This window comes from Pseudophryne corroboree, chromosome 9 (genome assembly GCF_028390025.1).
Source record: "Pseudophryne corroboree isolate aPseCor3 chromosome 9, aPseCor3.hap2, whole genome shotgun sequence".
NCBI lineage: Eukaryota > Metazoa > Chordata > Amphibia > Anura > Myobatrachidae > Pseudophryne > Pseudophryne corroboree.
In genome coordinates this window covers 125084437-125372794 of record NC_086452.1, presented here as the reverse complement: position 1 = coordinate 125372794, position 288358 = coordinate 125084437, and the positions used below count along the sequence as shown (strand labels likewise).

The following is a 288358-nucleotide window of genomic DNA, read 5'->3' as shown; positions in this document are numbered from 1 at the left end:
GGCCCAACGGAATCTCCAGTCTGCTCGTGCCTTGCCGTCGCTTCTGCGGGAGAAAGTGGATAAGGAGGTTAGGCTGGGTAGGATGGAGAGACCGTTTATCTCACCCCCGGTGGATGACTTGGTCATCTCCCCAGTGGGGGTGTTTCCCAAGAAGACTCCAGGTGCTTTTAGGCTCATTCAGCATCTTTCTTACCCGTCGGGGTCGTCGGTCAACGACGCGATACCGCCGGCTCATTGCTCGGTGGTGTATCAGTCGTTTGACGAGGCGCTAGAGTTGGTCCGTAGTTACGGGCCTGGGGTCTAAGATAGATGTGGAATCCGTGTTTCGGTTGCTGCAGTTGCATCCTAACTCATTCCGTTTTATGGGTTTTCGAATTGGAGCAGAATATTTCATCGACAAGTGTTTGCCGATGGGAAGTTCCGTTTCCTGCTCATTTTTCGAACGGTTTAGCACATTCCTACATTGGTGCATGGAGTCTTCGTCAGGGGGTCACGGAGTCGCCCATTACCTTGATGACTTCCTGTGTGTGGGTCCGGCAAATTCAACACAGTGCTGCGACTTGCTGTTCAGCATCCGGGCTCTGTTTTTTCTCTTCGGCGTTCCCGTGGCTGAGGATAAAACAGAGGGGTCGGTCTCCTGTTTGTCATTTTTGAGGATAGAAATCGACACGGTGGTGGGATCGTTTCGACTGCCTCTGGACAAGGTTGCAAAGCTCCGCGAGGATATCTACCGGTTTGAAAGGTCGCGCAAAGTCACTCTGCGGCAGGCGCAGTCCTTGCTGTGCATTTTGAACTTTGCTTGTCGGGTAATCCCGATGGGCAGGGTTTTCTGCCGGAAGCTGGAAAGGGCGACTGCGGGGTGTGCCAGACCACATAATTTCATGCGCTTTTCCTCCGAGATTAAGAGGGATTTGGCCGTATGGGCCTCGTTCCTGGAGGACTTCAACGGGGTATGTATATGGCAGGCCCCTACAGTAGACAGCGCTGGGCTGCAGCTGTTTACCGACGCGGCGGGTTCCTCTGGGTTCGGTTGCTATCTGGAGGGATTTTGGTGCGCGGCCTCGTGGCCGGCGGAATGGCATTGCAAGGGTTTAACTAAGGACCTTTTGCTGCTGGAGCTTTTCCCCATTATGGTGGCGCTGGAGGTTTGGGGCGATCGTCTAGCGCATCGCAGCATCTTGTTTAGATGTGACATTATGGGCGTGGTGCATGCGATAAATAACCAAAGGGCGAAGTCGCTGGTGGTCCTGAGGGTGCTGGGGCAGTTGCTGTTGACATGCTTGCATAGGAATGTGTGGTTCCGCACGCAGCATGTGCCTGGGCTGGAGAACGAAATTGCCGACGCGTTGTCACGAGGTCAGTGGGAGAGGTCTTGTTTGTTGGCACCCGAGGTCGATGAGCAAGGTTTTCAATGTCCCGGTTATGTCTGGCAGGTGATTAGGCCGGACTAGAGGGTCTAGTGATGCGGTCAGTCGCTCCGAACACGCTCAAGGCTTACGGACAAGCTTGGAGCGAGTGGGAGGAGTTTGTACGAGGACGAAGTCAACAATGTAAGAGCGGGCATCGGATGATGCTTTCTTTTATTTGGCAGCTGTTTGTTATGGGTAGGTCCAGAGCGGTGGTATCCCGGTACTTGGCTGGTATTTCCTTCTTTAACAAAATCAAGGGTGTCCCTGACGTGACAAAGAGTGGGATTCTGCTTAAGGCGATGAAGGGATGGGGGCGCGTGGCGCAGACGCCGCCTGATAGGAGGCTGCCCATTGATGCGGCCTTGCTTCCGGCTGTCATCATGGCGGTTGGCGGTATTGCGTTGTCCATTTTTGAGTCGCTGCTGTTCAGTTTGGCGTTCTCAGTGGCTTATCATGGTGCCTTTCGCGTTTCGGAGCTGGTGGTGCCTTCTAAGCGAGCAGATTCGCGCATGCTTCTCGAGGACGTGGTGGTGGGTGAGAGGTCCTTGCTGTGCAGATTGCGTCGCTCTAAGACGGACCAAGTAGGTAAAAATCGATGGGTCACCTTGGTTCCGGCGCTGGAGGAGAGCATTTGCTCAGTGAGGTTGGCAGTTCAGTATGTGGCAGTACGGCCCGATGGTCGGGGGTCGTGGTTGCTTCATTATGACGGTCTGCCAGTGACGAAATATCAATTTCATTAGATGCTGGGTCGCTGTCTGGCGATCTTGGGCCTTCCACCCGCTGCTTTCGGGATGCATTCCTTCCACATCGGGGCCGCGACGTCGGCTGCGTTGGCAGGGTTTTCCGTGGCTGAAATCCAGGCAGTGGGGCGATGGAAGTCGTCAAGTTACAGATGATATATTCGCCCCGTTGCATGAGATGTTTGCTTGAATGTGGTTTGGTTTATTTGTAGTTGTATAAGTCCTGTTGTAAATTCAGTACGTCCTTGTGTGGTGTATCGGTTTTGTCTCCCCTGTTAATCCTACTCAGGGATTAGCCACTCGCTGCTGCTGGCAGCAGGGGTCTGGAGTTCTTTTGCGATTTTTTGCCTGACATGACGGACTGAATTCTAATCTACAATTCAGCTGATCAGTTCTAATCAAAGTCCCTCAGCAGGTTTTTACGCTTTCACCTACAGCTGAGTTCTTACATGTTTTTCCCATTTTATACCCCCCCCCCCCCCCCCCCCGTTTATTTTCGTATATTAATTTGATTTTTCCCAGTGTGTGGAAGCTTGTGCAGATCAGCTAGGCCGTGACTTCTGCAATAAACAAAAACCCATTTTTTCTTTTGGCAGATCCTTCAGGTTAATGCGTTTAATAAACACTGCTTTAGATACTTAGTAACCAATTTTTACCCCTTTCCTTCTCTTCAGGTTGGGTAGAAGATGAATTGGCTATCTGGGTGGTTGGCCACTCTTATGTGTACTGGGCAGCCAGGTTTTTGGCCTCGGAGGGGGCACAGATGTTTCCTAGGGCTCATGTCGTTCGTTGGCTTGGTTGGCGGGGGATGATGTGGAAAGATCTGAAGAGTAGATTAGTCAGTCAGGCCAGCGAGCACGGAGTCCCTAGTGTGCTGGTTGTCCATTTAGGTGGCAACGACCTGGGGAGCTGCGGTGGGCCATGATGAAGGACCTGGCCAGTGTGGCAGCGGCATGGACCAATTGCGTCTTGGTGTTCTCGATGATGGTGCCAAGGTTGAGTTGGCGAGGTGTGGTGAACGGTCGCCTGATTGATGAGGCCAGGTAAAAGGTGAATGGGGCGGTGGCAAAGTGGGTGTTGTCCCACGGAGGCAAAGTGGTTCGCCACCCTAGGATTCGGTTTCGAGACAGTCATCTTTTTCGGCCTGATGGTGTGCATCTGTCCAATGAGGGGATGATGCTTTTCCTGGAGGATCTGTTTCTAATCTTGCAGGAGTTAGGTTGAGGTTATGGTGGTGGTGCGAAGACCCTGGGGAGGAGTCTTTCGCTGTTGGCGGAAAAGAACGGCAGGTTGTAGTTTGTCTTGTTAGCTGTAGTGATTTACAGTTTGGTGTGGTTTAGGTGCACTCACCTCCATCGACTTTTAAGGCCGCTCGACCACCCGTCCGGGGGCAGCGGCAGCACCCTTCAGGGTGGGTAGTCACCGTGGGGGTTGAGTTGGGCACCTATTACCGATTTTATAGTTTGTATTTAAATTAGGATAGTTTCGAATTTTAACGTTTTAAGGTTAGCGTCAGTTCAATAGAGCCGTTCTTTTTTCTGCCACCATATGCCGGCTGAATCGGCATGTTAACTAAATTTTCAATTTACAGGTTTGCTAATGGTTAGGGTACAATAAATAGCTAGCAATTTTCTGCCAAATTCAAGTCTCCGTGTCATTATTTCTTGGTATTAAAGGTAATGAATGCTTTACTTTTGAATGAAGGGGTCTACAGAGTATCATTAGGAGGTTTAGTTATTTATACTGTGTGTTTAATATTGAAATTCATTTTTGTAAACAAACATTCATAAAATCCCGGGCAACGCCGGGTACTCCAGCTAGTTAAAAATAAAGGAAGGGAACTAAACTAAATTTATGTAATCATTTTTCTTTGTATTCATGCTAGCATCAGCCCCTACTTGTATGTCCTGGGAGAGTCTGCTCTGTTGGTCTTGTTATGAGCCACGGCTGTGGCTCATTTCCATTTTTGCATTTTGGTTATGTATTTTATGTTATACTTCTGTTCATGTTCCCCCGTGGGTGTCATGGGGTGCTCAGAGCTCACCCTTAAGGAGGGGATACTGTTATGAACCACAGGTAGTGGTTCATTCCTATTTTATGTTTATAAAGTTGTCTTGCATGCCAGGATTTCCCGTTGCTCTGTTTTAGAATACTCTTGTCTGCTGCCGCTGGTGAGTCTGTGTAATTGCAGCTTGTTCCCATGTGTTCAGCCTCACCTGGCTGCTAATTGCATCTTGTCAGTTTGGAGTCATGCAACAGGGCAGCTGCATGAAATTATTAATTAGGCCTCTCTGTTATATGCTGGCTCAATGCAGTTCTCAGATGCTGGTGATATTTATAAGTTTCCAGTCTGCTTGAGTTCTGAGCTTGTTCCTGCCAGTTCCTGAATTCCTGTGTCAGTCCCTGTGTCGATTCCTGTGTCTGATCCCGTGTCCTGCCGTTAAGCGTTCATGTCCTGAAGTCCAGTGGCTTTGCCTGTGCCTTGTCAAGTTTCTGGCTTCTTGGTGTCCACCGGTCTGTCGTTTGGGATTCTGCCTGTCCTCCAGTTCTGAGAGTCTGTGCCGGCAGCATTGGAGGTTCTTGTACGTTTGCCAGTATTCGTACCGGTTCCGTGAGTAGCGTCTCTGCCGCGTCCGTCGGCCTAGGCCGCTGTATTCTGTTATTATTCCTGTCACTGGTGTTTTGCAGAGGGTTCTGCTTATGCTGTCACCGCCGGTACTCAAAAGTATTGTGTCGGCGTGTGGTCAGCATTTCCTTTGTTGTTCTTTTCCTTTGGCGGCAAGCCGCACATACATTTAGTTTTAGGCTAGTTAGTAGCCCCTGGCTTTGGTTTTTTCAGTTAGAGGGCCCCTTGTTATCACCCTGTCTCGGTACACTCTTTGTCTCTCATTAAGACCTGAGGGGGCATCGAAGTTGGGCACACGTAATCCGCCCTACAAACGCGGCTGCCATGGGCTCAAGCAACCATAGTCTCGCAAGAGTGTACTGACAGCATGGGCGAGACAACGCATTACGTCCTGGTGCTCTGGACTCACTTCATAACATCTCCCTTGTTCTGAGCACCAGGAACCTAACAGGTCTGAAGTGTGCAACTTGTGCATATGCACGGAATCATGATCCTGTGCATGCATAAAAATAACAAGTAGTTCAGACTTCAAGCTACTGCATTGGCTGCATATTCTAGAAGTCAGATAGGGCTACCATTATTATAGCAGTGGAGTGGCTTCCCATTGGAAGAGCTCTCTTTGCTAATTTTAGTCTGGACTCTCAGTTCCAGGGAAAGAAGCACCTCCCCCTGGGATTATCTGTCCAGATGTGATTTGGAGGAACCACTTCCAATGGGAAGCCACTGCAAGACTGTCACTGTGATGGGGAGGGGTATGTAAAACAAAAACAGTGCACTTCTATTGCTATACAGCAGGGCTGGCCAAACCAGTCCTCGAGATCTACCAACGGTTCACATTTTCCAGCCTACCTAGCTAGAGCACAGGTGTAGTCAATACTAGTCATTACTAATTAAGATGTGCTGCATTCATTCCTAACTGAAAATTCTACAGATCTCCAGGAGGCCTGGAAATCATGAACTGTTGGTAGATCTCGAGGACCGGTTTGGCCAGCCCTGCTATACAGTATAAGATTATTTTTTTTGTCATTTAACATGTTACTTTTATTACAAATATTATTGTTTTGAGTACAGATGTTTTTGTTTTTACATTTTACTTTTAACCCTGTCCAAACACATAGCAGGAAACTAATAAAAAACTGCCTCTAACTTTTTTAAGAACTGGTGTAGGTAACACTGCAAGAATCTGATCAATATTTCCTAAATGAATATACATTTTCATTTGTTTTGAACATTTTTCCATTTTCCCCAACATCCTGCAAAAGCATTACTTTCACTGAACATCATCTTCACAGGAGCTCTGTGCAATGCCAGTATATCTGTAGTGAGCATTATTTCTGGAAGATGTTTCTGGAACTGCCATTTAATATTAACAAAAAGGCCAAGGACAATGAATAGGAGTAGAGAAGGAGAAGAGCAGGTGTGAAGAAACTAGCCACCAAACTGTGGTTGGCAGACTTGGATTTCTATATGTCCCGTAGACTAACATCCTAGCCAGCCAGAGGCGTAAGGGAGGACATCCAGTGTCCCCCATGGACACAGAGAAAGGGATTGTACCTGTAAGAACATAAATCCCATTGTCTCTTTCTTCTATGGATGACACTGGAAACCATGAGACGTCCTAAAGCTGTCCCTATAAGGGAGGGATTGCTCCTGTACTGTGCATTGGACCCCTTGCCAAAACAAGTATTGCTAGAGGCGAATGACTCCAATTAATAGAGAAGGAGTAAGGAATGAATGAAGGACCACATAAATGTCTGGCAGAGATGACCTCGCTCAGCCACTAAGGAGGCACCCAGCGACTGAGTGGAATGGTCCTTTAGCTAGTCCGGAAGCTCCTGGGCCCCACTATACAGTAGTTATGTTCCTGACAGGGCCGGCTCCGGGGTTTTGAGCGCCCCGGGCAGGCGATGGGGGCGTGGCTTCATACAAGGGGCGTTGTCACTTACGCCCCCTGTACAGTAGTAGCGCCGATGAAAGATGTGCGGTGCGCGATGACGTCATCGCGCACCGCACAGCAAAGGTCCTCTCCACGAATGGTAACTAGACACTTCGTGTCTAGTTCCCTTCGTGGAGAGGACCTTTGCTGTGCAGTGCGCGATGACGTCATCGCGCACCGCACAGTAAACGTCCTCTCGACGAAGGGAAACTAGACGCTACGCGTCTAGTTACCTTCGCGGCGGGGGACAGCGGGGGACATCGGCGGCGGGCAGCGCACGGCACATCAGCAGCGGATCTTGCCGTGGTGCGGCGCCCTCCGGATGGCGCCGGCGCCCTCCGAAAGGCGGCGCCCCGGGCAAAAGTCCTGCTTGCCCGTGGCAAGATCCGCTCCTGGTTCCTGATCACCCTTTAGTAAACACAGCATCCTTTATAATACCATTCAGCATACAAAACACCTGCCATAATACCACTCGGTATACCCATTGGGTACAACTGCATTTTTTAGGACACTGGTGAGTCTTTTTCTGAGGTCTGTGTACATTTTCGGTATCGCCTGCCTAGAGAAATGGAACCTAGATGGTATTTGGTACCGGGGACACAGTACCTCAAACAAGTCTATAGTTGGCTCTGCAGTAATGATGGATACCGGAACCACGTTTCTCACCGTCCAGGATGCCAAGGCCTCAGTTATCCGCTTTGCAGCAGGATGACTGCTGTGATATATTATCTTCCGCGCAAAGGACTGTTGAACAGTCAATTGCTTGGTGGAAGTAGCAAAAGTCGTCTTACGACTTCCCCTCCGGGATGACCATCGACACCCAGCAGCAACCACAGCAGCGCCAGCAGCAGTAGGCTGAGCACAGATATGTTATGTGACTGTGTATCGTTTTTTTTCAGGCAGAGAACGGATTATATTAAATAATAAATAAAACTGGTGGTGGTCACTAGTAACTATCAGCAAAACTCTGCACTCTGAGTACTCCTAATGCTCCCCAAAATTACTAAGTTAGTAGTAAATCAACTCAAGTGTCTCTATCTATTCTAACGGAGAGGACGCCAGCCACGTCCTCTCCCTATCAATCTCAATGCACGTGTGAAAATGGCGGCGACGCGCGGCTCCTTATATAGAATCCGAGTCTCGCGATAGAATCCGAGCCTCGCGAGAATCCGACAGCGGGATGATGACGTTCGGGCGCGCTCGGGTTAACCGAGCAAGGCGGAAAGATCCGAGTCTGCCTCGGACCCGTGTAAAAAAGCTGAAGTTCGGGGGGGTTCGGATTCCGAGGAACCGAACCCGCTCATCTCTAATACAGACCCGCCTACTCATACTACCCCTCAATGAACACAGCCCCCTTATATTACATTTCATTGTACACAGCCTCCTCCCCATATTACCCCCAGTACAGACACAATACACCCATATTGCATTCCATACATTCAAACATTGATCTTGACAGTCTAACTATGAAGAGCAATCGACAAATAAGTTTCAAGTTCGCTAATACTAATATTTAATTAACTATAGCTTTATTTTAGTTTTAACTTGCATAAAACAATAAATAAATAAGCAAACTCCTTTCATGACAATAAATTTAACTTTTGGAGGTTCTAAAACTATTGGTCTCAATCTTGGTGTTTAATTTGTAATGGGTGGGACCATTTAAAAAAGGTAAAAATCCTGATTATGCAACTGTATACTGTAATTCAGTAACTGATTTTTAGAGGTAATGAACTACTTCTGACCAACTGTGCACCTAACCAGTTGCGGATTTCCCACTAGGCAACACAAGCGAGCGCCTAGGGCCCGGAGGGTCCCAAGGGCCAGTCTTCTCGCTCACATACTCGTCCGCTGCTACCGCTGGCCTGCCATCACCAGCACCGGCTGTGTTTAGGTGGCAAGTGGGCAGCCGTTGTTAATTTGCAGAGACCTCTGATGCTGGGGAGGTCTACAGCGCATTGTCTCACATGCGCATGGGAGCCGGATTGTCGTGCACTGGAGTCCGAATGTGCGGCAGGTCACGGCGATACCCGGAAGTGCAGCGATAACAAGCCGCAACTATAACATACTGTACTGTAGCAGTACTATGTAGCACACTATTGAAAATGTCCTGCACACCCTGCATATAGTGTAACTTTTTTCTATATGCACATATGTAAGGGTTTTTTATGCTGTCCTATATATTGGTTTTAATTAGGTTCCTGACATTTCTTAGACTGCACGCAGAGCAAGGTGAGTCCTGCACAAATGTATATTGGATTATCAGATGGGGGTGCATTTCCGGGGTGTGGGTCCCCCTGGACTGTTGTGGCTGTTTTGCCTCAGGAGCAACACATATTAACACTTATTTTCATATTTACTTTCATCCCTATCGTGTGTTTTGTTTCAATGTAATTCATTTCCTACCTTCACTTTTCACTACTTTACCTCTCACTACTTTATCTCCCCCTTCATTACCTCTCACTAATTTACCCCTGCTGTTTTCAGCAGCCTCTCTCACTAACATAAGCATATGTGTATCTGGCACTATGGGGGCATGTGTATCTGGCACTGTGGGGGCATATCTATCTGTCACTGTGGGGGCATATCTGGCACTGAAAGGGCATATTTGGCACTCTGGGGGCAGATGTGTATCTGGTACTGTGGAGGCATGTGTATCTGGCACTGAAGGGGCAAATCTGGTACTATGGAGGCATATGTGTATCTGGCACTGTAAGGGCAAATCTGGCACTGTAAGGGCATGTGTATCTGGCACTGTGGGGGTATATCTGGCATTAAAGGGGCAGATCTGGCACTGCGGGGGCTAATATGGCACTGTGTGGACAAATCTGACACAGTGGGGGCATATCTGGCACTGTGGGGCATATCTGGCGCAAAAGGAACATATCTGGCACTGTGGGGGCATATGTGTATCTGGCACTGTGAAAGCATATCTGGCACTCTGGTGGCATGTGTTTCTGGGACTGGGGGGGCATATCTGGCACTAAAGGGGCATATCTGGCACTCTGGGGGCATATGTGTATCTGGCACTGTTTTGGGCATGTGTTTCTGTACTGTGTGGGTATATTTGGCACTCTGGTGGGCATATGTATATCTGGCACTGTGGGGGCATGTGTATCTGGTACTGTGGGGGCATATCTGGCATATTTGTATTTGGCACTGTGGGGGCAAATGTTTATCTTGCACTATGGGGGCATATGTGTATCTGGCGCAGTGGGGGCATATCTGGTACTGTGAGGGCAAATGTTTATCTGACACTCTGGGGCAATGTGTATCTGACACTGTGGGGGCATAAAATGTAACTTCTAGGGGCATTTGTGTATCTGCTACCATGGGGCATTTGTGTATCTGGCACTGTGGTAGCATATCTGGCATGCTGGGGCATATTTGGCACTGAAGGGGCATATCTGGCACTGTGGGGGCATATGTGTAACTGGAACTGTGGGGCATATCTGGCACTTTGGGGGCATGTGTTTCTGGCACTGAAGGGGAATATCTGGCACTGAAGGGGCATATATGGAACGGAAGGGGCATATGTGTATTTGGCACTGTGGAGACATGTGTATTTACCACTGTGGGGCCATACCTGGCACTATAGGGGCATATCTGGCACTGTAGGGGCATGTGTTTCTGGCACTGTTGGACATATCTGGCACTGTGGGGGCATATCTTTTACTGTGGGGGCATATCTGGCATATGTGTATCTGACACTGTGGGGGCATATGTGTATCTGGTGCAGTGGGATCATGTCTGGCACTGTGGGGGCATATGTGTATCTTACACTCTGGGGCAATGTGCATCTGGCACTGTGGGGGCATATATGGCACTGCTGGGAGCATTTGTGTATCTGGCACTGTGGGGCATTTGTGCAACTGGCACCATGGAGCATTTGTTTATCTGGAACTGTGGGGGCATATCTGACACTGTGGGGCATATTTGGCGCAAAAGGAACATATCTGGCACTGTGGGGGCATATGTGTATTTGGCACTGTGAAAGCATATCTGGCACTCTGGTGGCATGTGTTCCTGGGACTGGGGGGCATATCTGGCACTAAAGGGGCATATCTGGCACTATGGGGAAATATGTGTATCTGGCACTGTAGGGGCATATCTGGCACTGTAAGGTCATGTGTATCTGGCACTGTGGGGCATATATGTAAATGAAGATGCATTTCTGGCACTGTGGGGGCAGATCTGGCACTGTGGGGGCATGTGTATCTGGCACTGTGGTGGCATAAATGGCAAATGTGTATTTGACACTGTGGGGGCATATGTGTATCTGGCACTGTAGGGGCATATTTGTATCTGGCGAAGTGGGGGCACATCTGTTACTATGGGGGTATTTAAGTTTCTGCCACTGTGGGGCATTTGTGCATTTCTCACAGTGGGGCATTTGTGCATCTGGCGCTGTGGGGCATTTGTGCATATGCCACTGTGGGGCATTATTGTATCTTGCACTGTAGGAGCATATCTGGCACAGTGGGGGCATTTCTGGCACTGTGGTGCATATCTGGCATTCTGGGAGCATATGTATGTCTGGCATAGTGGGAGCATGTGTATCTGGCACCGTGGGGGCATATCTGGCACTGAAGGGGCATATCTGGCACTCAGGGGAATATGTGTATCTGGCACTGTAGGGGCATATCTGGCTCTATGGGGGCATATCTGGCATATGTGTATCTGGTACTGCGAGTGCATATGTTTATCAAAACCCCATCACAGAATCACACCTGTATCACTCCTAAACTGAAAACACTACCCTAATTCACAGAGACAATACTCACAGAAAAGTAAAAAAATCACTGCCTCACTGACAGCCAGTGCTGCAAGTATGGCGGTAAGGCATACCGGTGAGAACATTTCAGCCAGTATGCCATAACGCCGGGCTGCTACCTTGCAGACACCAGGTGTTGGAGAGAGGAGAGTGCAGCATGCGCCTCTCCTACCTGCCAGAGTCCCCTGAGTCCGGCAGCGGCGGTGGCGTGCACTGATCGGGCTCATGAGCCAATCAGAGCTCATGGACCGGCAGCCAATCAGAAGCCACCGCTGTCGGACTGCAGGGCCTGATTGGCTTGCAGACCGGCGCCAGATCTAATATACAGGAGACCGGACTGAGGGCAGGAGAGGGGCAGCGGGAGCGCATGCTGCACTCTCCCCTCCCCAGCAGCAGGAAAGCAGCAGAAGACAGTGCCGAGTGCCAGCCACAGGCAGCAGCAACAACACTGTGGGGTATGTGTATCTGTCACTGTTGGGCCATATCTGGCATTGAATGGGCATATCTGGCACTGTGGGGGCATGTGCATCTGGCACTGTGGGGGCATGTGTATCTGGCACTGTGTGGGCATGTGTATCTGGCACTGGGCGGTATATCTGGCATGGTGGGGGCATATCTGGCACTGTGGGGCATATCTGGCACAGAAGGAACATATCTGGCACTGAGGGGGCTTATGTGTATCTGGTACTGTGGGAGCATATCTGGCACTCTTGTTGCATGTGTTTCTGGTACTGTGTGGGCATATCTGGCACTAAAGGGGCATATCTGGCACTCTTGTGGCATATGTGTATATGGCACTGTGGTAGTATGTGTATCTGGCACTGTGGTGGGCATGTGTTTCTGCACTGTCGGGGCTTATCTGGCACTCTGGAGGCATATGTATACCTGACATGGTGGGAGCATGTGTATCTGGCACTGTGGGGGGCATATCTGGCACTGAAGGGGAAATATGTGTATCTGGCACTGTAGGGGCATATCTGGCACTGTGGGGCATGTAGATCTGGCACTGTGGGGCATATCTGGAAATGAAGGGGCATATCTGGCACTGTGGGGGCATATCTGGCACTGTGGGGATATGTATATCTTGCATAGTGGGAGCATGTGTATCTGGCACCATGGGGGCATATCTGGCACTGAAGGGGAATATGTGTATCTGGCACTGCAGGGGCATATCTGGCTCTATGGGGGCATGTGTATCTGGCACTGCGGGTGCATATGTGTATCATAACCCCATCACAGAATCACACCTGTATCACTCCTAAACTGAAAACACTACCCTAATTCACAGAGACAATACTCGAAGAAAAGAAACAAATCACTGCCTCACTGACAGCCAGTGCTGCAAGTATGGCGGTACGGCGTACTGGTGATAAAATCTCAGCCGGTATGCTGTACCGCTGGGCTGCCACCTTGCAGACACCAGGTGTTGGAGAGAGGATAGTGCAGCATGCGCCTCTCCTCTCCTATTTGCCCAAGTCCCCTGAGTCCGGCAGCGGCGGCGGCGTGCACTGATCGGGTTCATGAGCCAATCAGAGCTCATGGACCGGCAGCCAATCAGGAGCCACCGCTGTCGGACTGCAGGGCCTGATTGGCTTGCTGACCATCGCTAGTTCTAATATACAGGAGACCGGACTGAGGGCAGCAGAGGAGCAGCAGGAGCGCATGCTGCACTCTCCCCTCCCCAGCAGCAGGCAAGCAGCAGAAGACAGTGCCGAGTGCCAGCCCCAGGCAGCAGCAACAACAGCAGTGAGTTGCACTGCTGTGGCATATCTGGCACTCTGGGGACATGTGTATCTGGCACTGTGGGGTTATATCCGGCACTGAAGGGGCATGTGTATCTGGCACTGAAGGGGCATATCTAGCACTGTGGGAGCATGTGTATCTGGCACTATGGGAGCATGTGTATCTAGCACTGTGGGGTCATGTGTACCTGGCACTGTGTGGGCATGTGTATCTGGCACTGGGCAATATATCTGGCATGGTGGGGCATATCTGGCACAGAAGAAACATATCTGGCACTGAGGGGGCATATGTGTATCTGACACTGTGGGAGCATATCTGGCACTCTAGCGGCATGTGTTTCTGGTACTGTGGTGGCATATCTGGCACTAAAGGGGCATATCTGGCACTCTTGTGGCATATGTGTATCTGCCACTGTGGTAGTATGTGTATCTGGCACTGTGGCGGCATGTGTATCTGCACTGTGGTGGCATATCTGGCACTCTGGGGGCATATGTATATCTGACATGGTGGGGGCATGTGTTTCTGGCACTGAAGGGGCATGTGTTTCTGGCACTGAAGGGGAATATCTAGCACTGTGGGGTATGTGTATCTAGCACTGTTGGGCCATATCTGGCACTGAATGGGCATATCTGGCACTGTGGGGGCATGTGCATCTGGCACTCTGGGGGCATGTGTATCTGGCACTGTGTGGGCATGTGTATCTGGCACTGGGCAGTATATCTGGCATGGTGGGGGCATATCTGGCACTGTGGGGCATATCTGGCACAGAAGGAACATATCTGGCACTGAGGGGGTTTATGTGTATGTGGCACTATGGGAGCATATCTGGAACTCTTGTTGCATGTGTTTCTGGTACTGTGAGGGCATATCTTGCACTAAAGCGGCATATCTGGCACTCTTGTGGCATATGTGTATCTGCCACTGTGGTAGTATGTGTCTCTGGCACTGTGGAGGCACATCTGGCACTCTGGGGGCATATGTATATCTGACATGGTGGGGGCATGTGTATCTGGCACTGTGGGGGCATATCTGGCACTGAAGAGGAAATATGTGTATATGGAAATGTAGGGGCATATCTGGCACTTTGGGGGCATGTGTATCTGGAACTGTGGGGCATATCTGGAACTGAAGGGGCATATCTGGCACTGTAGGGACATATCTGTCACTATGGGGGTATTTGTGCTTTTGCCACTGTGGGGCATTTGTGCATCTCTCACCGTGGAGAATTTGTGCATTTGGCACTGTGGGGCATTTGTGTATCTGCCACTTTTTGGGCATTAGTGTATCTAGCCCTGTAGTTGCATATCTGGCACAGTGGGGGCATTTCTGGCACTGTGGTGCATATCTGGCATTCTGGGAGTATGTGTATCTGGCACCGTGGGGGCATATCTGGCACTGAAGGTGCATATCTGGCATATCTGGCACTCAGGGGAATATGTGTATCTGGCACTGCAGGGGCAAATCTGGTTCTATGGGGGCATGTGTATCTGGCACTATGGGGGCATATCTGGCATATGTGCATCTGGCACTGCGGGTGCATACCTTGCAGACACCAGGTGTTGGAGAGAGGATAGTGCAGCATGCGCCTCTCCTCTCCTACCTGCCCAAGCCCCTGAATCTGGCAGCGGCGGCGGCGTGCACTGATCGGGTTCATGAGCCCAATCAGAGCTCATGGAGCGGCAGCCAATCAGGAGTCACCGCTGTTGGACTGCAGGGCCTGATTTGCTTGCGGACCGGCGCTAGTTCTAATATACAGGAGACCGGACTGAGGGCAGGAGAGGGGCAGCAGTAGCGCATGCTGCACTCTCCCCTCCCCAGCAGCAGGCAAGCAGCAGAAGACAGTGCCGAGTGCCAGCCCCATGCAGCAGCAACAACATCAGTGAGTTGCACTGCTGGCTCATATCTGGCACTCTGGGGGCATGTGTATCTGGCACTGTGGGGTCATATCCGGCACTGAAGGGGCATATCTAGCACTGTGGGGGCATGTGTATCTGGCACTGTTGGGCCATATCTGGCACTGAATGGGCATATCTGGCACTGTGTGGGCATGTGCATCTGGCACTGTGGGATCATGTGTACCTGGCACTGTGTGGGCATGTGTATCTGGCACTGGGCAGTATATCTGACATGGTGGGGGCATATCTGGCACTGTGGGGCATATCTGGCACAGAAGGAACATATCTGGCACTGAAGGGGCATATGTGTATCTAGCACTGTGGGAGCATATCTGGCACTCTTGCGGCATGTGTTTCTGGTACTGTGGGGGCATATCTGGTACTAAAGGGGCATATCTGGCACTCTTGTGGCATATGTGTATCTGCCACTGTGGTAGTATGTGTATCTGGCACTGTGGCGGCATGTGTATCTGCACTGTGGTGGCATATCTGGCACTCTGGGGGCATATGTATATCTGACATGGTGGGGGCATGTGTTTCTGGCACTGAAGGGGCATGTGTTTCTGGCACTGAAGGGGAATATCTAGCACTGTGGGGTATGTGTATCTGGCACTGTTGGGCCATATCTGGCACTGAATGGGCATATCTGGCACTGTGGGGGCATGTGCATCTGGCACTCTGGGGGCATGTGTATCTGGCACTGTGTGGGCATGTGTATCTGGCACTGGGCAGTATATCTGGCATGGTGGGGGCATATCTGGCACTGTGGGGCATATCTGGCACAGAAGGAACATATCTGGCACTGAGGGGGTTTATGTGTATGTGGCACTATGGGAGCATATCTGGAACTCTTGTTGCATGTGTTTCTGGTACTGTGAGGGCATATCTTGCACTAAAGCGGCATATCTGGCACTCTTGTGGCATATGTGTATCTGCCACTGTGGTAGTATGTGTCTCTGGCACTGTGGAGGCACATCTGGCACTCTGGGGGCATATGTATATCTGACATGGTGGGGGCATGTGTATCTGGCACTGTGGGGGCATATCTGGCACTGAAGAGGAAATATGTGTATATGGAAATGTAGGGGCATATCTGGCACTTTGGGGGCATGTGTATCTGGAACTGTGGGGCATATCTGGAACTGAAGGGGCATATCTGGCACTGTAGGGACATATCTGTCACTATGGGGGTATTTGTGCTTTTGCCACTGTGGGGCATTTGTGCATCTCTCACCGTGGAGAATTTGTGCATTTGGCACTGTGGGGCATTTGTGTATCTGCCACTTTTTGGGCATTAGTGTATCTAGCCCTGTAGTTGCATATCTGGCACAGTGGGGGCATTTCTGGCACTGTGGTGCATATCTGGCATTCTGGGAGTATGTGTATCTGGCACCGTGGGGGCATATCTGGCACTGAAGGTGCATATCTGGCATATCTGGCACTCAGGGGAATATGTGTATCTGGCACTGCAGGGGCAAATCTGGTTCTATGGGGGCATGTGTATCTGGCACTATGGGGGCATATCTGGCATATGTGCATCTGGCACTGCGGGTGCATACCTTGCAGACACCAGGTGTTGGAGAGAGGATAGTGCAGCATGCGCCTCTCCTCTCCTACCTGCCCAAGCCCCTGAATCTGGCAGCGGCGGCGGCGTGCACTGATCGGGTTCATGAGCCCAATCAGAGCTCATGGAGCGGCAGCCAATCAGGAGTCACCGCTGTTGGACTGCAGGGCCTGATTTGCTTGCGGACCGGCGCTAGTTCTAATATACAGGAGACCGGACTGAGGGCAGGAGAGGGGCAGCAGTAGCGCATGCTGCACTCTCCCCTCCCCAGCAGCAGGCAAGCAGCAGAAGACAGTGCCGAGTGCCAGCCCCATGCAGCAGCAACAACATCAGTGAGTTGCACTGCTGGCTCATATCTGGCACTCTGGGGGCATGTGTATCTGGCACTGTGGGGTCATATCCGGCACTGAAGGGGCATATCTAGCACTGTGGGGGCATGTGTATCTGGCACTGTTGGGCCATATCTGGCACTGAATGGGCATATCTGGCACTGTGTGGGCATGTGCATCTGGCACTGTGGGATCATGTGTACCTGGCACTGTGTGGGCATGTGTATCTGGCACTGGGCAGTATATCTGACATGGTGGGGGCATATCTGGCACTGTGGGGCATATCTGGCACAGAAGGAACATATCTGGCACTGAAGGGGCATATGTGTATCTAGCACTGTGGGAGCATATCTGGCACTCTTGCGGCATGTGTTTCTGGTACTGTGGGGGCAAATCTGGTACTAAAGGGGCATATCTGGCACTCTTGTGGCATATGTGTATCTGCCACTGTGTTAGTATGTGTATCTGGCACTGTGGCGGCATGTGTATCTGCACTGTGGAGGCATATCTGGCACTCTGGGGAATATGTATATCTGACATGGTGGGGGCATGTGTATCTGGCAATGTGGGGGCATAACTGGCACTAAAGAGGAAAAATGTGTATCTGGCACTGTAGGGGCATATGTGGCACTGTGGGGGCATGTGAATCTGGCACTGTGGGGCATATCTGGAACTGAGAGAGGATAGTGCAGAATGCGCCTCTCCTCTCCTACCTGCCCAAGCCCCTGAGTCCGGCAGTGGCGGCGGCGTGCACTGATCGGGTTCATGAGCCAATCAGAGCTCATGGAGCGGCAGCCAATCAGGAGTCACCGCTGTTGGACTGCAGGGCCTGATTTGCTTGCGGACCGGCGTTAGTTCTAATATACAGGAGACCGGACTGAGGGCAGTAGAGGGGCAGCAGGAGCGCATGCTGCACTCTCCCCTCCAAAGCAGCAGGCAAGCAGCAGAAGACAGTGCCGAGTGCCAGCCCCATGCAGCAGCAACAACATCAGTGAGTTGCACTGCTGGGTCATATCTGGCACTCTGGGGGCATGTGTATCTGGCACTGTGGGGTCATATCCGGCACTGTGGGGGCATGTGTATCTGGCACTGTTGGGCCATATCTGGCACTGAATGGGCATATCTGGCACTGTGTGGGCATGTGCATCTGGCACTGTGGGATCATGTGTACCTGGCACTGTGTGGGCATGTGTATCTGGCACTGGGCAGTATATCTGACATGGTGGGGGCATATCTGGCACTATGGGGCATATCTGGCACAGAAGGAACATATCTGGCACTGAAGGGGCATATGTGTATCTGGCACTGTGGGAGCATATCTGGCACTCTTGCGGCATGTGTTTCTGGTACTGTGGGGGCATATCTGGTACTAAAGGGGCATATCTGGCACTCTTGTGGCATATGTGTATCTGCCACTGTGTTAGTATGTGTATCTGCACTGTGGAGGCATATCTGGCACTCTGGGGCATATGTATATCTGACATGGTGGGGGCATGTGTATCTGGCACTGTGGGGCATATCTGGAACTGAAGGGGCATATCTGGCACTGTAGGGACATATCTGGCACTGTGGGGGTATGTGTATCTGGCACTGTGGGGGCATATCTGGCACTGTGGGTGCATATCTAGCAAATGTGTATCTGGCACTGTTTAAGCATATTTGTATCTGGAGCAGTGGAGGCATATCTGTTACTATGGGGGTATTTGTGTTTTTGCCACTGTGGGGCATTTGTGCATCTCTCACCGTGGGGCATTTGTGCATTTGGCACTGTGGGTCATTTGTGCATCTGCCACTTTTTGGGCATTAGAGTATCTGGCACTGTAGGAGCATATCTGGCACAGTGGGGGCATTTCTGGCACTGTGGTGCATATCTGGCATTCTGGGAGCATGTATATCTGGCACCGTGGGGGCATATCTGGCACTGAAGGTGCATATCTGGCATATCTGGCACTCTGGGGAATATGTATATGTGGCACTGCAAGGGCAAATCTGGCTCTATGGGGGCATATGTGTATCTGGCACTATGGGGGCATATCTGGCATATGTGTATCTGACACTGCGGGTGCATACCTTGCAGACACCAGGTGTTGGAGAGAGGATAGTGCAGCATGCGCCTCTCCTCTCCTACCTGCCCAAGCCCCTGAGTCCGGCAGCGGCGGCGGCGTGCACTGATCGGGTTCATTAGCCAATCAGAGCTCCTGGAGCGGCAGCCAATCAGGAGTCACCGCTGTTGGACTGCAGGGCCTGATTTGCTTGCGGACCGGCGCTAGTTCTAATATATAGGAGACCGGACTGAGGGCAGGAGAGGGGCAGCAGGAGCGCATGCTGCACTCTCCCCTCCCCAGCAGCAGGCAAACAGCAGAAGACAGTGCCGAGTGTCAGCCCCACGCAGCAGCAACAACATCAGTGAGTTGCACTGCTGGGTCATATCTGGCACTCTGGGGGCATGTGTATCTGGCACTGTGGGGTCATATCCGGCACTGAAGGGGCATGTGTATCTGGCACTGAAGGGGCATATCTAGCACTGTGGGGGCATGTGTATCTGGCACTGTTGGGCCATATCTGGCACTGAATGGGCATATCTGGCACTGTGTGGGCATGTGCATCTGGCACTGTGGGATCATGTGTACCTGGCACTGTGTGGGCATGTGTATCTGGCACTGGGCAGTATATCTGACATGGTGCGGGCATATCTGGCACAGAAGGAACATATCTGGCACTGAAGGGGCATATGTGTATCTGGCACTGTGGGAGCATATCTGGCACTCTTGCGGCATGTGTTTCTGGTACTGTGGGGGCATATCTGGTACTAAAGGGGCATATCTGGCACTCTTGTGGCATATGTGTATCTGCCACTGTGTTAGTATGTGTATCTGGCACTGTGGCGGCATGTGTATCTGCACTGTGGAGGCATATCTGGCACTCTGGGGCATATGTATATCTGACATGGTGGGGGCATGTGTATCTGGCACTGTGAGGGCATAACTGGCACTAAAGAGGAAAAATGTGTATCTGGCACTGTAGGGGCATATCTGGCACTGTGGGGGCATGTGAATATGGCACTGTGGGGCATATCTGGAACTGAAGGGGCATATCTGGCACTGTGTGGGTTTGTGTATCTGGCACTGTGGGGGCTTATCTGGCACTGTGGGGGAATATCTAGCAAATGTGTATCTGGCACTGTTTAAACATATGTGTATCTGGCACGGTAGGAGCATATTTGTATCTGGAGCAGTGGAGACATATCTGTTACTATGGGGGTATTTGTGCTATTGCCACTGTGGGGCATTTGTGCATCTCTCACTGTGGAGAATTTGTGCATTTGGCACTGTGGAACAAATTGTGCATCTGCCACTGTGGGGCATTAGTGTATCTGGCACTGTAGGAGCATATCTGGCACAGTGGGGGCATTTCTGGCACTGTGGTGCATATCTGGCATTCTGGGAGCATATGTATATCTGGCATAGTGGGAGCATGTGTATCTGGCACCATGGGGGCATATCTGGCACTGAAGTGGCATATCTGGCACTCAGGGGAATATGTGTATCTGGCACTGCAGGGGCATATCATGCTCTGTGGTTGCATGTGTTTCTGGCACTATGGGGGCATATCTGGCATATGTGTATCTGGCACTGCGGGTGCATATGTGTATCAAAACTCCATCACATAATCACACCTGTATCACTCCTAAACTGAAAACACTACCCTAATTCACTGAGACAATACTCACAGAAAATATACAAATCACTGCCTCACTGACAGCCAGAGCTTCAAGTAAGGCGATACGGCGTACCGGTGAGAAAATCTCAGCTGGTATGCCGTACCGCCAGGCTGCCACATTGCAGACACCAGGTGTTGGAGAGAGGATAGTGCAGCATACGCCTCTCCTCTCCTACTTGCCCAAGTCCCCTGAGTCCGGCGGCGGCTTGTACTGATCGGGTTCATGAGCCAATCAGAGCTCATGGACCGGCAGCCAATCAGGAGCCACCGCTGTCGGACTGCAGGGCCTGATTGGCTTGCGGACCGGCCCTAATTATATTATAAAGGAGACCAGACTGAGGGCAGGAGAGGAGCAGCAAGAGCGCATGCTGCACTGTCCCCTCCCCAGCAGCAGGCAAGCAGCAGAAGACAGTGCCGAGTGCCAGCCCCAGGCAGCAGCAACAACAGTGAGTTGCCCTGCTGGGGCATATCTGGCACTTTGGGGGCATGTGTATCTGGCACTGTGGGGTTATATCCGGCACTGAAGGGGCATGTGTATCTGGCACTGAAGGGGCATATCTGGCACTGTGGCGGTATGTGTATCTGGCACTGTGGGGGCATATCTGGCACTGTGGGGACATATCTGGCAAATGTGTATCTGGCACTGTTTAAGCATATGTGTATCTGGCACTGTAGGAGCATATTTGTATCTGGAGCAGTGGAGGCATATCTGTTACTATGGGGGTATTTGTGTTTTTGCCACTGTGGGGCATTTGTGCATCTCTCCCCGTGGGGCATTTGTGCATTTGGCACTGTGGGGCATTTGTGCATCTGCCACTTTTTGGGCATTAGTGTATCTGGCACTGTAGGAGCATATCTGGCACAGTGGGGGCATTTCTGGCACTGTGGTGCATATCTGACATTCTGGGAGCATATGTATATCTGGCATAGTGGGAGCATGTGTATCTGGCACCGTGGTGGCATATCTGGCACTGTGGGGGCATATCTGTCACTGAAGGGGCATATCTGTCACTGAAGGGGCATATCTGGCACTCAGGGGAATATGTGTATATGGCACTGCAGGGGCATATCTGGCTCTGTGGGGGCAGGGCCGGCTCAGGGGTTTTGAGCGCCCCGGGCAGGCGATGGGGGCGTGGCTTCATACAGGGGGCGTTGTCACTTACGCCCCCTATACAGTAGTAGCGCCGATGAAAGATGTGCGGTGCGCGATGACGTCATCGCGCACCGCACAGCAAAGGTCCTCTCCACGAAGGGGAACTAGACGCTTCGTGTCTAGTTCCCTTCGTGGAGAGGACCTTTGCTGTGCAGTGCGCGATGACGTCATCGCGCACCGCACAGTAAACGTCCTCTCCACGAAGGGAAACTAGGCGCTACGCGTCTAGTTACCTTCGCGGCGGGGGACAGCGGGGGACAGCGGCGGCGGGCAGCGGGGGGCGCACGGCACATCAGCAGCGGATCTAGCCATGGTGCGGCGCCCTCCGGATGGCACCGGCGCCCTCCGGAAGGCGGCGCCCCGGGCAAAAGTCCTGCTTAAAAAACACACAAATCACAGCGCTTATTAAAAAGATATGTGCCTTTATTAATACAATGTAAAAAAAATTTTTTAAACAGTTATCAATACCAATAATCCTGTCCTGCGTATCGGCCGATCCTGCTAAGCATCAAACACAGTTATGATCGTAGCTCCGTATTAGTATGGTTAGTAAGTCAGTTTTTCCACAGTCAGCTGATTAGTCAGTATTCTGACTTAGATTAATTAGGAGCACGTAGCGGTGCAATAATTAGTATCACTGTTATTGATTAGTTGCAACAATTTGTTATTTTGATTAGTACAGCATGCTGTTCTCTTATGATTTAGAGACAATTGCAGTGATCCACATAAGAAAATTATTAATGAACCTGTTTTGAATTCTGGTCCCATTCATTGGTGTCTCCCGGCTCCTGGTGCTTTATCATCCCATCAGCGGTGCCATATCTGGAGTGTCCAATTGTTTGTAGAGTGCCTGCAGGTAGTTTATAAAATCCGACCAGTACCGGACAAGTGCTGGGGGTCTCTTACGCGTTTCTCCGCCTCTATTATGTTCAGCGGCTTCCTCAGAGAGATATGCTTAGCAGGATCGGCCGATACGCAGGACAGGATTGTTGGTATTGATAACTGTTTAAAAAATTTTTTTTACATTGTATTAATAAAGGCACATATCTTTTTAATAAGCGCTGTGGTTTGTGTGTTTTTTAGTTTTTTAATTTAGGGTGGAGTACTCTCCCTTTTAACAGCTGCTGTTGATTAGTGTGTTCCTTTATGTGGATTTAAATTTGTGTGTACTTATCTACCCAGCAAGTAGCGCCGAGATATTTCTGTGTAAAAGTCCTGCTTGCCCGTGGCAAGATCCGCTCCTGTGTGGGGGCATGTGTATCTGGCACTATGGCGGCATATCTGGCATATGTATATCTGGCACTGCGGGTGCATATGTGTATCAAAACCCCATCACAGAATCACACCTGTATCACTCCTAAACTGAAAACACTACCCTAATTCACAAAGACAATACTCACAGAAAGGTAAAAAAATCAATGCCTCACTGATAGCCAGTGCTGCAAGTTTGGCGGTACGGCGTACCGGTGAGAAAATCTCAGCCGGTATGCCATAACGCCGGGCTGCCACCTTACAGAAACCAGGTGTTGGAGAGAGGATAGTGCAGCATGCGCCTCTCCTCTCCTACCTGCCCGAGTCCCCTGAGTCCAGCAGCAGCGTTGGTGTGCACTGATCGGGTTCATGAGCCAATCAGAGCTCATGGACCGGCAGCCAATCAGAAGCCACCGCTGTTGGACTGCAGGGCCTGATTGGCCAGTTCTAATATACAGGAGACCGGACTGAGGGCAGGAGAGGGGCAGCTGGAGCGCATGCTGCACTCTCCCCTCCCCAGCAGCAGGCAAGCAGCAAAAGACAGTGCCGAGTGCCAGCCCCAGGCAGCAGCACAACAATAGTGAGTTGTACTGCTGGGGCATACCTGGCACTCTGGGGGCATGTGTATCTGGCACTGTGGGGTCATATCTGGCACTGAAGAGGCATGTGTTTTTGGCACTGAAGGGGAATATCTAGCACTGTGGGGTATGTGTATCCAGTGTCGGACTGGGGCATGTAGGGCCCACCGGGGAGAATGCAGTGATAGAGGCCCATGTTTAAGGGTGTGGTTAGTCTGCTGAGGGGGTGTGTCCTGCCACCACATTGGTTTGACTAACCATTACAGAGTGCATCATCTGGGCGCCTTCATTAAATTCAGCTGCTGCATGCATGATAATGTACCAGATTAATAACAGCAATGCACTGGAGAAAATACACCATTGTCCGGTATAAGGTAACATATGTATGATGTATAATTCAAGTGCACAGTCTGGAGCCTGATCCTTAGAGCAGGAGGTGGGCCTCCAGGCAGTGGGGACCACCGGTGGTTTCCCCTGTACCCCTGTGGTCCAGTCCAAGCCTGTGTGTATCTGGCATTGTTGGGTCATATCTGGCACTGAATGGGCATATCTGACACTGTGGGGGCATGTGCATCTGGCACTGTGTGGGCATGTGTATCTGGCACTGTGTGGGCATGTGTATCTGGCACTGTGCGGTATATCTGGCATGGTGGGGGCATATCTGGCACTGTGGGGCATATCTGGCACAGAAGGAACATATCTGGCACTGAAGGGGCATATGTGTATGTGGCACTATGGGAGCATATCTGGCACTCTTGTTGCATGTGTTTCTGGTACTGTGAGGGCATATCTGGCACTAAAGGGGCATATCTGGCACTCTTGTGGCATATGTGTATATGGCACTGTGGTAGTATGTGTATCTAGCACTGTGGTGGGCACGTGTTTCTGCACTGTCGGGGCATATCTGGCACTCTGGAGGCATATGTATATCTGACATGGTGGGAGCATGTGTATCTGGCACTGTGGGGGGCATATCTGGCACTGTGGGGGCATGTGAATCTGGCACTGTGGGGGCATATCTGGCACTGTGGGTGCATATCTGGCAAATGTGTATCTGGCACTGTTTAAGCATATGTGTATCTGGCACTGTAGAAGCATATTTGTATCTGGAGCAGTGGAGGCATATCTGTTACTATGGGGGTATTTGTGTTTTTGCCACTGTGGGGCATTTGTGCATCTCTCACCGTGGGGCATTTGTGCATTTGGCACTGTGGGTCATTTGTGCATCTGCCACTGTGGGGCATTAGTGTATCTGGCACTATAGGAGCATATCTGGCACAGTGGGGGCATTTCTGGCACTGTGGTGCATATCTGGCATTCTGGGAGCATATGTATATCTGGCATAGTGGGAGCATGTGTATCTGGTACCGTGGGGGCATATCTGGCACTGAAGGGGCATATCTGGCACTCAGGGGAATATGTGTATCTGGCACTGCAGGGGCATATCTGGCTCTATGGGGGCATGTGTATCTGGCACTATGGGGTCATATCTGGCATATGTGTATCTGGCACTGCGGGTGCATATGTGTATCAAAACCCCATCACAGAATCACACCTGTATCACTCCTAAACTGAAAACACTACCCTAATTCACAGAGACAATACTCACAGAAAAAAAACAAATCACTGCCTCACTGACAGCCAGTGCTGCAAGTATGGCGGTACGGCGTACTGGTGAGAAAATCTCAGCCGGTATGCCGTACCGCTGGGCTGCCACCTTGCAGACACCAGGTGTTGGAGAGAGGATAGTGCAGCATGCGCCTCTCCTCTCCTACTTGCCCAAGTCCCCTGAGTCCGGCGGTGGCGTGCACTGATCGGGTTCATGAGCCAATCAGAGCTCATGGACCGGCTGCCAATCAGGAGCCACCGCTCTCTGATTGGCTTGCTGACCGGCACTAGTTCTAATATACAGGAGACCGGACTGAGGGCAGCAGAGGAGCAGCAGGAGCGCATGCTGCACTCTTGCCTCCCCAGCAGCAGGCAAGCAGCAGAAGAAAGTGGTGAGTGCCAGCCCCAGGCAGCAGCAACAACAGTGAGTTGCACTGCTGGGGCATATCTGGCACTCTGGGGGCATGTGTATCTGGCACTGTGGGGTCATATCAGGCACTGAAGGGGTATGTGTATCTGGCACTGAAGGGGCATATCTAGCACTGTGGGGGCATATGTATCTGGCACTTTTGGGCCATATCTGGCTCTGAATGGGCATATCTGGCACTGTGGGGGCATGTGCATCTAGCACTGTGGGAGCATGTGTATCTGGCACCGTGGGGTCATGTGTACCTGGCACTGTGTGGGCATGTGTATCTGGCACTGGGCAGCATATCTGGCATGGTGGGGGCATATCTGGCACTGTGGGGTATATCTGGCACAGAAGGAACATATCTGGCACTGAGGGGGCATATGTGTATGTAGCACTGTGGGAGCATATCCGGCACTCTTGCGGCATATGTTTCTGGTACTCTGGGGGCATATCTGGCACTAAAGGGGCATATCTGGCACTATTGTGGCATATGTGTATCTGCCACTGTGGTAGTACGTGTATCTGGCACTGTTGTGGCATGTGTATCTGCACTGTGGAGGCATATCTGGCACTCTGGGGGCATATGTATATCTGACATGGTGGGGGCATGTGTATCTGGCACTGTGGGGGCATATCTGGCACTGAAAGGCAAATATGTGTATCTGGCACTGTGGGGGCATGTGTATCTGGCACTGTGTGGCATATCTGGAACTGAAGGTGCATATCTGGCACTGTGGGGGCATATCTGGCACTGTGGGGGCATGTGTATCTGGCACTGTGGGGACATATCTGGCACTGTGGGTGCATTTCTGGCAAATGTGTATCTGGCACTGTTTAAGCATATGTGTATCTGGCACTGTAGGAGCATATTTGTATCTGGAGCATTGGAGGCATATCTGTTATGTCAAAGTCAGAAAAATATCACTGCCATATTTGCACCTCATGTGTGTCTGCGCTGCGCGTGCAGGAGCTCTCCCGTGCGTGCGCATACTCGCAGTCGTGTGCACCCGCAGGCGCACGGTATGCACATTTACGGTAGAGTTTGTATGCGTCTAGCGTGCGACTCAATCGTTACATATTTTAACCATATAATGTATTTTGTAGATTATGGTCCCTTTGATAGAATCTGAAAGTTTAGTTAATATAGCATGTTCACAGACAAAGAGATCCCTCTTTGTTTGATACGAAGGGTCAGACAGAGGTTATACAGTGGTGTTTAGTATCCATCGGAAGAGTATTTAATTAGCAATATTCCGGTGTTGGTTTGAAGCGGATAACTCGCTCGTGCGAATAGTTATGGACGTAAGAAGTTTATGGACTTTTACTATATTTGCACTTTATTATCCATGCGGCGGGAAACCTAGTTTCCCACCCACCTGAGCAGTTTGAAATAGTCACAGCCCACCTGTGTGAATCAACCTATGACCTTTTGTTATAATGCGAAGACGAATTCCTGTGTCCAATGAACAATAAGAATGTAGGGACCATTGTACTGTATTGTGTGTAGCGTATAAAGGGACAAGCCGACCTGATCCAGCTCTCTATTCTCTTCAACGGTTCTCATCACTGATAATCGGGAGCTGGATATCCAGAAGGCGCATGCGATTGTTTCCCTTTGTGCGTAAGTTTCTCTGCATCCATATCGTCTCATTGTTATTGTTAGTCACTCTCTCTCTCTCTCTCTCTCTCTCTCTCTCTCTCTCTCTCTCTCTCTCTCTCTCTCCTTCCCCTTAAACGTACTTGTGTCTTTATTGTATTTTATGTTAGTTACTTGGTTAGATATTCTATGTTATTTTGGTAGTGTATAACTTGTATTGTATTATTCTTTTTGAACGTTCATTCTCTCACTAAAGGCGTTAGAACCTTAGACCGGTATTTGGTTGATTATTGTATTACTAAGGGGCTCTCAGAGCGTCAAATACGCTCATACATCTTTTAAGCTAATAAGGTTACACTGTGTTGCATTTACACATTATCACTGATACAAAGGTTCACTGTATAGATACATTGTTCATGGTATAGTTATAAAGGTTTAACTCTGTGAGCGTCTGCGCCGCTGGTGATCTCCTCGTGGTCTCAAGCGTCCGCTACGCTGATAGCGTACCATTACGTTAGTCGGCAGCCTATAGCGTGCTTGCCTGTAAGGTTTTAGCCTTGAGCGAACGTGCCGCTCGTGCGTCTCAACCACGGCTAAGCGTTTATTACGCAGCGTACTGTGTTCTTTAACCTTTTAGGGGGATTTAAGTAAGATAAATATTCAGCTTTATCAGTTACTATGGGGGTATTTGTATTTTTGCCTCTGTGGGGCATTTGTGCATCTCTCACCAAGGGGCATTTGTGCATCTGGCACTGTGGGGCATGTGTGCATCTGCCACTGTGGGGCATCAGTGTATCTGGCACTGTAGGAGCATATCTGGCATTGTGGGGGCATATCTGGCACTGTGGGGGTATGTGTATCTGGCACTATGGGGGCATATCTGGCACTGTGGGTGCATTTCTGGCAAATGTGTATCTGGCACTGTTTAAGCATATGTGTATCTGGCACTGTAGGAGCATATTTGTATCTGGAGAAGTGGAGGCATATCTGTTACTATGGCGGTATTTGTGTTTTTGCCTTTGTGGGGCATTTGTGCATCTCTCACCTAGGGGCATTTGTGCATCTGGCACTGTGGGGCATTTGTGCATCTGCCACTGTGGGGCATCAGTGTATCTAGCATTGTAGGAGCATCAGGGACGTGCAGTCAGGGGAGGCAGGGGAGGCAGTGCCTCCCCTGTCATTAATTATTAAAATAATATAAAGAGGATACTTATGACACATATTCTGTGTCATAAGTATGTTTTATCCTTTATATTATTCTAATAGTTTGTACCACTGTACTAAAAACAGGCTGTAATAGTGTTTTGGAGGCACCGCTCACAGTGCCTCCAGCTGTCAATGCTAAAGTAGGGGAAGCGGGGGTCGGTGCCTAACATCGGGCAGTAGAAGCCCATTCAAAAAATGGTATTAGTGCCTCTTTCACAGGGGCGTGCTTTCAGCCCAAATGAAAGCACGCCCCTGTCACTGTGGAACTTGTGATTGGGCGGGTGCTGCTTGAGGGGGAGCACCCTGTCATGCGTCCGCCCTGTCATCTTTGGTAACCCTAGCTAAACTACCGCCCCCCTCCCCCTGCCCCCCGTCCGTCCATTTCGTCTGCAGTCCCGTTCTGCCTATAGCGATCGGCGCCCCACTCTGTACTACGCTGCGCCCGCACTCCACACACCCTCCCAACCTCACTTGTTTTGTCCCTGCCATGTACCCTAGTGTACATACACAAGGAACTGAGGTAGCGCATGGTGACGTCCCACACCTGGAAGTGCCGCCGGGATGAGGGAGATGTCGGTGCGGCTGCTGCCAGCGCTGCCACTCTCCGTGTACCTGCTCCTGCCCATCCGCAATGTAACCGGGTGTCACGATCCGGGTATCTGGACGCCATTACTTACCCTTCAGATGCCTCCTAAGGCTGGCTCAGCGTTCCAGGACCGGATCCCGCTGTTCCTGAGTTTCCACATGCAGAATGTCAGAGTGGTGATTTCATCAGCCACGGCCTCCGCTGTGCCCGCGTGGTTAAATGTGCGCTTGTCAGTCTGGCGTCTCCTGTCTCCTGTGGCCGGCGTCGCCATTACTGTTTCAATTCTCACATGGATTACAAACCAAACTTCCCTCCAAGTGTCTGCATGGGCGCAGCCATCTTGGATTTTGTCATCTGATCATTTCCACCAATCTGCTGTCTGTATTGTTGATTTGCATAATTGCCTAGCCAACCCCTTCCTTGCTGCAGGTATAAGTAAGCTGTGCCTGAGCAAGGAAGGCGTCAGTGCTTTGGTTGTCTAACCTAGTTCCAGTTTGTCTCTCTCCTGTGGTTGTCTTCCAGGTTCCAGCTCCTGTCTCCAGACTTCTGCTATAGAGACCCGCACCAGCATTCCATCTGCGGTGTAGCCTGACTCTCCGATCCATTCTGGACTCACCTGTTTCCAGTTACAACAATCACCTGCTTCCAGCCCAGCTTCCAGCAGTGTACAGCTTCTCTTAAAGGGCCGGTGTCCTTTCTGCAGTTTACCACTCTCCACCGGTATTATTATTTCACCGCTCTCAAACTCCAAACTTCATTATCAATCACCTGCTTCCAGCCCAGCTTCCAGCAGTGTACAGCTTCTCTTAAAGGGCCGGTGTCCTTTCTGCAGTTTACCACTCTCCACCGGTATTATTATTTCACCGCTCTCAAACTCCAAACTTCATTATTATTTCATCGCTCTCAAGTTCATTTATTATTTAACTGGTTCCAGCCAGTATCCACTCCGTACCAACAACAGTCTGGTTCCAGCCAGTATCCACAGCAGCCGTTTTATCCTCAGCAGCCCAGCCTTTCCTGGAACACCAGCTGGTACGATCCTGGGTTCTCTCCATTGCTACAGTCAGGCCTGGTAAGGACTTTCCAACTAGAAGATTATAAGAACTGTCTCACACTACCAGTGCCTGTGGCCCTTGCCACCCTGTAGTACCCAGGAATTGTATTTATCCTCTGTTGACTTTTTTATGTTTCCTTTACTGCTGCTGTGTTACGGAGTTTGTCATAATAAACATCATTGACTTTTATCCTGGTTGTCGTGGTCACGCCTTCGGGCAGTTATTCTACATGTTACTTACATGTCTAGGGGTCTGATACAACCTCCCAGGTTCCGTTACATCTCAGCCCCTACAACTGAGGCTGCCTCCCGTCAGCTCAGGCCCTCAGTTGTGACACCGGGGAAGTGCTAGCCGCCAAGGCTGGGGTGCTCTCTGAATAGTAGTGTGTGCAACTTGTCAGTTTGTTGTGTGTTGTGTAGTCTGTGAAAGGTTATTATGTAGTGAGTAAAGGGTCAGTATGTGATGTACAGTATATATAGGGCCGGTCAGTCTAGTTGTAGTACAGTGTGCACGGTCATGTGATGTAGTACAGTATACTGTATATAGGGTCAGTCTAGGTGTAGTACAGTGTGCACGGTCATGTGATGTAGTACAGTATATATAGGGTCAGTCTAGGTGTAGTACAGTGTGCACGGTCATGTGATGTAGTACAGTATATATGGGGTCAGTCTAGGTGTAGTACAGTGTGCACGGTCATGTGATGTAGTACAGTATACTGTATATAGGGTCAGTCTCGGTGTAGTACAGTGTGCACGGTCATGTGATGTAGTACAGTATATATAGGGTCAGTCTAGGTGTAGTACAGTGTGCACGGTCATGTGATGTAGTACAGTATATATAGGGTCAGTCTAGGTGTAGTACAGTGTGCACGGTCATGTGATGTAGTACAGTATACTGTATAGGGTCAGTCTAGGTGTAGTACAGTGTGCACGGTCATGTGATGTAGTACAGTATATATAGGGTCAGTCTGGGTGTAGTACAGTGTGCATGGTCAGTATGTGATGTAGTGCAGTATATATAGGGTCTGGGTGTAGTACAGACTGTCCATGGTCAGTATGTGATGTAGTGCAGTCTATATGTATATCTGTATATATATATATATATATATATATATATATATATATATATATTGAGCAGTGTGGGTGGCACACTCTGGACTGGCATTCAATTCAAATAACTGGGCAAAGAGTTTCCTTCATGATCAACATTTTGGTATTATTAACATTCGCCAGAATCCTGACAAAGGTTAATAAGACCGAAACGTTGATTGTGAAGGAGATTTATTTGAATTGAATGCCGTATACCATATATAGCTATATATTAGTCCTTAGAGGCCCTCATGTCTTAAGTACCCTGGGCCCCCTGGAGCCTTAATCCGGCTCTGCCCATGCACCGTGGCAGAAGGGGGGTGCCGCTGTCCAGGGAAGTGGTTGCAGAGAAATTTCCCTGTGTGCGGCGCAGCCAGAGAGCCCCCAGTCCCGTAACTTGCGCCCACCTCCACCTCACTTTCACTGCCCGTCTCTGGCCTACTCTGCCACTAACTAAACTCATAAGCTGCAGCCGTCACTGAGTGCAGTCCGGCCAGAGATGAAAGGAGAGGCCACGATCCCCGCTCATCCCCTCTTCTCTCACTCTACCTCCGACCCTGGATTCCTGGCTGAAATTTCCGCCGGCGATCCCCGGAGTTAACATCAAAGGAAGAGTCACGCTGCAGTTCAAGGCCCTGGACCAGGTAAGTAAATAGCAGTATAATTGTTACTCACTGCCTGTCCCCATTACCCTTTCCTTCTCTCTGTCACAGTCTCACCCACTGCTACTGCTGTTACGCTTTCCATGGCATCACCCACTGCTGTCACCCTCTCCCTGTCACCCTCTATCTGGTGTCACTCACTGCTGTCACCCTCTACCATGCATCACCCTCTTCCTGTCACCCACTGCTGTCACCCTTCCCTGTCACCCACTGCTGTCACCCTCTCTCTGGTGTCACCCTCTCCCTAGCATTACCCTCTCACACCCATGGCGCTATTAAGTTAAGGGAAGCACTGTATAACAAAAATGCATTTATGACCTCCTTTCACTCCCTCCCTAGTTCTATTTATTAGCCACCTGCCCATCACAAGTTTGATCAGCAGGCCGGCTGCAGGCATTGGCGGTGGTGGCATCGGACTGATATGCGAATTAGTGGCGGGGGGGCCAGGGCAGTTGATGGTGGTTGATTTTGTAAGTCATTGGTGGAGGTGGTAGCCATTAGTGGCAGGGGTAGCGGGCATCAGGGAAGGTGGCAGTAGCAGACATCGGCTCAGTGGCAGTAGCTGGCATTGGCTCGGTGGCGGTAGAGATCATCGGCGGGATTCAGCGAACATTATGGCTACAGTGCCTCACCAGCCACTGACCTCACCGCACGCCACTGAGGAGCATATTTGGCACAGTGGGGGCATTTCTGGCACTGTGGTGCATATCTTGCATTATGGGAGCATATGTACAGGTATATTTGGCATGGGAGGCATGTGTATCCGGCACCATGGGTGCATATCTGGCACTGGAGGGGCATGTCTTGCTCTCAGTGGGAATATGTGTATCTGGCACTGTAGGGGCATATCTGGCACTGTGAAGGGCATGTGTATCTGGCACTGTGGGGGCATATCTGACACTGTGGGGGCATGTGCATCTGGCACTGTGGGGGCATATGTGTATCTGACACTCTGGGTCAATGTGTATCTGACACTCTGGGGCATATATTGCAATACTGGGGGAATTTGTGTACCTGCCACTGTGGCGTATTTGTGCATCTGGCACCATGGGGCATTTGTGCATCTGGCACCGTGGGGCATTTGTGCATCTGGCACTGTAGGGCATTTGTGTATCTGGCACTGTGGGAACATATCTGGCATGGTTGGGGCATACTGTTTCTGAAACTGAAGATGCATATGTGTATATGGCACTCTGATGGCATATGTGGCACTGAAGGGGCATATGTGTATCTGGCACTGTGGGGGCATGTGTATCTGGCACTGTGAGGGCATATATGGGATTGAAGGGGCATATCTGACACTGAAGGGGCAGATGTGTATCTGGCACTCTGGGGTCATGTGTATCTGGCAATGAGGGGGCATATCTGGCACTGAAGGGGCATATCTGGCACTGAAGGCTTATATGTGTATCTGGCACTGTAGAGGCATATCTGGCACTGTGGAGGCATGTGCATATGGCCCTGTGGGGGCATATCTGGCACTGAAGGGGCATATCTGGAACTGTAGGGGCATGTGTATCTGGCACTGTGGAGGCCTATCAGGCACTGTGGGGGCATATCTGGCACTGTTGGGGCATATCTGACATAAGTGTATCTGGCATAGTGGGGGCATATGTTTATATGGCACTGTGGGGGCATATGTGTATCTGGTGCAGTGAGGGCATATCTGACACTGTGGGGGCATATGTGTAACTGACACTCGGGGGCAATGTGTATCTGACACTCTAGGTCAATGTGTATCTGGCATTGTGGGGGCATATATGGCACTACTGGGGGAATTTGTGTATCTGCCACTATGGGGAATTTGTGCATCTGGCACCATGGGGCATTTGTGTATTTGCCATTGTAGGAGCATATCTGGCACTGTGGGGGCATGTGTTTCTGGCACTGTGGGGGCATACCTTTCACTGTGGGGGCATATCTGGCATATGTGTATCTGACACTGTGGGGGCATATGTGTATCTGATGCAGTGAGGGCATATCTGGCACTGTGGTGGCATATATGTGTCTGACACTCTGGGGCAATGTGTATCTGACACTCTGGGGCAAAGTGCATCTGCACTGTGGGGGCATATATGGCACTACTGGGAGCATTTGTGTATCTGGCACTGTGGTGCATTTGTGCAACTGGCACCTTGGGGCATTTGTTTATCTGGCGCTGTAGGAGCATATCTGGCACAGTGGAGGCATATCTGAAACTGGGGGGTATATCTGGCACTGAAGGAACATATCTGGCACTGTGGGGGCATATGTGTATCTGGCACTGTGGGGGCATTTGTATCTGGCACTGTGGGGGCATATCTGGCACTTAAGGGGCATATCTGGCACTCAGGGGAAATACATGTATCTGGCAATGTAGGGGTATATCTGGCACTGTGGGGGCATGTTTAGCTGACACTGTGGGGACATATCTGGAACTGAAGGGGCATATGTGGCACTGAAGGGGCATATCTGGCACTGAAGGGGCATATGTGTATCTGGAACTGTGGGGACATGCGTATCTGACACTGAAGGAGCAGATGTGTATCTGGCACTTTGGGGGCATATCTGATTGAAGGGGCATATGTGTGTCTGGCACTCTGGGGGCATATCTGGCACTGAAGGGGCATATCTGGCACTGAAGGCTTATATGTGTATCTGGTACTGTAGAGGCATATCTGGCATTGTGGGGGCATGTGTATATGGCACTGTGGGGGCATATCTGGCACTGAAGGGGCATATCTGGCACTGTAGGGGCATATCTGGCACTGTGGAGATATGTGTATCTGGCACTGTGGATGCATATCTGCAATGTGGGGGCATATCTGGCACTGTGGGGGCATATCTGACATAAGTGTATCTGGCATAGTGGGGGACATATGTTTTTCTGGCACTGTGGGGGCATATGTGTATCTGGTGCAGTGGGGCATATCTGAAACTGTGGGGGCATATGTGTAACTGACACTCTGGGGCAATGTGTATCTGACACTCTAGGGCAATGTGTATCTGGCATTGTGGGGGCATATATGGCACTACTGGGGGCATTTGTGCATCTGGCACCGTGGGGAATTTGTGCATCTGGCGCCGTGGGGCATTTGTGCATCTGGCACTGTAGGGTATTTGTGTATCTGGCACTGTGGGAACATATCTGGCATGGTTGGGACATACTGTTTCTGAAACTAAAGATGCATATGTGTACTGGCACTGTGAGGGCATATCTGGGATTGAAGGGGCATATCTGACACTGAAGGGGCAGATGTGAATCTGGTACTGTGGGGGAATGTGTATCTGGCACTGTGGGGGCATATCTGGCACTGAAGGGTCATATGTGTATCTGGCACTCTGGGGGCATGTGTATCTGGCAATGTGGGGGCATATCTGGCACTGAAGGGGCATATCTGTCACTGAAGGCTTATATGTGTATCTGGCACTGTAGAGGCATATCTGGCACTGTGGAGGCATGTGCATATGGCCCTGTGGGGGCATATCTGGCACTGAAGGGGCATATCTGGAACTGTAGGGCATGTGTATCTGGCACTGTGGAGGCATATCTGGCTCTGTAGGGGCATATCTGGCACTGTTAGGGCATATCTGACATAAGTGTATCTGGCATAGTGGGGGCATATGTTTATCTGGCACTGTGGGGGCATATGTGTATCTGGTGCAGTGGAGGCATATCTGACACCTGTGGGAGCATATGTGTAACTGAGACTCTGGGGCAATGTGTATCTGACACTCTAGGTCAATGTGTATCTGGCATTGTGGGGGCATATATGGCACTACTGGGGGCATTTGTGTATCTGCCACTATGGGGAATTTGTGCATCTGGCACCATGGGGCATTTGTGTATCTGCCATTGTAGGAGCATATCTGGCATGGTTGGGGCATGTTTGGCACTGGGGGCATGTGTTTCTGGCACTGTGGGGGCATATCTTTCACTGTGGGGGCATATCTGGCATATGTGTATCTGACACTGTGGGGGCATATGTGTATCTGACTGTGAGGGCATATGTGTATCTGATGCAGTGGGGGCATATATGGCACTGTGGTGGCATATATGTGTCTGACACTCTGGGGCAATGTGTATCTGACACTCTGGGGCAAAGTGCATCTGCCACTGTGGGGGCATATATGGCACTACTGAGAGCATTTGTGTATCTGGCACTGTGGTGCATTGTGCAACTGGCACCTTGAGGCATTTGTTTATCTGGCGCTGTAGGAGCATATCTGGCACAGTGGGGGCATATCTGAAACTGTGGGGTATATCTGGCACTGAAGGAACATATCTGGCACTGTGGGGGCATATGTGTATCTGGCATTGTGGGGGCATATCTGGCACTCAGGGGAAATACATGTATCTGGCATTGTAGGGGTATATCTGGCACTGTGGGGGCATGTTTATCTGGCACTGTGGGGACATATCTGGAACTGAAGGGGCATATGTGGCACTGAAGGGGCATATCTGGCACTGAAGGGGCATATGTGTATCTGGAACTGTGGGGGCATGCGTATCTGGCACTGTGAGGGCATATCTGGGATTGAAGGGGCATATTTGACACTGAAGGAGCAGATGTGTATCTGGTACTGTGGGGGAATGTGTATCTGGCACTTTGGGGGCATATCTGATTGAAGGGCCATATGTGTATCTGGCACTCTGGGGGCATATCTGGCACTGTAGGGGCATATCTGGCACTGTGGAGATATGTGTATCTGGCACTGTGGAGGCATATCTGCACTGTAGGGGCATATCTGGCACTGTGGGGGCATATCTGACATAAGTGTATCTGGCATAGTGGGGGCATATGTTTTTCTGGCACTGTGGGGGCATATGTGTATCTGGTGCAGTAGGGGCATATCTGAAACTGTGGGGGCATATGTGTAACTACACTCTGGGGCAATGTGTATCTGACACTCTAGGGCAATGTGTATCTGGCATTGTGGGGGCATATATGGCACTACTGGGGGCATTTGTGTATCTGGCACCGTAGGGCATTTGTGTATCTGGCATTGTAGGAGCATATCTGGCATGGTGGGGGCATGTTTGGCACTAGGGGCATGTGTTTCTGGCACTGTGGGGGCATATCTTTCACTGTGGGGGCATATCTGGCATATGTGTATCTGACACTGTGGGGGCATATGTGTATCTGACTATGGGGGCATATGGTTATCTGATGCAGTGGGGGCATATCTGGTACTGTGGTGGCATATGTGTGTCTGACACTCTAGGGCAATGTGTATCTGACACTCTGGGGCAATGTTCATCTGGCACTGTGGGGGCATATATGTTACTACAGGGAACATTTGTGTATCTGGCACTGTGGTGCATTTGTTCAACTGGCACCTTGGGTCATTTGTTTACCTGGCACTGTAGGAGCATATCTGGCACAGTGGGTGCATATCTGACACTGTGGGACATTTCTGGCACTGAAGGAATGTATCTGGCACTGTGGGGGCATGTGTAACTGGCACTGTGGGGGAATGTGTATCTGCACTGTGGGGGCAGATCTGGCACTCTGAAGGCATATGTATATCTGGCATGGTGGGGGCATTTGTATCTAGCGCATTGGGGGCATATCTGGCACTGTGGAGACATATGTGTGTCTGACACTCTCGGGCAATGTGTATCTGACACTCTGGAGCAATGGCACTGTGGGAGGCATATATGGCACTACTGGGAGCATTTGTGTATGTGTGTGGCATTTGTGCATCTGGCACCGTAGGGTAATTTTGCATCTGGCACTGTGGGGCAATTGTGCATCTGGCACCGTGGGGCATATGTGTATCTGGCACTGTAGGAGCATATCTGGCACTGTGGGGGAATATCTGGCACTGTGGAGGCATATCTGGCACTGTGAGGACATGTGTATCTGGCAGTGTAGGGGCATATCTGACACTGTGGGGGCATATCTGGCATATGTGTATCTGGCACGGTGGGGGCATATGTGTATCTGACATTCTGGGGCAATGTGCATCTTACACTCTTGGGCAATGTGTATCTGACAGTGTGTAGGCATTTATGGCACTACTGGGGGCATTTATGTATCTGCCACCACTGGGCATTTGTGCATCTGGCACCATGGGGCTTTTGTGCATCTGGCACTGTGGGAGCATATCTGGCATGGTGGGGGTGTAACTGGCACTGTGGGGCATATCTGACACTGAGGGGGTATATCTGGTACTGTGGGGTCATATCTGTATCTGGCACTGTGGGGGCCTATCTGGCACTCTGAGGGCATGTGTTTCTAGCACTGTGGGGGCATATTTGGCTTTATGGGGGGCATATCTGGCACTGTGGGGGACATATCTGGCACTCTGGGGGCATGTGTATCTGGCACTGTGGGGGCATATCCTGCACTGAAGGGGCATATCTGGCACTCTGGGGACATATATGTATCTGGCACTGTGGTTGTAAGTGTATCTGGCACTGCGGGGGCATATCTGGCACTGAAGAGGCACATTTGTATCTGGCACTGCAGGGGCATATCTGACACTGTGGGGGCATGTGTATCTGGCACTGTGGGGCATATCTGGCACTTTAGGGGCATATCTGGCACTGTAGGGGCATGTGTATGTGGCACTTTATGGGCATTTCTGGCACTGTGGGGGCATATATGGCATATGTGTATCTGGCACTTTGGGGGCATATGTGTATCTGGCACAGTGGGGTCATGTGTGCATCTGGCGCAGTGGGTCATATCTGGCACTGTGTGTCTGACACAGTGTGTCTGACACTCTCGGGCAATGTGTTTCTCAAACTCTGGAGCAATGTGTATCTGGCACCCTGGGGGGCATATATGGCACTACTGAGTGCATTTGTATATCTGCCACCGGGTGGCATTTGTGTATCTGGCACCGTGGGGCATTTTTGCATCGGGCACTTGGGGCAACAGTGCATCTGGCACCGTGGGGAATTTGTTTATCTGGCACTGTGGGGGCATATCTGGCATATGTGTTTCTGCCACTGTTGGGCATATCTGGCATGGTGGGGCATATCTGGCACTGAAGGGGCATATCTGGCACTGTGGGGGCATATCTGGCACTGTGGGGGCATTTGTATCTGGCACTGTGGGGGCATATGTGTATCAGGCACTTTGGGGGCATATCTGGCACTGTGGGTGCTTATGTGTATCTGACACTCTGGGGCAATGTGTATCTGACACTCTCTGGCAATGTGTATCTGACAGTGTGGAGGCATTTATGGCACTACTGGGGGCATTTATGTATCTGCCACTATTGGGCATTTTTGTATCTGGCACCATGGGACATTTGTGCATCTGGCACTGTGGGAGCATATCTGGCATGGTAGGGGCGTAAATGGCACTGTGGGGCATACCTGGCACTGAAGGGGTATATCTGGTACTGTGGGGTCGTATCTATATCTGGCACTGTGGGGGCCTATCTGGCACTCTGGGGCATGTGTTTCTAGCACTGTGGGGGCAAATTTGGTTCTGTGGAGGCATATCTGGCACTGTGGGGGCATGTGTATCTGGCACTGTGGGGGCATATCTTGCACTGAAGGGGCATATCTGGCACTCTGGGGACATATATGTATCTGGCACTGTGGTTGTAAGTGTATCTGGCACTATGGGGGCATATCTTGCACTTAATGGGCATATCTGCCACTCTGGGGACATATATGTATCTGGCACTGTGGTTGTAAATGTATCTGGCATTGCGGGGGCATATCTGGCACTGAAGAGGCACATTTGTATCTGGCACTTTAGGGGCATATCTGGCACTGTGGGTGCATATGTATCTGTCACTGTGGGGCATATCTGGCACTGAAGAGGCACATTTGTATCTGGCACTGTAGGGGCATATCTGGCACTGTGGGGGCATGTGTATCTGGCACTGCGGGGGCATATCTGGCACTGAAGAGGCACATTTGTATCTGGCACTGTAGGGGCATATCTGGCACTGTGGGGGCATGTGTATCTGGCACTGTGGGTCATATCTTGCACTTTAGGGGCATATCTGGCACTATGGGGGCATGTGTATGAGGCACTTTATGGGCATTTCTGGCAGTGGGGTCATATATGGCATATGTGTATCTGGCACTTTGGGGGCATATGTGTACCTGGCACTGTGGGGGCATATGTGTATCTGGCGCAGTGGGTCATATCTGGCACTGTGGAGACATATGTGTGTCTGACACTCTTGGGCAATGTGTTTCAGACACTCTGGAGCAATGTGTATCTTGCACCCTGGGGGGCATATATGGCACTATTGGGGACATTTGTGTATCTGCCACCATGTTGCATTTGTGCATCTGGCACCGTGGGGCATTTTTGCATCGGGCACTTGGGGCAACAGTGCATCTGACACTGTGGGGCATTTGTTTATCTGGCACTGTGGGGGCATATCTGGCATATGTGTTTCTGGCACTGTGGGGGCATGTGTATCTGGCACTGTGACGGCATATCTGGCACTGAAGGGGCATACAGTATCTGGCACTCTGGGGACATATATATATATATATATATATGTCACTGAGGGGGTAAGTGCATCTGGCACTGTGGGGGCATATCTGGCACTGAAGAGGCACATTTGTATCTGGCACTGTAGGGGCATATCTGGCACTGTGGGGGCATGTGTATCTGGCACTGTGGGTCATATCTTGCACTTTAGGGGCATATCTGGCACTATGGGGGCATGTGTATGAGGCACTTTATGGGCATTTCTGGCAGTGGGGGCATATATGGCATATGTGTATCTGGCACTTTGGGGGCATATGTGTATCTGGCACTGTGGGGGCATATGTGTATCTGGCGCAGTGGGTCATATCTGGCACTGTGGAGACATATGTGTGTCTGACACTCTTGGGCAATGTGTTTCTGACACTCTGGAGCAATGTGTATCTTGCACCCTGGGGGGCCTATATGGCACTATTGGGGACATTTGTGTATCTGCCACCATGTGGCATTTGTGCATCTGGCACCGTGGGGCATTTTTGCATCGGGCACTTGGGGCAACAGTGCATCTGACACTGTGGGGCATTTGTTTATCTGGCACTGTGGGGGCATATCTGGCATATGTGTTTCTGGCACTGTGGGGGCATGTGTATCTGGCACTGTGACGGCATATCTGGCACTGAAGGGGCATATCTGGCACTGAAGGGGCATACAGTATCTGGCACTCTGGGGACATATATATATATATATATATGTCACTGAGGGGGTAAGTGTATCTGGCACTGTGGGGGCATATCTGGCACTGAAGAGGCACATTTGTATCTGGCACTGTAGGGGCATATCTGGCACTGTGGGGGCATGTGTATCTGGCACTGTGGGTCATATCTTGCACTTTAGGGGCATATCTGGCACTATGGGGGCATGTGTATGAGGCACTTTATGGGCATTTCTGGCAGTGGGGGCATATATGGCATATGTGTATCTGGCACTTTGGGGGCATATGTGTATCTGGCACTGTGGGGGCATATGTGTATCTGGCGCAGTGGGTCATATCTGGCACTGTGGAGACATATGTGTGTCTGACACTCTTGGGCAATGTGTTTCTGACACTCTGGAGCAATGTGTATCTTGCACCCTGGGGGGCATATATGGCACTATTGGGGACATTTGTGTATCTGCCACCATGTGGCATTTGTGCATCTGGCACCGTGGGGCATTTTTGCATCGGGCACTTGGGGCAACAGTGCATCTGACACTGTGGGGCATTTGTTTATCTGGCACTGTGGGGGCATATCTGGCATATGTGTTTCTGGCACTGTGGGGGCATGTGTATCTGGCACTGTGACGGCATATCTGGCACTGAAGGGGCATATCTGGCACTGAAGGGGCATACAGTATCCGGCACTCTGGGGACATATATATATATATATATATATATATATATATGTCACTGAGGGGGTAAGTGTATCTGGCACTGTGGGGGCATATCTGGCACTGAAGAGGCACATTTGTATCTGTCACTGTAGGGCGGTGACGTGCGGTGAGCTAAATAGCTCAGGTGGCACTGGCTAGAACCAAAGCCAGATTTACAGCAATTTTTGAGCCAAAGCGTACATCTGGTCATTATACACAGGTGCAGCAGTATAAACTCCTGGAAATTTGCGGAAACGTTAGCCAGGTGAGGCACTGCCTCACCTGCCATAGACTTTTTACTCCAGAGTTTTGGCTATAAAAATTATTAGAATAATGCAAAGATGATATTTCAAACATATTCTTTGTATTTTTCATATACTTTATACAGTCAAAACTCTAGCACAAACGTTAGTATGACAGGAAAGACTCTGCCTCACCTGCCTCACCCCACCGCACGTCACTGCGGGCATATCTGGTACTGTGGGGGCATGTGTATTTGGCACATTTGGGGCATATCTGCACTGTGGGGGTATTTATGGCACTGTGGGGGCATATATGGCATATGTGTATCTGGCACTGTGGGGGCATATGTGTATCTGGCGCAGTGGGAGCATATCTGACACTATGGAGACATACAGTATGTGTGTCTGACACTCTCGGGCAATGTGTATCTGACACTCTGGAGCAATGTGTATCTGGCACTGTGGGGAGCATATATGGCACAACTGGGGGTATTTTTGCATCTGGCACTGTGGGGCATTTGTGTATCTGGCACTGTAGGAGCATATCTGGCACTGTGGGGGCATGTGTATCTGGCACTGTAATGGCATACCTGGCACTGTGGTGGCATATCTGGCATATGTGTATCTGACAGAGTGGGGGCATATCTGGCACTTTGGGGGCATATGTGTATCTGACACTCTGGGGCAATGTGTATCTGACACTCTCGGGCAATGTGTATCTGACAGTGTGGGGGCATTTATGGCACTACTGGGGGCATTTAAGTATCTGCCAATTTTGGGTATTTGTGCATCTGGCACCATGGGGCATTTGTGCATTTGGCACCGTGGGGCATTTGTTCATCTGGCACCGTGGGGCATTTGTGCATCTGGCACCGTGGGAGCATATCTGGCATGGTGGAGCCGTATCTGGCACTTAGGGGCATATCTGGCACTGAAGGGGTATATCTGGCACTGTGGGGGCCTATCTTGCACTCTGGGGGCATGTGTTTCTGGCAATGTGGTGGCATATCTTGCACTGTGGGGGCATATCTGGCACTCTCGGGGCATATCTGGCACTGTGGGGGCATATCTGGCACTGTGGGGGAATATCTAGCACTGTGGGGCATGTGTATCTGGCACTGTGGGGGCATATCTGGTGCTGAAGGGGTATATCTGGCACTGAAGGGGCATATCTGACACTGATGGGGCATATCTGACACTCTGGGGACATATATGTATCTGGCACTCTGGGGGTATGTGTATCTGACACTGTGGGGGCATATCTGGCACTGAATAGGCACATTTGTATCTGGCACTGTAGGGGCATATCTGGCACGGTGTGGGCATATCTAGCACTGTGGGGGCATATGTGTATCCAGCACTGTTCGTGTCATAAGTGTATCTTGCCCCCCATATGTGTATCATGCCCCCATTTTCATTGGCCACGCCCCATGTAGGATTTGGCCACACCCATTTTTTTTGTGCGCGTGCCTTCGGTACCTATAAGACATTTATTCTACTCGCACCACTGCTAACAGCAGCACATCAATGCTACATTGACAACTACATATCACTCCCTCACTGACAGCAGCACATTACTGCCTTACTGACAGCAGCACTCGCTGACAGCAGCACATTGCTGCCTCACTGACAGCAGCACATCACTGCTTGTAAGGATCAGGACTAGAACCAGACATTACTCACCATTATGCCGGTTTCCGCGGCTCAGGGGTGCTGTCAATCATCAGTTGCGGTGCTGACTGAGGGACGCTATGCATGCTTCAGTTTCATCTTAGATTACACTGTTATGGAATGCTTGGAGTTTACGGAATGCTGAGCAGCCAGGTTCAGAGTCATAGAGAAAGACAGTCTGCTAGGTGTCAAGAGGGTCGGAGTTAGAATCATCCTGTATATTCTTCTGTCAGATTAACTTCTCCTTCTAAAGATGAGCCTATGCAGATAAATACACTTCTCAAAAAAATAAAGGGAACACTTAAACAACACAATGTAACTCCAAGTCAATCACACTTCTGTGAAATCAAACTGTCCACTTAGGAAGCAACACTGATTGACAATAATAGCAAGAGATTAAAGAAGGAGAGTATAGGCACTTTAAAAGACAAGTTGGGAGTCTTAAGCAAAAATGATAATGACATAGCGAACACACTAAATTAGTGTTAGGGTCTCCTGCCCTGTGCTGCCACGTCGTCATGGCAACCGGGAGACAAGTGCTAGCGGAGTAACCTGAGCGCAGCTGATACTCCGGTTCGGGTCTTTTGCTGTGCAGTGGTTATAGGCTCTGTGCACGGCAGGGGATCCGGTGCTGTTTTTTTTGCTCACAGTCTGTGAGGTCTGAGTGGGGCGTCGACAGCACCTGCTTTATAAGGCCTCTTCTCAGGTTAAGCAGATGCTGCTGAATCTTTGTTGGTTAGTCAGTTCCTGAAAGTTAGCCAGTACTGTGTAGCTTTGTATTTGTTTTTTGCTTACTGCAAATAGGCCTGGGGATTTGGTATTACACTCTGCCAATCCAGACCTAGCAGTAAGACTGGAGTCAGTCGTTTAGCTTGCTGGGGTTCTGTTACTACTCTGTGAACTTAGCAAGTTTGCGGCTGTATTCTAAGACTTGCCTGTCTAATCCTGTCTCACTGTGCTAGGTGTCAGGGGTCAGTTTAGTGGCAGTAAGCTGAACCTGTGCACTGCAAGTGAGAATTAGGATTGTGGAGACTCTCCTTGTGTCTATCATTCCATCTCTGACCAAGGAGTTTACTGCCACACCCGTTGGTAACCCTTTAGGGTTTTGCTGTTGCCCTTAGCAACAGCATTTCGGGTTCTCTACGTATTAAAACACATCATCTTGCTTTTCCAATCTGAGCATTACTTATACTAGGGAGACACCCAGTTCCTTAGCCTCTGGGCTTCTCTGTTCACTTTGTGTGTATTTTGTTACCCTATCACCTTCTGTGTACGTAATGTCATATTCCCCAGTCTGTCTGTGAGTCCATTTGTTTTGCATACCTATCCGTTCAGACACCAGTACATTCCTGCAGGCACTGGTGTGCATAACAGTTCAAACACCAGTACATTCCTGCAGGCACTGGAGTGCATAACAGTTCTGACACCAGTACTTTCCTGCAGGCACTGGTGTGCATAACAGTCACCTGCAGTGCATTCATCAGAAGTCAGTGTGAAGTTGTGAAACTTTGGGTAAGAGCGTAAGCAGTCCACTGACACCTAAATCCCTTCTTCCTCTTGTACCCGAGCTCCTGCAAGCCACACCACCAACTCCCTCAATGTCAACTTCCTCCTCAGTCAGGAACGTCAGTAGTCCTGCAGGCCATGTCACTGGTAAGACTGAGGAGTCCTCTCCTAACCAGCATTCTTCATTAGGATCCTTGAGTGTAACGCCTACTGCTGCTGGCTCTGCTGATGTTGCTGCTGGGAGTCGATCGTCATCCCAGAGGGGAAGTCGGAAGACCACTTGTACAACTTCAACTAAGCAATTGACTGTCCAACAGTCCTTTGTGAGGAAGAAGAAATATGACAGTAGTCATCCTTTTGCAAAGCGGATAACTGAGGCCTTGACAGCTATGCGGTATAGTCAATAAGAGTCGGGTCCATTCCGACATGCAGTTGTCGGAATAGACCCGACAAACCCTATTCAAAAGAGCGGTCATATCCGACTGTCGGATTTGGCCACTCCCGGTGTCCTGTCCTGCTGCTGTCAGCAGCGGTGGGAGCTGTCAGCGGTGCCGGTGGAAGGGAGCTATCAGCGGCGCCATGTGCCGTGAGGAGGTAATTTCTGCGGCGCCAGTGGGGAGAGTAGCGGAGTAGACGGAGCGGATGGGGGAGGAGAGGAGGAGACGGGGGAGCAGCGGCTGCAGCAGCATAACAACAGGAGGCTCACTGCAGCGTCCACCCAGCTCCAGCAAGCGGGACCTTTCTTGCTGGAGCCGGGTGGACGATGCCGCTGGGTTCCTGCTCTCCCCGCTGCTCCCCCGTCTCCTGCTCTCAGCTTACTCATCTCAATCCGACTTTTTTTAAAGTCGGATTGAGAATGTCGGAAACGGGGCTAAAACGTGTCGGGTTTGGCCCCGCTTCCGACAATGCACGCTGATCGGCGGCTAAAGCCGCCGATCAACGTGCATTCCGACAAGTCAGGTTTCCCGACTTGGTGGAATATATTAGGCTGTAATGAATAGGTCGAACCCCTTCCGACCTAAAACTGATTGGAAACTGCCGTCTTTCCGACAAGATGGCAGTTTCCGACAGTTATTGAATATACCCCTATGTTGGTGTTAGACGTGCGTCTGGTTTCCACCATTAGTTCAGTGGGACTTAGAGAATTGTTTGAGGTAGTGTGTCCCCATTACCAAATCCCATCAAGTTTCCACTTCACTAGGCAGGCGATAACGAGAATGTACAGAGATGTCAGAAAATGTGTACTCAGTGTCCTAAAAAATGCAGTTGTACCCACTGTCCACTTAACCACGGACATGTGGACAAGGGTAACAGGGCAGACTAAGGACTATATGACTGTGACAGCCAACTTGGTAGATGTATGGCCTCCCACAGCAACAACAGCAGTGTCACCAGTAGCAGCATCTCGCAAAAACGCCAATTCATTCCTAGGCAGGCTACGCTATGTATCACTGCTTTCCGTAAGAGGCAGACCACTGACAACCTCTTACGGAAACTGAAGGACACAGAGAAGAAGAAGAAACTCTCATTTTTTGGGGGGCACTCATTAAGAAAAATTGATTCATTAAAATATAACTTTTATTTATTAAATTAAAATATTGTGTCACAAACAAAGACAAAGACTTTTGACATGTAAACAAAAAAGTGACCTAAACCACATCCAAAATGGAGTGTGAGATAATGTTAAACACATAGGGAGATAAATTATTTCTAATTGTAGCTCAAAGTTGGTGGTATTAAATATGGGAAATACCTCTATCACATTCAAGTTAATTAGCCAGATAGTGGCTATTCAATTATAGATCAATTAATGATATCAGTATGAAGAAATCGACTGGCGGTACCTCGTACAAGTATAGTCACATTTTCTGATCTAGTAAATTGTAAGCATCATGCCCACAATAAATGAGGTTATACCCCAGATTTCCGTGCAATTACATATACCATGTTTCTTTAATACTACACCAACTCTCTCCCAAATAATTGTGCAGCGTGTCATCTTATATAGAGGTATAAGCGAAAACTGTATTTATTAAATAATTGTAGGATGCAAATATCCAGATTGTGAGCAAAACTCACTTTAAAATATCTTTAGTACAAATACTGTGTATCTACCCAGCGCAGTGAAAAGGATCCCTCAAAATATTGTGAGTTCATTTAAACAATCATTTTCAATGCGGAAGCTCCTTAATCCATATTTCAGATATTGAAGTTTATCTCTCTGAATTTTTGATGTAATGAAGCTGAGATGCTCAGTCTGGTTCCAAAAAACCTGAGAGAAAACTTGTGTCTTTAAACTGTCTCCCATATGTAACTGATTGGACTAGTGTTCTAAATCAAGTGTAGCACCACATACCTGCACGTGAAGAGCTTCAAAAGGATACAGAATCAACTGAATCTCATCCTGACACATGTAACCATTAGGTTGGTATTGGAAACAAATGTAACAGTGCACAATAGCATATATGAAGTTTCATAAGTATAATTAGGTTATGCCTTATCCAGGGGCGTTTTAAGAGAGGAGGAGGCCCGTGTGCAGCCTTCTGCTTCAGGGGCCCCCTCCTCTCTGACTGATGCACAGGTATTTTAATACTTACCTCTCCTGGGTCCCCCGGCGGTGCCATCCTTTTCCGCAGCGCAATAGAGTCTGAGTACAGACTCTATTGCGCATGCGCAAACCTCCGGGAACACGGTGTAGCTGCCATTTTCCCGGAGATTTTGCTAATGCGCATGCGCAAAACTTCGGAAAAATGGCCGCCGTGCCATCTTTCCGGAGTTTTCAGCAGGCGCAATAGAGTTTGTTCCCCCTAGTGTTCAAACTCTATTACGCTGCTGAGAAGGGATGGCTCCGACGGGGGACTCCAGAGAGGTAAGTATTAAACAAATGGGTGCAGTGTATGCGGGGTGGGCCCCCCTGGACCCTGGGGGCCCGTGTGCCTTGCACACACTGCACCCATTAGAGATACGCCAATGGCCTTATCTTAACATGATCTCATGATATAGAATTGTTAATACAGGTCTGAAGGCACAGAAAGTCCCAGAAGCAGTTTTTAAGCAGGCAGAGATCCGCATAGGCTCGAAGCCACATAAACTCCCTGAATTTTTCTGACATGTGTTGAGGATAGGCAGGGCTAGCCTTAGTGATTGACAGTGGTGGTCAGGTGACAGATGGGTGCCTATTAGGGATAGGTAGGAGGAGTATGCACAGGGGTATATAGTTCAGGGTTTTGGCAGCCATCTTCCTCTTGCCAGTTTTTCTTGGATGAGGGTAAGGCATACTGTCAGCATTTTGTCAGTTATTTCCCCTCTTTTAAAATACTGCATATACTATTGCTCCCTCCCTTTATATTACAGTAAGTGTGCGCTTTAGGTGTTATCCACACTGTTCTGCTGCAGCATGCCCCGTCCCAGAAGATCAGCCCCCCCCCCCCCCCCCTCGCCGCCTGGCTGAGGCCTCCCGACCGCTCGAGGCAGCGGGCTATCGCCGGCCGCGGGTGCGCGCGGTCCCCCCCTCCGCTTCGCCGCCCGCCGGAGACAGGGTCCTGCTCGTCACGGTCGGCGGTGCTTCCCCAGCGTCGGCCGTTCCCGGAGCCCGGCGCAGCGGCAGAGCCGCGCACGCCGGGGCTCCGGCCTCCACAGGCATTAGTACGCCTCTCCACACGGCTGCGATTGGCGGGTCACGTGACCCGGCGGGTGGGTGCCGCGAATCAGCGGTGAGGAGGGGAATGACGGGTCTTTCACCGGCCAGCTCCCCTGCGGGTGCCTGGCTGGTGCAGGATGCAGTGTCCCTGCCTTCTGGTCCAGGGACAACGGGGGGTGCGGGGCCTGCGTTTGAGCATGCGCAGGCTCTGTTTCCCCCCACCGCTTCCATAGGTGCCAATATCGGGGTGGGCAGTGGGGTGTCGGGCGTCAGCGGGCAGACATCTGGGATTTACCCCGGGGCGCTCCCAGTGTCCCAGATACTGCTGCCGCCTGTGAGTGACCTGTGGCCCAGCGAGCCGACGCCGTCTGCTGGCCAGCTCCTGGTGCACCACATGGGGTCGGGACCAAGTTCCTTGGCCGCTCCATTCGCGTACCGGGGCGGCACGTATACGGCTTCACCCGCGGGTTTCCTTCCGGCGGCTTCGGTGTCAGTGGCCTGGTCGGGGTCATTGCAGCTCCCGGTCATGACTTCCGGGGCGGCACCCGCATTCCGCGGGGTTCCTGCCCCCTTTTCGTCCACTTATTTGCTGGTGGCGTTTACGCACGCGCAGGGATCGGTGACCTCCTGGCCCACGCCGAGTGGTCCGGGTTTTGCGCAATGGGGGGGTTCTTACTCCACTGGTTTTACCCCAGGGGCCCTCGGCCAGACGCCTTACTGGGCGTCGCCGTTTTCACAGGCCCCGTCCACTTGGCACGCTGGTTTTACTTCCCCGGGCACAGTGTCTCCACCGTCTGGCGCAGCGTTTGAAATGGCGGGCGTCGGGACATCGGGCTTGCCCGCACTCGGTTCGCGGCCCCCACTTGCGGCTCCCCCTCCCCCGCTACCTCCGGTTCCCCCCCCCCAGAGGTGGCTGTTTTTGTGCCTCCCCCCCCCCCCTTCTGTTTCCCCAACAGGTGCAGGTACGGCGAGGGGGGTCTCTCCCCCGGCCGGATTGTCGGGGGCCACGACGACAGCAACATCCAGCGAGGCACAGACAGGAGCGGCAATGCAGGCTGAACACGTGGAGACGGGGGGATCTCGGGTCCCTGAAGAGGTTCCATCCGGCCCCGCCATCGCAGCAGTTGACGCGGGCGGTCCTCCTGGAACGGGTGAGACAGTTAATCCTTCTTCTGATAGCTCTTCTTCCAGCTCCTCTTCTGATACTAGGTCTTCCGGGTCCCCCAGGCGCCTGCGTAAGTTAGCTAGGCTCATTGCGCATCGCTTGCACAAGAAAGAGAGGAAGGCTAAGGGCGCAGCTGCGGCAGCCACGTCGGACCCTCCGTGTTTTACGGAAATGGTGCACTGCGCTAACACTGCGTTCACCAGGGGTTTACGTAAACGGATGAGGGAGAAGATTAAGAAAGGTAAATACGTCGACATGTTCACCCTTACGGATGACATGCGTTTCACCGTTAGGGGTGGTCCCCAGGAAAGCTCAGGGTCAATTCCGCCTCATCCAGCATTTGTCACACCCCCGTGGCGGCTCGGTCAACGACTCCATCCAGAGGAAGCTTGCAGGGTGCGATATCAATCGTTTGATGAGGCCCTGCGGTTAGTCCAAAGGGCGGGTCCCGGCGCCCTCATGGCCAAGCTGGACATTGAGTCCGCTTTCCCCCTCCTGCCCATCCACCCGACTCCCTGCGTTTTCTTGGTTTCAGGTTAGGGGGAGGGTATTATGTAGACAGGTGCTTGCCCATGGGGTGTTCCATTTCTTGTGCCTATTTTGAGAGATTCAGCTCATTTTTGCATTGGTGCATAGTGTCGGCCTCCAGCCACCCGGGGGTCGCCCACTACCTAGACGATTTTCTCTTTGTGGGTCCAAGGGTGGGATCAGTGTGCGGGGATGTACTGGGTTTAGCTCAGAGTTTATTCGGTCGCCTGGGCGTTCCCGTGGCCTCGGATAAGACCGAGGGGCCCACGGCGTGCCTCAGTTATTTGGGCATTGAAATCCGGCCGATAAGGTACTCAAGTTGTTGGGTCTCATAGAGCAGTGCCTCCTCTCGCGCAGGGTCAGACTACAACGGGTTCAGTCGTTGCTCGGGTCATTTAATTTTGCGTGCAGGATCATACCCATGGGCCGGGTTTTCTGCCGTAAACTTGAGAGATCCATGGCGGGGGTACGGAAACCTCACCATACGGTTTACATTTCGCGCGAGGTCAGGGAGGACTTGAGAACCTGGTCCACGTTCTTGGTTTCTTTTAACCGGGAGGTGTTGTGGCCAGCGAAACGCTGTTCCAACGCTGTGTTACAACTTTTCACCGACGCCGCTGGTGGTTCGGGCTTTGGGGCTTTTTTCAGAACACAGTGGTGCGCCGCGCCTTGGCCTGCAGCATGGGTGACCCGAGGGTTTACAAAGAACTTGCTCCTGCTGGAGTTATTCCCCTTGATAGTGGCGGTTGAGTTGTGGGCACCCAGCTTGTCGGATCGGAGTATTGTATTTCGCTGCGACAATCTGGGCGTCGTGCACGCCGTTAATAACCTGCGCTCGTCCTCTCCTGAGGCTCTGCGCTTGTTGCGTTATCTTGTGCTCAAGTGCTTGAGGCATAACATTAATTTCACGGCTGCGCATGTCCCAGGGGTTGACAACAGAATTGCTGACGCACTGTCGCGTTTTGAGTTCGACAAGTTTAGGGAGCTGGTACCCGATGCGGAGGTTGGGGGTCTATTGGTGCCGCCCTTCCTGTGGAGAATCGTTGACTAAGGCCCTCCCCGGTGAGTGGGTCTTGCCCCTGCGGGCGGGATACCGTTTGGGTTTGGGCAACCGGTATTCAGTTGGCTAGGCTTGCGCCTAGTATAAGGATTGTTAAGTATTGTTGTTATTGCGCCTGTTGCGCGAACCCGGAAACGTGTTTTACTCGTCGGTTTTTGAACGGCTAGCGTTCAGAAATGGAGGGTGTGAAGTGAATTTTTTAATTTTCCTCCGAGGGGACCGAATTACAATTGGCATTCACACACGGTTTACGGGAGGTTTTTTGAGTTTTCTCCTTCACTCGGGTTCTTACTTGCATGTTTAAGTTAATTTGTTTTTGATCTTTATAATGTCTGACGGTAAGGAATTTTCTTTTTGCAGCTACTTTGGACATCTCGGATCAGATTTGGCTCATTGGCCTTTCTTTTATTTTTTGGGCGGAGAGGCATCCAATGGCAGGACGAACGGGCGAATTATTTGGGGACAAGGTAGTTAGATGGTTAGGAGTTAGAGGTTTACGTTGGATGGGCTTACTTCGCTTGCTGTTTCGCCATGAGCGGAGGTGGGGGCGGCCCGGCTGGGTTGTCATTCACCTCGGGGGGAATGATATGGGGAGGGCCAAAGGCATTGATCTCATCTTGAGTATCAAAGCGGACCTAGTAGCGTTACGGGCATCTTGGCCACGGGTGATAGTGGTGTGGTCCGACATAGTGCCCCGTTTCCATTGGCGGGGTGCCATTCGTTTCTTCGCTATAGAAAAAACTAGGAAGAAAGTTAATTCCGCAGTATCAGCATACGTGCAGGCGATAGGAGGTTTAGTGGTTAGGCATCCGCTTTTGGTGCTGCACAATGTGCAGTTTTATAGGGAAGATGGTATTCACCTTTCCCCTGCGGGTATTGGTGTGTTCTTGGACGGTATTTTTGGAGTACTGTCCGGTTGAATCTCTTCTCCTGTTGGTGGATGGCGGTCTGCGGTTTTTTGTTAAAATCCTTGTTGTGGCGGAAAGTCGCTACCAGCCAGCGGTCAAATAGTTACATAAGTGGTCACTGTGGGGCACCCCCTTTTGAATGAACAGCGAGTATGCCCTCCCCTTGCGGGTGGACTACGGATGTTCCCGTGCGGGTTCGTCCACGGCTCTGCTAAAGTAAGGGGGGTGAGCCTGCGCAGTGCAGGTTATGTTAAGGAGGCGGTTGTGAGGCCCCTCCTATTTTATGGTTTATTATAGTTGACTGGTGCTGGTGAGTTGGTAGCGCCTTTTTCTTGCCATCCTCCAATATTCTTAGTTTAAACGACAGGTCACCAAACAATAAATATCTGTTTGACCTTTTAAATCTAGCAGTTGGTGTCCGTGTGTTTATTTCTTAGTGATAAGCTAGCTAGTTATAAATGTTAAGTTCATCGGAATAAAGTCATGGGTGATTTAAGCAGGCAGAGATCCGCATAGGCTCGAAGCCACATAAACTCCCTGAATTTTTCTGACATTTGTTGAGGATAGGCAGGGCTAGCCTTAGTGATTGACAGTGGTGGTCAGGTGACAGATGGGTGCCTATTAGGGATAGGTAGGAGGAGTATGCACAGGGGTATATAGTTCAGGGTTTTGGCAGCCATCTTCCTCTTGCCAGTTTTTCTTGGATGCCCTCCCATCCTCCCTATAAGGTTGCTTGAGGCTCGCTTTTCGGGCCTCTAATTCCATTTCTCAGCAGGCTTTGATAGCCAGATGGGCGGAAAGTCGCTACCAGCCAGCGGTCAAATAGTTACATAAGTGGTCACTGTGGGGCACCCCCTTTTGAATGAACAGCGAGTATGCCCTCCCCTTGCGGGTGGACTACGGATGTTCCCGTGCGGGTTCGTCCACGGCTCTGCTAAAGTAAGGGGGGTGAGCCTGCGCAGTGCAGGTTATGTTAAGGAGGCGGTTGTGAGGCCCCTCCTATTTTATGGTTTATTATAGTTGACTGGTGCTGGTGAGTTGGTAGCACCTTTTTCTTGCCATCCTCCAATATTCTTAGTTTAAACGACAGGTCACCAAACAATAAATATCTCTTTGACCTTTTAAATCTAGCAGTTGGTGTCCGTGTGTTTATTTCTTAGTGATAAGCTAGCTAGTTATAAATGTTAAGTTCGTCGGAATAAAGTCATGGGTGATTTATAGTTATTAAGAAGGAAAAAAAGGCACACCTATTATTGGTGCAGCGGGGCAGCTGCTGTTCACTGTGTGTCAAGCATTTTACAGTGAATGAGCATGCTCCGACTGCATCTAAGGGTTGGAAACCAGATGAGATGCTTCTGCTTTTGAAACGATTGTCCCGGATGCCCTGATGTATCAGCGCAGGGGGTCCTAAGAATGCTCGTTAACAATGAGAGAGCATTGAAAGTAGATGCATATACAAATGACAGCAGGATAAATAAAGTGCACTTATCTCCTCAAGAGTGTAAGCTGCTTCCTTGCATGTGTAAATACATTGGTGCAGGGTGAGCGTTACTCTCTAATGCGCCCCATAGTGCTTAAGGAAGGTAGTTAAAGTGACAGTGTTTGGACACTAATGGTAGCAGCAATCCTGATGCCAGTGGTATTGCAGGATCCGTTGCCCACCATGCAGCCCCACTATCTGTCAGTTTGACTCAAGTGCAGTGGAGACTGATTTCTGTCTTGTGCAAGGTTCTCCAACCCTTCCAACTTGCCACACGTAAAGTCAGTTCAGACACTGCCAGCTTGAGTCAGGTCATTCCCCTCATCAGGCTTTTGCAGAAGCAGCTGGAGAAATTGAAGGAGGAGCTAAGACGGAGCGATTCCACATAGTATGTGGGACTTGTGGATGGAGCCCTTCATTCGCTTTGCCAGGATTCAAGGGTGGTCAATCTGTTGAAATCAGAGCACTACATTTTGGCCACTGTGCTCGATCCTAGGTTTAAAACCTACGTTGTATCTCTCTTTCCGACAGACACAAGTCTGAAAAGGTTCAAAGACATGCTGATGAGAAAATTGTCAACTCAAGTGGAACGTGACCCGTCATAGATTACTAACATGTCTACTGTCACTGCATAGGATTCTGTCACCATTGAAAGAATGGTGGAGGATTATATGAGTGACAGCATCAAAGTAGGCATGTCAGACAGTCTGTACTGGCAGGAAAAAGAACAATTTGGATGCCCTTGCACAAACTGGCTTTATTTTACCTAAGTTGCCCCCCCCCCCCCCCTTCCCCCTCCAGTGTGTACTCCGAAAGAGTGTTTAGTGCAGCCGGTAACCTTGTCAGCGATCGGCGTAGGAGGTTACTTCCAGAAAATGTGGAGAAGATGATGTTCATCAAAATGAATTATAAATTCCTCTGGGAAGACCTTTACCAGCAATTGCCTCCAGAAAGTACACAGGGACCTGTGATGGTGGATTCCAGTGGGGACGAATTAATACTCTGTGAGGAGGAGGATGTACACACTGAAAGGGGTGAGGAATCAGAGGCTGAGGATGAGGTGGACATCTTGCCTCTGTAGAGCCAGTTTGTGCAAGGAGAGAATGATTGCTTCTTTTTTGGTGGAAGGCCCAAACAAACCAGTCATTTCAGCCACAGTCGTGTGAAAGACCCTGTCGCTGAAATGATTGGTTTGTTAAAGTGTGCATGTCCTGTTTATACAACATAAGGGTGGATGGGAGGGCCCAAGGACAATTCCATCTTGCACCTTTTTTTTTTTCTTTGCATCATGTGCTGTTTGGGGACTAGTTTTTTAAAGTGCTACCCTGTCTGACACTGCCGTACAAGTCCAGGGGTACTGCCGTATAAGTCCAAGGGTACTACATTATAAGTCCAGTCCAGTGGTGCTGTCTTGTGCTGCATCAGTTCAGTGGTGGTGTCTTGTGCTGCCATAAGTCCAGTGGTGGTGTCCTGTGCTGTATATGAAGTGAACATCGTGAAATAAAGATCTATCCTTTATAAGATGGTCTGCACTATTATATGTTTTTTGTCCTTTAGATAAATTGTGGTATCGTAAGGATGAACAGAAGTGTATCTACAAACCTCTCCCCTCTATAAGTAAATATAGTGGTGGTACACTCACATAACTGTGAAGTGGAGGTGTGAATTATTAACACACAAGGGGAACGTGGTATTCCGTCTAGCGCTTGTTAGTTTTGTGTACCTTCTTCTCTATTCTGTATATTATTTACTCCAAATTAAAAGGGTTACATTACTTATATCATTATCCAAATAATTTTTACAGGGTTTGCCCTGTGTGATGTAGGGGTACGCTCGCCTGTGCTGCATATTATTATAATAGCTCCAAATAAAAGGGTTGTTATTATTATCCAAATTAATTTTATAGGCTGTGCCATGTGTTTGTGTGGTTTAGGGGTGTGCTCTCCTGTGCCACCAATATTGTGCGTGTATTACAACTGGGCAAATTCCAGCACGTCCCATGTTGTTTGTGCCGCACACTTGTGTCGCTTAGCTTAGTCATACAGCTACCTCATTGCACCTCTTTTTCTTCTTTGCATGATGTGCTGTTTGGGGCCTAGTTTTTTTAAGTGCCATCCTGTCTGCCATTGCAGTGCCACTCCTAGATGGGCCAGGTGTTTGTGCCGCACACTTGTGTCGCTTACCTTAGTTATACAGCTACCTCATTGCACCTCTTTTACTTCTTTGCATGATGTGCTGTTTGGGGCCTAGTTTTTTTTAAGTGCCATCCTGTCTGCAACTGCAGTACCTCTCCTAGATGGGCCAGGTGTCCGTGCCGCATACTTGTGTCGCTTAGCTAAGTCATCCAGCCACCTTGGTGCAACTTTTTGGCCTAAAAACAATATTATGAGGTGTGAGGTGTTCAGAATAGACTGGAAATGAGTGGAAATGAATGTTATTGAGGTTTAATAATACATTAGGATCAAAATTACCCCCAAATTCTGTGATTTTAGCTGTTTTTATGGGGGGGTTTTCCCAAAATCATCCAGATCCAAAACCATAACACGAAAGGGTGGTTTTGGCAAAACCAATCCAGATACAAAACACAAGGATGGAACCAGATCCAAAACCAAAACACGAAAAGTGCCCGCTGCACATCTCTACTTTTGAGGTGAAAATCTGGGACTGCAGCACATCGCTCTGATATTTGCTGTGGTCCCCAGTACAGTATATACATTAGGGCAGGGATGGCCAGACTTTTGGAGTTGGCGATCTACTTTGAAAGCTGAATAGCTTTTGTGATCTACCTAGGTGGGAAAATAGCGCGTGACACAGGCGTGCACAAAAACAGGTGGCGTGGTATAACAAATAGGGGTGTGGCCTCTTCGCTGCACAGGTTGTAGTAGTAAAATCACATTGCTCCATACAAGTTAAAAAAAAATTGTCCCCCACAAACAAAAAAAACATATATTAAATTGTCTCAGCCCCCGCTACTCCTCCCTTCCCCTTCTCCATATAACACTTCAATTACAAATACTACCTACCGAGCAGGCAGCCAGGCGGAACTGCAGCTCACCATGACAGCACACCACGACAGGCAGGCCAGGCAGCCGAAGGAAGAGAAACGAGATGCGGTCAAGATCCCGCTGGACGGAATCCTGGTGGTCGAAATACCGACACCGGGATCCCGACTGGCACAATCCCGACATATTCTCCCTCTGTGGGTGTCCACAACACCCATAGAGGGAGAATAAATTAGTGTGCCGAGTGTAGCGAGGCATCGGGCCCGCAACGAGCCTGCAAGGGGCTGCGTTGCACTCGCCCCCCTGTCGGGATTGTGCCGGTCGGGATCCCGGAGTCGGTATTCTGACCACCGGGATCCCATCCGGTGGGATTTCGTACTGATCCCAGAGAAACAGCCGAAGTGAGCTCCTCACAGCGAGCGGGTGACATCATGACGTCACCGGCGCGCTGCACTACTCGGAGCTATTTAGTTAAGTTGGTTGCGATCTACTAGCAGATTCTCTGCAAGCTACCGGTAGATCGCGATTTACCTTTTGGCCACCCCTGCATTAGGGGATACTTATTACTTGCAGGGACCAATGATATTAAGTGTATTAGAGGGATATTCGGCAAGTAATAATGCATTCCCTCCAACATGACCCGCCCCTCTAGGTACAAAATGCTCGTTTCTGGACTTCCCTCTTAATTTATTATTGCCATCTCCTGTGAAGAAACAGCTTTCTTATCATTTAACTAGTTCAACACAGGTGATGGAAATCATAAATTAAGAGGGAAGTCCAGAAACAGAGCATTTTGTACCTAGTCGGGCGGGTCATGTTGGAGGGTCTGATAATGGATAAATAGGCCCTTTAGGTCAGGCATTCCCAACCTCGGTCCTCAAGGCACACTTACAGTCCTGGTTTTACTGGTATCCAGGATTGAACACAGGTGACAATTAATACCTGTTATTTTGATTTAACCATCTGTGCTGAAGCCTGGATATCACTAAAACCTGCGCTGTTGGTGTGCTTTGAGGACCGCGGTTGGGAATGCCTGTTTTAGGTGTTTATCGTAATATGTGTATATATATTGTGATATATTTAGAGGTATATTTATTAAAGTGTGAGTTTACAAAAGTAGAGCTGTTTTCCATCGCAACCAGTCAGATTCAACTTATCATTTATCTAACACCTTCTAGAAGATAATTAGAATCTGATTGGTTGTTATGGGCAACATTTCCACTTTTGCAAACCCGCTCTTTAGTAAATATTAGATAAATGTATGAACTGGTAATTTGGGGGGAAGCATTATCAGCGCATATTATGTGCGCTATAATACTTCCCCCATGTAGGATAGCTGTGGTGCCGGCTTAGTGACAGGGGCCCTGCTATATAAAAGATAGCATGCTGACATGCACAGGCAATGTATGAACGGTCAGCAGTTGTCAATTTCAACAGCTGCATGGTGTCGATGCCGATACACCATAGCAGGGACAGAGCTGTGTAGAAGCCAAAACCCGCACATACGCAGAGGAGCCGGCTGGACAGGGAGACACAATGCATGTGCTCAGGGGGACATCACCAGAGGGGGGAGCTTTCGCAATCCTGTTTCAGCAGACAAGAAATTCTTACATCTTGTCGATGTCCCTTCATGTTTCACCTTGGTAATGAGGCAATGCAGGAAGTGTTATAATGGCATGATAATCTATGATCAATACAGTGAAGTCTCTTTTTCTCTCTCGCCCCCTCTATCTCGCTCTTTTTCTTTCAAATGCATTGTATAAATAAGATGATATAGGAGGATAAATGAAAGTAATGTAATATGACAGGTGCCACTGTGAATGTGCCTTCACAAGTGAATATATTGTCCCATGGTTAAATGTCAAAGGCAAAGACTGCCATCACCAACAAAGCAACCCTTTGCAGAGGAAGAGGTGAGGGTGCAGCCACCATAGATGCAGGGAGTGCAGCTGCTATGGGGCCCAGAGCTGAGAGAATCCACCTTCCCTGTTAAAGTTACATGTGTTATACATTTCTCACCATTGGGTGGTATACAGTATAGGAGCACTTACAATCTTTTGCCTTGGGGCCTACAATATATCTAGTTACGCACCTGGGCCTGTTCATTGTAATGTGGTGTAAAAGGAACTGGGGGGCATTATAATGTTTTATATTATGAACTTGGGCAATGTAATGTGGCACAATATGAATTGGAGGCATTATAGTGTGGCATAATATGAAGTGACGGCACAGTAATGTGGCATATTATGAAGTGGGGGTACTGTGTTTTATAATGTGTACTGGTTGCCCCACAATGTGACATAATGTGAACTAGGGAACACATTTACTAAGGGGAATAACATTAACTAGGGCAATGCTATGGTTTAGAAAATGAGCTAGGGTACTATTAGGAGGCATTCCAGTGACAGCTGCTGTGGAAAGGTGTCTCTCTCTCTGGAAGCATTGGGACAGGGGCCCCTCCAAAATGTTGCTATGGGGCTCTCATAGTTCTGGCTATACCTCTGGGTTGAAACATGTATATCCAGGAATAGACTGATAGCGACTGTTTTAAAATGAGCCGGTGAAGGCTTTGGATAGGTGCTACACTGCCGCGTTCTACATAATTTTTTATTTTTAGAGCTCTGACATTCACAAGTGAGACACCCAGTGCATGCTTCCATATTTTATTTAAATCTGACATCTGGTGGTTAACTGTGGGTACTGCATGTTAGCATTTAAAAAAAAAAACAACTATTAATACTTTGTGAAATCTCAACAATGCTGCACAGCATTAAACATTAATGGAAATGTCTGTCCATTAAAATTTAGATGTGCAGAAATTAATCAGCAATGAATAACTCCTAAATTCAGTCCAATGCAAGATTTGTTAAAACAAAATGTGCGTATGTATATAATGTACTGGATATCAGGCTGGGTGTAATATTACATTGGAAGAAACAAATATTCTGCAACATTTCTGTTACATATTTTTCATTGCAAAGTTCTTTCTAATTAAGTCACACACTTTGGTTTGCACTTTATAGGAATTGTTTTTTTGTTTTTTTTATCTGATATGGGTTTTTAATAGTTTTTAAAGAGGCAGCATTGGAAAATACTAATATTATGAACTATGATACCTTAATTACATTTTTGTACCTGATGTTGGAGTCTCATTTGTAGTAATGCCGGACATTTTAAACACTTTTATGCATACATTTACAAAGGATCTGTTTTGAATTCTATTGGATACTGCCATCAAATCACTATCTAAAAATCCTGTATTTACTAACCATTGGATTTGAGAATCAAAAGAAGTCTGATGGCGATGTCCATTGCCTATTTTCTATTTACAAAATAGTTTGATTACCAATTTCTGATGGAATCCACCATCTATCTGCATCAGATTTAAAGCACAGCACAGACTACAATGACCTAAGCAGGCTTTTGTTTTATTAATAAAGCTGTGTAGCAGCCTCTAAATCAATAACCAGTTACTGGACAACTAAGCCCAGGCTGGTATTGGAACGTAGGGTGAAAATCGTCATAGAGTGCCACCTACATTTTAATTTCCAGCACTAGGTAGAGTGAGCCGGGACAGCTGATGCTCTAGCAGTGGACATCACAGCATAGGGTCCCCCTGCCATAATGACAACCAATCCCAAAGGGTATCCCAGGGATTGAATACCTAGGGAAGTGGGGACCCCTAGAATTGGGGTCCCCCCACCTCAAGTGCAATCAGCCGTACTCTTCTTCACACCCCCTGGGCTTTGGGTGCAAAGGAAATATTAAAATTAAATGGAAAAATAATATTATTCTTTACAAGTGGACTACAGGTCCAAGCAAGACTGCCCAGACATCAGGAGACCACTAGAATCAGTACTCCACCTATAAAAGAAATTAAACAAAAGCAATACACACACATCAAGTATTTTAGTATTTTAATAAATCCCCCCATGCACACATAGTCCCTGTTTACACATTTATTAGTTACAAAATATCAGAGCTCACATCCGCTTCCATCCCTGTAGGATCCCAGAATCCCAGTATAACAAAAAATTACATTTCTGTTCTCCATAGCAAATGAGATGTTACAGGGGGTCATTCCGACCTGAGCGCACGCTAGCTATATTTTGCAACTCTGCAATCAGGTCAAAACTCGGCAAAACTGCGCATGTGTATGCACCGCAATGTGCAGGCGAGTCATACGGGTACAAAGCGGATCGGTGCAGGGCGAAGGATTTAACAAAGAATCCATTTGCGCAGCCGTTCGCAAGAAGATTTACAGGAAGAAGGCGTTTCTGGGTTTCAACTGATGGTTTTCAGGGAGTGGTTGGAAAAACGCAGGCGTGTCCGGGCGTTTGCAGGGTGGGTGTCTGACGTCAATTCCAGAACCAGACAGGCTGAAGTGATCGCAGCAGCTGAGTAAGTTCAGACCTACTCAGAAACTGCACAAAACTTTTTTGTTCCGCTCGGCTGCACAAGCGTTCGCACACTTGCAAAGCGAAAATACACTCCCCCATAGGCGGCGACTATCTGATCGCAGCGCTGCAAAAATAGCTAGCGAGCGATCAACTCGGAATGACCCCCTATGTATGTGAGGGCACAATCTCCATAGAAATGTATGGGGACTCACTGACCAATACGCTGACATTTTGTGAGCAATAAATTAGAAAACAGTGGTTGTGTGTGGTGCTTATATTTATTAAAATACTTAAACATTCAGTGGATGTGTAATGTCTTTTCTTTCATTTATTTCACAGGTGGAGTACTTTTGATGTCCAGGCATGCTGGCACTTTTGGTTCAACAAGTGACACGAGTACAGTTAATGTGTACGTAAGTAATTTTTTTTAAAGCATTACCTTATTGATGTTTGCATTTATCCCTGAATGGAGAAATGTTGGCACACAAGGATTGTCTAGTTACTGCCAGCAAAGTTTAGAACAGTATTTCTGTACATTACGTACACCATTGGGTTGGAGTCTTTGGACACATTCCAGCAGATGATGACATGCTCATGTTTTTGATATCAGCGACTTTTAAGAGTATAAAAGCCGGAGCCTTTTACTGGCTGCCACATACACTGTGTGCTGATCTCAGGTGTTCAACATGATGCTCATCACAGTGTTTATGCTGGTTGGTGTAACCCTCTCTCAGGGGGCAGGTAAGTATGTAATAGGAATAACACATCATCTGTAACTGCAAGTTTATTATTTATTCAGTTTTTATTGTTTATTGTCTACATTCTGTAAATGCTTTTTTCTGTTTAACTACTATAAGACGGAACATCTCCAGGATGTGCAGCTCCAACTGCTGATGGATGCTTGATAAATTCTTTTGAAGTAAGTAGTATTGTATTTATATGAAATATATACATTACTTCAGTCTTTCTTTTTTCTTCTCACCCTCTCTCCCTTCTTGCACCATTTATCTCATGCACATTATTTATTTATGTTCATGCTTTCCTGTAGATCCTCTTTCCATCTACTCTCTCTCTCTCTCTCTCTCTCTCTCTCTCTCTTTCTCTCTCTGCAATTCACGTCTTTTAAATTCTAGAAATAATTGTTTCATATTAGTAACTTTCTTCTTCATCAAACGTATGCGGCATCCATCTTATAATCTGCATTTTAGTTAAATAGATTTAGCATATTCTTCACTCTTGCCTTTGCAGTATCTCATCTTATTGTAATTGAGCTCTGTTTGTTGAGATAATATATTTTCCTTTTATTTTGTCACGTGATCTTTTTCTAAATATAATGTAGTTGCTTACGTTTTATTTCTTATTATATTTTTCATTAGAAAGTTGCAGACGTCCTTCATAAACTAGCAGCATTCTTCTGTGCAGTTCCTGACAATGTGGTACAGTATATAAGCTGATTTCTATGTTTTACAATAGCAGTGCTGAGTATAGATGAACACAAAAACAGAATCCAGCACAAACATGTAACATAGTAATTGAGGTTGAAAAGAGGCAATTTGCCCATCCTGTTCAACCTGTATTAAGTTGTGATGAATCTACATACCCGCTGAGTAATGTTTTATGACTAGTTAACTACTATAACTCATATAACCCCCAGATTAACCATTTTGATATTTTAAATATTATAACCTTGGATATCATTTTCATTCAGAAATGTATCCATTCCTTTTTTAAATCCATTTACAGAGTCCGCCATTACCACCTTCCCTGGCAGAGAATTCCACATCCTAATTGCCCTAACAGTGAAGAACCCTTTCCTCCGTCGCGTTCGGAACTTTCTCTCCTCCAGCCGCAGCGAGTGCCCACGTGTCCTAAACTGTGTTCTTTTAATTAATAATTCCTCTGATAACTCTTTGTAATGCCCCTTTACATATTTGAAGATATTAATAATATCTCCTCTTAGACGCCTATTTTCTAGTGTATACATATTCAACCTATTAAGCCTTTCCTCATAATCCAGTCCCTGCATTCCTGCCAGCATGTCCCAATGGAAGATTAAGATAATGTGGTCCAAGCCCATGGTTTTCCAAAACCATACCTATCTTTGGATGAGACCAAACCTCTTTTCTTACACAGAATAAGAAGAGTGAAAATAAGGAATTTCCAAAATGACAAATATAAACTTCATTAACAAGCACTTTGTGGCTTTAGAGCTGTGATTCTCAAACTTGGTCCTCAGGGAACTCCAATAGTCCAGCTTTTAAAGATATCCATGCTTAAGCAGCGATGATTTAAATAGCACCCCAGTCAGTCTTATTACACCATATGTGCACATATCAGGACTGTTAGGATACCTTGTGGACCAAGTTAGAGAACTGCTGCCACATATATATATATATATATATATATATATATATATATATATATGCTGTAAATTAGCAGGATGCAAATTGTGCATGACTAGTACACTGGAGCAAGCATGTTATGGTCACAAAACACATAATATGCAAGTGGCCAAAATCAGCTATAGAATCAGACATTAATAAAATTAACTTTTATACAAGCAACAGACATTGAATGAAAAGCTCTGTACTTCTTCCTATAGCTTGCAATAGCAACAAAATTAATATTTATCAAGGACAAAATCACACTTGCACTTTAAGATATACAGTATGCAGCTTCTATTACTATTGTAAGTGTGTATATGTACAGTATGTGTATATATATATATATATATATATATATATATATATCCCTTTGAATATTAATGCAACCAACAGCAAATTCTGCTTAAGCAATTTTAGTTATTTTTCCTATTTATTACAGGGTAACGCTTTCAATGTCAAGGAATTTATGGATTTGTTTTACCAGTTGGAAGAACTTCTTGTAAGTAAATGTTTCAGCATAAAAACCTATTAACATGAGGAATACTATAACTGGTACATGCGGTAATACAGGGAGTTATTTTAATGGATGAATGAGGGTTTCTGTAGGGGCATTTTATCCATACTTGCCTACCTGACCCCCTCCATGAGGGAGAAAATGCTCTGTTCCTGGACTTTCCTGGTAATGTATGATTGCCATCACCTGCGGTGAACTAGTTAATTGATAAGAAAGGTGTTTCACCACAGGTGATGGCAATCATACATTACCAGGAAAGTCCAGGAACAGAGCATTTTCTCCCTCATGGAGAGGGTCAGGTAGGCAAGTATGATTTTATCACTTTATCATGTGTAACAGGATAGTATGGTGGAGTGTTGATGTAAGTGTAGGTGTAGGTGTCGGTGGACATACCTGGATACTTCACCGGAATCACTTCCTGAACTGTATCTCACTACTGGAACCCTAGCAGAGGTGACAAGGCACCCCAACCCCAGCGGACCCAACCTAATAGTCACCACACATTAGAACTGTGACATAAAGATTTATTATTCGGAATCAACTGGTTACCACTATGGAGTGAATGAGCTATATGCAAATACATTTCACAAATAAGGAAAAGGATGCAGAGACAAAGCACATGAAATATTGCGAACAATAGAACAATGTCACAGTGCACTAGTATAATCACCTTCTAACACTATACATGTACTAGTTACCAGTAATACTACAACATGTACACTCAGTGGTGGGATAATCTCCGCTGTTACTTTAATCTGCTTATAACTTAAAGCAAGCATTCAGTTTGGAGCTAACCTAGTTAGCAAAAGAATCCCTTTAGTTGCTTTAAGGTATGCATACTTTACAAATCGCAGTCTCAAAAGTAGCAGCTAAAGCTGGTAATTGAAATTTACTAGAAGAGTTAATAGCACAGTTCTGTTATGCGAAATATCAGACCTAGGGGGACATGTACTAAGCAGTGATAAAAGTGGAGAAGTGAGCCAGTGGAGAAGTTGCCCATGGCAACCAATCAGCTGCTCTGTATATTTTTATAGTATGCAAATTTTAAATGTTACGTCAATGCTGATTGGTTGCCATGGGCAACTTCTCCACTGGCTCACTTCTCCGCTTTTATCACTGCTTAGTACATGTCCCTCATAAGCACAGTTCCATAGGGCTGAATACATACAGAATCCTCTCACAGTTCAGTAAGGATAGGAAAGAATGCGTAAGATGATGAATTTAATAGAGGTCTATTATCATGCAGGCATTGCAACATTAACTGGCAAGAAAATAATGCAGCACGAGGGATAGAAAGAGATGACAGGCTGTGAGGGTGTAGCAGTTCATACCAGGCACCCTTTCCTGAGATAGGGCACTTATTACTGAAAAGGTTTACATCGAACAGTTCAGGCCATGCGGAAAGTCAACAGCAAATAGCATGCAGGGAGCAGGGTTCAGATAAAATACAAGCAAGGCAACAGTTCCAAATGAGAAGCAAGCAAGATTTGTAAGCATAAGTCTTCTGATGTCCCTTAGTGTGCAATAAATCCTTGCCCAACTCACACACTGGGATGGTACAGGATCTCTCTCTCTCTCTGCTTGCTGGCGCCAGCCTATCCTGAGGTAACGTGTGTTTGAATTGAACTGGCCCGAACACTGATGCAGGGTTATATTAATTACCTGTGAGGGCACTCTCAATTCCCACTGCACTATATAGATTAGCTCAGTCTCTCTCTCCCCTCTCTTGTACCTGCCCTGCTATGTGAAGTGTCACCTTGCAAGTACTGGCTGAGATGTCAGTGCAGCTGGCGGCTCTCACAGCAGTCTCCTCAGCGGCAGCTCCGCTCTACACAGCGTGTCATCTTACAGCGGTCTCCTGAGCGGCGGCTCCGCTCTCCACAGCGTGTCTCCTCAGCATCACCTCAGCGCAGCATCACTGTCCGTGCTGGTACCTCAGAGCACCACTCCTCACAGCGTCTCTCTCCCTGTCACCTCAGAAGGCTCCTCTGCAATCACCTCAGGAGGTAACCCCGCCTCCTACTCTTCCCACTCTGCACCACCCAGTCAGCAGCTTCTATTCCTCCTGCTCTGCATGTCTGCACCTGGGTCCTAGCACTCCACAAATTGCTGTCCTTTGGTTGCTGGCGTTGCCTAGCAACCTAATCAAGGGGAAGCTGTTAACCCTTTCAGTGGCACTGTGCTGGCTAGTGAGAAGTGAGGGTTCCTTTTAGGGAAAGTTTAGGTGTCTCACCCAGGTTGTCTCCAGTATATGGGTGATGGTACCTATATAGCCACATATATCCCCATAAATCCAAGTTAATAGGATATCCATGTCAGAGTGTCACACTCTGCACTAGATATTCTCCAATGAGATGCAGCAATTTTCAACAAACATATTGTCCCAGTTTGCCCAGAGGTAATGCTAGGAGTTCCGCTTCAGGGTAATCTGTATCTGCCAGAACCTTACAGGTCAGTCACGGATAGGTGACGACCATACTATAATTATGGTTCAATTATTAACGTTTCAGTTGTTAAACTGTGATGACAGTTTAACAACTGAAATGTTAATAATTGAACCATAAGCGTCTCGCCTCTTTGTCCAAGCCAGGAGTGCCGCACCTTTGGGGAGGTATCATATTGTTTGTGAGGGCACTGGCTGCAATTGTCATTATTCAAGCGAGTGCCAGTCCTTGGTCAATGTATATATATATAAAATTATTTTTGTTTTCACCAATTATTTTTTGGCAATGAATGGGTTAATTACCACTTTCTCCCCAAAACACCAGAATGTATGTAAGAAAGATTGATGAGGGGGGAAGGGGGGACACGACTTTTAGGAGACAGATGGTAACATCCTCACCTCAGTAAAGACACTGGGAATTTACCACTGTTATATGGGCCGGTGTCTGATCCTTCAGAACTCCATCAGCAGTTAGCCACAGAACACTTCATATAAATATTATGTGTAAAGGAGGCACACATGGGGAGATGTGTGCTGAGCGATCTCTCACAGAACATTCAGCACACATCTCGCCCCCAGCTCAGCACACAGCGCGATGTGTGCTGAGCGAGGTGGGGGGACAGGGGTGATGCTCACTTCACACAGCGGTGAAGTGAGTGACCTGACTATATAGTGCCTGCATGCAGGTCAATCTAGAGTCAGCGATTAGGACGCGCGGGGCCGTGCATTGCTATCACTATGGGGCATAAACCTGGAGCGCTGTAGGATTCTTTTCTAAACAATCTAGTCAGATTGCTTAGATAATAGGATTTTAGGTACCTACCGGTAAATCCTTTTCTCGTAGTCTGTAGAGGATACTGGGGTCCACATCAGTACCATGGGGTATAGATGGGTCCACTAGGAGCCATGGGCACTTTAAGAAATTGATAGTTTGGGCTGGCTCCTCCCTCTATGCCCCTCCTACCAGACTCAGTCTAGGAAACTGTGCCCGAGGAGACGGACATACTTTGAGAGAAGGATATAAAAGGACAGTGGTGAGATTCCGAACCAGCACACACAAACTAGAGGAAAGCCAAGCTAACCAAACGTTTAAACCAGGAACAGCAACAGCTGAACCAACAATACTTAACCAAGTAACAGTGCAGGAAAAAATGAAGCACTGGGCGGGCGCCCAGTATCCTCTATGGGCTACGAGTAAAGAATCTACCGGTAGATAACTAAAATCCTATTTTCTCTTATGTCCCAGATGATACTGGGGTCCACATTAGTACCATGGGGATGTACCAAAGTTCCCAAACCGGGTGGGAGAGTGCTGAGGTTCCTGCAGAACTGATTTACCAAACTGAAGGTCCTCAGAGGCCAAAGTATCGAACTTGTAGAACTTAGCAAACGTGTTCGAACCTGGTCAAGTAGCTGCTCGGAAGAGCTGTAAAGCCAAGACACCCCGGGCAGCCGCCCAGGAAGAACCCACCGACCTAGTAGAGTGGGCCTGTACAGATCTTGGACACAGCAAACCTGCCGTGGAATAAGCATGCTGAATAGTAAGCCTGATCCAGCGTGCAATTGTCTGCTTTGAAGCAGGACACCCAATTTTATTGGGATCATAGAGAACAAACAGCGAGTCCGATTTTCTGTGACGAGCTGTCCGCTTCACATAGAACTTCAAAGCCCTCACAACATCCAAGTACTTTGAAGTAGCAGAGGTGTCGGTAGCAGAATCCAATTTTGAATCCCGAACCTTCGGCCCTCGGTCAGGTGAGAAGTCTGAAGCCACCACAGGAGAGAAATCCTGGCTTTTGGCGACAGACGGATCCTCTGGTGCATGTGAAGATGCTATCCTGACCATTTGTCCAACAGATCCAGCTGGAAGGGCCTTGTGTGAAACCTTCCATATTGTAGCGCCTCGTAAGCGGCTACCATCTTTCCCAGAAGGCGAATGCATAGATGCACCGATATCCGGGTTTGCCAAAGAACATACCGCACCATCGACTGGATCACCAATGCCTTTTCCAACGGAAGGAATACCTTCTGTGCCTCCGTATCCAGTATCATCCCCAGGAAAGGAAGCCTCCATGTTGGTTCCAGAAGAGATTTTGGTAGGTTCAGAATCCACCCGTGATCCTGGAGTAGTCAGGTTGAGAGGGCAATGTTGACTAACAACCTCTCCCTGGATGGTGCTTTTATCAGCAGATCATCCAGGTACGGTATTATGTTCACTCCCTATTTGCAGAGGAGAAACATCATCTCTGCCATTACCTTGCTAGAAACCCTCGGTGCCGTAGAGAGGCCAAATGGCAGGGCCTGGAACTGGTAGTGACAGTCCTATAAGGCAAACCTTAAATAAGCCTGATGAGGCGGCCAAATCGGAATATGAAGGTACGCATCCTTGATATCCAGTGACACCAAGAATTCCCGCTCCTTCAGACCTGAGATCACCGCTCTCAGAGACTCCATCTTGAACTTGAACACCCGTAAGTATGGGTTCAACGCATACTTGCCTACCTGACCCTCTCCATGAGGGAGAAAATGCTCTGTTCCTGGACTTTCCTGGTAATGTATGATTGCCATCACCTGTGGTGAAACACCTTTCTTATCAAGTAACTAGCTCACCACAGGTGATGGCAAATCATACATTACCAGGAAAGTCCAGGAACAGAGCATTTTCTCCCTCATGGAGAGGGTCAGGTAGGCAAGTATGGTTCAACGACTTGAGATTTAAAATGGGTCTCACCGAACCGTCCGGTTTCGGAACTACAAACAGGTTGGAATAATAACTGTTTGTAGTTAGCTGAAGTGGAACTGGAACAATGACCTGAGTCTGTACCAGTTTTTGAATTGCTTCCTGTAAAGTCATACTTGCTTCTTGAGAAGCTGGTAAGCCTGATTTGAAGAATCTGTGAGGTGGGAGTTCCTGAAATTGAAGTCTGTAGCCCTGGTCTATAAGATCTTTGACCCTGGAATCCTGGCATGACGTTGACCATATGTAACTGAAGAATCTCAAACGGGCTCCAAACTGCCTGTTTTCCAGGCTGTGCAGTACACCGTCATGCTGAAGGCTTAGAGGAAGCAGAACTGGGGTTCTGTTCCTGTGATCCTGCAGTTGCTGGTTTTCTGGGTTTACCTCTATTGCCTTTGAAGGCCTTTGGTTTTGTTTTTAAACTTCGCTGTCCGAAAGGACTGCAGAGTTGGAGCAGTGTAGGATTTTCTAGCCGGGAAAGCTGTGGAAGGGAGGTATGTAGACTAACCCGCAGTGGCCTTGGATATCCACGTATCCAGTTCATCTCCAAAAAGGGCTTCACCTGTGAAAGGTAGGCTTTCCACGCCTTTCCTGGAATCCGCGTCCGCATTCCACTGGCATAGCCACAAGCCCCTGCGTGCTGACACTGCCGTGGCAGTGGTGCGTGCATTGAGTAAAACTATTTCCTTTATGGCCTCCACCATAAAGTTAGCAGAATCCTGTATATGCTGTAGGAGTAAAATTATCTCCCCCCTGAATAAGGAATCTAACCTGTCAATTAGATTACCTGACCATTTTACAATGGCCCTAGAGATCCATGCACAAGCTATAGTGGGTTTCTGGGCCACCCACGCAGGTCTGTACAGAGATCTAAGAGTGGTCTCAACCTTGCGGTCTGCAGCATCCTTCAAGAAAGCTGCCCCAGGAACAGATAAAACTATCTTACGTAACAGCATAGAAACCAATGCGTCAACTATCGGTGGGTCATCCTGAAGAAACGGGAAGGATGTGAGTAACCATTTTGGGTCCTGAAATTTCTTGTCAGGTTTTACCCAAGTTGCTTAAAATAGGGAATTTAATTTCTTAGATGCAGGGAAAGTAGCTGAGGATGTCTTTTTCACATTAAAATAAGATTCCTCCTTGTCCTCTGATACCTTATAAAGGGATGTGCAGTAGATCTCTAATAGCTTCTATTAGGGCCTGTATTCCCTGTAACAAAGCTGAATCCCCCCCTCCCGAGTCCACCTCATCCCCCTCTGTGTCTGATACATCATCGTCATCGGTATCAGCCTGCATGACTTGGGCCAGAGTACGCTTCTGTAGACAAAAGGTAGGGGTCTGAGACGCCGGGATGACCACTGAATTTCTATTCATCAGGTCATCAACCGATTGCCTTAAGTATTGCGTCTCCTCATTTTGGGATAATTTATTCTAAATATTTGAAATCATCCCTTTTAATGAATCTAACCATACTGGTTCAGATCCACTAGCCTGAGAATGTGTACTATGGTTAGAAACCATTGATGGTTTTTTCCATCAATAGTAGAGGTACACATATTGTGATGTAGGATCTATTATAGTATGTGTATGCCATGGCCTGAACAAGTGTGGCAGCCAACCATTGACATAATGCATGAATGGTTTTGACCTCAATTGACAACCCTAACAAAGCTCCATGTCACAGGATGCGTTCAATTTGTCGGCTGTCTGGATCCCAGTGGTCCAGATACCGACACCAAAATCCCGACAGCAGACAATGCCACCAGTCCGAATACCAGAGCAACAGGACTATTCCCACTCATGAGTTTCCATGACACTCATAGAGTGGGAATAGATCCTGTGCTGAACGCACCAGCCACTAAGCTCGCAAGAAGACTGTTTGCACTTGCCCCGCTGACAGCATTCTTGTGGGTGGGATGCCGCTGTCCGGATAATGACAGCCAGCATCCCGTCCGTCATACTGAATCCCATGTTACATCATCAGACGATTTACCTGGAAGAACTGTGTCTGCCATTCCATGGGGTAACAGAGTACTGTAAGTATAATGTATAATAGTCAGAGGAGCATAAACGTACAAGAAAAAACTAGGATTGCCTCTTTGTTATTTTTTTCTGAATACATAAATACTGTATGAAGATTTAAATAAGAAATGGGGGTCTACTTTGGTTTACACATATATGTAAATAATATTTACCGGTAATTAAAATGAGTATAAGACAATTTAGTTATACAAGGTTTCAACTTTCAACTGAGAAAGTTATGGGATCCCCGTACTGAAATACGCCAACTGGTTTTGCAGATGCCTATAGGTATGTTATTTTACTGACTGTTTGATGTACCTGATTGCTTGCCAGTTTATCTACAGATACAGAGGACATAAATACTCTTATGCTGGATGATGAATTCCTCACAATTGACTCAAAGTTTATTGAGGATCACTTCGCAGTTTTTGGGTCTATGGACTATGTTATACTGTAACTAAAGGAAAACCTGCTATTCCCTCTTATACAGTCTGGTCCTTACAGTCATCAACATATCTAGTTCTTATCAGAGGCAGATATTACCTATGGGCCGCAGGACTGCAGCTCCCATAGTAAAATCCGCCACATCCCACTAAGTGTCAGTGAGACAGATGCAGTGCATGACTACACAGACTTCACTGTGACTGACAGTGACTTCCGATTGTAAGTTCTACCTGTCAGTCACAGACACTATAGGCAGCCCAGGGGGAGATGTTTTCTACCTCTGGGACTGCCAGATCAGGCTGTAATAAGCAGAGAGCAAGCTTGCAGTAGTATGCCACTCCCTGCCTTTCATGCAACCCTATCTGACTTATTTGTGCTACAGCCAATGCAGTCCATAGAAGCCGATCTTTTCTGTATGTGCAGTCGCACCATGGCCTGTGTGCATGCACAGGTCCTGGTGCTTAGAAGATCCATTGTGCAGGTGCCAGGACCTGGCTGGCTGTCTCCTCTCAGGGCACTGAGGTATTGGCAGTCCCCTACTAATAGTAAGTAGGAACCGCCACTGGTCCTCATAATTTGTGTAGAGTCTTTATTACACTTGTGTACTGAGAATATAAAATTGATGAAATGTGAAATAAATTGTGGTGTATATGGTATAATTGGTCTGCATATGCCTTGATTTTATTTCTATATTTTAAAAGTGTTTTCTATTTCATGTATAAACAAAGACCATTATGTTAAAAGTTTGCTGTACAACAACATATTTATATTATAATAATGGGGAAGAATGGTTCTGGGATGCTGCATATATTGCTGACATACATAATTGAACAGCATTTTCAGAAGTAAGACAGAGATGTAAAGTAATAAAAATATGTAATGATATTTATTGCTAAAGTATATGTTACTTATCATTTCACAGGGATGTGCTGGTTGTGATATTAATGTTCTTGCGGGTCTAAAGCTGGATTTGGTAAGTTTACTGTACATCCAAAAAATACACATGCACAATAATCCTATAATAATAGTATGTAAAGGTCTGTATTAGAGATGAGCGGGTTCGGTTCCTCGAGATCCGTACCCCCCCGAACTTCACCCATTTTACACGGGTCAAAGGCAGCCTCGGATCTTCCCGCCTTGCTCGGTTAACCCGAACGCGCCAGAACGGCATCATCCTGCTGTCGTATTCTCGCGAGATTCATATTCTATATAAGGAGCCGCGCGTCGCCGCCATTTTTCACTCGTGCATTGGAGATGATAGTGAGAGGACGTGGCTGGCGTTCTCTCAGTTTCTGTGTTCAGTGTGCTGCAAATATCTGTGTTCAGTGTGCTGCAAATATCTGTGCTCAGTGTGCTGAAAATATCTACGTTCTCTGCCTGAAAAAAAAAATGCTCCATATCTGTGCTGCATTGTATTTTTGCATAGTATATAGTAGGATGACAGTGCAGAATTTTGCTGATCACCAGTATATATATAGCAGTATGGTAGAGTAGTCCATTGCTCTACCTCTGTGTCATCAAGTATACTATCTATATCTGTGATGCTTTGTAGTTGTGTGCAGTATATAGTAGGAGGACAGTGCAGAATTTTGCTGACCACCAGTATATAAATAGCAGTACGGTTCAGTAGTCCATTGCTCTACCTCCGTGTCGTCAAGTATACTATCCATATCTGTGCTGCATTGTAGTTGTGCGCAGTATAAAGTAGGAGGACAGTGCAGAATTTTGCTGACCACCAGTATATATATATATATATATAGCAGTACGGAACAGTAGTCCATTGCTCAACCGCTGTGTCTTCAAGTATATTATCCATATCTGTGCTGCATTGAAGTTGTGCGCAGAATGTAGTAGGAGGACAGTGCAGAATTTTGCTGACCACCAGTATATATATAGCAGTACGGTACAGTAGTCCATTGCTCTACCTCTGTGTCGTCAAGTATACTATCCATATCTGTGCTGCATTGTAGTTGTGCGCAGTATATAGTAGGAGGACAGTGCAGAATTTTGCTGACCACCAGTATATATAATATATATATAGCAGTACGGTACAGTAGTCCATTGCTCTGCTGCTGTGCCATCAAGTATACTATCCATATCTGTGCTGCATTGTATTTGTACGCAGTATATAGTAGGAGGACAGTGCAGAATTTCGCTGACCACCAGTATATATATAGCAGTATGGTACAGTAGTCCATTGCTCTACCTCTGTGTCGTCAAGTATACTATCCATATCTGTGCTGCATTGTAGTTGTGCGCAGTATATAGTAGGAGGACAGTGCAGAATTTTTCTGACCACCAGTATATATATAATATATATATAGCAGTACGGTACAGTAGTCCATTGCTCTACCTCTGTGTCGTCAAGTATACTATCCATATCTGTGCTGCATTGTAGTTGTGTGCAGTATATAGTAGGAGGACAGTGCAGAATTTTTCTGACCACCAGTATATATATAATATATATATAGCAGTACGGTACAGTAGTCCATTGCTCTACCTCTGTGTTGTCAAGTATACTATCCATATCTGTGCTGCATTGTAGTTGTGCGCAGTATATAGTAGGATGACAGTGCAGAATTTTGCTGACCACCAGTATATATAATATATATATAGCAGTACGGTACAGTAGTCCATTGCTCTACCTCCGTGTCGTCAAGTATATTGGCCCTCATTCCAAGTTGTTCGCTCGCAAGCTGCCTTTAGCAGCTTTGCACATGCTAAGCCGCCGCCTACTGGGAGTGAATCTTAGCATAGTAAAGTTGCGAATGAAAGATTAGCAAAATTCCGAATAGACACTTCTTAGCAGTTTCTGAGTAGCTCCACACTTACTCGGCATCTGCGATCAGTTCAGTGCTTGTCGTTCCTGGTTTGACGTCACAAACACACCCAGCGTTCGCCCAGACACTCCTCCGTTTCTCCGGCCACTCCCGTGTTTTTCCCAGAAATGGTAGCGATTTTTCGCACACTCCCCTAAAACGACCAGTTTCCGCCCAGAAACACACACTTCCTGTCAATCACATTACGATCACCAGAACGAAGAAAAAACCTCGTAATGCCGTGAGTAAAATACCTAACTGCATAGCAAATTTACTTGGCGCAGTCGTACTGCGGACATTGCGCATGCGCATTAGCGACTAATCGCTCTGTTGCGAGAAAAAAATAACGAACGAACAACTCGGAATGACCACCCGTATCCATATCTGTGCTGCATTGTAGTTGTGCGCAGTATATAGTAGGAGGACAGTGCAGAATTTTGCTGACCACCAGTATATATATAGCAGTATGGTACAGTAGTCCATTGCTCTACCTCTGTGTCATCAAGTATACTATCCATATCTGTGCTGCATTGTAGTTGTGCGCAGTATATAGTAGGAGGACAGTGCAGAATTGTGCGAGCAGCAAAAGGCCATTGAAGCCTATACAGCTACCTACGACATAGGCAAAGGAAGGGTAATGCACCTGACTCAAGCGCAGTGGAGAATGATTTCAAAGTTGTGCAAGGTTCTGCAACCCTTTGAACTTGCCACACGTGAAGTCAGTTCAGACACTGCCAGCCTGAGTCAGGTCATTCCCCTCATCAGGCTTTTGCAGAAGAAGCTGGAGAGATTGAAGGAGGAGCTAAAATGGAGCGATTCCGCTAGGCATGTGGGACTTGTGGATGGAGCCCTTCATTCGCTTAACCAGGATTCACGGGTGGTCAATCTGTTGAAATCAGAGCACTACATTTTGGCCACCATGCTCGATCCTAGATTTAAAACCTATGTTGTATCTCTCTTTCCGGCAGACACAAGTCTGCAGAGGTTCAAAGACCTGCTGGTGAGACACTTGTCAACTCAAGCGGAAAGTGACCCATCAACATCTCCTACTTCACATTCTCCCTCAACTGGGGCTGCGAGGAAAAGTCTAAGAATTCCGAGCCCACCCGCTGGCGGTGATGCAGGGCAGTCTGGAGTGAGTGCTGACATCTGGTCCGGACTGTAGTACCTGCCAACGATTACTGCCATGTCGTCTACTGTCACTGCATATGATTCTGTCACCATTGAAAGAATGGTGGAGGATTATATGAGTGAGCGCATCCAAGTAGACACGTCAGACAGTCCGTATGTATACTGGCAGGAAAAAGAGGCAATTTGGAGGCCCTTGCACAAACTGGCTTTATTTTACCTAAATTGCCCCCTCCCCCCCCCCCCTTCTCCAGTGTGTACTCCGAAAGAGTGTTTAGTGCAGCCGGTCACCTTGTCAGCAATCGGCGTACGAGATTACTTGCAGAAAATGTGGAGAAGATGATGTTCATCAAAATGAATTATAATCAATTCCTCCGTGGAGACATTCACCAGCAATTGCCTCCAGAAAGTATACAGGGACCTGAGATGGTGGATTCCAGTGGGGACGAATTAATAATCTGTGAGGAGGGGGATGTACACAGTGAAAGGGGTGAGGAATCGGACAATGAGGAAAAGGTGGACATCTTGCCTCTGTAGAGCCAGTTTGTGCAAGGAGAGATTGATTGCTTCTTTTTTTGGGGGGGCCCAAACCAACCAGTCATTTCAGCCACAGTCGTGTGGCAGACCCTGTTGCTGAAATGATGGGTTTGTTACAGTGTGCATGTCCTGTTTATACAACATAAGGGTGGGTGGGAGGGCCCAAGGACAATTCCATCTTGCACCTCTTTTTTTCTTTGCATCATCTGCTGCTTGGGGACAAATGTTTTATGTGCCATCCTGTCTGACACTGCAGTGCCACTCCTAGATGGGCCAGATGTTTGTGCCGGCCACTTGGGTCGCTTAGCTTAGCCATCCAGCGACCTTGGTGCACCTCTTTTTTTCTTTGCATCATGTGCTGTTTGGGGACAATTTTTTTAAGTGCCATCCTGTCTGACACTGCAGTGCCACTCCTAGATGGGCCAGGTGTTTGTGCCGGCCACTTGGGTCGCTTAGCTTAGCCATCCAGCGACCTTGGTGCACCTCTTTTTTTCTTTGCATCATGTGCTGTTTGGGGACTATTTTTTTAAGTGCCATCCTGACACTGCAGTGCCACTTCTAGATAGGCCAGGTGTTTGTGCCAGCCACTTGGGTCGCTTAGCTTAGCCATCCAGCGACCTTGGTGCACTTCTTTTTTTCTTTGCATCATGTGCTGTTTGGGGACAATTTTTTTAAGTGCCATCCTGTCTGACACTGCAGTGCCACTCCTAGATGGGCAAGGTGTTTGTGCCGGCCACTTGGGTCGCTTAGCTTAGCCATCCAGCGACCTTGGTGCACCTCTTTTTTTCTTTGCATCATGTGCTGTTTGGGGACTATTTTTTTAAGTGCCATCCTGACACTGCAGTGCCACTTCTAGATAGGCCAGGTGTTTGTGCCAGCCACTTGGGTCGCTTAGCTTAGTCATCCAGCGACCTCGGTGCAAATTTTAGGACTAAAAATAATATTGTGAGGTGTTCAGAATAGACTGGAAATGAGTGGAAATTATGGTTATTGAGGTTAATAATACTATGGCATCAAAATGACCCCCAAATTATATGATTTAAGCTGTTTTTGAGTTTTGTTTTGTTTTAAAAACACCCAAATCCAAAACACACCCGAATCCGACAAAAAAATTTCAGGGAGGTTTTGCCAAAACGCGTCCGAATCCAAAACATGGCCGCGGAACCGAATCCAAAACCAAAACACAAAACCCGAAAAATTTCCGGTGCACATCTCTAGTCTGTATACAACTTCCCTGTGTGTTGGGTTGAAATCCTATTACTGGCTTGGTCACTTAATATTGTCCAAATATGGGGCTTGATTCAGGTTTGTTAGCAAAGCTAAAAAGCACACAACTGGGCAAGACCATGTTGCACTGGCAAATGTAACATGTGCAGAGACAGTTAGATTTGGGTGGGGTGTGTTCAAACTGAAATCTAAATTACAATGTAAAAATAAAGCTGTCTAACAGGGATCCAGTCAGGATCCTGGCATCGGGATCCCAGCTGTCGAAATACCAATGCCGGAATCGTGACACTGATCAGAATGCCGACCTTGGCATCACAAACAGAAACACAATGCCAGCGCCGGCAGCCGGGATCCCAATTGAGTGACTGCTGCGCCGCCGTAGAAGTAAGCCCCGCGGGCATGGGGTGGGGGTGGTGTTAGGTTTAGACTGCAGGGAGGGGTGCTAGGGTTAAGCACCTCTAGTGAAGGTTAGGGTTAGGCTGCAGGGGGGGTTGGTTTAGTCTGCGGGGATGGGGGGGGGGGTTAGATTTAGGCACCACCAGGTAGGGTTTGGCTGTGGGGGGGAGGGATAGGTTTAGATTGCAGTAAAGGAGGGTTAGGGGGCAAGAGGGTAAGGAGTATCATTCTTCCCGACCCCTGTCAGGATTCTAAACAGCTGGATGACGCGGTCGGTTCTCTGACCACCAGCATCCCATTTGCCGGCATTTCAGCCCCAACCCATCTAATATTTGTAGGCTACATTCAAAAACAGACAGTATTTACCCAGCACAGAAAACATATAAATGTATTTCCCCCTTTGCATTGCAAAATAGTTTGTTCCAGATACAAGCTTACATACTGTTTCTGCCTGGCTTCCAAATAAGAATCAGACGCTATATGCATGCTATGAACTATTTAATCAAATTATTCACCTGTTCTACTAAACAGTCTACACAGGAAATCCTCCACCACCTAAGATCCTGCACTCATCTCTGGGGGTATCCTGTCTTTAGGTCGACAACACTTTGGTCGACACTCATTATGTCGACCACTATTGGTCGACATGCATTAGGTCAACATGGTCTATAGGTCGACATGGTCACTAGGTCGACATGGACAAGGTCAACGTTAAAAAACGTTTTCATACGTTACGATCCACATGGACTACGATTGGAAATGCGAGGGGACAGGGTGCACTAGCTGGGGTTCCCTGTCACTTTACAAAGAAAATGACACCATTTAAAAAAAAAAAAAACTCATGTTGACCTTTTTCCAAGTCATCCTTGTCCATGTCGACCTAATGACTGTGTCGACCTATTTCAGGTGTCGACCAAGTCATTGTCGACCAACAGTGGTCGACCTAATGACTGTCGACCCTATGATCCACACCCTTCCCTGATATGTATTGCTTATGAATGACAGATTATGCCGTTATTCATCACCAGCTGCTTCCCATCTCCTATTTAGTTATTTGTAAAATGTTATGTTATTTTAAAATGGAGATCAACAGAATTTGAAAAAAAATATTTTAACGTTCAAATATAGAAATTCTAGTTCTATCTAGAAAAGTACTGCTGGTGTTTAGGACTGTTTATGTGAATTATATAATACATGTTTAATTTTGACTTGGGTTTAGATTAGAAGAGCAGCAATATACACAGAACGTTTTCATGTTTACAGATGTAGTAGAATGTGTTGCACCATGGTACTGAGGGGCCTCATGCAGAGTTTGAAACAAATGCAGCTAAAGTTTATGTTTCAACCATAACAAAACATTGGAAGGGGTGTAAAGGATTTTTCTTGTTTGGTTGTATGCAGGATAAATGCTGCCAGCTTTAGCATATAGCACCTATATACTGGACAATTATTTTTCTACACTGCAGCATACCTCCCAACATGACCCTCTCCAGGAGGGACACAATGCTCTGCTTCTGGACTTTTCTCTTAATGTATGATCACCGGCACCTGTTTTGAACGGGTTAACGGTTAAGAAAGGTGTTTCCCCACAGGTGATGGCAATCATACATTCAGAGGGAAGTCCAGGAGCAGAGCATTCTGTCCCTCCTGGAGCGGGTCATGTTGGGAAGTATGCTGCAGTGTTTCTTTCTGAAGATTTTAAATGCCATCTCTCATACTGTGCAGTATGGTTTTTCCATGGTGCAAAATGACACCTTATAATTGGATTTATTACTAAATTGTAGGAGTATATTTATCACAAACACCCATTTTCTTGTGATATATGCAAATTTTTATCACCACTTTATAGTATCTTGGCAGGGCTGTTTCTAGCCAATTTGGCTCCCAGTGCGAGTTTTAAAAATGATCATTGTCAGGGCTGTGTAATGCCACTTGCGAGGGCTGTGTGAGGGCTATCAGCACACCATCACCTCCCTGTTTGTCGTCTCTCAGCACACCATCACCTCCCCATGTCGTCTCTCAGCACACCATCAGCACTCATCGTCTCCCCCTTCATTCTATGGGGGTGTCCAATTACCCACTGTCAATGACCGCTGGGGTAATTGTATCTCCGGGGGCTATCCAATTAGCTCCAATGCCGGCATTTATCAGGGATTATGCTTCCGGTGCCTCAGGCACCAAAAGCATGATCCGCGATAAGTGTCCTACCAGAGCTGCGCTAACGCATGGGATTGGGGACTTATCCCTGGTCCCATGTATTATCGCATGATCACGGATCCAATTTCGGCCAATAAAAATGGCCTGTAATTGGATACAGTGATAATGACCATTGGTCATTTATCGTGATGACCGGCCATTTTTATCGTGCGAAACTGCATCAGGGATAATTGGATACCCACCTGTGTCCTTCCCCACTTCATTTGCTTCACTGTGTCCTCCCCCTTATTCTATGCCTCCGTGTGTATCCCCCCTCCCCCTTCATTCTTTGCCTCTCTGTCGTCGTCCCCCTTATTCTATGCCTCTCTGTAACCCCCTCCCCCTTCATTCTGTGCCAGTGTGCCCCCCTTATTCTATGCCTCTGTGTGTACCCCCCTCACCCTTTCATTCTGTCCCTGTGTGCCCCCTTATTAAATGCCTCTGTGTACCCCCCTCCCCCTTCATTCTGGGCCTGTGTGCCCCCCCCTTATTGTATGCCTCTGTGTGTACCCCCCTCCCCTTTCATTCTGTACCTGTGTGCCCCCCTTATTATCTGCCTCTCTGTGTGTCTTGACCCCCACCACCACCACTCAAATACAGCAAGGACAGAGAACTGGAGATATTAAAAAAAATGACACTCTGGTCTGGAGCAGGGGGGAAAATGGTGAGGACTGAATGCAGACAGAAGCTCAGGGAGCGTGACGCTGGCATCACAGTCACGCTCCTGGCAGCAGCCCTAACAAGGATGGAGGCTAGGAGCTGCTGTAGTAATGCCGCCGAGCACCACGGCGGGTCTTGATCGGTGGTGGATTTGTGTCAGGTGGCGGCTGCGGGATAATGGTGGTGGATGGGTGGGCGGGCGGTCAGGTTCGATGCACTGGGGACCCTGCTTGCCCCATGGTTTTTGCGTCACTGCTCTGCTGCCTAGTACTCCATTCGGGGGGCGGAGTTTCATGGAATGACGTGATTGCGTCATGATGTCACGATGCAACCGCGTCATTCCGTGAAACTCAGCCCCCCAAATGGAGTTCTCAGGAAGAGGAGTGATGAGGGGGAGCTGTGAAGGGATAAAGTGCCGCGGCGGGCGCCCCGTGCGTATGCACGGCTCGCCCGCCGCAAGAAACGGCACTGTATTTTGGGGAGGGGGAGTGGGAGGATGGAGGACGCAGCAGGTGTTGTTCCACTATTTTCACTGGTACAAGCAGTCCCATTGGTTTCTATAGGGACTGATATATTGCAAGAAGCAACCAGGGCTTGACCCTAGTAGCTAACAACATTTTCAGATGGTATTTGCCCATAGTAGACTGAGCAGAAGTTGCTGTCCCCACTGACACGACATAACTCCCAGCATTGTGAGATGGAAAAGAGGGACTTGCTGGCGCGACGAAGCCGTGCCCACCCCGGAAAAGGAGGTGTGGCCTATAGGAAAGAGGGCATGACTTTGAGGGAATACCACGATCACGAGCCATGCCTATGTATTTTGTAACTGTTGGGTTATGCCCAGCGCTCTGTGAGCTGCTGGCATGCCCCATCTCCCTCTGTCTTCCATGAATAGATGCTGTGCACCATTAAAACTTTTACCAGCCCTATGCTAGAGCAATTCAGCTTCTCTATATGAAACCACTATAAGCAACATGTCCACACTACATTACATTGGCGTCTGATTAGCTAACCCCTTGTAACCACAGAGGAATGTCCAACATCTAACACACTTGATGGTACATGTGTATGACTCTTTACTGCAACTCTGTACGAACACCATCACGGTGCATGCATGCGCACTACAACTCAGATGCAAGCGCAGATTAAAAACATTGCACAAGAAATAATAAAACACACTAGCCCCCACAGGAAAAAAAACACACACATTGGCCCCCACAGAAAACAGTAAAACAAATTGACTCCCATGAGGGTGGGGGGGGTGGGGCAATATGGGGGAAGAGGAGGGGGGGGATGTAATATAGCTATTGGAATTATACTTTGTTTAAAATTTCCATTGATGTTTGAAAGGCCAAATGACACCTAGAGGTTTTATTATTCTTGGCTGAAACATCTATATATTTATTTATTTATTAACATTTATATAGTGCTAGCATATTCCATTGCATTTCCTTTCAAAGTCTGGCAGGGGCAAATTGGGATCTGAAAGTGGCCCTGGAAAATTTGTAGAAGTGTCCTGACATGGACATCACTAGAGGTACACGTGTAAACATTGCGCCAGCGCCACCCCTCCCACACATATCAACAAACAAAACCCCACATGCACTGTGATCCCTGTGGCCAATCCGCCCCTGCCCTGAAGGCTCTCTTATCTTATCTAGGGAATGTTACTAAATTCCATTGAACATGTTAATTTATGCTTTGCGAATGTAGGTGTTATTAGCACATCCACATCACAGTAACAGGCGGAAGCACTGTAGCTTGTACATTGTAGTGACCAGTCGCCAGCAAAATAGTTTAAAGTAAATAAAATGAGTGCGTTTAGTTTTATGGCACAACTCTGACTGATATACCCACATTTCATATAATCTGACAAAACATAATGTAAAGGTTTTACTCAAATGCTTTTATTGATAATGTAATAACAACGGGTGTAATATGAGTGGCCGGCGGCCGGGATCCCGGGGCCAGCATACCGGTGCAGGGATCCCGACCGCCGGCATACCGAAAGCTGGGCGAGTGCTAATGAGCCCCTTGCGAGCTTGCTGTGCTCGCCAAGAGCGCCACGCTATTTATTCTCCCTCCGGGGGGGGGAAGGGGGGTCGTGGACCGACCAAGAGGGAGATTATGTGTCGGCATGCCGGCGCCGGTATCCCGGCCGGCGGTATACTGAAGACCACACAATAACAATGTCTGAACACATTAACACACATTATAATAGAACCTATTCCACCCTACAATTAGAATGATCTTACCACTAAGCCATACTTTATTGTGCTAAATATTAGAGATGAGCGGGTTCGGTTCTCAGAGAACCGAACCCTACCGGACTTCACCATTCGAGCCCGGATCCGAGTCAGGCTCGGGTTTTCCAGCCTAACTCGGAAACCAGAACATGGCAAAACTTCATCATCCCGCTGTCGGATTCTCGCGGGGTTTGGATTCCATATAAGGAGCCACACGTTGCCGCCATTTTCACTCCGGCATTGGAGAGTGTACAGAGAGGACATGTCTCCGTTCTTTCAGTGTCCATGTCTTGTGCTGTATTTGTCCAGTCACAGTGGTTGTCTCCTCTTGCTGCCAAATGTCCGGTGCTGCTGTGTAAGTCTGGTCCAGTGGTGCCTGTGTTGTGTGCTGCATCAGTTCAGTGGTGGTGTATTGTGCTGCATCAGTCCCGTGGTAGTGTCCTGTGCATCAGCCATCAGTCATTCCAGTGACCAGGCAGTCACAGTAGTATACTCTGCTGCTATATGTCCAGTGCTGCTGTATAATAATTAATAACAAGCCCCTTACAGTGTTTCTGTGTTGTCCTGCATCAGACCAGTGGTAGTGTCCTGTGCATCAGCCATCAGTCATTCCAGTGACCAGGCAGTCACAGTGGTATTCTCTGCTGCCATATGTCCAGTGCTGATGTATAATAATAATAATAATAATAATAATAATAACAACAAGTCACTTACAGTGTTGCTGACTGTGTTGTCCTGCATCAGACCAGTGGTAGTGTCCTGTGCATTAGAGTCATTCCAGTGACCAGTCAAAGTGGTATACTCTGCTGCCATATGTCCACTGCTACTGTATAATAATTAATACCAAGTCCCTTACACTGTTGCTGTTTTGTCCTACATCAGACCAGTGGTAGTGTCCTGTGCATCAGCCATCAGTCATTCCAGTGACCAGGCAGTCACAGTGGTATACCCTGCTGGCATATGTCCAGTGCTGCTGTATAATAATAACAAGCCCCTTACAGTGTTGCTGACTGTGTTGTTCTGCATCAGACCAGTGGTAGTGTCCTGTGCATCAGCCATCAGTCATTCCAGTGACCAGGCAGTCACAGTAGTATACTCTGCTGCTATATGTCCAGTGCTGCTGTATAATAATTAATAACGAGGCCCTTACATTGTTGCTGTGTTGTCCTGCATCAGACCAGTGGTAGTGTCCTGTGCATCAGCCATCAGTCATTCCAGTGACCAGTCACAGTGGTATACTCTGTTGCTATATGTCCAGTGCTGCTGTATAATAATTAATAACAAGGCCCTTACAGTGTTGCTGTGTTGTCCTGCATCAGACCAGTGGTAGTGTCCTGTGCATCAGCTATCAGTCATTCCAGTGACCAGGCAGTCACAGTGGTATACTCTGCTGCTTTATGTCCAGTGCTGCTGTATAATAATTAATACCAAGACCCTTACAGTGTTGCTGTGTTGTCCTGCATCAGACCAGTGGTAGTGTCCTGTGCATCAGCCATCAGTAATTCCAGTGACCAGGCAGTCACAGTGGTATACCCTGCTGCCATATGTCCAGTGCTGCTGTATAATAATAACAAGCCCCTTACAGTGTTGCTGACTGTGTTGTCCTGCATCAGACCAGTGGTAGTGTCCTGTGCATCAGCCATCAGTCATTCCAGTGACCAGGCAGTCACAGTAGTATACTCTGCTGCTATATGTCCAGTGCTGCTGTATAATAATTAATAACGAGGCCCTTACATTGTTGCTGTGTTGTCCTGCATCAGACCAGTGGTAGTGTCCTGTGCATCAGCCATCAGTCATTCCAGTGACCAGTCACAGTGGTATACTCTGTTGCTATATGTCCAGTGCTGCTGTATAATAATTAATAACAAGGCCCTTACAGTGTTGCTGTGTTGTCCTGCATCAGACCAGTGGTAGTGTCCTGTGCATCAGCTATCAGTCATTCCAGTGACCAGGCAGTCACAGTGGTATACTCTGCTGCTTTATGTCCAGTGCTGCTGTATAATAATTAATACCAAGACCCTTACAGTGTTGCTGTGTTGTCCTGCATCAGACCAGTGGTAGTGTCCTGTGCATCAGCCATCAGTAATTCCAGTGACCAGGCAGTCACAGTGGTATACCCTGCTGCCATATGTCCAGTGCTGCTGTATAATAATAACAAGCCCCTTACAGTGTTGCTGACTGTGTTGTCCTGCATCAGACCAGTGGTAGTGTCCTGTGCATCAGCCATCAGTCATTCCAGTGAACAGTCACAGTGGTATACTCTGCTGCTATATGTCCAGTGCTGCTGTAATACCAAGTCCCTTACAGTGTTGCTGTGTTGTCCTGCATCAGACCAGTGGTAGTGTCCTGTGCATCAGCCATCAGTCATTCCAGTGACCAGGCAGTCACAGTAGTATACTCTGCTGCTATAAGTCCAGTGCTTCTGTATAATAATTAATACCAAGTCCCTTACAGTGTTGCTGTGTTGTCCTGCATCAGACCAGTGGTAGTGTCCTGTGCATCAGCCATCAGTAATTCCAGTGACCAGGCAGTCACAGTGGTATACCCTGCTTCCATATGTCCAATGCTGCTGTATAATAATAACAACAACAAGTCCCTTACAATGTTGCTGACTGTGTTGTCCTGCATCAGACCAGTGGTAGTGTCCTGTGCATCAGACATCAGTCATTCCAGTGACCAGTCGCAGTGGTATACTGTGCTGCTATATGTCCAGTGCTGCTGTATAATAATTAATACCAAGTCCCTTACAGTGTTGCTGTGTTGTCTTGCATCAGTCCAGTGGTAGTGTCCTGTGCATCAGCCATCAGTAATTCTAGTGACCAGGCAGTCACAGTAGTATACTCTGCTGCTATATGTCCAGTGCTGCTGTATAATAATTAATAACAAGGCCCTTACAGTGTTGCTATGTTGTCCTGCATCAGACCAGTGGTAGTGTCCTGTGCATCAGCCATCAGTAATTCTAGTGACCAGGCAGTCACAGTAGTATACTCTGCTGCTATATGTCCAGTGCTTCTGTATAATAATTAATACCAAGTCCCTTACAGTGTTGCTGTGTTGTCCTGCATCAGACCAGTGGCAGTGTCCTGTGCATCAGCCATCAGTCATTCCAGTGACCAGTCACAGATGTATACTCTGCTGCTATATGTCCAGTGCTGCTGTATAATAATTAATAACAAGGCCCTTACAGTGTTGCTGTGTTGTCCTGCATCAGACCAGTGGTAGTGTCCTGTGCATCACCCTGCAGTCATTCCAGTGACCAGTCACAGTGGTATACTCTGCTGCTATATGTCCAGTGCTGCTGTATAATAATTAATAACAAGGCCCTTACAGTGTTGCTGTGTTGTCCTGCATCAGACCAGTGGTAGTGTCCTGTGCATCAGCTATCAGTCATTCCAGTGACAAGGCAGTCACAGTGGTATACTCTGCTGCTTTATGTCCAGTGCTGCTGTATAATAATACCAAGTCCCTTTCAGTGTTGCTGACTGTGTTGTCCTGCATCAGACAAGTGGTATTGTCCTGTGCATCAGCCATCAGTCATTCCAGTGACCAGTCACAGAGGTATACTCTGCTGCTATATGTCCAGTGCTGCTTTATAATAATTAATACCAAGTCCCTTACAGTGTTGCTGTGTTGTTCTGCATCAGACCAAGGGTAGTGTCCTGTGCATCAGCCATCAGTCATTCCAGTGACCAGGCAGTCACAGTAGTATACTCTGCTGCTATATGTCCAGTGCTGCTGTATAATAATTAATAACAAGGCCCTTGCAGTGTTGCTGTGTTGTCCTGCATCAGACCAGTGGTAGTGTCCTGTGCATCAGCCATCAGTAATTCCAGTGACCAGGCAGTCACAGTGGTATACCCTGCTGCTTTATGTCCAGTGCTGCTGTATAATAATAACAAGCCCCCTTACAGTGTTGCTGACTGTGTTGTCCTGCATCAGACCAGTGGTAGTGTCCTGTGCATCAGCCATCAGTCATTCCAGTGACCAGTCACAGAGGTATACTCTGCTGCTATATGTCCAGTGCTGCTGTATAATAATTAATAACAAGGCCCTTACAGTGTTGCTGTGTTGTCCTGCATCAGACCAGTGGTAGTGTCCTGTGCATCAGCCATCAGTCATTCCAGTGACCAGTCACAGTGGTATACTCTGCTGCTATATGTCCAGTGCTGCTGTATAATAATCAATAACAAGGCCCTTACAGTTTTGCTGTGTTGTCCTGCATCAGACCAGTGGTAGTGTCCTGTGCATCAGCCATCAGTCATTCCAGTGACCAGGCAGTCACAGTAGTATACTCTGCTGCCATATGTCCAGTGCTGCTGTATAATAATTAATACCAAGGCCCTTACAGTGTTGCTGTGTTGTCCTGCATCAGACTAGTGGTAGTGTCCTGTGCATCAGCCATCAGTAATTCCAGTGACCAGGCAGTCACAGTGGTATACCCTGCTGCCATATGTCCAGTGCTGCTGTATAATAATAACAAGCCCCTTACAGTGTTGCTGACTGTGTTGTCCTGCATCAGACCAGTGGTAGTGTCCTGTGCATCAGCCATCAATCATTCCAGTGACCAGTCACAGTGGTATACTCTGCTGCTATATGTCCAGTGCTGCTGTATAATAATTAATACCAAGTCCCTTACAGTGTTGCTGTGTTGTCCTGCATCAGACCAGTGGTAGTGTCCTGTGCATCAGCCATCAGTCATTCCAGTGACAAGGCAGTCACAGTAGTATACTCTGCTGCTATATGTCCAGTGCTGCTGTATAATAATTAATAACAAGGCCCTTACAGTGTTGCTGTGTTGTCCTGCATCAGACCAGTGGTAGTGTCTTGTGCATCAGCCATCAGTCATTCCAGTGACCAGGCAGTCACAGTTGTATACTCTGCTGCCATATGTCCAGTGCTGCTGTATAATAATACCAAGTCCCTTACAGTGTTGCTGACTGTGTTATCCTGCATCAGACCAGTGGTAGTGTCCTGTGCATCAGAGTCATTCCAGTGAATAGTCACAGTGGTATACTCTGCTGCCACATGTCCAGTGCTACTGTATAATAATTACTACCAAGTCCCTTACAGTGTTGCTGTGTTGTCCTGCATCAGACCAGTGGTAGTGTCCTGTGCATCAGCCATCAGTCATTCCAGTGACTAGTCACAGTGGTATACTCTGCTGCTATATGTCCAGTGCTGCTTTATAATAATTAATACCAACTCCCTTACAGTGTTGCTGTGTTGTCCTGCATCAGACCAGTTGTAGTGTCCTGTGCATCAGCCATCAGTCATTCCAGTGACAAGGCAGTCACAGTAGTATACTCTGCTGCTATATGTCCAGTGCTGCTGTATAATAATTAATAACAAGGCCCTTACAGTGTTGCTGTGTTGTCCTGCATCAGACCAGTGGTAGTGTGTTGTGCATCAGCCATCAGTCATTCCAGTGACCAGGCAGTCACAGTTGTATACTCTGCTGCCATATGTCCAGTGCTTCTGTATAATAATACCAAGTCCCTTACAGTGTTGCTGACTGTGTTGTCCTGCATCAGACCAGTGGTAGTGTCCTGTGCATCAGAGTCATTCCAGTGACCAGTCACAGTGGTATACTCTGCTGCCACATGTCCAGTGCTACTGTATAATAATTACTACCAAGTCCCTTACAGTGTTGCTGTGTTGTCCTGCATCAGACCAGTGGTAGTGTCCTGTGCATCAGCCATCAGTCATTCCAGTGACCAGTTACAGTGGTATACTCTGCTGCTATATGTCCAGTGCAGCTGTATAATATTTCATAACAAGTCCCTTACAGTGTTGCTGTGTTGTCCTGCATCCGACCAGTGGTGGTGTCTTGTGCATCAGCCATCAGTCATTCCAGTGACCAGGCAGTCACAGTGGTATCCTCTGCTGCCATATGTCCAGTGCTGCTGTATAATAATACCAAGTCCCTTACAGAGTTGCTGTGTTGTCCTGCATCAGACCAGTGGTAGTGTCCTGTGCATCAGCCATCAGTCATTCCTGTGCCGAATATTGTGTTATATAACTCCAGAAAAATAATGGAGAACAAAAATTTGGAGGATAAACTAGGGAAAGATCAAGAACCACTTTCTCCAAGTGCTGAAGCTGCTGCCAATAGTCATGACATAGACGATGAGATGCCATCAACATTATCTGCCAAGGCCGATGCCCAATGTGATAGTAGAGGGCATATAAAATCCAAAAAGCCAAAGTTCAGTAAAAAGACCCAAAACAATTTTTTTAATGGTCTGAGGGGAAATGTAAATGTAAAATATGCCATTTACGACACGGAGTGGCAAGGAACGGCTAAGGCCCTGGCCTTTGTTCATGACTGGTGGTTCAGTTTTACATCATGATGGAAGCCCTCAACCTCCATTTTGCCATTTAATTACAGTGATTTGGACATATAATTCCAGTGACTTTGCCATTTAATTACAGTGATTTGAACGTATAATGCCAGTGATTTTGCAGTATAATTCAAGTGATTTTGTAGTATAATTCCAGTAATTTTGCCATTTAATTCCAGTGATTTGGACGTATAATTCCAGTGATTTGGACATATAATTCTAGTGATTTTGCAGTATATTTCCAGTGATTTGGTCGTATAATTCCAGTGATTTGGACGTATAATTCCAGTGATTTGTACGTATAATTCCATTGATTTGTACGTATAATTCCAGTGATTTGGATGTATGATTCTAGTGATTTTGCAGTATAATTCCAGTGATTTGGACGTATAAGTCCAGTGATTTGGACGTATAATTCCAGTGATTTGGATGTATAATTCCAGTGATTTTGCAGTATAATTCCAGTGATTTTGCCATTTACCGTATAATTCCAGTGATTTTGCCATTTAATTCCAGTGATTTGGACGTATTTTCCAGTGATTTCGCAGTATAATTCCAGTGATTTTGCCATTTAATTTCAGTGATTTGGACGTATAATTCCAGTGATTTTGACGTATAATTCCAGTGATTTTGCCATTTAATTCCAGTGATTTGGCCATATAATTTCAGTGATTTGGATGTATAATTCCATTGGCAATTGTTTATGTCGCTTGGCTTAATCATTCAGCTACCTCATTGCCCCTCTTCGACATCTTTCCATGAGGCGCTGTTTGGGGCCTAGTTTTGAAAAGTGCCATCCTGTCTGAAACTGCCGTATGAGTCCAGGGGTAATTCTGCATTAATCCTGGGGTCAAGGCTGTTTCTAGCCAATTTGACGAGTCATTCCGCGAAACTCCACCCCCCGAGCAGCTGTACTCGGGAAGATGAAGGAGGGGGAAACAGGGACCAGCAATGTGCTGCAGTAGGCGCCCCGTGCAGTTGCACGGCTCGCCTGCCGCAAGAAACGGCACTGCCTGCGGTACTACCATATAAGTTCACCAATTGCAGAATTTTTTTAAAATGACAGGGGCGTGCAGGAGATGCTGTCAGTGGACTGAACAATTGCGGCCCACTTTCGACATTCAGCCACTGCATGACACTCCTAGATGGGCTAGGTGGTTGTGTTGCTTAGCTTAGTCATACAGCAACCTCGGTGCACCTCTTTTTCTTCTTTGCATCATGTGCTGTTTGGGGCCTTTTTTTTATATCTGCCATCCTGTCTGCCACTGCAGTGCCACTCCTAGATGGGCCAGCTGTCTGTGCCGCACACTCGTGTCATTTAGCTTAGTCGTACAGCCACCTCGGTGCAAACTTTTGGCCTAAAAACAATAATGTGAAATGTAAGGTGTTCAGAATAGACTGGAAATGAGTGGAAATTAATGTTATTAAGGTTAATAATACCATAGGATCAAAATTACCCCCAAATTCTGTGATTTTAGCAGTTTTTATGTTTTTTTTCCAAAAATCACCCAGATCCAAAACCAAAACACAAAAGGGTGGTTTTGGCAAAACCAAGCCAAAACCAAAACACGAAAGTGGAATTAGAACCAAAACACGAAAGTGCCAGCCACACATCTCTACTAAATATCCAGCTAAGTACATGAGCCTTGAATTGGGCATCATTCCAGTCATTTTGTTGATAAGTTAATTCCAAATGCTAAAGAAAAGATGTATGTACCATAGTGAGTGGTATTTATGCAGCTACAAAGATGAGGTCATATAGCGGATAGTGCGTTTTGTGCTTCCTGGGGAACATACACAATGTTACTGCTTTATACAGATACAATGAGATATTTCATTAATACTCAGGGTTTACTGATTGTACCACTTGGAGAGGGTGTTCCTACTGTAGTTTGCAGTTATCTGAAAAGCCTTATTTTCCTTTTAAAAAGACATTATCTTTCTATCTTATGCAGATGAACCATGTTTATTTTATATTAATGGTGTAATCCAATGACCACAGACAAGCAGTAAGCCCGCTGTACCATGGTGCAATATTTCTGAATGGTGAGGCTGATGTTCCCATCTGGATATTTTATCTTTAAAGAGTCATTTTTACATGGCCTGTGCTGTGGAAAACATTCTGAAGACATGCATTGCTATAATAATGGAAGCTACCGCTTATCAGGATGACTAAGGAATCCAGATATGTTCTGTTATCTCGCAAAAGGGTATCAAAAATAAATTTTTATAAAAATAATTAAAAATAATAAATATTTCAATGTCATTATAGGAAGAAGTAGCCAAAGGATTAGAGCCGACTGCGGAGAAAATAACACCTATAGTAAATGAATTATTAGTAAGTTATTTTTAATATTGTTTTTGTTTGTCCCCATCTTGTAAATATAGACATAACATTTCATACTGTAAATTGAATTTCATTGCTAACTGTCACAATCATGTTGATATTATAATACCTGTAGTGTTTGACTCATGGCATTATTGTGATGCTCAATAAATGAGTTAAGGGTTTGCACACAGGTTGGTGTAAAACAACACTTATTACTTGCAATAGACAAATCCTGTCACTTTGCACAGAAATCACTTTCCCATCACATTTGGAGACATTAGCCCTGCACTAAAACCACCCAAGAAAGCTTCCTTGCAGCATGTAGTGTGGTCAGATGGATGCTGATACCTACTTACTATCAAGGTAAAAATGAGGCAGAAATAAAATCTAGCTTGTCACAGAGTACAGAACAGCAAATTATCATCAGAGTGTGAGTACAGATACTATGTCTTACATTGTGTGCTGGATTATTAGCCTCATAGCACTTTTCAGATGCTTTAAGAAGATGCTTTACAGTAAAGCCCATGTGTCTAAAGCCTAAGGTAGCTTTTTCTGACTTTGTATGGACTCTATAGCCAAGTTTTTCTAAAAAGAGTGCATTCCCAGCTCATACCACCAATTCATACTTTATATACAAGGTACAAATAAAATGTGTTTTTTTTATATACTGTATAAAGCAGCTTTATTTCTAACTCTAACCTATAATCCTGAATTACTGTAATGATATTGTGCTGTTAATTCATCACTAATTGCATTTAGTTAACATGGTCTACCTTGAGATTAATATGTTTTCTCCAATTATTGTCTGTGATAATGTCTATGCATGCCTGGCTGCAGGTGTGTACTACTTACAGAAAATCTCCATTCAGAACCTGCTCCCAATTTTAAACTACAGTAAGTGTAGATTTACTCAAGTTTCTAAACATGAAACGTGGAGGTAGTGTCCATAGCAAGCAATCAGATTTTAACTACAGTATAATTTCTTTATTGTGTTCTAGAACATGCTAGACATAATCTGATTGGCTGCTATGGGCAACACCACCACTTGTGTGATTTAGAAGCATTAGTAACCCTACCTTTTACTTTCAGAAAAGCATGTAGATAAAGCGTAAACATTGTTTCAGGTAGAACCTTGGGTCCTGCTTTCTTATTACCACAGAATTGCTGTCATCATACTGACATTACTTCAGTGGTTTTAAATTTAATTTACACAGATTCAGCCCTATCTGCAGTGTTACAAAGAAAAACTAACTTTTTTTCTTCAGGCAGAGCAAACACTACATGTACACACATACTAGCCCCGGCTTGTGTATTACACTGCACTGTAGAGTTTGAATACACTGCCCTCCTTTCCCCATAACTCTAACTCTAATTTACCTGCTGCTAAACAAAATCTTTTTTCCAGGAGCAAATTTTGCACCAAGTACTGTATCTGGATTTGCCCTTAACTTGAAATCAGCCCAATAATGTACAACTCGTATACTTCAAGTTGGACTGTCACTTACACTGCACGGTACCAGTATGTACACTACAGAGCATTCAGTGATCTAGCACCTGACCTAGAAAATCCTAACAATAGATATTATTGCTAAACCTTCCCCTGGCGGCAATGAGAGTGCTAGATCTAACAATCTTATCTTACACAGTATGTAAACTTCCTGTACCCAGAGATACAATAACTATAGCTTGCAGGGCACATATAACCAAAACATGACACATTCCCTTAAAACAATCATACGTTTAAAATTAAGAGGCTCTTGTTATAGTAAATGCAATTAGAAACATTGGGGAAATGTATCCGGTCACTATGGTTAGATGTATTTCCGGTTCTTAAAAGAATTTATGTAAAACACAATTTTCAGAAGCATGTCTATGCAGTTATTACTTAACCTGCATTTTGTAGTGTAGGAAATATACAATAGTTAGTGAATGCACAGCAGATCCTTTATATGTTTAATTTTTATTATTTAAACCTTTACACTTTGCTTAGGATTTTGGCTTTGTGCTGAATGTTTTGTCTTTTTCATATGTTCTAGGGGAAGTTAGGCCTTTCACAATTAGCTCCAAAACTTCTCTGCACAGTGGTAAGATCGTATTTTCATTGAAGCAACGCTATTCTCATTGTGAGCACGATTAAAGGCTTTATTTATTGACTTACCTCTTTATTTTTTTCTATATTAATGGTCAATATTCACATACAGTAAGTAATAGGATCAATGGTGTTCTGTGTCTGGGAATTGTTTTTCCCTAGTACTATAGCCCACCCCTGGCAAAGGTCAGATTATGGCAGCATAGGGTTTTAGCCACTATAGTAATTTAGGGCCCCCTCCTCATATATATAATATGTCTCTTTCTCTCTCTCTCTCTCTCTCTCTTTCTATATATATATATATATATATATATATATGTTTGAATGGTGACTGTGGCACTCAGAGACTTTCAATAACAGTGATTGTATTCAACATTGAAAACAATCACTGTTATTGAAAGTCTCTGAGTGCCGCAGTCATCCTTCAATTCCCTGCATCTACTTCACTGAGGGCACTATCACTATCTATCTATCTATCTATCTATCTATCTATCTATCTATCTATCTATCTATCTATCTATCGTACGTAGCCTCCTAGTGTTCAAAATAAATAAGGTGTATCACCCAAGTAAACTTAATGATGAGTAGGCAGTACTTATCTGGTGTAGCAATCCTATATTCTGAAACAACTGATCTCAAACTTTGGTCAAAGTGAAGCATCTGGCTCCCTTTCATTGAGAAGGAGCCAGCATTTTGGTGTCACTCCCTGGAAAGGTGACAACCAGTGTGTTCTGCTCCCCCTACAGCACCCTAGTAACACCAAAGGCCCAAGATACTACAAGTCTGGTGTCAAATTCCTCCTAATTATCATCTCACCAGAAACACCTGTAGAGGATATTACCATGGGATACTATAATATTGAATAGCTTTGGTCACTTAACCCAAGAGGTAAAAGGTGCGAGTTTGAGATTGGTTGTTTCAGAAGATAAGATTGCTACACCAGATAAGTACTGCCTACTCATCATTAAGTTTACTTGGGTGATACACCTTATTTATTTTGGACACTAGGAGGCGCCCTTCTCTCCACCATTTTTATATTTTGCACCGCTATGTGGGTTCCAATACATATGTCACTAATTTATGAGCTGCCACTTAATAATATTGAGGAGTTTCATTATCATCTTCAAAAGAATAAAAAAAATTGTTTTGTTTTTGTGCACTAAATATACCAAGTGTGTTATAAGTGCTACCTGTGCACCTCCACATTCACTATTTTATATATATATATATATATATATATATATATATATATTTATTACACACTGATCACTATACGCAGGTAACACTGACATCACATGCTTCATACGCACGGTCCACACTGACATCACACACCTGATACGCAATGATCAATCTATTCAAGTCACACTGATATCATATCCTGACATAGACTGATGACTACATACCCTCCAACATGACCCGCCCCACTAGGTACAAAATGCTTTGTTTCTGGACTTCCCTCTTAATTTATTATTGCCATCACCTGTGAAGAAACAGCTTTCTTATCATTTAACTAGTTCAACACAGGTGATGGAAATCATAAATTAAGAGGGAAGTCCAGGAACAGAGCATTTTGTACCTAGTGGGTCGGGTCATGTTGGAGGGTCTGTCACTATATTCTCCGTAACATGACCACTGTCTATAGCTCATCTGTAATATGCTACATATGTCTACCTCACCACTGTATACTGCACATGTCAGACCTCCTGCTCAGCAGTGTTAGTATCTCTCAGCCTTAGCCCCATGCTGCTGAACAGGAAGAATCAGAGAAAAATGGAGTGAGCTCTAACTGGAGGTGCTCAGCACATGCTCCTGTGACTCCTGTGATTGGCTGACACAGAGAGTGCTGTGCAGGAAATCTGTTACTGCTATACTGTAATTCTGTGCCTCCCACAAGAACAGCTCATCCTCTGTTGCTGTGACCATTCTCACTGGGGACAATCTGGGCAGGCAGATGGCGAACACTGTGTGTGTGTGTGTGTGTGTGTGTGTGTGTGTGTGTGTGTGTGTGTGTGTGTGTGTGTGTGTGTGTGTAATTTGTATATGCAACAGAATTTATTTAAATATGTTAATTAATATTTCTTATATACAGGGAAAGGTTCTCGACAATCCCTGTATACAGGATTTACTAAAGGTATGGATATATTTTGTTGTCTGTATTATTTATAAAGAAAGACATTACATTGTAATGAGACAAAATAATAATTTCAAGTATGAATAAATAGGTTTAGACATGTAGTTTACTTACAATTAGAAATGTGTGGTTCAGTTCTCCGGAAATCCAAATCCAAACAAATTTTGTAGATCTGAACTGAAACAAAACCCTGGTCCAGATCTCCATAGGAGATCCAACTGGTTTTTGATCTTCGGAATATGAATTTTAAATCCAATTTCATGTTTTGGATTGCAAAAATAAAATTTTAGTTGTTCTTGGTGATTTTTATCAATGATTACCAATTTTTTTTAAAAATGTAACCCAAACTGAAATCTGAACCAAAACACAAAGATGAATCCAGATCCAAAACCAAAACATGTTGGTCCGTGCACATCTCCCCTTACAATGCTGCATAACATTCATTACTTTCAATACTGTATTTTCTTAAAATAATTCTTATCTGCAGGAAAATTGTTAAGAAGGATCATTTCCAGACTGCATAGTACTGTGTGATACCATTATATGATGCCATTATGTGATGTTATTACATGATGTCATTATGTGATGCTGGGATATGATGCCATTATGTGATGCCATGGGCTTATTTATGCACAAACACTGTACACAGAACTGCAGGGATTTCTTGAACAAGATGACAGAGTCTGGCTGGGTGTAAATAGTTTTTCTTCTGATGAGGATCTGGAGATCTGGGAGTTTTCTTGCTGAGTATGAAATCGGTCCCTAAATGTGTCTACTTATCTACCCACATGCAAAAACAAAAGATTTCATTTTGGGGATTTGAAATATTTAAATTACAGCTCAGGGATGGAGAGAGCAGATCCCTGATTTCCGGGATAGTGCACAGTATCTTTCTCCCTGCAAAATAACTTTATATTTCCATGTCATTGCAGGATCACCATATTCTTTCAACTTCCAGGCACTGTAAATGTAAATTAAAATCTCAAGATGTAATTTATCAGGGAAAAAAGCCTGCAGGCTATAAATACAGCCCCTATGGGTGGAGGCCTTTTATATGTGTTTTTTTATTAAGGGAGACTCAACTTCAGAAGGTTATTGCAGAATGTACTGTAGGTCTGATTTTAATTAAGGGAAATAGCAAGAAGCAGGCAATGAATAACATATATTTGTGTCTTGTTGTTTCATCCTCTCTGGCACACATTAGATATTTGTTCTGTTTAATGGTTAATTGAACCAAAGGCATCAGTTATTTTACACTAATTGAAACCACTTATTTTTATCTTTTAGAATGTTACTACAAAAGTTACTAAAGAGCTTTACAATTTAATATGTGCGGTAAGGAAAACTATAATGTTTTATTTTTTCTTCATATTCCACATTGTAATTATATGAATATTATTTAAGAAGATTGCTTCAATAAAAAAAGAAACTGTCTCAATTTTTTCTATTTGTTTAAGAGGAGAAAACTGCTTTATTAGGTCCTGCTTTGGGGTAGACATGCAGACAATGGATACATTACTTAGAGGATACATTGTAAATGTTCCATACTCTACATCACTTAGGGCCATTTATGTAGAGCAAGACTTATAGGTGCAATTACATACACTTTTACAGATCAGATCACACACATGTTTGGAAGGATGCTCTTCTCATCCTATCACTTGCACAGTTAAGATATCACCGTAAAGCTTTCCCTATTATCACATTTCCCCAACAACCATTATTAATTTACATTTTTCCATATTTCTACCAGTATTCTTCTCTTTTCACCCCCACGGGGCCCATTGTCATGTGACCCAGTCCTTGGTGGACTAGTGATGAGCCCAGCCCCTAATCCTATTGGCTTATAGTTACAGTATTATTATTAGTTTGTTATATAGCGCAGGTTATTCTATTGCACTTTACAATTGGAAACAACAGTGATAAAACAAAGCAGTGCTCCATCTCCTCTCTCTGAGCTCTGACAATCATAGCGCTGTGTGGGACAGGATACTGGATGGTATCTGCCAATAATAGAAGCTGGAGGCTTTCTGGCTCATGTTGCGTGCCTGCTAACCATCCATGTAGGAGAGAGAGTGGAGCTGCTGTCAGACAATATTATACAGGCTGATAGCATCTCTGAATAGTTCTAAGGCAAGAGCACTAATATTACTAAATACGCCCATCATGTCCCTCATTTAGGGATCTATTTAAGAATGATCAATAAACCCTTTAGCCCTTACTAAACGGGTTATGACCTCCATGCAGTTCTGTAATTAGCAGACAGCAGTAAGCTCAGCTTATCGCTGCTTGTGGCTCTACTCTTATGCCATCATTAGATGGAGCTAGCGGTACTGTATGGTCACTATTGCCAGCATTAGGGACCCAGCAAAGCCTTTATGGTTTCAGGGAAGATTAGATTTCACACAACAATAATGATATTAAGGTTAAGGCCATATTTTAGTTATCTGAGATTAGTGATACAGCATATGACCACATGTACTATGACCACCTGTATACAAGTGTTAGCTTGTACAAACATCGCCTCTAGCAGCTCTATCCCCATCTCCCTCTCCTGTGTGTCCTCTATACGTAACTTTGCCAAACACAGAATTATATTAACAATAAATCATGTTAACAATAAAAAGACTTGTACAGTGTGAAAAGCAAAAACATGCATTTGAAACCAGTCAATCACTTCATTGTAGTCCCCAATCCTACTGCTGCATCTAACAAGAGTAGAAACAGCTTATTTCTGTGTGATAAGGAGCACATACAGAACTACAGTATGCAGTATGCTTCATATTATTCACTGAGACTAATAGGACCTGTATCTCATGGCATTATATAACATGTATGTGTGTGATCCTTTCTACATTCTTTGATTTTTATGAAATATTTTATTTTGCTGAAACAGTGTGAAAATGTGCCACCTATCGCGCAATCCATAGCAGGAGCTTTGGTAAGATTTTTATTATATTTCTATGTTACAGGTTTGCACAGTATTTACTTTCATTTTCAGTGGGCTTTTTTAATGCATGACAGATTTTATAATTATCAGCTAACCTATATTATATCAGTAAACAAAGTAAGTGTAATATGTTTTTTAAAACTACAAAGCATGATATGGTTAAAGTATATGTAGTCAATTCAATCAAATGTGAGGGGGCAAAGCAATACTAGCAATGCCACCTTAATATCTCCCTGGACTCATGGGTTTCCATATGCAGCCCTATGTGCCTGTGAAGAACAATTAGAGCTACCGTTATTGCAGCATATATGGAATCAACTTGTATGTACAGCAGTGGTGCAAGTAGAAAAAAATATTTAGTGGTACTGTGTGTGAGAGCCTTCAGCGCGCATTCCAAAAAAAGGGGGTGGTCACATGCCACACAGGGTGTGGCCAATGAAAATGGGAGCGAGATACACATATTGTTACGATTCCTGTACTCCAGACTGGAGAAGATCTTATGGCAGAGATCTGAGTACAGGAATGAAATACAGGTTGTGGGAGCTGGAGAGCCTAGTAACCCCTGGCGCCCTAACTCCGTTGTCTCGCCCGTGTTATCAGAAATCCCCTGCGAGACTATGGTTGCTTGAGCCCATGGCAGCCGCGTTCGAAGGGCGGATTATGTCTGCCCAACCCCGATGCCCCCGCAGGTCTTAATGGGAGACAAGGGGAAGTCCGAGACAGGGTGATAACAAGGGGCCCTCTGACTAAGCAACCAAGCCAGGGGTTACAAGCTATCTAAACTAAATCAAAAGGTATGTGCGGACTAGCCGCCAGGGAAAAGGACAACCAAAGATCCACGGATCCGACACTCCTATCCGGCACCGCTGGACACCAGAGTGGATCTTGTGGAAGCGGAATCCTCCGCAAAGCTCCAGAACTCAAAATAAACACAATAATAAATAGTAGCGGACAAGCCGCAACACACGGCTGCGCCGCGACTCACGAACGCCACCAGATGTTAAAGGTGCTCGATCAGACTCCAGGAACAGATGGTAACTTCCGAGTACAGGATCACTGAGAACAGGAACAAACGAACAGACCGGGACTGGGAACTCTCTCTGCAGCAGAATCAGGCAAACAGGAAGCTATCACCGGCGTCTGTGAGGAGTCCTGGGAGTGCTTTTAACAGAGAGTCTTCCAATCAGCTGTTTGGAGGCTGATTGGATTAAATGCCATGCAGCTGACAAGCTGCATGGCCAGGGAAACAGATGAGTGATAATTACAACATGCCGTGCAGCTGCATGCTACACAGCCAGGAAACCAGTGATGATATAAACTTAGACCCAGCAACGGGGAACACGATCCGACAGTGGCGTCCCCGTTGCTAGGCGCCGGCCGCACTGACGAGCGGACCCTCGGCGCCTAACACATATGTGGGACCAGATACACACATGACCCCAATAGTGCAGTGCCAGATACACATATGCCCCCAGTAGTGCAGTGCCAGATACACATATGCCCCCACAGTGCCAGATACAGATATGCCCCCCAGTGCCAGATACACATATGCCCCCACAGTGCCAGATATGCCCCCACAGTGCTAGATACAAATATGCCCCAATAGTGCAGTGTCAGATACACATATGCCCCCAATAGTGCCAGATACACATATGCCCCCAGTAGTGCAGTTCCATATACACATATGCCCCCACAGTGCCAGATACAGATATGCCCCCGGTGCCAGATACACATATGTACACACAGTGCCAGATACAAGTATGCCCCCACAATGCCAGATATGCTCCCACAGTGCTATATACAAATATGCCCCCAATAGTGGAGTGCCAGATACACATATGCCTCCAATACTGCCAGATACACATATGCCCCAGTGCCAGATATGCCCCCATAGTGCCAGATATGCCACCACAGTGCCAGATACACATATGCCCCCAGTGCCATATTTTCCCCCATAGTGCCAGATATGCCTCCACAGTGCCAGATACACATATGCCCCCACAGTACCAGATACACATATGCCCCCAGTGCCAGATATGCCCTATAGTGCCAGATACACATATGCTATCATAGTGCCAGATATGCCCCTATAGTGCCAGTTTAACATATGCCCCCACAGTGCCAGATATGCCTCCACAGTTCCAGATACACATATGCCCCCAGTGCAAGATATGCACCCATAGTGCCAGATATGCACCCACAGTGCCGGATACACATGTGCCTCCAGTGCCAGATATGCTCACATAGTGCCAGATATGTCCCCAATAGTGCCAGATACACATATGTCCCCAGTGCCAGATATGCCCCATAGTGCCATACCCCCCCCCCAACTCACTGCTGCTGTGCTGTATGTGAGGGGAGAAGAGCACAATGCCCCTCAGTGCTCATCTGGTCTCCGGCGGCAGCGTGTCTCTCAAAGGAGGTGCCGGTTCGTGAGCCAATCAGAGCTCGCAGACAGTCAACCAATCAGGAGCCACAGCTGCCAGTCTGTGAGCTCTGTTTGGCTAACAAACTGGTGCCTAATTTGAGAAACACGCCGCCGGAGACCAGATGAGCACTGAGGGGTACGAGAGGTGCGCGCTGCACTCTTCTCCCCTCACACACAGCACAGCAGCGGATGCAGGCATGGCAGTCGGGCTGGTAGTACTGCGTGCCGGCTGGCAATTTGTTATCGGTACGCAGAACCCCCCCATACCACCATACTTGCAGCACTGATGTACAGTATTAATTGATTTCAGTGCAATATTTGAAGACCATCCTATAAACTTAAAATCAATGGTTTTTAATAGAGACGTGCAGTTCAGTTTTCTAGAAATCAAAATCCACCCTGAATTCTCTGGATCTGAACCGAAATAAAACCCGGTCGGGTCCCCTGAGAGGACACAAACCAATCAGTGTCCTGGTTCTAATCTGGAATTTGGATTTTAAATCTTAAGTTAGGTTTTTGGAGTGCAAAAATCACATGATTTTTAGCTGTTTTTATAATTTTTTAAAATGATTTTAAATTGAATCCAAACCAAAACACGTAAGGGTGATTTTGCAAAACCAAAATCAAAACAAGAAGATGAATCCAGATCCAAACCCAAAATGTGAGGGTCAGTGAACATCTCTTTTTAAGTTTTTAAATAGGTGAAACAGAATTGGAAATGTATAATTCCAATTACTAACATTGCTTGTGAATCTTGACCATCACCATCACCATATATTAATGTCCTGCAGTGCTTGACCAGTAGCATTACTACGCATATAAAATAATGGATGACTTTAAAACAGAGGAATTATAACAATGTATCTATAGTAAATGTATTAACTCAATGAAATATAACACAAATAAACTCAGCAGCAAACACAGTGAGTAATACCTGTACCGCGATATGTAAAACAAATGGCAACAATATGGCACAGTCTCAGTAGTGATTTAGCCATCTGTATCTCCACCTTGGACTTCAATGGTGTGTAGGAGGACCAAATGCCCCAACAAGATGTAACGCAGCACATCCTCTTATTCCCCTTGTTAGTATACTGTAGTTTGGGCTACAGACAGCCTTTGCCTACAGTAGTGCATGCTCAGCTTTAGATGTTTGGGTGGGAATAAATAACTTCTGAGAAGGACCTGCATTGTTGGTATTGAATCATTTTATATTCATGTTTTGTATACCAGGTGATATTACTCACTGTAATTGCTACAGATTGTTATTTAGCTACAGTTTATTAAGGTAAAACATTTATTATAGTTTCTATTTTATACCAATTATGTGTTGTTTTAACATCATTTATGTTTTTTTTTCTTTTATTTATAAAAATTAATAATGTCACAAATAGAATTGGCATTCTTGCTTTAAAAAAATGTAGGCACTTGGTGATTACACTGTCGAGGGTCTGGCAGTTTGATTTTTGTTTGAAAAACTATAAAGATATGGATTTATTTGTAGGTAAATAGTAGTATTTGTTGACTAAAGTTCTGATACCAAGTTGTACATAAACCCAACCCCTGCAGTGCACATGATTTTGCCGAACTGCTAACAAATTTGCTGCCACGATCAACTCTGAATTAGGCCCAATGGTTATTAGGCTAAAATCAGGTAAATGAGCTCAGTGGCCACAGCTTGGACTCTATAATGTAGTCCAATAATTCTGCAAAGTGAATAATGTGATAGTGTGTACAGATAAAAATGTATCATAAGTGTGTTCTTTTTTATACATTTCTTTTGATATTGCTGCTGATATATAACATACATTTACAGTAAATTTGATAGCTTTAATTCCAAATACATTCAGTAGTCAGATCAGCTGATATGTAGCAAAGTGCAATATATGATGGTGATGTTGTTGCTCTTTTATTTTCATTTACTGAATGGACACACAAATGAATGTAAGAAATGTTAGGGGCAAAGGAAGAGGAATTTTGTGAAAAAAAAATATTTTAGCTGTATATAATTAAGAAAACATTCAAAACATAAATTTGAGCAATGGGATTGAGAAGCCCTGATAGAATGTGTTATTATCTAGATGTAGGACAAAAAAACAGATATACTGTATGCTTCCTTAAACAACTAGAACTTGTAGTGATCTTGGATTCACAAATTAAAGTTTAAAAAATATATTCCACAATTAATCATTAAAATGAGTGTTTGATTCAAGGTCACAGACACTGCGCTGTTACTGTATTATACAATAACAGCACACAACAGTGTTCCATTTTCCATTTTTTGGGGCTATTGACTGTCTGGGAACTGATGATGAATTACAAATGGAATCCATTTATTTTACTTAACTGACATATTACAGTAATCTCTGAAGTTACAGGGTTAAGGGCCGTATTCATAGCCCGATTTGGGGAGAGATGTGTGCTGAACGAACCGCTTAGCACACATCTCTCCCCCCGCTCAGCACAGCGCGATGTGTGCTACTAGGGGCGGGGGGGGGGGGGGGGGGGGAGTGCTCATTTCTCCCAGCGGGTGAAATGAGCGACCTGCTAGATCGCAATAGCTATCGCTGTGGGGATACACACGGAGAGATCACTGCTTATATCTAGTCATATTGCTTAGATTTTAAGCAGCGATCGCTCCGTGAGTACCCCCCTTTAGCAGCACTCTATTACACTAATTATCATCAACAAATACACTACATCCCTTGGTAATCAGTCTGGGTGTAAGAACATTAGTAAATCTGCTGAAACAATGCCTCTGCATAGACCATATGTAATCTTTGAAACTTGTAGAATAACAACATAAATGCATGTAAAATGTTAAAGGTTTCCATTAATTATGTTTTCTATTTTGAAGGGCAAGCTCTGTGGCGTTACCATCGATGTGGTAAGCTATTGTAATAGATCTTTGTTTTCAAATGTAAAATTACTTTGCCCTTAGAACATGCTGTCACCCTCTGTAAATGACTGAGCCTTCCCTGACCCAGTTACAAATGCCTTGATCCAATCACATTATCACGCTCCAGTGTAAAGCCTGATACTTACCTCTGCGCTGTTTCTTCTGGCGAATGGTGAGATCTTAGTCCCTGCTGCTCTCCTCCAGCATCCCAGTCAGATGCTACTTCATGACATTCTGGCTCCCTCTTCACTGAACTTCTTCCAGGTCTAGTGCATGGGCACCGCCATGTTGGATTTGGTCAGCTGTCTGCGGCTTCTCTAATAGAAATACTTCTCAGCTTCAACTTACTCTGGCAACCAATCAGGGACTAGCAAACCCTTTCAGGATCACTGGCCAGCTGTCAGTTCAATATGATATCTTCAGACACCATCCTGGTCCATCAGGGTCCTGTATAGTCATGCTCAGTATCTCTATCACATATCACTGGTTCTAGCCTGGTTATCCAAAGCAATAACAATTCCAGGCCAGTTATCTAACGCAATACTGGCCCAACCTGGTACTATATACATTACCAGTCCCAGCCTGGTACCAGACGCATTACTAGATCCTTCCTGTTACTAGATACACTACCAGTTCCAGCACAGTTTCCTCACTCATTATCTTTCCAAGCTTGGTTCCTATTATGCATTATCAGTTCTTGGCCTGTTACCTAATACTAGAACCTATCATGCTGATTCTCAAATTTCTCATCTCATCTTCCCTATCCAGAGCCTAGTACACTCCATTGCCAACTCCATGTGCAGAAGCCTAATACAGCCTCACCGCTTTTTAAACATGGCCCCCAATCCATCCCCCACCGTTAGCCCCAGTTAGGGTACAGAAAAATCTCCAGTGCTGACGCACACTTCATTTTATTTAAGTTATACTGTACTCTAGACCATGGTATTTCTTACCCCAGCATAAAGAGACAAATCCCTAAAAGGTTAATGCATGAATGTTCTCAATAAATGAATGTTGAGGGTATATAGTGGCATGTTTGGGATTTCAATGAAGTGAAAAAAAAAAAGTATAAGGCTATATAATGCTATCAGTCCAACTCATTACAAAACAAGCTTCTGATTTGTAATGTTTTGAGCTGTAGAATAAAGAAAATAGAACATTTTTACTTTATTTTATTGATTTACCAATCTGAGATTCTGTGCATTGATGGTAAAATCACCATTATCATATGTTGTTGTTGTTGTATTTGGCCAACAATTGTTTTTAAATATTCTACAAACATTCCAGGCAACACAACTTAAATTGTTCAGTGTAGGCCAAAGTAGTTCCCCTTGTTGACGCCACTGTGTGATATCGCTAGCGATATTGCATAGTGTGTATGCACATTGTCGGCAAAGGGATGCTCTAGGGGAAATTGCTCCTGGAGTAAATCGCCTAGTGTGTGGTGTAGACACCATTTTAAATATATAGAAAACTCAGTGAATAGTGCCTAGAAAATTACTTTGGTAATTCATATTCAGAGATATTTGTATAATAGCTCTTACGGTTATCTCACAGGCTTGTTTAGTCATAATATTTTTTTAAAGGAATGAAAGCAATGTGTATTTATGTTATACATTGGAGAATTTAAATGTTATGATCTAACCATAATCTATTTCCCGGCTCCAACCTGTGCTGAGGTTCCTTTTGTGTGTGGAGCTGTAGTATGGATAATAAGTTGTTACTTGCTTTTTTTGGCAAATATATATGAATGACTAATTCCACTCGTCATTCTTACTGAAGGGGTTAATTACGGTAGTACAGATGACAGAAGACTCACCTCCATTTAGGATGCAGAAGAAACCAATTTAAAATGTTTATTCAATAATCACTAGCAAAACAGGCATCTCCTGAGAGCGGAGTGTAGGTGTACACCTTGTTGTGCACTGGACAGACCATCTACATGTTCCATATGTTTCATGCTCTACATCCAGTGCTCTTTGGAAATTTGTTCCTCTACCTGGATGATATAAGGATAATTTAAAGATTAATAGTTTGTTTTTAATGGTATATTAAGTGATAAAATTATACTTCACTGGGCTTCTTCATTCCCCTGATTTGGTTTATAGGTATATGTATAGTAAATAGCATTTCTGTATTTCTTATACAACTGAAGTTGAATTTTTGAAACCTTGTATGAGCTGAATCTCTAGGTTATTTTACTGTCACATATATTTATGCTTCCAACCACGGGACACTAGGAAAGTAGTATTAATGCATCTCCTAAAATAATTTCAGACAATTACTTATCAAAATATGTTACCCACATTACGTAACTGTACAGTGAGGTAACCTGTCCTGGTCCCTCTCTTTCTGTGCCAGGAGTCCCCAATCAGTACACTTATCCACAGACACAGACTGACATGCCAGACTACTTACCCTGGGGCATACTGTTGGGCCATGCCCACATGCGTCACACTCACCATGTCATTTTACCATCTAAAATCAGAAAACCTCCATATAGTAATTTAGTTCTTCCCAGGAAGCAACCTCACTATACAGATACAGGCACATTATTATATATATGGTGTCTCTGTAATAATCCATTGAGAGAGATAACGTGGATGGAGATAAAGTACCAGCCAATCAGCCCCTACCTGTCATGTTACAGGATGTGTTTGAAAAAGGACAGCTAGGAGCTGGTTGTTTGGTAAATTATCTCCTTCCACTTTATCCCTCTCCAAGGCTTAGTACATAGAGCCCATGTATGAAATTAGAAATGTCCTTTATAGGCACCATAGACAGTGCAGACTCAATGAGGAACGTATACATTCACAGTGTTCATGAATCAGACAATCCTATTCTGGGTTTTTTTTGCAAATGACCCTGATGTACAACACTAATGTATCTAATTTTATATCTTCTGAGTCCTTTAAAGTCAGACATAATGTATAGAAATATCATAGTTTTTATACATTATTGAAAAACCTAAGACATATTTTATATTTACAATAATCTATTTATGTTGTGTCTGCAATATGATTTGCTGCACTGTATAACTGAAACATTATCATTTTTCAGGAAGGCATATCTGATGCAGATTGTGGTGCAATGGCAAGCTTAATAAACAATTCTTTGTTGTCTGGGTTGGTAAGTGCTCCGGAATATGTGTGTGCTACATAAATGTTAGTAAAGTACATCATGTCTTGGTGCTACATTGATACACTACAAAGATTTAATGACATCATATATTTGTATTATCACATAGAAATGTTATCTGATGTTACTGTCTTAACACTTTTTTCAGTTAAGGTCTCAAAACTCTACTTACTGTAGCTCAAATATATAAAATCTTTTTTACCACATTTATAATATCCATGACAAAGCTCTAATGATGGTTCTGAGACTGCTGCTGTCACACTGAGAAATTCAATCTTAGAAGTCATTAACAACTATACATCCAAATTTATTCTATTTCAACATGTCTGAATAAGGTGCCAGGTGTATAAATGTTTAGCATAAAATACATATTTTATTTTGCTTTTTCGTGTTAAATTTGGAGTTCCTAAGCCTGCTGCAGTCTAATACCTTTATTATATCAGTAAGTGACCATTCAGCACCACATTGATTACATGTGTACACCAGGAATAAGCAACCTCTTGCACTCCAGCTACACATCCCAGCATGTCCTAACGTCAAAATAGTAGCATTCACTATCATTGTGAATACTACATTAGCATTAGAAATGTTTTCTCTGGATGTTACTATTTAGTAACCAGGCAATTTAATAAACAGAATTTTTTATGTAGAAAGGTTTTCTTATTTTTCTATTTGATGCAATAGTCATCGTTAGTATGTATTGTATTATATTTTGTCATAGCTAATAATGGGGCAGATGTATTAACCTGGAGAAGGCATAAGGAAGTGATAAACCAGTGATATGTGCAAGGTGATAAACACACCAGCCAATCAGCTCCAATATGTAAAATAACAGTTAGGAGCTGATTGGCTGGTGTGTTTATCACCTTGCGCTTATCACTGGTTTATAACTTCCTTATGCCTTCACCAGGTTAATACATCTGCCCCTGTATCTCATAATAATATATAATATCTCATAATGATTAAAAACTGACTAACATTTACTTGCAATAGGATTTATATGTGAATTTTAATTGGTACATAAAGACAATTGTTACGGATTGTGTCAGAGATGGGATCATTTCAATACATTTCATGTATAGTATAAAAATACAAAACCACAAAACAATATATTGCGGAAATGCAAAAAACACATCAAAGATGTGATTAAATATCTGTAACACATTAGGCCAAAATGATTCTCATCTTCACAAACCCATTATCTATCTATCTATCTATCTATCTATCAGCTACATAATATGCCAATGCTTCTGTAAATGGGCACCCACCAGCTCCTCCTCCTAAAAGTAAACAAAAATCAATAGTCAATGAATGATCTTGAATTGTATATGAATGAGGACACAGATTTTCTTTCATAGCACATATATTGGAGAATTGATAGATTACCATTTTTGGAACAATGATGTTGTTATGTTCGTTTATACAGTTGATTTATTTTGCACAGTGTATTTTGCAGTACAACTTATACTGTAGGATCATTTTATTTCAGAATGGTCTGTTAAAAACTGCAGGAGGCCTTGTAGACAATCTTACAAATGGAGGTCTTTGTAAACTGGTAAGTGTGAAATACTAAAAAACATTTTCAAATAATTGTTAGTGATGTTAAACATGTAACGTGAGTAGCAGTAACCAATCTACAGACAGAAATCACTGACTAATAAAAGAAAATGTGTTACTAATATAAAGTGGTTTTGGAAATGTCCCAAATAGTAGTGAAAATGTAAATGACTGAAAATCATATCAGGAAAAAAGTGTAATCTGATCCCCATATGTAAAACCAGATCTGTCCTAACACAATGTATCCTTAGTTGCCATCAGAGACCACTATTCCCCCATGGTGTTGGCTACACATGAATCTGATCATTTAGGAGTAATCTGATAGCTGTAACTCCATAGCTGACCGCAGGTTATACATGTCTTAGTGGCTTAGTGTCCCTTAGTGTCCAGTTGTTGCATATAGCAAAAGGCTATTACAATTGTTGCCTAATCCTCAGACTGGGATTTTACTACATGTAAAGATATTCTTAGTCCCAATTTTTAATTGTCCTTTATCTTTAGCTATGGATCTAAAAAATCCAAAATAATAATGTTACAATCTGTAATGATGCATCCTCTATATTTAGCCTGATAAGATGCAAAAACACTTTGAGATACAAATGTGTATAATATTTAAGTTGTTTATAATGCTATTCTATTTATTTCATTCAAGCTGGGCAGTGGTGGTTTTGTAACTGGTATACTTCCTTTACCTGCCGTACCTCTTCCTGGTGTGTCTGGCCTAGTTTGATCTCTGTAGTTCCTGGTGTATGATGGTAAGTTACACAAATATTATATATATATATATATATATATATATATATATATATAATGGGATGTATGTATGAACTTGTTCAAATACTGCTGGAGCATAGAGATAATTAATCACTTGGGAACAATTTATCATTGAGAGCACTGTCGTGATCACATCGTTTTTTTTTATTTATTTTTCTCTAACGTCCTAGTGGATGCTGGGGACTCCGTAAGGACCATGGGGAATAGACGGGCTCCGCAGGAGACTGGGCACTCTAAAGAAAGATTAGGTACTATCTGGTGTGCACTGGCTCCTCCCTCTATGCCCCTCCTCCAGACCTCAGTTAGAATCTGTACCCGGCCAGAGCTGGGTGCTCCTAGTGGGCTCTCCTGAGCTCACTAGTAAAGAAAGTATTTTGTTAGGTTTTTTTATTTTCAGAGAGCTTCTGCTGGCAACAGACTCACTGCTACGAGGGACTGAGGGGAGAGAAGCAAACCTACTAACTGTGGCTAGGTTGCGCTTCTTAGGCTACTGGACACCATTAGCTCTAGAGGGATCGAACACAGGACCCTAACCTTGATTGTCCGTTCCCGGAGCCGCGCCGCCGTCCGCCTCGCAGAACCAGAAGTACAGAAGAAAGAAGACTTTGAAATCGGTGGCAGAAGACTCCTGTCTTCACTAAAGGTAGCGCACAGCACTGCAGCTGTGCGCCATTGCTCCCACAGCACACCGCACACTCCGGTCACTGTAGGGTGCAGGGCGCAGGGGGGGGCGCCCTGGGCAGCAATAAACTACCTTTTGGCAAAAATTAGGCAGATATACAGTCTGGGACTGTATATATATGCCCGAGCCCCCGCCATATTTTACACAGGAAAGCGGGACAGAAGCCCGCCGCTGAGGGGGCGGGGCCTTCTTCCTCAGCACACCAGCGCCATTTTCTCTTCACAGCTCCTCTGGAAGGACGCTCCCCAGGCTCTCCCCTGCAGTATACAGGTGCATTGGATAAAAAGGAGAGGGGGGGCACATAAATTTAGGCGCATACATATATAATATAAAAACGGCAGCTACCGGGTAAACACTACAGTACTGTGTAATTCCTGGGTTATATAGCGCTGGGGTGTGTGCTGGCATACTCTCTCTCTGTCTCCCCAAACAGCCTTTGGTGGGGTCCTGTCCTCAGTCTGAGCATTCCCTGTGTGTGTGCGGTGTGTCGGTACGCCTGTATCGACATGTTTGATGAGGAAGGATACGTGGAGACAGAGCGAGTGCAAACAGATGTGGTGTCGCCCCCGACGGTGCCGACACTGGATTGGATGGATACGTGGAAGGTGTTAAATGATAATGTAAGCTCCTTACATAACAGTTTGGATACAGCTGTAGCCTTGGGACAGTCGGGGTCTACACCCATGCCTGCTCCCACAGCGCAGAGGCCGTCAGGGTCTCAAAAGCGCCCAATATCCCAGTTAGTTGACACTGATGTCGACACGGACTCTGATTACAGTGTCGACGACGATGAGGCAAAATTGCAGCCTAAAATGACTAAGGCTATCCGCTACATGATTGTGGCAATGAAGGATGTATTACACATTTCTGAGGAAAATCCTGTCCCTGACAAAAGGATTTATATGTATGGGGAGAAAAAGCAAGAAGTGACTTTTCCTCCGTCACATGAATTGAATGAATTATGTGAAAAAGCGTGGGATTCCCCGGATAGGAAGCAAGTGATTTCCAAAAGATTGCTGATGGCGTATCCTTTCCCGCCAACGGAAAGGTTACGCTGGGAATCCTCACCCAGGGTAGACAAGGCGATGACGCGCTTGTCTAAAAGGGTGGCCCTGCCGTCTCAGGATACGGCTGCCCTTAAGGATCCTTCAGATAGAAAGCAGGAAGCTATCATGGAGGTTTTACCTTTTAAGGGTGAGGAATTGTTTGGGGACGGTCTCTCGGACCTAGTTTCCACAGCTACGGCTGGGAAGTCAAATTTATTGCCTTATATACCTCCACAACCTAAGAAAGCACCGTATTACCAAATGCAGTCCTTTCGCTCGCAAAAGAGCAAGAAAGTCAGAGGGGCATCCTTTCTTGCCAGAGGCAGGGGTAGAGGAAAAAAGCTGAACCACGCAGCCAGTTCCCAGGAACAAAAGTCCTCCCCGGCATCCACTAAATCCACTGCATGACGCTGGGGCTCCACAGGCGGAGCCAGGAGCGGTGGGGGCGCGTCTCTGAAATTTCAGCAACCAGTGGGTGCGCTCACTGGTAGATCCTTGGGCTATTCAAATTGTATCTCAGGGATACAAGCTGGAATATGAAGTGACCCCCCCCCCCCCCCCCCCCCCTCACCGTTACCTAAGATCGGCCTTGCCAGCTTCCCCCATGGAAAGGGAGGTAGTGCTGGCGGCAATTCACAAACTTTTTTTTATCCAGCAGGTGGTGGTAGAGGTTCCCCCCCTTCAAAGGGGAAGGGGCTACTATTCCACTATGTTCGTGGTACCGAAACCGGACGATTCGGTCAGACCCATTCTGAATTTAAAATCCCTGAACATCTATCTGAAGAAATTAAAATTCAAAATGGAATCGCTCAGAGCAGTCATTGCAAGCCTAGAAGAGGGGGATTTTATGGTATCTCTGGACATCAAGGATGCTTACTTGCATGTCCCCATTTATCCGCCTCATCAGGAGTACCTCAGGTTTGTGGTACAGGACTGTCATTACCAATTCCAGACGTTGCCGTTTGGCCTGTCCACGGCACCGAGAATTTTTACCAAGGTGATGGCAGAGATGATGGTGCTCCTTCGGAAGCAAGGGGTCAAAATTATCCCTTACTTGGACGATCTCCTCATAAAGGCGAGGTCCAGGGAGCAGTTGCTGATCAGCGTAGCACACTCTCAGGAAGTGTTGCGTCGACACGGTTGGATTCTGAATATACCAAAGTCGCAGCTGATTCCTACGACGCGTCTGCCCTTCCTGGGCATGATTCTGGACACAGTCCAGATGAAGGTGTTTCTCCCAGAGGAGAAGGCACAGGAGCTCGTGACTCTGGTCAGAGACCTCCTAAAACCAAAACAGGTATCAGTGCATCACTGCACGCATGTCCTGGGAAAGATGGTGGCCTCATACGAAGCCATTCCATTCGGCAGATTCCATGCGAGGGTCTTTCAGTGGGATCTGTTGGACAAGTGGTCCGTGGTCGAATATACCAAAGTCGCAGCTGATTCCTACGACGCGTCTGCCCTTCCTGGGCATGATTCTGGACACAGTCCAGATGAAGGTGTTTCTCCCAGAGGAGAAGGCACAGGAGCTCGTGACTCTGGTCAGAGACCTCCTAAAACCAAAACAGGTATCGGTGCATCACTGCACGCGTGTCCTGGGAAAGATGGTGGCCTCATACGAAGCTATTCCATTCGGCAGATTCCATGCGAGGGTCTTTCAGTGTGATCTGTTGGACAAGTGGTCCGTGGTCGCATCTTCAGATGCATTGTCTGATCACCCTGTCCTCCAGGGCCAGGGTGTCTCTTCTGTGGTGGCTGCAAAGTGCCCACCTCCTCGAGGGCCGCAGGTTCAGCATACAGGACTGGGTCCTGGTGACCATGGATGCAAGCCTCCACTGATGGGGGGCAGTCGCTCAGGGAAGAAACTTCCAAGGGTTGTGGTCAAGTCAGGAGACTTGTCTGCACATAAATCTGCTGGAACTTAGGGCCATATACAACACCCTGAGTCAAGTGGAGCCTCTGCTTCGAGACCAACCAGTGCTGATTCAGTCAGACAACATCACGGCGGTCGCCCATGTAAACCGCCAGGGCGGCACAAGAAGCAGGATGGCAATGGCGGAAGCCACAAAGATTCTTCGTTGGGCGGAGCATCACGTGCTAGCACTGTCAGCAGTGTTCATTCCGGGAGTGGACAACTGGGAAGCAGACTTCCTCAGCAGACACGACCTCCACCCGGGAGAGTGGTGACTTCATCAGGAAGTCTTGACGCAGATCGCAGATCGATGGGAACTGCCACAGGTGGACATGATGGCGTCCCACCTCAACAAAAAGATAAAAAGATATTGCGCCAGGTCAAGGAACCCTCAGGCGTTAGCTGTGGACGCACTAACAACACCGTGGGTGTTCCAGTCGGTCTATGTGTTTCCTCCTCTTCCTCTCATACCCAAGGTGCTGAGAATAGTAAGAAAAAGAGGAGTGAGAACAATACTCATTGTTCCAGATTGGCCAAGAAGGCCTTGGTACCCAGAACTACTAGAGATGATCACAGATGACCCCTGGCCTCTGCCTCTCAGACAGGACCTGTTGCAACAAGGGCCCTGTCTGTTCCAAGACTTACCGCGGCTGCGTTTGACGGCATGGCGGTTGAACGCCGGATCCTAGCGGAAAAGGGCATTCCGGATGAAGTTATTCCTACGCTGATAAAGGCTAGGAAGGACGTGACAGCTAAACATTATCTCCGTATATGGCGAAAATATGTTGCTTGGTGTGAGGCCAGGAAGGTTCCTACAGAGGAATTCCAGCTGGGTCGATTCCTGCACTTCCTACAGTCAGGGGTGACTTTGGGCCTAAAATTAGGGTCCATAAAGGTCCAGATTTCGGCCCTGTCCATTTTCTTTCAAAAGGAGCTGGCTTCACTGCCTGAGGTTCAGACATTTGTTGGGGGAGTGCTGCATATTCAGACCCCTTTTGTGCCACCAGTGGCACCATGGGATCTTAATATGGTGTTGATTTCCTGAAATCCCACTGGTTTGAGCCACTTAAGACCGTGGACCTAAAGAATCTCACATCGAAAGTGGTCATGTTGTTGGCCTTGGCATCGGCAAGGCGTGTGTCAGAATTGACGGCTTTGTCATGTAAAAGTTCCTATCTGATCTTCCATATGGACAGAGCAGAATTGCGGACTCGTCCACAATTTCTGCCAAAGGTGGTGTCGTCTTTTCATTTAAACCATCCTGTTGTGGTGCCTGCGGCTACTCGTGACTTGGAGGACTCCAAGTTGCTGGACGTAGTCCGGGCTTTGAAGATTTATGTCACCAGAACAGCTGGAGTCAGGAAGACTGACTCGCTGTTTATCCTGTATGCATCCAACAAGCTGGGTGCTCCTGCTTCAAAGCAAACTATTGCTCGCTGGATCTGTAACACGATTCAGCAGGCTCATTCTGCGGCTGGATTGCCGCATCCAAAATCAGAGAAAGCCCATTCCACAAGGAAGGTGGGCTCTTCTTGGGCGGCTGCCCGAGGGGTCTCGGCTTTACAGCTTTGCCGAGCTGCTACTTGGTCGGGATCAAACACATTTGCTAAATTCTAGAAGTTTGATACCCTGGCTGAGGAGGACCTTGTGTTTGCCCATTCGGTGCTGCAGAGTCATCCGCACTCTCCCGCCCGTTTGGGAGCTTTGATATAATCCCCATGATCCTTACGGAGTCCCCAGCATCCACTAGGACGTTAGAGAAAATAAGAATTTACTCACCGGTAATTCTATTTCTCGTAGTCCGTAGTGGATGCTGTGCGCCCGTCCCAAGTGCGGACTTTCTGCAATACGTGTATATAGTTATTGCTTGTGTATATAGTTATTGCTTAAAAAAGGGTTATTGTTATGAGCCATCCATTGAGTGATGCTCGGTTGTTGTTCATACTGTTAACTGGGTAAAAAGTTATCAGTAGTTGTACGGTGTGATTGGTGTGGCTGGTATGAGTCTTACCCTGGATTCCAAAATCCTTTCCTTGTAATGTCAGCTCTTCCGGGCACAGTTTCCTTAACTGACGTCTGGAGCAGGGGCACAGAGTGAGGAGCCAGTGCACACCAGATAGTACCTAATCTTTCTTTAGAGTGCCCAGTCTCCTGCGGAGCCCGTCTATTCCCCATGGTCCTTACGGAGTCCCCAGCATCCACTACGGACTACGAGAAATATAATTACCGGTGAGTAAATTCTTATTTTTAAATACAATTTTACCAAAACATATCACCAGGGCAGCTAGGCAATACTCTGTTGTTGTGGCACTACTGGCCCATAGTGATAAGGGTTAGCTTACAGTAATGGCTGGTCTGTAGTTGTGCTCAGGTATGTGTCAGCTTAGAGCCAGATAAAAAAAAAATACCATTATGTTATAGACAATCTATTATGGTTATAACAGAACAGGTATGAATTAGTTATGTGCGGTTTCGGATTTATCTGGATTTACTCGGATTTACCCAGATATCAAAACTCCATTTTATTGGCTCTCAGATGTCATGTGTTTTGGATAGCCAATTAGAAAAATCCAAATAAATCCAAACTCGTGTTAATTCTGGCATTAAGAACTGAGTAAATCCAAACCCGCACATCTCTAGTATGAATATGTGTTCCATGGACTTCCCCATGCAGATGTGGGTTTATCTCCAGTAGAACAATGCTATCACTGACACTAACCCTTTTGTATTTTAGTTAATGCCCAATTGCCAAGTGAAATTCCAAGTTTGCTAGTAATAAGGTCCTGTTGATAAATATGTCCATTACAATTCATAAAAAGAAAAAGTGAAACAATAAATTAATGATGCTTTGAGATAGATAATGGCTTCTAAATTGGTTTTTCAGGAGTCCATTCATCCTGTTACAATACATCAAAAGCCAACACACCTCTTTGAACTTCCTTTCATTTGTCAGCTCCACTTGTTACGCTGACAAACTTGTAGCTCTGACCTTAGACGTTACAAGACCAAGCACAACTCTAACTGCAAAGTACTTACTATGGGCACCCTTACCCTAGTGTTATATACTTAGGAAGCAAACAATAGAAATACACAATAGCTTAAAGCCAATTACATTACATTGATTTTTAAAAAGCAAACGTTAAATAAATGTGTAACATTGTAATATGATTATATGTTTCTATTCCAGGTCCATAGTTTTACCATTTCATATACAATAATGAGAAATGTGTGTTTATCTATATACTAAGTCCCAGTAATTTGTTCAGCATCCCTGTTATATTGATGTTTTCAACACCTGTGCAAAAGAATAAGTTAACATTGTGAGTAAACTATGGGTTTATTCATTTGCTCAGTGATTACTGTACAGGATGGTGAGGCTTCTTGCTCTGTCAATACAACATGAATTGATAACTCTCAGAGCAGCTATGACTAGATAGAATCTGCAGGTGCGCCAGAATAATACAGCCAGACACCAAATGGAAAAGCTTTGATAGATTTCTCACTTGTTTCCATTTGATGCCTATAGAAGCCACGCCCACTTTTACTTACAGAATCTGCAAAATGCTGCACTGATCACAGAGGGGGGAGAAGGACAACTGTATTCATACATATGGTGCATGTTATGTGCAGGATCCTTTTCTTTTCTTTTCCAGTACAGGAGCTCTAATAACTGTCCCCCAGTGATATTAGAATTACCCCAGACTTCACAAACATTAGCTGTGTAACTGTACTACAATGACACAGTCCACACATTACAGCAAAGATGTGCAGCATAGAGGAGTATGAGAATGCTCAGAGCATATATAGATAGAGCCTCGCTGATCGTGGATCCGTCTGTGCCTGGACGTGGCTGACGAGGCAGACCGCCGGGAGCGAAAGGGCACGCCTGCATCGTAGATGCACACGCGCCCCATTCAAAGTGAATGGCAGTGTCTCTATGCACTCTGTGGCGTGCTGAGGCACAGGCGCACCTAGGCACGCCGCTCACTCCCGTCTGCAATGCAGCCACGCTCAATGAGTATGGCTCCATCTGTACACAGAGCATCTTGCAGTATTCTGTATAATGGCTCCCAAACACATTGCATCCTGGGAGTGTGAATATCTATCAGACACAGCTAGAAAATTCATTGTGTTCCAAAGTATTGAGAAAACTAAGCTGCTTCACTTACATATCTGTTATATGTTCATCACATGTGGTAACTGACTGATGCATTCATTCTAAGATCATGGTTCTGTGTTCTCTTACATGTATTTATATTGTTACATATTATTTTGCAGAGTCCCAGGATCCCATCCGAAGCACATCTGCTTCCAAAGGAGAAAACTGATTCCGAATCTTTGCAAACCAATATTAATCATTTTCTGAAATTCTCGTTCTCATTGGATCGCCCATGTTTTTGAGAAGTCTTGATTGTTGCTTTATTTCCTGAATGATTTCTTTAATCAATAAATTTCTTGCAATTTAATAAAATGTGTATTGTCATTAGTTAAGTTAATGCTCCAAAGGAATAAGATAGAAAACCTTATATATTAAAATAGACAAAGTAGCAAACAGAGGACACTCTAATGGGTTTAGTCAGCTGCAGTAAATAAAGGAAACAAATATACTTGTTAATAACCAGTTGTGATATAAAGGTCTGCTAATATAAATGATGCCTCCACCAGTGGTTCTCTAATTGTGTGCCTAGGCACCCTGGGGTGTCTTGGGACACTTGCGTAGATGCCTCGGGTTGGTGATAGAGAACCAATGCAAATTATTTATGGTCAATGTAATAGGCAAAAACAGTGCTGGAGTCTGCCAGTCATAAATATGTGGACAAACAAAGTGAATCTTGTCCCTCACCATATAATTAAACCTAAGTATGACATATAAACACAATTTACTTATTTATTTATAATTTCCCAATAAGAAACTTTGTCCTAGGGGTATAATGACAAAAATTCTGATATAGGGCGCGGTGATTCAAAGAAGTTTGGGAATCATGGGCCTACACAATTTCTCTGAGTTCAATTTTAACAAGAAATTACTGTAGCACTGTATGCAAAGTGTCCTGAGTTATATTACTGGACAGAAATACAATGAGATGTTACATAATAGCCACTGTTAGCACCTAATTACATTCAAAGTGCTTCCTCATTGACAAGTAATGCAGAAATGTATGTCACGTGCAAGCAGTCACCTGTAAACAATGTCCTAATATGTGGTAATAAGAAATGTTATTTAATGGGTCAAAATTCCTGTTATTGTTAAATATGCCCCATAGGGTCTTACATTGGAATTGTAGCAAATATGATTAAGCACATGCTGATCAATTCTAAATGTACAGAAATAAATGCTTGTAACATACTATGATACATAAACAGTGCAATTTGAGTATCTTAAGCAGCCTAAGATAAAAGTGTAGGAAGATATTTTTCCATTCTTAATTATACACCTACATATTTGTGCCCAAATGACACTAAATGATGTCCTAAATATTATTACTTTTTAACTTATTGAGATACGATGTACAATGTATAGCCCGATGCAGTCTATACATGTCACTGTACTACATATTCTATTTATAATAATGTGTGTAACACAGTGTAGTACTGAAACTGACAATCCAGTCCCTCTGTGACACCTGAGGATTATACAGCTATTTATTGGGTATAGGCAGTGGCGGAACTAGCAATCGGTGGGCCCTGGTGCGACAAAATGCTTTGCCCCCCCCTACCCATCCCATCCAAGTCCACCCCCTCACCCCTTGAGAGGATCTGGTGAGGGGGACCTGCTCAGGGCCAGAGAAATGGATACCTAGCAACAGTGCCGTAACTAGACATTTTAGCACTGTGTGCAAGAAACGGCAACGGAGCCCCACCCCTGCATGCAAAACAGGGGCGCGCGCAAAAATACATAGTGGCGTGGCTTCGTGGGGAAGGGGTGTGGCCACAAAATAATACCAATTCATAAAACGGTGCACAGTAGTCTCCATTCTTCAAATTACGCGGCACAGTAGAACCATTACACCAAGTAGAGATCCTTTTACACCTTACAGCGAACAGATTCCTCTTTTTACACATTACGGCAGACAGCGTCCCCTTTTTACACATTACTGCAGACAGTGTCCCCCTTTTTACACATTAAGGCAGACAGCGTCCCCTTTTTACACATAACGGCAGACAGCGTGCCCTTGTTACACATAGCGGCAGACAGCGTGCACTTTTTATACATTTCGGCAGACAGCGTGCACTTTTTACACATTACGGCAGACAGCGTACACTTTTTACACATAACGGCAGACAGCGTGCCCTTGTTAAACATAGCGGCAGACAGCGTACACTTTTTACACATAACGGCAGACAGCGTCCCCTTTTTACACATTACGGCAGACAGTGTACACTTTTTACACATAACGGCAGACAGCGTAAACTTTTTACACATTACGGCAGACAGCGTGCCCTGGTAACACATTACGGCAGACAGCGTACCCTTGTTACACATTACGGCAGACAGCGTGCCCTTGTTACACATTACGGCAGACAGCGTGCCCTTGTTACACATTACGGCAGACAGCGTGCCCTTGTTACACATTACGGCAGACAGCGTGCCCTTGTTACACATTACGGCAGACAGCATGCCCTTGTTACACATTACGGCAGACAGCATGCCCTTGTTACACATTACGGCAGACAGCGTACCCTTGTTACACATTACGGCAGACAGCATGCCCTTGTTACACATTACGGCAGACAGCATGCCCTTGTTACACATTACGGCAGACAGCATGCCCTTGTTACACATTACGGCAGACAGCATGCCCTTGTTACACATTACAGCAGACAGCGTACCCTTGTTACACATTACGGCAGACAGCATGCCCTTGTTACACATTACGGCAGACAGCATGCCCTTGTTACACATTACAGCAGACAGCGTACCCTTGTTACACATTACGGCAGACAGCGTACCCTTGTTACACATTACGGCAGACAGCGTGCCCTTGTTACACATTACGGCAGACAGCGTGCCCTTGTTACACATTACGGCAGACAGCGTGCCCTTGTTACACATTACGGCAGACAGCATGCCCTTGTTACACATTACGGCAGACAGCGTCCCCTTTTTACACGTTGCGGCAGGCAGTCCCCCGTTTTTACACATTGCGTCAGGCAGATTCCCCATTTTTACACTTTACGGCAGGCAGATTCTCCCTTTTTACACATTGCGTCAGGCAGATTCCCCATTTTTACACTTTACGGCAGGCAGATTCTCCCTTTTTACACATAGCGGCAGGCAGATTCCCCATTTTTACACATTGCGGCAGGCAGTCCCCCCTTGTTACACATTGCGGCAGGCAGTCCCCCATTTTAATGTGTTGATTTTTTGCATACAAAAGCCAGCTGTTAGATAGCTGTAAAAAGTTAGTGCATATTGAGCTCAAAGTGCAAAATTGAAAAATAGGCTGGCTAATACTTGTAAAGCCTGTTGATATTTCACCAATGTTGAACTGGTATGAAGAGAGTTCAAGTGTAAACTTGTAGTGATGCTGGCTGAGCTGGGTCCACCTGTCTCACGTCCGTGAGCTTTGTTTGATTCACTGACCAGTTGCGTGGCCGACCGCTCTGCGGCGGTTCCCTGGGGCAAGTCCTGCCGTTGGTGGTAGAGTGTTCTAGCAGCTGACACTGGGCCAGGGTAGGACGGAGAGCAGAGAGTCCCACGTGAAAGTCCTGGGTAGCAGGGGACGCTGTAGTGCCGCGTTACGCGACTTCCGGGTTCGGGGCTTCCGGTTGCATTCCACCTGCGTTCCACAGTCGAATAGATCACCTGACGCGTTTCTCCGCCTCCAAAATGGGCGGTTTCATCATACCTCTGATGAAACCGCCCATTTTGGAGGTGGAGAAACGCGTCAGGTGATCTATTCGACTGTGGAACGCAGGTGGAATGCAACCGGAAGCCGGAAGCCCCAAACCCGGAAGTCGCGTAACGCGGCACTACAGCGTCCCCTGCTACCCAGGACTTGCACGTGGGACTCTCTGCTCTCCGTCCTACCCTGGCCCAGTGTCAGCCGCTAGCACACTGTACCACCAACGGCAGGACTTGCCCCAGGGAACCGCCGCAGAGCGGTCGGCCACGCAACTGGTCAGTGAATCAAACAAAGCTCACGGACGTGAGACAGGTGGACCCAGCTCAGCCAGCATCACTACAAGTTTACACATGAACTCTCTTCATACCAGTTCAACATTGGTGAAGTATCAATAGGCTTTACAAGTATTAACCAGCCTTTTTTTCAATTTTGCACCTTGAGCTCAATATGCACTAACTTTTTATAGCCATCTAACAGCTGGCTTTTGTGTGCAAAAAATCAACACATTAAGTTGTGTCTAATTACCAGCAAGTCCTGAGGCCTAGGACACAGTTTTGTATTTTATATATATGTTTTATTTATTTTTTATTTCTAACCGTGCACATGCAATGTAAAGGCATTCAGCCATCCAGTGTCTATTTATCTTTTAGAAATAATATTTTACCAATAAACTAATTTGTATGTTTACAAAACCAGCAGCCGTTGTATAATCATCCCCTCCGAGCGCCCACATATTTTCTTTTATTTTCTGCTTAATACGGTGGGTACCCAGGTCCACCATTGTGGGCAGCCAGAAGGGTGATTAGTACCTTTTTGAAAAATTGTACAAATTATAATATATATATTTTTTATATAAAAACAATACTGTTTTTTCTTTTTATTAAAACATTTTTTCTCAATTAATCAGAGCCCACATCCATCTTTTGGATTTCCCCAGTCCCCCATTTTTACACATTGCGGCAGGCAGTCCCCCATTTTTACACGTAGCGGCAGGCAGTCCCCCCTTTTTACACGTAGCGGCAGGCAGTCCCCCCTTTTTACACATTGCGGCAGGCAGTCCCCCATTTTTACACATAACGGCAGGCAGTCCCAACAAATAAAGGAAGAAAGAGACAGAAAGAAAGAAAGAAATAAAGAGACAGAAAGAAAGTAGAATCATACTTACCATCTCCGCTGGCTCAGGCTCCTCGTGCAGCTTGACGATTCCCGGGCAGTAGAGGAGGTGGAGGAGGGAGCCACAGCAGCGCTGTGTTATTGGTAGAGGCGCTGCTGCTGCTGCCCCTCTGCTTCACTATAGGCTGTTCTCGGAAGACAGCCTATAGTGAAGCAGAGGGGCAGCAGCAGTAGCGCCTCCACCAGTAACAAAGCGCTACTGCGGCTCCCTCCTTCACCTCCCTCCTCCTCCTTCCCCCCCGTCCGTGCCGCTGCTCTTCTCCTCTGTGGGCGGCTGTGCGCAGCGGGCAGCGGTTTCCCGCAGCGCACAGCGGCATGTAATGAGTCAGTTTGACTCATTACATGCTTGGGCCCCTGGACAGAGGCGGGCCCCAGTGCAACGCACTGCTTGCACTGGCGGTAGTTCCGCCTCTGGGTTACTGGGTATAGGATATATCTTCCAAAATATCAAAATAACTGCATTTAAAATTCCCTTTTATATGATACGATATAGTATGGAATAATCACATAAAGAAAAAATAACTCTCCAGACAACAACAGGGAAGTTATCAGCTAATAATTGTATAGCAGTACCGTGTTGTATAATGGAAGCAATGGTTGAAAGCCTGCTTAGTGTTGACAATGTGTATACAGTATATTGGCCCTCATTCCAAGTTGATCGCTCGCTAGCTGCTATTAGCAGCAGTGCACACGCTAGACCGCCACCCTCAGTGAGTGTATCTTAGCTTAGCAGAAGTGCGAATGAAAGGTTAGCAGTTCTGCTACTAAAAAATTTCATGCAGTTTCAGAGTGGCTCGATACTTACTCCTAACTTGCAATGAATGCAGTCTGTTTAGTTCCTGGTTTGACGTCACAAACACGCCCTGCGTTCGGCCAGCCACTCCCCCGTTTCTCCAGCCACTCCTGCGTTTTTACCTGGCACGCCTGCGTTTTTTAGCACACTCCCTGAAAACGGTCAGTTTCCGCCCAGAAACACCCACTTCCTGTCAATCACACTACGATCACTCGAGCGATGGAAAAACGTCGCTCGGCCTTCTGTAAAACTGCATAGTTTTGTGTGAAAGTACTTAGTGCGTGCGCGCTGCGCACCATGCGCATGCGCAGAAATGCCGATTTTTAGCCTGATCGCAACGCTGTGAAAATCAGCAGCGAGCGATCAACTCGGAATGAGGGCCATTGTTCCCACCATTGAAACAGTGCTTGCATTAGGAGTTCTTTATTTTGTGCAGTTTATAATCAATTTTTTATAGTAAGGATAACACCTCAATAAAAATAGCGCTATAATAACCACATAAAAATAAAACCAATTTATTACTCACAATAAAAAAATATGCATATTTAATTAAGGTCAGTGCCGCAAAGTTAATTAGATCATCAGGGCAATCCTAATGCTTCCAAGGTATATATATTTAAACAAAAAATGGCCAGAAATGTATTAAGGAGAAAAACTGTTGAGCATAAGTAAACAATAAAGTGTTGCTGGTGTACAAGAACAAAGTCACAAATTACCATGATACTGTATAATAATGATTGAGTATTTAGTATGGAACACTTGGATGACCAGCTGGTGTTTTATGAAATGTCCAATGGGAACAATCACGCACTCGATGTGAACGCAAACCAATAGTCCTGAATGATGCACACAGACGGCTTTTTCATTTAACATCTCCTTAACGCTTAAATGACTCCAGGTAGTTGCACAACACAGCAGGAGATAGGAGTGTCCTGCTGATTGACAGTATTCCCAGCCCTGCAGGCTCAAGGTAATCCATAGTTGCCTACCCTCCCGCATCCTGCGGGAGCCTCCCGTTTCAGCCATAAATCTCCTGATCCCCTGCTTTATAGGTCAATTCTCCCGGATTCTTCAGATTCTGTCAGGGGTGACACTAAGGAGTTTCTTTGCAAGAACAGTGAGTTGCTGTAGTTGCTCAGGAATCACTGCTGACAGCTCTCATTACCCCCCTTGTGTATCCCCTGAGAGAGAGAGAGAGATAGCAGTACCTGATCACACACTCCTCTTATCTGTGCTGGAGTGCACTGACCCAAAGCATGCCTCTGCTGCTGCTGTTGCTGCTGGTGTAAGAATTGTTATTAGTAATCTTTCTGTAGTTAAACACATTTGTTTAATTAGAGCAGCTGGCATCTGTAATGATTTGGTTAATGCTGCAATGGAATGGAAAATAGCACATCCAATAAATATAGGTCGTGCCTACAAGATGCAGATAATCCAGTGTTCATAATAAAAATAACATCTACAACACCAAAATAATCATTTACTTATATGTTTAGGGATGAATTCACACACGGTCAACTTTCATTTGGAATTTATTGCATACAGTAGACATCACATTTACCATGTATATTGTGCTGAGTGAGAAGAAAAGAAATATCATAGTGAAAACATATTGTAAATAAGAAACCCTGTATTTCAGGCAGTAATGTTAGTATCAATACTTGCAAAACTTCCCAAAATATATTGTTACTAATGTTATATAGAAATATCTTGCAACAACAAGCATTTAAGCATAGGCACGCCTATATGTGGAACTAGACACGCCCCCATGGCGGCACGCCGCGCTTTGCACGGCACATGCTACTGTAATCTCCCTGATTTTAGTTTTCAAAAGTAGGCAAGTATGAGGTAATCATGTGTACCTGATAATGCTGAGCAGAGGGAGGGGGTTGGGGTTGGATAATGATGAGCCCACAGTGTTCCTGATACCAGCTCCACAATGATCCAGGTAGCAAATCCACAGTTAATACAGCAATAGGAAGTTTTGAAAAATGAGAGGTAAATCTGCAGTACAGTCACCATGACCGGTTTCTCTGCCTTTCCTGTGGCAGATTCTTCAAAGGGAAAATAAACTGACTATCCATGTCACCCATAGAGGGAGAATAGATCCTGTGGTGAGCGCAGCAAGCCACCGTGGCCACAGCGAGCACGCAAGTAGCTTTCCCGCAGTCGCCCCGCTCTGAGAATACTGGTGGCCGGGATAACGCTGTCGGGATCATGACAGCCGCCAGTAAAAGGTATCTATTCTGACATCAAAGTGCCAGCTCCTGCTCAGTGACAGAAGCCGGATGCTGCATTGTAATATTAGGTGCAGCAACCTGGCTCCTGTCTCCATGTAGGAGCCATCACTGCAGACATGCTAGTCTCCGGGGGCAGGCCGCAACTCTCGGACTCCCAGAGTGATAAAAACAGGGGTCGAGGCACTTAGCTACACCCCTCCCCAGAAGCCATACCCTCCTGCGGAGCCACACTCCCTTTGCACTCACGGCCACACAGGGTGCATAAGAGGCGAGTGGCGCCTCTGCTGAGAAATACTGTGTTTTCTGCTATTATTTCAAACATTTAGTATTAAGAGTATTGCTAGTCCTTCCCACATACTGCACTCCACATTTACAACTGATTATTTATTTAGTAACAGATTCTTATATAGTGCAGCATATTCCATTGCACTTTACAATTAGAACAACAGTAATAGAACAAAACTGGGTAAAAACAGACAGACATAGAGGTAGGAAGGCCCTGCTCGCAAGCTTACAATCTATAGATTGGATCAGATACACAATATAGGAATTTTGGCAATTATTGAAACTGTGCATGGTAAAGGAAGAACCCAATGAACAGAGGTTGAGTTATTGTGTTTTAAAAACTGACAAGTTATACAATGATTCCTCCCACATGTACAACAACCTACTGGTAACTGTTTTGCCCTGCTGGGTGCTCACTCACTTCTCCTTTCCCAGCCAGACGCTTTCTCACTCCCATGCTGCTGATCGCGGCCGCTGTTGCTCACTCCCAGCGGTGGTCCTGGTGATCAGCATCAAACGTGGAGCCAGTGCTGGAAGCTGCCATCTTGTTCTGTGACACAAACCCACAAGCACCAGTTGGGGAGGTATGGGTGGTACTGTAGCATACCTCCCACATGTCCCGATTTCAGCGAGACCGTCCCGCTATTCGGACACTGTCCCGCTGTCCGTCCGTCCCGATGGTCGCAGTGTCCTGCAGGCGGGGGGGGGGGGGGACCAGTGATCACTGCTGCTCTGCTTTGCAAACAGCGTCTAAACAGTGCAGGGAGGAGAGGAAGGGGCTGCCCAGCTGCTCAAGGAGCGCTGGGCACGCCCCCAAAATAGCAAAAAACGGGGATTGTTGTGCGATGCTCCACCCCCATCACCCGAGGTCCGCCTCCTAACATGAGGCCCCAACCCTTTTCCGGGTTCGGACACGCCTTCGGCGCGGCATGTCCCTCATTAGGAACTCAGAAAGTTGGGAGGTATGCTGTAGCACTGCACAAACCAATCATTGACAACCCAAGGATAAAAACTTCCTGGGAAAGCAGTTCCTGGTTGTCAGTGCTTTGTTGTCCATTATCATGCTGAGACCTCCCTAAGTATCTCTCTGGCTAATATTCTGCTGTTTGACCCCAGTGCATTTATCATCTCCAGCACTCACTGACTTCTACCAGTAATCCTGAATTACTGGTAAGCAATACATCCCAGTATTTCTGCTTATCTGGTACTGCAAAAACCAGTGCCGTAACTAGACATTTTAGCGCTGTGTGTAAGAAGCAGCATTGGCGCCCCCCACCCATATTTAAAACAGGGCCAGTGCGCGCCATCAGTGTGCGCCAAAAATATAGGGGAGTGGCTTCATAAGGAAGGGGCAAGGCCACAAAATAATACCAATTCCTATCACGCAGCACAGTAGTCTCCATTATTCAAATTACGCCGCACAGTAATGCCACTTCCATACATTACACCAGGTAGGGCCCTTTTTACACATTATGCTAGGTAGAGCCCCCGTCACACATTGCGGCAGGCAGAGCCCCATTTTACACATTACGGCAGGTAGAGTCCTCCTTTTTACTCGTAATGGCAGCAGAGTCCCCCTTTTTTTGGATTCGGACGCGTTTTGGCAAAACCACCCTTTCGAAATTTTATCGGATTCGGATGAGATTTGGATTTGTGTGTTTTTTTTTTCAAAAACCCCTCAAAAACAGCTTAAATCATAGAATTTGGGGGTAATTTTGATCCTATTGTATTATTAACCTCAATAACCATAATTTCCACTCATTTCCAGTCTATTCTGAACACCTCACAATATTATTTTCAGTCCTAAAATTTGCACCGAGGTCGCTGGATGACTAAGCTAAGCGACCCAACTGGGCGGCACAAACACCTGGCCCATCTAGGAGTGGAACTGCAGTGTCAAACAGGATGGCACTTAAAAAAAATAGTCCCCAAACACAGTGGCGTAAGTTCGTCCCAGTTACCCGGAGGCAAGATAAATATTGGTGCCCCCCTATTTTCTATATCAAGATAAGTGTGTGTGTGTGTGTGTGTGTGTGTGTGTGTGTGTTTGTGACAGCAGACACTTTACTGATGGAGCTATTTGCTCCTGTAGAGAAAGCATGAGAATGCTAACCATATGAAGTTACATGTAATTGTCAGAGAAGTATCTTCATATAGTTAAAATTCTCATATTTCCTATACAGGTGCAAACAGCTTCATCAGTAAGGTGTCTGCTTCCAGTGTAATAGGCTGTGGGTTCTAATCCTGGGTGTGACACTTGTAAATTGTGTATAATAAATAGGGCGTGAATTGTAAGGTGCAGGTACCAGTGAGGAAGTCGGCCACTGAAAAGATAGTGGCAGCTATCAATTAACTTAATTCACTGGTGTCACAGAATGGGAGGAGAGGTGCCCCCCTTCAGAGCAGGAGCCCGGTGGCAGATGACTCTGTTGCCTCCTAGAGTTCTGCCTCTGCCCAAACAGCACATGATGCAAAGATAAAATAAAAAACAGAGGTGCAAGATGGAATTGTCCTTGGGCCCTCCCACACATCCTTATGTTGTATAAACAGTAGTGATGAGCGGGTTCGGTTTCTCGGAAACCGAACCCCCCTGAACTTCAGCCTTTTTACACGGGTCCGAGCCGTACTCGGATTCTCCCGTGTGGCTCGGGAAAAAAACGAGCGTGCCCGAACGTCATCATCCCGCTGTCGGATTCTCGCGAGATTCGGATTCTATATAAGCAGCCGCGCGTCACCGCCATTTTCACACGTGCATTGAGATTGATAGGGAGAGGATGTGGCTGGCGTCCTCTCCGTTTATATTAGTAGTTACTGATCTGATTGCTACTGCTTAGCTTATTGTGGGGAGAATTGGGGAGCAGCTGTTAGGAGGAGTACAGTGCAGAGTTTTGCTAGTTTTTTTTTTATCCGTTCTCTGCCTGAAAAAAACGCTCCATACCATATCTGTGCTCAGCCTCAGTGTGCTGCATGATATATCTGACTGTTCTGAGTGCTCACACTGCTTAATTGTTGGGGAGACTTGGGAGCAGATATAGCAGTAGTACAGTGCACAGTTTTGCTGACAGTGACCACCAGTATACGTTTGTCTGCCTGAAAAACACTCCTGTGGTGTCTTTTTTTTCTTTATACTATAAGTATAAACGCAGTCTGCTGGCAGTGTCCACCAGGTCCATTATACTGTATATAGCAGTACGGTAGGCCACTGCTGTACCTACCTCTGTGTCTTCAGTCACTCGTCATCATACATAAAGTATACTATCCATCCATCTACATTGTATACCTGTGGTGTCTTTTTTTCTTTATACTATAAACGCAGTCTGCTGACAGCGTCCACCAGGTCCATTATACTGTATATAGCAGTATGGTAGGCCACTGCTGTACCTACCTCTGTGTCTTCAGTCACTCGACCATAAGTATACTATCCATCCATCTACATTGTATACCTGTGGTGCCTTTTCGTTGTGCGCATTAAAATATGGAGAACAAAAATGTGGAGGTTAAAAAAATAGGGAAAGATCAAGATCCACTTCCACCTCGTGCTGAAGCTGCTGCCACTAGTCATGGCCGAGACGATGAAATGCCATCAACGTCGTCTGCCAAGGCCGATGCCTAATGTCATAGTACAGAGCATGTAAAATCCAAAACACAGAAGATCATTAAAAAAATGACCCAAAAATCAAAATTAAAAGCGTCTGAGGAGAAGCGTAAATTTGCCAATATACCATTTACGACACGGAGTGGCAAGGAATGGCTGAGGCCCTGGCCTATGTTCATGGCTAGTGGTTCAGCTTCACATGAAGATGGAAGCACTCATCCTCTCGCTAGAAAAAAGAAAAGACTTCAGCTGGAAAAAGCACAGCAAAGAACTGTGCGTTCTTCGAAATCACAAATCCGCAAGGAGAGTCCAATTGTGTCGGTTGCGATGCCGGACCTTCCCAACACTGGACGGGAAGAGCTTGCGCCTTCCACCATTTGCACGCCCCCTGCAAGTGCTGGAAGGAGCACCCGCAGTCCAGTTCCTGAAATTCAAATTGAAGATGTCAGTGTTGAAGTACACCAGGATGAGGATATGGGTGTTGCTGGCGCTGGGGAGGAAATTGACGAGGAGGATTCTGATGGTGAGGTGGTTTGTTTAAGTCAAGCACCCGGGGAGACACCTGTTGTCCGTGGGAGGAATATGGCCATTGACATGCTTGGTCAAAATACAAAAAAAATCAGCTCTTCGGTGTGGAATTATTTAATCACAAATGCAGACAACAGGTGTCAAGCCGTGTGTTGCCTTTGTCAAGCTGTAATAAGTAGGGATAAGGACGTTAACCACCTCGGAACATCCTCCCTTATACGTCACCTGCAGCGCATTCATCATAAGTCAGTGACAAGTTCAAAAACTTTGGGCGACAGCGGAAGCAGTCCACTGACCAGTAAATCCCTTCCTCTTGTAACCAAGCTCACGCAAACCACCCACCAACTCCCTCAGTGTCAATTTCCTCCTTCCCCAGGAATGCCAACAGTCCTGCAGGCAATGTCACTGGCAAGTCTGGCGAGTCCTCTCCTGCCTGGGATTCCTCCGATTCATCCTTGAGTGTAACGCCCACTGCCACTGGCACTGCTGTTTTTTCTGCTGGGAGTCGATCGTCATCCCAGAGGGGAAGTCTGAAGACCACTTGTACTACTTTCAGTAAGCAATTGACTGTCCAACAGTCCTTTGCGAGGAAGATGAAATATCACAGCAGTCATCCTGATGCAAAGCAGATAACTCAGGTCTTTGCAGCTGCTGTGGTGTTAAACCTGTGGCCAGTATCCACCGTTAATTCACAGGGAATTAGAGAATTGCTTGAGGTACTGTGTCCCCGGTACCAAATACCATCTAGTTTCCATTTCTCTAGGCAGGCGATACCGAAAATGTACACAGACCTCAGAAAAAGAGTCACCAGTATCCTAAAAAATGCAGTTGTACCCAATGTCCACTTAACCACGGACATGTGGACAAGTGGAGCAGGGCAGACTCAGGACTACATGACTGTGACAGCCCACTGGGTAGATGTATTGCCTCCCGCTGCAAGAACAGCAACGGCGGCACCAGTAGCAGCATCTCGCAAACGCCAACTCGTTCCTAGGCAGGCTACGCTTTGTATCACCGCTTTCCAGAATACGCACACAGCTGAAAACCTCTCTCGGCAACTGAGGAAGCTCATCGCAGAATGGCTTACCCCAATTTGACTCTCCTGGGGATTTGTGGCATCGGACAACGCCACCAATATTGTGCGTGCATTACATCTGGGCAAATTCCAGCACATCCCATGTTTTGCACATACCTTGAATTTGGTGGTGCAGAATTATTTTAAAAAACGACAGGGATGTGCAAGAGATGCTGTCAGTGGCCAGAAGAATTGCGGGACACTTTCAGCGTACAGGCACCGCGTACAGAAGACTGGAGCACCACAAAAAACAACTGAACCTGCCCTGCCATCATCTGAAGCAAGAGGTGGTAACGAGGTGGAATTCAACCCTCTATATGCTTCAGAGGATGGAGGAGCAGCAAAAGGCCATTCAAGCCTACACATCTGGCCACAATATAGGCAAAGGAGGTGGAATGCACCTGTCTCAAGTGCAGTGGAGAATGATTTCAACGTTGTGCAAGGTTCTGCAACCTTTTGAACTTGCCACACGTGAAGTCAGTTCAGACACTGCCAGCCTGAGTCAGGTCATTCCCCTCATCAGGCTTTTGCAGAAGAAGCCATTGAAGGAGGAGCTAAAACAGAGCGATTCCGCTAGGCATGTGGGACTTGTGGATGGAGCCCTTCATTTGCTTAACCAGGATTCACGGGTGGTCAATCTGTTGAAATCAGAGCACTACATTTTGGCCACCGTGCTCGATCCTAGATTTAAAACCTACGTTGTATCTCTCTTTCCGGCAGACACAAGTCTGCAGAGGTTCAAAGACCTGCTGGTGAGAAAATTGTCAAGTCAAGCGGAACGTGACCCGTCAACATCTCCTCCTTCACATTCTCCCGCAACTGGGGGTGCGAGGAAAAGGCTACGAATTCTGAGTCCACCCGCTGGCGGTGATGCAGGGCAGTCTGGAGCGACTGCTGATGCTGACATCTGGTCCGGACTGAAGGACCTGCCAACGATTACGGACATGTCGCCTACTGTCACTGCATATGATTCTCTCACCATTGAAAGAATGGTGGAGGATTATATGAGTGACCGCATCCAAGTAGGCATGTCAGACAGTCCGTACGTATACTGGCAGGAAAAAGAGGCAATTTGGAGGCCCTTGCAGAAACTGTCTTTATTCTACCTAAGTTGCCCTCCCTCCAGTGTGTACTCTGATAGAGTGTTTAGTGTAGCCGCTCACCTTGTCAGCAATCGGCGTATGAGGTTACTTCCAGAAAATGTGGAGAAGATGATGTTCATTAAAATGAATTATAATCAATTCCTCCGTGGAGACATTCACCAGCAGCAATTGCCTCCAGAAAGTACATGGGGACCTGAGATGGTGGATTCCAGTGGGGACGAATTAATAATCTGTGAGGAGGGGGATGTACACAGTACATGTGCTGTTTGGGGAGTATTTTTTGAAGTGCCATCCTGTCTGACACTGCAGTGCCACTCCTAGATGGGCCAGGTGTTTGTGTCGGCCACTTGGGTAGCTTAGCTTAGTCATCCAGCGACCTTGGTGCAAATTTTAGGACTAAAAATAATATTGTGAGGTGCTCAGAATAGACTGGAAATGAGTGTAAATTATGGTTATTGAGGTTAATAATACTATGGGATCAAAATGACCCCCAAATTCTATGATTTAAGCTGTTTTTTAGGGTTTTTTGAAAATAAAACAACCGAATCCAAAACACACCCGAATCCGACAAAAAAAAATAAAAAAAATCGGTGAGGTTTTGCCAAAACGTGTTCGAACCCAAAACACGGCTGCGGAACCGAACCCAAAACCAAAACCGGTGCACATTACTAATAAACAGGACATGCACACTTTAACAACCCATCATTTCAGCGACAGGGTCTGCCACACGACTGTGGCTGAAATGACTGGTTGGTTTGGGCCCTCACCAAAAAAGAAGCAATCAATCTCTCCTTGCACAAACTGGCTCTACAGAGGCAAGATGTCCACCTCATCCTTATCCCCCGATTCCTCACCCCTTTCACTGTGTACATCCTCCTCCTCGCAGAGTATTAATTCGTCCCCACTGGAATCCACTATCACAGGTCCCTGTGTACTTTCTGGAGGCAATTGCTGGTAAATGTGTCCACGGAGGAATTGATTATAATTCATTTTGATGAACATCATCTTTTCCACATTTTCTGGAAGTAACCTCCTACGCCGATCGCTGACAAGGTGACCGGCTGCACTAAACACTCTTTCAGAGTACACACTGGAGGGGGGCAACTTAGGTAAATTAAAGCGAGTTTGTGCGAGGGCCTCCAAATTGCCTCTTTTTCCTGCCAGTATACGTACGGACTGTCTGACATGCCTACTTGGATGCTGTCACTCATATAATCCTCCACCATTCACAGAATCATATGCAGTGACAGTAGACGACATGTCAGTAATCGTTGGCAGGTCCTTTAGTCCGGACCAGATGTCAGCACTTGCTCCTGACTGCCCTGCATCACCGCCAGCAGGTAGTTTTGGAAATTTTATCCTTTTCCTGGCTGCTCCAGTGGCGGTAGAAAATGAAGGAGCAGCTGTTGGCAGGTCACGTTCCGCTTGACTTGACAATTGTCTCATCAGCAGGTCTTTGGACATCTGCAGATTAGTGTCTGCCAGAAAGCGAGATACAACATAGGCTTTAAACCTAGGATCGAGCCTGGTGGCCAAAATGTAGAGCTCTGATTTCAACAGATTGACCGTCCGTGAATCCTTGGTTAAGCGAATGAAGGGCCCCACCCACAAGTCCCACATGCCTAGCGGAATCGCTTCGTTTTAGATCCTCCTTCAATCTCTCCAGCTTCTTCTTCAAAAGCCTGATGAGGGGAATGACCTGACTTAGGCTGGCAGTGTCTGAACTGACTTCACGTGTGGCAAGTTCAAAGAGTTGGAGAACCTTGCACAACATGGAAATCATTCTCCACTGCACTTGAGACAGGTGCATTCCCCCTCCTTTACCTATATCGTAGGCAGATGTATAGGCTTGAATGGCCTTTTGCTGCTCCTCCATCATCTGAAGCATATAGAGGGTTGAATTCCACCTTGTTACCACCTCTTGCTTCAGCTGATGGCAGGGCATGTTCATGAGTGTTTGCTGGCGCTCCAGTCTCCGGCACGCGGTGGCTGAATGCTGAATGTGGCCCGCAATTCTTCGGGCCACCGACAGCATCTCCTGCACGCCCCTGTAGTTTCAAAAAAAAAATTCTGCACCACCAAATTAATTGAATGTGCAAAACATGGGACGTGCTGGAATTTGCCCACATGTAATGCACGCACAATATTGGTGGCGTTGTCCGATATCACAAATCACCAGGAGAGTCCAATTGGGGTAAGCCATTCTGCGATGATGTTCCTCAGTTTCCGTAAGAGGTTGTCAGCTGTGTGCCTTTTATGGAAAGCGGTGGTACAAAGTGTAGCCTGCCTAGGAATGAGTTGGCATTTGCGAGATGCTGCTACTGGTGCTGCCGCTGATGTTGCTGCGGGAGGCAATACAACTGTATTTTTTAGGACACTGGTGACTCTTTTTCTGATGTCTGTGTACATTCTCAGTATCGCCTAGAGAAGTGGAACCTAGAGGGAATTTGGTACCGGGGACACACTACCTCAAGCAATTCTCTAAGTCCCTGTGAACTAACGGTGGATACCAGACGCACGTCTAATACCAACATAGTTGTCAAGGCCTGAGTTATCAGCTTTGCAACAGGATGACTGCTGTAATATTTAATTTTCCTCGCAAAGGACTGTTGGACAGTCAATTGCTTACTGGAAGTAGTACAAGTGGTCTTCCGACTTCCCCTCTGGGATGATGATCGACTCCCAGCAGCAACAACAGCAGCACCAACAGCAGTAGGCATTCCACTTAAGGATCCATCGGAGGAATCCCAGTTAGGAGAGGACTCATCAGACTTGCCAGTGTGGTTTGCAGGAGCTTGGGTACAAGAGGAAGAAGGGATTTAGTTGTCAGTGGACTGCTTCCGCTGTCACCCAAAGTTTTTGAACTTGTCAATGACTTCTGATGAATGCGCTCCAGGTGACGTATAAGGGAGGATTTTCCTAGGTGGTTAACGTCCTTACCCCTACTTATTACAGCTTGACAAAGGCAACACAGGGCTTGACACCTGTTGTCCGCATTTCTGTTGAAATAATTCCACACAGAAGAGGTGATTTTTTTTGTATTTTGACCAGGCAAGTCAATGGCCTTATTCATCCCACGAACAACAGGTGTCTCCCCGGCTGCCTGACTTAAACAAACCACCTCACCATCAGGATCCTCCTCGTCAATTTCCTCCTCAGCGCCAGGAACACCCATATCCTCATCCTGGTGTACTTCAACAGTGACATCTTCAGTTTGAATATCAGGAACTGGACTGTGGGTGCTCCTTCCAACACTTGGAGGGGCGTGCAAATGGTGGAAGGAGCCACCTCCGCCTTTTTGGATTTTACATGCTCTCTACTATGACACTGGGCATCGGCCTTGGCAGACGATGTTGATGGCATTTCATTGTCTCTGTCATGACTAGTGGCAGCAGCTTCAGCACTAGGTGGAAGTGGATTTTGATCTTTCCTTATTTTAATCTCCACATTTTTTTTCTCCATTTTTTAATGTGTGGAATTATATGCCAGTAATATATCTGTAATTAGACGGTGGTAATGTCTGGAATTAGATACCACAAGATAGATACCAGATACCACTGTGACTGGAATGATGATGACCTATGCACAGTAAGAGAACACTACCACAGCACCCTACAGCAGCAAGATGCAGCACAAGACACTGGACTAGTATATTAGTAATGTACTGTAGTATTACTGAGCACTACAATGCAGCACAAGTCAATGAGCAGTGATACTGAGCACTGATGATGATAATAATACTGAGAACTGACACTGAGCAGCAAGATGCAGCACAAGACCCTGGACTATTAGTAATGTACTGTAGTATACTGAGCACCACAATGCAGCACAAGATAATGAGTAGTGGTACTGAGCACGGATGATGATAATACTGAGAACTGACACTGAGCAGCAAGATGCAGCACAAGACACTGGACTAGTATATTAGTAATGTACTGTAGTATACTGAGCACCACAATGCAGCTCAAGACAATGAGCAGTGATACTGAACACTGATGATACTACTGGGAACTGACACTGAGCAGCAAGATGCAGCACAAGACACTGGACTATTATTAGTAATATACTGTAGTATACTGAGCACCACAATGCAGCACAAGACAATAAGCAGTGGTACTGAGCACCGATGAGGATACTAGAACGGACACTGAGCAGCAAGATGCAGCACTGGACTATTAGTAATGTACTGTAGTATACTGAGCACCACAATGCAGCACAAGACAATGAGCAGTGGTATTTAGCACTGATGATGATAATACTGAGAACTGACACTAAGCAGCAAGATGCAGCACAAGACCCTGGACTATTAGTAATGTACTGTAGTATACTGAGCACCACAATGCAGCACAAGATAATGAGTAGTGGTACTGAGCACGGATGATGATAATACTGAGAACTGACACTGAGCAGCAAGATGCAGCACAAGACACTGGACTAGTATATTAGTAATGTACTGTAGTATACTGAGCACCACAATGCAGCTCAAGACAATGAGCAGTGATGCTGAACACTGATGATACTACTGGGAACTGACACTGAGCAGCAAGATGCAGCACAAGACACTGGACTATTATTAGTAATATACTGTAGTATACTGAGCACCACAATGCAGCACAAGACAATAAGCAGTGGTACTGAGCACCGATGAGGATACTAGAACGGACACTGAGCAGCAAGATGCAGCACTGGACTATTAGTAATGTACTGTAGTATACTGAGCACCACAATGCAGCACAAGACAATGAGCAGTGGTATTTAGCACTGATGATGATAATACTGAGAACTGACACTGAGCAGCAAGATGCAGCACAAGACACTGGACTAGTATATTAGTAATGTACTGTAGTATACTGAGCACCACAATGCAGCTCAAGACAATGAGCAGTGATACTGAACACTGATGATACTACTGGGAACTGACACTGAGCAGCAAGATGCAGCACAAGGCACTGGACTATTATTAGTAATATACTGTAGTATACTGAGCACCACAATGCAGCACAAGACAATAAGCAGTGGTACTGAGCACCGATGAGGATACTAGAACGGACACTGAGCAGCAAGATGCAGCACTGGACTATTAGTAATGTACTGTAGTATACTGAGCACCACAATGCAGCACAAGACAATGAGCAGTGGTATTTAGCACTGATGATGATAATACTGAGAACTGACACTGAGCAGCAAGATGCAGCACAAGACACTGGACTAGTATATTAGTAATGTACTGTAGTATACTGAGCACCACAATGCAGCTCAAGACAATGAGCAGTGATACTGAGCACCGATGAGGATACTAGAACTGACACTGAGCAGCAAGATGCAGTACTGGACTATTAGTAATATACTGTAGTATACTGAGCACCACAATGCAGCACAAGACATTGAGCAGTGGTATTTAGCACTGAAGATGATAATACTGAGAACTGACACTGAGCAGCAAAATCTAGCACAAGACACTGGACTAGTATATTAGTAATGTGCTGTAGTATACTGAGCATCACAATGCAGCACAAGACAATGAGCCGTGATACTGAGCACTGATGATGATACTACTGAGAACTGACACTGAGCAGCAAGATGCAGCACAAGACATTGGACTATTATTAGTAATGTACTTTAGTATATTGAGCACCACAATGCAGCACAAGACAGTAAGCAGTGGTTCTGAGCACTGATGATGATAATACTGAGAACTGACACTGAGCAGCAAGATGCAGCACAAGACACTGGAATAGTATATTAATAATGTACTGTAGTAAACTGAGCACCACATTGCAGCTCAAGACAATGAGCAGTGATACTGAGCACTGACGAGGAAACTAGAACTGACACTGAGCAGCAAGATGCAGCACTGGACTATTAGTAATGTACTGTAGTATGCTGAGCACCACAATGCAGCACAAGACAATGAGCAGTGGTATTTAGCACTGATGATGATAATACTGAGAACTGACACTGAGCAGCAAGATGCAGCACAAGACAATGGACTAGTATATTAGTAATGTACTGTAGTATACTGAGCACCACAATGCAGCTCAAGACAATGAGCAGTGATACTGAGCACTGATGAGGAAACTAGAACTGACATTGAGCAGCAAGTTGCAGCACTGGACTATTAGTAATGTTTTGTAGTATACTGAGCATCACAATGCAGCACAAGACAATGAGCAGTGATACTGAGCACTGATGATGATATTACTGAGAACTGACACTGAGCAGCAAGATGCAGCACAAGACACTGGACTATTATTAGTAATGTACTGTAGTATACTGAGCACCACAATGCATCACAAGACAATAAGCAGTGGTACTGAGCACTGATGATGATAATACTGAGAACTGACACTGAGCAGCAAGATGCAGCACAAGACACTGGAATAGTATATTAATAATGTACTGTAGTAAACTGAGCACCACATTGCAGCTCAAGACAATGAGCAGTGATACTGAGCACTGACGAGGAAACTAGAACTGACACTGAGCAGCAAGATGCAGCACTGGACTATTAGTAATGTACTGTAGTATGCTGAGCACCACAATGCAGCACAAGACAATGAGCAGTGGTATTTAGCACTGATGATGATAATACTGAGAACTGACACTGAGCAGCAAGATGCAGCACAAGACAATGGACTAGTATATTAGTAATGTACTGTAGTATACTGAGCACCACAATGCAGCTCAAGACAATGAGCAGTGATACTGAGCACTGATGAGGAAACTAGAACTGACATTGAGCAGCAAGTTGCAGCACTGGACTATTAGTAATGTTTTGTAGTATACTGAGCATCACAATGCAGCACAAGACAATGAGCAGTGATACTGAGCACTGATGATGATATTACTGAGAACTGACACTGAGCAGCAAGATGCAGCACAAGACACTGGACTATTATTAGTAATGTACTGTAGTATACTGAGCACCACAATGCATCACAAGACAATAAGCAGTGGTACTGAGCACTGATGATGATAATACTGAGAACTGACACTGAGCAGCAAGATGCAGCACAAGACACTGGACTAGTATATTAGTAATGTACTGTAGTATACTGAGCACCACAATGCAGCTCAAGACAATGATCAGTGATACTGAGCACTGATGAGGAAACTAGAACTGACACTGAGCAGCAAGATGCAGCACTGGACTATTAGTAAAGTACTGTAGTATAATGAGCACCACAATGAAGCACAAGACAAGGAGTAGTAATACTGAGCACTGATGAGGATACTAGTACTGACACTGAGCAGCAAGATGCAGCACTGGACTATTAGTAATGTACTGTAGTATAGTGAGCACCACAATGCAGCACAAGACAATGAGCAGTGGTATTTATCACTGATGATGATAATACTGAGAACTGACACTGAGCAGCAAGATGCAGCACAAGACACTGGACTAGTATATTAGTAATGTACTGTAGTATACTGAGCATCACAATGCAGCACAAGACAATGAGCAGTGATACTGAGCACTGATGGTGAAACTACTGAGAACTGACATTGAGCAGCAAGATGCAGCACAAGACACTGGACTATTATTAGTAATGTACTGTAGTATACTGAGCACCACAATGCAGCACAAGACAATAAGCAGTGGTACTGAGCACTGGTGATGATAATACTGAGAACTGACACTGAGCAGCAAGATGCAGCACAAGACACTGGAATAGTATATTAGTAATGTACTGTAGTATACTGAGCACCACATTGCAGCTCAAGACAATGAGCAGTGATACTGAGCACTGATGAGGAAACTAGAACTGACACTGAGCAGCAAGATGCAGCACTGGACTATTAGTAATGTTTTGTAGTATACTGAGCACCACAATGCAGCACAAGACAATGAGCAGTGATACCTAGCACTGATGAGGATACTAGTAATGACACTGAGCAGCAAGATGTAGCACTGGACTATTAGTAATGTACTGTAGTATACTGAGCACCACAATGCAGCACAAGACAATGAGCAGTAACACTGAGCACTGATGAGGATACTAGTACTGACACTGAGCAACAAGATGCAACACTGGACTATTAGTAATGTACTGTAATATACTGAGCACCACAATGCAGCACAAGACAATGAGAAGTGATACTGAGCACTAATGAGGAAACTAGAACTGACACTGAGCAGCAAGATGCAGCACTGGACTATTAGTAATGTACTGTAGTATACTGAGCACCACAAGACAATGGGGGTAATTCCAAGTTGATCGCAGCAGGACTTTTTTTTAGCAGTTGGGCAAAACCATCTGCACTGCAGGGGGGGCAGATATATCATGTGCAGAGAGAGTTAGATTTGGGTGAGTTATGTTGTTCCTGTGCAGGGTAAATACTGGCTGCTTTATTTTTACACTACAATTTAGATTGCAGATTGAACACACCCCACCCAAATCTATCTCTCTCTGCACATGTTATATCTGCCTCCCCCTGCAGTGCACATGGTTTTGCCCAACTGCTAAAAAATTTCCTGCTGCGATCAACTTGGAATTACCCCCAATGAGCAGTGATACTGAGCACTGAGGAGGATACTACTGAGAACTGACACTGAGCAGGAGAGACACACTACTATTTTACTGAGCAGCAATAAGTAAGCACTGATACTGAGCACTGATATTGAGATTTCCACTGAGAGAACGTAGCCACGTCCTCTCCGATCTCTCTACATTGCACGAGTGAAAATAGCAGCGACGTGCAGCTCTTTATATGGAATCCGAATCTCGCGAGAATCCGACAGCGGGATGATGATGTTTTCCCTCATTCAGGTTTTCCGAGTCAGGCGGGAACAGCCGAGCCTGCCTTGGATCCGTGTAAACCACGTGGAGTTCGGGAGGGTTCAGTTCTCGGAGAACTGAACCTGCTCATCTCTACACATTACTAATGTCAGCAAGAGGTGTAGCGTGGAGCCATGGCTCCCGGAGCAAGCTCACGTCACGGTGTCCCCCCTATATACACACAAACACATAGTTCCCGACAGGGAAAAAAGCATTGAACCCAATGGGGAGAAAACCCCACAATAGCCTCCACAGGGGGGTGTGTGGAAAGAAAAGCACTCTGTAGTAGTGACGCTTACACACGTAACACCCCCTGTATCAGTAATGCTTATACATAAATCCCCCTGTAACAGTGACGATTACACACATAAAGCCCCCTGTAGCAGTGACGCTTACACCTAATGACCCCTGTAGTATACACGCTTACATACGTAACGCCCCCTTTAGCAGTGATGCTTACACACATAATGCCCCCTGTAGCAGTGACGCTTACACCTAATGACCCCTGTAGTATACACGCTTACACACGTAACGTCCACTGAAGCAGTGACGCTTACACACGTAACGTCCTCTGTATCAGTGCCGCTTAGACACGCAACGCCCCCTGTACCAGTGCCGCTTACACACGTAATGCCCCCTGTACCAGCGACGTGATGCTTACACGTAACTCCCCCAGTAGCAGTGATGCGTACACACGTAGCGTCCTCTGTATCAGTGACGCTTACACACAATATGCCGCAGTCATACATATACACACACATACATACTGTACATACATTACACACATACACAGTCACACATACATATACAGCACACAGATACTGTATACACACACACACACACACACACACACACACACACAATCTCCATCTACTTACCTAAGGAAATCTGGCAGGCGGGAGCTGCAGAATGTCACCCTCCTGTGTTGCAGGCTGCAGTCTGGTCCTGTGTAGCTCCGCCCATTTTCTTTGTAGCTCCGCCTCCTGTTATTTCCATGGTGTGTGCACACACAAACACACACACTGCACTGTAACAGGGGAGGGGGAGAGGAGGCTTCATGCTGCCGGGCCGGCGCTATTACTGGGCGCCCTCTGAGGTTTCCGGCGCCTAGAGCTTGCGCTCCACCGAACCGGCCCTCCCTATGTCCCTGAGCACATATTCCCCTCTTTTGTACACAGCAGTTCCCCTTTGTACACATTACAGCAGCAGAGTCCCCATTTTTACACATTACGGCAGCAAGGTCCCTTTTTATATATTACAGCAGAAGAGTGCTCTTTGGACACTTTACAGCAGCATAGTCCTCAATTTACATATCACAGCAGCAGAGTCCCCATTTTAACACATTACGGCAGCAGTCCCCATTTTTATACATTGCCACAGCATGTTCTACTTTTTAAACACTACAGCAGCAGAGTCCCCATTTTTACACATTACAGAAGCATGGTCCCCTTTTTACACATTACAGCAGCATTGTCCCCTTTTTACACATTAAAGCAGAAGTCCCCCTTTTTACACATTACAGCAGCATTGTCCCCTTTTTACACATTACAGCAGCAGAGTCCCCATTTTTTACACATTACAGCAGCCCTTTTTACACATTACAGCACAAGTCCCCCTTTTTACACATTACAGCAGCAGAGTATTCTTATTACACATTACAGGAGCAGAGTCCTCTTGTTACACATTACAGAAGCAGAGTCTCCATTTGTACACATTAAAGCAACATGGTTTCCTTTTATCACATTACAGCAGCAGAATCCCCATTTTTACACATTACGGCAGCATGGTCCCCTTTTTACACATTACAGCAGCAGAGTCCTCTTTTTACATATTACAGCAGCAGAGTCCCCATTTTTACACATTACAGCAGCATGGTCCCCTTTTTACACATTACAGCAGCAGAGTCTACCTGTTACACATTACAGCAGCATAGTCCACTTATTATACATTACAGCAGCAGAGTCTACATTTTTACACATTAAGGCCGCAGTCCCCCTTTTTACACATTTCAGAAGCAGTATCCATTTGTACACATTACAGCAGCAGAGTCCTCTTTGTACACATTACAGCAGCATGGGCCTCTTATTTATTTATTATTATTTATTTATTTATTAACAGTTTCTTATATAGTGCAGCATATTCCGTTGCGCTTTACAATTAGAACAACAGTAATAGAACAAAACTGGGTAAAAACAGACAGACAGAGGTAGAAAGGCCCTGCTCGCAAGCTTACAATCTATAGGGAAATAGGCATAGATACACAAGGATATATGTTACCTATTGCATAATGGTCCACCAGATTGCTAGGTTCTTAATGGGTTGTATGATGATACCCCACAAAGTTATCCAAGTGTCAGGAGGGTGTGAGACTAAAGAAAGACAAGATATGTGATGTTATGAATACTCTATAGAGGATGTAATTAGATAGGGAAGCACTGAAGGTTATGTGGGTGGGTCTGGAATTTGATAGGCTTGTCTGAAGAGGTGAGTTTTCAGGGAACATTTAAAGGTTTGGAGACTAGAGGCGAGTCTTACTGTGCGTGGGAGGGCATTCCAAAGAGTGGGTGAAGCCCGGATAAAGTCCTGTAATTTTGAGTGTGAACAAGTAATGCGTGTGGATGAGAGACATAGATCTTGTGCAGAGCGGAGAGGTCGGGTAGGGAGATATTTTGAGATGAGTGAAGAGATGTATGTTGGTGCAGTTTGGTTAATAGCCTTGTATGTGAGTAAAAGTATTTTATATTTAATACGGTAGAATACCGGTAACCAATGAAGGGATTGACAGAGCGGATCTGCAGACGATGAACGTCTGGCAAGGAAGATTAGCCTCGCAGCTGCATTCAAAATCGATTGTAGTGGTGAGAGCCTATGTTTGGGAAGACCGGTCAGGAGACTATTACAATAATCAATGCGGGAGATAATGAGAGCATGGATTAGAGTTTTTGCTGTGTCTTGTGTAAGATAAGGGCGTATTTTGGATATGTTTCTTAGATGTATGTAACATGATCTTGAGACAGATTGAATGTGGGTAACAAAGGACAGTTCAGAGTCAAGAATGACACCTAGGCAGCGAGCTTGTGGGGTAGGGGTGATTGCAGAGTTCTCAACAGTGATAGAGATATCAGGTTGGAAACTACTATTGGCCGGTGGAAATATAATTAATTCTGTTTTGGAAATATTAAGTTTGAGGTGGCGAGATGTCATCCAAGAGGAAATGGCAGAAAGGCATTCAGTGACACGGCCCAATACAGATGGTGACAAATCAGGGGAGGATAGGTAGATTTGAGTATCATCTGCATACAGATGGTACTGAAATCCGAAAGAGTTGATTAGTTTGCCAAGAGATGTGGTATAGATAGAGAAAAGCAGAGGACCTAGGACTGAGCCTTGCGGTACTCCAACTGAGAGAGGTAGCGAAGGAGAGGTGGAATCAGAGAAACGAACACTGAAGGAGCGATTAGATAGGTAGGATGAGAACCAAGAAAGGGTTGTGTCCTGAATACCTAGGGATTGTAGTGTTTGTATGAGAAGAGAGTGGTCAACAGTGTCAAAAGCCGCAGAGAGATCAAGGAGAATAAGTAGAGAGAAATGTCCTTTAGATTTAGCAGTGACCAAATCATTCACTACCTTAGTCAGTGCTGTCTCTGTGGAGTGTTGGGCACGAAATCCTGACTGAAGTGGGTCCAGTAGGCTGTGTGAGTTAAGAAAGTGTGTGAGGCGAGTGTAGGCAAGTCTCTCCAGTAGCTTGGAGGGGCATGGGAGCTGAGAGATGGGACGGTAGTTAGAGAGAGAGTTCGGGTCAGAGTTTTGTTTTTTCCGAATGGGAGTAATCACTGCATGCTTGTATAGAGAAGGAAAGATACCAGTAGACAGGGAGAGATTACAGATTTTCGTTAAGGTTGGGATGAGCACAGTAGACAGATTTTTACTAATTTGTGAGGGTATAGAGTCAAGGGGAGAGGTATTAGAGTAGGCAGATGAAAAGAGTGCAGATACTTCATCTTCATTTGTAGGATCAAAGGAAGAGAAGGTGTTAGAGGGTTCAGGCAGGGAATTGAGCAGGTCACTTGCTGTGGAAGAGCATACCATTTCATTTCGGATCTTGTCAATCTTGTCCTTGAAATAGGAAGCAAGATCTTCCGCACTGACAGTGGCTGGTGGGTTAGGTGAGGGAGGTACAAGAAGTGATTTAAATGTATTAAAAAGTCGCTTGGGGTTAGAGGCTTGAGCAGAGATGAGAGATTGAAAATATGTTTGTTTGGCAGTGTCCAGAGCAGTACGATAAGAGTGGTAGGTGGTCTTATATGTGAGAAAGTCACTTGAACTACAAGATTTACGCCACTGGCGTTCAACTATTCGTGAAAGTTTTTGTAAGTGTCTAGTGTATTTAGAGTGCCACGGTTGACATCTAAGTCTACGTGGAGTGTGACGGGTAGCTGGAGCCACTTCATCAAGTGCTTTTACTAGAGTTTGGTTAAGGTGCGACAGCAGTTTCTGGAGAGGTGAATGTAGAAATTGGTGAAAGCAGTGGTTGCAGAGAGGTAGATAGTTGTTGAAAATTAATAGCATTAATATTTCTGCAGGTAAGAGGTGTCCTTGTAGACTTTAGGGACATGGAGTTTGAAGTAATGGAGGAGAGCATGCATGTGATAAGGTTGTGATCTGAGAGAGGGAAAGGAGTGTTAGTGAGTTCAGAAACAGAGCATAGTCTGGTGAATACAAGATCCAGGCAGTGGCCCTCCTGATGAGTAGGGGAGTCAGTCCATTGGGAGAGGCCAAGAGAGGAGGTTAGAGAGAGTAGTTTAGAGGCATGGGGAGATTGTGGACTGTCAATAGAGAGATTGAAATCACCCATAATGATGGTGGAGATGTCAGAGGATAGAAAGTGAGGGAGCCATGCAGAAAATTCTTCCAGAAACTTTTTGGGTTGCCCAGGTGGGTGATAGATAGCTGCAACACGCAGAGAGAAAGGGGTGAAAATCCTAATAGAGTGTACTTCAAGGATGTAAATGTGAGTGAGGGAACAGGTGGTAAAACAATGTGCGTGTAAGATTTGGACAGTAATATTCCAACACCCCCTCCTTTGATGTTACCAGGCCTGGGGGTGTGTGTGAAGTGGAGGCCACCATGTGACAGTGCTGCAGGGGAGGCAGTGTCTGATTGTGTGAGCCAGGTTTCTGTTATAGCCAGCATATTTAATTTTTTGCTATGAAAAGGTCATGAATAGCTGTTAATTTGTTGCAAACAGAGCGTGCATTCCATAAAGCACATTTTAGTGACTTGGAGGTAGATTATTATTATTATCCTTTATTTATATGGCGCCACAAGGGTTCCGCAGCACCCAATTACAGAATACATAAACAAAAAATCAAACAGGAAAACAGTAACTTACAGTTGATGACAGTATAGGACAAGTACAGGGTAAATAAACATAGTTACATCAGCAGATGACACTGGAATAAGTATCAGGTGGCAGAAGACTGCTGGATGTGGTGCAGTTGAAGGTTATTAAATTAAGAAAGAATAAGCACATGAGGGAAGAGGGCCCTGCTCGTGAGAGCTTACATTCTAAAGGGGAGGGGTAGACAGACAGGGGTGACACAGATGGGGTACATAGAGAGTGTAGAACAGAGGGTTAGGATGAGATTTGGCTGGGTTTGGTGAAGAAGTGGGTCTTGAGAGATCGTTTGAAGTTTTGTAGAGAGGTGGAGAGTCTTAGGGGGAGAGGTAGGGAATTCCAAAGAAGTGGTGCAGCACGTGAAAAATCTTGGAGGTAGGAGTGGGAGGAAGTAATCCGTAGGCAGGAGAGTCGGCGTGCATTAGCAGAGCGAAGAGGACGGGTGGGAGTGTAAAGCGAGATAAGATCAGTGATGTAGATGGGAGAGGAGTGGGTGAGGGCTTTGTAAGCGAGTGTGAGAAGTTTGAAATGGATTCTGAAAGGGAAGGGAAGCCAGTGAAGGTCTAGTAAGAGAGGAGAGGTGGACGTAGTGCGTTTGGTGAGGAAGATGAGCCGGGCAGCAGCATTGAGGATAGATTGGAGTGGAGAGAGGTATTTGTCAGGAATGCCAGTCAGGAGCAGATTACAGTAGTCCAGTCTTGAGATGACCAGTGAGTGGATAAGAGTCTTAGTAGCATCCTGGGTCAGAAAGGGTCTGATCCTGGAAATATTTTTTAGATGAAAACGGCAGGTTTGTGAGAGGTGCTGAATGTGTGGTTTGAAGGAGAGGGAGGAGTCAAGGATTACTCCAAGACAGCGCACTTGTGGGCTAGAGGAGATAGTAGTGCCATTAATAGATAATGAGATTGTAGGAGGTGAGGTAATGCGGGAGGGAGGAAAGATGATCAGCTCTGTCTTAGACATGTTAAGTCTAAGAAAGCGCTGGGACATCCAGGAAGAGGTAGCAGAGAGACAGCTGGAGATGCGAGTGAGGAGAGCAGGGGAGAGGTCTGGAGAGGAAATATAGATTTGGGTGTCATCAGCATAGAGATGATATTGAAAACCAAAAGAACTAATGAGCTTACCTAGTGAGGACGTATAGAGAGAGAAGAGAAGAGGACCAAGGACAGAACCTTGGGGTACCCCTACAGTTAGTGGAAGTGAGGGGGAGGTGGAGTCATGAGAAGAGACAGAGAATGAACGGTCAGAGAGGTAGGAAGACAGCCAAGAGAGGGCAGTGTCACGCAGACCAATGGAGTGAAGAATTTGAAGTAGGAGAGGATGGTCCACAGTGTCAAAAGCAGCAGAGAGATCAAGTAGAATAAGTATAGAGTAGTGTCCCTTAGATTTAGCAGCATGGAGGTCATTGCATACTTTTGTAAGGGCAGTTTCAGTGGAGTGTAGAGGACGGAAGCCAGACTGGAATGGGTCAAGCAGTGAGTGTGAGGAAAGAAAGGAAGTAAGGCGGTTGTAGACAATACGCTCAAGGACTTTGGAGGCAAAAGGGAGGAGAGAGATGGGTCGGTAGTTGGAGAGAGTGTTTGGATCAAGTGTAGATTTTTTAAGAATAGGAGAGATGAGTGCATGCTTGAAGGCAGAGGGGACAGTGCCTGATGAGAGGGACAGATTGAGAAGGTGTGAAAGATGGGAACAAGCAGAAGGAGAGAGGTAGCGGAGGAGGCGGGAGGGGATAGGGTCAAGTGGGGATGTGGTGAGGGGACAGGAACGAATGAGGGCCATGACTTCCTCTCCAGATGCATGGGAGAAAGATGTCAGAGTAGGTGCGAGGGATGGGGAGGGATGGTGAGGGATGGGAGAAAGCTGGTTACTGGTGGTCTGGTGTGATGTGATGTCCTGACGTATGGAGTCAATTTTGGATGTGAAGTAAGTGGCAAAGTCAAGAGCAGAGAGTGAGGAAGGGAGACGAGGTGGAGGTGGGCAGAGGAGTGAGTTGAGAGTGGCAAAGAGGCGCCGGGGGTTGGAAGACTGGGAGGAGATGAGGTTCATGAAGTAAGACTGTTTTGCAAGAGAAAGGGCAGCACTGAAGGATGAGAGCATAAGTTTGAAATGGAGGAAATCTGCCTTAGAGCGTGATTTCCTCCAGTGTCGCTCAGCAGTAAGTGAGCATTTTTGCAGATATCTGGTGCATTTGGTGTGCCAGGGTTGAGGTGTTAATTTGCGAGGGTGAATAGTGGTTGGTGGAGCAACAGAGTCAAGAGCAGAAGTAAGGGATGCATTGTATGTGGAAGTGGCTTGTTCAGGGCATGAGAGAGAGAGAATAGGAGAGAGAAGTGAGTCAAACAGGGAGGAAAGGAATGTGGTGTCAATAGCTTCAATGTTACGCTTAGTGATGGTAGCCTTGGGAGGTAGAGATGGGGAAGTCGAGAGTGATAGGTTAAAGGAGAGCAGGTGGTGGTCAGAGAGGGGAAACGGGGAGTTGGAAAAATCAGAAATATCACAGCGGTGAGTGAAGACCAGATCCAGTGAGCTCCCATTCACATGGGAGGGTGAGGAGGTCCACTGGGAGAGACCAAGTGAGGAGGTGAGGTTAAGGAGTTTAGCGGCAGGGGATTGTGTGGGGATGTCAATAGGGATGTTGAAATCGCCTAGGATAATGGAGGGAATGTCAGAAGAGAGGAAGTGAGGAAGCCAGGAAGCAAAGTTGTCGATGAATTTGGAAGCAGTACCAGGAGGCCGGTAAATGACAGCTACTCTAAGATGGACTGGTTGGAAGAGGCGTATGGCATGGACCTCAAATGTAGAGAATGTAAGGGATGGTTCTGGTGGTATGAGTTGGTAGGAGTAACTAGAAGGTAAAAGGACCCCAACACCACCCCCATGGCGACCCCCAGGTCGGGGTGTGTGTGTGAATGTGAGGCCCCCAGCGGAAAGAGCAGCAGGAGAAGTAGTGTCAGAGGGCGTGATCCAAGTTTCAGTAATGGCTAGTAGGTGTAGGGAGTTGGAAATGAAAAGGTCATGAGTGGGGACCAGTTTGTTACAAACAGATCTGGCATTCCAGAGGGCACAGAATAGGGGGTATGAGTTTGTGGGAGAGATGTGAATGAGATTATCAGGGTTGCTGTAGCGATGAGGTGAGATTAACTTCGAGGGCAGGGATGATAAGAGTGTAGTGATGGTGCGGGTGCCTGAGCTAGGAGGGGAAACTGCAGGAGGTGGGCAGGGAGGGAGGTCAGTGTGATGTGGATGGGGGTGTGGGGAGGTGACAGGGAATGGAGAGAGGGAGCAGCGCTGAGTAGTTGGGTAGCAGGACCATGGGGCAGAGGTAAATGAAAGTGGGGTATGTCAAAGTCAGAAAAATGTCTCAATGCACGTTGCCATATTTGCACCGCACACTGGTCCGCGCTGCGCGTGCGTACGCTCTCCCGTGGAGGCGCATACCCGCAATAGCGTGCACTCGCAGGCGCGGTATGCATATTTACGGTAGAGTTTATGTAGTCGTAGCGTGCGACTCATTCGTTACATATTTTCACAATTAATGTAGTTTATAGATCATGGTCCCTTTGATAGATTCTGAAAGTTTGGTTAAAATACAATGTCCCAGAGCTGAGGAATCCCTCTTTATATCGTACGAAGGGTCTAACAGGAATCATACAGCAGTGTTTGGTACCCATCGGAAGAGTATTTAATTAGCAATATTCCGGTGTTGGTTTGGAGCGTATTAATCGCTCGTGCGAATAGTTATGGACATAAGAAGTTTATGTCCATTTCTATTATTTACACATACTCAGGTATGCGGCGGGAAACCCAGTTTCCCACCCACCTGAGCTGTTGGAAATCGTCACAGCCCACCTGTATGAATCACCCTATGACCTTTTGTTATGATGCAGGGCCGAATTCCTTCGGCCAATGGACAATGGGATTGTAGGACCAGGAGATTGCATTGTGTGTGGGGCATAAATAGGCAGGCCGACCACATCCAGCTCTCACTCTCTCATCAACGGTTATCTGCTGATAGCCGGGAGCTGGATATCGAGGCGCAGGCGATCATACCCTTTGTGCGTAAGTTTCTCTCCGTAATCATTGTCTTTCTGTGAGCCAATTTCTCTCTCTCTCTCTATCTCTCTCTCTCCTCTTTTCTCTTATATCTCTCATAGTATTATAGCATTGTATTGTATTGCATTTAGGTCAGAGTAGTATTGTCTTTTTGTATTTTAGTTCTGTGGTTAGGAAGTCTCTGTTATATTGTAGTGTATCATTTGTACTGTTATCCCCTTTTACAAGTATACTAGATATAATACAGTTAATAGGCTTTGGAACCTAAACCAGTATCTGTGTATTTCCTATAGTGTTAAGTGTTCACTTGAGCGTCGGTGACGCTCAAGCAGCTTTGTAGTTAGTCAGGTTACACAAGGTTGCACTTACACCCTGTACTCACATTAAGGTATTCTTTGTATTTCTTTGGTATAAGGTTTAAACATTAAGGTATAGCGTTGTGAGCGTCTGCGCCGCTGGTGATCTCCTCGTGGTCTCGAGCGTCCGCTACGCCATAGCGAATCATTACTCTAGTCATAGCCAATAACGTGTCCTGTGATCACTGGGCCGTGAGCGAACGTGACGCTTGAGCGTCTCGCCTACGGCTGAGCGATCGCTACGCCAATAGCGTACCATTACGGTACTTCTTAAGCAAACAGCGTACAGTGTTCTTAGCTTCATAAAGGGTTGTTATACGACAAAGGAATTTAGCATGGTCAATTGGGGACTCGTCCTATCCTTCTCATATCTGCACTAGGTAGATCAGCAGACATTATCCATCAGCAAAGGGCGGGATCATATTCCTTGCAGTGCTGATTGGATAAGCGTCTGCTTCGCTTAGATAAAGAGTGCTGAAGGAATCCGGGAACCGGAAGTAAGAACAAAACGCTTGTGTCTTTTAAAACTGTTTTATTTTTCTTCTGTCTTGCGTATACACGCACGCATACATTTATCTGTATTTCTTTTTCAAATTTCGTATATCACTATTCCTGTTTGCCAAGTTTTATAGTTGATAGAAAGTGCAAAAAGAGATTTGCTGTTATTTCATAGTAGAGGTAATAGTTAAAGTATAGACCAACACACGGCTTGTCTGGGAGATAAGACAGTCAGTGTGGTGTGCGGTAGATGATCAGGGATCATCTACATTGATAAAGGTAGAAATTGTGTTACGGTGGATCTTTGTTTTGCGTACGCGTGTCCCTAACAAAAGACGTGCGTACGCAATCCAAACGGCAGACGCACGCAGCATACATTACGCAACGTAGCGTCTGGTTACGCCCACGTAGCTCAAGTCACGAAAAGTTGAATTAGCGCAAAGCGATAATTGGCGCAAAGGCGATAAGTAACGCACAGCGGTAAATAACGCAAATCTATTTTTGGAAAATCTGAAATTTAGTTTAACAGATCCTGCTCCTAATTAGTAACACTGTTGGACTGAAGACAATTTCTGCGCAGAAATAGATATAGAAACAAAAGTGTACATGTGTTGAGTGAGTGTGTTTTGTATACAAAAGTTTATATAACTTTAAGGTGGAACCAAAAGGAAAGCCGGGTACTCGTCAAGGGACATACGTGTAAGTGACATATACGGTGGCTAGGGAGGCATCCCTGGTTAAATAATATTTGAGCATTAGAGTATAGCGGACCATAAGGTAACAAGACCAGGAGGTCATAAGGTAACAAGACCAGGAGGTCATAAGGTAACAAGACCAGGAGGTCATAAGGTAACAAGACCAGGAGGTCATAAGGTAACAGACCAGGAGGTCATAAGGTAACAGGTAAAATAGACAAAGAGGTCCGCTATAAAAGTCCAGTGGCACAACGCCTGGGGTGTTGGTGCAGAACCCATATAGGCCATACAAGCTCTTGCTGAAGGAATCGCGGCCGGAAACATCGATTCCATTGATCTTTCAGTACATGACAAGTAGTGCTTATGTACTGAACGATTGGACCGCACGTAATTGTGTGCAGTAGTTAGTAATCTGACCTAATACCATTAGAGTAAAGTGGTCACAAACGCTATTTGTACATTCTGACGTGATTTGTGTAATTTTTTATTTTTGGAAGGGAAGTTCGCTGGTCACTCAGGAACTATCCAACAACCGATACTTGCTGGGGAACGCGCCCCAGTAAATAAAGGTTCACAGGGGCCCTAGGTTGGGTACAGCAGCTCTGGTTACAGTGATTGCAGTACTGGCCAACGTGGGCGAGAAGTAAGTGGGGTACTTGATAAACCACCACCGCCGGCCTGCCCAAGGACATCTTGGTTTGTTTGTAAGGGTTCGCTGAAAACCTTGAGATAAAGATCCAAGGAGGAATAAGCAACGCCTGCAGATTATGGGGGCCATTTGTTCAGGTAGGGGGCGATCAACCTCGGTTCGGGTTGATTCAGAGAACCGACCAGTTGGGTCGGCACGATATGTAATGTGTGAAAAATACGGTAGTCACACAGAGGTTTTATGTGATGAATGGGAGAGAATGACTGTACAAGACAGGGACAAATTCCCAAGAATAGGTAGCTTCAGTCCAGAAGTGTTACAAAATTTAAGGAGGAGGATATGTCTCGTAAAATCAGCAAAGAGACGAATTCAGCATCATGATTATTTACAGTTATGGCACCAGGAAGGTGAGATACAGAGAGGTTTGGCTCTGGCGGCAGGATCTGGGGCAGTCAGGAAGCTGATAGCCACAGCTCCTCCTCCACCATACATTGCAGGAGAGAAGTTGATTGCGGAGAGAAACGCACTGGGTTGTAAAACACAAACTCTTAGTAACCCTGTAAATGTTAATGATGTTAACCAAATAACTCATGCAAGTATTAACCCGTGCAAGATGTACCCTGTTTTGAACCTTCCTCAGGAGTGTGATCAAGAAGAAGATTCGGCAACAATTTCAGCGCTCTCTCTAGCGGCCACCATATCAGAAACCACAGTAGGAACTGCACCACCCACGAGATTAGTTAAGGCCCCTAGCGGAGGGATAGGTGAGGTCGTGTCAACGGGTAAGTACGGCACCATGCACTACACTGAAACAATTGTACCACAAGTTGTAGAATCTATACAGAATGAGGAGGCTGTTAGAATTGCTCCTGTAAAGGTGATAGTAGTTCCCAATGGGAAAACAGATGCATCAGGAGCCACACCCGTCAGGAACATTGCCATGTATTGCCCGTTCACTAGAATGGAATTGAGGACCATAGTGTCTGAATTCCCAGACCCCAGAAAAGATTTAGTGGCAAGCCAAAAATACATCAGGGATCTAGGAAACACTTTAGAGCCCAATAATAAGGATTGGCAGATAGTGCTAAGAGCTTGCTTACCTTCCAATGTCGACTCAGTTAAATTCTTGGCTGATTGTGGACTAGATAAAGATGTACCGCTTACAGATGTGTACGACCAGGATAATGTAAAAAGGATAAATTTACAGCTAAAGGAGTATTTCCCAGCCGTTGTTAAATGGAATAAAATATTTTCCATTAAGCAGAAGGAGTCCGAAATGGCAGCAGAATATTTCCACCGGGCACTATCAGAAATAGCAAAATACACTGGTATAGAAGACATTAAGACCAACCCAAACCATCGAGAAGTAGCAGTATCTGTACTGATGGATGGTTTGAAAGAAACATTAAAAGCTAGGGTACAGACCACGCAGCCATGTTGGCGAGGTCTGTCAGTGTCCACATTGAGAGAGGCTGCTATTGATCACGACAGAAATATCACTAGGCACAGGGAATCGCAAAGTGATAAGTTGATGTCCGTAAGTATACAGGCGCTGACCACAAGGCAGCCTGCGTATGTACCACCGAATCCTGTGGGTAAGGCAAGTGTAATAACATGTTTTTCTTGTAACAGACCGGGACACTTTGCACGAGAATGTAGAACAAAGAATGTACAAAGATCTTTTCAACCCCCTAGACAACAACACAACACACGACAATGGGAGCAGGGTCCACAGAGGCGGAGTTTTGAGCCACATACAGGGGAAACAAAAAGATACCCCCCGAACAGAGGTTGGCATGCCTCTGGTAGTTCCCAGCTAACCCCCTCACAAGTAGTTGCTGCCAACGGGATTCAGGGAGGTCAGCATACCCAATAGGGGTGTGGCCATACCTGTAATCTGCACCCAGTTAAGTTGATTGCTAGTCTTGGAAGCGAACCAGAAATTGCAATCAATGTAGCTGGTAAAACTTTAAACTTTCTTGTAGACACAGGGGCGGCCAAGTCAGTGATAAATTCGACAGTGGGCATGAGAACCACTGGTAGGACAATTCCAGCCATGGGAGTAACAGGAGTAGTCCAGCACTACCCTGTTAGCAAACCAGCCGAGATTACAATAGGGCCTTTGCATACCAAGCATTCCTTTTTGCTGGCTGCATCGGCACCAACTAATCTCCTGGGTAGAGACTTACTATGTAAAATGGGTTGCGTCATTTATAGTACTCCTGAAGGTGTATTCTTGGACATCCCTGAGAATCACGCTCAGGAAGTACGAGACATGTTAGACTCCCCATCAAAATTAATGTCACATTCCATTATGACAAATAGGAATCCATCCCAAGTAGAAGAGATGACATCTCAGATACCAGAGTCACTTTGGACAAAAGATGGACAGGACACTGGATTAATGGCAAACGTAGCTCCAGTAGTTGTACAAGTAAAAGATGGTAGGATAGCTCCAAAAATCCCACAGTATCCTCTGAAGCCAGAGGTGGAGTTAGGAGTTTTCCCAGTAATAGAGCGCTTGCTACAACAGAGCATTCTAGTAAGAACGTCCAGCACAGCAAATAGTCCCATCTTCCCTGTTAAAAAGAGTGGGGGGAGGGGTTACAGGCTAGTGCAGGATCTAAGGGGGATTAACAAAATAGTTGAGAGTCAGTTCCCCGTAGTGCCAAATCCAGCTGTCATCCTAATGCAAATTCCTCCCACTGCCAAATTTTTCACTGTTATTGACCTCTGCTCCGCTTTCTTTTCGGTACCTCTGCACCCTGACAGCCAATATTTGTTTGCATTCACATACAGAGGAGTCCAATACACGTGGACTCGATTACCCCAAGGTTTCATAGATAGTCCAAGTATATTTTCTCAGGCTTTGCATGATTGTTTACAGTCTTTCCAACCGGAGAGTGGATCAGTGTTGATACAGTACGTGGATGATCTACTACTGTGTTCTGATTCATTGGAAGCATCCCTGAAGGATACGAAACAGCTCCTGTTTCATCTTTCAGACACAGGTCACAAGGTTTCCAAAGACAAGTTGCAATTATGCCAAGCTAAGGTAAAATATTTGGGACACTGTCTAACACAAGGACTGAGACACCTGACCGCTGATAGAATCCAAGCCATTAGAGACATGACACTGCCACAAACCCAGCAACAGATCAGGACGTTTTTAGGAATGTGTGGGTATTGCCGTAATTGGATCCCAGGGTTTTCCATATTGGCGTTACCTTTGCAGGAAATGGTCTCTTCAAACAAACCTGACCGGATTTCGCATACAGACGAATCCGAAACAGCATTTGAAAGACTCAAACAGTGCCTAACGCAGGCACCAGCACTAGGTATGCCAGACTATGGGAAACCCTTTGAACTATACGGAACAGAAAGTGCTGGGTGCGCAGCAGGTGTACTAACCCAAAAACACGGTGACGCCAGCAGGCCAGTCGCATACTACAGCGCCCAGCTAGACACGGTAGCGCGATCCCTCCCCACATGCTTGCGTAGCGTTGCGGCGATAGCATTGCTAGTGACGAAAAGCGAAGATGTCGTGCTAGGCCACAACCTCACAATCCATACACCGCATGCGGTATCTGCCTTATTGAATTCTGCCCAAACCAGACACGTCTCATCAGCAAGGTTTACAAGATGGGAATTGGCATTAATGGCCCCAGTAAACATCACCATAAGGAGATGCAGTGCATTAAACCCTGCAACATTTCTCCCAGGTGTGCCTGGTCAGACACAAAGGGTGGAAGGTGAGAGTGATGGGGAAGGAGGATTTAATGCAAAGGGAGATACACATGATTGTATGGAATATTTGACCCAAAATTTTACCGCAAGGCCTGACATCAGTGACAACCCACTGGAAGATGCAGAACTAACGTTCTACACGGACGGTAGTTGTCATAGACAGTCAGACTCGGGAGACTTGTGTACTGGATACGCAGTCGTAGATGACCAAGACACCATAGAAGCGGAACCGCTAGGCCCACCTCACTCAGCCCAGGTTGCTGAACTGGTCGCCCTAACCAGAGCATGTGAATTGGCTAAGGGTAAGTCAGCCAATATCTACACCGATTCCAGATACGCGTTCGGGGTAGTCCATGATTTCGGAGCCCTATGGCGGCTCAGAAATTTCATGACGGCAGCTGGCACACCGATAGCGCATGCAGCTCATATAAAAAGGCTTCTAACAGCGATACAGGAACCCGACAGAGTGGCTGTTATCAAATGTAAAGCACATACATATAGCCAAGACCCAGTATCCCTTGGTAACAGCCGAGCAGACGAAGCCGCAAAGCTTGCAGCTGCTACCCCCATACAGACAGACACCACACAACTGATGGTATTTAATACCATCAACACACAGAAGTTGTGTGAGATGCAGAATTTGTGTTCCACACAGGAGAGAGCAGTCTGGAAGGCAAAGGGATATGGCCAGGAGTCCTCAGGGCTCTGGACGGATGGACATGGTAAACCGGTGGCCCCCAGGGCATACCTTCCATGTCTGGCTGAAGCAGCTCACGGGCTGACTCATCTAGGCAAGGAGGGGATGTGCAAATTGGTAAGAGCATACTGGTGCGCCCCAGGATTCTCCTCTCATGCGAGTAAAAGAGCAATGTCATGCCTTACCTGTCTGAGAAAGAATATTGGAAAAGCAATACCTACAGAACCATCCCATATCCCACCTGCCGGCGGCCCTTTCCAGGTAATACAAATTGACTTCATTCAATTACCCCCATGTCGAAATTTGAAATATGTACTTGTCTGTATAGATGTTTTCTCGAATTGGGTCGAAGCTTTTCCAGCAGCTACAAATACCGCTATGTTTACAGCTAAGAAAATTGTGCAGGAATTTGTATGTAGATATGGTATCCCTAGAATCATTGAAAGTGATAGGGGTACCCATTTTACAGGTGATGTCTTTCAAGGAATGTGTAAGTTGATGGGTATTGATAGCAAGCTGCACACTCCGTACCGTCCACAGGCGAGTGCGAAGGTCGAAAGAGTGAACAGCACTATTTAAAATAAATTGAGTAAAGTAATGGCAGAGACAGGATTGACGTGGCCAGAAGCTTTACCCATTGTTTTGTATAGCATCAGAACCACTCCCAGGTCCCCTCTTAATCTGTCTCCTTTTGAAATTCTGTTTGGTCGACAACCGCACGTCATGATTAACCCTCAGGATGATTTGAAATGTAACAATGAAGTAACTGTAAAATACTTGATTAACATGAGTAAACAGTTGAGGAATCAAAATGATAATCTGAAGTTGGTGATTCCTGATTTACCAGATAGTAATTGTCATGACATTGAACCTGGGGATTATGTAATGATACGAAATTTTCTACGCTCAGGTTGTCTTATTGATAGATGGGAAGGACCATACCAGGTCTTATTGACTAGCACCACAGCATTGAAGGTTGCTGAGAGAGAGACTTGGGTCCATTCATCCCACTGCAAAAAGGTTGCCGATCCAGAGAAGTCCCGTGATAAGGAACAGACGGTAGAGGTTGTATCACTGGAGTGTCTGTTCCAGGAGGACTGAGGCGGCACCTGAGCCTTGAAGACCGAAAGCAGTTGTCGACTCCCTTCTCCCTTTTATTGTTTTTCTCCACTTCCCAGCCCCTCTCCCTTAAAATTTCTTTTTCCCCCTTCTCATTCTTCTCTATTTCCTCCTCAAAGATGGACTTGCCCCAAGAGACTGTGATCCGGATTTTGATGTTAACCATGATGTTGACCAGAGCAGTCTGTTCCGGCGAGAGTACCATAGAGGTCGAAAGAGGTTCTGGAATGGGTTCCGATTATGATGATGGAGGCGTAGTTTTCCAAGATCAACCAAACCAACAAGCAAAGGCGAGTATCAGAAAACGATCCGATAGAAGAAATTGTGATGGATTGTTAGCTGAAGAAAATTGTATCTGTAGGCTCTGTGATAATCTGGTTGAAGATGGATGCATAAAGAAATGCCAATCTAGTTTTAATATCCATATGGACCGGCATCCATTGAGTGACTATCACTCTCTAGTGGGTAATGTGTTAAACAAGACCGATTGTTGGGTATGCTCTCAAGTACCTCAGGGTCACAGTAAATCAGGGCTAGTACCATTTCCTTTAACGTTAGGGGAGGTACTTGAGCTAAGTGGTGGGAGACCGGTGGACCGGAGGTTTAACATCTCCAGCCCTCCTAGTTTGAAGCTCCACCAATACCATGTGGATAGGTCCCTCATATGTTTTAACATCTCCAATCCCAGAAAACCGGGAAATTGGGAAGTGTCATGGAGCAACCTTACCATGACCTTTTCACACAGAGCAGATAGAATGCCTACAGATACAGAGCTCGTACGCCATATAGCCAGTAGAGGAAAATCTTTTCGGTATCGATATACCTTAGGAAATAGGATTACTAGAGTTGGAGAGGTATCACCAGGATACTGTGCACATATCGTACAAACTGATACGTGCATTAAGCAGTTGGAAGAATTAGGGTCAGGAGATTTCACCTGGAAGGTTTGTAACATGGTCATGTCCTTCTCCGTCCCTTATGTTCTCCCCGATGATGCATATTTCATATGCGGGAGAAAGGCGTACAAGTGGCTTGCCCCAAACTCTGAAGGATTGTGTTATATTGGAAAAGTATTGCCTGAAGTGATGACTGTTACACATGACAAAATGAAGGACATACACCGTGGTGCCCAAGCTCCTTATACTCACACTCATTACGAGCACCGAGTTAAAAGACAACTGTCAGAAAGGTTAGAGCATCCGGCCTCTGATCTTATCCATGAATCCACCGGGATTCAGGTTCTGGTAGCGTTAGATTTCACTCGCACCGCTCGAGGTGTGATGAATTATAGATACATTTCCGCACTCGCCAATTTGTTAGATAATATCACTGAAATGTATGATGACACGTTTAGATACACTGGAAGAGAACTTCAAGCTTACAAAACAGAACTAGTTCAGCATAGGATGGTTCTTAATTATCTTACAGCAGTAACAGGCGGATATTGTGTTACATTGGCAACACAGTACGGCATAAAGTGTTGCACGTATATCACAAATAGCACCGAGGACCCGGTAGAGGTCATAGACCAAAAGATGGACGATATTCTGCAATTAAAGTGGGAATTTCGTCGAAAACACAATCTCACCCTTGCTGCTGTAAGTAATGAGCTGACTGGTTGGGTGTCATGGTTGAACCCGCGAAATTGGTTCTCCGGTTTGGGAGAATGGGCTCAAGGAGTCATAATGGATGTTGGAAAGTTTCTACTATGTATCTTGGGTGTCGTTATATCGATTGGATTGATATTTAGATGCGGGCAGGCTTTAATGAGGTGCAAACAAAGTACAAAAGTGATGAGCTTGAGGAGTGAGGAAACCGTAATTAACCTGGATTTGATTTATGACCCAATGATAGAAACCAGAATGTGATGAAAATGCGATTATACGGTCCGTTTCTTTCACCTGTTTTTCTGCTTTTCTCCAAGATACAAAGACCCCCTTGGACGAGGAAGCTGACGAGACGAGATGTATACAGACAACGGATTGACCAAAAAAAGAAGATTTGACATCTTTAAATATGGACACTTGATGAACTTTGCCATGGATCCCCAGTTTCCCTAGTATCTTTAAACTCACGCTAGCCCAACATTTTTGTAAATCTGATGGCACTGACAAAGCTTGTTGCTCATGCCTAAGGAGCAAAACAGCGCAAAGAAGACGACTCTCAACAGATACCGAACACAACTTCAACAACAGATGTACATTTCCCTGACATAGAATATCATTGCATTTTTCGTAAGTGTTCTTTATCTTCATCTCTACAACCCTCAGGTAACGACACACATAGACGATAGGGAATACAGGCACAGATATCAGCAACCACATACCTCCCCCATTCATGTATCATCAACTAAAATGTGCATCCCCATTTTGTTACAACCACAGCCGAAACGAGCTCGGTAGAGTTTGACAGCCCATCCACAGACCTGTACCACAGGATAAGAAGGAATTCAAATGTATACTTCGCAATACCTCGAAGCTAGATTTACCACACGTACGGCACGATGATACATGACCCTCCAAACATGGACTCATACACACATGCTTCTACTTTCTCACTAGGTCATACCCTCTTCACACCTACTCCACTCTTCTCCCCTACCCAACCATGGAAATCAATTAACCCCTGACTTACATTTTTCTCCTTAAATGTTTTGTGGCAGTTATTATTGACTGCCAAAGGGTGGACTGTCAAAGTCAGAAAAATGTCTCAATGCATGTTGCCATATTTGCACCGCACACTGGTCCGCGCTGCGCGTGCGTACGCTCTCCCGTGGAGGCGCATACCCGCAATAGCGTGCACTCGCAGGCGCGTTATGCGTATTTACGGTAGAGTTTATGTAGTCGTAGCGTGCGACTCATTCGTTACATATTTTCACAATTAATGTAGTTTATAGATCATGGTCCCTTTGATAGATTCTGAAAGTTTGGTTAAAATACAATGTCCCAGAGCTGAGGAATCCCTCTTTATATCGTACGAAGGGTCTAACAGGAATCATACAGCAGTGTTTGGTACCCATCGGAAGAGTATTTAATTAGCAATATTCCGGTGTTGGTTTGGAGCGTATTAATCGCTCGTGCGAATAGTTATGGACATAAGAAGTTTATGTCAATTTCTATTATTTACACATACTCAGGTATGCGGCGGGAAACCCAGTTTCCCACCCACCTGAGCTGTTGGAAATCGTCACAGCCCACCTGTATGAATCACCCTATGACCTTTTGTTATGATGCAGGGCCGAATTCCTTCGGCCAATGGACAATGGGATTGTAGGACCAGGAGATTGCATTGTGTGTGGGGCATAAATAGGCAGGCCGACCACATCCAGCTCTCACTCTCTCATCAACGGTTATCTGCTGATAGCCGGGAGCTGGATATCGAGGCGCAGGCGATCATACCCTTTGTGCGTAAGTTTCTCTCCGTAATCATTGTCTTTCTGTGAGCCAATTTCTCTCTCTCTCTCTCTATCTCTCTCTCTCCTCTTTTCTCTTATATCTCTCATAGTATTATAGCATTGTATTGTATTGCATTTAGGTCAGAGTAGTATTGTCTTTTTGTATTTTAGTTCTGTGGTTAGGAAGTCTCTGTTATATTGTAGTGTATCATTTGTACTGTTATCCCCTTTTACAAGTATACTAGATATAATACAGTTAATAGGCTTTGGAACCTAAACCAGTATCTGTGTATTTCCTATAGTGTTAAGTGTTCACTTGAGCGTCGGTGACGCTCAAGCAGCTTTGTAGTTAGTCAGGTTACACAAGGTTGCACTTACACCCTGTACTCACATTAAGGTATTCTTTGTATTTCTTTGGTATAAGGTTTAAACATTAAGGTATAGCGTTGTGAGCGTCTACGCCGCTGGTGATCTCCTCGTGGTCTCGAGCGTCCGCTACGCCATAGCGAATCATTACTCTAGTCATAGCCAATAACGTGTCCTGTGATCACTGGGCCGTGAGCGAACGTGACGCTTGAGCGTCTCGCCTACGGCTGAGCGATCGCTACGCCAATAGCGTACCATTACGGTACTTCTTAAGCAAACAGCGTACAGTGTTCTTAGCTTCATAAAGGGTTGTTATACGACAAAGGAATTTAGCATTGTCAGGTAACAGGAAAGGAGGGGGAAGGAAACAGAGGGAAGGAGGGGAGACAGAGGAGGAGGTGTAGGAGACTAGGGGGGAAGGATAAAGATACATGATTAGGTAGACACTGAGTGATGTGGGGAGTATAAGAAAGCCTTGACATAGTGCTAAGCAGATAAATAGGTTGAGGGAAACTGGAAGTAGGAGAGGAGACTGTAAGGGAATCAGAGCAGAAGAATGGCAGAAATGCAGGTGAGAAAAGCAGTGTAAATGGGTGTAGATATTGTATGAAATGAGTCAAAAGCGTAGATAAAGTGGGTGTAGAAATGTATTTGGGCTGTAAGAAATGAAAGGATTGTGAGAGGGTTAAGAAGCAATGATAATTCTGTTAGATTTTTTAAGTGTTTGTAGATGAGAAGATGAACTCACAATTGTCCCAAAGAAGATATTTGTGATCCTGAAACCAGATCTTACACTTGTCTGCGCATGGGTTGCATAGTGGTTACAGAGTGAAAGTGGGAGGGAGGTTAATTTGCATATGCAGTTGATATTGATAAGTAGTTCATCTGTTGTTGTTTGCAGTTTTTCGTCCAGTTTAAGTCCAGGCTAAGACCAGGCTTTGATATTAAAATTATATATCTGCTCCCTTTGAGCCTCCTCCCTTAGAGTCCTATACCCTGGATCAATCAGCCAGGCTTAATCAGCCAGCTATACTCTAATATGAACTAACATTAACATGTGTAAGGTATAGGTTCACTGATTAAAACCCCACCCATTGCCCAACACCCACTGGTGGCAATAAAGCTAAAACAAACAACTAATGATAGGGAGACAAGTGATGTTGATAAGGTTTGTTGATTTTATATTCCGTTGTGAATCAGCTGAATGTGAGCGTGGTATGTGGATGGGACCTGGATTTGGGGATATGTCACCAGCTAGTAGAAGCAGAAGAAGAGAGAGATAGGTATAGTTGGGGGAGGTGTGGGATAGTTTCTTATGGTGACAGGTAGAGGATGTGACAGTTAGTGTACATAGATAGGTTAAAAGCTCATGAGTGTTAATAAGAGGGGAGTGGATTAATGAGGCTGCAATGTGTACAGAGCAATAAATAACAGGTATAGTGAAGGACAATGTCATTTTATAGAGGATACCATGAAGTGCATGTGGGGCATGGTGTTTATAAAGAGAAAAGTATAGATAGGAAAAGGCTTATGGAAATTGTTAATTAAATGGTAGATTTACCTGCTTTTCAATGTTTTTCAATGTTTGTCTAACTGTTGGTTTAACTGTTCTTTTTAAAATGTCCTAACTTTGTAATTTCCAAACTTCGTATATTTCTAAACTTCTGACAACTGCCCCATAACTGAATGCTAACATATACTAGTTCTAATTTACAAAGGCTTCAGCTGAAGCTAATTGGACATCTAATCAAAGCGCTTATATTTTCCTGTGTTAAGTAAACACCAGTCCATGTATGCTAATAAACTCCACTCCACTGACCAACATCTATACAAGAGATAATATCAGCTATAAGCAAGTACTAATATTCTACAAATACAATTACATACACTGCTAAAATATACATTGGTGTGAATAGAGATCAAGAGTAATAGTTTGCAGGAATGAGCAAGCAGAGATCGACATACATTTGAAAATGTAGTATGAAGATGTCTGTGGGTTAATGCAGAGGTGTAGGGATCAGCAAGCAGAGATCGACATACATTTGAAAATATAGCATGAAGATGTCTGTGGGTTAATGCAGAGGTGTAGCGATCAGCAAGCAGAGATCGACATACATTTGAAAATGTAGCATGAAGATGTCTGTGGGTTAATGCAGAGGTGTAGGGATCAGCAAGCAGAGATCGACATACCTGTGAGATGAAAAGATATATAGAAAGCTGATCAGTCCATATTCAGTGAGATATATGTAGACTAACTATTGGTTTAACTGTTCTTTTTAAAATTTCCTAACTTTGTAATTTCCAAACTTCGTATATTTCTAAACTTCTGACAACTGCCCCGCAGACAACTGCCCCATAACTGAATGCTAACTTCTAATTTACAAAGGCTTCAGCTGAAGCTAATTGGACATCTAATCAAAGCGCTTATATTACCCTGTGTTAAGTAAACACCAGTCCATGTATGCTAATAAACTCCACTCCACTGACCAACATCTATACAAGAGATAATATCAGCTATAAGCAAGTACTAACATACATTTGAAAATATAGCATGAAGATGTCTGTGGGTCATACTTGCCTACTCTCCCGGAATGGCCGGGAGGCTCCCGAAAATCGGGTGACCCTCCCGGCACCCCGGAAGAGCAGTCAAGTCTCCCGTAATCAGAAGTCCCCCCTGCCCGTCCGCCCACTTAGTGTGTAAAGTGGGCGGTACGGGCAGTTGATGACGCGATTCTCGCTGAATCGCATCATCATAGCCACGCCCCCTGCAGTGTAATGCCGGGGATGGCGGCATTACATAGCGGGGGGCGTGGCTTAAATGATGTCACGTTGTAACTCCACCCCATCCAAGCTCCGCCCCCGTTCCGCCTCCTCCCCACCTCTTCCCCACGTCACAGCTCTCCCCTGCACCGCTGCTAAGCCGACCTGGCTGCTCTCTCCCGCAGAGAGCAGCCAGAATGTCGGCATGTATGCTGTGGGTTAATGCAGAGGTGTAGGGATCAGCAAGCAGAGATCGACATACATTTAAAAATATAGCATGAAGATGTCTGTGGGTTAATGCAGAGGTGTAGGAATCAGCAAGCAGAGATCGACATACATTTGAAAATGTAGCAAGAAGATGTCTGTGGGTTAATGCAGAGGTGTAGGAATCAGCAAGCAGAGATCGACATACATTTGAAAATGTAGCAAGAAGATGTCTGTGGGTTAATGCAGAGGTGTAGGGATCAGCAAGCAGAGATCGACATACCTGTGAGATGAAAAGATATAGAGAAAGCTGATCAGTCCATATTCAGTGAGATATATGTAGACTAACTATTGGTTTAACTGTTCTTTTTAAAATTTCCTAACTTTGTAATTTCCAAACTTCGTATATTTCTAAACTTCTGACAACTGCCCCGCAGACAACTGCCCCATAACTGAATGCTCACATATACTAGTTCTAATTTACAAAGGCTTCAGCTGAAGCTAATTGGACATCTAATCAAAGCGCTTATATTACCCTATGTTAAGTAAACACCAGTCCATGTATGCTAATAAACTCCACTCCACTGACCAACATCTATACAAGAGATAATATTAGCTTTAAGCAAGTACTAATATTCTACAAATACAATTAAATACACTGCTAAAATATACATTGGTGTGAATAAAGATCAAGAGTAATAGTTTGCAGGAATCAGCAAGCAGAGATCGACATACATTTGAAAATATAGCATGAAGATGTCTGTGGGTTAATGCAGAGGTGTAGGGATCAGCAAGCAGAGATCGACATACATTTGAAAATATAGCATGAAGATGTCTGTGGGTTAATGCAGAGGTGTAGGGATCAGCAAGCAGAGATCGACATACATATGAAAATATAGCATGAAGATGTCTGTGGGTTAATGCAGAGGTGTAGGAATCAGCAAGCAGAGATCGACATACATTTGAAAATGTAGCAAGAAGATGTCTGTGGGTTAATGCAGAGGTGTAGGAATCAGCAAGCAGAGATCGACATACATTTGAAAATGTAGCAAGAAGATGTCTGTGGGTTAATGCAGAGGTGTAGGGATCAGCAAGCAGAGATCGACATACCTGTGAGATGAAAAGATATAGAGAAAGCTGATCAGTCCATATTCAGTGAGATATATGTAGACTAACTATTGGTTTAACTGTTCTTTTTAAAATTTCCTAACTTTGTAATTTCCAAACTTCGTATATTTCTAAACTTCTGACAACTGCCCCGCAGACAACTGCCCCATAACTGAATGCTAACATATACTAATTTTAATTAACAAAGGCTTCAGCTGAAGCTAATTGGAAATCTAATCAAAGTGCTTATATTACCCTGTGTTAAGTAAACACCAGTCCATGTATGCTAATAAACTCCACTCCACTGACCAACAACTATACAAGAGATAATATCAGCTATAAGCAAGTACTAATATTCTACAAATACAATTACATACACTGCTAAAATATACATTGGTGTGAATAGAGATCAAGAGTAATAGTTTGCAGGAATCAGCAAGCAGAGATCGACATACATTTGAAAATATAGCATGAAGATGTCTGTGGGTTAATGCAGAAGTGTAGGGATCAGCAAGCAGAGATCGACATACATTTGAAAATATAGCATGAAGATGTCTGTGGGTTAATGCAGAGGTGTAGGGATCAGCAAGCAGAGATCGACATACATTTGAAAATGTAGCAAGAAGATGTCTGTGGGTTAATGCAGAGGTGTAGGGATCAGCAAGCAGAGATCAACATACATTTTTAAGTGTAGCATGAAGATGTCTGTGGGTTAATGCAGAGGTGTAGGGATCAGCAAGCAGAGATCGACATAAATTTGAAAATATAGCATGAAGATTTCTGTGGGTTAATGCAGAGGTGTAGGAATCAGCAAGCAGAGATCGACATACATTTTTAAGTGTAGCATGAAGATGTCTGTGGGTTAATGCAGAGGTGTAGGGATCTGCAAGCAGAGATCGACATACCTGTGAGATGAAAAGATATAGAGAAAGCTGATCAGTCCATATTCAGTGAGATATATGTAGACTAACTATTGGTTTAACTGTTCTTTTTAAAATTTCCTAACTTTGTAATTTCCAAACTTTGTATATTTCTAAACTTCTGACAACTGCCCCGCAGACAACTGCCCCATAACTTAATGCTAACATATACTAATTCTAATTTACAAAGGCTTCAGTTGAAGCTAATTGGACATCTAATCAAAGCGCTTATATTACCCTGTGTTAAGTAAACACCAGTCCATGTATGCTAATAAACTCCACTCCACTGACCAACATCTATACAAGAGATAATATCAGCTATAAGCAAGTACTAATATTGTACTAATACAATTACATACACTGCTAAAATATACATTGGTGTGAATAGAGATCAAGAGTAATACTTTGCAGGAATCAGCAAGCAGAGATCGACATACATTTGAAAATATAGCATGAAGATGTCTGTGGGTTAATGCAGAGGTGTAGGGTTCAGCAAGCAGAGATCGACATACATTTGAAAATATAGCATGAAGATGACTGTGGGTTAATGCAGAGGTGTAGGGATCAGCAAGCAGAGATCGACATACATTTGAAAATGTAGCATGAAGATATCTGTGGGTTAATGATGAGGTGTAGGGATCAGCAAGCAGAGATCGACATACATTTGAAAATATAGCATGAAGATGTCTGTGGGTTAATGCAGAGGTGTAGGGATCAGCAAGCAGAGATCGACATACATATGAAAATATAGCATGAAGATGTCTGTGGGTTAATGCAGAGGTGTAGGGATCAGCAAGCAGAGATCGACATACATATGAAAATATAGCATGAAGAGGTTTGTGGGTTAATGCAGAGGTGTAGGGATCAGCAAGCAGAGATCGACATACATATGAAAATATAGCATGAAGATGTCTGTGGGTTAATGCAGAGGTGTAGGGATCAGCATGCAGAGATCGACATACCTGTGAGATGAAAAGATATATAGAAAGCTGATCAGTCCATATTCAGTGAGATATATGTAGACTAACTGTTGGTTTAACTGTTCTTTTTAAAATTTCCTAACTTTCTAATTTCCAAACTTCGCATATTTCTAAACTTCTGACAACTGCCCCGCAGACAACTGCCCCATAACTGAATGCTAACATATACTAGTTCTAATTTACAAAGGCTTCAGCTGAAGCTAATTGGACATCTAATCAAAGCGCTTATATTACCCTGTGTAAAGTAAACACCAGTCCATGTATGCTAATAAACTCCACTCCACTGACCAACATCTATACAAGAGATAATATCAGCTATAAGCAAGTACTAATATTCTACAAATACAATTACATACACTGCTAAAATATACATTGGTGTGCATAGAGAACAAGAGTAACAGTTTGCAGGAATCAGCAAACAGAGATCGACATACATTTTTAAATGTAGCATGAAGATGTCTGTGGGTTAATGCAGAGGTGTAGGGATCAGCAAGCAGAGATCGACATACATATGAAAATATAGCATGAAGATGTCTGTGGGTTAATGCAGTGGTGTAGGGATCAGCAAGCAGAGATCGACATACATATGAAAATATAGCATGAAGATGTCTGTGGGTTAATGCAGAGGTGTAGGGATCAGCAAGCAGAGATCGACATACATTTGAAAATATAGCATGATGTCGTCTGTGGGTTAATGCAGAGGTGTAGGGATCAGCAAGCAGAGATCGACATACATTTGAAAATATAGCATGAAGATGTATGTGGGTTAATGCAGAGGTGTAGCGATCAGCAAGCAGAGATCGACATACATTTGAAAATGTAGCATGAAGATATCTGTGGGTTAATGCAGAGGTGTAGGAATCAGCAAGCAGAGATCGACATACATTTGAAAATGTAGCATGAAGATATCTGTGGGTTAATGATGAGGTGTAGGGATCAGCAAGCAGAGATCGACATACATTTGAAAATATAGCATGAAGATGTCTGTGGGTTAATGCAGAGGTGTAGGAATCAGCAAGCAGAGATCGACATACATTTGAAAATGTAGCATGATGTCGTCTGTGGGTTAATGCAGAGGTGTAGGGATCAGCAAGCAGAGATCGACATACATTTGAAAATATAGCATGAAGATGTCTGTGGGTTAATGCAGAGGTGTAGGGATCAGCAAGCAGAGAACGACATACATTTGAAAATCTAGCATGAAGATGTCTGTGGGTTAATGCAGAGGTGTAGGGATCAGCAAGCAGAGAACGACATACATATGAAAATATAGCATGAAGAGGTCTGTGGGTTAATGCAGAGGTGTAGGGATCAGCAAGCAGAGAACGACATACATTTGAAAATATAGCATGAAGATGTCTGTGGGTTAATGCAGAGGTGTAGGGATCAGCAAGCAGAGATCGACATACATTTAAAAATATAGCATGAAGATGTCTGTGGGTTAATGCAGAGGTGTAGGGATCAGCAAGCAGAGATCGACATACATTTGAAAATATAGCATGAAGATGTCTGTGGGTTAATGCAGAGGTGTAGGGATCAGCAAGCAGAGAACGACATACATTTGAAAATATAGCATGAAGATGTTTGTGGGTTAATGCAGAGGTGTAGGGATCAGCAAGCAGAGATCGACATACATTTGAAAATATAGCATGAAGATGTCTGTGGGTTAATGCAGAGGTGTAGGGATCAGCAAGGTGTGAAGTGATTAGGAGGAGGGGCTGAATAGAACAGCCACCTGAGAAACTATATAAACAGTGACCAGACTCTCTGAGCGTGCTCTTTGTGAGAGGCGTGCATTATAAAGTGAGGCTTGGCTTATTAAGTGAGTTTGAAACAGCAGCAGGTGAGTATTCTCTGTCTATCCATATAGGGATTGTAATATTGTGGGAAAAAGGAGTGAGAATTTGGCTGTGTTTGTCTCTGTGCTTTCACTTGTGCTTTCTTAGAGTGTGAAGAGAAACTAGGAGGAGGAGTGGCTGAATCTAGGTGTGAAGTGATTAGGAGGAGGGGCTGAATAGAACAGCTACCTGAGAAACTATATAAACAGTGACCAGACTGTGAGCGTGCTCTTTGTGAGAGGCGTGCATTATAAAGTGAGGCTTGGCTTATTAAGTGAGTTTGAAACAGCAGCAGGTGAGTATTCTCTGTCTATCCATATAGGGATTGTAATATTGTGGGAAAAAGGAGTGAGAATTTGGCTGTGTTTGTCTCTGTGCTTTCACTTGTGCTTTCTTAGAGTGTGAAGAGAAACTAGGAGGAGGAGTGGCTGAATCTAGGTGTGAAGTGATTAGGAGGAGGGGCTGAATAGAACAGCTACCTGAGAAACGATATAAACAGTGACCAGACTCTGTGAGCGTGCTCTTTGTGAGAGGCGTGCATTATAAAGTGAGGCTTGGCTTATTAAGTGAGTTTGAAACAGCAGCAGGTGAGTATTCTCTGTCTATCCATATAGGGATTGTAATATTGTGGAAAAAGGAGTGAGGATTTGTCTGTGTTTGTCTCTGTGCTTTCACTTGTGCTTTCTTAGAGTGTGAAGAGAAACTAGGAGGAGGAGTGGCTGAATCTAGGTGTGAAGTGATTAGGAGGAGGGGCTGAATAGAACAGCTACCTGAGAAACTATATAAACAGTGACCAGACTCTGTGAGCGTGCTCTTTGTGAGAGGCGTGCATTATAAAGTGAGGCTTGGCTTATTAAGTGAGTTTGAAACAGCAGCAGGTGAGTATTCTCTGTCTATCCATATAGGGATTGTAATATTGTGGGAAAAAGGAGTGAGAATTTGGCTGTGTTTGTCTCTGTGCTTTCACTTGTGCTTTCTTAGAGTGTGAAGAGAAACTAGGAGGAGGAGTGGCTGAATCTAGGTGTGAAGTGATTAGGAGGAGGGGCTGAATAGAACAGCTACCTGAGAAACTATATAAACAGTGACCAGACTCTGTGAGCGTGCTCTTTGTGAGAGGCGTGCATTATAAGTGAGGCTTGGCTTATTAAGTGAGTTTGAAACAGCAGCAGGTGAGTTAGAATACAGCAACAGGTGAGTTTTAAAATACATCAAGTAACACACAAATTTGCAATACCATTCACATCTGATACAATGTTTGGCCTTGTGCAGTGCAATGGATGTAAAGCATTTGTTTGGAAAGAGGCAGCGTGGAGACTCAGCTGCTGTCCAATCTGTGAGCAATTTTCTCTGCTGAAGGAGGAGATAGCAAAACTGCATGCTGAGATTTGTAAGATGTCTGTGTCTTTGAAGCCTCCACTGCCTCAGAGAGCCACCAGAAGACATTCTGCCTGGACTACTGTGGGCTCTCAAGGGCAGAGGTTTCCAGAGGGACACAGACACCTCCCGCAAGTGGTGACACTGCAAAACTCGTATGCTACTCTTGCAGGGCTGGAAGATACAACTAATAGAGGCACTACAGAACAGGAGGATATGGGGACATCTACCAACCATAGGAACAGGAAATGGAACAGGAAAATTGAATCTCCAAAAAGGACTGCACTTCTTTTGGGAGATTCCATTATTAGAGGAATACATCTGGGAAATGCAAATGAAGTAGAGAAACAAGTAAGGTGCTTACCTGGAGCCACAGCTCCAATTGATAAAGAGCGCATGCTAAGAATTGTGAAGGCAGCAAGAAAAGATGGGGAGGTGGATGTCATTGTCCACCTAGGGACAAATGACCTGGCAAATGCAGAACTCATGGCTGTAAAAGATGAATTTAGGAAGTTAGGGACTGCTCTGAAGCAGGTGGCAACCACTGTATCTTTTTCAGAAGTATTGCCAGTACACAGAGGGGAAGACAGAACTCATTGCATCAGAAACTTCAATGTTTGGCTAAGGACATGGTGCAATGAGGAGAGATTTGGATTTATAGGCCATAGTCACACCATCTGGCAAGATAGGAGCTTATACAAAAGTGACGGCCTGCACCCATCTCCAAGGGGAACGAGAATACTAACTGAACAGTTTGGATGCTTCATCAAGAGCTATTTAAACTAACAAAGGGGGGCAGTGAACCAAACTGGAATAAAGAAATCTGCTCCCCCAACACAGAGGTATTGTTTCTGCAGGCAAAGGGAATAGGAAGCATATCCACAGCAACAGAAGAAAATTCAGATCAAAACCAAATAAAAATAGGCAGAGAGAAGAACATAGCTAGGAACAGAAAAAGCACAAACAAAACTCTAAAAGCTATGTGTGCAAATGCTAGGAGCTTAGGAAATAAAATCCCAGAACTAACTGCAATAATGACAAGGGATGATCTAGACATTGTGGCAATTACAGAGTCATGGTACAATGAAAATCATGACTGGGACATAGCTATACCGGGATATACTTTGTTTAGGAAGGACTGAATTGGAAAAATCGGAGGAGGGGTAACAATGTATGTAAAAAATGCCATAAATACTACATTAATACAAAGTATTGAAGAAAAAACTGAGGCCCTTTGGGTGACCATAGAAACAGGGGAAAAGTTGATTATTCGTATTGGCGTGATATACAGGCCACCAGGTCAGGAAGAGGAACTTGACAAGAACCTATTGCAGGACATAACTAAAATGGCATTAAAAGGAGAGGTAATAATCATGGGAGACTTTAATCTTCCTGATGTAAACTGGGAGGTGTCTGTTGCTAGTTCCACTAGAAGTAGGAACATTTTAAATTCCCTTCAGGGAGCATCCCTCCACCAATTGGTGAGGGAGCCCACTCGGAAAGACGCAATATTAGACTTAATACTTACAAATGGAGACAGATTATCGGACGTAAAAGTGGGTGAAAACCTCGGATCCAGTGATCATCAAGCAGTATGGTTCAGCATTAAGACAGAGACTGACTCGTCCCATACAAAAACAAAGGTGTTGGATTTTAGGAAGGCTGATTTTGTAGGGATGGGAAAATGTGTAAGCGATTCTTTGGCAGAGTGGAGGAACTTGGAAACAGTGCAGGAGAGGTGGAAAACATTCAAATGTGCAATATTGAAGGCAACAGACCTTTGTATCAAAACTGTTAGGAAAAACACAAGGAAAAGGAAGCCAGTGTGGTTTGCAAAAGAAGTAGCAAATATTGTGAGAACAAAAAAGATGGCTTTTAGGAAATATAAGCAGACACAAAATAATGAAGACAAAAAGATATATCTTGTTAGACAGAAGGAGACAAAGAAGGTAATCAGATGTGCAAAGGCACAAGCTGAGGAGAAAATGGCCCAGTTAGTGGGTAAAGGAGGCAAAACTTTTTTTAGGTATATAAGCGAAAAGAGAAAAACAAAAGGCGGAATTATAAAACTAAAGACGGACACTGGGAATCTTGTTGAAGGAGACAATTTAATAGCAGATCATCTTAATGATTATTTTTGCTCAGTATTTACTACTGAAAGAGAGGGGAAGGGGCCACAGTTAAGTTGCAGGGATATTCAGGAAAATGAAACAAGTACATTTACAGAGGAGAAGGTCCTAACAGAACTCTCAAAGCTGAAAGTGGACAAATCTATGGGGCCAGATGGGATACATCCAAGGATACTAAAAGAACTTAAAGAGGTGCTGGTAGCACCATTGACAGAATTATTCAACCAGTCATTAGCTACAGGAGAAATTCCAGGGGACTGGAAAAGAGCAAATGTAGTCCCACTGCACAAAAGTGGAAGCAAGGAAGAGGCAAACAACTACAGACCAGTGAGTCTTACATCAGTAGTAGGGAAATTGATGGAAACACTCTTAAAAGAAAGAGTTGTAGATCATCTCAAATCCGGCAATTTACTGGATCCCAAACAGCATGGATTCACTGGGGGGAGATCATGTCAAACAAATCTAATTGACTTTTTTGATTGTGTGACTAAAGTGATGGATAAAGGTGGAGCCATGGATATAGCTTATCTTGACTTTAGTAAGGCTTTTGATACAGTTCCACATCGCAGACTGCTAAATAAACTTGAAAGTTTGGGATTGGATATTAGGATTATTGAATGGATAAGATCTTGGTTGAAGGATAGAAAACAGAGAGTTGTGGTAAATGGAGTGCATTCACAGGAGGGAAATGTTACCAGTGGAGTACCCCAGGGATCTGTACTTGGACCAGTGCTTTTTAATATCTTTATTGGTGACATTGCAAATGGGATTAAAGGGAAAGTATGCCTTTTTGCAGATGACACAAAGGTATGCAACAGGGTAGACACACCAGGTGGGGTAAAACAAATGATTGAGGATCTAAGTAGACTAGAGGAATGGTCAAGAGTCTGGCAATTACAGTTTAATGCCCAAAAATGCAAAATCATGCACTTGGGTCTCAAAAATCCTAAAGCTAAATACAGTATTAATGGCACTATACTGAAAACTACTGAGGAGGAAAGGGATCTAGGAGTCACTATTTCAGATGACTTAAAAGCAGGTAAGCAATGTAACAAGGCAATGAGGAAGGCTAGTCAGATGCTTGGCTGCATTGGGAGAGGAATCAGCAGCAGAAAGAAAGAAGTAATAATGCCACTGTATAGGTCATTGGTACGGCCTCATCTAGAATACTGTATTCAGTTCTGGAGGCCATATCTTCAAAAGGATATGAATACATTAGAAACTGTACAAAGGAGGGCAACTAAAATGGTGTATGGCCTACATCACAAAACTTACCCAGAAAGACTAAGAAATCTCAATATGTATAGTTTGGAGCAGAGAAGAGAAAGGGGGGACATGATAGAAACTTTCAAATATATGAAGGGTTTTAACAAAGTCCAGGAGGGAAACATTCTCCAAATGAAGAAAAGCAATAGGACACGAGGACATGCACTGAGACTGGAGGGGGGGGGGAGGTTCAGGGGAAATTTGCGGAAAAATGATTTCACAGAAAGGGTAGTAGACAAGTGGAATAGCCTCCCATCAGAGGTGGTAGAGGCTAAGACAGTAGAGCAATTTAAACATGCATGGGATAGACATAAGGATATCCTTACAAAGAAATAAGGATCAAATAAGGTTAGTGATAAAAAAAAAAAATATAAAAAAAGGGGCAGACTACATTGGCCAAGTGGTTCTTATCTGCCGACAAATTCTATGTTTCTATGTTTCTATGAGATCGACATACATTTGAAAATATAGCATGAAGATGTCTGTGGGTTAATGCAGAGGTGTAGGGATCAGCAAGCAGAGATCGACATACATTTGAAAATATAGCATGAAGATGTCTGTGGGTTAATGCAGAGGTGTAGGGATCAGCAAGCAGAGATCGACATATATTTGAAAATGTAGCATGAAGATGTCTGTGGGTTAATGCAGAGGTGTAGGAATCAGCAAGCAGAGATCGACATACATATGAAAATATAGCATGAAGATGTCTGTGGGTTAATGCAGAGGTGTAGGGATCAGCAAGCAGAGATCGACATACATATGAAAATATAGCATGAAGATGTCTGTGGGTTAATGCAGAGGTGTAGGGATCAGCAAGCAGAGATCGACATACTTTTGAAAATATAGCATGAAGATGTCTGTGGGTTAATGCAGAGGTGTAGGGATCTGCAAGCAGAGATCGACATACCTGTGAGATGAAAATATATATAGAAAGCTGATCAGTCCATATTCAGTGAGATATATGTAGACTAACTGTTGGTTTAACTGTTCTTTTTAAAATTTCCTAACTTTGTAATTTCCAAACTTCGTATATTTCTAAACTTCTGACAACTGCCCCGCAGACAACTGCCCCATAACTGAATGCTAACATATACTAATTCTAATTTAAAAAGGCTGCAGCTGAAGCTAATTGGACATCTAATCAAAGCGCTTATATTACCCTGTGTTTAGTAAACACCAGTCCATGTATGCTAATAAACTCCACTCCACTGACCAACATCTATACAAGAGATAATATCAGCTATAAGCAAGTACTAATATTGTACTAATACAATTACATACACTGCTAAAATATACATTGGTGTGAATAGAGATCAAGAGTAATACTTTGCAGGATTCAGCAAGCAAAGATCGACATACATTTGAAAATATAGCATGAAGATGTCTGTGGGTTAATGCAGAGGTGTAGGGATCAGCAAGCAGAGATCGACATACATTTTAAAATGTAGCATGAAGATATCTGTGGGTTAATGATGAGGTGTAGGGATCAGCAAGTAGAGATCGACATACATTTGAAAATATAGTATGAAGATGTCTGTGGGTTAATGCAGAGGTGTAGGGATCAGCAAGCAGAGATCGACATACATTTGAAAATATAGCATGAAGATTTCTGTGGGTTAATGCAGAGGTGTAGGGATCAGCAAGCAGAGATCGACATACATTTGAAAATGTAGCATGAAGATATCTGTGGGTTAATGATGAGGTGTAGGGATTAGCAAGCAGAGATCGACAAAAATTTGAAAATATAGCATGAAGATGTCTGTGGGTTAATGCAGAGGTGTAGGGATCAGCAAGCAGAGATCGACATACATTTGAAAATATAGCATGAAGATGTCTGTGGGTTAATGCAGAGGTGTAGAGATCCGCAAGCAGAGATCGACATACATTTGAAAATATAGCATGAAGATGTCTGTGGGTTAATGCAGAGGTGTAGGGATCAGCAAGCAGAGATCGACATACATTTGAAAATATAGCATGAAGATGTCTGTGGGTTAATGCAGAGGTGTAGGGATCAGGAAGCAGAGATCGACATACCTGTGAGATGAAAAGATATATAGAAAGCTGATCAGTCCATATTCAGTGAGATATATGTAGACTAATTGTTGGTTTAACTGTTCTTTTTAAAATTTCCTAACTTTGTAATTTCCAAACTTCGTATATTTCTAAACTTCTGACAACTGCCCCGCAGACAACTGCCCCATAACTGAATGCTAATATATACTAGTTCTAATTTACAAAGGCTTCAGCTGAAGCTAATTGGACATCTAATCAAAGCGCTTATATTACCCTGTGTTAAGTAAACACCAGTCCATGTATGCTAATAAACTCCACTCCACTAACCAACTGTTAGGGTCTCCTGCCCTGTGCTGCCACGTCGTCATGGCAACCGGGAGACAAGTGCTAGCGGAGTAACCTGAGCGCAGCTGATACTCCGGTTCGGGTCTTTTGCTGTGCAGTGGTTATAGGCTCTGTGCATGGCAGGGGATCCGGTGCTGGTTTTTGTGCTCACAGTCTGAGGTCTGAGTGGGGCGTGGACAGCACCTGCTTTATAGGGCCTCTTCTCGGGGTAAGCAGATGCTGCTGAATCTTTGTTGGTTAGTCAGTTTCTGAAAGTTAGCCAGTACTGTGTAGCTTTGTATTTGTTTGTTGCTTACTTCAAATAGGCCTGGGGATTTTGTATTACACTCTGCGAATCCAGACCTAGCAGTAAGACTGGAGTCAGTCGTTTAGCTTGCTGGGGTTCTGTTACTACTCTGTGAACTTAGCAAGTTTGCGGCTGTATTCTAAGACTTGCCTGTCTAATCCTGTCTCACTGTGCTAGGTGTCAGGGGTCAGTTTAGTGGCAGTAAGCTGAACCTGTGCACTGCAAGTGAGAATTAGGATTGTGGAGACTCTCCTTGTGTCTATCATTCCATCTCTGACCAAGGAGTTTACTGCCACACCCGTTGGTAACCCTTTAGGGTTTTGCTGTTGCCCTTAGCAACAGCATTTCGGGTTCTCTACGTATTAAAACACAACATCTTGCTTTTCCCATCTGAGCAGTTCTAATACAGGGGAGATACCCAGTTCCTTAGCCTCTGGGCTTCTCTGTTCACTTTGTGTGTATTTTGTTGCCCTATCACCTTCTGTGTACGTTATGTCATTTTCCCCAGTCTGTCTGTGAGTCCATTTGTTTTGCATAACAGTTCAAACACCAGTACATTCCTGCAGGCACTGGAGTGCATAGCAGTCCTGACACCAGTACTTTCCTGCAGGCACTGGTGTGCATAACACCAACATCTATACAAGAGATAATATCAGCTATAAGCAAGTACTAATATTCTACAAATACAATTACATACACTGCTAAAATAGACATTGGTGTGAATATAGATCAAGAGTAATAGTTTGCAGGAATCAGCAAGCAGAGATCGACATACATTTGAAAATGAAGCATGAAGATGTCTGTGGGTTAATGCAGAGGTGTAGGGATCAGCAAGCAGAGATCGACATACATTTGAAAATATAGCATGAAGATATCTGTGGGTTAATGCAGAGGAGTAGAGATCAGCAAGCAGAGATCGACATACATTTGAAAATGTAGCATGAAGATGTCTGTGGGTTAATGCAGAGGTGTAGGGATCAGCAAGCAGAGATCGACATACATTTGAAAATGTAGCATGAAGATGTCTGTGGATTAATGCAGAGGTGTAGGGATCAGCAAGCAGAGATCGACATACATTTGAAAATGTAGCATGAAGATGTCTGTGGGTTAAGGCAGAGGTGTAGGGATCAGCAAGCAGAGAACGACATACATTTGAAAATGTAGCATGAAGATGTCTGTGGGTTAATGCAGAGGTGTAGGGATCAGCAAGTAGAGATCGACATACCTGTGAGATGAAAAGATATATAGAAAGCTGATCAGTCCATATTCAGCGAGATATATGTAGACTAATTGTTGGTTTAACTGTTCTTTTTAAAATTTCCTAACTTTGTAATTTCCAAACTTCGTATATTTCTAAACTTCTGACAACTGCCCCATAACTGAATGCTAATATATACTTGTTCTAATTTACAAAGGCTTCAGCTGAAGCTAATTGGACATCTAATCAAAGCGCTTATATTACCCTGTGTTAAGTAAACACCAGTCCATGTATGCTAATAAACTCCACTCCACTGACCAACATCTATACAAGAGATAATATCAGCTATAAGCAAGTACTAATATTCTACAAATACAATTACATACACTGCTAAAATATACATTGGTGTGAATAGAGATCAAGAGTAATAGTTTGCAGGAATCAGCAAGCAGAGATCGACATACATTTGAAAATATAGCATGAAGATGTCTGTGGGTTAATGCAGAGGTGTAGGGATCAGCAAGCAGAGATCAACATACATTTGAAAATATAGCATGAAGATGTCTGTGGGTTAATGCAGAGGTGTAGGGATCAGCAAGCAGAGATCGACATACATTTGAAAATGTAGCATGAAGATGTCTGTGGGTTAATGCAGAGGTGTAGGGATCAGCAAGCAGAGATCGACATACATTTGAAAATATAGCATGAAGATGTCTGTGGGTTAATGCAGAGGTGTAGGGATCTGCAAGCAGAGATCGACATACCTGTGAGATGAAAAGATATATAGAAAGCTGATCAGTCCATATTCAGTGAGATATATGTAGACTAACTGTTGGTTTAACTGTTCTTTTTAAAATTTCCTAACTTTGTAAATTCCAAACTTCGTATATTTCTAAACTTCTGACAACTGCCCCGCAGACAACTGCCCCATAACTGAATGCTAACCTATGAAGAGAGTATTGACTGCATAGGAGAGAAAAGAGTTAAACATCTGGGGAGGGGTGGACCTAGCTGTGAGGAAAGTACAGCCTTCTTTAAGGGGAGGGCTTGATATATATAGGGAAGGCGAAGCCATCTTAAGTCTCTTGGTGATTTGGTTTCCCACCCTCCCGCCCTGGTAGTTGGAAATTGTGGCACGTGGTGCTTTGGCTCTAAGTTGTTGGCTGTTTTCGTTGGCTATTTATTGGCGGAAAAGAACGGCAGTTTCGTATTGTAGAGAAAACTGTAGTGTTTTACAGTTGGAGGTGGTTTAGGTGCACTCACCTCCATCGACTTATGGCCGCTTGACCACCCGTCCGGGAAGGCAGCGGCAGGGCACCCAGGAGCGGTGGGTAGTCACTGTGGGGGTTGAGTTGTCACCTATTACCGGTTTATGGTAAGCTTTTAGTAAATTTATAGGGTTGAGTTATTTAAGTTTAATTTAGATTAAGTGAGCCGTTCTTTTGGGCCGCCACCATATGCCAGCTGGAGCGGCATATTAAATTAATCTCTTTATTACAGGTTTCATAATGGTTAGGGACAAATAAATAGCTAGCAATTTTCTGCCAAAATTCAAGTCTCAGTGTCGTTATTTCTGGTTATGGTTATGAATGCTTTACTTTCAAAGAAAGGGGTCCACCAAATATCACTAAGATGTTTAACTAATTCTAATTTACAAAGGCTTCAGCTGAAGCTAATTGGACATCTAATCAAAGCGCTTATATTACCCTGTGTTAAGTAAACACCAGTCCATGGGCGGGATGTACTAAACAGAAAATGCGGTAAACTCCCTGTTTACCGCATTTCCTGATGTACTAAGCCCCGGCCGCCAGGTCAGCGCCGCGGCGGGGTACGCCAGCTTTAGCTGGCGTACATCCATAGAAGCCTATGGGGCTTCTCTCCGCGGCGCTGTGTGAGGGATCCGATCGGATCCCTCCCAGCATGCCCTGCGGCCGCCACCGTCACCCCGCGCATGCGCAGACTGACTTCTGGGGCCGAATCCCGGAAGTCAGGCTGCCGCTGCGCATCGCGGAGGACAGCTCTTATCGGAAGAGCTGTCCTCCGCAATGCTGATCGCATATGTTAGTACATATGCGATCAGCATCGTGGCGCAGGGCGGCGATGGGCGGCGATGTACATTAGTACATCCCGCCCCATGTATGCTAATAAACTCCACTCCACTGACCAACATCTATACAAGAGATAATATCAGCTATAAGCAAGTACTAATATTGTACTAATACAATTACATACACTGCTAAAATATACATTGGTGTGAATAGAGATCAAGAGTAATACTTTGCAGTAATCAGCAAGCAGAGATCGACATACATTTGAAAATATAGCATGAAGATGTCTGTGGGTTAATGCAGAGGTGTAGGGATCAGCAAGCAGAGATCGACATACATTTGAAAATATAGCATGATGTCGTCTGTGGGTTAATGCAGAGGTGTAGGGATCAGCAAGCAGAGATCGACATACATTTGAAAATCTAGCATGAAGATGTCTGTGGGTTAATGCAGAGGTGTAGGGATCAGCAAGCAGAGATCGACATACATTTGAAAATATAGCATGAAGATGTCTGTGAGTTAATGCAGAGGTGTAGGAATCAGCAAGCAGAGATCGACATACATTTGAAAATGTAGCATGAAGATATCTGTGGGTTAATGATGAGGTGTAGGGATCAGCAAGCAGAGATCGACATACATTTGAAAATATAGCATGAAGATGTCTGTGGGTTAATGCAGAGGTGTAGGGATCAGCAAGCAGAGAACGACATACATTTGAAAATATAGCATGAAGATGTCTGTGGGTTAATGCAGAGGTGTAGGGATCAGCAAGCAGAGATCGACATACATTTGAAAATCTAGCATGAAGATGTCTGTGGGTTAATGCAGAGGTGTAGGGATCAGCAAGCAGAGAACGACATACATATGAAAATATAGCATGAAGATGTCTGTGGGTTAATGCAGAGGTGTAGGGATCAGCAAGCAGAGATCGACATACATTTGAAAATATAGCATGAAGATGTCTGTGGGTTAATGCAGAGGTGTAGGGATCAGCAAGCAGAGATCGACATACATATGAAAATATAGCATGAAGATATCTGTGGGTTAATGCAGAGGTGTAGGGATCAGCAAGCAGAGAACGACATACATTTGAAAATATAGCATGAAGATGTCTGTGGGTTAATGCAGAGGTGTAGGGATCAGCAAGCAGAGATCGACATACATATGAAAATATAGTATGAAGATGTCTGTGGGTTAATGCAGAGGTGTAGGGATCAGCAAGCAGAGATCGACATACATTTGAAAATGTAGCATGAAGATGTCTGTGGATTAATGCAGAGGTGTAGGGATCAGCAAGCAGAGATCGACATACATTTGAAAATGTAGCATGAAGATGTCTGTGGGTTAAGGCAGAGGTGTAGGGATCAGCAAGCAGAGAACGACATACATTTGAAAATGTAGCATGAAGATGTCTGTGGGTTAATGCAGAGGTGTAGGGATCAGCAAGTAGAGATCGACATACCTGTGAGATGAAAAGATATATAGAAAGCTGATCAGTCCATATTCAGCGAGATATATGTAGACTAATTGTTGGTTTAACTGTTCTTTTTAAAATTTCCTAACTTTGTAATTTCCAAACTTCGTATATTTCTAAACTTCTGACAACTGCCCCATAACTGAATGCTAATATATACTTGTTCTAATTTACAAAGGCTTCAGCTGAAGCTAATTGGACATCTAATCAAAGCGCTTATATTACCCTGTGTTAAGTAAACACCAGTCCATGTATGCTAATAAACTCCACTCCACTGACCAACATCTATACAAGAGATAATATCAGCTATAAGCAAGTACTAATATTCTACAAATACAATTACATACACTGCTAAAATATACATTGGTGTGAATAGAGATCAAGAGTAATAGTTTGCAGGAATCAGCAAGCAGAGATCGACATACATTTGAAAATATAGCATGAAGATGTCTGTGGGTTAATGCAGAGGTGTAGGGATCAGCAAGCAGAGATCAACATACATTTGAAAATATAGCATGAAGATGTCTGTGGGTTAATGCAGAGGTGTAGGGATCAGCAAGCAGAGATCGACATACATTTGAAAATGTAGCATGAAGATGTCTGTGGGTTAATGCAGAGGTGTAGGGATCAGCAAGCAGAGATCGACATACATTTGAAAATATAGCATGAAGATGTCTGTGGGTTAATGCAGAGGTGTAGGGATCTGCAAGCAGAGATCGACATACCTGTGAGATGAAAAGATATATAGAAAGCTGATCAGTCCATATTCAGTGAGATATATGTAGACTAACTGTTGGTTTAACTGTTCTTTTTAAAATTTCCTAACTTTGTAAATTCCAAACTTCGTATATTTCTAAACTTCTGACAACTGCCCCGCAGACAACTGCCCCATAACTGAATGCTAACCTATGAAGAGAGTATTGACTGCATAGGAGAGAAAAGAGTTAAACATCTGGGGAGGGGTGGACCTAGCTGTGAGGAAAGTACAGCCTTCTTTAAGGGGAGGGCTTGATATATATAGGGAAGGCGAAGCCATCTTAAGTCTCTTGGTGATTTGGTTTCCCACCCTCCCGCCCTGGTAGTTGGAAATTGTGGCACGTGGTGCTTTGGCTCTAAGTTGTTGGCTGTTTTCGTTGGCTATTTATTGGCGGAAAAGAACGGCAGTTTCGTATTGTAGAGAAAACTGTAGTGTTTTACAGTTGGAGGTGGTTTAGGTGCACTCACCTCCATCGACTTATGGCCGCTTGACCACCCGTCCGGGAAGGCAGCGGCAGGGCACCCAGGAGCGGTGGGTAGTCACTGTGGGGGTTGAGTTGTCACCTATTACCGGTTTATGGTAAGCTTTTAGTAAATTTATAGGGTTGAGTTATTTAAGTTTAATTTAGATTAAGTGAGCCCTTCTTTTGGGCCGCCACCATATGCCAGCTGGAGCGGCATATTAAATTAATCTCTTTATTACAGGTTTCATAATGGTTAGGGACAAATAAATAGCTAGCAATTTTCTGCCAAAATTCAAGTCTCAGTGTCGTTATTTCTGGTTATGGTTATGAATGCTTTACTTTCAAAGAAAGGGGTCCACCAAATATCACTAAGATGTTTAACTAATTCTAATTTACAAAGGCTTCAGCTGAAGCTAATTGGACATCTAATCAAAGCGCTTATATTACCCTGTGTTAAGTAAACACCAGTCCATGGGCGGGATGTACTAAACAGAAAATGCGGTAAACTCCCTGTTTACCGCATTTCCTGATGTACTAAGCCCCGGCCGCCAGGTCAGCGCCGCGGCGGGGTACGCCAGCTTTAGCTGGCGTACATCCATAGAAGCCTATGGGGCTTCTCTCCGCGGCGCTGTGTGAGGGATCCGATCGGATCCCTCCCAGCATGCCCTGCGGCCGCCACCGTCACCCCGCGCATGCGCAGACTGACTTCTGGGGCCGAATCCCGGAAGTCAGGCTGCCGCTGCGCATCGCGGAGGACAGCTCTTATCGGAAGAGCTGTCCTCCGCAATGCTGATCGCATATGTTAGTACATATGCGATCAGCATCGTGGCGCAGGGCGGCGATGGGCGGCGATGTACATTAGTACATCCCGCCCCATGTATGCTAATAAACTCCACTCCACTGACCAACATCTATACAAGAGATAATATCAGCTATAAGCAAGTACTAATATTGTACTAATACAATTACATACACTGCTAAAATATACATTGGTGTGAATAGAGATCAAGAGTAATACTTTGCAGTAATCAGCAAGCAGAGATCGACATACATTTGAAAATATAGCATGAAGATGTCTGTGGGTTAATGCAGAGGTGTAGGGATCAGCAAGCAGAGATCGACATACATTTGAAAATATAGCATGATGTCGTCTGTGGGTTAATGCAGAGGTGTAGGGATCAGCAAGCAGAGATCGACATACATTTGAAAATCTAGCATGAAGATGTCTGTGGGTTAATGCAGAGGTGTAGGGATCAGCAAGCAGAGATCGACATACATTTGAAAATATAGCATGAAGATGTCTGTGAGTTAATGCAGAGGTGTAGGAATCAGCAAGCAGAGATCGACATACATTTGAAAATGTAGCATGAAGATATCTGTGGGTTAATGATGAGGTGTAGGGATCAGCAAGCAGAGATCGACATACATTTGAAAATATAGCATGAAGATGTCTGTGGGTTAATGCAGAGGTGTAGGGATCAGCAAGCAGAGAACGACATACATTTGAAAATATAGCATGAAGATGTCTGTGGGTTAATGCAGAGGTGTAGGGATCAGCAAGCAGAGATCGACATACATTTGAAAATCTAGCATGAAGATGTCTGTGGGTTAATGCAGAGGTGTAGGGATCAGCAAGCAGAGAACGACATACATATGAAAATATAGCATGAAGATGTCTGTGGGTTAATGCAGAGGTGTAGGGATCAGCAAGCAGAGATCGACATACATTTGAAAATATAGCATGAAGATGTCTGTGGGTTAATGCAGAGGTGTAGGGATCAGCAAGCAGAGATCGACATACATATGAAAATATAGCATGAAGATATCTGTGGGTTAATGCAGAGGTGTAGGGATCAGCAAGCAGAGAACGACATACATTTGAAAATATAGCATGAAGATGTCTGTGGGTTAATGCAGAGGTGTAGGGATCAGCAAGCAGAGATCGACATACATATGAAAATATAGTATGAAGATGTCTGTGGGTTAATGCAGAGGTGTAGGGATCAGCAAGCAGAGATCGACATACATTTGAAAATATAGCATGAAGATGTCTGTGGGTTAATGCAGAGGTGTAGGGATCTGCAAGCAGAGATCGACATACCTGTGAGATGAAAAGATATATAGAAAGCTGATCAGTCCATATTCAGTGAGATATATGTAGACTAACTGTTGGTTTAACTGTTCTTTTTAAAATTTCCTAACTTTGTAATTTCCAAACTTCGTATATTTCTAAACTTCTGACAACTGCCCCGCAGACAACTGCCCCATAACTGAATGCTAACATATACTAATTCTAATTTACAAAGGCTTCAGCTGAAGCTAATTGGACATCTAATCAAAGCGCTTATATTACCCTGTGTTAAGTAAACACCAGTCCATGTATGCTAATAAACTCCACTCCACTGACCAACATCTATACAAGAGATAATATCAGCTATTAGCAAGTACTAATATTGTACTAATACAATCACATACACTGCTAAAATATACATTGGTGTGAATAGAGATCAAGAGTAATACTTTGCAGGAATCAGCAAGCAGAGATCGACATACATTTGAAAATATAGCATGAAGATGTCTGTGGGTTAATGTAGAGGTGTAGGGATCAGCAAGCAGAGATCGACATACATTTGAAAATATAGCATGATGTCATCTGTGGGTTAATGCAGAGGTGTAGGGATCAGCAAGCAGAGATCGACATACATTTGAAAATCTAGCATGAAGATGTCTGTGGGTTAATGCAGAGGTGTAGGGATCAGCAAGCAGAGAACGACATACATATGAAAATATAGCATGAAGATGTCTGTGGGTTAATGCAGAGGTGTAGGGATCAGCAAGCAGAGATCGACATACATTTGAAAATATAGCATGAAGATGTCTGTGGGTTAATGCAGAGGTGTAGGAATCAGCAAGCAGAGATCGACATACATATGAAAATATAGCATGAAGATGTCTGTGGGTTAATGCAGAGGTGTAGGGATCAGCAAGCAGAGATCGACATACATATGAAAATATAGCATTAGATGTCTGTGGGTTAATGCAGAGGTGTAGGGATCAGCAAGCAGAGATCGACATACATTTGAAAATATAGCATGAAGATGTCTGTGGGTTAATGCAGAGGTGTAGGGATCTGCAAGCAGAGATCGACATACCTGTGAGACGAAAAGATATATAGAAAGCTGATCAGTCCATATTCAGTGAGATATATGTAGACTAACTGTTGGTTTAACTGTTCTTTTTAAAATTTCCTAACTTTGTAATTTCCAAACTTCGTATATTTCTAAACTTCTGACAACTGCCCCGCAGACAACTGCCCCATAACTGAATGCTAACATATACTAATTCTAATTTACAAAGTCTTCAGCTGAAGCTAATTGGACATCTAATCAAAGCGCTTATATTACCTATGTTAAGTAAACACCAGTCCATGTATGCTAATAAACTCCACTCCACTGACCAACATCTATACAAGAGATAATATCAGCTATAAGCAAGTACTAATATTGTACTAATACAATTACATACACTGCTAAAATATACATTGGTGTGAATAGAGATCAAGAGTAATACTTTGCAGGAATCAGCAAGCAGGGATCGACATACATTTGAAAATGTAGCATGAAGATATCTGTGGGTTAATGATGAGGTGTAGGGATCAGCAAGCAGAGATCGACATACATTTGAAAATATAGCATGAAGATGTCTGTGGGTTAATGCAGAGGTGTAGGGATCAGCAAGCAGAGATCGACATACATTTGAAAATATAGCATGAAGATGTCTGTAGGTTAATGCAGAGGTGTAGGGATCAGCAAGCAGAGATCGACATACATTTGAAAATGTAGCATGAAGATATCTGTGGGTTAATGATGAGGTGTAGGGATCAGCAAGCAGAGATCGACATACATTTGAAAATATAGCATGAAGATGTCTGTGGGTTAATGCAGAGGTGTAGGGATCAGCAAGCAGAGATCGACATACATTTGAAAATATAGCATGAAGATGTCTGTGCGTTAATGCAGAGGTGTAGGAATCAGCAAGCAGAGATAGACATACATTTGAAAATGTAGCATGAAGATATCTGTGGGTTAATGATGAGGTGTAGGGATCAGCAAGCCGAGATCGACATACATTTGAAAATATAGCATGAAGAGGTCTGTGGGTTAATGCAGAGGTGTAGGGATCAGCAAGCAGAGATCGACATACATTTGAAAATATAGCATGAAGATGTCTGTGCGTTAATGCAGAGGTGTAGGAATCAGCAAGCAGAGATCGAAATACATTTGAAAATGTAGCATGATGTCGTCTGTGGGTTAATGCAGAGGTGTAGGGATCAGCAAGCAGAGATCGACATACATTTGAAAATATAGCATGAAGAGGTCTGTGCGTTAATGCAGAGGTGTAGGAATCAGCAAGCAGAGATCGACATACATTTGAAAATGTAGCATGAAGATATCTGTGGGTTAATGATGAGGTGTAGGGATCAGCAAGCAGAGATCGACATACATTTGAAAATATAGCATGAAGATGTCTGTGGGTTAATGCAGAGGTGTAGGGATCAGCAAGCAGAGAACGACATACATTTGAAAATATAGCATGAAGAGGTCTGTGGGTTAATGCAGAGGTGTGGGGATCAGCAAGCAGAGATTGACATACATTTGAAAATCTAGCATGAAGATGTCTGTGGGTTAATGCAGAGGTGTAGGGATCAGCAAGCAGAGATCGACATACATATGAAAATATAGCATGAAGATGTCTGTGGGTTAATGCAGAGGCGTAGGGATCAGCAAGCAGAGAACGACATGCATTTGAAAATATAGCATGAAGATGTCTGTGGGTTAATGCAGAGGTGTAGGGATCAGCAAGCAGAGATCGACATACATTTGAAAATCTAGCATGAAGAGGTCTGTGGGTTAATGCAGAGGTGTAGGGATCAGCAAGCAGAGATCGACATACATATGAAAATATAGCATGAAGATGTCTGTGGGTTAATGCAGAGGTGTAGGGATCAGCAAGCAGAGAACGACATACATTTGAAAATCTAGCATGAAGATGTCTATGGGTTAATGCAGAGGTGTAGGGATCTTCAAGCAGAGATCGACATACATATGAAAATATAGCATGAAGATGTCTGTGGGTTTATGCAGAGGTGTAGGGATCAGCAAGCAGAGATCGACATACATTTGAAAATATAGCATGAAGATGTCTGTGGGTTAATGCAGAGGTGTAGGGATCAGCAAGCAGAGAACGACATACATTTGAAAACCTAGCATGAAGATGTCTGTGGGTTAATGCAGAGGTGTAGGGATCAGCAAGCAGAGATCGACATACATTTGAAAATATAGCATGAAGATGTCTGTGGGTTAATGCAGAGGTGTAGGGATCAGCAAGCAGAGAACGACATACATTTGAAAATATAGCATGAAGATGTCTGTGGGTTAATGCAGAGGTGTAGGGATCAGCAAGCAGAGATTGACATACATTTGAAAATCTAGCATGAAGATGTCTGTGGGTTAATGCAGAGGTGTAGGGATCAGAAAGCAGAGATCGACATACATATGAAAATATAGCATGAAGATGTCTGTGGGTTAATGCAGAGGCGTAGGGATCAGCAAGCAGAGAACGACATGCATTTGAAAATATAGCATGAAGATGTCTGTGGGTTAATGCAGAGGTGTAGGGATCAGCAAGCAGAGATCGACATACATTTGAAAATCTAGCATGAAGATGTCTGTGGGTTAATGCAGAGGTGTAGGGATCAGCAAGCAGAGATCGACATACATATGAAAATATAGCATGAAGATGTCTGTGGGTTAATGCAGAGGTGTAGGGATCAGCAAGCAGAGAACGACATACATTTGAAAATCTAGCATGAAGATGTCTATGGGTTAATGCAGAGGTGTAGGGATCTTCAAGCAGAGATCGACATACATATGAAAATATAGCATGAAGATGTCTGTGGGTTAATGCAGAGGTGTAGGGATCAGCAAGCAGAGATCGACATACATTTGAAAATGTAGCATGAAGATGTCTGTGGGTTAATGCAGAGGTGTAGGGATCAGCAAGCAGAGATCGACATATATTTGAAAATGTAGCATGAAGATGTCTGTGGGTTAATGCAGAGGTGTAGTGATCAGCAAGCAGAGATCAACATACATTTGAAAATGTAGCATGAAGATGTCTGTGGGTTAATGCAGAGGTGTAGGGATCAGCAAGCAGAGAACGACATACATTTGAAAATATAGCATGTAGATGTCTGTGGGTTAATGCAGAGGTGTAGGGATCAGCAAGCAGAGATCGACATACCTGTGAGATGAAAAGATATATAGAAAGCTGATCAGTCCATATTCAGTGAGATATATGTAGACTAACTGTTGGTTTAACTGTTCTTTTTCAAATTTCCTAACTTTGTAATTTCCAAACTTCGTATATTTCTAAACTTCTGACACCTGCCCCGCAGACACCTGCCCCATAACTGAATGCTAACATATACTAGTTCTAATTTACAATGGCTTCAGCTGAAGCTAATTGGACATCTAATCAAAGCGCTTATATTACCCTGTGTTAAGTAAACACCAGTCCATGTATGCTAATAAACTCCACTCCACTGACCAACTGTTAGGGTCTCCTGCCCTGTGCTGCCACGTCGTCATGGCAACCGGTAGACAAGTGCTAGCGGAGTAACCTGAGCGCAGCTGATACTCCGGTTCGGGTCTTTTGCTGTGCAGTGGTTATAGGCTCTGTGCATGGCAGGGGATCCGGTGCTGGTTTTTGTGCTCACAGTCTGAGGTCTGAGTGGGGCGTGGACAGCACCTGCTTTATAGGGCCTCTTCTCGGGGTAAGCAGATGCTGCTGAATCTTTGTTGGTTATAGTCAGTTTCTGAAAGTTAGCCAGTACTGTGTAGCTTTGTATTTGTTTGTTGCTTACTGCAAATAGGCCTGGGGATTTGGTATTACACTCTGCCAATCCAGACCTAGCAGTAAGACTGGAGTCAGTCGTTTAGCTTGCTGGGGTTCTGTTACTACTCTGTGAACTTAGCAAGTTTGCGGCTGTATTCTAAGACTTGCCTGTCTAATCCTGTCTCACTGTGCTAGGTGTCAGTGGTCAGTTTAGTGGCAGTAAGCTGAACCTGTGCACTGCAAGTGAGAATTAGGATTGTGGAGACTCTCCTTGTGTCTATCATTCCATCTCTGACCAAGGAGTTTACTGCCACACCCGTTGGTAACCCTTTAGGGTTTTACTGTTGCCCTGAGCAACAGCATTTCGGGTTCTCTACGTATTAAAACACAACATCTTGCTTTTCCCATCTGAGCAGTTCTAATACAGGGGAGATACCCAGTTCCTTAGCCTCTGGGCTTCTCTGTTCACTTTGTGTGTATTTTGTTGCCCTATCACCTTCTGTGTACGTTATGTCATTTTCCCCAGTCTGTCTGTGAGTCCATTTGTTTTGCATAACAGTTCAAACACCAGTACTTTCCTGCAGGCACTGGAGTGCATAGCAGTCCTGACACGTACTTTCCTGCAGGCACTGGTGTGCATAACACCAACATCTATACAAGAGATAATATCAGCTATAAGCAAGTACTAATATTCTACAAATACAATTACATACACTGCTAAAATATACATTGGTGTGAATATAGATCAAGAGTAAAAGTTTGCAGGAATCAGCAAGCAGAGATCGACATACATTTGAAAATGTAGCATGAAGATGTCTGTGGGTTAATGCAGAGGTGTAGGGATCAGCAAGCAGAGATCGACATACATTTGAAAATATAGCATGAAGATGTCTGTGGGTTAATGCAGAGGAGTGGAGATCAGCAAGCAGAGATCGACATACATTTGAAAATGTAGCATCAAGATGTCTGTGGGTTTATGCAGAGGTGTAGGGATCAGCAAGCAGAGATCAACATACATTTGAAAATATAGCATGAAGAGGTCTGTGGGATAATGCAGAGGTGTAGGGATCAGCAAGCAGAGATCGACATACATTTGAAAATATAGCATGAAGATGTCTGTGGGTTAATGCAGAGGTGTAGGAATCAGCAAGCAGAGATCGACATACATTTGAAAATGTAGCATGAAGATGTCTGTGGATTAATGAAAAGTGTAGGAATCAGCAAGCAGAGATCGACATACATTTGAAAATGTAGCATGAAGATGTCTGTGGGTTAATGCAGAGGTGTAGGGATCAGCAAGCAGAGATCGACATACATTTGAAAATGTAGCATGAAGATGTCTGTGGGTTAATGCAGAGGTGTAGGGATCAGCAAGCAGAGATCGACATACCGGTGAAATGAAAAGATATATAGAAAGCTGATCAGTCCATATTCAGTGAGATATATGTAGACTAATTGTTGGTTTAACTGTTCTTTTTAAAATTTCCTAACTTTGTCATTTCCAAACTTCGTATATTTCTAAACTTCTGACAACTGTCCCGCAGACAACTGCCCCATAACTGAATGCTAATATATACTAGTTCTAATTTACAAAGGCTTCAGCTGAAGCTAATTGGACATCTAATCAAAGCGCTTATATTACCCTGTGTTAAGTAAACACCAGTCCATGTATGCTAATAAACTCCACTCCACTGACCAACATCTATACAAGAGATAATATCAGCTATAAGCAAGTACTAATATTCTACAAATACAATTACATACACTGCTAAAATATACATTGGTGTGACTAGAGATCAAGAGTAATAGTTTGCAGGAATCAGCAAGCAGAGATCGACATACATTTGAAAATGTAGCATCAAGATGTCTGTGGGTTAATGCAGAGGTGTAGGGATCAGCAAGCAGAGATTAACATACATTTGAAAATATAGCATGAAGAGGTCTGTGGGTTAATGCAGAGGTGTAGGGATCAGCAAGCAGAGATCGACATACATTTGAAAATGTAGCATGAAGTTGTCTGTGGGTTAATGCAGAGGTGTAGGGATCAGCAAGCAGAGATCAACATACCTGTGAGATGAAAAGATATATAGAAAGCTGATCAGTCCATATTCAGTGAGATATATGTAGACTAATTGTTGGTTTAACTGTTCTTTTTAAAATTTCCTAACTTTGTAATTTCCAAACTTCGTATATTTCTAAACTTCTGACAACTGCCCCGCAGACAACTGCCCCATAACTGAATGCTAATATATACTTGTTCTAATTTACAAAGGCTTCAGCTGAAGCTAATTGGACATCTAATCAAAGCGCTTATATTACCCTGTGTTAAGTAAACACCAGTCCATGTATGCTAATAAACTCCACTCCACTGACCAACATCTATACAAGAGATAATATCAGCTATAAGCAAGTACTAATATTCTACAAATACAATTACATACACTGCTAAAATATACATTGGTGTGAATAGAGATCAAGAGTAATAGTTTGCAGGAATCAGCAAGCAGAGATCGACATACTTTTGAAAATATAGCATGAAAATGTCTGTGGGTTAATGCAGAGGTGTAGGGATCAGCAAGCAGAGATCGACATACATTTGAAAATATAGCATGAAGATGTCTGTGGGTTAATGCAGAGGTGTAGGGATCAGCAAGCAGAGATCGACATACATTTGAAAATGTAGCATGAAGATGTCTGTGGGTTAATGCAGAGGTGTAGGGATCAGCAAGCAGAGATCGACATACATTTGAAAATATAGCATGAAGATGTCTGTGGGTTAATGCAGAGGTGTAGGGATCAGCAAGCAGAGATCGACATACATTTGAAAATATAGCATGAAGATGTCTGTGGGTTAATGCAGAGGTGTAGGGATCAGCAAGCAGAGATCGACATACATTTGAAAATGTAGCATGAAGATGTCTGTGGGTTAATGCAGAGGTGTAGGGATCAGCAAGCAGAGATCGACATACATTTGAAAATGTAGCATGAAGATGTCTGTGGGTTAATGCAGAGGTGTAGGGATCAGCAAGCAGAGATCGACATACATTTGAAAATATAGCATGAAGATGTCTGTGGGTTAATGCAGAGGTGTAGGGATCAGCAAGCAGAGATCGACATACCTGTGAGATGAAAAGATATATAGAAAGCTGATCAGTCCATATTCAGTGAGATATATGTAGACTAATTGTTGGTTTAACTGTTCTTTTTAAAATTTCCTAACTTTGTAATTTCCAAACTTCGTATATTTCTAAACTTCTGACAACTGCCCCGCAGACAACTGCCCCATAACTGAATGCTAATATATACTTGTTCTAATTTACAAAGGCTTCAGCTGAAGCTAATTGGACATCTAATCAAAGCGCTTATATTACCCTGTGTTAAGTAAACACCAGTCCATGTATGCTAATAAACTCCACTCCACTGACCAACATCTATACAAGAGATAATATCAGCTATAAGCAAGTACTAATATTCTACAAATACAATTACATACTCTGCTAAAATATACATTGGTGTGAATAGAGATCAAGAGTAATAGTTTGCAGGAATCAGCAAGCAGAGATCGACATACATTTGAAAATATAGCATGAAGATGTCTGTGCGTTAATGCAGAGGTGTAGGGATCAGCAAGCAGAGATCGACATACATTTGAAAATATAGCATGAAGATTTCTGTGGGTTAATGCAAAGGTGTAGGGATCAGCAAGCAGAGATCGACATACATTTGAAAATGTAGCATGAAGATATCTGTGGGTTAATGCAGAAGTGTAGTGATCAGCAAGCAGAGATCAACATACATTTGAAAATATAGCATGAAGATGTCTGTGGGTTAATGCAGAGGTGTAGGGATCAGCAAGCAGAGATCGACATACCTGTGAGATGAAAAGATATATAGAAAGCTGATCAGTCCATATTCAGTGAGATATATGTTAGAGATGAGCGGGTTCGGTTTCTCTGAAACCGAACCCGCACGAACTTCATGTTTTTTTTACGGGTCCGAGCAGACTCGGATCCTCCCGCCTTGCTCGGTTAACCCGAGCGCGCCCGAACGTCATCATGACGCTGTCGGATTCTCGCGAGACTCGGATTCTATATAAGGAGCCGCGCGTCGCCGCCATTTTCACACGTGCATTGAGATTGATAGGGAGAGGACGTGGCTGGCGTCCTCTCCATTAGAAATTAGATTAGAAGAGAGAGAGAGATTGTGCAGAGTCAGACAGAGTTTACCACAGTGACCAGTGCAGTTGTTGTTAGTTAACTTTTATTTATTTTAATATAATATATCCGTTCTCTGCTATATCCGTTCTCTGCCTGAAAAAAAACGATACACAGCAGCAGCCAGTCACACAGTGTGACTCAGTCTGTGTGCACTCAGCTCAGCCCAGTGTGCTGCACATCAATGTATAAAAGGCAAAGCTTATAATAATTGTGGGGGAGACTGGGGAGCACTGCAGGTTGTTATAGCAGGAGCCCCCAGGAGTACATAATATTATATTAATTTAAAATTAAACAGTGCACACTTTTGCTGCAGGAGTGCCACTGCCAGTGTGACTAGTGGTGACCAGTGCCTGACCACCAGTATAGTAGTATATTGTTGTATGTATTGTATACTATCTCTTTATCAACCAGTCTATATTAGCAGCAGACACAGTACAGTGCGGTAGTTCACGGCTGTGGCTACCTCTGTGTCGGCAGTCGGAACTCGGCAGGCAGTCCGTCCATCCATAATTGTATTACAATATATACCACCTAACCGTGGTATTTTTTTTTCTTTCTTTATACCGTCGTCATAGTGTCATACTAGTTGTTACGAGTATACTACTATCTCTTTATCAACCAGTGTACAGTGCGGTAGTTCACGGCTGTGGCTACCTCTGTGTCGGCAGTCGGCAGGCAGTCCGTCCATCCATAATTGTATTATTATTATAATATATACCACCTAACCGTGGTTTTTTTTTCATTCTTTATACCGTCGTCATAGTGTCATACTAGTTGTTACGAGTATACTACCATCTCTTTATCAACCAGTGTACAGTGCGGTAGTTCACGGCTGTGGCTACCTCTGTGTCGGCAGTCGGCAGGCAGTCCGTCCATCCATAATTGTATTATTATTATAATATATACCACCTAACTGTGGTATTTTTTTTTCTTTCTTTATACCGTCGTCATAGTGTCATACTAGTTGTTACGAGTATACTACTATCTCTTTATCAACCAGTGTACAGTGCGGTAGTTCACGGCTGTGGCTACCTCTGTGTCGGCAGTCGGCAGGCAGTCCGTCCATCCATAATTGTATTATTATTATAATATATACCACCTAACTGTGGTATTTTTTTTTCTTTCTTTATACCGTCGTCATAGTGTCATACTAGTTGTTACGAGTATACTACTATCTCTTTATCAACCAGTGTACAGTGCGGTAGTTCACAGCTGTGGCTACCTCTGTGTCGGCAGTCGGCAGGCAGTCCGTCCATCCATAATTGTATTATTATTATAATATATACCACCTAACCGTGGTTTTTTTTTCATTCTTTATACCGTCGTCATAGTGTCATATTAGTTGTTACGAGTATACTACTATCTCTTTATCAACCAGTGTACAGTGCGGTAGTTCACGGCTGTGGCTACCTCTGTGTCGGCAGTCGGCAGGCAGTCCGTCCATCCATAATTGTATTATTATTATAATATATACCACCTAACCGTGGTTTTTTTTTCATTCTTTATACCGTCATAGTGTCATACTAGTTGTTACGAGTATACTACTATCTCTTTATCAACCAGTGTACAGTGCGGTAGTTCACGGCTGTGGCTACCTCTGTGTCGGCAGTCGGCAGGCAGTCCGTCCATCCATAATTGTATTATTATTATAATATATACCACCTAACCGTGGTTTTTTTATACCACCTAACCGTGGCAGTCCGTCCATAATTGTATACTAGTATCCAATCCATCCATCTCCATTGTTTACCTGAGGTGCCTTTTAGTTCTGCCTATAAAATATGGAGAACAAAAAAGTTGAGGTTCCAAAATTAGGGAAAGATCAAGATCCACTTCCACCTCGTGCTGAAGCTGCTGCCACTAGTCATGGCCGAGACGATGAAATGCCAGCAACGTCGTCTGCCAAGGCCGATGCCCAATGTCATAGTACAGAGCATGTCAAATCCAAAACACCAAATATCAGAAAAAAAAGGACTCCAAAACCTAAAATAAAATTGTCGGAGGAGAAGCGTAAACTTGCCAATATGCCATTTACCACACGGAGTGGCAAGGAACGGCTGAGGCCCTGGCCTATGTTCATGGCTAGTGGTTCAGCTTCACATGAGGATGGAAGCACTCAGCCTCTCGCTAGAAAAATGAAAAGACTCAAGCTGGCAAAAGCACCGCAAAGAACTGTGCGTTCTTTGAAATCCCAAATCCACAAGGAGAGTCCAATTGTGTCGTTTGCGATGCCTGACCTTCCCAACACTGGACGTGAAGAGCATGCGCCTTCCACTATTTGCATGCCCCCTGCAAGTGCTGGAAGGAGCACCCGCAGTCCAGTTCCTGATAGTCAGATTGAAGATGTCAGTGTTGAAGTACACCAGGATGAGGAGGATATGGGTGTTGCTGGCGCTGGGGAGGAAATTGACCAGGAGGATTCTGATGGTGAGGTGGTTTGTTTAAGTCAGGCACCCGGGGAGACACCTGTTGTCCGTGGGAGGAATATGGCCGTTGACATGCCAGGTGAAAATACCAAAAAAATCAGCTCTTCGGTGTGGAGGTATTTCACCAGAAATGCGGACAACAGGTGTCAAGCCGTGTGTTCCCTTTGTCAAGCTGTAATAAGTAGGGGTAAGGACGTTAACCACCTCGGAACATCCTCCCTTATACGTCACCTGCAGCGCATTCATAATAAGTCAGTGACAAGTTCAAAAACTTTGGGTGACAGCGGAAGCAGTCCACTGACCAGTAAATCCCTTCCTCTTGTAACCAAGCTCACGCAAACCACCCCACCAACTCCCTCAGTGTCAATTTCCTCCTTCCCCAGGAATGCCAATAGTCCTGCAGGCCATGTCACTGGCAAGTCTGACGAGTCCTCTCCTGCCTGTGATTCCTCCGATGCATCCTTGCGTGTAACGCCTACTGCTGCTGGCGCTGCTGTTGTTGCCGCTGGGAGTCGATGGTCATCCCAGAGGGGAAGTCGTAAGCCCACTTGTACTACTTCCAGTAAGCAATTGACTGTTCAACAGTCCTTTGCGAGGAAGATGAAATATCACAGCAGTCATCCTACTGCAAAGCGGATAACTGAGTCCTTGACAACTATGTTGGTGTTAGACGTGCGTCCGGTATCCGCCGTTAGTTCACAGGGAACTAGACAATTTATTGAGGCAGTGTGCCCCCGTTACCAAATACCATCTAGGTTCCACTTCTCTAGGCAGGCGATACCGAGAATGTACACGGACGTCAGAAAAAGACTCACCAGTGTCCTAAAAAATGCAGTTGTACCCAATGTCCACTTAACCACGGACATGTGGACAAGTGGAGCAGGGCAGGGTCAGGACTATATGACTGTGACAGCCCACTGGGTAGATGTATGGACTCCCGCCGCAAGAACAGCAGCGGCGGCACCAGTAGCAGCATCTCGCAAATGCCAACTCTTTCCTAGGCAGGCTACGCTTTGTATCACCGCTTTCCAGAATACGCACACAGCTGAAAACCTCTTACGGCAACTGAGGAAGATCATCGCGGAATGGCTTACCCCAATTGGACTCTCCTGTGGATTTGTGGCATCGGACAACGCCAGCAATATTGTGTGTGCATTAAATCTGGGCAAATTCCAGCACGTCCCATGTTTTGCACATACCTTGAATTTGGTGGTGCAGAATTTTTTAAAAAACGACAGGGGCGTGCAAGAGATGCTGTCGGTGGCCAGAAAAATTGCGGGACACTTTCGGCGTACAGGCACCACGTACAGAAGACTGGAGCACCACCAAAAACTACTGAACCTGCCCTGCCATCATCTGAAGCAAGAAGTGGTAACGAGGTGGAATTCAACCCTCTATATGCTTCAGAGGTTGGAGGAGCAGCAAAAGGCCATTCAAGCCTATACAATTGAGCACGATATAGGAGATGGAATGCACCTGTCTCAAGTGCAGTGGAGAATGATTTCAACGTTGTGCAAGGTTCTGATGCCCTTTGAACTTGCCACACGTGAAGTCAGTTCAGACACTGCCAGCCTGAGTCAGGTCATTCCCCTCATCAGGCTTTTGCAGAAGAAGCTGGAGGCATTGAAGAAGGAGCTAACACGGAGCGATTCCGCTAGGCATGTGGGACTTGTGGATGCAGCCCTTAATTCGCTTAACAAGGATTCACGGGTGGTCAATCTGTTGAAATCAGAGCACTACATTTTGGCCACCGTGCTCGATCCTAGATTTAAAGCCTACCTTGGATCTCTCTTTCCGGCAGACACAGGTCTGCTGGGGTTGAAAGACCTGCTGGTGACAAAATTGTCAAGTCAAGCGGAACGCGACCTGTCAACATCTCCTCCTTCACATTCTCCCGCAACTGGGGGTGCGAGGAAAAGGCTCAGAATTCCGAGCCCACCCGCTGGCGGTGATGCAGGGCAGTCTGGAGCGACTGCGGATGCTGACATCTGGTCCGGACTGAAGGACCTGACAACGATTACGGACATGTCGTCTACTGTCACTGCATATGATTCTCTCAACATTGATAGAATGGTGGAGGATTATATGAGTGACCGCATCCAAGTAGGCACGTCACACAGTCCGTACTTATACTGGCAGGAAAAAGAGGCAATTTGGAGGCCCTTGCACAAACTGGCTTTATTCTACCTAAGTTGCCCTCCCACAAGTGTGTACTCCGAAAGAGTGTTTAGTGCCGCCGCTCACCTTGTCAGCAATCGGCGTACGAGGTTACATCCAGAAAATGTGGAGAAGATGATGTTCATTAAAATGAATTATAATCAATTCCTCCGCGGAGACATTGACCAGCAGCAATTGCCTCCACAAAGTACACAGGGAGCTGAGATGGTGGATTCCAGTGGGGACGAATTGATAATCTGTGAGGAGGGGGATGTACACGGTGATATATCGGAGGGTGAAGATGAGGTGGACATCTTGCCTCTGTAGAGCCAGTTTGTGCAAGGAGAGATTAATTGCTTCTTTTTTGGGGGGGGTCCAAACCAACCCGTCATATCAGTCACAGTCGTGTGGCAGACCCTGTCACTGAAATGATGGGTTGGTTAAAGTGTGCATGTCCTGTTTTGTTTATACAACATAAGGGTGGGTGGGAGGGCCCAAGGATAATTCCATCTTGCACCTCTTTTTTCTTTTCTTTTTCTTTGCATCATGTGCTGATTGGGGAGGGTTTTTTGGAAGGGACATCCTGCGTGACACTGCAGTGCCACTCCTAGATGGGCCCGGTGTTTGTGTCGGCCACTAGGGTCGCTTATCTTTCTCACACAGTCAGCTACCTCATTGCGCCTCTTTTTTTCTTTGCGTCATGTGCTGTTTGGGGAGGGTTTTTTGGAAGGGACATCCCGCGTGACACTGCAGTGCCACTCCTAGATGGGCCCGGTGTTTGTGTCGGCCACTAGGGTCGCTTATCTTACTCACACAGCGACCTCGGTGCAAATTTTAGGACTAAAAATAATTTTGTGAGGTGTGATGTGTTCAGAATAGGCTGAAAATGAGTGTAAATTATGTTTTTTGAGGTTAATAATACTTTGGGATCAAAATTACCCCCAAATTCTATGATTTAAGCTGTTTTTTAGGGTTTTTTGAAAAAAACACCCGAATCCAAAACACATCCGAATCCGACAAAAAAAATTCGGTGAGGTTTTGCCAAAACGCGGTCGAACCCAAAACACGGCCGCGGAACCGAACCCAAAACCAAAACACAAAACCCGAAAAATTTCAGGCGCTCATCTCTAATATATGTAGACTAACTGTTGGTTTAACTGTTCTTTTTAAAATTTCCTAACTTTGTGATTTCCAAACTTCGTATATTTCTAAACTTCTGACAACTGCCCCATAACTGAATGCTAATATATACTAGTTCTAATTTACAAAGGCTTCATCTGAAGCTAATTGGACATCTAATCAAAGAGCTTATATTACCCTGTGTTAAGTAAACACCAGTCCATGTATTCTAATAAACTCCACTCCACTGACCAACATCTATACAAGAGATAATATCAGCTATAAGCAAGTACTAATATTCTACAAATACAATTACATACACTGCTAAAATATACATTGGTGTGAATAGAGATCAAGAGTAATAGTTTGCAGTAATCAGCAAGCAGAGATCGACATACATTTGAAAATGTAGCATGAAGTTGTCTGTGGGTTAATGCAGAGGTGTAGGGATCAGCAAGCAGAGATCGACATACATTTGAAAATGTAGCATGAAGATGTCTGTGGGTTAATGCAGAGGTGTAGGGATCAGCAAGCAGAGATCGACATATATTTGAAAATGTAGCATGAAGATGTCTGTGGGTTAATGCAGAGGTGTAGTGATCAGCAAGCAGAGATCAACATACATTTGAAAATGTAGCATGAAGATGTCTGTGGGTTAATGCAGAGGTGTAGGAATCAGCAAGCAGAGATAGACATACATTTGAAAATGTAGCATGAAGATATCTGTGGGTTAACGATGAGGTGTAGGGATCAGCAAGCAGAGATCGACATACATTTGAAAATATAGCATGAAGATGTCTGTGGGTTAATGCAGAGGTGTAGGGATCAGCTAGCAGAGATCGACATACATTTGAAAATGTAGCATGAAGATGTCTGTGGGTTAATGCAGAGGTGTAGGGATCAGCAAGCAGAGATCGACATACATTTGAAAATATAGCATGAAGATGTCTGTGGGTTAATGCAGAGGTATAGGGATCAGCAAGCAGAGATCGACATACATTTGAAAATATAGCATGAAGATGTCTGTAGGTTAATGCAGAGGTGTAGGGATCAGCAAGCAGAGATCGACATACATTTGAAAATGTAGCATGAAGATATCTGTGGGTTAATGATGAGGTGTAGGGATCAGCAAGCAGAGATCGACAAACATTTGAAAATATAGCATGAAGATGTCTGTGGGTTAATGCAGAGGTGTAGGGATCAGCAAGCAGAGATCGACATACATTTGAAAATATGGCATGAAGATGTCTGTGCGTTAATGCAGAGGTGTAGGAATCAGCAAGCAGAGATAGACATACATTTGAAAATGTAGCATGAAGATATCTGTGGGTTAATGATGAGGTGTAGGGATCAGCAAGCCGAGATCGACATACATTTGAAAATATAGCATGAAGAGGTCTGTGGGTTAATGCAGAGGTGTAGGGATCAGCAAGCAGAGATCGACATACATTTGAAAATATAGCATGAAGATGTCTGTGCGTTAATGCAGAGGTGTAGGAATCAGCAAGCAGAGATCGACATACATTTGAAAATGTAGCATGATGTCGTCTGTGGGTTAATGCAGAGGTGTAGGGATCAGCAAGCAGAGATCGACATACATTTGAAAATATAGCATGAAGAGGTCTGTGCGTTAATGCAGAGGTGTAGGAATCAGCAAGCAGAGATCGACATACATTTGAAAATGTAGCATGAAGATATCTGTGGGTTAATGCAGAGGTGTGGGGATCAGCAAGCAGAGATTGACATACATTTGAAAATCTAGCATGAAGATGTCTGTGGGTTAATGCAGAGGTGTAGGGATCAGCAAGCAGAGATCGACATACATATGAAAATATAGCATGAAGATGTCTGTGGGTTAATGCAGAGGCGTAGGGATCAGCAAGCAGAGAACGACATGCATTTGAAAATATAGCATGAAGATGTCTGTGGGTTAATGCAGAGGTGTAGGGATCAGCAAGCAGAGATCGACATACATTTGAAAATATAGCATGAAGATGTCTGTGGGTTAATGCAGAGGTGTAGGGATCAGGAAGCAGAGATCGACATACATATGAAAATATAGCATGAAGATGTCTGTGGGTTAATGCAGAGGTGTAAGGATCAACAAGCAGAGAACGACATACATTTGAAAATCTAGCATGAAGATGTCTATGGGTTAATGCAGAGGTGTAGGGATCTTCAAGCAGAGATCGACATACATATGAAAAAATAACATGAAGATGTCTGTGGGTTAATGCAGAGGTGTAGGGATCAGCAAGCAGAGATCGACATACATTTGAAAATATAGCATGAAGATGTCTGTGCGTTAATGCAGAGGTGTAGGAATCAGCAAGCAGAGATCGACATACATTTGAAAATGTAGCATGAAGATATCTGTGGGTTAATGATGAGGTGTAGGGATCAGCAAGCAGAGATCGACATACATTTGAAAATATAGCATGAAGATGTCTGTGGGTTAATGCAGAGGTGTAGGGATCAGCAAGCAGAGATCGACATATATTTGAAAATGTAGCATGAAGATGTCTGTGGGTTAATGCAGAGGTGTAGTGATCAGCAAGCAGAGATCAACATACATTTGAAAATGTAGCATGAAGATGTCTGTGGCTTAATGCAGAGGTGTAGGGATCAGCAAGCAGAGATCGACATACATTTGAAAATATAGCATGTAGATGTCTGTGGGTTAATGCAGAGGTGTAGGGATCAGCAAGCAGAGATCGACATACCTGTGAGATGAAAAGATATATAGAAAGCTGATCAGTCCATATTCAGTGAGATATATGTAGACTAACTGTTGGTTTAACTGTTCTTTTTCAAATTTCCTAACTTTGTAATTTCCAAACTTCGTATATTTCTAAACTTCTGACACCTGCCCCGCAGACACCTGCCCCATAACTGAATGCTAACATATACTAGTTCTAATTTACAAAGGCTTCAGCTGAAGCTAATTGGACATCTAATCAAAGCGCTTATATTACCCTGTGTTAAGTAAACACCAGTCCATGTATGCTAATAAACTCCACTCCACTGACCAACTGTTAGGGTCTCCTGCCCTGTGCTGCCACGTCGTCATGGCAACCGGGAGACAAGTGCTAGCGGAGTAACCTGAGCGCAGCTGATACTCCGGTTCGGGTCTTTTGCTGTGCAGTGGTTATAGGCTCTGTGCATGGCAGGGGATCCGGTGCTGGTTTTTGTGCTCACAGTCTGAGGTCTGAGTGGGGCGTGGACAGCACCTGCTTTATAGGGCCTCTTCTCGGGGTAAGCAGATGCTGCTGAATCTTTGTTGGTTATAGTCAGTTTCTGAAAGTTAGCCAGTACTGTGTAGCTTTGTATTTGTTTGTTGCTTACTGCAAATAGGCCTGGGGATTTGGTATTACACTCTGCCAATCCAGACCTAGCAGTAAGACTGGAGTCAGTCGTTTAGCTTGCTGGGGTTCTGTTACTACTCTGTGAACTTAGCAAGTTTGCGGCTGTATTCTAAGACTTGCCTGTCTAATCCTGTCTCACTGTGCTAGGTGTCAGGGGTCAGTTTAGTGGCAGTAAGCTGAACCTGTGCACTGCAAGTGAGAATTAGGATTGTGGAGACTCTCCTTGTGTCTATCATTCCATCTCTGACCAAGGAGTTTACTGCCACACCCGTTGGTAACCCTTTAGGGTTTTACTGTTGCCCTTAGCAACAGCATTTCGGGTTCTCTACGTATTAAAACACAACATCTTGCTTTTCCCATCTGAGCAGTTCTAATACAGGGGAGATACCCAGTTCCTTAGCCTCTGGGCTTCTCTGTTCACTTTGTGTGTATTTTGTTGCCCTATCACCTTCTGTGTACGTTATGTCATTTTCCCCAGTCTGTCTGTGAGTCCATTTGTTTTGCATAACAGTTCAAACACCAGTACTTTCCTGCAGGCACTGGAGTGCATAGCAGTCCTGACACAAGTACTTTCCTGCAGGCACTGGTGTGCATAACACCAACATCTATACAAGAGATAATATCAGCTATAAGCAAGTACTAATATTCTACAAATACAATTACATACACTGCTAAAATATACATTGGTGTGAATATAGATCAAGAGTAAAAGTTTGCAGGAATCAGCAAGCAGAGATCGACATACATTTGAAAATGTAGCATGAAGATGTCTGTGGGTTAATGCAGAGGTGTAGGGATCAGCAAGCAGAGATCGACATACATTTGAAAATATAGCATGAAGATGTCTGTGGGTTAATGCAGAGGAGTAGAGATCAGCAAGCAGAGATCGACATACATTTGAAAATGTAGCATCAAGATGTCTGTGGGTTTATGCAGAGGTGTAGGGATCAGCAAGCAGAGATCAACATACATTTGAAAATATAGCATGAAGAGGTCTGTGGGTTAATGCAGAGGTGTAGGGATCAGCAAGCAGAGATCGACATACATTTGAAAATATAGCATGAAGATGTCTGTGGGTTAATGCAGAGGTGTAGGAATCAGCAAGCAGAGATCGACATACATTTGAAAATGTAGCATGAAGATGTCTGTGGATTAATGCAGAGGTGTAGGAATCAGCAAGCAGAGATCGACATACATTTGAAAATGTAGCATGAAGATGTCTGTGGGTTAATGCAGAGGTGTAGGGATCAGCAAGCAGAGATCGACATACATTTGAAAATGTAGCATGAAGATGTCTGTGGGTTAATGCAGAGGTGTAGGGATCAGCAAGCAGAGATCGACATACCGGTGAAATGAAAAGATATATAGAAAGCTGATCAGTCCATATTCAGTGAGATATACAGTATGTAGACTAATTGTTGGTTTAACTGTTCTTTTTACAATTTCCTAACTTTGTAATTTCCAAACTTCGTATATTTCTAAACTTCTGACAACTGCCCCGCAGACAACTGCCCCATAACTGAATGTTAATATATACTTGTTCTAATTTACAAAGGCTTCAGCTGAAGCTAATTGGACATCTAATCAAAGCGCTTATATTACCCTGTGTAAAGTAAACACCAGTCCATGTATGCTAATAAACTCCACTCCACTGACCAACATCTATACAAGAGATAATATCAGCTATAAGCAAGTACTAATATTCTACAAATACAATTACATACACTGCTAAAATATACATTGGTGTGAATAGAGATCAAGAGTAATAGTTTGCAGGAATCAGCAAGCAGAGAGCGACATACATTTGAAAATATAGCATGAAGATGTCTGTGGGTTAATGCAGAGGTGTAGGGATCAGCAAGCAGAGATCGACATACATTTGAAAATATAGCATGAAGATGTCTGTGGGTTAATGCAGAGGTGTAGGGATCAGCAAGCAGAGATCGACATACATTTGAAAATGTAGCATGAAGATGTCTGTGGGTTAATGCAGAGGTGTAGGGATCAGCAAGCAGAGATCGACATATATTTGAAAATGTAGCATGAAGATGTCTGTGGGTTAATGCAGAGGTGTAGTGATCAGCAAGCAGAGATCAACATACATTTGAAAATGTAGCATGAAGATGTCTGTGGGTTAATGCAGAGGTGTAGGGATCAGCAAGCAGAGATCGACATACATTTAAAAATATAGCATGAAGATGTCTGTGGGTTAATGCAGAGGTGTAGGGATCAGCAAGCAGAGATCGACATACCTGTGAGATGAAAAGATATATAGAAAGGTGATCAGTCCATATTCAGTGAGATATATGTAGACTAACTGTTGGTTTAACTGTTCTTTTTCAAATTTCCTAACTTTGTAATTTCCAAACTTCGTATATTTCTAAACTTCTGACACCTGCCCCGCAGACAACTGCCCCATAACTGAATGCTAACATATACTAGTTCTAATTTACAAAGGCTTCAGCTGAAGCTAATTGGACATCTAATCAAAGCGCTTATATTACCCTGTGTTAAGTAAACACCAGTCCATGTATGCTAATAAACTCCACTCCACTGACCAACTGTTAGGGTCTCCTGCCCTGTGCTGCCACGTCGTCATGGCAACCGGGAGACAAGTGCTAGCGGAGTAACCTGAGCGCAGCTGATACTCCGGTTCGGGTCTTTTGCTGTGCAGTGGTTATAGGCTCTGTGCATGGCAGGGGATCCGGTGCTGGTTTTTGTGCTCACAGTCTGAGGTCTGAGTGGGGCGTGGACAGCACCTGCTTTATAGGGCCTCTTCTCGGGGTAAGCAGATGCTGCTGAATCTTTTTTGGTTAGTCAGTTTCTGAAAGTTAGCCAGTACTGTGTAGCTTTGTATTTGTTTGTTGCTTACTGCAAATAGGCCTGGGGATTTGGTATTACACTCTGCCAATCCAGACCTAGCAGTAAGACTGGAGTCAGTCGTTTAGCTTGCTGGGGTTCTGTTACTACTCTGTGAACTTAGCAAGTTTGCGGCTGTATTCTAAGACTTGCCTGTCTAATCCTGTCTCACTGTGCTAGGTGTCAGGGGTCAGTTTAGTGGCAGTAAGCTGAACCTGTGCACTGCAAGTGAGAATTAGGATTGTGGAGACTCTCCTTGTGTCTATCATTCCATCTCTGACCAAGGAGTTTACTGCCACACCCGTTGGTAACCCTTTAGGGTTTTGCTGTTGCCCTTAGCAACAGCATTTCGGGTTCTCTACGTATTAAAACACAACATCTTGCTTTTCCCATCTGAGCAGTTCTTATACAGGGGAGATACCCAGTTCCTTAGCCTCTGGGCTTCTCTGTTCACTTTGTGTGTATTTTGTTGCCCTATCACCTTCTGTGTACGTTATGTCATTTTCCCCAGTCTGTCTGTGAGTCCATTTGTTTTGCATAACAGTTCAAACACCAGTACATTCCTGCAGGCACTGGAGTGCATAGCAGTCCTGACACCAGTACTTTCCTGCAGGCACTGGTGTGCATAACACCAACATCTATACAAGAGATAATATCAGCTATAAGCAAGTACTAATATTCTACAAATACAATTACATACACTGCTAAAATATACATTGGTGTGAATAGAGATCAAGAGTAATAGTTTGCAGGAATCAGCAAGCAGAGATCGACATACATTTGAAAATATAGCATGAAAATGTCTGTGGGTTAATGCAGAGGTGTAGGGATCAGCAAGCATTGATCGACATACATTTGAAAATATAGCATGAAGATTTCTGTGGGTTAATGCAGAGGTGTAGGGATCAGCAAGCAGAGATCGACATACATTTGAAAATGTAGCATGAAGATATCTGTGGGTTAATGCAGAGGTGTAGGGATCAGCAAGCAGAGATCGACATACATTTGAAAATGAAGCATGAAGATGTCTGTGGATTAATGCAGAGATGTAGGGATCAGCAAGCAGAGATCGACATACATTTGAAAATATAGCATAAAGATGTCTGTGGGTTAATGCAGAGGTGTAGGGATCAGCAAGCAGAGATCGACATACATTTGAAAATGTAGCATGAAGATGTCTGTGGGTTAATGCAGAGGTGTAGGGATCAGCAAGCAGAGATTGACATACATTTGAAAATATAGCTTGAAGATGTCTGTGGGTTAATGCAGAGGTGTAGGGATCAGCAAGCAGAGATCGACATACCTGTGAGATGAAAATATATATAGAAAGCTGATCAGTCCATATTCAGTGAGATATATGTAGACTAATTGTTGGTTTAACTGTTCTTTTTAAAATTTCCTAACTTTGTAATTTCCAAACTTCGTATATTTCTAAACTTCTGACAACTGCCCCGCAGACAACTGCCCCATAACTGAATGCTAACATATACTAGTTCTAATTTACAAAGGCTTCAGTTGAAGCTAATTGGACATCTAATCAAAGCGCTTATATTACCCTGTGTTAAGTAAACACCAGTCCATGTATGCTAATAAACTCCACTCCACTGACCAACATCTATACAAGAGATAATATCAGCTATAAGCAAGTACTAATATTCTACAAATACAATTACATACACTGCTAAAATATACATTGGTGTGAATAGAGATCAAGAGTAATAGTTTGCAGGAATCAGCAAGCAGAGATCGACATACTTTTGAAAATATAGCATGAAAATGTCTGTGGGTTAATGCAGAGGTGTAGGGATCAGCAAGCAGAGATCGACATACATTTGAAAATATAGCATGAAGATGTCTGTGGGTTAATGCAGAGGTGTAGGGATCAGCAAGCAGAGATCGACATACATTTGAAAATGTAGCATGAAGATGTCTGTGGGTTAATGCAGAGGTGTAGGGATCAGCAAGCAGAGATCGACATACATTTGAAAATATAGCATGAAGATGTCTGTGGGTTAATGCAGAGGTGTAGGGATCAGCAAGCAGAGATCGACATACATTTGAAAATATAGCATGAAGATGTCTGTGGGTTAATGCAGAGGTGTAGGGATCAGCAAGCAGAGATCGACATACATTTGAAAATGTAGCATGAAGATGTCTGTGGGTTAATGCAGAGGTGTAGGGATCAGCAAGCAGAGATCGACATACATTTGAAAATGTAGCATGAAGATGTCTGTGGGTTAATGCAGAGGTGTAGGGATCAGCAAGCAGAGATCGACATACATTTGAAAATATAGCATGAAGATGTCTGTGGGTTAATGCAGAGGTGTAGGGATCAGCAAGCAGAGATCGACATACCTGTGAGATGAAAAGATATATAGAAAGCTGATCAGTCCATATTCAGTGAGATATATGTAGATTAATTGCTGGTTTAACTGTTCTTTTTAAAATTTCCTAACTTTGTAATTTCCAAACTTCGTATATTTCTAAACTTCTGACAACTGCCCCATAACGGAATGCTAATATATACTAGTTCTAATTTACAAAGGCTTCAGCTGAAGCTAATTGGACATCTAATCAAAGAGCTTATATTACCCTGTGTTAAGTAAACACCAGTCCATGTATTCTAATAAACTCCACTCCACTGACTAACATCTATACAAGAGATAATATCAGCTATAAGCAAGTACTAATATTCTACAAATACAATTACATACACTGCTAAAATATACATTGGTGTGAATAGAGATCAAGAGTAATAGTTTGCAATAATCAGCAAGCAGAGATCGACATACATTTGAAAATGTAGCATGAAGATGTCTGTGGGTTAATGCAGAGGTGTAGTGATCAGCAAGCAGAGATCAACATACATTTGAAAATGTAGCATGAAGATGTCTGTGGGTTAATGCAGAGGTGTAGGGATCAGCAAGCAGAGATCGACATACATTTGAAAATATAGCATGAAGATGTCTGTGGGTTAATGCAGAGGTGTAGGGATCAGCAAGCAGAGATCGACATACATTTGAAAATGTAGCATGAAGATGTCTGTGGGTTAATGCAGAGGTGTAGGGATCAGGAAGCAGAGATCGACATACATTTGAAAATATAGCATGAAGATGTCTGTGGGTTAATGCAGAGGTGTAGGGATCAGCAAGCAGAGATCGACATACATTTGAAAATATAGCATGAAGATGTCTGTGGCTTAATGCAGAGGTGTAGGGATCAGCAAGCAGAGATCGACATACATTTGAAAATGTAGCATGAAGATGTCTATGGGTTAATGCAGAGGTGTAGGGATCAGCAAGCAGAGATCGACATATATTTGAAAATGTAGCATGAAGATGTCTGTGGGTTAATGCAGAGGTGTAGTGATCAGCAAGCAGAGATCAACATACATTTGAAAATGTAGCATGAAGATGTCTGTGGGTTAATGCAGAGGTGTAGGGATCAGCAAGCAGAGATCGACATACATTTGAAAATATAGCATGAAGATGTCTGTGGGTTAATGCAGAGGTGTAGGGATCAGCAAGCAGAGATCGACATACCTGTGAGATGAAAAGATATATAGAAAGGTGATCAGTCCATATTCAGTGAGATATATGTAGACTAACTGTTGGTTTAACTGTTCTTTTTCAAATTTCCTAACTTTGTAATTTCCAAACTTCGTATATTTCTAAACTTCTGACACCTGCCCCATAACTGAATGCTAACATATACTAGTTCTAATTTACAAAGGCTTCAGCTGAAGCTAATTGGACATCTAATCAAAGAGCTTATATTACCCTGTGTTAAGTAAACACCAGTCCATGTATGCTAATAAACTCCACTCCACTGACCAACTGTTAGGGTCTCCTGCCCTGTGCTGCCACGTCGTCATGGTAACCGGGAGACAAGTGCTAGCGGAGTAACCTGAGCGCAGCTGATACTCCGGTTCGGGTCTTTTGCTGTGCAGTGGTTATAGGCTCTGTGCATGGCAGGGGATCCGGTGCTGGTTTTTGTGCTCACAGTCTGAGGTCTGAGTGGGGCGTGGACAGCACCTGCTTTATAGGGCCTCTTCTCGGGGTAAGCAGATGCTGCTGAATCTTTGTTGGTTAGTCAGTTTCTGAAAGTTAGCCAGTACTGTGTAGCTTTGTATTTGTTTGTTGCTTACTGCAAATAGGCCTGGGGATTTGGTATTACACTCTGCCAATCCAGACCTAGCAGTAAGACTGGAGTCAGTTGTTTAGCTTGCTGGGGTTCTGTTACTACTCTGTGAACTTAGCAAGTTTGCGGCTGTATTCTAAGACTTGCCTGTCTAATCCTGTCTCACTGTGCTAGGTGTCAGGGGTCAGTTTAGTGGCAGTAAGCTGAACCTGTGCACTGCAAGTGAGAATTAGGATTGTGGAGACTCTCCTTGTGTCTATCATTCCATCTCTGACCAAGGAGTTTACTGCCACACCCGTTGGTAACCCTTTAGGGTTTTGCTGTTGCCCTTAGCAACAGCATTTCGGGTTCTCTACGTATTAAAACACAACATCTTGCTTTTCCCATCTGAGCAGTTCTTATACAGGGGAGATACCCAGTTCCTTAGCCTCTGGGCTTCTCTGTTCACTTTGTGTGTATTTTGTTGCCCTATCAACTTCTGTGTACGTTATGTCATTTTCCCCAGTCTGTCTGTGAGTCCATTTGTTTTGCATAACAGTTCAAACACCAGTACATTCCTGCAGGCACTGGAGTGCATAGCAGTCCTGACACCAGTACTTTCCTGCAGGCACTGGTGTGCATAACACCAACATCTATACAAGAGATAATATCAGCTATAAGCAAGTACTAATATTCTACAAATACAATTACATACACTGCTAAAATATACATTGGTGTGAATAGAGATCAAGAGTAATAGTTTGCAGGAATCAGCAAGCAGAGATCGACATACATTTGAAAATATAGCATGAAGATGTCTTTGGGTTAATGCAGAGGTGTAGGGATCAGCAAGCAGAGATCGACATACATTTGAAAATGTAGCATGAAGATGTCTGTGGGTTAATGCAGAGGTGTAGGGATCAGCAAGCAGAGATCGACATACATTTGAAAATATAGCATGAAGATTTCTGTGGGTTAATGCAGAGGTGTAGGGATCAGCAAGCAGAGATCGACATACATTTGAAAATGTAGCATGAAGATATCTGTGGGTTAATGCAGAGGTGTAGTGATCAGCAAGCAGAGATCAACATACATTTGAACATGTAGCATGAAGATGTCTGTGGGTTAATGCAGAGGTGTAGGGATCAGCAAGCAGAGATCGACATACATTTGAAAATATAGCATGAAGATGTCTGTGGGTTAATGCAGAGGTGTAGGGATCAGCAAGCAGAGATCGACATACCTGTGAGATGAAAAGATATATAGAAAGTAGAGATGAGCGGGTTCGGTTTCTCTGAATCCGAACCCGCACGAACTTCATGTTTTTTTCACGGGTCCGAGCAGACTCGGATCCTCCCGCCTTGCTCGGTTAACCCGAGCGCGCCCGAACGTCATCATGACGCTGTTGGATTCTCGCGAGACTCGGATTCTATATAAGGAGCCGTGCGTCGCCGCCATTTTCACACGTGCATTGAGATTGATAGGGAGAGGACGTGGCTGGCGTCCTCTCCATTTAGATTAGGGTTGAGAGAGAGAGAGAGAGAGATTGCTGTGATACTGTAGAAGAGAGTGCAGACAGAGTTTAGTGACTGACGACCACAGTGACCACCAGAGACAGTGCAGTTGTTTGTTTTATTTAATATATCCGTTCTCTGCCTGAAAAAAAACGATACACACAGTGACTCAGTCTGTGTGCACTGCTCAGCCCAGTGTGCTGCACATCAATGTATATAAAGCTTATAATTGTGGGGGAGACTGGGGAGCACTGCAGGTTGTTATAGCAGGAGCCAGGAGTACATGATAATATTATATTAAAATTAAACAGTGCACACTTTTGCTGCAGGAGTGCCACTGCCAGTGTGACTAGTGACCAGTGACCTGACCACCAGTATATATAATATTAGTAGTATTGTATACTATCTCTTTATCAACCAGTCTATATTAGCAGCAGACACAGTACAGTGCGGTAGTTCACGGCTGTGGCTACCTCTGTGTCGGCACTCGGCAGGCAGTCCGTCCATCCATAATTGTATATACCACCTAACCGTGGTTTTTTTTTCTTTCTTTATAGTCGTCACGGTCATACTAGTTACGAGTATACTACTATCTCTTTATCAACCAGTGTACAGTGCGGTAGTTCACGGCTGTGGCTACCTCTGTGTCGGAACTCGGCAGGCAGTCCGTCCATCCATAATTGTATATACCACCTAACCGTGGTTTTTTTTTCTTTCTTTATACAGTCGTCATACTAGTTACGAGTATACTACTATCTCTTTATCAACCAGTGTACAGTGCGGTAGTTCACGGCTGTGGCTACCTCTGTGTCGGAACTCGGCAGGCAGTCCGTCCATCCATAATTGTATATACCACCTAACCGTGGTTTTTTTTTCTTTCTTTATAGTCGTCACGGTCATACTAGTTACGAGTATACTACTATCTCTTTATCAACCAGTGTACAGTGCGGTAGTTCACGGCTGTGGCTACCTCTGTGTCGGAACTCGGCAGGCAGTCCGTCCATCCATAATTGTATATACCACCTAACCGTGGTTTTTTTTTTCTTTCTTTATACAGTCGTCATACTAGTTACGAGTATACTACTATCTCTTTATCAACCAGTGTACAGTGCGGTAGTTCACGGCTGTGGCTACCTCTGTGTCGGAACTCGGCAGGCAGTCCGTCCATCCATAATTGTATATACCACCTAACCGTGGTTTTTTTTCTTTCTTTATAGTCGTCACGGTCATACTAGTTACGAGTATACTACTATCTCTTTATCAACCAGTGTACAGTGCGGTAGTTCACGGCTGTGGCTACCTCTGTGTCGGAACTCGGCAGGCAGTCCGTCCATCCATAATTGTATATACCACCTAACCGTGGTTTTTTTTTTCTTTCTTTATACAGTCGTCATACTAGTTACGAGTATACTACTATCTCTTTATCAACCAGTGTACAGTGCGGTAGTTCACGGCTGTGGCTACCTCTGTGTCGGCACTCGGCAGGCAGTCCGTCCATCCATAATTGTATATACCACCTTACCGTGGTTTTTTTTTCTTTCTTTATACCGTCGTCATACTAGTTACGAGTATACTACTATCTCTTTATCAACCAGTGTACAGTGCGGTAGTTCACGGCTGTGGCTACCTCTGTGTCGGAACTCGGCAGGCAGTCCGTCCATCCATAATTGTATATACCACCTAACCGTGGTTTTTTTTTCTTTCTTTATACCGTCGTCATACTAGTTACGAGTATACTACTATCTCTTTATCAACCAGTGTACAGTGCGGTAGTTCACGGCTGTGGCTACCTCTGTGTCGGCACTCGGCAGGCAGTCCGTCCATCCATAATTGTATATACCACCTAACCGTGTTTTTTTTATACCACCTAACCGTGGCAGTCCGTCCATAATTGTATACTAGTATCCAATCCATCCATCTCCATTGTTTACCTGAGGTGCCTTTTAGTTCTGCCTATTAAAATATGGAGAACAAAAATGTTGAGGTTCCAAAATTAGGGAAAGATCAAGATCCACTTCCACCTCGTGCTGAAGCTGCTGCCACTAGTCATGGCCGAGACGATGAAATGCCAGCAACGTCGTCTGCCAAGGCCGATGCCCAATGTCATAGTACAGAGCATGTCAAATCCAAAACACCAAATATCAGAAAAAAAAGGACTCCAAAACCTAAAATAAAATTGTCGGAGGAGAAGCGTAAACTTGCCAATATGCCATTTACCACACGGAGTGGCAAGGAACGGCTGAGGCCCTGGCCTATGTTCATGGCTAGTGGTTCAGCTTCACATGAGGATGGAAGCACTCAGCCTCTCGCTAGAAAAATGAAAAGACTCAAGCTGGCAAAAGCAGCACAGCAAAGAACTGTGCATTCTTCGAAATCCCAAATCCACAAGGAGAGTCCAATTGTGTCGGTTGCGATGCCTGACCTTCCCAACACTGGACGTGAAGAGCATGCGCCTTCCACCATTTGCACGCCCCCCGCAAGTGCTGGAAGGAGCACCCGCAGTCCAGTTCCTGATAGTCAGATTGAAGATGTCAGTGTTGAAGTACACCAGGATGAGGAGGATATGGGTGTTGCTGGCGCTGGGGAGGAAATTGACCAGGAGGATTCTGATGGTGAGGTGGTTTGTTTAAGTCAGGCACCCGGGGAGACACCTGTTGTCCGTGGGAGGAATATGGCCGTTGACATGCCTGGTGAAAATACCAAAAAAATCAGCTCTTCGGTGTGGAAGTATTTCACCAGAAATGCGGACAACAGGTGTCAAGCCGTGTGTTCCCTTTGTCAAGCTGTAATAAGTAGGGGTAAGGACGTTAACCACCTCGGAACATCCTCCCTTATACGTCACCTGCAGCGCATTCATAATAAGTCAGTGACAAGTTCAAAAACTTGGGCCGACAGCGGAAGCAGTCCACTGACCAGTAAATCCCTTCCTCTTGTAACCAAGCTCACGCAAACCACCCCACCAACTCCCTCAGTGTCAATTTCCTCCTTCCCCAGGAATGCCAATAGTCCTGCAGGCCATGTCACTGGCAATTCTGACGATTCCTCTCCTGCCTGGGATTCCTCCGATGCATCCTTGCGTGTAACGCCTACTGCTACTGGCGCTGCTGTTGTTGCTGCTGGGAGTCGATGGTCATCCCAGAGGGGAAGTCGTAAGCCCGCTTGTACTACTTCCAGTAAGCAATTGACTGTTCAACAGTCCTTTGCGAGGAAGATGAAATATCACAGCAGTCATCCTGCTGCAAAGCGGATAACTGAGGCCTTGACAACTATGTTGGTGTTAGACGTGCGTCCGGTATCCGCCGTTAGTTCACAGGGAACTAGACATTTTATTGAGGCAGTGTGCCCCCGTTACCAAATACCATCTAGGTTCCACTTCTCTAGGCAGGCGATACCGAAAATGTACACGGACCTCAGAAAAAGACTCACCAGTGTCCTAAAAAATTCAGTTGTACCCAATGTCCACTTAACCACGGACATGTGGACAAGTGGAGCAGGGCAGGGTCAGGACTATATGACTGTGACAGCCCACTGGGTAGATGTATGGACTCCCGCCGCAAGAACAGCAGCGGCGGCACCAGTAGCAGCATCTTGCAAACGCCAACTCTTTCCTAGGCAGGCTACGCTTTGTATCACCGGTTTCCAGAATACGCACACAGCTGAAAACCTCTTACGGCAACTGAGGAAGATCATCGCGGAATGGCTTACCCCAATTGGACTCTCCTGTGGATTTGTGGCATCGGACAACGCCAGCAATATTGTGCGTGCATTAAATCTGGGCAAATTCCAGCACGTCCCATGTTTTGCACATACCTTGAATTTGGTGGTGCAGAATTTTTTAAAAAACGACAGGGGCGTGCAAGAGATGCTGTCGGTGGCCAGAAAAATTGCGGGACACTTTCGGCGTACAGGCAGCACGTACAGAAGACTGGAGCACCACCAAAAACGCCTGAACCTGCCCTGCCATCATCTGAAGCAGGAGGTGGTAACGAGGTAGAATTCAACCCTCTATATGCTTCAGAGGTTGGAGGAGCAGCAAAAGGCCATTCAAGCCTATACAACTGAGCACGATATAGGAGGTGGAATGCACCTGTCTCAAGCGCAGTGGAGAATGATTTCAACGTTGTGCAAGGTTCTGCAACCTTTTGAACTTGCCACACGTGAAGTCAGTTCAGACACTGCCAGCCTGAGTCAGGTCATTCCCCTCATCAGGCTTTTGCAGAAGAAGCTGGAGACATTGAAGGAGGAGCTAAGACAGAGCGATTCCGCTAGGCATGTGGGACTTGTGGATGGAGCCCTTAATTCGCTTAACAAGGATTCACGGGTGGTCAATCTGTTGAAATCAGAGCACTACATTTTGGCCACCGTGCTCGATCCTAGATTTAAAACCTACCTTGGATCTCTCTTTCCGGCGCACAGAAGTCTGCTTGGTTTCAAAGACCTGCTGGTGAGAAAATTGTCAAGTCAAGCGGAACGCGACCTGTCAACATCTCCTCCTTCAAATTCTCCCGCAACTGGGGGTGCGAGGAAAAGGCTCAGAATTCCGAGCCCACCCGCTGGCGGTGATGCAGGGCAGTCTGGAGCGACTGCTGATGCTGACATCTGGTCCGGACTGAAGGACCTGACAACGATTACGGACATGTCGTCTACTGTCACTGCATATGATTCTCTCACCATTGATAGAATGGTGGAGGATTATATGAGTGACCGCATCCAAGTAGGCACGTCACACAGTCCGTACTTATACTGGCAGGAAAAAGAGGCAATTTGGAGGCCCTTGCACAAACTGGCTTTATTCTACCTAAGTTGCCCTCCCACAAGTGTGTACTCCGAAAGAGTGTTTAGTGCCGCCGCTCACCTTGTCAGCAATCGGCGTACGAGGTTACATCCAGAAAATGTGGAGAAGATGATGTTCATTAAAATGAATTATAATCAATTCCTCCGCGGAGACATTGACCAGCAGCAATTGCCTCCACAAAGTACACAGGGAGCTGACATGGTGGATTCCAGTGGGGACGAATTGATAATCTGTGAGGAGGGGGATGTACACGGTGATATATCGGAGGATGATGATGAGGTGGACATCTTGCCTCTGTAGAGCCAGTTTGTGCAAGGAGAGATTAATTGCTTCTTTTTTGGTGGGGGTCCAAACCAACCCGTCATTTCAGTCACAGTCGTGTGGCAGACCCTGTCACTGAAATGATGGGTTGGTTAAAGTGTGCATGTCCTGTTTATACAACATAAGGGTGGGTGGGAGGGCCCAAGGACAATTCCATCTTGCACCTCTTTTTTCTTTTATTTTTCTTTGCGTCATGTGCTGTTTGGGGAGGGTTTTTTGGAAGGGCCATCCTGCGTGACACTGCAGTGCCACTCCTAGATGGGCACGGTGTTTGTGTCGGCCACTAGGGTCGCTTATCTTACTCACACAGTCAGCTACCTCATTGCGCCTCTTTTTTTCTTTGCGTCATGTGCTGTTTGGGGAGGGTTTTTTGGAAGGGCCATCCTGCGTGACACTGCAGTGCCACTCCTAGATGGGCCCGGTGTTTGTGTCGGCCACTAGGGTCGCTTATCTTACTCACACAGTCAGCTACCTCATTGCGCCTCTTTTTTTCTTTGCGTCATGTGCTGTTTGGGGAGGGTTTTTTGGAAGGGACATCCTGCGTGACACTGCAGTGCCACTCCTAGATTGTCCCGGTGTTTGTGTCGGCCACTAGGGTCGCTTATCTTACTCACACAGTCAGCTACCTCATTGCGCCTCTTTTTTTCTTTGCGTCATGTGCTGTTTGGGGAGGGTTTTTTGGAAGGGACATCCTGCGTGACACTGCAGTGCCACTCCTAGATGGGCACGGTGTTTGTGTCGGCCACTAGGGTCGCTTATCTTACTCACACAGTCAGCTACCTCATTGCGCCTCTTTTTTTCTTTGCGTCATGTGCTGTTTGGGGAGGGTTTTTTGGAAGGGCCATCCTGCGTGACACTGCAGTGCCACTCCTAGATGGGCCCGGTGTTTGTGTCGGCCACTAGGGTCGCTTATCTTACTCATACAGTCAGCTACCTCATTGCGCCTCTTTTTTTCTTTGCGTCATGTGCTGTTTGGGGAGGGTTTTTTGGAAGGGACATCCTGCGTGACACTGCAGTGCCACTCCTAGATGGGCCCGGTGTTTGTGTCGGCCACTAGGGTCGCTTATCTTACACAGTCAGCTACCTCATTGCGCCTCTTTTTTTCTTTGCGTCATGTGCTGTTTGGGGAGGGTTTTTTGGAAGGGCCATCCTGCGTGACACTGCAGTGCCACTCCTAGATGGGCCCGGTGTTTGTGTCGGCCACTAGGGTCGCTTATCTTACTCACACAGTCAGCTACCTCATTGCGCCTCTTTTTTTCTTTGCGTCATGTGCTGTTTGGGGAGGGTTTTTTGGAAGGGACATCCTGCGTGACACTGCAGTGCCACTCCTAGATGGGCCCGGTGTTTGTGTCGGCCACTAGGGTCGCTTATCTTACTCACACAGTCAGCTACCTCATTGCGCCTCTTTTTTTCTTTGCGTCATGTGCTGTTTGGGGAGGGTTTTTTGGAAGGGACATCCTGCGTGACACTGCAGTGCCACTCCTAGATGGGCCCGGTGTTTGTGTCGGCCACTAGGGTCGCTTATCTTACTCACACAGTCAGCTACCTCATTGCGCCACTTTTTTTCTTTGCGTCATGTGCTGTTTGGGGAGGGTTTTTTGGAAGGGACATCCTGCGTGACACTGCAGTGCCACTCCTAGATGGGCCCGGTGTTTGTGTCGGCCACTAGGGTCGCTTATCTTACTCACACAGTCAGCTACCTCATTGCGCCTCTTTTTTTCTTTGCGTCATGTGCTGTTTGGGGAGGGTTTTTTGGAAGGGACATCCTGCGTGACACTGCAGTGCCACTCCTAGATGGGCACAGTGTTTGTGTCGGCCACTAGGGTCGCTTATCTTACTCACACAGCGACCTCGGTGCAAATTTTAGGACTAAAAATAATATTGTGAGGTGTGAGGTGTTCAGAATAGACTGAAAATGAGTGTAAATTATGGTTTTTGAGGTTAATAATACTTTGGGATCAAAATGACCCCCAAATTCTATGATTTAAGCTGTTTTTTAGTGTTTTTTGAAAAAAATACCCGAATCCAAAACACACCCGAATCCGACAAAAAAAATTCGGTGAGGTTTTGCCAAAACGCGGTCGAACCCAAAACACGTCCGCGGAACCGAACCCAAAACCAAAACACAAAACCCAAAAAATTTCAGGCGCTCATCTCTAAAAAGCTGATCAGTCCATATTCAGTCAGATATATGTAGACTAACTGTTGGTTTAACTGTTCTTTTTAAAATTTCCTAACTTTGTAATTTCCAAACTTCGTATATTTCTAAACTTCTGACAACTGTCCCGCAGACAACTGCCCCATAACTGAATGCTAACATATACTAGTTCTAATTTACAAAGGCTTCAGCTGAAGCTATTTGGACATCTAATCAAAGAGCTTATATTACCCTGTGTTAAGTAAACACCAGTCCATGTATTCTAATAAACTCCACTCCACTGACCAACATCTATACAAGAGATAATATCAGCTATAAGCAAGTACTAATATTCTACAAATACAATTACATACACTGCTAAAATATACATTGGTGTGAATAGAGATCAAGAGTAATAGTTTGCAGTAATCAGCAAGCAGAGATCGACATACATTTGAAAATGTAGCATGAAGTTGTCTGTGGGTTAATGCAGAGGTGTAGGGATCAGCAAGCAGAGATCGACATACATTTGAAAATGTAGCATGAAGATGTCTGTGGGTTAATGCAGAGGTGTAGTGATCAGCAAGCAGAGATCAACATACATTTGAAAATGTAGCATGAAGATGTCTGTGGGTTAATGCAGAGGTGTAGGGATCAGCAAGCAGAGATCGACATACATTTGAAAATATAGCATGAAGATGTCTGTGGGTTAATGCAGAGGTGTAGGGATCAGCAAGCAGAGATCGACATACATTTGAAAATGTAGCATGAAGATGTCTGTGGGTTAATGCAGAGGTGTAGGGATCAGCAAGCAGAGATCGACATACCTGTGAGATGAAAAGATATATAGAAAGCTGATCAGTCCATATTCAGTGAGATATATGTAGACTAATTGTTGGTTTAACTGTTCTTTTTAAAATTTCCTAACTTTGTAATTTCCAAACTTCGTATATTTCTAAACTTCTGACAACTGCCCCGCAGACACCTGCCCCATAACTGAATGCTAACATATACTAGTTCTAATTTACAAAGGCTTCAGCTGAAGCTAATTGGACATCTAATCAAAGCGCTTATATTAACCTGTGTTAAGTAAACACCAGTCCATGTATGCTAATAAACTCCACTCCACTGACCAACTGTTAGGGTCTCCTGCCCTGTGCTGCCACGTCATCATGGCAACCGGGAGACAAGTGCTAGCGGAGTAACCTGAGCGCAGCTGATACTCCGGTTCGGGTCTTTTGCTGTGCAGTGGTTATAGGCTCTGTGCATGGCAGGGGATCCGGTGCTGGTTTTTGTGCTCACAGTCTGTGAGGTCTGAGTGGGGCGTGGACAGCACCTGCTTTATAGGGCCTCTTCTCGGGGTAAGCAGATGCTGCTGAATCTTTGTTGGTTAGTCAGTTTCTGAAAGTTAGCCAGTACTGTGTAGCTTTGTATTTGTTTGTTGCTTACTGCAAATAGGCCTGCGGATTTGGTATTACACTCTGCCAATCCAGACCTAGCAGTAAGACTGGAGTCAGTCGTTTAGCTTGCTGGGGTTCTGTTACTACTCTGTGAACTTAGCAAGTTTGCGGCTGTATTCTAAGACTTGCCTGTCTAATCCTGTCTCACTGTGCTAGGTGTCAGGGGTCAGTTTAGTGGCAGTAAGCTGAACCTGTGCACTGCAAGTGAGAATTAGGATTGTGGAGACTCTCCTTGTGTCTATCATTCCATCTCTGACCAAGGAGTTTACTGCCACACCCGTTGGTAACCCTTTAGGGTTTTGCTGTTGCCCTTAGCAACAGCATTTCGGGTCCTCTACGTATTAAAACACAACATCTTGCTTTTCCCATCTGAGCAGTTCTAATACAGGGGAGATACCCAGTTCCTTAGCCTCTGGGCTTCTCTGTTCACTTTGTGTGTATTTTGTTGCCCTATCACCTTCTGTGTACGTTATGTCATTTTCCCCAGTCTGTCTGTGAGTCCATTTGTTTTGCATAACAGTTCAAACACCAGTACATTCCTGCAGGCACTGGAGTGCATAGCAGTCCTGACACCAGTACTTTCCTGCAGGCACTGGTGTGCATAACATATTCAGCAGCCTAATACTCTTGTTGAAATTTTGTGGGAATATGGAGCATACCCCTCAAAATACGTTGCAACAGGTGGTCGATCAGGTGCAGGTCCTGACTCGACAATTTAATGATTTGTCCATTAAAATGCACACCTCCCAGGCTGCTGGCGGAGCTCCCGCAGCAGCAGCACCTGCAGGGGTTAAGGAGCCGAAAGTAAATCTCCCGGATCGTTTTTCTGGAGATCGCTCGCAGTTCTTTTGTTTCAAGGAGAGCTGCAAGCTATACTTCCGGCTTAGGCCTCAGTCTTCTGGGTCGGAGATTCAGCGGGTGGGCATAGTGATTTCCTTGCTACAAGGAGACCCACAGGTCTGGGCATATGGGTTGCAGCCTGACTGTCCGTCGCTTAAAAGTGTTGATGCTTTTTTTACGGCACTGGGCATGTTGTATGATGACCCTGACAAGACGGCCTCAGCCGAGGCTCAGATTTCGATCCTTAAGCAAGGGCGAAGGCCAGTTGAGGTTTACTGTACGGAGTTTCGGAGGTTGGCCCATGATACCCAGTGGAATGACCCAGCCCTGAGACACCAGTACCGAAGAGGTCTTTCTAACTAGATAAAGGACCAACTGGTACAATATCCCTTGCCTGATAGCTTGGATCAGCTCATGCAGTTATCCATCCGGGTGGATAGACGGCTGAGAGAGCGTAGGCTTGAAAGGGAGACTGAGATTTCCTTCCTTCCCAAGGGAACCTCAGACTCTGAGGAATTTTCCGAGGAGCCTATGCAGATTGGGGCTACCCGCCTCTCCTCGCGTGAGAAGACGCGGAGGAGACAGCAGGGGTTGTGTTTGTACTGTGGGAATAAAGGTCTTGTGGTAGTATCATGCCCAGAAAAGCCGGAAAACTTCAGGGCCTGAGGGTGATGGGAAATATCCTGTCAGGCCAGACGTCAGAATTTCCCAAGAAGACTTTTATCATTCCGGTGACCTTGAAGATCCTCGGTCAAACTGTCAAGACTGAGGCCTTTGTGGACAGTGGGGCCGACGGGGTTTTTATGGACCGCCAATTCGCCCTGAAACACTCTGTTCCCTTAGTACCCTTGGCATCGGAAATTGAGATTTGTGGGTTAAACGGGGAACCATTATCCCAAGGTAAAATTACCACTTGCACTAGCCAGATTTCTTTGTTTATTGGAGCCACACACTCTGAAAAATTGTCCTTTTATGTGACTGTCTGTACTTTTGCCCCATTGGTGTTGGGGTTACCCTGGTTAAGGGCCCACAATCCTCAATTTGACTGGGTCTCTGGGGAGATTCTTAGTTGGGGTACTGGAGGGTTGAGACTTTTCGCATCGATACCCAATGGACTAGTGCCAGCGACTGCATCCACAAGATGGATTTTCCTTTTACTATCTCACATCTCACACTCATTTGAATGAAAATGTTGAATTTCATAGATATTTGATTTACCATATGTTGTGTTTAGATAATAAACAAGAGAGAGGAATGATGAAGTAAAATCAAATATATAGATCTGTATTGCCTCAGAAATTGGGCTTTAAACTTTTAAGTAGACATCATGAAAGGGTCCCTTTAAATTCCTATGAATGATCAGTCTTCTTGCAGTGGAAAGTTTCTATCAACCTTTGGCCTAGCTCATGACTAAGAGAATAAGTGCATACGTGGTACTTAGATAAAGACCCTCTTGTTTAGATAGCCAGAACTTAATGACTTTTTATGGTTTTGATAAGCACATATCAGATGGACCTTCGGTTTTAGAAAAGAGCATCATGACATATGAACAGAGATGACCTTTCTGCTTATGAAGCATTTTAAGAAACTCCATTGGTTTCAATGGGAGATCCAAGACTTGTGGGACCAACCTGCCATCCTCAGGAAAAGATCAGCCACTACATCTAAGCACAGCTGACCATATTTGGATTTCCTGTTTGTGATTACCAGCCAATCAATATTCCCCTTGTTATCTGAAGATACGCCCCATTGATTAATCAATTATGAACTATTGTATAATTCTGTACTATATATGTGAGCCTGAAATCCCCTGAAGGGACGGGCATCATTGGGGAAGTCTGTATTGGGTCACGTCTCTCTCTGCGCAGACAAAATAGGCGTGGCCTCTTTGATAATAAATTCTATATGCTGAATATAATCACTATGGAGACTCCCCACTTCTTTTAATCAATTTGGCATTAACACTCCCCATCGCCCCTATGACTGTGCCATTGATTTGTTGCCAAATGCTAAGCTTCCCAAGAGCAGGTTGTACTCCCTGTCACGTCCTGAGACTCAGGCTATGGCAGAGTACATTCAGGAGAACTTGGCTAAGGGATTTATCAGACCTTCACAGTCTCCAGTTGGGTCGGGGTTCTTCTTCGTGGGTAAAAAGGACGGTTCGTTGCGACCCTGCATCGACTTCAGGGAATTGAACCGTATCACGATTAAAAACTCATACCCACTGCCTCTCATTTCGGTCTTGTTTGACCAGCTTCGTACTACCACCATTTTTTCTAAGATTGACCTACGCGGTGCGTACAATCTAATCCGAATAAGAGAGGGGGATGAATGGAAGACTGCCTTTAATACCCACTCAGGGCATTATGAATATTTGGTGATGCCTTTTGGGCTCTGTAATGCCCCGGCAGTCTTCCAGGATTTCATGAATGATGTGCTCAGGGAATATTTGGATAGATTCTTAGTTGTATACTTAGATGACATCCTAATCTTCTCCCATTCCCTGGAGGAACATCGGAAGCATGTACGCTTAGTCCTCCAGAAACTCAGAGACCACCGGCTTGGGGCGAAGCTGGAGAAGTGCGAATTTGAAGTTCAGCAAATCGCATTTCTAGGATATATTATCTCCCCAGAAGGTTTCCAAATGGAGGGTTCCAAGGTACAGGCAGTCCTGGATTGGGTGCAGCCCACTAGTTTGAAGGCGCTTCAGCGTTTCCTGGGCTTTGCGAATTTTTATAGACGATTTATCGCTGGATTTTCGTCTATAGTGGCGCCCTTGGTGGCACTCACTAAGAAAGGGGCGGATGTTGCTCACTGGTCTTGTGAGGCTAAAGCGGCTTTTGCCCGTCTCAAAAGGGCATTTGTTTCGGCCAAGGTGCTGCGACACCCAGATCCAGAGCGTCCTTTTGTGGTGGAGGTGGATGCCTCTGAGATGGGTATTGGGGCAGTGCTTTCTCAGATGGGAGTGTCTGATAATCGCCTTCATCCCTGTGCTTACTTTTCCCGTAAATTTTCGCCTGCCGAGATGAATTATGACGTGGGTAACCGGGAATTGTTGGCTATTAAGGATGCACTCGAGGAGTGGAGACACTGGCTTGAGGGGGCTAAGTTTGTGGTCTCAATTCTCACTGACCATAAGAATCTGGCATATTTAGAGTCAGCGAAGCGTCTCAATGCCAGGCAGGCACGATGGGCTTTGTTTTTTGCTCGCTTTAATTTTTTGATAACATATCGCCCTGGGTCAAAAAACATCAAGGCTGATGCGCTCTCGCTGAGTTTTGCTCCAATCCAGGAGACCACCGAGGAGCCGTTGCCCATTGTTTCCCCATCATGTATTAAAGTGGGCATTACCCAGGACCTCTTATCATTAGTCCTTAGAGCACAGGAGCAGGCTCCTCCAGACCTTCCGGTAGGTCTTTTGTTTGTGCCTCCTAGGTTAAGACAGCGATTGTTCCTGGAATTCCATGCCAAGAAGTCTGCAGGTCATCCGGGTATTGCCAGAACTCGGGAGTTGCTATCTAGGGCGGTGTGGTGGCCCTCGGTGGCTAAGGATGTGGATCAGTGGGTTCGGGCATGTGACATCTGTGCCCGAAATAAGACTCCTAGAGGGGTTCCTGTTGGCCCTTTACATCCACTCTCTATCCCATCTAAGCCATGGACCCACATTTCAATGGATTTTGTGGTGGACTTGCCCAAATCCTTGGGGATGACAGCCATCTGGGTTGTCGTTGACAGGTTTTCGAAGAAGGCGCACTTCGTTCCACTGGTTGGGCTGCCATCGGCCAGACGCCTGTCTGAATTATTTATGCTGCATGTTGTGCGTTTCCACGGGTTGCCACTTGATGTGGTCTCTGACCGCGGATCCCAGTTTGAGGCCAAATTCTGGAGGGCATTTTGTTCCGATCTCCAGATTTCTGTCAGCTTGTCGTCGGGCTACCATCCGCAGTCTAATGGGCAGACTGAAAGGGTGAACCAGTCCTTGGAGCAGTTCCTCAGGTGTTATGTCTCCAAGTGTCAGACTGACTGGGTTGCTCATCTGTCCATGGCGGAGTTTGCCTATAACAACGCGGCTCACTCTGCTGCAGGGATCTCTCCCTTCCTTTGTGTGTATGGGCATCATCCTAAGGCCAATTCTTTTGACCCCCTGGACTCCACGCCTGGTGGTTCCTCTGTGGTTTCGGTCCTTAGAGGTATTTGGCGGAAAGTGAAGAAAGCCCTTGTGTCTGTGTCATTAGTGACCAAAAGGGTTTTTGATAAGCGGAAAAGACCCTGCAGCTTCAAATTAGGAGACTTCGTCTGGTTGTCTACCAAGAATTTGAAGTTGAGACAGCCATCTCATAAGTTAGGCCCCCGGTTCATCGGCCCTTATAAGATCACCAGGGTTATCAATCCGGTGGCATTTCAGTTAGATCTGCCCCGTTCTTTGTGTATCAATAAAACATTTCATTGTTCCCTTTTAAAACGGGCGATTAGTAATCCTTCTTCCAGTGGAAGACCTTCCCCTCTTCTGATACGTGGCCAGAGGGAGTTTGTTGTTGAAAGGATTCTTGACTCCAAGGTGGTTCGGGGTCGGCTGTCATTTTTGGTGCACTGGAAGGAGTATGGCCCGGAGGAGCGGTCGTGGGTGCGCAGTTGTGATCTTCATGCTGTTAGGCGCCGAGGGTCCGCTCGTCAGTGCGGCCGGCGCCTAGCAACGGGGACGCCACTGTGGGATCGTGTTCCCCGTTGCTGGGTCTAAGTTTATATCATCACTGGTTTCCTGGCTGTGTAGCATGCAGCTGCACGGCATGTTGTAATTATCACTCATCTGTTTTCCTGGCCATGCAGCTTGTCAGCTGCATGGCATTTAATCCAATCAGCCTCCAAACAGCTGATTGGAAGACTCTCTGTTAAAAGCACTCCCAGGACTCCTCACAGACGCCGGTGATAGCTTCCTGTTTGCCTGATTCTGCTGCAGAGAGAGTTCCCAGTCCCGGTCTGTTCGTTTGTTCCTGTTCTCAGTGATCCAGTACTCGGAAGTTACCATCTGTTCCTGGAGTCTGACCGAGCACCTTTAACATCTGGTGGTGTTCGTGAGTCGCGGCGCAGCCGTGTGTTGCGGCTTGTCCGCTACTATTTATTATTGTGTTTATTTTGAGTTCTGGAGCTTTGCGGAGGATTCCGCTTCCACAAGATCCACTCTGGTGTCCAGCGGTGCCGGATAGGAGTGTCGGATCTGTGGATCCTTGGTTGTCCTTTTCCCTGGCGGCTAGTCCGCACATACCTTTTGATTTAGTTAAGTTAGCTTGTAACCCCTGGCTTGGTTGCTTAGTCAGAGGGCCCCTTGTTATCTCCCTGTCTCGGACTTCCCCTTGTCTCCCATTAAGACCTGCGGGGGCATCGGGGTTGGGCAGACATAATCCGCCCTTCGAACGCGGCTGCCATGGGCTCAAGCAACCATAGTCTCGCAGGGGATTTCTGATAACACGGGCGAGACAACGGAGTTAGGGCGCCAGGGGTTACTAGGCTCTCCAGCTCCCACAACCTGTATTTCATTCCTGTACTCAGATCTCTGCCATAAGATCTTCTCCAGTCTGGAGTACAGGAATCGTAACATTATCACCGGCCAGACAAAAGAAAAAATTTCAACAGGAGTTAATTTTTTCACTTATCCAGTAGGGAGAATTTTGTCGGCCTCATGAATCCCACCGGTGTTGGGCCAAATCCTGGCCAGTTTTTGGTTAGTCAGATTCAGGAACTTACCCAGATGGTTCAGGATCTGTCCCTCCGGGTGAGCTCACAAGAAGATCTGTTACGGACTTCCCCGAGGGTCATCCCTGAACCAAAAATGCATCTGCCTGACCGTTTTTCTGGGGATAGAAAACAGTTTTTTAATTTTAAAGAGTCTTGTAAACTGTATTTTCGTTTAAGACCAGTTTCCTCAGGTACGGAGGCTCAGCGGGTTGGAATTATAATTTCTCTGCTTCAGGGGGATCCTCAGACCTGGGCTTTTGGTTTAAAGACAGACGATCCGGCCTTATCGTCTGTAGACGCTTTTTTGAAATCTTTAGGGCTATTGTATGACGACCCTGATAGAGAGGCATCCGCAGAAAGTCAGTTGCGTGTTCTAAGACAGGGTAGGAATCCTGCAGAGAATTATTGTACGGAGTTTCGCTGTTGGTCGAACGACTGTGGCTGGAATGATCCTGCCCTGCGCAGTCAGTTTCGCCTCGGCTTATCTGAATCTATAAAAGACAGCCTCCTTCAGTATCCCGCTCCTGAGAACCTTGATAAACTCATGGAGCTCTCTATTAAAATAGATCGTCGGCTCAGAGAGCGGAGGACTGAGAAAGGGGCATCTGTAGTTTCTTTTCCCTGTGTTTCTTCCGTTCCGATAGACATGGAGGAGCCTATGCAGATTGGTCTCTCCAAATTGTCTCCGGAAGAAAGAACCAGGAGGCAAAATTCTGGTCTGTGTTTGTACTGCGGAGGTAAGGGACATTTTGCCCGTAGTTGCCCAAACAAGTCGGGAAACTTCCTGACCAAGTGAATAGTGAGGGGGTTCACTTTGGTCTACAGCTCATCTCCTCAAATAATTCACTATTGGTTCCTGCTAAAGTTTCTTATGACAGCCTCTGTTCCTCGGTCTCTGCTTTTGTGGACAGTGGAGCTGCAGGAAACTTTATGGACTTAACATGGGCCAAGGCCTTAGGTATTCCTCAGTTAACCTTAAGTAGGTGTATCACCATGCATGGTTTAGATGGGAGTCCCTTATCCAATGGGGTTATTTCTCTATGTACACCTCCTGTTTTGCTCTCGGTGGGAGCTCTACATTCTGAAAAGATTGAGTTTTTTCTTACCCATTGTCCAGCAGTTCCTGTGGTTCTGGGTCACCCTTGGCTGGCCTTTCATAATCCCATCATAGATTGGCAGTCTGGGGAGATTCTACAATGGAGTACCATCTGTGATAAAGAATGTATTACACTTCCTATCCGAGTAGCTGCTGCCAGGTCCGCACATATTCCTGGAGAATACCAAGATTTTTTGGATGTGTTTTCCAAGGGCAATGCGGATATTTTGCCTCCCCATAGGCCTTATGATTGTACCATTGAGTTAATTCCTGGTGCCACGTTGCCTAAAGGAAGGTTATATGCATTGTCTGGTCCTGAAACTGTGGCCATGAATGAGTATGTGAAAGAAAGTCTTGAGAAAGGGTTTATCAGGCCATCTAAATCCCCTTTAAGTGCAGGTTTTTTCTTCGTAGAGAAGAAGGATGGTTCCCTCAGACCCTGCATTGACTTTCGAGCCCTGAATAAAATCTCAGTAAAGAATACTTACCCTCTGCCTCTGATCTCTGTCCTCTTTGATCAGCTACGTTCGGCTGTTATTTTTTCCAAGATTGACCTGAGAGGAGCATATAATCTCATTAGAATCAGATCGGGGGATGAGTGGAAAACGGCATTCAGTACTCAATCAGGTCACTATGAGTATCTGGTCATGCCTTTCGGCCTATCTAACGCTCCGGCAGTCTTTCAGGATCTCATTAATGATGTGCTCCGTGAGTTTCTGGGAAGATTCGTTGTGGTCTATTTAGACGACATTTTGATTTATTCTGACTCTATAGAACAACATGTTACCCAGGTGCGTCAGGTACTTAAGAAATTACGTGAAAATCACTTGTATGCCAAACCGGAGAAGTGTGAATTTCACGTCACGGAGGTATCCTTTTTAGGGTACATTATTTCCCCTCGGGGATTCCGAATGGAACCTAAGAAGCTCCAAGCCATCCTGAGTTGGGCGCAACCCACCAACTTAAAAGCAATTCAGCGCTTTTTAGGGTTTGCGAACTACTACAGAAGGTTTATTCACTCTTTCTCTGACATAGTTGCTCCCATTGTGGCACTCACTAAGAAGGGAGCAGATCCTACCAATTGGTCATGTGAAGCTAAAGTATCTTTTCAGGCCTTGAAACAAGCCTTTGTCTCAGCCCCTGTCCTTAGACATCCCAACCCAGAATTGCCTTTCATCGTTGAGGTAGATGCCTCGGAGGTTGGTGTAGGGGCTATCCTTTCTCAGAAGGATCCAGATTCCCTTGAGTTACATCCTTGTGCCTTTATGTCCAGGAAATTCTCATCTGCTGAATCCAACTACGATGTTGGTAATCGGGAGTTGCTGGCTATTAAATGGGCTTTTGAGGAGTGGAGACATTGGCTTGAAGGAGCGACCCATACCATTTCTGTTTTGACAGATCACAAAAATCTTCAATACATTGAATCAGCTAAGCGACTGAATGCCCGACAGGCTCGTTGGGCTTTATTTTTCACTCGTTTCAAATTCATTATCACCTTCAGACCTGGTTCCAAGAATACCAAGGCAGATGCCCTCTCACGCAGTTTTCTTCCCGCTCAAGACAACAGTCCTGTTACACTCATACTTCCGCCTTCAGTCATTCAGGCAGGTCTCACACAGGATGTTTTTTCTCAATTGAAGCTGCTTCAACATCAAGCTCCGGGAAATACTCCTGCTGGTCGTCTTTTTGTTCCTGAGTTTTTGAGAGCAACTGTTTTGGAGGAATTTCATGATAGCAAAGTTGCAGGGCATCTGGGAGTCGCTAAAACTTTTGAATTGGTATCCCGCTCAGTGTGGTGGCCTGGTCTTTCTAAAGACATTAAAGAGTTTGTTTTTTCGTGTCAGGTCTGTGCACAGCATAAAGTTCCCCGTTCTTTGCCTATTGGTCAACTTATGCCATTGAATGTTCCTCTTAGACCATGGTCGCATATCTCCATGGATTTTGTGGTGAATCTCCCTCTGTCAGCTGGATGCACAGTCATATGGGTGGTAGTGGACCGTTTTAGTAAGATGGCTCATTTTATTGGTCTTCCCCGATTGCCATCTGCCCAGGGATTGGCAGTCTTGTTCCTCCGTCATGTTTTCAGACTCCATGGGTTACCCACTGATATTGTTTCTGACAGGGGTCCACAATTCATTGCACAGTTTTGGAAGTCTTTTTGTGCTTCGTTAAAAATGAAATTATCATTAACCTCCGGTTATCATCCACAATCAAATGGACAGACTGAGCGAGTGAACCAATCCTTAAAACAATATTTGCGTTTGTACTCGGACAAACTCCAAAATGACTGGTCTGAGTTTCTTCCATTGGCAGAGTTTGCTTATAATAATGCCTGTCATTCCTCCACCAATGTGTCTCCATTTTTTGCAGTTTTTGGTTTCCACCCCAGAGCTAATTCATTTTTCCAACATTCCTCTGTCTCCTCTCTGGCCCTGACCTCTCATCTTAAACTTATTTGGAAAAAAGTGCACATAGCTCTCAGAAAAGCAGCTTTCAAGGAAAAAGATTTTTCGGACAGGTTCCGGCGGCCGTGCACTTTTAGAGTAGGAGACAGGGTGTGGCTGTCGACTCGCAATATCAAACTTCGACAAACCTCAGCCAGATTGGGTCCTAGATTTATTGGACCATTTCTCATTATCAAAAAAGTCAATCCAGTTGCTTTCCGGTTACAGCTACCAAAAACGTTACGAATCGGAAATACCTTCCATTGCTCTTTGCTCAAACCATATGTTTCATCTAGCAGATTTCCTCGTAAAAAACATCAGGGGAGATCACCAGTTAATGTACAGGGTCAGCAGGAGTTCGTGGTTGAGAAGGTTCTCGATTCCAAGCTGTCCCGGGGTCGGCTTTATTTTTTGGTGCATTGGAAAGGTTATGGTCCTGAGGAAAGGTCGTGGGTCCTAGATGAGGACCTTCATGCCCCAAGGCTCAAAAGGGCATTTTTTCAAGAATTTCCTCAGAAACCCGGATTTAGGGGTTCCTTGACCCCTCCTCAAGGGGGGGGTACTGTTAGGCGCCGAGGGTCCGCTCGTCAGTGCGGCCGGCGCCTAGCAACGGGGACGCCACTGTCGGATCGTGTTCCCCGTTGCTGGGTCTAAGTTTATATCATCACTGGTTTCCTGGCTGTGTAGCATGCAGCTGCACGGCATGTTGTAATTATCACTCATCTGTTTTCCTGGCCATGCAGCTTGTCAGCTGCATGGCATTTAATCCAATCAGCCTCCAAACAGCTGATTGGAAGACTCTCTGTTAAAAGCACTCCCAGGACTCCTCACAGACGCCGGTGATAGCTTCCTGTTTGCCTGATTCTGCTGCAGAGAGAGTTCCCAGTCCCGGTCTGTTCGTTTGTTCCTGTTCTCAGTGATCCAGTACTCGGAAGTTACCATCTGTTCCTGGAGTCTGACCGAGCACCTTTAACATCTGGTGGTGTTCGTGAGTCGCGGCGCAGCCGTGTGTTGCGGCTTGTCCGCTACTATTTATTATTGTGTTTATTTTGAGTTCTGGAGCTTTGCGGAGGATTCCGCTTCCACAAGATCCACTCTGGTGTCCAGCGGTGCCGGATAGGAGTGTCGGATCTGTGGATCCTTGGTTGTCCTTTTCCCTGGCGGCTAGTCCGCACATACCTTTTGATTTAGTTAAGTTAGCTTGTAACCCCTGGCTTGGTTGCTTAGTCAGAGGGCCCCTTGTTATCTCCCTGTCTCGGACTTCCCCTTGTCTCCCATTAAGACCTGCGGGGGCATCGGGGTTGGGCAGACATAATCCGCCCTTCGAACGCGGCTGCCATGGGCTCAAGCAACCATAGTCTCGCAGGGGATTTCTGATAACACGGGCGAGACAACGGAGTTAGGGCGCCAGGGGTTACTAGGCTCTCCAGCTCCCACAACCTGTATTTCATTCCTGTACTCAGATCTCTGCCATAAGATCTTCTCCAGTCTGGAGTACAGGAATCGTAACACATGCCCCCAGACTGATACGCTCTTTCTTCTCGCAGTTCCCCGATAAACCCGGTGGTAGGGGTTCTTTGACCCCTCGTCAGAGGGGGGGTACCGTTAGGGTCTCCTGCCCTGTGCTGCCACGTCGTCATGGCAACCGGAAGACAAGTGCTAGCGGAGTAACCTGAGCCCAGCTGATACTCCGGTTCGGGTCTTTTGCTGTGCAGTGGTTATAGGCTCTGTGCATGGCAGGGGATCCGGTGCTGGTTTTTGTGCTCACAGTCTGTGAGGTCTGAGTGGGGCGTGGACAGCACCTGCTTTATAGGGCCTCTTCTCGGGGTAAGCAGATGCTGCTGAATCTTTGTTGATTAGTCAGTTTCTGAAAGTTAGCCAGTACCGTGTAGCTTTGTATTTGTTTGTTGCTTACTGCAAATAGGCCTGGGGATTTGGTATTACACTCTGCCAATCCAGACCTAGCAGTAAGACTGGAGTCAGTCGTTTAGCTTGCTGGGGTTCTGTTACTACTCTGTGAACTTAGAAAGTTTGCGGCTGTATTCTAAGACTTGCCTGTCTAATCCTGTCTCACTGTGCTAGGTGTCAGGGGTCAGTTTAGTGGCAGTAAGCTGAACCTGTGCACTGCAAGTGAGAATTAGGATTGTGGAGACTCTCCTTGTGTCTATCATTCCATCTCTGACCAAGGAGTTTACTGCCACACCCGTTGGTAACCCTTTAGGGTTTTGCTGTTGCCCTTAGCAACAGCATTTCGGGTTCTCTACGTATTAAAACACAACATCTTGCTTTTCCCATCTGAGCAGTTCTAATACAGGGGAGATACCCAGTTCCTTAGCCTCTGGGCTTCTCTGTTCACTTTGTGTGTATTTTGTTGCCCTATCACCTTCTGTGTACGTTATGTAATTTTCCCCAGTCTGTCTGTGAGTCCATTTGTTTTGCATAACAGTTCAAACACCAGTACATTCCTGCAGGCACTGGAGTGCATAGCAGTCCTGACACCAGTACTTTCCTGCAGGCACTGGTGTGCATAACACCAACATCTATACAAGAGATAATATCAGCTATAAGCAAGTACTAATATTCTACAAATACAATTACATACACTGCTAAAATATACATTGGTGTGAATATAGATCAAGAGTAATAGTTTGCAGGAATCAGCAAGCAGAGATCGACATACATTTGAAAATATAGCATGAAGATGTCTGTGGGTTAATGCAGAGGTGTAGGGATCAGCAATCAGAGATCGACATACATTTGAAAATATAGCATGAAGATGTCTGTGGGTTAATGCAGAGGTGTAGGGATCAGCAAGCAGAGATCGACATACATTTGAAAATGTAGCATGAAGATGTCTGTGGGTTAATGCAGAGGTGTAGGGATCAGCAAGCAGAGATCGACATACATTTGAAAATGTAGCATGAAGATGTCTGTGGGTTAATGCAGAGGTGTAGGGATCAGCAAGCAGAGATCGACATACATTTGAAAATATAGCATGAAGATGTCTGTGGGTTAATGCAGAGGTGTAGGGATCAGCAAGCAGAGATCGACATACCTGTGAGATGAAAAGATATATAGAAAGCTGATCAGTCCATATTCAGTGAGATATATGTAGACTAATTGTTGGTTTAACTGTTCTTTTTAAAATTTCCTAACTTTGTAATTTCCAAACTCAGTATATTTCTAAACTTCTGACAACTGCCCCGCAGACAACTGCCCCATAACTGAATGCTAATACTGTATATACTAGTTCTAATTTACAAAGGCTTCAGCTGAAGCTAATTGGACATCTAATCAAAGCGCTTATATTACCCTGTGTTAAGTAAACACCAGTCCATGTATGCTAATAAACTCCACTCCACTGACCAACATCTATACAAGAGATAATATTAGCTATAAGCAAGTACTAATATTCTACAAATACAATTACATACACTGCTAAAATATACATTGGTGTGAATAGAGATCAAGAGTAATAGTTTGCAGGAATCAGCAAGCAGAGATCGACATACATTAGAAAATGTAGCATGAAGATGACTGTGGGTTAATGCAGAGGTGTAGGGATCAGCAAGCAGAGATCGACATAAATTTGAAAATATAGCATGAAGATGTCTGTGGGTTAATGCCGAGGTGTAGGGATCAGGAAGCAGAGATCGACATACATTTGAAATTATAGCATGAAGATGTCTGTGGGTTAATGCAGAGGTGTAGGGATCAGGAAGCAGAGATCGACATACATTTGAAAATATAGCATGAAGATGTCTGTGGGTTAATGCAGAGGTGTAGTGATCAGCAAGCAGAGATCAACATACATTTGAAAATGTAGCATGAAGATGTCTGTGGGTTAATGCAGAGGTGTAGGGATCAGCAAGCAGAGATCGACATACATTTGAAAATATAGCATGAAGATGTCTGTGGGTTAATGCAGAGTTGTAGGGATCAGCATGCAGAGATCGACATACCTGTGAGATGAAAAGATATATAGAAAGCTGATCAGTCCATATTCAGTGAGATATATGTAGACTAATTGTTGGTTTAACTGTTCTTTTTAAAATTTCCAAACTTTGTAATTTCCAAACTTCGTATATTTCTAAACTTCTGACAACTGCCCCGCAGACAACTGCCCTATAACTGAATGCTAATATATACTAGTTCTAATTTACAAAGGCTTCAGCTGAAGCTAATTGGACATCTAATCAAAGCGCTTATATTACCCTGTGTTAAGTAAACACCAGTCCATGTATGCTAATAAACTCCACTCCACTGACCAACATCTATACAAGAGATAATATCAGCTATAAGCAAGTACTAATATTCTACAAATACAGTTACATACACTGCTAAAATATACATTGGTGTGAATAGAGATCAAGAGTAATAGTTTGCAGGAATCAGCAAGCAGAGATCGACATACATTTGAAAATGTAGCATGAAGATGTCTGTGGGTTAATGCCGAGGTGTAGGGATCAGGAAGCAGAGATCGACATACATTTGAAATTATAGCATGAAGATGTCTGTGGGTTAATGCAGAGGTGTAGGGATCAGCAAGCAGAGATCAACATACATTTGAAAATATAGCATGAAGATGTCTGTGGGTTAATGCCGAGGTGTAGGGATCAGCAAGCAGAGATCGACATACATTTGAAAATATAGCATGAAGATGTCTGTGGGTTAATGCAGAGGTGTAGGGATCAGCAAGCAGAGATCGACATACATTTGAAAATGTAGCATGAAGATGTCTGTGGGTTAATGCAGAGGTGTAGGGATCAGGAAGCAGAGATCAACATACATTTGAAAATATAGCATGCAGATGTCTGTGGGTTAATGCAGAGGTGTAGGGATCAGCAAGCAGAGATCGACATACCTGTGAGATGAATAGATATATAGAAAGCTGATCAGTACAAATTCAGTGAGATATATGTAGACTAACTGTTTGTTTAACTGTTCTTTTTAAAATGTCCTAACTTTGTAATTTCCAAACTTCGTATATTTCTAAACTTCTGACAACTGCCCCGCAGACAACTGCCCCATAACTGAATGCTAACATAGACTAGTTCTAATTTACAAAGGCTTCAGCTGAAGCTAATTGGACATCTAATCAAAGCGCTTATATTACCCTGTGTTAAGGAGAGAGTATTGACTGTATAGGAGAGGAAAGAGTTAAACATCTGGGGAGGGGTGGACCTAGCTGTGAGGATAGTACAGCCTTTTTTATGGGGAGGGTTTGATATATATAGGGAAGGTGAGGCCATCTTAAGTCTCTTGGTGATTTGCTTTAGGTGAGTGCTGCAGTGCAAGCAATTTTGTTTTTCTCCCTTACTGTGCAAACAGTACATAGAATAACCCTCACCTTTGGTAATACTCCTCCTCTCCAGAGTAACCCCTACCTAATTGTTATACTCCTTCTCCCCTCCTAGTATTATTATCTGCTGAGATGTCTGCTCGCCCCCAGCGTGTGCTAAGGGCCCCGGCTCGGTACCGTGGGTCGGACGGCCGAGCGGGCCCTGAGGCGGCAGTGGGCAGCATGAGGGACGGGGCTCCGTCCCCTAGGGCCTCACCAAACACGGCCGCAAACAACGCAAGCGGGGCCCGGGCGGGCTCGCCGCCGGCAGCCGAGTCGGGCACTCCGGTCGGGCGAGGGCGGCGTGGGGGACCAGGGGTCCCTTCAAGCCGCTCGAGGATCGGCGGGCGGTGGCCGTCCCCTCCGGGAGCCGCCGAGCCCGGGATCATGTCGGGCGCCCGCGCCGCGGGGGGCGCCCGGTAGTTGCAGGCACTAGCTCTCCTTCCTCGCCACGGCCGAATGCTCGTGCCGGGCGGGGGGAGAGGACGGGAGAGGGAGCTGGCGGTCGCCGCGCGGGGCCTGTGCAGGAACCTCGCGCGGCGGCCGAGGAGGAGGAGCAGTGCGGGAGGCCGATGTCGGGAAGAGGTGGGACGCGCGCACAGAGTGCGCCCACGCCCGCTCCGGATGGCGCCGGCCGCGCACGTGTGCGCGCAGCGGCGCCGCAAACACACCGACCATCCAGTTCGGCTTTCCAGATGCCGGACTCCGGCAAGGGGGGGGGGGTCACAATAGGGGGGTGCAGCGCGTGCCTCGGGTAGGCAGCGCTGGGCGCATAAGGTTCACATCAGGAGATGGGGCCACGGCAACAAGGGGTGGCCGGGAGCAGCATGCGCGTGCGCACTCCGCAGGTCAGGTGGGTGCGCAACGGGTCCCTGTGACTCCCCACGCCAACACTGCAGAGGCGGGACGCAGGGGGTCCCGCGGGCGGAGGGGAGACAGGGAATGGGTCAGCGGCCGCAGGGCCGCGGCACGGGCCGCTGCGCACGACAGCGGGTCCTCCCCTGGACCGGGGGATTCTTCGGCTTCGTTAGGGAGGGAGGGCGAAGGATCAGAAGTAGGGAGCGATTGGTCCAGTCGGGGGGCACTTGCTTTCATGTCAGAACAGGAGTGGCAAGGTCCCCGGATCGAATCGGCCGGTCAGCGGGCGCGGGCTCGCGCCCAACCGAGGACCGGTCGTCATTCGGGCGGCGTTGATGGGGGTCACGCCAAGCGGGATCCTCCTGGGGCCATAGCGTCGGCGCTTGCCACGGTGGTGGAGGCTCTGGGGCCGTTAGCTGCGTGGCCTCCCCTAGGGCGATGGCGGATGTTGGCCAGTCTGCAGGGGGCAGGGGGTCTGGCAATCGGAGGGCCTCAGCGGCGCAGCGAGTGGCACGAGCCTGCCGAGAACTTGGGGCCGCTGCTGCGGAGCTGGAGCTAAGATCGGACCGGGAGCAGCAGGGGCGCGCGCTCACTCCGCATGCCACACTGGGGGCACGGCGTGCGCCGCAAGCACAGGCCGGGCCCTCTTCTGCTTTGTCTTCCACAGAGGGCCGAGATGAAGAGGATTCGGCAGATTTCGTGGACGACGATGATTGGGCTGAAGGAAACGAAGACTCCGGGTCGGAGGGGTCGATGGCATCCGGTGAGTTGGTACAGTCTATATCAAGTTCCACCACGAACTCGAGTTCGCATAGCTCTTCGTCTTCCTCCTCTTCCTCTTCTTTGGCGTCGCAAGCGTCCGACGCAGACAGTACTTCTTGGGCAAGGAAAGAGGCCGAAAAATTTGCCAAGCTGGCAGCTAAACAGCAGAAGAGGCGTAAGCGAGTTAGCGAGGAGGAGCGTAGGGCAAAGAAGCGGCGCGATGCGAGTACACCGCAGTTCTGCGGGGGCTGCGAGACAGCTGCCGCAAGAAGATACGTAGGGGTGACTTCGTGGACTTATTCGTCTTGACTAAGGCCATGAAGAAGGACTACAAAGCGGCGGCCGCAAAGAAGGGCATGGGGACAGAGGTTTTCCGGTCTTTTGATAATTGGCTGGCCGGTTTCTGGGTGTTTGCGGCATGCTATTTGGAGGATAGGCCGGAAGAGCACATGAATATTATCCGGTACCTGCATCTCGTCCACGACATGCAGCGTACGTCCTCGGGCTCGGAATGGCGGCGGTATGACCAAGAGTTTCGGGAAAAACAGGACGGGCTGCGGGTCATGGATTTTGGGTTCAAGGACGTGGAGGTCTGGCTCAAAGTGACCTGGGCATCCCAGCAGGAGAAGGAACCCCAGAAACAAGGAGCAGGTGGGCGACGCACGGGGTCATCAGCCCAGGGGCCGGGCGCAGACGGGGGATTTGCCAGGACAGGCGGATTGGCCGCTCGCGTGGGCGGGCGGTCTGCCCCTCGAGGGAAATGCTTCGCTTTTAACAGCGGGGCATGTTCCTTTGGCAAGCAGTGTCGTTTTCGTCACTCCTGCCAGCAGTGTGGAGGAGCCCACCCAGCCTCCTCTTGTTTCAAAGGGGGGCGACAGGGAAATCGGGGAAAACAGGCATACCCTAAGCAGGCCGCGAGCGGGACCGCTCAGCAGAGCCCCAACGCCAGTTAAGCTGGAAACGATGGGCAAGTGGTTGGATCTGTATCCAAATAAAAGGGATGCAACATTTTTGTTAGACGGTTTTAAGTATGGTTTTCGCTTGCCTGTTGCAAGCGAAGTGTCAGTGCGCGCGCATAGGAACCTCCAGTCTGCCCGAGCCTTGCCGACGGTGCTACGGGAGAAAGTGGATAAGGAGGTCAGGTTGGGCAGGATGGAGGGGCCGTTTAAGTCACCCCCGGTGGATGACTTGGTCATCTCCCCGGTCGGGGTGGTACCGAAGAAGACTCCAGGCGCTTTTCGGCTCATCCAGCATCTTTCTTACCCGCCAGGGGCATCGGTCAACGACGCAATACCACCGGCTTATTGCTCGGTGGTGTATCAGTCATTTGACGAGGCGCTGGAGATGGTCCGCAGCTACGGGAGCGGGGCCCTCATGGCTAAGATTGATGTTGAATCAGCTTTTAGATTACTGCCATTGCATCCGGACTCATTCCGTTTTATGGGTTTCCGGATTGGGGCGGAGTATTTCATCGACAAATGTCTGCCGATGGGATGTTCCGTTTCATGCTCATTTTTCGAGCGCTTTAGCACTTTTCTTCATTGGTGCGTGGAGTCGGCGTCAGGCGGTCACGGGGTTGCACATTACCTCGATGATTTCCTATGTGCGGGTCCGGCTAATGACACAAGGTGCGGCGACTTGCTGTTTAGCACGCGGGCTCTTTTTTATCACTTCGGTGTTCCGGTAGCCAGGGACAAAACGGAGGGTCCGGACTCCTGCCTATCATTTTTGGGGATTGAAATTGACACCGTGGCGGGAGAGTGTCGCCTGCCCCAGGACAAAGTGTCGAAGCTCCGCGAAACCATTTGCCGTTTCAACAGCTCGCGTAAAGTCACGCTGCAACAGGCGCAGTCCTTGCTGGGCATGCTGAACTTTGCTTGTCGGGTAATACCGATGGGCAGGGTTTTCTGCCGGAAGCTCGAAAGGGCAACAGCGGGGTGTGCCAGGCCGCATCATTTCGTTCGATTGTCCTCTGAATTAAAAAGGGATTTGGCCGTCTGGGCTTCGTTCCTGGAGGATTTCAACGGGGTGAGCATATGGCAAGCGCCGGCCGTAGACAGCGAGCGTTTGCAGCTTTTTACCGATGCTGCAGGTGCCTCTGGATTCGGTTGTTTTTTGGAGGGATCATGGTGTGCGGCATCTTGGCCGGAAAACTGGCATAGCGAGGGTCTTACAAGAGATCTGGTGCTGCTGGAGCTTTTTCCCATTATGGTAGCGTTGGAAGTTTGGGGCGATCGGTTGGCTAACCGCAGCATAGTGTTTAGGTGCGATAATCTGGGCGTGGTGCTTGTGATTAATAACCAAAGGGCGAAATCGCTAGTGGTTCTGCGGGTGCTCGGACAATTGCTATTGACATGCTTGCGTAAGAACCTATGGTTCCGGGCGCAACACGTGCCCGGTTTGGAAAACGGAATCGCAGACGCGTTGTCGCGTGGACAGTGGGAGAGATTTTGGGATTTGGCACCCGAGGCCGAAGAGCAAGGTTTTCACTGTCCCGGTTATGTTTGGCAGGTGATCGGGCCGGACTGGAGGGTCTAGCGTTGCGGTCAATCGCGCCGGCCACGCTCAAGGCTTACGGACAAGCTTGGAGTGAATGGGAGGAGTTTGTCCAGGGTCGTCAGCATCAAGGTAAGAGCAGGCATCGGCTGATGCTTTCTTTTATGTGGCGGCTGTACGTTTCCGGTAGGTCACGAGCGGTGGTATCACGGTACTTGGCTGGCGTCTCATTTTTCTGCAAGCTGCGAGGCATCCCTGACGTAACGAAAAGCGAGGTTCTGCGGAAGGCAATGAAAGGGTGGGCGCGAGTTGCGCCGTCGCCACCGGATAGGAGGCGGCCCATCGATGCGGCTTTGTTGCCGGCCGTCATCGCGGCGGTAGGGCGTGTCGCGTCGTCCAGGTTTGAGACGCTTTTGTTCAGTTTGGCGTTCTCAATGGCTTACCACGGGGCCTTTCGAGTTTCTGAGTTGGTAGCGCCTTCCAAGAGAGCAGATTCGCGCATGCTGGTCGAGGACGTGGTAGTGGGTGAGAGGTCCTTGCTGTGCAGGTTGCGGCGCTCCAAGACGGATCAAGTGGGGAGAGGGCGCTGGGTTACAATGGTTCCAGCGCTAGAGGAGAGCGTTTGCCCAGTGGGTCTGGCAATGCAATATGTGGTGGTGCGACCCGTTAAGGAGAGGTCTTGGCTATTGCATTATGACGGGCTGCCAGTCACGAAATACCAGTTTCGTTGGATGCTGAGTCATTGTTTGGCAAGCTTGGGCCTCCCACCCACTGCGTTCGGTACCCATTCCTTTCGTATAGGCGCAGCGACGTCGGCTGCTGTGGCGGGTTGCTCCAGAACTGAAATCCAGGCGGTGGGGCGATGGAAGTCGTCGAGTTACAGACGATATATTCGCCCCGTCACATGAGAGGTCGGTTTGCGCTTGGTGCTTTGTTTATTTGCAATATATTATGCTGTTCCAGTTCTGTGAGTTTGTGGAGTTGTGCGTTTGTTGGTGTTTTCCCCCCTTTTTTCATCCTACTCAGGGATTAGCTACTCGCCGTTGCTGGCATGAGTCGGCAGCGGGGGTCTGGAGTTATTTTGCGATTTTTTTGTCTGACCTGACGGACTGAATTCTAATCTACAATTCGGCTAATCTGGTCTAATCAGAGTCCCTCAGCAGGTCTTTACGCTTTCACCTCCAGCTGAGTTATTACATGTGTTTCCCATTTTATACCCCCCCCCCCTCCCTGTTTTTATTTCGTTTGTTTTTATTTGATCTTCCCCCTTTGTGTCTTTAATTGCGCTTTAAATTGGCAACGAAACATGGTGCAGTCGGCTAGGCCGTGACTGCTGCAATAGCGAGATCTAAAGTTTTTCTTTTTGGCAGATCCTTCAGTATAAACAATTAATAAGCCTCTTAGTAATCAATTCTACCCCTCTTTTTCCCTTCAGGATGGTTCGACGACTATTTGACCATTTGGGTGGTTGGCCACTCTTACATTTACTGGGCGGCCAGGTTTGTGGCCTCGGAAGGGTCTCAGGCATTGCTTGGAGTACAGGGTGTCAGATGGCTTGGATGGCGAGGAATGATTTGGGGTGAGCTGAGGAGTAGGTTAGTGAGTCAGGCCAGCAAGCATGGAGTCCCTAGGGTTTTGGTTGTCCATCTAGGTGGCAACGACCTGGGGAAGAGGACATCCTTGGATCTGCGGTGGGCCATGATACAGGATCTGGCAAGTGTGACCGCGGCATGGACCAATTGTGTGTTGGTTTTTTCAATGATGGTGCCAAGATTGTGTTGGAGGAGTGTGGCGGATGGTCGCCAGATTGATGAGGCCCGGAAAAAGGTGAACGGAGCGGTGGCAAAGTGGGTGCTGTCCCACGGTGGGAGGGTGGTTCGCCACCCGAGGATACGGTTCAGAGACAGCCACCTTTTCCGGCGCGATGGAGTACATCTATCCAATGAGGGGATGATGTTGTTTCTGGAGGATCTAGGTTTCGCTTTGCGGGAGTTAGGGTAGGTTTATGGTGGCGGTGCGAAAGACTGGGGCATGAGTCTTTCGCTGTTGGCGGAAAAGAACGGCAGTTTTGTATTGTAGGGAAAACTGTAGTGTTTTACAGTTTGTTGTGGTTTAGGTGCACTCACCTCCATCGACTTATGGCCGCTTGACCACCCGTCCGGGAAGGCAGCGGCAGGGCACCCAGGAGCGGTGGGTAGTCACTGTGGGGGTTGAGTTGTCACCTATTACCGGTTTATGGTAAGTTTTAGTAAATTTATAGGGTTAGTTATTTAAGGTTAATTTAGATTAATTGAGCCGTTCTTTTGGGCCGCCACCATATGCCAGCTGGAGCGGCATATTAAATTAATTTCTTTATTACAGGTTTCCTAATGGATAGGGACAAATAAATATCTAGCAATTTTCTGCCAAAATTCAAGTCTCAGTGTCGTTATTTCTGGTTCTAGGTTATGAATGCTTTACTTTCAAAGAAAGGGGTCCACCAAATATCACTAAGATGTTTAGGAGAGAGTATTGACTGTATAGGAGAGGAAAGAGTTAAACATCTGGGGAGGGGTGGACCTAGCTGTGAGGAAAGTACAGCCTTTTTTAGGGGGAGGGTTTGATATATATAGGGAAGGTGAGGCCATCTTAAGTCTCTTGGTGATTTGTTTTCCCACCCTCCCGCCCTGGTAGTAGGAAATTTTGGCACGTGGTGCTTTGGCTTTAAGTTGTTGGCTGTTTTCGTTGGCTATTTATTGGCGGAAAAGAACAGCAGTTTTGTATTGTAGGGAAAACTGTAGTGTTTTACAGTTTGTTGTGGTTTAGGTGCACTCACCTCCATCGACTTATGGCCGCTTGACCACCCGTCCGGGAAGGCAGCGGCAGGGCACCCAGGAGCGGTGGGTAGTCACTGTGGGGGTTGAGTTGTCACCTATTACCGGTTTATGGTAAGTTTTAGTAAATTTATAGGGTTAGTTATTTAAGGTTAATTTAGATTAATTGAGCCGTTCTTTTGGGCCGCCACCATATGCCAGCTGGAGCGTATATTAAATTAATTTCTTTATTACAGGTTTCCTAATGGATAGGGACAAATAAATAGCTAGCAATTTTCTGCCAAAGTTCAAGTCTCAGTGTCGTTATTTCTGGTTCTAGGTTATGAATGCTTTACTTTCAAAGAAAGGGGTCCACCAAATATCACTAAGATGTTTAGTAAACACCAGTCCATGTATTCTAATAAACTCCACTCCACTGACCAACATCTATACAAGAGATAATATCAGCTATAATCAAGTACTAATATTCTACAAATACAATTACATACACTGCTAAAATATACATTGGTGTGAATAGAGATCAAGAGTAATAGTTTGCAGGAATCAGCAAGCAGAGATCGATATACATTTGAAAATGTAGCATGAAGATGTCTGTGGGTTAATGCAGAGGTGTAGGGATCAGCAAGCAGAGATCGACATACATTTGAAATTATAGCATGAAGATGTCTGTGGGTTAATGCAGAGGTGTAGGGATCAGGAAGCAGAGATCGACATACATTTGAAAATATAGCATGAAGATGTCTGTGGGTTAATGCAGAGGTGTAGGGATCAGCAAGCAGAGATCGACATACATTTGAAAATGTAGCATGAAGATGTCTGTGGGTTAATGCAGAGGTGTAGGGATCAGCAAGCAGAGATCGACATACATTTGAAAATGTAGCATGAAGATGTATGTGGGTTAAAGCAGAGGTGTAGGGATCAGCAAGCAGAGATCGACATACATTTGAAAATATAGCATGAAGATGTCTGTGGGTTAATGCAGAGGTGTAGGGATCAGGAAGCAGAGATCGACATACATTTGAAAATGTAGCATGAAGATGTCTGTGGGTTAATGCAGAGGTGTAGGGCAGTGGCAAACGCAGGATTTGCAAGGGGGGGTTTCCAGAACTGGGCAGAGCCAATCGCGGGGGTGGGGACTGAGGTGACCCAGTATATGCTGGGTCCGTAAAACTAGTGTGTCTGTGTGTGTGTGTGTGTGTGTGTGTGTATATGTGTATATATATATATATATATATATATATATATATACACATACATATATCTACACATATGTATATATATACATACACACACACATACATATACACGGGTGGTCTTCAGTATGCCGGCGGTCAGGCTCCCGGCGACTAGCATACCGGCGCTGGGAGCCCGACCGCTGGCATACTGACACTTATTCTCCCTCGTGGGGGTCCACGACCCCCCTGGAGGGAGAATAGAATAGTGTGGCCCGCAAGGGGCTCATTTGCGCTCGCCACACTGTCGGTTAGCCGGCGGCCGGCCTCCCGGCGCAGGTATGCTGGTCGCCGGGAGATCGTAGTGAACCCATATACACATATACATAGCATATTAAACATGCATACATATATATATATATATATATATATATACGTACGTACGTACGTACGTACGTACGTACGTACGCATACAGTACACATATATATACACATGTATATATATGTATATATGTATATCATATGTGTGTGTGTGTGTGTGTGTGTGTGTGTGTGTGTGTATGTATGTATGTATGTATGTGTATATATGTATGCACATGGATATATGTACTATAATTAAAATAAAGTAAACTTTTATTGCACTTGCAAGTGCCACCAGGAAGACAGCAGGCTGCAGAGGACGCTAGACAGTCATTAATAATACTCATGCAGCTAAAAAAAAAAAATTTTTTTTTTTTTTTAGTGGAGGGGGGTTTCTGGGTACTCGGAAACCCCCCCTGGGTGCGCCACTGTAGGGATCAGCAAGCAGAGATCGACATACATTTGAAAATATAGCATGAAGATGTCTGTGGGTTAATGCAGAGGTGTAGGGATCAGCAAGCAGAGATCGACATACATTTGAAAATATAGCATGAAGATGTCTGTGGGTTAATGCAGAGGTGTAGGGATCAGCAAGCAGAGATCGACATACATTTGAAAATGTAGCATGAAGATGTCTGTGGGTTAATGCAGAGGTGTAGGGATCAGCAAGCAGAGATCAACATACATTTGAAAATGTAGCATGAAGATGTCTGTGGGTTAATGCAGAGGTGTAGGGATCAGCAAGCAGAGATCGACATACATTTGAAAATATAGCATGAAGATGTCTGTGGGTTAATGCAGAGGTGTAGGGATCAGGAAGCAGAGATCGACATACATTTGAAAATATAGCATGAAGATGTCTGTGGGTTAATGCAGAGGTGTAGGGATCAGGAAGCAGAGATCGACATACATTTGAAAATATAGCATGAAGATGTCTGTTGGTTAATGCAGAGGTGTAGGGATCAGCAAGCAGAGATCGACATACATTTGAAAATATAGCATGAAGATGTCTGTGGGTTAATGCAGAGGTGTAGGGATCAGCAAGCAGAGATCAACATACCTGTGAGATGAAAAGATTAAACATCCTAGTGATATTTGGTGGACCCCCTTCTTTAAAGTAAAACCTTCATTACCTTCACAACCAGAAATAAAGACACGGAGACTTGAATTTTGGCAGAAAAATTGCTAGCTATTTATTTGTCCCTAACCAATAGCAAACCTGTAATAGAAATTTTTATTAAGATGCCGATCCAGCCGGCATATGGTGGCAGCAAAAAGAACGGCTCTATTAACCTAAATTAACCTTAAATTACTAAAACTTAGAAACGATCCTAATTTTAATACAACCATCACACACCGGTAATAGGTGACAACTCAACCCCCACAGTGACTACCCACCGCTCCTGGGTGCCCTGCCGCTGCCTTCCCGGACGGGTGGTCAAGCGGCCAATAAGTCGATGGAGGTGAGTGCCCCTAAACCATACTAAACTGTAAAACACTACAGTTTACCATACAAATAGAAAACTGCCGTTCTTTTCCGCCAATAAATAGCCAACGATAAAACCAGCCAACAACTTAACGCCAAGGCACCACGTGCCAGAATCTCTGACCACAAGGGCGGGAGGGTGGGAAGGCAAATCACCACAAGAGAGATCTAAAATGGCCTCACCTTTCATATATATAACAAACCCTCCCCTTCAAAAAAGGCTGTACTTTCCTCACAACTAGGTCCACCCCTCACCAGATGTTTTTTAACTCTTTCCTTTCCTATGCAGTCAATTCTCTCTCCTAAACATCCTAGTGATATTTGGTGGACCCCCTTCTTTAAAGTCAAACCTTCATTACCTTCACAACCAGAAATAAAGTCACAAAGACTTGAATTTTGGCAGAAAAATTGCTAGCTATTTATTTGTCCCTAACCAATAGCAAACCTGTAACAGAAATTTTTATTAAGATGCCGATCCAGCCGGCATATGGTGGCAGCAAAAAGAACGGCTCTATTAACCTAAATTAACCTTAAATTACTAAAACTTCGAAATGATCCTAATTTTAATACAACCATCACACACCGGTAATAGGTGACAACTCAACCCCCACAGTGACTACCCACCGCTCCTGGGTGCCCTGCCGCTGCCTTCCCGGACGGGTGGTCAAGCGGCCAATAAGTAGATGGAGGTGAGTGCACCTAAACCATACTAAACTGTAAAACACTACAGTTTACCATACAAATAGAAAACTGCCGTTCTTTTCCGCCACCAGCGAAAGACTCATCCCCAAAGTCTTCGCACCGCCACCATAACCTACCCTAACTCCTGCAAAACGAAACCAAGATCCTCCAGGAAAAACATCATCCCCTCATTGGATAGATGTACCCCATCAGGCCGGAAAAGGTGGCTGTCTCTGAACCGAATCCTAGGGTGGCGAACCACCCTGCCCCCGTGGGACAGCACCCACTTCGCCACCGCCCCGTTCACCTTTTTCCGGGCCTCATCAATCTGGCGACCATCCGCCACACCCCTCTACCTCAACCTTGGCACCATCAAGGAGAAAACCAATACGCAATTGGTCCATGCTGCGGCCACACTTGCCAGATCTTGTATCATGGCCCATCGCAGATCCAAGGATGTCTTCTTCCCCAGGTCGTTGCCACCTAAATGGACAACCAAAACCCTAGGGACTCCATGCTTGCTGGCCTGACTGACTAGCCTACTCTTCAGCTCGCTCCACATCATCCCTGGCCAGCCAAGCCATCTAACACGCCATGCTCCAGGCAACGCCTGAGCCCCTTCCGATGCCACAAACTTGGCTGCCCAGTATACATAAGAGTGGCCGACCACCCAAATAGCCAAATCGTCTTCAAACCAACCTGAAGGGGAAAAGAGGGGTAACATTGATTACTAAAAGGCTCCCTTAATTGCTTACACCTGAAGGATCTGCCAAAAAGAAAAAACTTTAGATCTCGCCATTGCAGCAGTCACGGCCTAGCCGATCTGCACCATGCTTCGTTGCCAATTTGAAGCGAACATAGACACACAAAGGGGAAGTTCAAATAAAATCAAACGAAATTAAAACAGGGGGGGGGGTATAAAATGGGAAACACATGTAATAACTCAGCTGGAGGTGAAAGCGTAAAGACCTGCTGAGGGACTCTGATTAGAACAGATTAGCCGAATTGTAGATTAGAATTCAGTCCGTCAAGTCAGGCAAAAAAATCGCAAAATAACTCCAGACCCCCGCGGCCGACTCATGCCAGCAACGACGAGTAGCTAATCCCTGAGTAGGATAAAAAGGGGGTACACCAACAGACGCACAATACCATACTGACAGAACTGTAACAACATAATACAACGCAAATAAACACAGCACCACGCGCAATCCGACCTCTCATGCAACGGGGCGAATATATCGTCTGTAACTTGACGACTTCCATCGCCCCACCGCCTGGATTTCAGTTCTGGACAAACCCGCCACCGCTGCCGACGTCGCAGCGCCTATTCGGAAGGAATGGGTACCGAACGCAGGGGGTGGGAGGCCCAAGCTCGCCAAACAACGGCTCAGCATCCAACGAAACTGGTATTTCGTCACCGGCCGCCCGTGTAGTGCAATAGCCATGACCCCCTCCTAACGGGTCGCACCGCCACATATTGCACAGCTAGACCTACTGGGCAAACGCTCTCCTCCTGCGCCTGAACCAAAATGACCCAGCGACCTCTCCCCACTTAGTCCGTCTTAGAGCGCCGCAGTCTGCACAGCAAGGACCTCTCACCCACTAGCACGTCTTCGACCAGCATGCGCGAATCCGCTCTCTTGGAAGGCGCTACCAACTCCGAAACCCTAAAGGCCCCGTGGTAAGCCATTGAGAACGCCAAACTGAACTAAAGCGTCTCAAACCTGGACGACCCGACTCGCCCCACCGCCGCGATGACGGCCGGCAACAAAGCCGCATCGATGGGCCGCCTCCTATCCGGTGGCGTCGGCGCTACTCGCGCCCACCCTTTCATTGCCTTCCGCAGAACATCGCTTTTTGTCACATCTGGGACGCCCCGCAGCTTACATAAAAATGAGACCCCAGCCAAGTACCGGGATACCACCGCTTGGGACCTACCCGAAACATACAGCTGCCAAATAAAAGAAAACATCAGCCGATACCTGCTCTTACCTTGTTGCTGACGACATTGGACAAACTCCTCCCACTCGCTCCAAGCTTGTCCGTAAGCCCTGAGCGTGGCTGGCGCGACTGACCGCAACGCTAGACCCTCCAGTCCGGCCCGATCACCTGCCAAACATAACCGGGACAATGAAAACCTTGCTCGTCGGCCTCGGGTGCCAACAACCAAAACCTCTCCCACTGTCCTCGCGACAAAGCGTCGGCAATCCCATTCTCCAAACCGGGCACATGCTGCGCGCGGAACCACAGGTTCCTACGCAAGCATGTCAAAAGCAATTGCCCGAGCTCTCGCAGAACCACCAACGACTTTGCCCTCTGGTTATTAATCGCATGTACCACGCCCAGATTATCGCATCTAAACAATATGCTGCGATTAGCCAGCCGATCGCCCCAGACCTCCAACGCCACCATAATGGGAAAAAGCTCCAGAAGCACCAGATCTTTAGTTAGACCCTCGCTTTGCCATTTTGCCGGCCAGGATGCCGCGCACCAAGATCCCTCCAGAAAGCACCTGAATCCAGAGGCACCCGCTGCGTCGGTGAACAGCTGCAACCGTTCGCTGTCCACCGCTGGTGCTTGCCATATACACCCCCCGTTGAAATCCTCCGGGAACGAGGCCCATATGGCCAAATCCCTTTTTATTTCGGAGGACAAACGCACAAAATGATGTGGCCTGGCACACTCCGCCGTCGCCCTTTCAAGCTTCCGGCAGAAAACCCTGCCCATCGGTATTACCCGACAAGCAAAGTTCAACATGCCCAGCAAGGACTGCGCCTGCCGCAGCGTGACTTTACACAAACTTTCGAACCAGCAAATGGTCTCACTGAGCTTCGAAACCTTGTCCCGGGGCAGCCGACACTCTCCCGCCACCGTGTCGATTTCAATCCCCAAAAATGACAAGCAGGAGGCCGGACCCTCTGTTTTGTCCACGGCCACGGGAACACCGAAGTGGTAAAAGAGAGCTCGTATGCTAAAAAGCAAGTCACCGCACCTTGTAGCATTAGCCGGACCTGCACACAGAAAGTCATCAAGGTAATGGGCTACCCCGTGACCCCCTGATGAAGACTCCACGCACCAATGAAGAAACGTGCTAAAGCGCTCGAAAAATGAGCATGAAACGGAGCATCCCATCGGCAAGCATTTGTCGATGAAATACTCCGCCCCAATCCGGAAACCCATAAAACGGAATGAGTCCGGATGCAACGGCAATAACCTAAAAGCTGATTCAACATCAATCCTAGCCATAAGGTCCCCGCTCCCGTAGCTGCGGACCATCTCTAGCGCCTCATCGAATGACTGATACACCACCGAGCAATAAGCCGGTGGTATTGCGTCATTGACCGATGCCCCTAACGGGTAAGAAAGATGCTGGATGAGCCGGAAAGCGCCTGGAGTCTTCTTAGGAACCACCCCGACCGGAGAGATGACCAAATCATTGACAAGGGGTGCCATAAACGGTCCCTCCATCCTGCCCAACCTGACCTCCTTATCCACTTTCTCCCGTAGCACTCCCGGCAAGGCTCGGGCAGATTGGAGGTTCCTCTGTGCTCGCACGGACACCTCACTCGCAACAGGCAAGCGAAAGCTAAACTTAAAACCGTCAAACAAAAAATTTGCATCCTCTCTATTCGGATACAATTCCAACCACCGGCCCATAGTCCCCAACTTAATTGGTGTTGGAGCTCTGCGGAGCGGTCCCGCTCGCGGCCTGCCTGGGGTACGCTTGCTTACCCCGCGCCCCCTGTCTACCGCCTTTGAAACAGGAGGAGGCTGGGTGGGCTCCGCCACACTGCTGGCAGGAGTGTCGAAAACTACACTGCTTGCCAAAGGAACATGTTCCGCTGTTAAATGCAAAACACTTTCCTCTCGTGGCGGAACGCCCACCTGCACGGACGGCCGATCCACCTGCCTTGGCCAATCCACTGTCCGCGCCGGACCCCTGTGCTGCTGACCCTGCGCGTCGCCCGTCCGTCCCCTGTTTCCGGGGTTCCTCCTCCTGTTGCGAGGCCCGGGTTACTTTGAGCCAGACCTCCACATCCTTGAATCTGAAGTCAATGACCCGCAAGCCATCCTGCTTCTCCCGAAACTCCTGATCATACTGACGCCACTCCGAGCCCGAGGATGTGCGCTGCATGTCGTGTACGAGATGCAGATACCGGATTACATTCATGTGCTCTTCCGGCCTATCCTCCAAGTAGCACGCCGCAAATACGCAGAACCCGGCCAGCCAATTATCGAAGAACCGGATAGCCTCAGCCCCCATGCCCTTCTTTGCGGCCGCTGCCTTATAATCCTTCTTCATGGCCCTTGTTAAAACGAAAACGTCCACGAAGTCACCCCTACGAATCTTCTTGCGGCAGCTATCCCGCAGCCCCCGCATTAATGCGGTGTAGTCACAGCGAACGACCCCGGGCAATTCGCGGCTCTTCTTGGCCCTACGAACTTCCTTGCTAACCCGCTTGCGCCGCTTACGCCTCTTCTGCTGCTTTGCCGCCCGCTTGGCAAATTTCGCCGCCCTCTTCTTCGCCCTAGTAGTGCTACTTACTTCGGACGCCTGCGATGACAAAGAAGATGAAGAGGAGGAAGAAGAAGAACTGCGAGAACTAGAGCTCGCGGAGGACCCCGATACTGACTGCACCACCTCACCTGATGCCGTCGACCGCTCCGACATGGAATCCTCTGGCGCGTCAACCTCGACGTCTTCATCCATGAAGCCTGCCATCCCTTCGTCCTCATGTTCTACAAAAGACAAAGAAGAGGGGGACCCGGCTCACACTCGCGGCGCATGCCGAGCCCTCCGAGCGGGGGGCGCTGCGGCCGTGCGCCCCTGCCCATCCCATCCTTGCCCTAGCTCCAATTCCGCAGCGGCTGCTCCGAGCTCCCGGCAGGCGCGTGCCACCCGCTGCGCCGCTGAGGCCCTCCGCCTGCCGAACCCGCCTGCCTCCGCAGACACGCCGGAACTTGCTGCTGCCCTCGGGGAGGCCACCGCGGCAAGCGGCCCCAACGCCTCCACCACTGTGGCCAGGGCTGACGCCAGTGCCCCGGGAGGCTTCCGACCGCCACGAAAACCGGTAACGGACCCCGAAGGACCCCCGGCCAGCGCCCGGGCGCAATCCCGCGCCCGCCGCCTGACGGTCGTGCTCCGGACACCCGACGTCCGCCACCCAGGCGGGAAAGCGGGGGCACCCCTGTCGGAACCCCCACTCTCCCCATCAGAAAACACCTCCTCCCCTTGGAAATCAGAGCTATCCCCCGAACCTGGGGAGGAGCCGACGTCCTGCCACGCAGCGCGTGCTGCGGCCCTCCGGCCGCCAACCCATTCCCTGTCGCCCCTCCTCCCCCAGAAGCCACTGTATTCTGGCTCCGGTGTAGTATTTTGGGTAGACAGGGAGGACCGCGGTGCTGCTGCGCGTGGTCGCGCGCGCACAGCAGCGCCCGCGGTGGGCACGCGCGCACTCCGTGTACGCGCCCCAGCACCGCTCACTGAAATGACTTTGTGCCCCTGCCTTGGCCTCTCCTGCCCAGCGCTGCCTTCAGCTGACACGCGCTGCACCCCCCTGTCCGTCCCCCTCCCCCGGCCCCTGCCAGCCTCCGGCTGCCGGGGAGCTATGAGAGGGGACAGAAGCGCTGGCAGTGCCCCTGCGCACCCCTGTGCGTGGTTGAGGCCACTTGCGGTGAGCGCGTCCCACTGCCGCCCGCCGTGGAGATCCCATCCGCCGCACCAACTGCTGCCGCCGCGCGAGGCTCAGATACTGATACCCGCGCGGCGAACAGGCACCCTCCGCCCGGCCCTCTCCCCCCGCCCGGAACCTTCCACCCGGCCGCGGCAAGGGGGGAGAGATAGAGGCCGGGTCTGCCCGCACAACCTGGCGCCCGCCCGACGCTGACACTGACTCCACCGCACCCGGAGGCGAAGGCCGAAGCCCGTCGACCTCCGGGCGTCCTGGACGGACCTCCAGCACCCCCCCGCCGCCCGCACCTAGCCGGCAACGCCGGCCCGGCCCCAAGCGGCGAGGCCGATCCGGCCCGGCGAGGCGCTCTTCTGCCCGAGCCCGTGGAGGCTCCGGGGGACAGGGAACCGTCCCCCTGGCCAACCACCCCTTCCCCTGGCCCAGCTCCACCGCTAGAACCGCGGTACCGAGCTGGAGGCCCAGCGGAACGGTGAGGGCGGGTAGGCATGCTGAACACTGAAAGATGGCACAGGCAGGGGGGGATACAGCAGAATTGCACCCAAAAATTTCCACAAAATATGTGTGGACAAAGTAAGGTCTGCACAGCAGCACTCACCAAACCAAGGCAAGGCAAATCACCACAAGAGAGATCTAAAATGGCCTCACCTTTCTTATATATAACAAACCCTCCCCTTCAAGAAAGGCTGTACTTTCCTCACAGCTAGGTCCACCCCTCACCAGATGTTTAACTCTTTCCTTTAGTATGCAGTAAATTCTCTCTCCATATAGAAAGCTGATCAGTCCATATTCAGTGAGATATATGTAGACTAACTGCTGGTTTAACTGTTCTTTTTAAAATTTCCTAACTTTGTAATTTCCAAACTTCGTATATTTCTAAACATCTGACAACTGCCCCGCAGACAACTGCCCCATAACTGAATGCTAACATATACTAGTTCTAATTTACAAAGACTTCAGCTGAAGCTAATTGGACATGTAATCAAAGCGCTTTTATTACCCTGTGTTAAGTAAACACCAGTCCATGTATGCTAATAAACTCCACTCCACTGACCAACATCTTTACAAGAGATAATATCAGCTATAAGCAAGTACTAATATTCTACAAATACAATTACATACACTGCTAAAATATACATTGGTGTGAATAGAGATCAAGAGTAATAGTTTGCAGGTGTTATGCACACCAGTGCCTGCAGGAAAGTACTGGTGTCAGAACTGTTATGCAAAACAAATGGACTCACAGACAGACTGGGGAATATGACATAACGTACACAGAAGGTGATAGGGTAACAAAATACACACAAAGTGAACAGAGAAGCCCAGAGGCTAAGGAACTTGGTATCTCCCTTGTATTAGAACTGCTCAGATGGGAAAAGCAAGATGTTGTGTTTTAATACGTAGAGAACCCGAAATGCTGTTGCTAAGGGCAACAGCAAAACCCTAAAGGGTTACCAACGGGTGTGACAGTAAACTCCTTGGTCAGAGATGGAATGATAGACACAAGGAGAGTCTCCACAATCCTAATTCTCACTTGCAGTGCACAGGTTCAGCTTACTGCCACTAAACTGACCCCTGACACCTAGCACAGTGAGACAGGATTAGACAGGCAAGTCTTAGAATACAGCCGCAAACTTGCTAAGTTCACAGAGTAGTAACAGAACCCCAGCAAGCTAAACGACTGACTCCAGTCTTACTGCTAGGTCTGGATTGGCAGAGTGCAATACCAAATCCCCAGGCCTATTTGCAGTAAGCAACAAACAAATACAAAGCTACACAGTACTGGTTAACTTTCAGGAACTGACTAACCAACAAAGATTCAGCAGCATCTGCTTACCCTGAGAAGAGGCCTTATAAAGCAGGTGCTGTCCACGCCCCACTCAGACCTCACAGACTGTGAGCACAAAAACCAGCACCGGATCCCCTGCCGTGCACAGAGCCTATAACCACTGCACAGCAAAAGACCCGAACCGGAGTATCAGCTGCGCTCAGGTTACTCCGCTAGCACTTGTCTCCCGGTTGCCATGACGACGTGGCAGCACAGGGCAGGAGACCCTAACAGTACCCCCCCTCTGACGAGGGGTCAAAGAACCCCTACCACCGGGTTTATCGGGGAACTGCGAGAAGAAAGAGCGTATCAGTCTGGGGGCATGAAGATCACAACTGCGCACCCACGACCGCTCCTCCGGGCCATACCCCTTCCAGTGCACCAAAAATGACAGCCGACCCCGAACCACCTTGGAGTCAAGAATCCTTTCAACAACAAACTCCCTCTGGCCACGTATCAGAAGAGGGGAAGGTCTTCCACTGGAAGAAGGATTACTAATCGCCCGTTTTAAAAGGGAACAATGAAATGTTTTATTGATACCCAAAGAAAGGGGCAGATCTAACTGAAATGCCACCGGATTGATAACCCTGGTGATCTTATAAGGGCCGATGAACCGGGGGCCTAACTTATGAGATGGCTGTCTCAACTTCAAATTCTTGGTAGACAACCAGACGAAGTCTCCTAATTTGAAGCTGCAGGGTCTTTTCCGCTTATCAAAAACCCTTTTGGTCACTAATGACACAGACACAAGGGCTTTCTTCACTTTCCGCCAAATACCTCTAAGGACCGAAACCACAGAGGAACCACCAGGCGTGGAGTCCAGGGGGTCAAAAGAATTGGCCTTAGGATGATGCCCATACACACAAAGGAAGGGAGAGATCCCTGTAGCAGAGTGAGCCGCGTTGTTATAGGCAAACTCCGCCATGGACAGATGAGCAACCCAGTCAGTCTGACACTTGGAGACATAACACCTGAGGAACTGCTCCAAGGACTGGTTCACCCTTTCAGTCTGCCCATTAGACTGCGGATGGCAGCCTGACGACAAGCTGCCCTCCAGAATTTGGCCACAAACTGGGATCCGCGGTCAGAGACCACATCAAGTGGCAACCCGTGGAGATGCACAACATGCAGCATAAATAATTCAGACAGGCGTCTGGCCGATGGCAGCCCAACCAGTGGAACGAAGTGCGCCATCTTCGAAAACCTGTCAACGACAACCCAGATGGCTGTCATCCCCGAGGATTTGGGCAAGTCCACCACAAAATCCATTGAAATGTGGGTCCATGGCTTAGATGGGATAGAGAGTGGATGTAATGGGCCAACAGGAACCCCTCTAGGAGTCTTATTTCGGGCACAGATGTCACATGCCCGAACCCACTGATCCACATCCTTAGCCACCGAGGGCCACCACACCGCCCTAGATAGCAACTCCCGAGTTCTGGCAATACCAGGGTGACCTGCCGACTTCTTGGCATGGAATTCCAGGAACACTCGCTGTCTTAACCTAGGAGGCACAAACAAAAGACCTACCGGAAGGTCTGGAGGAGCCTGCTCCTGTGCTCTAAGGACTAATGATAAGAGGTCCTGGGTAATGCCCACTTTAATACATGTTGGGGAAACAATGGGCAACGGCTCCTCGGTGGTCTCCTGGATTGGAGCAAAACTCCGCGAGAGCGCATCAGCCTTGATGTTTTTTGACCCAGGGCGATATGTTATCAAAAAATTAAAGCGAGCAAAAAACAAAGCCCATCGTGCCTGCCTGGCATTGAGACGCTTTGCTGACTCTAAATATGCCAGATTCTTATGGTCAGTGAGAATTGAGACCAAAAACTTAGCCCCCTCAAGCCAGTTGTCTCCACTCCTCGAGTGCATCCTTAATAGCCAACAATTCCCGGTTACCCACGTCATAATTCATCTCGGCAGGCGAAAATTTACGGGAAAAGTAAGCACAGGGATGAAGGCGATTATCAGACACTCCCATCTGAGAAAGCACTGCCCCAATACCCATCTCAGAGGCATCCACCTCCACCACAAAAGGACGCTCTGGATCTGGGTGTCGCAGCACCTTGGCCGAAACAAATGCCCTTTTGAGACGGGCAAAAGCCGCTTTAGCCTCACAAGACCAGTGAGCAACATCCGCCCCTTTCTTAGTGAGTGCCACCAAGGGCGCCACTATAGACGAAAATCCAGCGATAAATCGTCTATAAAAATTTGCAAAGCCCAGGAAACGCTGAAGCGCCTTCAAACTAGTGGGTTGCACCCAATCCACGACTGCCTGTACCTTGGAACCCTCCATTTGGAAACCTTCTGGGGAGATAATATATCCTAGAAATGCGATTTGCTAAACTTCAAATTCGCACTTCTCCAGCTTCGCCCCAAGCCAGTGGTCTCTGAGTTTCTGGAAAACTAAGCGTACATGCTTCCGATGTTCCTCCAGGGAATGGGAGAAGATTAGGTTGTCATCTAAGTATACAACTAAGAATCTATCTAAATATTCCCTGAGCACATCATTCATGAAATCCTGGAAGACTGCCGGGGCATTACAGAGCCCAAAAGGCATCACCAAATATTCATAATGCCCTGAGTGGGTATTAAAGGCAGTCTTCCATTCATCCCCCTCTCTTATTCGGATTAGATTGTACGCACCGCGTAGGTCAATCTTAGAAAAAATGGTGGCAGTACGAAGCTGGTCAAACAAGACCGAAATGAGAGGCAGTGGGTATGAGTTTTTAATCATGATACGGTTCAATTCCCTGAAGTCGATGCAGGGTCGCAACGAACTGTCCTTTTTACCCACGAAGAAGAACCCCGACCCAACTGGAGACTGTGAAGGTCTGATAAATCCCTTAGCCAAGTTCTCCTGAATGTACTCTGCCATAGCCTGAGTCTCAGGACGTGACAGGGAGTACAACCTGCTCTTGGGAAGCTTAGCATTTGGCAACAAATCAATGGCACAGTCATAGGGGCAATGGGGAGGTAGTACCTCTGCAACTTTTTTGGAGAACACGTCCGCAAAATCTGCATAACACCCTGGCAATCCTGGCAAACTTAGCTGCGAGAGCCTGACTGGAAGGCTCAAGCAACTCCTGAAACAATCAGTACCCCAACTAAGAATCTCCCCAGAGACCCAGTCAAATTGAGGATTGTGGGCCCTTAACCAGGGTAACCCCAACACCAATGGGGCAAAAGTACAGGCAGTCACATAAAAGGACAATTTTTCAGAGTGTGTGGCTCCAATAAACAAAGAAATCTGGCTAGTGCAAGAGGTAATTTTACCTTGGGATAATGGTTCCCCGTTTAACCCACAAATCTCAATTTCCGATGCCAAGGGTACTAAGGGAACAGAGTGTTTCAGGGCGAATTGGCGGTCCATAAAAACCCCGTCGGCCCCACTGTCCACAAAGGCCTCAGTCTTGACAGTTTGACCGAGGATCTTCAAGGTCACCGGAATGATAAAAGTCTTCTTGGGAAATTCTGACTTCTGGCCTGACAGGATATTTCCCATCACCCTCAGGCCCTGAAGTTTTCCGGCTTTTCTGGGCATGATACTACCACATGACCTTTATTCCCACAGTACAAACACAACCCCTGCTGTCTCCTCCGCGTCTTCTCACGCGAGGAGAGGCGGGTAGCCCCAATCTGCATAGGCTCCTCGGAAAATTCATCAGAGTCTGAGGTTCCCTTGGGAAGGAAGGAAATCTCAGTCTCCCTTTCAAGCCTACGCTCTCTCAGCCGTCTATCCACCCGGATGGATAACTGCATGAGCTGATCCAAGCTATCAGGCAAGGGATATTGTACCAGTTGGTCCTTTATCTGGTTAGAAAGACCTCTTCGGTACTGGTGTCTCAGGGCTGGGTCATTCCACTGGGTATCATGGGCCAACCTCTGAAACTCCGTACAGTAAACCTCAACTGGCCTTCGCCCTTGCTTAAGGATCGAAATCTGAGCCTCGGCTGAGGCCGTCTTGTCAGGGTCATCATACAACATGCCCAGTGCCGTAAAAAAAGCATCAACACTTTTAAGCGACGGACAGTCAGGCTGCAACCCATATGCCCAGACCTGTGGGTCTCCTTGTAGCAAGGAAATCACTATGCCCACCCGCTGAATCTCCGACCCAGAAGACTGAGGCCTAAGCCGGAAGTATAGCTTGCAGCTCTCCTTGAAACAAAAGAACTGCGAGCGATCTCCAGAAAAACGATCCGGGAGATTTACTTTCGGCTCCTTAACCCCTGCAGGTGCTGCTGCTGCGGGAGCTCCGCCAGCAGCCTGGGAGGTGTGCATTTTAATGGACAAATCATTAAATTGTCGAGTCAGGACCTGCACCTGATCGACCACCTGTTGCAACGTATTTTGAGGGGTATGCTCCATATTCCCACAAAATTTCAACAGGAGTATTAGGCTGCTGAATATGTTATGCACACCAGTGCCTGCAGGAAAGTACTGGTGTCAGAACTGTTATGCACTCCAGTGCCTGCAGGAATGTACTGGTGTTTGAACTGTTATGCAAAACAAATGGACTCACAGACAGACTGGGGAATATGACATAACGTACACAGAAGGTTATGGGGGAACAAAATACACACAAAGTGAACAGAGAAGCCCAGAGGCTAAGGAACTGGGTATCTCCCTTGTATTAGAACTGCTCAGATGGGAAAAGCAAGATGTTGTGTTTTAATACGTAGAGAACCCGAAATGCTTTTGCTAAGGGCAACAGCAAAACCCTAAAGGGTTACCAACGGGTGTGACAGTAAACTCCTTGGTCAGAGATGGAATGATAGACACAAGGAGAGTCTCCACAATCCTAATTCTCACTTGCAGTGCACAGGTTCAGCTTACTGCCACAAAACTGACCCCTGACACCTAGCACAGTGAGACAGGATTAGACAGGCAAGTCTTAGAATACAGCCGCAAACTTGCTAAGTTCACAGAGTAGTAACAGAACCCCAGCAAGCTAAACGACTGACTCCAGTCTTACTGCTAGGTCTGGATTGGCAGAGTGTAATACCAAATCCCCAGGCCTATTTGCAGTAAGCAACAAACAAATACAAAGCTACACAATACTGGTTAACTTTCAGGAACTGACTAACCAACAAAGATTCAGCAGCATCTGCTTACCCTGAGAAGAGGCCTTATAAAGCAGGTGCTGTCCACGCCCCACTCAGACCTCACAGACTGTGAGCACAAAAACCAGCACCGGATCCCCTGCCGTGCACAGAGCCTATAACCACTGCACAGCAAAAGACCCGAACCGGAGTATCAGCTGCGCTCAGGTTACTCCGCTAGCACTTGTCTCCCGGTTGCCATGACGACGTGGCAGCACAGGGCAGGAGACCCTAACAGCAGGAATCAGCAAGAAGAGATCAACATACATTTGAAAATGTAGCATGAAGATGTCTGTGGGTTAATGCAGAGGTGTAGGGATCAGCAAGCAGAGATCGACATACATTTGAAAATATAGCATGAAGATCATACTTGCCTACTCTCCCGGAATGGTCGGGAGGCTCCCGAAAATCGGGTGACCCTCCCGGCCCCCCGGAAGAGCAGGCAAGTCTCTGGATTCGTGGGGTCCCCCCCCTGCCCGTCCGCCCACTTAGTGTTTAAAGTGGGCGGTCCGGGCAGTTGATGACACGATTCTTGATGAATCGCGTCATCATAGCCACGCCCCCTGCAGTGTAATGCCGCGATCGCGGCATTACAGAGCGGGGGCGTGGCTTAGAAGAGGTCTTGTTGTGATCACGCCCTAGCTCCGCCCCCGCCCCACCCTAGCTCTGCCCCCGTCCCGCCTCCGGCTCCGGCCCACCCCCTCCACGACAGAGCAGCCAGAAAGTAGGTAATTATGATGAAGATGTCTGTGGGTTAATGCAGAGGTGTAGAGGTGTAGGTATCAGCAAGCAGAGATCGACATACATTTGAAAATGTAGCATGAAGATGTCTGTGGGTTAATGCAGAGGTCGGTGTAGTGATCAGCAAGCAGAGATCAACATACATTTGAAAATATAGCATGAAGATGTCTGTGGGTTAATGCAGAGGTGTAGGAATCAGCAAGCAGAGATCGACATACATTTGAAAATGTAGCATGAAGATGTCTGTGGGTTAATGCAGAGGTGTAGGGATCAGCAAGCAGAGATCAACATACCTGTGAGATGAAAAGATATATAGAAAGCTGATCAGTCCATATTTAGTGAGATATATGTAGACTAACTGTTGGTTTAACTGTTCTTTTTAAAATTTCCTAACTTTGTAATTTCCAAACTTCGTATATTTCTAAACTTCTGACAACTGCCCCGCAGACAACTGCCCCATAACTGAATGCTAACATATACTAGTTCTAATTTACAAAGGCTTCAGCTGAAGCTAATTGGATATCTAATCAAAGCGCTTATATTACCCTGTGTTAAGTAAACACCAGTCCATGTATGCTAATAAACTCCACTCCACTGACCAACATCTATACAAGAGATAATATCAGCTATAAGCAAGTACTAATATTCTACAAATACAATTACATACACTGCTAAAATATACATTGGTGTGAATAGAGATCAAGAGTAATAGTTTGCAGGAATCAGCTAGCAGAGATCGACATACATTTGAAAATATAGCATGAAGATGTCTGTGGGTTAATGCAGAGGTGTAGGGATCAGCAAGCAGAGATCGACATACATTTGAAAATGTAGCATGAAGATGTCTGTGGGTTAATGCAGAGGTGTAGGGATCAGCAAGCAGAGATCGACATACATTAGAACATATAGCATGAAGATGTCTGTGGGTTAATGCAGAGGTGTAGGGATCAGCAAGCAGAAATCGACATACATTTGAAAATATAGCATGAAGATGTCTGTGGGTTAATGCAGAGGTGTAGGGATCAGCAAGCAGAGATCGACATACCTATGAGATGAAAAGATATATAGAAAGCTGATCAGTCCATATTCAGTGAGATATATGTAGACTAACTGTTGGTTTAACTGTTCTTTTTAAAATTTCCTAACTTTGTAATTTCCAAACTTCGTATATTTCTAAACTTCTGACAACTGCCCCATAACTGAATGCTAACATATACTAGTTCTAATTTACAAAGGCTTCAGCTGAAGCTAATTGGACATCTAATCAAAGGGCTTATATTACCCTGTGTTAAGTAAACACCAGTCCATGTATGCTAATAAACTCCACTCCACTGACCAACATCTGTAAAAGACATAATATCAGCTATATCCAAGTACTAATATTCTACAAATACAATTACATACACTGCTAAAATATACATTGGTGTGAATAGAGATCAAGAGTAATAGTTTGCAGGAATCAGCAAGCAGAGATCGATATACATTTGAAAATGTAGCATGAAGATGTCTGTGGGTTAATGCAGAGGTGTAGGGATCAGCAAGCAGAGATCGACATACATTTGAAAATATAGCATGAAGATGTCTGTGGGTTAATGCAGAGGTGTAGGGATCAGCAAGCAGAGATCGACATACATTTGAAAATATAGCATGAAGATGTCTTTGGGTTAATGCAGAGGTGCATAGGCGTGCGCAGCACATTTTTTTAGGGCGTGCACCGTTGGAGGGGCATGACTAGGACCGCCCATTGGGCGTGTCTAGCGCCACCCGTCAGGCGTGTCTCTCGCCGCCTATTGGCATTTACTGCAAACTACATCATATAGGAAATTTTATTAAATAGAGTACAGTGAGGGCTGGCAGATGATTATGTCAGTAATGGTGTTGGACTGGTGTGTGCTAATCCTGCCTAGCTGTGGTTCCATCTTGTCACGCCTGTTCCTCCTACAGCTGCTCCACTTAGGTGGACGATCTTACACATTGCTGCGCAAACCCCCTTACCGCCAACAATTTCACCTCTTGTTCCTCCCCTGATGCTCCGCTTCACCTCACATCCTCTCCTAGTGCTCTGCTTCACCTCACACTCTCCCCAGATGCTCCGCATCACCTCTCCCTCTCCCCCGATGCTCCGCATCACCTCTCCCCCGATGCTCTGCATCACCTCTCCCTCTCCCCCGATACTCCGCATCACCTCTCCCCCGCTGCTCCGCATCACCTCTGCCCCTCCCCAGATTCTCTGCATTACCTCTCACCCTCCCCTTATTCTTCACATTGCCTCTCACCGTCATGACAGCAATATGACAGACCTCAAACTCAGAGACACAGATAGACAGGCAGAGAGACACAGTGATAGAGATAGAGACACAGATATACAGAGACAGATAAATAGAGAGAGAGACATACATACATAGACACAGATAGAGAGACAGGGAGACAGAAAGAGAGTTGCACACAGAGACAGAGAGGATTTCTTTAAAATGGAAAATAAAAAATACACTGAGTTACTGCACCACACATACTGTAGCTGCTTACCACACTGCAGGATGCTGCCAGTGAGTGTCATTTCCATCCCTGATTGAGTTCTGCTATGGCTGTCAAAAGTGTGAGAAAGTTGTCTGTAGGGAGCGGACAGTTGTGCAGCCGTGTGCTTGTGCCCGGTGGTCTCTCTCCCACTCACCATGCTGGCAGCTCCCGCTCCTCTTAGGTAGACGCAGCGGTAAGGATAGGATAGAACACGGAGGGCCGGAGCAGTGTTCCATGTAATGGCATTGTGACGTCATTTATAGAAGCACACAGACCGGACTATGATGTGTAACGGGGTAATCAGAGGTGGGGAGGGTTTCTAATTTGTCTTGTATTTCACACTTGTACTGTGCCATATGACAGCCAGCGCTATCAGTTTATTTTGTCATTTGTGAATGTTAACTTCAGGGCTCGGACCTCTTGGCGTATGGGGGGTGCCAGACATTAGGGGGTGCCTGTGCGCACCAGGCACCCCCCCTGCGCACGCCTATGCAGAGGTGTGGGGATCCGCAAGAAGAGATCGACATACCTGTGAGATGAAAAGATATATAGAAAGCTGATCAGTCCATATTCAGTGAGATATATGTAGACTAACTGTTGGTTTAACTGTTCTTTTTAAAATTTCCTAACTTTGTAATTTCCAAACTTCGTATATTTCTAAACTTCTGACAACTGCCCCGCAGACAACTGCCCCATAACTGAATGCTAACATATACTAGTTCTAATTTACAAAGGCTTCAGCTGAAGCTAATTGGACATCTAATCAAAGGGCTTATATTACCCTGTGTTAAGTAAACACCAGTCCATGTATGCTAATAAACTCCACTCCACTGACCAACATCTATACAAGAGATATCAGCTATAAGCAAGTACTAATATTCTACAAATACAATTACATACACTGCTAAAATATACATTGGTGTGAATAGAGATCAAGAGTAATAGTTTGCAGGAATCAGCAAGCAGAGATCAACATACATTTGAAAATGTAGCATGAAGATGTCTGTGGGTTAATGCAGAGGTATAGGGATCAGCAAGCAGAGATCGACATACATTTGAAAATATAGCATGAAGATGTCTGTGGGTTAATGCAGAGGTGTAGGGATCAGCAAGCAGAGATCGACATACATTTGAAAATATAGCATGAAGATGTCTGTGGGTTAATGCAGAGGTGTAGGGATCAGCAAGCAGAGATCGACATACATTTGAAAATATAGCATGAAGATGTCTGTGGGTTAATGCAGAGGTGTAGGGATCAGCAAGCAGAGATTGACATACCTGTGTGATGAAAAGATATATAGAAAGCTGATCAGTCCATATTCTGTGAGATATATGTAGACTAACTGTTGGTTTAACTGTTCTTTTTAAAATTTCCTAACTTTGTAATTTCCAAACTTCGTATATTTCTAAACTTCTGACAACTGCCCCGCAGACAACTTCCCCATTACTCTTATTACACATTACAGCAGCAGAGTCCCAATTTTTAGACATTATAGCAGCATTGTCCCCTTTTTAAACATTACTGCAGCAGAGTCCCCATTTTTTACACATTAAGGCAGCAGCACCCCTTTTTACACATTATAGCAGCAGTCCCCCTTATTACACATTACATCAGCAGAGTCCTCTTATTACAACTTACAGCAGCAGTGTCAATATATTTACACATTACTGCAGCAGAGTCTCCATTTTGACACATGAATGTAGAAGTCTGCCTTTTTACTAGAGATGAGCGCCTGAAATTTTTCGGGTTTTGTGTTTTGGTTTTGGGTTCGGTTCCGCGGCCGTGTTTTGGGTTCGAACGCGTTTTGGCAAAACCTCACCGAATTTTTTTTGTCGGATTCGGGTGTGTTTTGGATTCGGGTGTTTTTTTCAAAAAACACTAAAAAACAGCTTAAATCCTAGAATTTGGGGGTCATTTTGATCCCAAAGTATTATTAACCTCAAAAAACATAATTTACACTCATTTTCAGCCTATTCTGAACACATCACACCTCACAATATTATTTTTAGTCCTAAAATTTGCACCGAGGTCGCTGTGTGAGTAAGATAAGCGACCCTAGTGGCCGACACAAACACCGGGCCCATCTAGGAGTGGCACTGCAGTGTCACGCAGGATGGCCCTTCCAAAAAACCCTCCCCAAACAGCACATGACGCAAAGAAAAAAAGAGGCGCAATGAGGTAGCTGACTGTGTGAGTAAGATTAGCGACCCTAGTGGCCGACACAAACACCGGGCACATCTAGGAGTGGCACTGCAGTGTCACGCAGGATGTCCCTTCCAAAAAACCCTCCCCAAACAGCACATGACGCAAAGAAAAAAAGAGGCGCAATGAGGTAGCTGTGTGAGTAAGATTAGCGACCCTAGTGGCCGACACAAACACCGGGCCCATCTAGGAGTGGCACTGCAGTGTCACGCAGGATGTCCCTTCCAAAAAACCCTCCCCAATCAGCACATGATGCAAAGAAAAAGAAAAGAAAAAAGAGGTGCAAGATGGAATTATCCTTGGGCCCTCCCACCCACCCTTATGTTGTATAAACAAAACAGGACATGCACACTTTAACCAACCCATCATTTCAGTGACAGGGTCTGCCACACGACTGTGACTGATATGACGGGTTGGTTTGGACCCCCCCCAAAAAAGAAGCAATTAATCTCTCCTTGCACAAACTGGCTCTACAGAGGCAAGATGTCCACCTCATCTTCACCCTCCGATATATCACCGTGTACATCCCCCTCCTCACAGATTATCAATTCGTCCCCACTGGAATCCACCATCTCAGCTCCCTGTGTACTTTGTGGAGGCAATTGCTGCTGGTCAATGTCTCCGCGGAGGAATTGATTATAATTCATTTTAATGAACATCATCTTCTCCACATTTTCTGGATGTAACCTCGTACGCCGATTGCTGACAAGGTGAGCGGCGGCACTAAACACTCTTTCGGAGTACACACTTGTGGGAGGGCAACTTAGGTAGAATAAAGCCAGTTTGTGCAAGGGCCTCCAAATTGCCTCTTTTTCCTGCCAGTATAAGTACGGACTGTGTGACGTGCCTACTTGGATGCGGTCACTCATATAATCCTCCACCATTCTATCAATGTTGAGAGAATCATATGCAGTGACAGTAGACGACATGTCCGTAATCGTTGTCAGGTCCTTCAGTCCGGACCAGATGTCAGCATCAGCAGTCGCTCCAGACTGCCCTGCATCACCGCCAGCGGGTGGGCTCGGAATTCTGAGCCTTTTCCTCGCACCCCCAGTTGCGGGAGAATGTGAAGGAGGAGATGTTGACAGGTCGCGTTCCGCTTGACTTGACAATTTTGTCACCAGCAGGTCTTTCAACCCCAGCAGACCTGTGTCTGCCGGAAAGAGAGATCCAAGGTAGGCTTTAAATCTAGGATCGAGCACGGTGGCCAAAATGTAGTGCTCTGATTTCAACAGATTGACCACCCGTGAATCCTTGTTAAGCGAATTAAGGGCTGCATCCACAAGTCCCACATGCCTAGCGGAATCGCTCCGTGTTAGCTCCTTCTTCAATGCCTCCAGCTTCTTCTGCAAAAGCCTGATGAGGGGAATGACCTGACTCAGGCTGGCAGTGTCTGAACTGACTTCACGTGTGGCAAGTTCAAAGGGCATCAGAACCTTGCACAACGTTGAAATCATTCTCCACTGCACTTGAGACAGGTGCATTCCATCTCCTATATCGTGCTCAATTGTATAGGCTTGAATGGCCTTTTGCTGCTCCTCCAACCTCTGAAGCATATAGAGGGTTGAATTCCACCTCGTTACCACTTCTTGCTTCAGATGATGGCAGGGCAGGTTCAGTAGTTTTTGGTGGTGCTCCAGTCTTCTGTACGTGGTGCCTGTACGCCGAAAGTGTCCCGCAATTTTTCTGGCCACCGACAGCATCTCTTGCACGCCCCTGTCGTTTTTTAAAAAATTCTGCACCACCAAATTCAAGGTATGTGCAAAACATGGGACGTGCTGGAATTTGCCCATATTTAATGCACACACAATATTGCTGGCGTTGTCCGATGCCACAAATCCACAGGAGAGTCCAATTGGGGTAAGCCATTCCGCGATGATCTTCCTCAGTTGCCGTAAGAGGTTTTCAGCTGTGTGCGTATTCTGGAAAGCGGTGATACAAAGCGTAGCCTGCCTAGGAAAGAGTTGGCGTTTGCGAGATGCTGCTACTGGTGCCGCCGCTGCTGTTCTTGCGGCGGGAGTCCATACATCTACCCAGTGGGCTGTCACAGTCATATAGTCCTGACCCTGCCCTGCTCCACTTGTCCACATGTCCGTGGTTAAGTGGACATTGGGTACAACTGCATTTTTTAGGACACTGGTGAGTCTTTTTCTGACGTCCGTGTACATTCTCGGTATCGCCTGCCTAGAGAAGTGGAACCTAGATGGTATTTGGTAACGGGGGCACACTGCCTCAATAAATTGTCTAGTTCCCTGTGAACTAACGGCGGATACCGGACGCACGTCTAACACCAACATAGTTGTCAAGGACTCAGTTATCCGCTTTGCAGTAGGATGACTGCTGTGATATTTCATCTTCCTCGCAAAGGACTGTTGAACAGTCAATTGCTTACTGGAAGTAGTACAAGTGGGCTTAAGACTTCCCCTCTGGGATGACCATCGACTCCCAGCGGCAACAACAGCAGCGCCAGCAGCAGTAGGCGTTACACGCAAGGATGCATCGGAGGAATCCCAGGCAGGAGAGGACTCGTCAGACTTGCCAGTGACATGGCCTGCAGGACTATTGGCATTCCTGGGGAAGGAGGAAATTGACACTGAGGGAGTAGGTGGGGTGGTTTGCGTGAGCTTGGTTACAAGAGGAAGGGATTTACTGGTCAGTGGACTGCTTCCGCTGTCACCCAAAGTTTTTGAACTTGTCACTGACTTATTATGAATGCGCTGCAGGTGACGTATAAGGGAGGATGTTCCGAGGTGGTTAACGTCCTTACCCCTACTTATTACAGCTTGACAAAGGGAACACACGGCTTGACACCTGTTGTCCGCATTTCTGGTGAAATACCTCCACACCGAAGAGCTGATTTTTTTGGTATTTTCACCTGGCATGTCAACGGCCATATTCCTCCCACGGACAACAGGTGTCTCCCCGGGTGCCTGACTTAAACAAACCACCTCACCATCAGAATCCTCCTGGTCAATTTCCTCCCCAGCGCCAGCAACACCCATATCCTCCTCATCCTGGTGTACTTCAACACTGACATCTTCAATCTGACTATCAGGAACTGGACTGCGGGTGCTCCTTCCAGCACTTGCAGGGGGCATGCAAATAGTGGAAGGCGCATGCTCTTCACGTCCAGTGTTGGGAAGGTCAGGCATCGCAAACGACACAATTGGACTCTCCTTGTGGATTTGGGATTTCAAAGAACGCACAGTTCTTTGCGGTGCTTTTGCCAGCTTGAGTCTTTTCAGTTTTCTAGCGAGAGGCTGAGTGCTTCCATCCTCATGTGAAGCTGAACCACTAGCCATGAACATAGGCCAGGGCCTCAGCCGTTCCTTGCCACTCCGTGTGGTAAATGGCATATTGGCAAGTTTACGCTTCTCCTCCGACAATTTTATTTTAGGTTTTGGAGTCCTTTTTTTTCTGATATTTGGTGTTTTGGATTTGACATGCTCTGTACTATGACATTGGGCATCGGCCTTGGCAGACGACGTTGCTGGCATTTCATCGTCTCTGCCATGACTAGTGGCAGCAGCTTCAGCACGAGGTGGAAGTGGATCTTGATCTTTCCCTAATTTTGGAACCTCAACTTTTTTGTTCTCCATATTTTATAGGCAGAACTAAAAGGCACCTCAGGTAAACAATGGAGATGGATGGATTGGATACTAGTATACAATTATGGACGGACTGCCACGGTTAGGTGGTATAAAAAAACCACGGTTAGGTGGTATATATTATAATAATAATACAATTATGGATGGACGGACTGCCTGCCGACTGCCGACACAGAGGTAGCCACAGCCGTGAACTACCGCACTGTACACTGGTTGATAAAGAGATAGTAGTATACTCGTAACAACTAGTATGACACTATGACGACGGTATAAAGAATGAAAAAAAAACCACGGTTAGGTGGTATATATTATAATAATAATACAATTATGGATGGACGGACTGCCTGCCGACTGCCGACACAGAGGTAGCCACAGCCGTGAACTACCGCACTGTACACTGGTTGATAAAGAGATAGTAGTATACTCGTAACAACTAGTATGACACTATGACGACGGTATAAAGAATGCAAAAAAAACCACAGTTAGGTGGTATATATTATAATAATAATACAATTCTGGTCGGACGGACTGCCTGCCGTGTGCCGACACAGAGGTAGCCACAGCCGTGAACTACCGCACTGTACACTGGTTGATAAAGAGATAGTAGTATACTCGTAACAATTAGGATGACACTATGACGGTATAAAGAATGAAAAAAAAACCACGGTTAGGTGGTAGGTATATAATAATAAATAATACAATTCTGGTCGGACGGACTGCCTGCCGTGTGCCGACACAGAGGTAGCCACAGCCGTGAACTACCGCACTGTACACTGGTTGATAAAGAGATAGTAGTATACTCGTAACAATTAGGATGACACTATGACGGTATAAAGAATGAAAAAAAAACCACGGTTAGGTGGTAGGTATATAATAATAAATAATACAATTCTGGTCGGACGGACTGCCTGCCGTGTGCCGACACAGAGGTAGCCACAGCCGTGAACTACCGCACTGTACACTGGTTGATAAAGAGATAGTAGTATACTCGTAACAATTAGGATGACACTATGACGGTATAAAGAATGAAAAAAAAACCACGGTTAGGTGGTAGGTATATAATAATAAATAATACAATTCTGGTCGGACGGACTGCCTGCCGTGTGCCGACACAGAGGTAGCCACAGCCGTGAACTACCGCACTGTACACTGGTTGATAAAGAGATAGTAGTATACTCGTAACAATTAGGATGACACTATGACGGTATAAAGAATGAAAAAAAAACCACGGTTAGGTGGTAGGTATATAATAATAAATAATACAATTCTGGTCGGACGGACTGCCTGCCGTGTGCCGACACAGAGGTAGCCACAGCCGTGAACTACCGCACTGTACACTGGTTGATAAAGAGATAGTAGTATACTCGTAACAATTAGGATGACACTATGACGGTATAAAGAATGAAAAAAAAACCACGGTTAGGTGGTAGGTATATAATAATAAATAATACAATTCTGGTCGGACGGACTGCCTGCCGTGTGCCGACACAGAGGTAGCCACAGCCGTGAACTACCGCACTGTACACTGGTTGATAAAGAGATAGTAGTATACTCGTAACAATTAGGATGACACTATGACGGTATAAAGAATGAAAAAAAAACCACGGTTAGGTGGTAGGTATATAATAATAAATAATACAATTCTGGTCGGACGGACTGCCTGCCGTGTGCCGACACAGAGGTAGCCACAGCCGTGAACTACCGCACTGTACTGTGTCTGCTGCTAATATAGACTGGTTGATATTTAAAGAGATATTAGTAGTATACAACAATACTATACTGGTGGTCAGGCACTGGTCACCACTCCTGCAGCAAAAGTGTGCACTGTTAATTAATATAATTGTACTCCTGGCTCCTGCTAACAACCTGCAGTGCTCCCCAGTCTCCCCCACAATTAATTATAAGCTTTTAATTTATACATTGATGACTGTGCAGCACACTGGGCTGAGCTGAGTGCACACAGACTGAGTCACACTGTGTGACTGACTGTGCTGTGTATCGTTTTTTTTTTCAGGCAGAGAACGGATATAGCAGAGAGAAGTGAACGGATATATTATATTAAATAAAAGTTAACTAGCAACTGCACTGGTCACTGACTGTGGTAAACTAACTCTGTCTGCGACTCTGCACAATCTCTCTCTATCTAATCTATCTATCTCTATTCTAATGGAGAGGACGCCAGACACGTCCTCTCCCTATCAATCTCAATGCACGAGTGAAAATGGCGGCGACGCGCGGCTCCTTATATAGATCCCGAGTCTCGCGAGAATCCGACAGCGTCATGATGACGTTCGGGCGCGCTCGGGTTAACCGAGCAAGGCGGGAAGATCCGAGTCGCTCGGACCCGTGGAAAAAAAAGTGAAGTTCGTGCGGGTTCGGATTCAAAGAAACCGAACCCGCTCATCTCTACTTTTTACACATTTCAGCAGCAGTCCCCCTTTTATATACATTACAGCAGGAGAGTCCTCTTACTACACGTTACAGCAGCAGAGTAAACATTTTTACACATTGCAGCAGCATGGTGCCCTTTTTACACATTTCAGTAGCAGAGTCCCCATTTTTACACATTACGGCACCATGGTCCCTTTTTACACTGTACAGCAGCAGAGTCCGCTTACTACACATTACAGCAGCATGGTCCTCTTTTTACACATTACAACAGCAGTCCCCCTTTTTACACATTAAAGCAGCAGTCCCCCTTTTTACACATTACATCAGCAGAGTCCTCTTATTACAAGTTATAGCAGCATAGTCCCCTTTTTTACACATTACTGCAGCAGAGCCTCCATTTTTACACATTTAAGCAGCAGTCCCCCTTTTTACACATTTCAGCAGCAGTCCCCCTTTGTACACATTACAGCAGCATGGTACTCTTTTTACAAATTATAGCAGCAGAGTCACCATTTATACACACTACAGCTGCATGGTCCCCTTTTTACACATTACAGCAGCACAGTCGTATTTTGCCACATTACAGCTGCATGGTCCCCTTTTTACACACTACAGCATCAGAGTCCCCATTTTTACACATTACGGCAGCAGCCCCCCTTTTCACACATTAAGGCAGCAGTCCCCCTTTTTACACATTACAGCAGCATAGTCCTCTTATTACAAGTTATAGCAGCAGAGTCCCCGTTTTTACCCATTACTGCAGCAGAGACTCTATTTTTACACATTAAGTCAGCAGGCCCCCTTTTTACCCATTTCAGCAGCAGTACCCCTTTGTACACATAACAGTAGCAGAGTCCTTATTTTTACACATTACGGCAGCAAGGTCCCTTTTTACATATTACAGCAGAAGAGTGCTCTTTGGACACATTACAGCAGCATAGTCCTCATTTTACATATCACAGCAGCAGAGTCCGCATTTAAACACATTACGGCAGAAGTCCCCATTTTTACACATTACAGAAGCATGGGGGGTTATTCCAAGTTGATCGCAGCAGGAATTTTTTTAGCAGTTGGGCAAAACCATGTGCATTGCAGGGGAGGCAGATATAACATGTGCAGAGAGAGTTAGATTTGGGTGGGTTATTTTGTTTCTGTGCAGGGTAAATACTGGCTGCTTTATTTTTACACTGCAATTTAGATTGCAAATTGAACTCACCACACCCAAATCTAACTCACTCTGCAAATGTTATATCTGCCTCCCCTGCAGTGCACATGGTTTTGCCCAACTGCTAAAAAATTTCCTGCTGCGATCAACTCAGAATTACCCCCATGGTCCCCATTTTTACACATTGCAGCAGCAGTCCCCCTTTTTACACATTACAGCAGCAGAGTCCTCTTATTACACATTACAGCAGCAGAGTCCCCATTTGTACACATTACTGCAGCAGAGTCTCAATTTATACACATTTCAGCAGCACTCCCCCTAAGTAAACATTACATCAGCAGAGTCCTCTTTTTACACATTACCACAGCAGAGTCCCCATTTTTACACATTAAAACAGCATGATCCCCTTTTTACACATTACAGCAGCAGAGTCCTGTTATTACACATTACTGCAGCAGAGTTCCCATTTTTACACATTAAAACAGTATGGTCCCCTTTTTACACATTACAGCAGCAGATTCCCACTTCTTACACATTACGGCAGCATAGTCCCCATTTTTACACATTACTGCAGCATGGACTCTTTTTACACATTACAGCAGCAGAGTCCACTTGTTATTACACATTATAGCAGCTCATTCCCCATTTTACACATTATAGCAGCATGGTCCCTTTTTTACACATTACTGCAGCAGAATCCCCATTTTTCAACATTAAGGCAGCAGCCCCTCTTTTTTAACACAATACAGCAGCAGTCCCCTTTTTACACATAACGGCAGCAGAGTCCTCTTATTACACATTACAGTAGCAGAGTCCTCTTGTTACTCATTACAGCAGCAAATTCCCCATTTATACACATTACAGCAGCATGGTCCCCTTTTTACACATTACAGGAGCAGAGTCCCCATTTTAACACATTATTGCAGCATGGTCACCTTATTACACATTACAGCAGCAGAGTCCTCTTTTTACACACTACAGCAGCAGAATCCTCATTTTTACACATTACAGCACCGTGATCCCCTTAATACACATTACAGCAGCAGAGTCCCCATTTTTACACATTTCGGCAGCATGGTTCCTTTTTACACATTTCAGCAGCACAGTCCTCTTATTACACATTACAGCAGCAAATTCTCAATTTTTACACATAATAGTAGCATGGTCCCCTTTTTACACATTAAGGCAGTAGCCTCCGTTTTTACTCATTACAGCAGCAGTCCCCCTTTTTACACATTTCACCAGCAGAGTCCTCTTATTACACGTTACAGCAGCAGAGTTCCCATTTTTACACATTACTGTAGCTTAGTCTCCATTTTTACACATTTCAGCAGCCGTCCCCCTTTGTACACATTACAGCAGCAGAGTCCTCTTATTACACATTACAGCAGCAGAGTCCCCTTTTTAACACATTACAGCAGAATGTTCCTCTTTTTACAAATTACAGTAGCAGAGTCCCTATTTTTACATATTACGGCAGCATGGTCCCTTTTTACACATTACAGCAGCAGAGTCATCTTTGTACACATTACAGCAGCATGTTCCTTTTTGTACACATTACAGAAGCAAAGTACCCATTTGTCCACATTACGGCAGCATTTCCCCTTTTTACACATCAAGGCAGTAGCCTCCCTTATTACTCATTACGGCAGCAGTCCACCAGTTTTTACAAATTTCAGCAGCAGAGTCCTCTTATTACACATTACAGTAGCAGAGATACCATTTTTACACATTACTGTAGCTTAGTCTCCATTTTTACACATATCAGCAGCCGTCCCCCTTTGTAGACATTACAGCAGCAGAGTCCTCTTATTACTCATTACAGCAGCAGCGTCTCCATTTTAACACATTACAGCAGAATGGTCCTTTTTTTTACAAATTACAGTAGCAGAGTCCATATTTTTACACATTACGGCAGCATGGTCCCTTTTTACACATTACAGCAGCAGAGTCATCTTTGTACACATTACAGCAGCATATTCCTTTTTGTAAACATTACAGAAGCAAAGTACCCATTTGTCCACATTACGGCAGCAGTTCCCCTCTTTACACATTACAGCATCAGTCCCCATTTTTACACATTACGGCAGCAAGGTCCTTTTTTACATATTACAGCAGAAGAGTGCTCTTTAGACACATTACAGCAGCAGATTCCCCCTTCTTACACATTACGGCAGCATAGTCCCTTTTTACACATTATAGCAGAAGCCACCCTTTTTAAACATTACATCAGCAGAGTCCTCTTATTACAAATTACAGCAGCAGAGTCAATATTTTCACACATTACTGCAGCAGAGTCTCCATTTTGACACATTAAGGCAGAAGTCTCCCTTTTTACACATTTCAGCAGGAGTCCCCTTTTGTATACATTACAGCAGTAGAGTCCTCTTACTACACATTACAGCAGCAGAGTCAACATTTTTACACATTGCAGCAGCATGGTCCCCTTTTTACACATTTCAGCAGCAGAGTCCCCATTTTTACACATTACGGCAGTATGGTCCCTTTTTACACTTTACAGCAGCAGAGTACGCTTTCTACACATTACAGCAGCATGGTCCTCTTTTTACACATTACAACCGCAGTCCCCCTTTTTACACATTACAGCAGCATTGTCCCCTTTTTACACATTACTGCAGCAGAGTCCCCATTTTTTACACATTACAGCAGCACCCCTTTTTACACATTACAGCAGCAGTCCTCCTTTTTACACATTACAGCAGCAGAGTATTCTTAATACACATTACATGAGCAGAGTCCTCTTGTTACACATTACAGCAGCAGAGTCTCCATTTGTACACATTAAAGCAACATGATTTGCTTTTATCACATTACAGCAGCAGAGTCCCCATTTTTACACCTTACAGCAGCATGGTCCCCTTTTAACACATTACAGCAGCATGGACTCTTTTTACACATTACAGCAGCAGAGTCCACTTGTTATTACACATTATAGCAGCTAATTCCCCATTTTACACATTATAGCAGCATGGTCCCCTTTTTACACATTACTGCAGCAGAATCCCCATTTTTCAACATTAAGGAAGCAGCCCCTTTTTTTACACAATACAGCAGCAGTCCCCTTTTTACACATAACGGCAGCAGAGTCCTCTTATTACACATTACGGTAGCAGAATCCCCATTTATACACATTACAGCAGCATGGTCCCCTTTTTACACATTACTGGAGCAGAGTCTCCATTTTAACACACTATTGCAGCATGGTCACCTTATTACCCATTACAGTAGCAGAGTCATAGTAACATAGTATCTGTAACATAGTAACATAGTATCTGAGGTTGAAAAAAGACAATTGTCCATCGAGTTCAACCTATTTGCGGTGTCCTATGCATGATGATTTGACTAAAATTTCTGACTGATGCTGCTGTCAGCCATTGCATTTTATCCCTATTTATAGTAACTATAATGCATGACTATGCACCATACCCCTGGATATCCTTATCCAATAGGAATTTATCTAACCCATTCTTAAAAGTGTTGACAGATTCCGCCATTACAACTCCCTTGGGCAGGGAATTCCAAACACGTATTGTCCTTACTGTGAAAAAGCCTTTACGCCGTATTGTGCGGAATCTCCTCTCCTCTAACCTGAGCGAGTGTCCACGAGTCCTCTGTGTTGATCTAACCAAAAACAGGTCCCGTGCAAGCTCTGTGTATTGTCCTCTTATATATTTGTAGATGTTGATCATATCCCCTCTTAGTCTCCGCTTTTCCAATGTAAACATGCCTAGTCTTTCAAGCCTTTACTTGTATTCCATCGTCTCCATGCCCTTAATTAGTTTGGTCGCCCTCCTCTGTACCTTTTCAAGCTCCAGGATATCCTTTTTGTAGTATGGTGCCCAGAACTGTACACAGTATTCAAGGTGTGGCCTCACTAGTGATTTATATAACGGGAGTATAATACTCTCGTCCCTAGCATCAATACCCCGTTTTATGCATGCTAATATCTTATTAGCCTTCTTTGCTGCAGTCCTACTTTGGGTACTACTGCTTAGCTTGCTATCTATGAGGACACCTAAGTCCTTTTCCAGTACAGAATCCCCTAGTTTTACCTCATTTAGTAGGTAGGTGTAATTTTTGTTCTTGTTACCACAGTGCATTACCTTACACTTGTCTGTGTTAAAGCGCATTCTCCATTTGGCTGCCCATGCTTCTAATTTAACTAAGTCGTTCTGAAGAGACTCGGCATCCTCCTCTGTATTTATAGCCTTACACAATTTGGTATCAGCTGCAAAAATTTACACCATGCTCTCTAGACCTTCTGTTTGGTCGTTAATGAAAATATTGAACAATAGCGGTCCTAGTACTGAGCCTTGCGGCACACCACTTAGCACTTCAGTCCAAGTTGAAAAAGATCCATTAACCACAACGCGCTGCTTCCTATTTTCTAACCAGTTTTTGACCCAAGTGCATATTGTGCTTCCTAGCCCTGATTCTTGTAGCTTGTATATAAGTCTCATGTGTGGTACAGTATCAAACGCTTTGGCAAAGTCTAAAAAGATTACATCCACGTCTTTACCCTGATCTAGGTTTGCGCTTACTGTTTCATAAAAGCCAAGTAAGTTGGTTTGACAGGATCTGTCCTTCATAAACCCATGTTGATTCCTTTTAATGACCTTATTGGTTTCAAGGAACTTCTGAATACTATCTCTTAGAATACCTTCCAATACTTTCCCCACTATAGATGTAAGACTAACTGGTCTATAATTACCTGGTTCAGCTTTACTTCCCTTTTTGAATATAGGCACTACTTCCGCTATACGCCAGTCTTTGGGAACCATACCTGATATAACTGAATCCTCAAAGATCAAAGATAGCGGTTTTGCCAGTTCAGAGTGAAGCTCCATTAGAACCCTTGGATGAATACCATCGGGCCCTGGTGATTTATTAATCTTTAAATGTTTTAATCGGTCACAGACTACTTCCTCGCTTAAATAAGTACCTATCAGTGTGATATTGTCCTTATTGAGATTGTGTGTCAGTCCCTGAATTGGGTCCTCTCTAGTGAATACTGTTGAAAAAAACTCATTTAGTGTGTCCACTATGTAATTATCATTTTTGCTTACGACTCCCAACTTGTCTTTCAAAGGGCCTATACTCTCCTTTTTTAATCTCTTGCTATTGATGTATTTAAATACTTTTTTGGGATTCGCTTTGCTTTCCTTTGCTACTAGTTTTTCAGTTTCTACTTTAGCCGCTCTTATTTCCTTTTTGCAATTTTTGTTACATTCCTTATAGTGCTGAAATGACTCTGCTTCCCCGTCAGATTTGTATTTTTTAAATGCTCGCCTTTTCTTGCCCATAAGTTCCTTAATCTTTTTGTTAAGCCACATCGGTTTATGATTTTTATTCCCTTTTTTGCTACTCATAGGAATATATTTGAGTGTATTTTTAGCTAGCAGGAATTTTAGTACCTCCCATTTCTCCGTAGTATTTTTTCCTAAAAACAAACCTTCCCATTCAATATCCCTGAAAAATACCCTCATAATTTCAAAATTTGCTTTGCTAAAGTTTAAAGTCCTAGTTGAGCCAGTATAGGGCTGTTTGTAGAAACTGATATTGAATGTGACCATATTATGGTCGCTGTTTCCTATGGGTTCCCCTACTATAGTCCCCTTTTTACACATTACAGCAGCAGAGTCCTCATTTTTACTCATTACAGCACTGTGATCCCCTTTTTTACACATTACAGCAGCAGAGTCCCCATTTTTACACATTACGGCAGCACGGTTCCTTTATACACATTTCAGCAGCAGAGTCCTCAGATTACACATTACAGCAGCAAAGTCTCCATTTTTACACATAATAGTAGCATGGTCCCCTTTTTACACATTACTGCAGCAGAGTCCCATTTTTACACATTAAGGCAGTAGCCTCCCTTTTTACTCATTACAGCAGCAGTCCCCCTTTTTACACATTTCACCAGCAGAGTCCTCTTATTACACGTTACTGCAGCAGAGTTCCCATTTTTACACATTACTGTAGCTTAGTCTCCATTTTTACACATTTCAGCAGCCGTCCCCCTTTGTACACATTACAGCAGCAGAGTCCTATTATTACACATTACATCAGCAGAGTCCCCTTTTTAACACATTACAGCAGAATGTTCCTCTTTTTACAAATTACAGTAGCAGAGTCCCTATTTTTACACATTACGGCAGCATGGTCCCTTTTTACACATTACAGCAGCAGAGTCATCTTTGTACACATTGCAGCAGCATGTTCCTTTTTTTACACATTACAGAAGCAAAGTACCCATTTGTCCACATTACGGCAGCAGTTCCCCTTTTTATACATTACAGCATCAGTCCCCATTTTTACACATTACGGCAGCAAGGTCCTTTTTTACATATTACAGCAGAAGAGTGCTCTTTGGACACATTACAGCAGCATAGTCCTCATTTTACATATCACAGCAGAAGAGGCCCTATTTTAACACATTACGGCAGCAGTCCCCATTTTTACACATTAAAGCAGCATGGTCTACTTTTGAAACACTACAGCAGCAGAGTCCCCATTTTTACACATTACAGAAGCATGGTCCCCCTTTTACACATTACTGCAGCAGAGTCCCCATTTTTACACATTACAGCAGCAGTCCCCCTTTTTACACATTACAGCAGCAGAGTCCTCTTATTACACATTACAGCAGCAGAGTCCCCATTTGTACAAATTACTGCAGCAAAGTCTCAATTTATACACATTTCAGCAGCACTCCCCCTTAGTAAACATAACAGCAGCAGAGTTCCCATTTTTACACATTAAAACAGCATGACCCCCTTTTTACACATAACAGCAGCAGAGTCCTGTTAGTACACATTACTGCAGCAGAGTTCCCATTTTTACACTTTAAAATAGTATGATCCCCTTTTTACACATTACAGCAGCAGATTCCCCCTTCTTACACATTACGGCAGCATAGTCCCTTTTTACACATTATAGCAGAAGCCACCCTTTTTAAACATTACATCAGCAGAGTCCTCTTATTACAAATTAAAGCAGCAGAGTCAATATTTTCACACATTACTGCAGCAGAGTCTCCATTTTGACACATTAAGGCAGAAGTCTCCCTTTTTACACATTTCAGCAGGAGTCCCCTTTTGTATACATTACAGCAGTAGAGTCCTCTTACTACACATTACAGCAGCAGAGTCAACATTTTTACACATTGCAGCAGCATGGTCCCCTTTTTACACATTTCAGCAGCAGAGTCCCCATTTTTACACATTACGGCAGCATGGTCCCTTTTTACACTTTACAGCAGCAGAGTACGCTTTCTACACATTACAGCAGCATGGTCCTCTTTTTACACATTACAACCGCAGTCCCCCTTTTTACACATTACAGCAGCATTGTCCCCTTTTTACACATTACTGCAGCAGAGTCCCCATTTTTTACACATTACAGCAGCACCCCTTTTTACACATTACAGCAGCAGTCCCCCTTTTTACACATTACAGCAGCAGAGTATTCTTAATACACATTACATGAGCAGAGTCCTCTTGTTACACATTACAGCAGCAGAGTCTCCATTTGTACACATTAAAGCAACATGATTTGCTTTTATCACATTACAGCAGCAGAGTCCCCATTTTTACACCTTACAGCAGCATGGTCCCCTTTTAACACATTACAGCAGCAGAGTCCCCATTTTTACACATTACTGCAGCATGGACTCTTTTTACACATTACAGCAGCAGAGTCCACTAGTTATTACACATTATAGCAGCTAATTCCCCATTTTATACATTATAGCAGCATGGTCCCCTTTTTACACATTACAGGAGCAGAGTCCCCATTTTAACACATTATTGCAGCATGGTCACCTTATTACACATTACAGCAGCAGAGTCCCCTTTTTACACATTACAGCAGCATGGTCCTCTTTTTACACATTACAACCGCAGTCCCCCTTTTTACACATTAAAGCACCAGTCCCCCTTTTTACACATTACAGCAGCATTGTCCCCTTTTTACACATTACTGCAGCAGAGTCCCCATTTTTTACACATTACAGCAGCAGCACCCCTTTTTACACATTACAGCAGCAGTCCCCCTTTTTACACATTACAGCAGCAGAGTATTCGTATTACACATTACAGGAGCAGAGTCCCCTTGTTGCAAATTACAGCAGCAGAGTCTCCATTTGTACACATTTAAACAACATGATTTCCTTTTATCAAATTACAGCAGCAGAGTCCCCATTTTTACACATTACTGCAGCATGGACTCTTTTAACACATTACAGCAGCAGAGTCCACTTGTTATTACACATTACAGCAGCAAAGTCTCCATTTTTACACATAATAGTAGCATGGTCCCCTTTTTACACATTACAGGAGCAGAGTCCCCATTTTAACACATTATTGCAGCATGGTCACCTTATTACACATTACAGCAGCAGAGTCCCCTTTTTACACATTACAGCAACAGAGTCCTCATTTTTACACATTACAGCACCGTGATCCCCTTTTTACACATTACAGCAGCAGAGTCCCCATTTTTACACATTACGGCAGCACGGTTCCTTTTTACACATTTCAGCAGCAGAGTCCTCTTATTACACATTACAGCAGCAAAGTCTCCATTTTTACACATAATAGTAGCATGGTCCCCTTTTTACACATTACTGCAGCAGAGTCCCCATTTTTACACATTAAGGCAGTAGCCTCCCTTTTTACTCATTACAGCAGCAGTCCCCCTTTTTACACATTTCACCAGCAGAGTCCTCTTATTACATGTTACAGCAGCAGAGTTCCCATTTTTACACATTACTGTAGCTTAGTCTCCATTTGTACACATTACAGCAGCAGAGTCATCTTTGTACACATTACAGCAGCATGTTCCTTTTTGTACACATTACAGAAGCTAATTACCCATTTGTCCACATTACGGCAGCAGTCCCTGTTTTTACACATCAAGGCAGTAGCCTCCCTTTTTACTCATTACAGCAGCAGTCCACCTTTTTACACATTTCAGCAGCAGAGTCCTCTTATTACACATTACAGCAGCAGAGTCCCCATTTTTACACATTACTGTAGCTTAGTCTCCATTTTTACACATATCAGCAGCCGTCCCCCTTTGTACACATTACAGCAGCAGAGTCCTCTTATTACACATTACAGCAGCAGCGTCTCCATTTTAACACATTACAGCAGATTGTTCCTCTTTTTACAAATTACAGTAGCAGAGTCCCTATTTTTACACATTACGGCAGCATGGTCCCTTTTTACACATTACAGCAGCAGAGTCATCTTTGTACACATTGCAGCAGCATGTTCCTTTTTTTACACATTACAGAAGCAAAGTACCCATTTGTCCACATTACGGCAGCAGTTCCCCTTTTTATACATTACAGCATCAGTCCCCATTTTTACACATTACGGCAGCAAGGTCCTTTTTTACATATTACAGCAGAAGAGTGCTCTTTGGACACATTACAGCAGCATAGTCCTCATTTTACATATCACAGCAGAAGAGGCCCTATTTTAACACATTACGGCAGCAGTCCCCATTTTTACACATTAAAGCAGCATGGTCTACTTTTGAAACACTACAGCAGCAGAGTCCCCATTTTTACACATTACAGAAGCATGGTCCCCCTTTTACACATTACTGCAGCAGAGTCCCCATTTTTACACATTACAGCAGCAGTCCCCCTTTTTACACATTACAGCAGCAGAGTCCTCTTATTACACATTACAGCAGCAGAGTCCCCATTTGTACAAATTACTGCAGCAAAGTCTCAATTTATACACATTTCAGCAGCACTCCCCCTTAGTAAACATAACAGCAGCAGAGTTCCCATTTTTACACATTAAAACAGCATGACCCCCTTTTTACACATAACAGCAGCAGAGTCCTGTTAGTACACATTACTGCAGCAGAGTTCCCATTTTTACACATTAAAATAGTATGATCCCCTTTTTACACATTACAGCAGCAGATTCCCCCTTCTTACACATTACGGCAGCATAGTCCCTTTTTACACATTATAGCAGCAGAGTCAATATTTTCACACATTACTGCAGCAGAGTCTCCATTTTGACACATTAAGGCAGAAGTCTCCCTTTTTACACATTTCAGCAGGAGTCCCCTTTTGTATACATTACAGCAGTAGAGTCCTCTTACTACACATTACAGCAGCAGAGTCAACATTTTTACACATTGCAGCAGCATGGTCCCCTTTTTACACATTTCAGCAGCAGAGTCCCCATTTTTACACATTACGGCAGCATGGTCCCTTTTTACACTTTACAGCAGCAGAGTACGCTTTCTACACATTACAGCAGTATGGTCCTCTTTTTACACATTACAACCGCAGTCCCCCTTTTTACACATTACAGCAGCATTGTCCCCTTTTTACACATTACTGCAGCAGAGTCCCCATTTTTTACACATTACAGCAGCACCCCTTTTTACACATTACAGCAGCAGTCCCCCTTTTTACACATTACAGCAGCAGAGTATTCTTAATACACATTACATGAGCAGAGTCCTCTTGTTACACATTACAGCAGCAGAGTCTCCATTTGTACACATTAAAGCAACATGATTTGCTTTTATCACATTACAGCAGCAGAGTCCCCATTTTTACACCTTACAGCAGCATGGTCCCCTTTTAACACATTACAGCAGCAGAGTCCCCATTTTTACACATTACTGCAGCATGGACTCTTTTTACACATTACAGCAGCAGAGTCCACTAGTTATTACACATTATAGCAGCTAATTCCCCATTTTATACATTATAGCAGCATGGTCCCCTTTTTACACATTACAGGAGCAGAGTCCCCATTTTAACACATTATTGCAGCATGGTCACCTTATTACACATTACAGCAGCAGAGTCCCCTTTTTACACATTACAGCAACAGAGTCCTCATTTTTACACATTACAGCACCGTGATCCCCTTTTTACACATTACAGCAGCAGAGTCCCCATTTTTACACATTACGGCAGCACGGTTCCTTTTTACACATTTCAGCAGCAGAGTCCTCTTATTACACATTACAGCAGCAAAGTCTCCATTTTTACACATAATAGCAGCATGGTCCCTTTTTACACTTCACAGCAGCAGAGTCCGCTTTCTACACATTACAGCAGCATGGTCCTCTTTTTACACATTACAACCGCAGTCCCCCTTTTTACACATTAAAGCACCAGTCCCCCTTTTTACACATTACAGCAGCATTGTCCCCTTTTTACACATTACTGCAGCAGAGTCCCCATTTTTTACACATTACAGCAGCAGCACCCCTTTTTACACATTACAGCAGCAGTCCCCCTTTTTACACATTACAGCAGCAGAGTATTCGTATTACACATTACAGGAGCAGAGTCCCCTTGTTGCAAATTACAGCAGCAGAGTCTCCATTTGAACACATTTAAACAACATGATTTCCTTTTATCAAATTACAGCAGCAGAGTCCCCATTTTTACACATTACAGCAGCATGGTAACCTTTTAACACATTACAGCAACAGAGTCCCCATTTTTACACATTACTGCAGCATGGACTCTTTTTACACATTACAGCAGCAGAGTCCACTTGTTATTACACATTACAGCAGCAAAGTCTCCATTTTTACACATAATAGTAGCATGGTCCCCTTTTTACACATTACAGGAGCAGAGTCCCCATTTTAACACATTATTGCAGCATGGTCACCTTATTACACATTACAGCAGCAGAGTCCCCTTTTTACACATTACAGCAACAGAGTCCTCATTTTTACACATTACAGCACCGTGATCCCCTTTTTACACATTACAGCAGCAGAGTCCCCATTTTTACACATTACGGCAGCACGGTTCCTTTTTACACATTTCAGCAGCAGAGTCCTCTTATTACACATTATAGCAGCAAAGTCTCCATTTTTACACATAATAGTAGCATGGTCCCCGTTTTACACATTACTGCAGCAGAGTCCCCATTTTTACACATTAAGGCAGTAGCCTCCCTTTTTACTCATTACAGCAGCAGTCCCCCTTTTTACACATTTCACCAGCAGAGTCCTCTTATTACATGTTACAGCAGCAGAGTTCCCATTTTTACACATTACTGTAGCTTAGTCTCCATTTGTACACATTACAGCAGCAGAGTCATCTTTGTACACATTACAGCAGCATGTTCCTTTTTGTACACATTACAGAAGCTAATTACCCATTTGTCCACATTACGGCAGCAGTTCCCGTTTTTACACGTCAAGGCAGTAGCCTCCCTTTTTACTCATTACAGCAGCAGTCCACCTTTTTACACATTTCAGCAGCAGAGTCCTCTTATTACACATTACAGCAGCAGAGTCCCCATTTTTATACATTACTGTAGCTTAGTCTCCATTTTTACACATATCAGCAGCCATCCCCCTTTGTACACATTACAGCAGCAGAGTCCTCTTATTACACATTACAGCAGCAGCGTCTCCATTTTAATACATTACAGCAGAATGGTCCTCTTTTTACAAATTACAGTAGCAGAGTCCATTTTTTTACACATTACAGCAGCATGGTCCCTTTATACACATTACAACAGCAGAGTCATCTTTGTACACATTACAGCAGCATGTTCCTTTTTGTACACATTACAGAAGCAAAGTACCCATATGTCCACATTACGGCAGCAGTTCCCCTCTTTACACATTACAGCATCAGTCCCCATTTTTACACATTACGGAAGCAAGATCCTTTTTTACATATTACAGCAGAAGAGTGCTCTTTGGACACATTACAGCAGCATAGTCCTCATTTTACATATCACAGCAGAAGAGTCCTGTTCTTACACATTACTGCAGCAGAGTTCCCATTTTTACACATTAAAACAGTATGGTCCCCTTTTTAGACATTACAGCAGCAGATTCCCCCTTCTTACACATTACGGCAGCATAGTCCCTTTTTACACATTATTGCAGCGTAGTCCCCATATTTTCACATTACGGCAGCACCCCTTTTTACACATTATAACAGAAGCCCCCCTTTTTAAACATTACATCAGCAGAGTCAATATTTTTACACATTAAGGCAGAAGTCTCCCTTTTTACACATTTCAGCAGCAGTCCCCTTTTGTATACATTACAGCAGGAGAGTCCTCTTAATACACATTACAGCAGCTAAGTCAAAAAATTTACACATTGCAGCAGCATGGTCCCATTTTTACACATTACGGCAGCATGGTCACTTTTTACACTTTACAGCAGCAGAGTCCGCTTTCTACACATTACAGCAGCATGGTCCTCTTTTTACACATTACAACCGCAGTCCCCCTTTTTACACATTAAAGCATCAGTCCCCCTTTTTACACATTACAGCAGCATTGTCCCCTTTTTACACATTACTGCAGCAGAGTCCCTATTTTTTACACATTACAGCAGCAGCACCCCTTTTTACACATTACAGCAGCAGTCCCCCTTTTTACACATTACAGCAGCAGAGTATTCGTATTACACATTACAGGAGCAGAGTCCCCTTGTTACAAATTACAGCAGCAGAGTCTCCATTTGTACACATTTAAACAACATGATTTAATTTTATCACATTACAGCAGCAGAGTCCCAATTTTTACACCTTACAGCAGCATGGTCCCCTTTTAACACATTACAGCAGCAGAGTCCCCATTTTTACACATTACTGCAGCATGGACTCTTTTTACACATTACAGCAGCAGAGTCCACTTGTTATTACACATTATAGCAGCTAATTCCCCATTTTACACATTATAGCAGCATGGTCCCCTTTTTACACATTACTGCAGCAGAATCCCCATTTTTCAACATTAAGGAAGCAGCCCCTCTTTTTTTACACAATACAGCAGCAGTCCCCTTTTTACACATAACGGCAGCAGAGTCCTCTTATTACACATTACAGTAGCAGAATCCCCATTTATACACATTACAGCAGCATGGTCCCCTTTTTACACATTACTGGAGCAGAGTCTCCATTTTAACACACTATTGCAGCATGGTCACCTTATTACCCATTACAGTAGCAGAGTCATAGTAACATAGTATCTGTAACATAGTAACATAGTATCTGAGGTTGAAAAAAGACAATTGTCCATCGAGTTCAACCTATTTGTGGTGTCCTATGCATGATGATTTGACTAAAATTTCTGACTGATGCTGCTGTCAGCCATTGCATTTTATCCCTATTTATAGTAACTATAATGCATGACTATGCACCATACCCCTGGATATCCTTATCCAATAGGAATTTATCTAACCCATTCTTAAAAGTGTTGACAGATTCTGCCATTACAACTCCCTTGGGCAGGGAATTCCAAACACGTATTGTCCTTACTGTGAAAAAGCCTTTACGCCGTATTGTGCGGAATCTCCTCTCCTCTAACCTGAGCGAGTGTCCACGAGTCCTCTGTGTTGATCTAACCAAAAACAGGTCCCGTGCAAGCTCTGTGTATTGTCCTCTTATATATTTGTAGATGTTGATCATATCCCCTCTTAGTCTCCGCTTTTCCAATGTAAACATGCCTAGTCTTTCAAGCCTTTACTTGTATTCCATCGTCTCCATGCCCTTAATTAGTTTGGTCGCCCTCTTCTGTACCTTTTCAAGCTCCAGGATATCCTTTTTGTAGTACGGTGCCCAGAACTGTACACAGTATTCAAGGTGTGGCCTCACTAGTGATTTATATAACGGGAGTATAATACTCTCATCCCTAGCATCAATACCCCGTTTTATGCATGCTAATATCTTATTAGCCTTCTTTGCTGCAGTCCTACTTTGGGTACTACTGCTTAGCTTGCTATCTATTAGGACACCTAAGTCCTTTTCCAGTACAGAATCCCCTAGTTTTACCCCATTTAGTAGGTAGGTGTAATTTTTGTTCTTGTTACCACAGTGCATTACCTTACACTTGTCTGTGTTAAAGCGCATTCTCCATTTGGCTGCCCATGCTTCTAATTTAACTAAGTCGTTCTGAAGAGACTCGGCATCCTCCTCTGTATTTATAGCCTTTTGGTATCAGCTGCAAAAATTTACACCATGCTCTCTAGACCTTCTGTTTGGTCGTTAATGAAAATATTGAACAATAGCGGCCCTAGTACTGAGCCTTGCGGCACACCACTTAGCACTTCAGTCCAAGTTGAAAAAGATCCATTAACCACAACGCGCTGCTTCCTATTTTCTAACCAGTTTTTGACCCAAGTGCATATTGTGCTTCCTAGCCCTGATTCTTGTAGCTTGTATATAAGTCTCATGTGTGGTACAGTATCAAACGCTTTGGCAAAGTCTAAAAAGATTACATCCACGTCTTTACCCTGATCTAGGTTTGCGCTTACTGTTTCATAAAAGCCAAGTAAGTTGGTTTGACAGGATCTGTCCTTCATAAACCCATGTTGATTCCTTTTAATGACCTTATTGGTTTCAAGGAACTTCTGAATACTATCTCTTAGAATACCTTCCAATACTTTCCCCACTATAGATGTAATACTAACTGGTCTATAATTACCTGGTTCAGCTTTACTTCCCTTTTTGAATATAGGCACTACTTCCGCTATACGCCAGTCTTTGGGAACCATACCTGATATAACTGAATCCTCAAAGATCAAAGATAGCGGTTTTGCCAGTTCAGAGTGAAACTCCATTAGAACCCTTGGATGAATACCATCGGGCCCTGGTGATTTATTAATCTTTAAATGTTTTAATCGGTCACAGACTACTTCCTCGCTTAAATAAGTACCTATCAGTGTGATATTGTCCTTATTGAGATTGTGTGTCAGTCCCTGAATTGGGTCCTCTCTAGTGAATACTGTTGAAAAAAACTCATTTAGTGTGTCCACTATGTAATTATCATTTTTGCTTACGACTCCCAACTTGTCTTTCAAAGGGCCTATACTCTCCTTTTTTAATCTCTTGCTATTGAAGTATTTAAATACTTTTTTGGGATTCGCTTTGCTTTCCTTTGCTACTAGTTTTTCAGTTTCTACTTTAGCCGCTCTTATTTCCTTTTTGCAATTTTTGTTACATTCCTTATAGTGCTGAAATGACTCTGCTTCCCCGTCAGATTTGTATTTTTTAAATGCTCGCCTTTTCTTGCCCATAAGTTCCTTAATCTTTTTGTTAAGCCACATCGGTTTATGATTTTTATTCCCTTTTTTGCTACTCATAGGAATATATTTGAGTGTATTTTTAGCTAGCAGGAATTTTAGTACCTCCCATTTCTCCGTAGTATTTTTTCCTAAAAACAAACCTTCCCATTCAATATCCCTGAAAAATACCCTCATAATTTCAAAATTTGCTTTGCTAAAGTTTAAAGTCCTAGTTGAGCCAGTATAGGGCTGTTTGTAGAAACTGATATTGAATGTGACCATATTATGGTCGCTGTTTCCTATGGGTTCCACTACTATAGTCCCCTTTTTACACATTACAGCAGCAGAGTCCTCATTTTTACTCATTACAGCACTGTGATCCCCTTTTTTACACATTACAGCAGCAGAGTCCCCATTTTTACACATTACGGCAGCACGGTTCCTTTTTACACATTTCAGCAGCAGAGTCCTCAGATTACACATTACAGCAGCAAAGTCTCCATTTTTACACATAATAGTAGCATGGTCCCATTTTTACACATTAAGGCAGTAGCCTCCCTTTTTACTCATTACAGCAGCAGTCCCCCTTTTTACACATTTCACCAGCAGAGTCCTCTTATTACACGTTACTGCAGCAGAGTTCCAATTTTTACACATTACTGTA

At 45.5% G+C, this 288358-nt stretch overlaps 1 protein-coding gene and 1 long non-coding RNA gene across 2 annotated transcripts; one reads left to right on the top strand and one right to left on the bottom strand.

Annotated features, from left to right (window-relative positions):
• The first annotated feature begins 61970 nt into the window (after nucleotides 1–61970).
• Nucleotides 61971–117837, top strand: LOC134956781 (uncharacterized). The gene is made up of 15 exons (XM_063938735.1): nucleotides 61971–62078; nucleotides 62195–62256; nucleotides 62714–62773; nucleotides 64161–64220; nucleotides 72804–72854; nucleotides 91704–91769; nucleotides 93797–93844; nucleotides 95939–95980; nucleotides 97268–97315; nucleotides 98877–98921; nucleotides 104216–104245; nucleotides 107318–107386; nucleotides 108885–108950; nucleotides 109605–109707; nucleotides 117645–117837. Exons 1-14 carry the CDS (start codon nucleotides 62024–62026, stop codon nucleotides 109680–109682), a joined length of 780 nt encoding a protein of 259 aa, XP_063794805.1. The 5' UTR covers nucleotides 61971–62023; the 3' UTR covers nucleotides 109683–109707; nucleotides 117645–117837.
• LOC134956782 (uncharacterized) lies at nucleotides 106102–262474 on the bottom strand. Its single transcript, XR_010186169.1, has 2 exons — nucleotides 262275–262474; nucleotides 106102–106256 (listed from the first exon to the last, which is right to left on the bottom strand). It is a non-coding gene; the product is annotated as an uncharacterized LOC134956782 (long non-coding RNA).
• Nucleotides 262475–288358: the final 25884 nt, after the last annotated feature.

What these genes read in the sequence shown, in the direction of transcription:
- LOC134956781 (XM_063938735.1), top strand. Translation starts at nt 62,024, where the DNA reads ATGATGCTCATCACAGTGTTTATGCTGGTTGGTGTAACCCTCTCTCAG. An exon ending in CGGGTCTAAAGCTGGATTTG is followed by an intron (nt 72,855 to 91,703) that starts GTAAGTTTACTG and finishes ATGTCATTATAG; the next exon opens with GAAGAAGTAGCCAAAGGATT. An exon ending in GTGGCGTTACCATCGATGTG is followed by an intron (nt 104,246 to 107,317) that starts GTAAGCTATTGT and finishes ATCATTTTTCAG; the next exon opens with GAAGGCATATCTGATGCAGA.